This window comes from Fundulus heteroclitus, unplaced genomic scaffold (genome assembly GCF_011125445.2).
Source record: "Fundulus heteroclitus isolate FHET01 unplaced genomic scaffold, MU-UCD_Fhet_4.1 scaffold_113, whole genome shotgun sequence".
NCBI classification, from domain to species: Eukaryota; Metazoa; Chordata; class Actinopteri; order Cyprinodontiformes; family Fundulidae; genus Fundulus; species Fundulus heteroclitus.
This window is the reverse complement of record NW_023396526.1, coordinates 437,874-709,121: the sequence shown is the minus strand read 5'-3', so window position 1 is coordinate 709,121 and position 271,248 is coordinate 437,874. Positions and strand designations below refer to the sequence as shown.

Below are 271,248 nucleotides of genomic sequence, written 5' to 3'. Positions count from 1 at the left end.
CTGTGACGATTTATTTCCAACAGGGGGAGCACAGCGGTTCCCGGATGGCATTGACGATGGTCACCTGAGTGATGATGAGGGGGAAGAAGAGAAGGGGAAGGATAAAAAGAAGAAGTTAAAGAAGAAAAAGGTGAGTTAGCTGTCAGCAAAACAATACAAAGCAAAGAACCTTTCTTCCAGCAGGATAGTATTTATAACACCCAGAAACTACAAGAAACTCACAATTTCTAATACACATACTAGGATTGACAATAGACAATAGAATATATATATATATATATATATATATATATATATATATATATATATATGTGACAGGTTACTTCTCCTGATGACCACAGCTCCACTTTATTGAGGCTTCATATATATATTTAGATGTCAGACGATGACAGGTGGGTGTTACTGTTTTATTCTTTTCCTGCAACACAGCAGACGACACAGCAGCGGCGTGGGTAAACAGCAGTCTCGCGGGACAATTATGATCCATATAAATCCTCTCGCCGCTGTGGCGTTCAGTAAACAAAACAACAGAAAAATAACCAATTGTGGCCATACAAAACAGAAACAACACAAAATATATACTACAGTGATCGTATATTACCTGCAACACAGCAGACGACACAGCAGCGGCGTGGGTAAACAGCAGTCTCGCGGGACAATTATGATCTAACACGTGAGGCGAAAATAGCATAGAAGCTAAGTTAGCTTCAGCAACAAAGTTTCTAATTAACTAAATACAGGCTCAAAATTTATAGTGAGCGCTAACACAACACACAGAGCAATGCCACACCACAGAACACAAAATATGAACACATTAAACACTCACAAAATCAATAACGTCCCAGACCGTGTGAGAGCACATCTTACCCATATAAATCCTCTCGCCGCTGTGGCGTTCCCCACCCCACGTACCCACTACGTCAGTAGGTGGCGGTGTTGCGCCTGGTTTCACATAATTTAACCTGAGCTCTTCTGCTCCGTTACATACACCCCCCTTAAATTATGCCAAATAGGGGCAACACAGATCGGAAACACCAAGAGCAAAACAAAAACATATGCTCAATAAGAAAGAGAGAGAGAGAGAAAAAAAATAATTTAAAAAAATAAAAAATACTGTGTATCCCGAGCAGTGATGTACGAAAAAGTCAATATCAGAAATTCTACCATTAGAAGTGCGTAGGCACAGGGAGGTACCAAAACCTGTACATATCACAGACAACCAGAGATGCCTTTTACATCTCATTACATTGTACATGTCTTTGCTCTTTTTAGTGTATTACACACATCTTTAGATCACATTAAATGAAAGAAAATAAATTCAAGTGACTGGTAGTCACAGAAACCTCAGCAGTTAAATTACACACAGATTGACAGGTGCGTATCAGTATTCCCCACAAATCTCTGGCCCAACATCTCACAAATCAACCTATTTGGATGTTTAATGGCTCTTCCACACCGTGAGAAAGCTGGAGGGGTCTGTGTAATGACTGGATGTGTGCACACCACTTCTTCTAGCTCAACCTCATCTGGACTGAGAGAGTCACTCATAGCAATGGGCACATCAGTAGGGAAGTGACTCGTGTCATGCACTGGGTCTGAGACTGAGTTCTGTGCAGCAGTGTTGGGAGATGTGTGCTGCACAAGGTCTTCAGTGGTACAGTTTGGCAGCTCCCCTGACTTGCTTGTGTCCACAGCAACCACGAGTGAGGCGTTGCTGATGCCATCACTACTCGAAACACTCCCATTCTCCTCCTCAACCTGGTCTGGGGACTGCATGAGCCAATCCATAGTGCGTGATTGAGCAGCCTCCCGGCCATCCACAACACAACACCGGTCGCTCTGACATGACACTGCGGACTGTGGCTCACCAGAGACTGCCTGTGAGCCAGGCGGCTCAGGGAATGACAGGAAGTCTACAGGAAGCAACATGTTCCTGTGCACAACCTTCTCCTTTCCTGTAGCAGCATCTCGGATCCTGTACACGTGTATTTCAGGTTTGACAGACACCACATCAAAAGGGGTTGAATCCCACCGGTCTGCGACCTTTTTCTTGCCCTTTTCACCTCGATTGGCCAGCAGCACTCTGTCACCTACAGCCAGCGGCGACCCTTTGACCTTGCGGTTGTAGATTTTAGCATGACGATTCTGCTCATCATGGGCATGCTGTCGAGCAATCTGTGCAGCCTCAGAAAGATCCCTCCTCAGATGATCCACAAACTCATGGTGGCTGACAACACTGACATTCTCCAGGACATGATGGAACATAACATCAACCGGCAAGCGTGGGATGCGCCCAAACATCAAGTAAAATGGCGCGAAGCCCGTGGTCTCATGCACTGTGCAGTTGTAGCTGAAAGTTAACATCTGGAGCATTTGCGGCCATTTACACTTGTACTTCGGGGAAAGAGTCCTTATCATGCCACCAAGGGTTCTGTTAAATCTTTCTGTGATACCATTGCCCATGGGGTGGTACGGAGTCGTGTGAGATTTATGTACACCTGCCATTTCGAGAAGGTCTCTGATGAGCCTGCTCTCAAAATTAGCACCCTGGTCAGAGTGGATTCGCTTGGGGAATCCGTAAATGCAGAAGAACTTGTCCCACAAGCAGCGGGCAACTTGCTTTGCAGATTGGTTTCTACAGGGAAAAGCCAGTGCTAATTTTGAGAAATGGTCTGTAACCACAAGAACATCAGTGGTCTTCTTGTCACCTGACTCTGCCGTCCAAAAATCAATGCAGACTAGCTCCATAGGAGCTGAGGTGCGGATATTCTCAAGAGGGGCACTGGCAGCTGGCTCAGGGGTTTTTCCCAGAATGCACCTCTGGCAGTGCTTCACATGTGCCACAACATCTTTTCCCATGCCGGTCCAGAAGAATCTCTCACTGGCCAGGGAGAGAGTTCTTGAACGGCCCTGGTGGCCGGCTGCATCATGAACACCGTGGAGGACTTGATGTTTCAGGGACTCAGGTATGACAACCTGAAAGATCTTTTTGTTCATGCGATGGTCCCTCTTGACTCTGTAGAGAATCCCATTACACACTTTTAATCTCTCCCAATGTTTCAAAAGCCGGAGCACACAGCTCGACTCAGCCGCCCTCTCATGTGCATTTGGTTTCCTATGTCGCTGAACATAGAAGAGTGCTCTGTTCACAGTAGCATCTTGTTGCTGCAGGTTGTGTAACTGACTGCGTGGAATAACAATGGACGGGTCTTCGTCAGGTAACTGCAACAAGGATGGATTTGCACCGGACAGATGGGAAATGCCACCAGCGCAGTGAGCATCCAGGATGGCTGACACCTCCTCAGCACCGATGGCGCCTCCAGGCTGCGCTGGACTGTGACCCTCACCTGTGGATTCAGCAGCAGTCTGAACAGCCTGGCAGTTGGTGGTTAGTCGGAAGGCGTCTTGCACTGTCCCAGTGACAACTCCATTGACTTCATCCAACAAGGACAGGTAGGGCTCTTTAATCAGACGATGACCTATGCTGGACTGGACGAAGGGTTCACGGCTCAGGGCGTCAGCGACGGTGTTCTTGGACCCTGGAACATATTTCAGATCAAAGTCATATGCCGCTAACTTTGCTACCCATCTTTGTTCACAGGCGTCCAACCTGGGCTTCGTCAGGATATAGGTCAACGGGTTGTTATCAGACCATGCAGTGAAATGTCTCCCTTTTAGCCAATGTGAGAACTTGTCACATATGGCCCACTTTAAGGCGAGGAATTCAAGCCTGTGAGCTGGATAGTTCAACTGGGATTTTGACAGTGTTCTGCTAGCGAAAGCAACTGGTCTAGCCACTTTCTCACCAGGCTGAATCTGCGATAGGACAGCTCCAATCCCGTCAAACGAAGCGTCCACAGCGAGAATGAAGGCCCTCTCGAAATCAGGATGAGCTAGGGTTGCGCTGTGAGACAGATCATTTTTTAGAGTGTCAAAGGCAGTCTGACACTCAGACGTCCAGTCATCTGCTGAGAGTTTCACTTGAGTAGAGCGCTTTCTGTCAGACATCCTCCTGTGCCGGGATTTCCCCACAGTCTTCTGTTCTGAGAGTAGCTTAAACAGGGGCCTGGCTTTAGTGGAGCAATCCTCAATGAAATGCTGATAATACAGCACCATCCCCAAGAATGAACGGATCTTCTTCTGTGAAGGAGTGACACCATCACTGTCCATGAGATCAGACACCTTCACTTGGGTAATAGCGTCAACTTTTCCAGGATCTGTCTGCACGCCCGATCCAGAAACGACGTGCCCGAGAAACTTCACGGATCTCCGCAAGAAGTGGCACTTTTTCGGCGCCAGCTTGAGGTTATGATTCTTCAAGCGAGAAAACACCATCTCCAAGCGCTGGAGTGCTATCTCTTCAGTGGGCCCAAAAACCATGAGATCGTCCAAATAGCACAAAAGACTGGTGAAATTCTCATCTCCAAAAATAGAAAGCATCATGCGCATGAATGTAGCTGGGCTGTTCGACAGACCCTGAGGCATCCGGTTGTATTCATGCAGGCCAAACGGTGATGAGAAGGCTGTGTATTTCTTGTGGTCTTCATGCAGAGGGCACATTGTAAAAACCCGAGGTGAGGTCCATGGTGGAAAAGAGGACATTTCCCCCGAGCGCAGCAAGCGCATCGGCCTGATGTGGCAGCGGATGAGCATCCTTCACCGTCCTAGCATTGAGCCATCTGAAGTCTGTGCAGAGGCGCAGGTCGCCATTTTTCTTCCACACAAGGACGAGGGGTGAAGCGTACTCACTGGTTGATTTGCGAATGATCCCTCTTTCCTCCATCTCATTGAGCGCTGTTCTCAACTTCTCATAGTGGCTCGGTGCTACCCTGCGGTAAGGCAGCCGGAACGGCCTCTCATCCACCAGATGTATCTTGTGCACAAAATCAGACGCCTCTCCGCAATCCATCTTGTGTCGTGAGAAGATAGATTCATGTCTCTCGATGATCTGTAGAAGCTTATCCCTCCAGAGGTCCGAGACGGCGCACGAGTCCAAGTCCAGATCAGGCAGACCCAGCTTGTCCAACACACGTCTGACATCCTCTTTGGACCTCGGAGTCGCAGGATCTGTGATGGACTGAGAGTGACCTTGGATTTGGTCAGGTGGAGACAGATCCTCGACTGCAACACAGGGAAACACATCAGCGAGTTTAGTGTTCCTTTTCAGCGTGATGGGCTCATTTGTGGGGTTAATAACTCTCATGGGCAGACATCCATCACCCCACATAGGCGTAACAATCCGACCAACCAAGACATTTCTGGGTCTGCATCTTGCTTGAGTTGGTTCAACAACCACTGTGCTGCTGACTGACATAGGTGAAGAAGCAGAAAGCTTGCCCCACACCAAATGTTCACTTTGTGGTTGCAAAGTCACACAGTGTTGTAACTTCAGTGTGCCAACCTTGTCAGGCACAGAAGCACCTCTCCATCTCTGTGTGTTGGAAAGGAGGGAGAAAAAGTGGTGACAGTCATCATCAGTGGCGCTACTGGGCTCAGACATGAGTCGCCAATAGCTGTCAGTCTTTCTCATCATCTGAAGGATTTTCTTTATGGCGTTGCTTCCTAATATCAGATCATCAGTCTGTCCAGGCACCACAAACATTGGAATAATCATTTTGCAGTTGTAGACCTCAGCTTCCACATCATATGCAGCTGAAGGTGAGACCCGATGACCTGCACATCCAATGATAACAACATCACCTGCAGAATAACGTCTCAGACTTGGAACATGCTGCAGGAGGCGCTCTGCAGCTGATTCACTCAGCGTGCATCCTGTTGAGCCACTGTCGATCATTGCTTTCAATGAGACACCTGCTGCAGTGACAGTGGTGTAAAACAAGCTGTCTGACTTTTGTATTCTCTGTGTGCTTTGAAACAGAACAGTCTTACTTGGAGGCATGCTTGAACAAACTGACTCAAAGACTGACTCAAAGTCCTCAGTATCACTTGTGGGAGGGACACCAACAGGATCCACACCGTCCTCCCCTGGGTGCAGATCCATTAGTTTTCCAGCTGCGCAGATGGAGTGGACGATGACTGCACGGGACAGCGGCGTCTGGAATGATCAGGTGAGAAACATTTGAAGCACAGTTTCTTGTCTCGACAATGAGTGAGTGCTGAGTGGGTTGCGTTGCCACAGACAGCACACGGCAGGGCATTCAGACCCTCAATCCTAGGAGGTCTGGGTCTGGCCTGTCTGGGAGCATTAGCGTAGTTTGGAGCAGACTTCTCCAGCAGAACTTTCTCCAGCATGTTAACTACACGTTCAAGAGCAGCCAAATCAGATGACCTGGGTGTGGGAGAGTCTCTAGAGTCAGGCGGAGGTGCTGCAGTGTGAAGCATCTCGACTTTATTCACATGCACATTCTCACTGGGCATTCTACTCACAGTGGCAGCAGTAGCACCTCTCAAACCCCTCCCCGCGTGAAACTCATCCAGCACATCTTGAACCTCCACTGCAGTCCACTTGTCAATTGTTTTCGACCTGAAGGTCATGGCGAGCTCCTTGGATGGGCAGTTCTTGATAAACATGCGCGTCACTTCAAGACTGGGGCAGTGCAGCTCCTTACCCTGTTCCTTGAGGCGGTCAGCAGCAACATCTGCAGCCTGGTTGAGCCTCAGCCAGTAGTCGTACGCATCCTCATTCTCTCTTGGCAGTGTGGTGTAAAAGTCTGCTAGGGGGAGAGGAGAGTAGGGCACAGCAGCAAAATGCTTACGGAGGAGAGCATAAATGGCATCTGGGTTTAGAGTCATATCAACACCACTGTTTCTCAAACCAAACTTCACAACATCTTTAGCTCGACCTCTGAGATGAATGAGTATTTCCTCAGCCTGCTGCTCTGGTCTAATGTTCGCCCTCTTTATGTAATCCTTCATCAGGTCCTCCCATCCATGAACATCCACAGCGTCTGTGACATCACCTACGAAGGTTGGGGGCTCCTTCAGCTTCCTGTGAGGCACCAGTTGGACTTGTGACAGGTCAAGGTTGTGTGCAGAACCGTGGGTGGTGGGAGCACTGTGCACAACTGGGGTGCTGGGTGTTGGCGTACTATGTGCTGGACTGAGGTGTGCGACTATGCTATCCGCCACCTGCTGGCCGACAAGTTTAATTATGTCACTCATCTGGCTGACTACATCAGGTGAAGGTGGAACAGGGTTTTGTGTAGGTGTAGCAGTAACCTGTGCGCTAGGGGCATGCACAATGTGATGGCTCTGATAGGGAACCCCGTCTCTACTGACTGAAGAGAGCTCGGCTGGAACCTGCCTACCTCCCGCCACATGAACACCACCCTCCTCAACAGGACTATCAAACTGCAACACCACACCTCTGCCTCTCCCTCTACCAACACTCGGAATAAAAGGTGTAGTAACATTCCCTTGTATGTAGCTCATTGTCAAACCACAAATGACAGTGACACATTAATCACAGCGAAAACAAAAAGCATATAATGACCCCAGGAAACTGGTTGAAGAGTAAAATGAACCAGTACACCGTCAGAAATACAGTCCACCTGAGAGCAAAACCCAGAAGCCGTCCAATGAAGTGGTCCCGGGCCGAAGTGAAGACGAAGCTCCAGATCAACAAGTCACGGCACCAATGTGACAGGTTACTTCTCCTGATGACCACAGCTCCACTTTATTGAGGCTTCATATATATATTTAGATGTCAGACGATGACAGGTGGGTGTTACTGTTTTATTCTTTTCCTGCAACACAGCAGACGACACAGCAGCGGCGTGGGTAAACAGCAGTCTCGCGGGACAATTATGATCCATATAAATCCTCTCGCCGCTGTGGCGTTCAGTAAACAAAACAACAGAAAAATAACCAATTGTGGCCATACAAAACAGAAACAACACAAAATATATACTACAGTGATCGTATATTACCTGCAACACAGCAGACGACACAGCAGCGGCGTGGGTAAACAGCAGTCTCGCGGGACAATTATGATCTAACACGTGAGGCGAAAATAGCATAGAAGCTAAGTTAGCTTCAGCAACAAAGTTTCTAATTAACTAAATACAGGCTCAAAATTTATAGTGAGCGCTAACACAACACACAGAGCAATGCCACACCACAGAACACAAAATATGAACACATTAAACACTCACAAAATCAATAACGTCCCAGACCGTGTGAGAGCACATCTTACCCATATAAATTCTCTCGCCGCTGTGGCGTTCCCCACCCCACGTACCCACTACGTCAGTAGGTGGCGGTGTTGCGCCTGGTTTCACATAATTTAACCTGAGCTCTTCTGCTCCGTTACATATATATATATATATATATATATATTTTATTTATTTGTTTATTTATTTATTGATTTTGCTCACAGGGCTCCTCGTCTTCTGATAGTTGTTCAGACAGTGAGGATGAGAAGAAGAAAAAGAAGAAAAAGAAAGATAAGGTTTGCACTGTTGCACCTTCTGTTTGCTTTTCATGGGGAGCCGTCCTGGGTTTTGTGTTTATATCATTGGATTTCCTATTTTACAGGATTCAGGCTCCTCTTCCTCCTCTGATAGTGAAGATGACAAAAAGAAGAAGAAGAAGAAAAAATTAAAAAAGAAGAAGGACAAGGTTTGTGATCGAAACACTGTTTAATGCTTTAGAAGTTCCGATCCACATTTAATTTTTCTGGTGTTTTTCCTTCACAGGATTCCAGCTCTTCCTCATCTTCTGACAGTGAGGATGACAAGAAAAAGAAGAAGAAGAAAAAGAAAAATAAGAAGGGAAAAAAGAAGAAGGATAAGGTTGGGAAAGCCTCTGTGAACGATGTTGCTAGTTCTTTTAAAATAGGCTCAAATAATCACTTCTTTGCTTTTGCAGGATTCATCTTCATCTTCCTCCTCCTCTTCTTCGGATAGCGAGGACGACAAGAAGAAAAAGAAGCAAACAAAGAAAAAGAAGATCTCCATTGTCCTAGAGCTCTGTCAGGTGACAAATCTTCTGCTTCTGCCTCTGCATCCTCGGCTCCGCCGTCACTACATCTAGTCTGTCCTCATACGTTCGATAGACACCGTCGCTGTCAACATCCTCACTTGATGTCTCTGTTCGCTCCACTGCCCTACTCGAGCATTAGAAAACAAAACAATTACACCAACTGTGGCTGAAATTGAACTAATCTGCCAGAAACATTAATTTTATTGCAAAAACGGCAAGTTTGTCTAATAACAAATGTATTTGGTCACTGGGGAAATGTTCACTGATGTCAGTTCAGGAAGAGTACAGCCAGAGTAATAGTCCAAAGAGGTCTACTTTAATGAACAGGTGAACTAATTGCAATATTTCATTTTTTAATTCTTTGATGACTTTTTACCTGCAAAGGTCTCGTCCTACAGAAGGACAGGCCAGACAGAACATTTTTAGGCAAAGCAGTAGTGTGGCCTACAGGCAAATATACCAACACACACATACTGTAATGACCACTATGCAGGAATGGTTGGAGCAATTATGTTTACATGTTCTGGATCCTGTTCTCATTAGTAATTATTTTTAGTCCCGTTGTGTCCATCATGCAGAGGTTTGGTAAATCTAACCATGTGACTGATATCCTCCTCAGGGCTCCAGCTCCTCTGATGAAAGTTCATCTTCCTCCTCCGACAGTGATGACGGCAAGGTACGATGCTGCGGCTACATGGTTACTCAAACTGTGAAACAAGACCTTTAAACCACAATATTTCTCGTTGTAGAAGAAGAAAAAGAAGAAGAAAAAGGACAAGAAGAAGAAAAAGAAGGTTGTTGATTGTGTCGTTTTAAGCATCTGTGTCATTTTTTCTTTCTTTCATAAAAATAACTAAAAATGTGACATCTTTTTCCGTCCATCCAGGATTCTTCATCCTCCTCCTCGTCTTCGTCCGGTGATTCTTCTAGCGGTGACGAGAAGAAGAAAAAGAAGAAGAAAAAGGACAAGAAGAAGAAGAAGAAAAAGAAAGACAAGAAAAAGGTTAATTAAGAGCCAAGCCTGTGAGACAAGTTGGAAGCTGAAGGGCAGTTTTTAAATGATGTGTTCTCATTCAAGGACTCAGACTCCTCTAGTAGTGATGATGACAAGAAGAAGAAGAAGAAGAAGAAAGACAAAAAGAAGAAAAAGAAGGAGGTATTCTATTGGGAAAAAATATATGGCTGTAGTTTATTTGAAGACCAGATGATGGAGTGTTGGTCGCTTTGTGCTTGAGCAGGACTCCGGTTCCGGCTCCGGCTCGTCCAAGTCATCCGACAGCGCCAGTGACAGCGACAAGGAGAATAAGGAGAAGGCCAAGAAGGTAAAGGGAGTCCTAAAATGGAAGCGTCATCGTTTTGTCTCAGCATTTCAAAGAAACAACGGATGACGCTCTGCTTTTCCGCTAAGTGTTTCTGTGCATGCTGTTCTTTTTCATGAAGGTGGTGTCGTTTGAATTCCAGGAAAGCCCTGAACGCGACCAAAGCGGTGAGCCTAAACCAGAGGATTCAGGCTCAGGCGTCGGCTCACCTTCTGCCTCCAGCGGTGGCGGCTCCGCTCAGAGCGGCACCGGATCCTCCTCCGTTGTGTCTCTCTCCTCCTCTGTGAAGACGGATCCGCCGAATCCTTCGTCCACCTACAAGTTGTCTTCTACCTCCGGCGGTGGCGGCTCCGCTCAGAGCGACACCGGATCTTCATCCGTTGGGGCTCCCTCCTCCACTGTGAAGACGGATCCTCCGAATCCTTCGTCCACCTACAAGTCGTCCTACACCAGCTCTCAGCTGCGCGCCGGAGACAGGCCTTCATCTCATAGGTCCGTCAGCCCCATGGAGTCCTTGATGGGGAGCCCCAGGAGGTATGGAGATGGAACCACCAGAACCTCTACCCCCCTGTCCTCAAGCGACCTCCTGAGGGGCCCCAAGCCATACCCACCATGAAATGACGGGAAGAAAACGTCGCGGATAATAATGTTGAGGAAATAAACACGGGCAATTGAATTAAATTAGGTCAGCGCTAAGGATGCTTCTGGGTGCTTTTTATGTTCTGGATTCATTGAAAACACAGGCAGATACAACATCTTTTGTTCTGTTGGCTTCTCGGAAGTTGATACAGAAATTTCTGTTGTTTTTTTTTAACATTAAGATGGGAGTAAATGTCTAATTCTGGAACAAATTTTCAACTGCATAAGATAAATTGCAAATGTTTGCTATGGGTAATAAAACTTTGATCATTCGTCATTGTGTGTTCACTTTGGAAAAACTCTACTTTTTTCTCCCCAGTTCCCATTAATTAATTGAAGAAAAACTGTCGATCTTTACAAAGTCATTAGTGGCTCAGTTATTTGTGACACTGCTGGCTTCTGTCAGTCAAGGTATAGTGGATGATCTTTTTATTAAAGTGTAACACTTTGTATTTCAGACTAGATATAGCGCTCTGGGTTCTTTCTGTATTACAGAACAACCCAAGAACATTTTGTTTCCTATTATCAAACATTTGATTTGTTTAGCAATTCATCATCCATGCCATTGAGCCCATTAAATATTCTTCACTGATAAATTAGAATTCTTTGGACTTCATGAATCTACCTTTTGTCTGAACCACAAATAATGAGAGTTGTGTGAAGTTAACACTTATTTACCAAACTTCAAAATGAAAAATATATCATAAATAAATTTTTTTGATAAAACCCAAACACCAAGCAACTTAAAATATTCCCTACAGAACTTGTGTCTGGTTCAAAATTCAGAAAATTAAACATGGGGATGTTCCCTTTTATGTCACAGAAGTTTGCAGAGGCAGTCTGCTTGCTTTTATACACATCAGGACATGAAAACGGTTAGAACATCTGATAAAAATCTGATAAATATTAGAGAAGGAGGAGGTTTTTCCTCTCACAGATGCTACCGGTGCCATCTGACGCCTCCTTGTTAGATTGGCTAACTGCTCCATTGCCTTGCTCACGTGCTGGAAAGCTGAAGGAGAAAAAAAAAAACGCACACTACATTTGCAAAACATTTTCTCCTCCGGTGATGAGAACGATTGTGGCTGTTGATAACGCAGCAAGCACTCACCTTTTTATTTTATTTTATCGTCTGGATTACTAAAAAAAATTACATTGCACTGCACCACCTAAATGTACGGAAGAGGATTAGGGCCACTCAAAAAAAAAAAAAAAAAGTCTACTCAATTCTGACTTTTTTCTCAGAATTCTAACTTTTTTCTCAGAATTCTGACTTTTTTTTCAGAATTCTGACGTTTTTTTCAGAATTCTGAGAAAAAAGTCAGGATTCTGAAAAAAAAGTCAGAATTCTGAAAAAAAAGTCAGAATTGAGTAAACTATTTTTTTTTTTTTTTTTTTGAGTGGCCCTAATCCTCTTCCGTATAAATGGGCCTGCACTGATACTTCTGTTTCCGTATTTCCGTTTGCCCTCCTAAACTTTTTAGAAGGTAAAGGGAGTTGCTGGAATGTTGGAATAAGTCCAACATTCGAGCAACTGCTTCCCTTTGTCGTGTAAAAAGATGAATTAATGAGCCGTGCCCGTGCCAGCAACCCCCACCCCACCCACACGCAGGATAATCTGGTTTAGCAGGTCAGTTTAGCAGCCAGCAACTCTGGCCTGCTAAACTTTGTAAATGTTGTAGGCAGAAAACAATCTTTTATATATATATATATATATATATATATATATATATATATATATATATATATATATATATATATATAAAAGACACATCAACCCCCCATTGTAGCAAAAAACAAAAGGTTGCTGATGTGGGCATACCATCTAGATCCACAGAGAAGTCAAAAGGTGGCACCGTGTGGTTCCACCACATAGTTAGAGACTTGTCTGCTCATGAAACTCCACATACAGCATTCAATGGATCTGGAGGACCAGCAGAGATTGCAAGACTCAAAATCAGGAGTTGCCTTCGAAGCTTCCTGTGGGCCAACAGATTCATATGCAGCGAGGTATATACAGTGTGTCCTCGTATAAGCATAAATAATACAAAATAGAAATAAGGCAGAGGATATCTTATGCACCTTCACGGTGACTTATATACATGTGTATTGACATATATTCAGGTGTAATAGCAGCAGAAGTCACTTCTTTCAGGAATATTGCACAATGTTTTGAATAGAATTGCACGTTAGATATTGCACGTTGGTTATTACAGTTACAGTTACGATTAACTGTTGTGGTTACAGTTATAATTGCAGTTATTGTTACAGCTATTGTGCAGCATTGTATAATCTGATGGCAGCAGGAATGAATGACCTGCGGTAGCGCTCCTTTTTACAGACAGGATGTCTAAGTCTGGCACTAAAGGAGTACATGAAATAAGATACGACCTCAATGAAACTGACTGCTACATGCATGTTGTTGCAAGGACAGCTTGTAAGGAAAAGATACACGCTATGTTGGGCTGATCAGACTTCATTCAAACAGGTTGTTTGAACGGTCCAGGAGTGGCCGTTCAAAATCCAATGGACACAATTAGAAGTCCTGGAGGCGTACAGGTCCTGGAGAGATGGAAGATTGCAGCCAATCACCTTCTCTGCAGACTGGATGACACGCTGCAGTCTGCCCTTGTCCTTAGCGGTGGCACCAGCGTACCAGATGGTGATGGAGGAGGTGAGGATGGATTCAATGATGGAGGACTAGAAGTGCACCATCATTGTCCTTGGCAGGTTGAATTTCTTCAGCTGCCGCAGGAAGTACATCCTCTGCTGGGCTTTCTTGGATCATCAAGTGTTGATTAAAAATGTCCTGGTTTGTGATACCATGGACTTCAACAAAGTCCCCCCCAGCTCTTTTGGAGGAGAAACAAACCCACGGCACGACATCTCCTCTACCTTATAGTAACAGTGGGCTTTGCCCACCTTTTCATCTTCAACCTAAGTTTGAACTTTCCTAAAATTTTCAGTGTGAGGTCAACAACATTACCATAAATATGAGTTTAATTCAAGGCCCTGAGGACTGTGGAAGCTGTTGCCTTTCACCCCCCCCCCCCCAACACCTTGAATGTACTTTGACAGCACAAACACCACAAAAAAACATGCACCACAACTCTGCAGAAACATCAGTGTGTCTGGCAACAGTTTAAAAGTTCACCTTCAAAAAAACACACATGCACATATACGAAATGAATTGCAAATCATTCAGTTTCAATATAAACATGTTCCAGCTCTGCAATTACTCAATAGGCTACATGATTCAAATGCACTATTGTCTTTATTTATCTTCATGTTTATTTATCTTCTTGAAACAACTAATCTGACATTGTTCTGACCATAGACATAATATAAGAGTAGTTGGGCGGGTTCTGCCTATGCTGCTATGTGTCTGCCATCTTAAACGTGGCAAATCTGCAGTTACTCAGTCACTTAAACAGTATCAGAGGGACTTTAATCTCAGAATATACTTTGTATTCGTAGTATTTTTGTTTTTGTAATATTACAAGTTTATTTTCGTATCCCTTTAGTTTCATTCTCCTGAATTTATTCTCGTAAAGAATAAAAATAATTAAAATAATCTAACCTGGCCCTATTACTCCAGGAGTGAAATATTTCTGCAAACTGTGATTATTCTGGAAATGTTCCCTCTTAATTCTCATGAGAAATGTTATGAAAAAAATATGACGTTTTTCTCATAACATTATCACTTTTATGTTTTTTTTTTTTTTTACTTTATTGTCCTAGGTCTTTTACTCCCCCAAAAAGTCTGTTCCTGAAGTTTGACATGTGACACAGTTTTATTAAATAATGAAGACCACAATGTTTAGATTTAACAAATTGATCCTTATATTTATAACACATACACACACAAATATACATACATATATATACATACACACACACACACACACACATACATACATACATACATACATACATACATACATACATACATATATATATATATATATATATATATATATATATATATATATATATATATATATGCCCTGCGACAGACTGGCAACCTGTCCAGGGTGTACCCCGCCTCTCGCCCAGTGAACGCTGGAGATAGGCACCAGCAACCCCCGCGACCCCATGAGGGATTAAGCGGTTTGGAAAAGGGATGGATGGATGGATGGATATATAGATATATATATATATATATATATATAGTATATATAGAAATATATTAGATATATATAGAGATAGATATATATATAGATACATATATATATACACATATATATATATATATATAGATATACATATAGATATATACATATATATATATATATATATATATATATATATATATATATATATATATATATATTAGGGCTGGGCAACGATTAAATATTTAATCGCGATTAATCGCCCTGATTAATCGCGATTAATCGCGATTAATCGCATTGTATTTACAAACTCCAAGAATGAATTCAAAAGTAGTGTAAAAAAGCACTTTATTTTAATGTTCTGCTGCCATATGAACAAAAGTGTTGTAACATTTGTAGCACTTATTTTATACAGGATATTTTCAACCCATCTATTGAATTTAGTGCACTAGTTGATCTTTTCTTCATAAGAGAACAGCAAGCACTGCAGCCAAAATATGGCCTTTTTTGACCTGCTGTATATTAGCCAGTCCCTAAGCTTGATGTATCATGAAACTGTTGATCTTTTGGGTTTTGTGGTTTTTATTTTATTATTACAATTAAATAATAATAATAATAATAATAATAATAATAATTATGTTATGTTCAGTGTTTTTTCGCTAATCCACCTCTTATATATTTCAATCCTTATGTAATTTTGTCTGTGTTGTGTGCACCTGCCTGTTGCTTTAATCCTATAAATTTCCCCGTCGTGGGATAAAAAAAGGATTAACTAATGTTATCTTATCTTAAATAACACTTTTTAATATATGTACTGGGTTCTTTCAAGGTCTTAATTACATGTTATGTGTGGGCTCCAGTAACATCCATCCATCCATCCATCCATCCATCCACTGATCTACCTGGATGTTCCCTGGAGGACTGAAACGCCTCAGTCAGAGACGTCTGTGGGTCTGTCGGGGCAATGAGAGAAGTTTCGTCTCCTCTCTCTGTTTCTGGGGCTCGACGTTTTCATGTTTTTTCACGTGCTTAGATAAATTTGTTGTGTTTCCACTGAAATGAACCGGCTTTTTACAAAACATACAGCTTGATTTCATTTACGGTATTAAAATAAAGCCAAACGGTGCTACTTCCCTGTTCATGTTTTTTCGCTGCTGCGGTCTCTCTCAGCTGTTTCTTTAAGTTTGTCAGATGGCGCTGAAGTTTGTGTGAGAGCTGAGTGGGCGGGCCAGGCTGAGCCTGCGTGCTGATTGGCTGGCGCCGCTGAGCCATGTACGAGAGGGGAGGGGGGGGCGGGAGAGTGCTTCCGTGACAGCGCGCTGCAGTCAGCGCGCCTGCTGACTGACACTGACTGAAAGCATTTGAGCAACATGCGTTAATGCGCGATAAAATAAATATCGCCGTTAATAGTCTAATGAATTAACGCGAAATTAACGCGTTAACTTGCCCAGCCCTAATATATATATATATATATATAAAATCACACAGCTATTTATTTGTCTTATTTATAATACTTGAAAATCTATATGTGCACATCTATGTCTAAATACTTTAGTCTGTACTGTATGCAAGCTAAAAACCTTGAAAAAGAATAGTCTTGCACAGCTTTTTCCTAGTGTTACCACTCTGCAGCTTTACTGTGTCCAGTTTTGCAACATGGTGCAGCCTTAGTTTATAGAAGGCAGATACAAGTAGTGAAATCAGCCCGAATACATTTCCATGCAGCACAGGAATCTTCTCTGATCCACGTTCACTACAACAGAGCTTAACTTTTTTCTGCCACATACAATATGGCGGTGACGTTGACGTGCGAACCTCCGCCCAACGACGCGTCTACGTATATGATGTCTATGGTTCTGACAGTGGCTCCACCTGGGCGGGGGGCGGGGCTTAACCGGGGCAGGAGCTTTAGGTGCGGCTCAGTCAGTCTTCCTGAAAGTGGGGAGAGTTGAACTGTCAGCGGCAGCCAGGCTCGAAGAAAACGCATCAGCAGAATGGATCTTGATCTGTCGTCGGGTAAGTTTAAATCTGCGACAGCGGGGTTTGTTTCCCCCCGCTGACAGGGTCCGTGTATCTTTTGGTCATTGGATTTTCGTTTCAGAAACAGGAATTGAAAAAACAAAAACAAATGGCCATTTGATTTTTGTTGTAAAATACAAAAAAGAAAATCGAAATACAAAGCGTTTATCTTTTTCACTGTCAAAAGGGGAAAAGTAAAATTTGAAAAATTATTTGAATTTAATTTTCTATTTTGGGTAACAAAAAACAAAAAAGCTTTTAAACAGAAACAGAAAAACGGCTCGTTTGTTCATACTCCGGAAACCGGATGTGGTTCCTACTGCCTGAGACTACTTTCCAAAATAAAAGCAATATGTTTGACGTGCATCAGGGTATTTTATTATTATTATTTTTTTACACATGTCGACTACAGTTAGTTTACATAATTTATTTCAGTTTTGTGTAATATTCCTTATTATTGAGGTCTGCTGATGAATATGGAAATATATGTTCTGGTCATAGTCACTGTTTAGCCTAAATAACTACTAAAACAATAGCATACAAGCTTAAACAGGCTTGCTGTTGCAATGACTCAGATAACTGAAAATTTGCACAGGGATATTAAAACAATTGGTTTGCCCAAGTAACTACTTTCACTTACAGATGACAGATTAAGATCTCAAGATGTTACTCATCGAAATCCATCTACATGATGTGAAATTCCAAAATAAAAGCCCTCCAAAATCTCTATGTTAAGTCAGTTTGACCTAAGTTGCTGTCAATATTGAATGGTTTTTAGTGTATACTGTCACTTCAACATGACAGTAGAACACCTCCAGATGTTGCTCAACAAATTGCATCCACATCTGATGTTGTCATTGTTAATATTCTGAAAGGGTAGCATGCAGCTATTGTTGAACAAGAATGTGATCAATGTAAAACACACCTTAACATTCAGGTTCAATTAATACTTTTCTTTTGATAACAGATTTGTTACTTTTAAAAATGTGAAAGTGGATTAAAAACATAAAACAACTGTAAAGTTTATCAAAATTATGTGTGTTTGTGTGTGTGTCCAAAAAAGCTGGACGATGCTCTTATGTTGTAATTCAACAAGCCCGATATTCATAAAACTTTGGTCATCCTTTGTGATATGGCTTCTCATATTGAAAATAAGAGACAGAATCTAACTGTTGTATCTTAGAGTCATAGGCCTACTTACTCTCGCTGATTCTTGGACATCCTTCTTTCCCGGAAAAACAAGGCTTTATGCGATACATTCATTCAGCCAATAACAAATAAGACAAAGTTCCACTGAGAGTCTCTTTTGTCCAAATTATAGAAAGATCACAACAAAAATGTTCTGTGTGCTTTCTTCTTAGACTGGCTAGTAATTTTTTTAATTCATATTAATGATTATTTTTATCTGTGTATGACAAAAAATATTTAGTTTCCAATACATTGAGAAACCTAATATACACTATATTGTATTGTATAAGTATTCACTCACCTGCCTTTGACTCTTCTGGAAAGGCTGTCCACAAGGTTGAGTGTGTTTATGGGAATTTCTGACCATTCTTACAGAAATGCATTTGTGAGGTCACATACTGATGGTGTACAACAAGACATGGCTCTCAGTCTCCACTATATTTAATCTCAAAGGTGTTCTGTTGGGTTGAGGTCAGGGCTCTGTATAGGCCAGTGAAGTTCATCCACATCAAACTCTTCCATCCATGTCCTTATGGACCTTGCTTTGTGCTCTGGTGCTCAGTCATGTTGGAGGAGGCAGGGGCCAGCTCCAAACTGTTCCCACAAAGTTGAGAAAATGGAATTGTCCAAGATGTCTAGTCTGTGGAAACACTCAGAGCTCCGTTCACTGGAACTAAGGGGCCAAGCCCAGCTCCTGAAAAACAAACCCACACCATAATCCCCCCTCTGCCAAACTTTACACTTGGCACAATGAAGTCAGACAATCACCATTCTCCTGGCAACCGCCAAACCCAGACTCGTCCATCAGATTTGCAGATGAAGAAGCGTGATTTGTCACTCAGAAGAACGTGTCTCCAATGCCTTGCATTGCACTTGGTGATGTATGGCTTGGATGCAGCTGATCAGCCATGGAAACCCATTCCATGAAGCTCTCTGCACTGTTCTTGAGCTAATCTTAAGGCCACATGAAGTTTGGAATCATGTAGTGATTGACTTTGCAGAAAGTTGGCAACCTCTACGCTCTATGCACTTCAGTATCCACTGAACCCGCTCCGACAGTTTACGTGGACTAACACTTCGTGGCTGAGTTGCTGTCGTTCCCAAACATTTCCATTTTCTCATGATACAGCAGTTGACTCAAGAATATTTAGGAGCGAGGAAAGTTGACAACTGGATTTTTTGCCTGCTGGCATCCTATCACAGCTTCATGCTGGAATTCACTGAGCTCCTGAGAGCAACCCATTCTTTCACAAATGTTTGTGAAAACAGTCTGCATGCGTAGTTTTTATACACCTGTGACCATGGAAGTGATTGGAACACCTGATTCTAATAATTTGGATGGCGGAGCGAATACTTTTGCAATATAGTGTATATAGTCATGTTGGAACATCATATCAAATCTTAATGAGCTTTGTTGAGCAGCCTCTGGAGATGTTCTACTGTCACTCTGACTCAAAAATTTTCACTTAAAACATAAGGGTTAGTAGCAACATTATCAGTAACTTAGGTCAAAGTGAATATATAGCGAGATTTTGAAGGGCTTTCACTTTGAAATTCCACATCAGATGTGGATGAAATTTGTTGCGCAACATCTGGAGGTGTTCTACTGTCAGGCTGAAGTGACAGTATCCCCTGAAAATGTACCGTTTAGTAACAACATTGCCAGAAACTTATGTGAAATTGACTTAATGTAGAGATTTTGGAGGGGTTTAATTTAGAAATTCCACATCATGTATATGGATTTTGATGAGTAACATGTCAAGATCCTAATCTGTTATCTGTAAGTGAAAGTAGTCACTTAGAAAAACCAATTGTTTTAATATCCCTGTGCAAATTTTCACTTTTCTGAGTCATTGCAACAGCAAGCCTGTTTAAGGCTGTTGGCTATTTTTTTTTAGTAATTATTCAGGCTAAACAGTGACTATGACCAAAATATATATTTCCATATTCACCAGCAGGCTTGAATAATAAAGAAGTATTACATAAAGCTGTGAGAAATTATTTCAACTAACTGAAGTCCACATGTGTAACAAAACAAAGAATAGAATAGGTTGATACACGTCAAACACATTGCTTTTATTTTGGAAAGTAGTCTCAGGCATTGCTACCGTAATGCATGGTGTTCGCATGACCTTCAAAATGAAGGGAGGGCTGGCATGACTGCCATGTCCACAGTGGCGGCTGGCTTGACCGCAGTAAACTCAACCATGTTCATTGGAAAATCGCCTCACTTTTCTTAGAAAATATCGTCTTACTCCCCCTCTCACCTGGGATATCTGCGCTGAGATTTGTATGGATGACAAGCCTTGTTTTGTCGTGTCTAAAATCAAATCTGCGTAAGGTTCTTAAGACATTTTATTCTGAAAAATGTGGTGCTTTTGCAATGCAGAAGTGACCACTTCCGGTCTCGGAATATGAACAAACGAGCCTCTTTTTCGTTTACGTTTTAAACCATTTTTGTTTTTTCTTACCCGAAATGGAAAATGAATTTCAAATAATTTTTCAAATTTCACTTTTCGCTTATGGACAATGAAAAAGATAAAAGCTTTGTATTTCGATTTTCTTTTTTGTATTTTAAAACAAAAATCAAATGGCCATTTGTTTTTGTTTTTTCAATTCCTGTTTCTGAAACGAAAATCCAATGACCAAAACATACACTGACCCTGACAGGGATCCGTCTGTGGTTGCAGGAGAATTTATTAAGTAAAGCGCCTGGCAGCAGATTGTGAAATGGGGGCAATAATATTAATAAAAAAGCTTTCCCTTACGAATCAGTTTGTGATTCTTCTTTGTTTTTTTTAAACCCCCAAACACTTCAACCACTGTCCGTTTGCAGCTTTGGGTGGAAAAGATGAGGAGGTGAAGAAGACGGAGGCACAGAAGGACGAGCTGAGCTGGCCTTGGAGCAAAAACAAGGATAAAGACAAGAAGGTAGGAGACCATTTGGTCTTTTGTAAGACGTTTTTAGTGGAGGCAAGTCAGACATAAACTATGCTGATTTGGTGCTGATGTGTGTAAGCTTGTGTAAGGCTTGTGGGAGTTGCTCATGTGAAAATACTACCTCTGTTGCATGTTGCCAGAGGCTTTTTATTTATTTTTTTTATTTTAAAACAAAGAGCCAGTGCAGTTCTGGTTCTACATTAGATGTACGAGTTGTCCTATCAGGCATCACTCATCAGAGTTTCATTCTGCCCAAACTCTTCCTGTTCTCAGGGTGACAAGTCTGATAGTAAAGACAAGGACAAGTCTGACCACAAGGAAAAAGACAAAGACAAGAACAAGTCTGACCACAAGGAAAAAGACAAGAACAAGTCTGACCACAAGTCCAAGTCTGACCACAAGGACAAAGAGAAGTCCAAGGATGGCAGTAGCAAAAAGAAGAAGGAAAAGAAGGAAAAGAAAGAAGGGGACGAAGGTAAAGACAGCGGTTCATCATCATCGTCATCATCATCTAGCAGCAATGAGGTACAGTATCCACCATTTTTAATAACCATCTATTTCTGTTGGCTTTGACAGAGAACCCCGGCAGATTATCAGGTTAATCTCTGTGTTTCCGTGTTCATATCTGGCGTTTGTAGAAAACCTAGAAAAGCCGATGAAATGCAGCCAAACGGGGGAAACATACCGGTCACGCCTCGGTTCAAGGGTTGACTGCAGAATCATGGCCTTTTTGTAAGGGTGTGTGTTTGTACAGCATCCACAGCAGGTCTTACTAGCACTGCAAGTTTTCTCATGGCCACGCCCCCTGTGATCTGTGTTGCTAACTCTGTTCATAGATCAGAATCTATATTTCAGTCTCTCTCTGTCCTCTCAGAGCGCCCATATTAGCCTAAAGATTCCTTCCTTGGAGTCTTATCTTAAAAGTGACTCAAAGCAGCTGAGAAAGGAGATGACAGAATTTTTTTTTTTTATCTTTGTGAGCGGGTGTGGTTGATGCCGTGGCTAGGTGTGACCCTGTGATTGGTTGATAATACAAACACACAAATGCACTCCTAGGAGACAAATTAACTGATCAGACTGGATTAACAGGCCTGTGTCCTGATGATGAAACTCAGCAGAATTGTCACACAGCATCAAAATGTTTGCATATTATTTTTGCTGTGCTTATTGTGGTGTTACCTCCCCTGTCATTTTACTACCTTATCTATCTGATATCAATGCGCACTGACACTCCCCTGTCAGCATCCGCATAATTGGCAAAACGGCTGACTTAAAATGGAGCAAAATAATGTGGGGAACAAAAAAAGAAACGAACAGCAGCAAGTCCACACACTTCTGGGAGAATAGAGGAGTGTTGAAAGGTACATTGGTCCCTGGATCAGATAAACTGATTTTGAAGCGTATTGCCAGAGATCAATATTGTCTGCACGTCTTGGTGCTTTTACGCACCAGCCTGGAATGTGAATCAAAAGCGAGGAGATGGCGCCACACAAGCAAACTTCTAGATGACCATTTAGGCCGCTGACATCATTATGCAATGCAGAAAATCCTTTCCTTTTTTTTTTTTTTTTAATTTTTATATTTCTCCACTTTTTATCCATGATTATTCAAGATTTTTCCTAATCTTTATTTATCCTAAATAAAATTACATTACTACAGCCGCACCTTTTACCCGTCAGGCCTCTGAAACTAATTTCCCTCCATGGGGATGATAAAGTTTCTTACCTACACATTATAATTGTGTGATTATTAAAAACAGTTTGTCCTCATTTCCTCCATTGTTTAGGCGGTGGATCAGCCAATCAGCTCTCTCTGTTTCCTCCATATTTCCTGCTTAAGACACTCTCAGGCTCGCTAAAAGTCCTCCTCAGCTCTAAGGGCTAGGATGATTTGTGAATAACCTTTTAGCTTACCGAGGTAAAACTTAGAATATGGGAAATTGTAAGATTTTATTTTTTTCTTCCTAAAATGATGTAAGAGCTACTTTATGTTTCAGGATTCTTTGTGAATATATGGACTTTGGACCTCTAGTGGTCACACTGTTGGAGCTCTGAAACACCTGTTCTGAAAGTTGTTGCAAAATACTTTTTTTTTTTTTTTTTTTTTTTTTTTTTTTTTTCTCTCCCATGCTTGAGGAAAAAATAAAACCCAGCCCTGAGTGGGAGATGGTGAGAGATAAAGAGTTTAACAGGAGTCATAAAAGGGAGGTTGTGGAACAAGCCACTCTGTTAGTCGGCCTGAACAGACTCAACTGGAATAGATCGTTAAAATAAAGATGGCAGCTATGAAGCTCAGATCTTTCTTTTCTCTTCCTTTCTTTTTATTCATTTTATTTTTTTAAAGCTTCTTCTATAACATTATTGTCTCATTTCAGGACTGATCTGCCTCGTGGACCTGCCCGCTGTGTTTGACACCCCATTTTTTTTTTTTTTTTGCTTAATGTGAGGCTGCCCGTATGGTTTATCTATGCCAACTTATACATGTTGAATAAACAAAACTGATTCTTGGAAATAAATGTTGTGACAACAAAATAGCCTCTTTTTGTTTTGTTTTTTTCTTTTTCCTTAATACCTTGTCTATGCTCTGATCTCGCCACAAGATGGCAGTGTTTACTATCTTCAAAGTCGGCAGAGGTTTGACGTTCAAGAATGTATTTAGTGAAGCAATGTTAACCACTTCTAGAATAATCTAAAAGGATTCTAAATTGTTTACGGAATTATATTTGGAAGGAAACTCATTTAGATGGGGAAAAATAGCCGTGTTGCCACATTGTGTCACTTCTGGGGGGAAAAAAGAGGGGGATCCTGAGTAGAATGGAGCCAGGTGACTGATGCGATGACATCCATTTAAAAAAACAAAGCTGCACCTATGACTGGTTCCTATAAATGTTTAATTTTATAACATTCCCTAATAATTTAATGCAGTTTTGCATCCCTGTTCCATCTGTTTCATTCCCATACTCTTGAGGCAGCACATAACTTGGCTCTACAGTACCCTTCAGATGTGCACATACCGCTTTAACTCTCCACTAAAACTGGTAAATTTTACTGCAAAAAGGGAACTAAATGCAAGTAAAATTCTTGAAATTGATATTTGTCCTTGATCTGAGCATGTAAATAAGATGATCTGCAAATGGAATAAGCATTTTGACTCCTAAAATAAGAGGATTAGATATACTGCACTTGAAATAAGATGATACAGATGAGTTGTCCCTATTTTAAGAGCAAAAATCTTATTCCATTGGCAGACCATTAAACTTGCCTGCTCAAATCAAGGACAAATACAGTTTCAAGAACATTTTATGTGCATTTAGGTTCCTTTTTTTTTTTGCAGTGTTCAATGTGCTTTATTGGTGTCTTGTGTGACTGATACAAAGGGATGCAACATTTGATGGTTTTTATTTAAAAAAATAAAATAATTTACAACAAAAAATACTCAGCTGTTTTATATACACCCCCTCTGCTCAGATTATTTTTATCAAGATGCTACTTTTCCATTAGTGCAACTCCAAGGCCCTCACAGTGCAGCCATCTTTACACAGAGTAAATTACAAACGGTGGGCTCCGTTTCCTCATTAGATGTCTTCTAAAGGGGACTGATTGTACTTGATTTTGTTTAGGGGTAACAGAGTATGGGAGCAGAGCATAAATCCATCATGTTTCAGATTTTTATTCATAACAGATTTTTTAAAAAAATTTTTCTTCCTCTCCCTATCATGCAGTAGTTTTTGTTAGTTTATCTCATAAATGCCCAAACATCCTGTGAACCTCTTATCAAACAAGATTCTACTCTGGACATTAACAGCAATTGAATCAATTTAGTTTATGTTGAAATTTTAGCTTCAGCGTGATGTAAGGTTCAGGCTCTTTATCTATAGCCTTTTTTCCTACATCGGAGCCACAAGTCATTTTAGATTTCAGAGTAAAACGCGACTCTTCAGGGAGGGAATTGTGATTGCTGATTGTAAAGAGGTGGACTGAGAAATTCATGAGGCTAAAAAACACTCTCGCTCTCCCACGCTCCAGTCTGTAGCAAACTAGGGTCAAAGATTTTGGTCCTGTCCGTACAGAGGAATGAGCTCTTTTTGATACTCAATCGTTTGCGTAGTGGTCAACCCCCTTTTTTTTAAATTCAGCTACTGTAAAGAAATACTAGATTGTTCTACAATATTTTACCAAATTTGCAAAATTGCTTTTTTTTTTTTTTTTGTGGATTTTAAGTTTGATTTCCCAGAGGCCTGAACATATAGCTTGCAGTGTATAACCTATTTAAAGACACGCCCTAAAAGATATTTCTAAAATGCCAACTTCTGGCTGTGGAGAAAAAAAATCGCAGGATCAAGGAAACTGAAGGCCTTCAAAGTCAATCTGAAAACATCGGTACGTTGTCTATATCAGCTCACCGTGCAGGGGAACTGGTTCCTCCTCCGGCGATCATTGGGTGTGAAACATTTTACCCCGTCTCAAGCTGTCAGAACGACGCATAGGACACAAATACATTCAGAGAAGCCAGTTAACCTAACAGCCATGTTGTTGGACTGTGGGAGTAAGCTGGAGTATCCAGAGAGAACCCACACCTGCTCACGGAGAACATGCAAACAACAGAAGACCGAAGCCTGGGATTCGAACACTGAACCTGAACCAAGCTGAAAACAGTGGAAAATTATCACCACCTCCAAGTGTGTGGCTGATGGGTCACAGGTATCTATAAAGTATGCATCAGTCCAAGGATTCGTTTGATACAAACTTCATCCCTTAGGAGTTTCAGGAAATGTTTTGGCATCATGCAGGTAGGCATTTGTCTATAGTCATGAGATAATCTTTGTGGGGAAAGGCATTCATTCTTATATTAATATGTTAATGCATGACTTTTACATTGCATATTATTTATGACAGTAACTGTCTGCCACCAATAGGACATTTTCAACCCACCTTTCTGTTTTCAGCTCTTGCTTTTTTTTTTTTTTTTATTAGAAGGTCCAGTATTTTTTACGAGGATTCTCCAGTCCGGCAGCTTGTAAGCAACACTTCAAGGTTATCGGAAAAGTGCTCTTAAAATGCTTCATGGATGTCCGTGAAGGTTGTACACATTCCAAAATAAAATTCCTCCAGGATCAACGGGGGAATGTTCTCATGCGGACGAGGGCCCAACAGATCAAGGCAAAACACAATGCGGTGCAAAAACCGAGCCGCGTTTAGCCGACATCAATATTCAGGCTACAGTAAAGCCCACAGCAGACATACAGAGGAGACTTAACGGCATTTAGCAACGAGGATCTCCTTCAGGTCTTTTGAATCTTTCATGGTGGGTGTGGAATAAAAGAAAAATGGAGCGGTTTCAGAGAGGAATCAATAATAAATCAAGCATGCATCTTTCTGGGGCTGCTGAAGAAGCCCAATTTAACCCATCCATCATGCTCAGACCGGTGTTTTTATATTTATTTATTTAAATCTGCGAGGGGAGTACTGAAAGCAGAAATCGGGAGGATGATTTACAAGAACATTTCTCCAAAAGAATCGATCCGGAGCATAAGCTGAGTCAAAATGTATTTCTCGTCAGTTTTGTTTTGTGGCGTGCCCTACATTTCCCGCCTGTTGTTGATTTCCGTTTCATTTCCTTCAGTTATTTGCACAGAAGACTTGTTTAGCGTGTGTTCAGGAAATTAAAGAAAATTTCCGTCGTGGCTTCCGGCGAGGACATTAAACAGGTGCAGTGAAAACTTGATACAAATGAAATCAATTGTGAGATGTAGATGGCTAAATTAATCCAGAATTGTAAAAAGTGAGGAACTCGGCTTCTTTGCAGGTCAAATGTCTGCCTTCATTTATGCAATTGTAAATATTGTATCTTTAATTAAGCAAAGTCTATTGGCTTATAGAAACTGTAGTAGGTGTTTTTTTCTTTGTTTCCTTATTATTTTGTACACTTTTGAAAATAATTCTGCATTTCAGTTTTAACCCAGTCAATAAGTGAAGCTAATGTGTAACTAAATAACCCAACAGCGCTTCCAAAAACGTCACACCGCATACTTAGCTGTGTCATTTCTGCTTTTTTTTTTTAAAAGCGTCTTGCTCAGGTCATACATGCTTTATCGGCACTTACCCTCCAAACAAATATTTATTTCAGAAAGGTTCTGTCAAACGGTGGATCATGCTACTTTTGGATTAAACAAATTTCAATTGAAAGCAGCACCCCCTTGTGTTGGTTTAAGGTTATAACAGCTTGACCTCAAGTTTAGGCTCAATCTGAATACCTTTATAGAGCCAAGATTCTTTAGCCAAAGTGGAAGTATGTCAGCGGTTGCCATGATAAGTGCTGTCTGAATAGTGCAGTCACCAAGGAAGAAGGTAGGAAAATTAGCCCTAAAAAAACAAAAAAAAAAACAAAAAAAAAACGAAAAGTTGCCTGTAGCCTCCTTCTTGCATAGGTTCCCCGCAACCTCCCTTACCGGCGCTAAGAAACTTTAAGGTAACAGTACAGCCCCATCAGGAAAATCAACAGAAATGTCCAGAGAACAGAGGGTGCGCGCTTTGTAATTCATTTTCGGAAGGCTGTAGGCCTGGATTTGACTCAGATTTGTATGTAGCCTTAGCTTAAAGGAGCAATAAGTGATATTTCACCACTAGATGGGGCTTGAGCTCTGTCTGTAGACCAAAACAAGACGTGTTATAAGCCATGTCTCTCTTTACTTCTACTCCAGCTGCAGACCACCCGCCTGCCCCCATTATCCCTTCCCTTCTCCCCCATCGCCTCGTACGCACATATTTGCAGGGATAAACTCAGCAAAACCGCGTCAACTTTTGGAGGAACATGTCTAGTGAAGAAGTAAGTAACTCATGACTTTATAATGCCGTTAGCAAGAGAACGCTTCAATCTGCTGGGCGTGCTCTCCGCCATTTCGCTGCTGCGCCACTCTGCTCTGACGGTGGCATTTCATGAGCAGGGAGGCTCATGGCAGCTGTTCACGTGGACATACATGCATGTGCGGCCGGCCCGGCTTTGTGAACAAGAACCAGGAGAACAACACAGAGATGTAATACCATATTCCATTTAAATGGTACTTTAGATATTCACAAAAATATTTTTTGTTATTTCTATCTAAAATAATGAAAAATTGCTTATTGCTCCTTTAAAATAAAGTGACCACAAAGGACAAAAACAACCACTCCCAAAAAACAGCGGACAGGTTTTGTTTGTGATACCAGGCAGTGTAGCACAGCCAGTCACGGCAGGAGGTTAGAAGAGTGGCGGTTTAAAACGATGAATAGACGTTGACTCAAGGTGATATCTTTAGTTTTGAACTAATTGTTCATGTTCAGCATTGTCTTAGCAATGTTTTTGCTGACAACATGGTTTATCGTTAACGAGTAATCGCAGATCATATTGGTACGTGTGCTCCAAGAATTAGGCAAAGGTTGCTCGCTTTGCCAGCTCACTGACCTGTGAATGGCCCTTTGTTCGTGGCCTGGACATGCACAGGTTTTACATAACCCACCCGCCCCACCCCTGGCAACGTTGGTATCCCACTCACCTGGATGTGATCCAGCACAACACGGCCATTCTCGGTTTTATCCTCGAACCTTGCTCAATTTTGACAAAAGCAGCAGAATCGTTTAAAAAGACGTCTGTTGGTGCGCCGCATGCACGTAGGTTTAAATCTTTAATCTCGAACAAGGGGAAAGTGAAGGATACAGACAGCGATGCAAAGGCCTCAGGGCAATCTTCAGATGCTCCGACCTTAATATGTCTGCTGTCTGAAATCCTGAAGACAGGATGAAGTAACAAATGGGTACTGTATCCATCACACTTTTTTTTGTCTTTCTTCTTGATTTGATTTTTTTCCCACCACCAATTGTCTAAAATTCAAATCAGTCAGCGAACCGCAATCAATGTGAACACTTACTGTGAACCTGATGTTTGGATGCAGTGAAACTTCTTGGACTGGTCGCCCTGGAGAGTTTGAGCCACCCATCCGATCATTCATTCGGTGCTGAGGTGAGCCAAGTGTCACCAATGCTTTAGAGAGATTAGAGGCCTGAATGCAGGCGGTTTGATGCTGTCTTCTGGAGCTTACAGTATTTCAGTCACTCACTCTCTTTTACCCCCCACCCCGCCCCCTGCAGCGGTAAACAATCCACCTCACATTTCGTGCAGAGTGAGCGCTGCAGAGCTCACCTGACTGAGGCTCCTTGGAAGGCTGCATGTTGCACCACTGACACCGCATCGATATTTACATTTCAAATTAGGAATAATGACTCAGAACCGAGGGGCTAATGTAGCAGCGGTGATCAAAGAAGGCCGCTGAATTCTGTGTGTACGGCAAAAAAAGAAAAAAAGAAAAAAAAGAATGCAGTTACACAGCAGTAATGTAGCTGGCTGATTTATTAGAGTTTATATTTATCATTGGTATTTATAGCAACCATAATTTAAAGGTGTCATGAAGCCAAAGCCGCGTGCAACACAATGAAGGTGTGAATGGATTGTTTGATTTATTTCTATTCTGTTCTATTCGTTCTGTGCGCGCGCCGCAGGAGGGCATGGACGTCTCCCTCTTCGTCCAGCGTCAGCCGTCTCCCGGCAACAGCCGGGCTCGAGCTCATCTCAATCATCCGCAGCTGAGGGGAGTCAAGCCGCGCAGACTCACTTCGCGCTGAGGCGGGCCGGCGGAAGCGTTGCCTGGAAAATAAACGTCCTTTCCCCGACTGAATCCAACCACGCTGCTCTTTTGCTGCCGAATTTATTTATTCACATAATAATAATAATAAAAATAATAATAATAATAATAATAATAATAATAATAATAATAATAATAATAATAATAATAATAATAATAATAATACTAATAATAAAAACATTACTTAATTAATAATAATAATAATAATAATACATGCACAAAAATAACAGATCCCGAAAACTGAAGTTCTCTTGGAAAACCCGCAGACGTTCTTACCCACTGTACTATTTATGATATTTCTACAACCATAGTCGCAAAATCAAAATCTAGTTGGCCATAAAGTAATTTTGGACATATTTGGGATCTACCCAACTAAATTGTTGCAATACTTTGCATTTTGCATTGGAAATTGTGGGTGATTCGATCGATGCATGTATAGAAAATTACAGACAAAAGAAAGTCATATAAATGTAATTTCCAACAGCCTCTTTCAAATTGACTTTACAAATATGTAAATTCTAGCAAGCTAACTTCAATCCATGTAATTGGTTTACTTACTCTAAAACGTACTCAGGTATTATATTAGAGAGAGAGAGAGAGAGAGAGAGAGAGAGAGAGAGAGAGAGAGAGAGAGAGAGAGAGAGAGAGAGAGAGAGAGAGAGAGAGAGAGAACAGGTTTTAAGAGCATAAGTGCACTTTAAGGTATATGATTATAAAGATACATCTGTATTTGTGAAATGAGAATACACTGAGTGATTCCAAAAAAGTAAAAAAAACAAAGCGAGATCTTCACCAGCATATTACACTGAGTGATATTTCGGGGAAACAGTACAGTGCATCCCTTAAAATTAAATTAATTATAAACTTAAGTGGCTGGTCTGCATGATTAAATGTTCCTGTAAAAAAATAGGTCAAAGTACCGCTGGTGCTAATTGTACCACAGTGTGAGAACTTCGGTCTTTGCTTGTCCCGGTCAACATGACGTCTTTTATTTTGAAAAACACAGAGCAGAACTGGCAGTGCCTCTCCTCTCGGCCAACTTTCTCGGAGGTCCGCTCAGCAGGAGCGGAGCAGACGAGAAACCATGGAGCGCAACAAGACGCGTCGGAGAGACTCAGCAAGCGGGCGGGAAACGTGCCAGCCTCAGAGCATTTTCTAGATCCATTTCGGCGTCAGTGGGCAGGTTAGGGGACGTCAGCGGGTGGACGCTGAGTTCTGTGCAAGCGTGCGTAAAAGTGACTGGAGAGGGGCCGGTAGAGAAAAACAGTCTTGGAATCACCGTCAGCTCCCAAAGAATAAAGCGCGGCCGGGAAGGAGTGGAGATACAAGGAGCCTGGCGTGGAGACACTTCATAGTGACGCCGTGTGTTGTGTTTTCAATCATGTTTAAGGAAAAGGCACGGCTGCGCGCTGCGTAAAGTCACATAGCGGGGGTCCCATGTCGGTAAAAGGAGCGGCTACTTTTCTTTAAGGGATCTGCCAACATAGCAGAGAGTTCTACAAAGAAACAAGCACTGGACCTAAAGTGAGAACGAGTCACTGAGAACTTCAGAATCATGGTGAAGTTTCAGAATTCGGACCTGTGGATCGCCTGGATGGTTATTTTCTGCATGGAGGGTAAGTTGCGTGGCACTTCCAAACTTGTTTACCTGTCTCCAACACCTTTCACCAGCTGTAATATTACAACGATGATAAAATAAAACTCTAAAGACGGCAAAGACTTACACAACTTATTTTTTTTGCTTCTACACACTTGCAACGGATCCACGTGGAATTAAACGGTGCCAAACATTAAAAAACGCGTGCCGCGGCAATTTGATCCCAGCCTTCTTTATTCCACTCTGTTTGGATCAAGCTGACAAATCCTCAACAGTTCCACAAAAAACTAATACCCACATTTCCAGGCACTTTTTTCCTCTCCTTTTCTCTCTCTTCCTCAGTAGTCGCCATGTCCTTTCTGTCCAAAGCGCCTTTGACTGTGACCCTAATGCGCTATGGCGCGCCTGATAACCCCGTCGCTCGTTTCACACAGGCGGATGGCTAAAACTATTATTTTTGTCGCGTGTTAAAGCACACCATCGCCACTGATACACACACACGGAGTATGTAGCGCGGTTGCCGTGGCGGTGGGACTGTTCGGGATTTTTAAATAGAAACGGAGCAGACGGTGGAGGGTTGCGCTGGTAATCCGTCCGATTAACGAGAAGTAGGCTATGGCGAGCAGCAGCAGCAGCGCAGGAGAGCGCGCCGGCTGGGCGACCCCAGAGGAAAATCACTGTGTATGCCTGTACGGCTCATGTGGGAATTACACAATTTGCTTGTGTAAACATTGTGCTTCTTTTCTGACCTCACTTTACTTCTTGGTTGCGGGTTCCTGCACAATATTCCATCGATGTTCCTTCAGAAGGCGCGAATCAAGCGAGGTTTTTGTACTTTATGCTGGGTTATAAACTGTAGCAACCCCCCCACATATATTATGTCTATCATCCCCGGTATATTCTGTATTATAGAGAGGCTTTAGCCTAAAAAGAAACCCACTAAAAGAGGATATTAATTATTGGTGCACAATTATCTCAATTTATAAATATTAAAAGAAGGAGAAAAAGATGCTTGACTGAACAACCGCTCATGTAGGTAAGGGCTGCTATAAGCTCAGTAGAAAGGCCATGGATATTGCATGAGCACTATTTAAAGTACAAATGTACACATTTAGGACTAGATCTAAAGTGTTTATTTGAGACAACCATAGCAGTTTCCACCATTCTTCTTATTGTTGACCATCTTGCATTCTTAACACAAATACTAGCAGGTTAAAACGTGTCAGTGTATCTGCTTCTGTAGCCCGCCGCTGGTAGTGGAGCATTGCCCTGGTAAAACTGAGAGGTGGCGTGGTATTTCTTTACGTGTCTGTGCTGTATATGTTTCCAAACAGCTAAACCCGTCTTTCTTGTCAGCAAAGAGACACGTCTCATAGCCTTCTTTCAGCCACCTGACTGGCAGTGCACACAGCCGCGCTCGGGTAGCAGTGCATCACTCCGTGCGCCATAAGGCCGGAGGAGAAATCTGGTCACTCATGCACTTTTTCCTGGCACCTCATTAAAAGTGCTTTAAACTCTAGGGAAATTATGACTGGAGATTTTTTATGTAACCTTCTTGAAGTGCTTCATACAGGTAACCGAGTCATGCCTAACTCGCAGCCATTTACCTGGGACTCACGGAGCATTTCCTCTGAAGCACACACTCACTGAGTCCTGATGTGTAAATCAGAGAGCTATCCCGTGTAGCCTTTATCAGCCAGGTGTTTCACTCTGCTGCTCACATTTATTTTTAGCTGTACACCACTGCAGCCGGCGCGTTTTTTTGGGCCTCCTCTGCTTTACTCGTGTGTGTCATAATGCAACCTTTTGATTGTCAAGATCGGTTTCGGCCTGTATCCAGTGATTTAATTGACACCACCAGATTCACTGTGCTATTTATTTTACTGTATATATTCCTAAAGTGATCAAGATCCACTAACATGACCAAGTGCAACGTAAATTGTTCAGGACTCCAGTGTGAGCTCTATTAGGAGGCCAACTTGTTTGCGGCCGGTGCTCCTTTCCTCCTCTCACGTCTTGGTAGGGAGCTGCCAGCATTGCTATAAATAAGGTCTGATGCAGCAAAGCAAGTATTGATTGTGGTTGCTTGTTTTGGCAGCGCGTACTGACCTCCACCTTTTTTATGTCAGACATTGTCACTAGAACAATGTGATCAGTTCAAATGAGTGTAAGCAGACACTTGATTGTTTTGGGCTTATTTAACAACCAGAGCTGAGAGGATTCACTCCCATTTAAACACTGTTCATCGATGTCTGTGCACCAGCGAGGAGGAGAGGAGTGATAGAAATCTGTCCGTGACCCGAACAGGACTACCTACTGACTCAGCTCGGTTCACCGCCGGTGCTTCCGTGCTCTGAGAATTAGTTAGAGGACATGTCATGTTCCTCTTTAGCCGTCATTGCTCCCAAGATGCTCATAAACATCGTATCTTCATCTCTGAGTTGGTTGCCGGGATAGGAAATTGGGTTCTTCTGATTTACAGTGTTTCAAGAGCAATGGAAAAGTGCTCCTGCCACCTGAACCTTAAACATGTTGCCATATTTCAACTGCAAACGTAAAACTATTATACTTTGATTTCATGTCACAGACCACCATAACCTAGAGCAGGATTGTGAAGTTTTAGGAACATATGCATGGTTTCCAATAAAAATAAAATATCTAACAAGGATGGCATGCTTGTGTATTTTTCCCCTTTACCCCCCTAACGCTCAATGAAATCAAGTGCAAAGAACTTCTGAAGTCAACTAATTAGTAAATAAGGTCAAAGTTGTTTTTTTAAGGCAAAAGCTGTGGTTTATTGCCTCTGTAAGGGACATAGCAAAGAGGTGGAAGGAGGTGCTCTGGTTAGATGAGACCAAAATATACGGCCACCAAGCTTGGCTCCAGGAGGGTGCCCCAGTACCCCAAATCCGGTCGAGGTTCTCCTTTTTTTTTATGGGGTCTGCTTTGTCATTGGAATTCCTGTTTGCAGTTGCACGGTGACAAAAGTTCAGGGTAAATTAATAAATTCACAAGGCAGCGGAAAGCACATCAGAAGTTGCGTTGCTATAAACCAATTGTTTTAGCACTTGACACAGCAAACATCTCAGGTGATATAAAAGCACAAACGGGCTCTGTTCATTAACCTGACTCTCCCCAAATGGATTTTGTTCCGTAGAGCTCCACACATCCATCTGGGGTTGCTCCAATGAAGATGTATTTCAGAAGGAGGGGCTTTATAAAAAAATCCTTCGATATGATTTGATAAACCACTTGTCCGTCATCTTTACTGACGTGCTACTTCAACCACTCACATCAAAACCAACATCGAAACCGAAACCATCGTTTTCACTAACAAAAGCCTTCAAACCTTTTGAAGAATTAATATTCGGTAGATTGAACAACACTGATGAAATAGCAACATCAATGTTTCCGGGTGACCAGATTTCTCTAATGAAAACTGGGGACGTCTCTGATTTTGCTAAGCTGGCGGCCGCAAAGTTGGGACAGCGGCAGGACCGAGTAAATACCTTTTGCTGTGTTAAACCTTTTTACTCCATCATGATGCACCGAAATTGGGAACATTCCCGGGGACAGCTTTTGCTGGGGACAGGTCAGGTACGTCTGGTCACCGCTTGCTTCCTCGCTGTGAGCCGCCATTGTTGTCTGAGTCCAAACAGTCTCTTCTCTGATACGTCACATCTACGAAAATCCCGCCCGGCGATCCTGATTGGCTCGTCCATTTTATGTGGGATTGAAATCCCTCCCAATGGCAGCGATTCTAGACGGACGTGTGGAGCTCTGCAGAACCACAGCCATCTGGCGAGAGTCAGGTTACCTGTTCATGATGCCCCAAATTTTTTTTATTTTGATGATCCACCCAGAACATAACACCGGAGGCTGCGGCAGGGACTGATTCGGAGTTTCAATCAATGCAACAAATTAAATCCCAAGTGGATGTTGTGACCCTGAACTTTTCAACCATCGGCTTTTAGTTGTGTTGCTGGTGTGCATAACACTTCTTATAGAACATTTCAAATTAGCATTCACAGGAACATTCAGAGTAGCCTCCAGGCCTAAATCTGGCTGTCCGCTTGTTTTGGACGAGAAGCCCAATGAGAACAAAAAAGCATTAGAGTAGGAGACAACATGGAGTTTTTTTTTTTTCAAAGTCGTTGCCATTCAGAGCATTTGTGCCTGTTTCAAAGCTGCGCTCAGACCAATATATTTGCCCCCCCCCTCTGACCATAAGCTTGTTAACCTTTGAGGCTCTGCTTAAATAACCAGTCTGACATTGAATGGTGAACCTGGATCGTCTGTTGTGTGCAATGTCATTCTGTTTGCAGATTTACTTTCTGAGACAGTAGATTACTGAAATATGATACACAGCTCTCAGTTTTACAGCAGCTTTGTTGTATTCATTGCCAAAGGATGCTGACATGCCTGAAAACTGTGTTAAACAGGATGGAAAAGGAAGGCATTACATTACAATAGAGGGGAGGTTTACACACAGCCTTGCCAAAGTACACCCACGTGTTTCAGTGTATCTCATTCAAAAACTAACTGATGCTTAATTGTGAACCAGACAAACATGATACATGTTTTTACACATTGTGCACAAATATCATTCAGAAAAGTGTGGCGTGTATTTGTATTCAACCCCTCCTCTCCCCCCCACAGTCAATATTTTGTAGAACCACCTTTCTAGAGTTGCTGTTTTGTTGGATGGTAAGGCTCTGCCCCAGTCTCTAGCCTTTTGTAGCCTTCTAACAAGGGAACTCAAAGTAAGTAAAATGTTCTTGAAATATGTTTATTTTTCCTTGATTTGAACAGGTAAATAAGACTATTTGCCAATGGAACAAGATTGTTGCACACTTAAAATAAGAACTCATCTCCATCATCTTATTTCAAGTGCAGGATGTCTAATTATGTTATTTTAGGGGTAAATATACTAATTCCATTGGCAAATGGTCTTAGTTAGCTGCTCAAATCAAGAAAAAATATACTAATTTCAAGAATATTTTACTTACCCTTGTCTCCCAGGATTGCCCTATTCTTCTCTGTTGTTGTGGTCTGTTCAGGGCGATGTGCAATGTTAGATAGTTTTCCATTGACTTTAGCACTTCTGTGACTTTTACAGGCAATCGGTTGCACAAATGTAGAAATTTCTCCTGGTATAAATTTTAAAAGTCCTGTAATATTTTCATTCCTCTTCTTATTCATGCATCACATGGTGATGGTTCTTAAAAAATCCAAATAAAATATATTAAAGATATGTAGATGCTGTTGTTTGCTGGTGCTGTGTTTTGTCAACCAATATGGCTCTTTGGCACCTTAGTTTTGTTCAGATAATTTTATCTTGTAGTCAATTAAAAATGTTCACAGGCTTTCAACGGGAAATAAATGCTGAACGGCCTTCAGCGCGCTGCGCCTTTAAAACAGAGACCCGTTCTGTGTGATGTCTCCTTGATTTTTGATGAAGTCCACCTAACCTAATACACTCTTTTCCCCTGCTAATGCAGAAGATGATAAAAAAATAATAATCATCCACTCTGTGTAATTTTCATCTGGTAAGTAGTAACCCCCCCCCCCCCACCTCTTTACGCCCGCCGCTAAAAAGGAGCAGCTGGAACAAGAGTGTTGGACAGATGGATCTTTCCACCTCGATTATTTCTCACACTAAAAATAGTCTCTCAAAAAATTAAAAGACCTCTGGGACCTCTTGCAAAGTGCATGCGCACGTGTGCGCACGTCTGAGCAGCAGAGACGTGGGCTAACTTCAGACGGCGGATCCGTCCCCCTGGATGATGGCAGCAGCGGCCGTCCTGGGAGAGAGTGAATGAATAAAAGATGGGCAGATATTTGGAAGGGGGAGCGAGAGAGCGCCGTTTGCCCGGTCCCTCGGTCTCTTAAGCACACATTAAACTAAACCCCGAAGAGTGCACAGGGCTGCTGTGTTGTGAGGGACTTGGCCCGAGCATCTGGGTTGAGCGTCTGATGTGGACGCTTCACAGAGGTTTGGGGGGCTGGAGGTTTGGGGCTTATGGGGTTTTCGGGGGGGGGGGGGGGGGGGGGTTGGCTGTGCCTTTTTAATCAAAAGGAGGTAAACATGAGTACGCACAGGGAGCCGGGTGATGTTGATGTACTGCTGTCATCATTTGGGTCTGGCACTCCGTTTGGTGCATTTGGGTTGGATGATGAAACTAGGGTGTCAAAACTGCAGCTCATTTTGGAGACGTCAGTGCACTTGTCAGACGCGTTAAAGTGAGATTTTTTTTTTGTTGTCGCTTGGAGTGTTGTAAAAACTTTGATTTCTGATGCAAGTTCGTTCATTTCAGATAAGAATAAGATAAGAAGTTTTATGAATTAAGTAGCTTTACTTTACGATACGCAGGACATTAAAGGCACTTCATCAGTGAGCAAAGAGCTACAATTAAAAGATGTGCTGCACAAGATCTCACTGCTCTTAAGCGGTGAGATAATTTCCCCTCTCTGTGTTTCTGTGTGATAAGGGCATTATTTTAACAGCCCATAGATAAGAATCAGCCATCCAAACGTCTTGCAGACCTGTTTCAGAACTTTACGTTTGGTTTTAGGCGCAGGGCTGCCACAAAGCCACATGCTGAAGAGTCCATGATATTATCCGTGTCTGGGACGTACTCTGACAGCTTGTAGATGTTAAACGAGAGGAAGCTTCAGCTTGATTTCTTTTCCTCTCCGGCGTGCATCTATGTGAGCTTGTGGTGAGCCCTGGGTTTATGCATATTTAAAGTTGATGTCCTCCTCATGTCATGGCGCCCTGACGATCCTGCCCTTGAAACGATCAGCCCTGCTTTGCTGGCTCTTGAGGTTTGAAGGAGGGGGGGGGTTGCTGTCAGCACTCACATGTCATTTTAGTAACTCCGGGAGATGTTTGCCTCATGCAGACACAGCGTTGGGTTGATCACTTTTTTTTTTTTTTAATTTGCAGGACTCGAGAGATTAAAATGACTTCTTCCTCTCTGAAAATGTCTTCTTTAAGGGGTTGTGTGTTTGTTTTGTGATAAAAGTTCTGCACGATTAAAGAAAACATTCAAAAGTCTCTTTAATCTAGTTAATAGGAGTATTGCGAGTTAGCGTTCTGAACTGCAGGCAGAGGCCAATCAAACAGAACCGGTATGGCTTCTCGGCTGTGCAGCTATCACAAATACACCGGTTTACATTTGGAGTTGGTAACCTGCCTCTGAGTCTCCGTGACAATTTCTTTAAACAGACCATTTATAGTTCTGCTTTGAAAAGTTTACGCTGGTCTATCCCAGCTACATTCGTCTTCATAAACCTGACTAAAATACTGCTGTTCTCTTTTTTTCTCACGTCTGCAGCAATCCATGTTAATTGACTTATAATTCACAGAAGCCCTCCTACACCGCTCACTTCCTTGGGTCGGCGTGCTTGATAGATTGCGTCTCTCAGTGACTGCCTCAGGGTCGTTAAGTTGTTCTCTGTTGTTGCCGAGAATAGTCGCTGTCTTCATCACTGTAAGCCTTTATGTGCACAGATCAATGGAGAAGGAAATACATTATTCCCACAGGTGTGTGGGAGGATGTGTGTGTGTGTGTGTGTGTGTGTGTGACAGCGTGTTTGGGCTGATGGACCCTGTTATCCCCCCTGGAAAATAAATTTCACTTGTCCCAAAGGATCAAGGTTTCCCCGAGACCATAATGACCTCATCAGTCTAAACCACCAATCACAAACCTTCAGGTCAGACTGGTTCGTTAAGCAGCGCTCGCTATGACTCCGATCCAGGGCTAGTGTTTTCTACCTTGATGACTGAATTGTAGATTTGAGAAGATGCACCCAGAATCAGAATTGATAAGGGGGAAAAAAAACTAAACAAGCAAAATTATGCAAAGTTGGCACTGACAAATCCTTTATTTCTAACTCTCAATTTCTTAAATATAGAGTCCACTTGAAACTTGTAACTCGTATTAAGGAAATCTAAAAAGCAATGAGAAATTAATAATAGTTTAATAAAAAAAGTAAAAATAGTTAAATAGTAGTTTTGTAGTTAATAATAATAATGAAAAAAAAAAATAATACATTTTATTTGCAAGCGCCTTTTTTGACAGTCAAAGTCACCTCACATAGTTTACCGTAAAAACAGACACACTATTAAAATACACAGTAAATTGATAGTAAAATACAGCGTGCTTTGGCTTTGTAAACCTGTACAAAGTCTTAAAACATATATTGTTTTTATTGCAGTAGCATAATCTCACACCTAGATGTAGAAAAAAATCTAACTTTTAATTTGCATTTATTCAACGGTGCGGGAAAAAACCCCAAAATTGATTGTGCCACACTTCTCAGTGTCCTGCTGTGAGTACTTTGAACGGTCGTTTTTGGCCACTGGGACAGAACTCCTTGCCTTGTGATGACGATCTTCTGGAAAAAAGCTGACAGGTTTGAAGTTAAAATGTCCGAGTAGTTCAAAGAGTTCCTGTTGCCATGTAGTCTAGAAAGGGTCCCAGGGCCTGTGGAAGATAAGCAGGCCCACAGCATCACATTCTACAGCAACATGAGGTGCTTTAACATATTCATTCTCTGTTTTACACCGAAGCCACCCAGAGTGTCGATTGTTGTATGTGATGATGGAACGGATAATTTTCCCCTCTGGTATGCCTTCAAAACAATAGGTTAGCTTGTGAATATCAGTAAACGTATGTACTCAAAACAACAGCTGTAAATTTAAACAACGGTTTTATTAATTTCATGTGTCAAGTGTCAGTTGTGACACAACAATAATGAAATCACTAAATAAAGAATCAAATAAATGTCCTTAAAGGAAAGGTCGGCTGGGATGGACTGGTGACCTGTTCAGGGTGTACCACCTCTCGCCCAATGACTGCTGGAGATTGGCACCAAGCCCCACCCGCCACCCTGCAAGGATAAGCGGTTATACACAATGGATGGACGGATAAAAGGCTGGATATCTCATGGTTTCTCGCGGGGAGACCATGTTACTGCCACAAGACACGTTTGATTAATGATTTTATTTACATGTCTTCAACATGGATGCCAGTAAGTCTGAAGGATGCTGTGAGTTCAGCCGAGGACTGAAGTGTAATCGACAGTCGTCGCAAAGTTTCTGAGTTTCAAGACATCCTCCACTGTATTTCAGTCATTCATCTGTTTTAATCACAAATCGCTCTTCTGCTTCTGCAGTGAAGGCTTTGGTCTCCATCTGAGTCCTGCCCCCGCATTAGGTCAAAGTTTGGTATGATGAGGCTCATTTCGCTGTTTATATTTCCCTAGTTTATTCCCCCTATAGTAAACAGAGCAATTATTAGATTTATAAAGATACCTGCTATAAAAGGAGCTCACATTAAAACAGACAATGTTGTACTATTACTTTCCGAGAGCGCAAATGACTACTTTTCCTCCTTCCACACTCGTTAGAAGCAGTTAAACGCGATGAGAGTAGTATCACACAACCCACTGATGCTGATGTGGTCACACTATTACTACTCAAATAAAGAGATTTTTACACTTGTGATTATCACTGCGCAAAAAAAAAAAAACACAGCTCCCCAGTGCTTCTTGGGGCAAAGCAGACTTTCTTTCCCCCCATCTATACTAACAGACGGCTGCTTGGGAGTCGTGTTTGCTGAAGGATGAGGTGACGGATGTGGACTCAGCTGTGGGATGATTTTAGAGGAGAGCTGTCCAACATGATGCGTCCTGAAGCAAGGACTATATATCGACATTTCCCCCCTCGCCTCTCCGGAGTACGGTGGCCTCGCACCACTAATTTGAAATTGATTGTTAATTGATCCGTTCAACGATTAGATGAGCTAACAGAGCTTGATGAACCCAGGAGGCGAGCTGGTGTCTCTCTGAGAGGTGAACCGATCTTATGGCCATTGTTTTTGAGCTTGTTTCTGACGGAGAAAGTTACGCATTTTCCAAGAATAGACAGGCAGTCATTTTATATGGATGTATGTAATTTAGTAAATTGCATACTCTTGAAATTGATGGGTTGCTTCCTTGCCTGTAATGACTGCCAGGTTCTGAGACCAAAAAATCATCCTTTTTCTGCTTTTAAAAAGCCTCTAAGGAACAGAGCTCTCACACATAAGAGTGCTTCAAACATAACGGGGAACTTCTAAGCATCGGGAAGCTTCAGTTATTTTCAAAGGAACAGTTCTTTTGTTTGATGAAATGTCATTTTTCATGTTTTTGACCCCCCCCTCTCCCAGCAACTTGCCTCTTAGAAATCCTTTGCTGTGTGGTCAGGTTGCAGATAAACCAAACGGTAAAGCATTTACGTCTGTTGGACTGACTGTCGCAGCAGCTGAGCTGCTCTGGCTCAGTTAAAATGCTGAATACTGCAAAGAAAAACGAGAACAGAGGGGAACAAAGTGAAAAAGGGACAGATTCTTCTGCATTAAAGATGCTCAGGGCTTTTCACTGCCATTGGTAATTCATAAAGTGGCTGCCGGGGTAAAACATAGATGTTTTATACAGTCTTTCTCTTGTGCAGTGCTCCTGCTCTCTGTATTGCCTTTACCCAAAGTCACTGAGCAAGGCACTTCTATTGGTATCAGGCTGCTAGAAGCAAACTAGTTTTCTTAAGAAATGAATTGCTATCAAAGAGGAAGATGGCATGGGGAACTGCACAGAGACGGATTCTGAGTACTAACAATGAGGCAGTGATTAAAGGCTTGCTCAGAAAGTTGACGTGACATTTACTCTGTCTAAAACCCAGCTAAATACCAGTCAACACACTAACTTCTTCTTGAACTTTCCACATGTCCCAGAGGAAATTAGTCAATGTCTTTATTTATCCGGTGCATTTGTTCAAAGTGCATGAGAGGGAGCCTCTGAGGCGTTTTCGGGTCCTCACGGAGGGCATTTTGGACAGAAGGTGCTTTTGATCGAATCACTGAGCCTGTTATGTAGCGGAGCCGCTCCACCTGCTGAGACTCGGCCGCCCCACAGAGGAGGCAGTCAGCGCTGCCTCATCTCAGCCATTCAAGTCCAGCCGGACACTGCAGACTTCATGCTCACATCCTGGCTGGGACTGTGAATGGTGGAAGATGACTTTTTCTTGTAGAAATCTGATTGATTACAAGGAAGTCAGCCAACAAAATCCCTGATCAGTTCTCTTTATGCCAGACCAGCTTTACTTTTATACATACAGTACTTCTAGATTGAGCAGAGCTACTGTCTTCTTTGATTCCTAACTCCAACGTACTGCAATGGCGCGAGCGAGGGGGCAGAGGGTCCAGCTGCCCACGGTTATGAAGGGGCCCACCCTGCCCACCGCCACTGATGGCGAACCCCCCCCAAAAAGGTAACGTTCACGCTGTCTCCACTCATTTAACCAACAACGCCTTTTCCTTTTGTTAGATTTTCTCCGTTAAAATCAGTCTTCAAACAATCGCCATTGTTCTTCCGGGTCGTCCATGTTTATTTACTCTGAACTTGGCTTTGATCTTGTGAAGTTTCGCAAGATTTCCTGTCTTGACATCTGACCGATCCTGAGTGAAACCTGTTTGTGTGGTGAGTTGTGCTTCCTGTTGACCGGACACCACCCGCTGTACGAGCAAAGCTGTTTCATCTACGATTCCTCGCCCCCTCTGAAACGTGACGCTAGCTCTGCTCCTGCCAACATATATTGCCTTTCAAAAGTATTTTCACATAACAGCCAATTCCACTATATGTATGGAGCACTATAAGAACTACCACCTATGGTCGTCACAGTCGAGCTAATCCGCAAACAGATAATTGCGGAACAAACTTTTTGTTATTCGTTTAGAAACTGTTTGCGGACTGGTTAGCTTCCGCTACATTAGGTTTAGATACCTGTAACCCCGTGGCTCCGTTGAATGCGGAAGCGTCGTGGGAGCACCACTTTGGGGGACGCGCCCCTTCACAGCTGATCACTGCAACTCTCTGGTCAATCAGTGCGGTTCCACCCAGTGTGCCGCGGAGCATTTCTGAAGCATCCCGTCTCGCTGGTTTTCAAAAATACACGGTTGTTTTACTTTTACCGCTTGCCACTCCACCTCCACGTCAATCTGGAGCAGAACGGATCGTTCAGACTGGAAGTCAGTTGATGTAAAGGGAACTGGATCTGCTCGGGTTTAAAATTAAAAGACTACATGTGCAGACTCTGGATCGCATCTCACTGTGCAACATCGATACATCATCACCTGCAGCTAGCACCAAGCCACCAGTGGATCTCATTTGATATTTGACACCATGGACGATGAGACGTTTATCTTGGAGGTAGAAAATCCCACCATTTTAAAGGATACCGTTCATCCCTTTTATAAAGACATTAGATAAAGCAGGCATGCGAGACGTATCGTTTATCGTTCTATATAAAGCCTGCATGTACGCTACTATCGCGCAATGGCCAGTCCTCCTGGTATCCGAGTCCAACCATTGCAGCGGCGCTCCACTCTGAATCACTGCCAGTGGAATACGGTGCCTGGCACAAAGTGCGGCACAGCCACACCACGCACTCCCGTGACACTGCCGTGACGGTTCAGCTTTCAGTGAAAACCCGGGTTAAGTATGCTAACAATGTCCACAAGATATTCAGCCACCACTGTCCGGGCTCTCACTCCACATTCACACAGACTCCTCTATGGCAGTAGCAGTCAATGCTCCACAAAAAGCCATTGTTAATACATGTTAGTTTCTTCTTACCTTTCTTCTTATTATTATGATGTGGTCTTAATATTGTCAGCTTCCATTGCTCAACAAAGGAGATGCCAGTATCAGCTGCTGTGTGACGTCTTCTGTTATATGCGCATACAGGTCGCTTTGGGGTGTTGAACCGTTCAGCTCTGCAAGACTATTATTTTTCCATCTCTTCTGTACAAAACACAGGCACTTCATTTATACTGTTTACAAGTGGCCTCTGTATTACAGTGTGGTGGTTTGCCTTCTGGGCTTGTGTTGTGCGTCTCGGTTTTAATGGTGCCGGTTGCTTGTTTTTCTCAAAAGAACTGGCAACACTGGCTTCCAACCCACACAGTTTTTTTTTTTTTTAAATGGTGCTGCCTGGCCACAGAAGGATAGAATATTCTTCTCAAATGCTTCCACTGCTCTATGAAAATCAAAATGTAAAAGTCATCTATCCATAACTTAGACAGCTATCCCCTCAAACACTCAGCATTGTACACGTTCATATTGCGCTGTGTGTGTGCGGCATCTTTTGTCTGAAGACGTTTAACACAGACTGACAGCCGTTGGTTAGCAGTTAGCGGCTAGTGTAAGCGTCCTCAAATTTCCTTATTTGCCATGGGTTTAGTGGTAGTGAAATACGCGGAATATGAGTTAGTTAGTGAAGCTAACTTTTTGGTTTACGGTGCCCACCGCCGACAAACACAAAATTCAATAAAATATTATTTTTTTAGGTGATAAGACAAGACAAAGTAGTTCTGAATTCTATACTGCAAGGAAAAGCATGCACGGTTTTCAGAAATGTACCTGTTGTGTCGCACATTCTTTACTAGATTTTTGGGTGGACTTTGACCGGGCCAACGTTTAATGTTTGAACGTCCCAGACACACGTCTTTGCTTCCTCTGAGTTTTTCACCCTGGATGCCGAGAGAGTAGCGTTGGTATTGTATAAAAAAGTCTAGAGTAGCAGATAAGTTTGTTAGCGTGGTGCAGGACATGTATGAGAGCTGTAAAACAGCGATGAGGCGTGTTGTTGGCGTGACAGAGGAGTTAAAGGTGGAAATGGGACTGCATCGAAGATCAGCTCTGATCCCCTTCTTGTTTGCTGTGGTGATGGACAGGTTGACAGACGAGCTTAGACAGGAATCTCCATGGACTGTGATGTTTGCAGATGATATGTTGATCTTATGTGAGAGCAGGGAACAGGTGGTGGGAAATCTAGAGAGATGAATATTTTCCCTCTAAAATGAAGATTAGCTGTAGCAAAAGGGACCCGGATGGAGCTGTCAGGTTACATGGAGACAAAATAAAGAAGGTGGGGGATTTTAAGCAATTAGGGTGAACGGTAAAGCAGTGGGGAGTGCGGAAAAGAGGTGAAGAAGTATATCCAAGCTGCTACTTTGGTATGGCACTCACTGATATTGTGATGATCACAGTTAAATATATATTGTGCAGCTCTGGTCAAAATGTTAAATTTAAAGTGGTATAAGTAGTTTTTCAAAGCGATTATTTCATGTGCCAACATTGATTTGTAGCTCATTGGGTAAAATATCAAACCTCATTTTAAAAGTAATTAAAACACAAAGGGTTTGATTTAGGGATGCACTGATATGGAAAGTTAGGTCAATATTGATATCCGATATTAATATGGCTGTATACACATATACATATTTACATTTCTGGGATAATAAAAAATTTTGCACAATTTTGTAACGACTAAAAACTACCCTAAACTGAATTCTTGAATGTGGGTTATAGTGTAGATTTACACAATGCTAACTTTCCATCTCCGCTTCATCTAAAATCCACACAATCTTGGTTGGCATTACTGTCAGTCTCATGGCCAAAAACAACAACGACACATGACCAAGCCCATCGCGTCCACCTCCTGAAACACTGGTTCAAAAGGGCAAGTAGATAGACATTTTTTAAAAATGGGGCGATATTAACAATTAATGCTTATTTCTAAGATTGGCCGACTCCGATGTAGTTATATCGTGCATCCCTAGTTTGATCAATGTGCTAATAACTTTAGCCAGATCTAGACAATAATAAATTAAATTTTATTAAATGCATGCAGACATCCTCTTACTATGAATTCTTGGTCAGCATCACACTCTAATAAATCAGTGCAGTAATATCGTCTGGTTAGTAAGGACATCAAACTAAGATGCGGGTGGAAGGTTAGCTGTGAGTGCAGAACACTTTGTCTAAAAAATTGGAGTTAAGCTGAATTTCTGCCAGGATCGTAGTTACATTTTATGTTTGCTTTTCGTCTTGTGAGCTTGACTCTTTCTTTGTTATTTTTCATCTTTCTCCAAGTACAGGTCCAACTCCCCTTTATCACAACCTCACTGTGTCTCGTTCTTTCCTGTCCCCCATGTGACCATGAATCTCATTCATCTCTTTTGCTTCACATCACCTTCCCCCCCCCCCCTCCTCCCATTTTCCATTGTGTATCTTTTTTTTTTTCTTCCACCCTCAGATTCACTCTATTCCTCGGTTTCACACAATCAAAAATATCCCTCCCTGCCTCCGTCGCTCCATCCTCCCACAGGCTCTGCAATCACACAAAGGGGTTTCCAGGGACGAGGAAGTGGTCCTGGGTCGTCCTGTCTGTGCAGACAGCGAATGAGCATGTCGGATCTGATGCGTGCGGACAGTCAGGAGGAGTGAAGCGCATCACTGTGGGCGCCACGGCAAAGGCGAGGGAGATCCCATCTGTGCTGTGTTACAGCAGACTTCACCGTGCCTTTTGTCTCTGCTGGGTCCAAAAGAACAGGACGGGGGGGGTGCACCAGGTGGGACTCCGACAAAGTGGTCGCACTCGTGTCTGCCACTTATGTGCGCTGACTCTTTCAGATGCTTCTCATCCCGTTAGCGTGCAGACGCTGGGCAGAGCGTGCACATGCAAAAACATAGACTTACAGCTCGTTAGTCGCACAGGAGCATGGCTCTACTGATGGAGACTAAGACATCTGAGATCTGAAACGGATTCATACCGCATTAATAATTTTTTTTTTTTTTTTTTTAGGTTTCCACATCTTTTTCTCATCCCACTGAAACACTGCCTTACATTTTTCAGGCTAAATTAACTGTTGCTCAAGCAGCGAATGTACATTACGTGTAAGCGTACATTTGCAATCCTGTTTGTTCATTGCTCCAGATAGATACATAACACAGAACCTCTGTTACATGTTCTGCATTTACAAGATAGAGAGATAAAACCAGACCAAATAGGTGAGCTTTTTTAATTTATTACTGTTTTATGATGATGAATACGTATTGTGTACGATTTGCAACCATATTGTGTTCATTAAACCAAAACCACAGAGGGACGATTAGGGAACTGTTGTATGAAGATGATATACACCAGAAAGTAGTCAAAGGATTTACATAGGAAAACACCAGATTTATACTTTCTAGTAAACAAAGGGCCTTGCCGGAGCTCGGAATACAGCAAAGTCTGCAAAACCAGACGCACAGCAGTGGCTGGGAAAGTTAGGCCAGCGAGTGTGAATCTAGAATAGTGGGTAGAAGAGAGACTGATGACCCCAAACAAAACGAAAAAGTTAAATTCTGAATAACAGAATAGCTTCAAGACCCACAGACCATGACAGGATGTCTATGCCTTTACCAGAGAGAGAGCTGCTGATCAATCACCCAGACGTTACTGTGCTGGAAATCTGTCCAAAAAAAATCTGATTTTGAGATCCAAATCTAATTTGTCTACAGTCTGAATGACTCCTCAGCCTGACCAAAACCTTGTTTACTGGTTAACTAATTACTCAGGGAATCAGGGAAATGCGATGACGTTTTTCTGGGTTTTCAAAAATAATTTCAATGTCTAGAAAAGTTTTTTTTTTTAGTGTCTGCCAACATTTTCTCTTGGGGTTTTTGTTGCAACAATACATCCTCAGGAACTGGAATGCCTCAGATGTTTGCGGGCCTGTTTTCTTTGCTTCACTATTTCCCCAAAAGATGTGTTTTGTGTACAATTTAGATTTTCTTGAGTTCTCAAAAAAATAAATAAATAAATAAAATTGTGGCATCTCCTAAATCAGATTGGCTTTCACATTTGGGATTGCAGTGCTGCTGCATCATGGCAGCTTCAAGCTGCAGTTGTTCTCATATTTTTCCTCACTTCTCCGTCAGCATATGCAGTTGGGGAAAAAAAAAAAAGCTGGCTATTGTCATCGTTACACGTAGTGAGCTTTTTTACTTCTGGTGACCGTGTTCTGTCGCCTGTGTTCGTTTACGGATAACATGAGGGGCATGGGTATCAGGGGCGCCATATGTTTCTGTGCCCCCTCCGCCCTTTAATCCATGCCTCTGCTAGATTATCTGGTTGCCCTCCCTGACAGCCTGGCGGGGAAACTTGGTCCACTTAGGCTGCACTTTGCCTTGTACTGTAGTCCTAGTATACTCCTTATGCTCGTTCACAGTAAACGAGCCAAATTCACCATTAGGCCCACATAAAAAAAAACAAAAAAACAACAGTAACCAACCAGCCAGACAACCTGACACACTCAAAGGTGCTCATCAATCCCTTGCTTATGGTGTAAAATCTCCAGGATTTTGCTCAGATTTATCTGATAATGCCAGATAGTTGTACTGTCAGTGATCCTGACGTATATTCTGTATACTGTGTTACCATGTCCTATTTGTTCAGTGAAGCCTTTTTAGGTGGATGCCAGATATCGGAGGAGCTTTAGATGAGCATAATGCAGTAGAATGAATGTTTTCCCTCCTGACAGTGACAGGATGACTAGGCAAACATAAAAGAACAACAAGATACTGGTTCATTTATGGAAAGCCCCAAAAGGACGTTGTCTCCCTATGAAGACTTAAGCTGCGTTGTTGCTCAAGCATGGCATCAACATGTAAGAAATCGTCCTGTAAGCTGCTGCTTCAGACAAAAGACTGTCACTACGGTTCTGATTTTAAACAGTTGCAGACACTACAGAATAAAAAACCCCAACAAAAAATAAAAACATCTGCCTGCATTTAATAGGTAGTTTCCGAACAAGAATCTGGTAAAAGTTTTTTTTTAAGAATCTGGTGAAAGTTTTTTGTGTTTAAGTACAACCCAAACTACACAGTTTAATCTTCTAATATCTACGGTTAGGTCACTGAACACGCTACAATAAACGTTACCTCTATGGGTATATTTAGCTTTACACTTGCTCACAAAAACCATTGTGTTCACAGACTATTTGCTCCTGTTCTTCCTGTTTCGTAAACAGCATTTGCATAGTGTGAAGTAACTTGGGGGCAGATCTGATGTGTATCTCAATACGCAGCTATGGCAGTTTAATAAGTGGCCGACATCCTTTCTATGCAGTTCGACCGGCAGCCACAACTCAGTCCGACTCCGTATGTTTGCAGAATGAGGCACTTTGATTTGAGGCAATATGCTACATTAGACATTGGGTTAAATCAAATAGAATTGTATTTGCACCTGAATGACAATAACAATCAAAATATATATAAAAAAATGTACTTGAAATAAAAAAAGCCATGCATAACAATTCCTCCACTGTTAGCCTCATTAGAATGTGAAACATCAGCCATGCAGCAGATGAGCTGCTTGTCAACCATTCAGGAACTCGGCAGTAAGGAGAAAGATTTGTTTTATAGATTTTAAACAAACAAATAAAAAAAATTACAACGAGCGGCTTTTGTAGCTGCATGCAAGGTTTGGAAATCCAAACTAGACTTAGTGAGGGTAACTGGAGGCAGAAACTAGTCTCATTGTTAAAATACCAACCGTAACATGGCCAGCACTGCATGTAACTCAAATGCCAGACAGTACATATACCTATTTGTTTCTTCAGGAAAAAAATGATGTCTCCACATGATCTGGGTGGAATGAACTGAGCTGGACTGTTTCTGAAACTTTCCCGCTCATTCATTGCAGTGTTCTTTTCCAATAGTAGTAGAAACTCCTAAAAAAAAACAGCAACCCCCCCCCCCCCCCAAACAAACAACAACAATCCTGCTCCAACACAAGGAAAGCAACAAATGAGTCTTAGAAAAAGTTAAAATTTCTCAAATGAATTGATCAGACTTGATCGTTGCTCAACACCCAAGTTCACAAGCGATGCAAACATTTAAACACACGCCATCATATCATCCAAAAATCTTCTGATAAATTCTACACTGAAGCTCTTGCAGTGTGCAGGTGTGATAGTTAACCAATCTGGTTAGTTTTACCGTCCGTAGTCACAGCCTGCAAAAATAGTCAATATGAAAGCCTGGCTGAAAAATTACCGAACACAAACCCGCCGGCGACCTTCACCAACATCTCATCCATGAGGCCAAAACCAGCGGGCATGATGTAACCATTGCAGACGACTGATGAGGGCGCATATCGTTGCTGTTTTTAAAACCTATATTAGGCGAGATGAATTCAAACAGTGAAACAAAAGCCTAAAACTTTATTGAATGCTGTGACTGCTGTGATGTTTTTCCTAGCTGCAGAGAAAACTTGATGCACTTTAAATGAATGGAAGCAACTTTAGTGAAATGCCACCGAGCTCAGAAGGATTAAAACGACGGTAGTCATCGGTTACTTCCGAGTCGGCACACAGTGAGTTCACATGACTGACTTTTGTCCTCCCCATCTATGATATAATCCCAGGAATTATCCTACAAATGCCCCGATTTAAAAGTAATTCCTGAAAAAACCCCAAAACGAAAACACTTTTATTCCTCCTATTCTTCAGTATAAGGGAAGAGAAGGACTTTTTCTACTGATTTGCGACTTTGATCAACACAGCTTTGACTACACAGCTCTGAAGCAGACTACTCTACTTGGTGCAAACCTGTTAAAGTGTCTGATTCACTTTTCTTTGGAGCCCTTCAGAAATGTTCCAAACCCGATTGATTATCGGGTCACATTGTTTGCAGCAGCTCCAACGTCGTTTAGAGTCTGGGTAGAGATTTTCTTCTCTTCTACCAAAAAAGGCTTTTCGTCACCTACTAAAGGCTTAACGTGTCTCATTAGGTTTTTTTTTAATGATCTCTCACTGTCTGAATTGCTCAGAGAGGTAAAGCCTTCCTAATCTCCTTGTATATGTACAGAGATTAGAGCAGTTTGCATTGCAAGCTATCTGGAAGCATTTTGCAATTGAGATGAGAAGCAGAGAGCATTAATGGAACGCAAAAACAAAAAAAAAATGACTGCAATCCTTGCATACACTTTTATCAGTCAGCTTGTCAGTAACAAACACAACATGTGATTTTACTTTGAAACAAGCGTTTTACTGACTCGCTCCTCTGCCGGATTTAGAAAAGAACGTTTCTCAACTGTATTTTGTTGCCATTTTCCTGCATTATAACCACACAACCGAACAACGTGACCAGGACTTTATGTGATCTGAGACTAAAAGTTCATAAACCTTTTGATGTGTCTCATTCTCACCACGCTTCTTTTCCATCTTATTACCACTTGCTGCCCCCCTTGTTTCTGCCCGGCTGCGGCAGCGAAACAAGTCTTCCTTGTTCCCTCTGTGACCGATGGGACCGTGACGTACTTGCCTCCTCTGCTGAGCCACGGCAGCTTATCCATACCCAACATGTCTGCCAAGAGATGATTTCTGAATATGGAACAATGTGTAACCTATTGAACACGGGCCCAAATCTTTCGCTAAGATGGGCATTGCTGCAGATTATATTTGCCACGTGCTTTGTGACCCCGCTTTATAGATTATGAATAGCTTTGGCTTTATTAGATCAGTTTAGCGGCAAACGAGGATGACCTCTCGCACGAACACGCACGCCTCCTGATGCAGCTGCAGAATGTCGTACTGCTCACTTTAAACAGTTTTCATTTGTTTTTTGCTTAAGTAGCGGGGAATTCAATTAAATTGTATGTATTTAGATTTGTGTATTATTTCTCAAGAGACAGGCCGGTAAGAATTAAGTCAGTTTACTTAAGCAGGCCTGCCTCTGCAGGTTTGTACCCACAGCGAGATAAAACCAAGGTGTATAATTGAGGTTATGGGAGGACACAGATAAACACACTCTTAACCTCTTTCATCAAGCAGACTGCTGAGAGGAAGCGAGTGTAATGATGCAGATGTGGCTCCAGGTCTGTTTGGCACTACTTTTTTAATAAAGAATAAGCGATATTTTTTTTTTTTTTTTTTTTTTTTTTTTTTTTTTTTTTTTTTTTTTTTTTTTCCCAGTGTCCTGTCTAGCACTATGGCAATAGGAATTGATATCTCAATGCCAGATGGAGCTCGACAGATTTTGCTTTTACAAGTGGAGCAAACAGCTTTCGCCATAGTGCTCCACTTGATTTATGCTTGTAAATAGCTTTATTATGATTCCTGCAAGGAGAATTTCAAATTATATGGACATGACAATGGGAGAGTAAAGGAAGAACAAAAAGTGAAAGAAAAGAAAAAAAAAAAGTAGAGGTGAAAGAAAGAGGAGATAAAAGGAAGAGAATGATAAAATGTCCTCTGTCTGCTCCATCACCTGGAAAGAGACACAAAAAGAACAGCACAACCAACAGACATTAAGCAACAGATACACTCTTATTACACCTAGATGCCATTGCTTAATCATATATATTAATATGTAAGCTGACATGTGTAATGTGATATTTGAAAAAATAAAGTGACACAACATAAATAAATAAATAAATAAATTATAAGATTACTGTATATAAGTGAACACTTAATACCTGGGACCCAGCACCAGTGGGAGATGTGAAAGTGCACTAGTTTAGGTGAAAATTATCCAGAAATAGCTTGATAGTGATTGTGGAGAACCAAATAAAATAAGCGATATTTTAGTGATCAGGAGTGGACTAGACTACAAGATGCCAGGTTTACCTTCCAGTGTAGCGCCTAACAGATACGTGCGTGGGTAATTTCCTCTTGATTGTTGGTGACAGTCCGCCGGCCAGCTCCCCGTGATTGTAAATGGTGACAGGATGCATAAGGGGTGATGAGATCAGATAAATGTGATTGTGCAAGCTTGTTTACTATTTCCGTGCTTGCAGAGGTAACTGGAAATCAGATCTGGTGCAAATTGGGAGCCTGTGAAGGGTTCAGGATGACTGCAGTCTGATCAACCCCTCTGAAGCAGCACTTTGGTCGCAAACAAAAACCAAAGGGAAATTGACATCTTGGCAGGCATAACCTTTGTTTACATGGATACTGATGACATAGTTGTTGTTATTGCTATAACTTTAAGTTATAATAATTTAAACATGAGGAGTATGGGTTAAATATCTTTAAAAAGTATTTTATACAAAGTTTTTTGTGTGATGCTTTTCCATTTTTAGATCCTAAAAATTATTAAAATAAATATTGCAGTAGTCACGAAGACATTTTAAAGTAGAGAAGTAAAGTGAAGGAAGTGTTAAATATACAAAGGAACTAAAACAGGGAAAAGAAAACTGTCCACATCACATGACTTTGAGGGCCTTATCAACGACCTCTGAAATGCGGGTAATCATGATGGAGTTGACCAACTTCTTGTCGAAGATCAAATTGAATTCACAAATACTCTTTTTTTTATCTGTTTTATGCTTGAATTATCAATCATAACATGCATTAGGGCTGTGATCGCATTAAACAACGCAAGGAGGATGCTGGTTATTTTCAAGGGCAGGTTAGAAGGGGACACATATGACATAGTAATAGATGTCAACACTCAGATGGATTATGCTGTTCTCCAGAGGACTCTTCTGGGAGTTTGATTCATGCTCACAAAGAAAAAGAAAACTTTCCCCCCCTGAAATTATGACCCTGAAGATTTCCAAACTTTATTTCTCAAATTACTATAATTCTTAAATCAGATAGATTTTTGATCTCGTTCCTTCCTAATATGCTCGATCCACTAAACCTAAACACCTGTAGAGTTTTGAAGTGTAACAGAATGGTTCCTCAGTCGTTAAATTGACAATGGTAATGGTAATGGCACTTTGCATTCAGGCTCTCATTGCCCCTAAAATGTTTGGTGACATTTGCTTATGAGTTAGAGAGTTTGTTCTGTATCCGGTGGGTTGCCAGTTCGATTGCACGCATTGACCGTCTCATTCGTTGTGTCCTTTGGCAAGACTCTTCACCCTGCTGGTGGTGGTCAGAGGGCCCAGTGGCACCGATATATGGCAGCCTTGCTTCTGTCAGTCTGCCCCAGGGCAGCTGTGGCTACTAGCACGGCTCACCACCGTCAGGGTGTGAATATGTGAATGTGTGACTGCCTAACTAGTATAAAGCACTTTGGGGGTGTCAGACTTGATAAAGCTCTATACAGGTACAAGCCATTTACCATTTGTTGTTTAATTAAACATAAATGTTTGAGGAGGTAAAGAGGTGGTAAAGTTACAGCTGAGTTGTTTCATTGGCAAAACATCATGTCAGACAGAGACAACCTTTTCATTATAACCTTGGGTTTGAGAGACTAGACTACTCATTATGTGGGGTCTATGTTTGCTATGATCCAAAAGCAGAAAGACATCGATTCATGAATTTTATTTCTTTTATTTCTTTTATATTTTTAAATCAGTATCGCAACATTTATTACTATTATCTCATATTGCAAGTTTTCCTAATATTGCGCAGCCCTGGCTACACTTAAGTATGCAGCATATGGTTTTATCATTTGTCCATCTCCAGCAGCTTTGAATCCAGTTTGCTGCCTTTCCTCGATTTCTGGCACAACTCTGGCACTACAATCATTTATTATTAATACTATTTTAGTACCGCAGTTGGTTTGCAATGGTTACTAAAAAGTCTTACTGCTTGGGCTTCAAGTGCAGTTGAATTTTCTGATGGATGAGAGAAGATTCTAGCTGATTGATATCCTACAGGCAAGACATCTGCATTTCACAGTATATGTCTAACATTCATGAAATGGAAAACAACAATTAACTTGTTGTTAAATATTTTGTTAGAATTCATCTCTTCATTTTAACATGTTCTGAAGCTAAATTTTGTATCCATATGTTAAAACTGAATCTTCCATTACACATTCAGATTCAAAGGCAGGGTCGGCTATAGTTTGCCAAATGTTTCATCGGTTATTCATTTGATGACTGGTTCATCTGGAATAAACCTAGATGTAAATTCCCAGAGATCAAATTGAATTTCTTCCAGGAAGTCTCCTGTTTATATTTGCTGCATTATTTTATGTTTCCACACACGCAAACACACATATAAATATATAACTATATCAACGCGCTTACACACATCCACACAATGTCAAACAATCTAATTAGCCACCATCTAGTCAATTGGGGTAATTACCCAAAAGACCATTAAGTCTGCTCTCCCCGTGCACTATCACAGCTATAATTATAGCAAACCAACAATGATGTGCAATTACAGCTGGCTGTCATTGTTGCGCTGCGACGTGAAGTCAGCCAAGATGACACATGGACTGCTGAGAGGGTTGAAAAAAACATTTTATTTAATATTAGGAAAGACATGAGCCCACTGTGGGAAAAAAGGCTGAGTCAGAGGGAGCAGGAGGGACAGAGTATCCTTAAAGGGACCTATGGGCCGCAGAGTGACTCTTCATAAACATATCTCATAATCAATGGCAGAATATCAAGTGATCCGTCTTCTCTGGCCTGTAAACGCTTGACATTTTCCCGTTATGAAAAGCCGCGAGATGAAACGCGGGGTTTTAACGATGACACGAGATGATCAATGACTCAATTGTGCTCGGCTGGAGAGCGCTTTAATAACGTCAGCCATTGTCCCATTCCACAGCAACTTCTCCGTATTTACAGGATAATATCCCCATTGGAATTCAGGTCTCCGTTAGCCAGCGCTGAATGTGTGTCTCCTCCTCTTTTCAGCTCGGTAAATAAGGAGAAAAGCGCTGCGTAACGCGTCCGGAGTGAAATCTAGAAAGATGGAGCTAGTAAAAGAGCCTTTTATTTATTACTGTTGCACTGAGGGAATGAAGGAAGATGTGGAGATGTGTTTGGTGTATTTGAGCTCAATTGGGGGGAAACGCACTCATTGTTTAATTGAGGATAGCGTGGGATAGGGGGTCGCGTTGGGGCTGCCATCAGTGTGCCTGCATAGCCACAAGAGATGCTATTCACCATTGTCACAGCAAAAAAAAAAGTGCTCAGATAAAAGCTCGTGAATGCCGGTTGCAGAGCAGAGCCACAGCAGTTACAGATTGCACCACTACTATTCACAAAGGGAAGAAAAGAAAATGACTCCAATTATAATTACTCCTGTTTTAGATTAAGATGAAAAATGAACACTGGGAGCGGGCCGTGCAGCTGAAATGAGGCGTACACGAGTCAGTGTTTAATAGCCGGTTATCACAGCATCGCAGGCACTGGAGGGGCGGGGGCGGGGGGAGGGGGGGGGTACGTTCTTAAAAGGTGTCCGTAAGAGCAAAACTGGGGACCAGCTGATTGTAGACGGAGTGGATGACAGCGATGCCGAGAGCTCAAAAGAGCAGCATCGGCACATTTTACACCTGGCTCAACAGTCGGTGTGACGGCGAACCTGAGAACTCAGGATAGCTCAGGTCGCGCGTTTTCACAGCCTACACTGCAAAAACGGATCTAAAAACAAGTCAAATTTTCTTAAAGTTAGTCTATTCATCCTTGATTTGAGCCAGTAGATAAGATTATCTGTCAATGGAATGAGTATCTTTGCTCCTAAAATAAGATAATTAGACATCCTGCACTTGAAATTAAATGATGGAGAGGAATTGTTCCTATTTTAAGTAGATAAATCTCATTCCATTGCCAAATCATTTTTATTTACCTGCTCAAATCAAGGACAAATACACCCATTTAAAGAAAATTGTACTTATTTTTAGTTCTGTTTTTGCAGTGTAACGCTGCTGTGTAGGAGCTGCATTGAAATATCTTCATTTATTTCGACAGCCGTGTGGACAGAAAGGTGTTGGGTTTGAAAATTCCTGCGAAGAACCTGATGTGATTTGGCAAACAGACGGCCTGGATGCAAAGGTTTTGCTTCAGGCGTTCCAGATTAACTCTAAACTCGCTATACAGTGCAGAAAGTGACCTGCGAAAACAGCTGTTTACATTTGTACTTTTTAGTCATGGAACATTTGATTTAATGTGTTCAAACTCGACATAAACATTTCGTGGCCGCTCTGCATCCGGCCGTGTGCAAAGATGCAACTGTAAAAAAATGCTTAAAGTGGCTCTTCTTCCCTTGCAGTTGGGTTCCTGTGAAGTAGTTATGAGTAGTGCTTTGCAACAACGCGAAAGCATGCGCTCGGGTCACAGGAGATCAAAGTTGAGCATTTTGTCCTCGTTGCACACTTTTTGTCAGAAAATGAGCACCGCCCGTCTGAGCTTGAGGTAATTTCCAAACGGCATTTTCTGCAGGGAGGACACTGACTGCTGATAAATACCTTACAGAATCCCACATAAATGAGGTCAGGACTCTTTCCTTTAATCACTGAGCTATCCACTTTCTTTTAGCTTGTTTGTGGTCAATAATGCATACGGCTTACTAGAAATCGGCGGTAAAGGTGTTTGCTGCTGCTTTCTCTGCCTCAGGCATGCAACACTTAAGTGTTAAAAGGAGCAGGGACGTCCCTGAACGGTGCCATCCTGCCAAATATAAACTACTCGAGGTTGCTTTCATACTAATTGTGGCGGCTGGAAGGATATTTTAGCGCAAAGTGCCTCCGAACGAAATGGCTCATCTGAGGCTCCACCGACACTCGGGGGGGGGCTGACACGACTTATGTTTACAAGCGACAAAGCCGACCGTACTAAGCGCCGCGGCGTAGCTTCAAAGCGCGTGCAAAGCAGGGAGTGAGATGGGGAAGATGAGCGCATGCCTCTGTACTGCCTTCAGCTCAGAAAACATCTGGAGCTCACAACACCTCCCCCTTAACCTTTTAACACTTCTTTGCTTCCCTCTATCCTCCAATCATCTGCTCTCTGTGCAGAGGGCAAAAGGCTCTCGTCAAAGCCGAACGCTTGATTTCTCTTCTCTTCTAGGCTCCTCAGCCGGGGAGTTGTGAATGAATATTTTCATAGTTAATTTGCACTGCATTTCTCTCCCCAGCCTGGTGGAGACTCAGGTGGGCATGAGTATTAATAGCTTCCCCCCGTCGCTGACGTCAGCTGAATTCACACATGCGCCTCTTAACACTCGGATGGTGTTTTTAGTGTTGGTTAGAAACATCTCTCTGGGTGGTTGTTGAGCTTGCTGGGTAGCGCTCATGCGAGTCTGAGAAAGGTGGATGCGAAAAGTTTTTTTCTCGCTACTTTCACAAGTTTAAATGTTCACGTCGGTGACGGTGCCGTCAAACATTTTCTAAGTCTCTCTTTCGCTTGTCCATGTGACTCCATCTTTGTCCGTGTGTTCGTTGAAAAGCCTGCCTGAAAAGCTTTATGGGGTCCTCGATGCTAAATGCCAGTCTGTCTCTGCCAGGCGCTCGCCTAATGCCGGTCTCCTTGGTGATGAGGCTGGCAATCAGGCCGTTCTGTACCAGACACCGGGCGGTTTGTGGTGGAGTGCGCTCGTTTGTGCGTCCACGCATGTTTGTGTCAACGCAAAGTGGATTTGTGTCCGTGTGTCCTTTTGTGCCCCGCTTGGGTAAAGATCCATACTGTACGGCGTCTAAGGAAGAGAAGAGGGGGGGGGGGGGGGCAGTGTGAGGGGAGCTCGCACTCATTATCATCTGAATGCGTTTTGTTTCCCGTCAGCGTGCCCCCGCCAAACAAGGGGGCCCCCTGTTCTCCCTGCCAGAGCCGGAGCGCCGTGTCGGCCAGGCCTCAACGTGGTGCGCTTATTTGCTGGCAGAATTCACCAGGAGTTTAGCTCCGCAGACACTTCAACTGGCCTCGTCTCCACTCGGTCCATCTGTACTGGCATCTCAGCAGCCGTCGAGAAAAAACCGGGCTGCCGAAACAAGATGGGAGGATGCCATTCAGAGACGCTCAACTGCTAACTGAGGTCCTGTTAGATTAGATTTGGATACATATTGGACAGGATGATGATGAGTTAATGGTATACATGGATATGGATGTTTGTGAGGTTTATTTATATGGTACATTTTTACAGATAAAAATCACAAAGTGCTTCAAGAAGAAAATATTGAATGTTTAAACATAATTGGATTAAAACACGATTAAAAACACAAAGTTCAAAGTCAGAGGTGGGCAGGGTAGATAAAAACTTTACTCAAGTAAGAGTAGCACTACTTCAAGATATTTATACTCAAGTACAATGAACAAGTAGTAAAAGAAGAAATGACTTAAGAGTCTAAATAAGTAAGCAGTAGGAACGCTACTTAGCTACAGAGTAGCGGAATATAACATCTGATTTAATATTTAAAAGTGATGTAATTGGACAGACTGAAATATAAAGTACAAATTCTGATATTTTAAAGGGTAAAATAAGAAAATATACAAAAATAACCATTACAAAACATCAAATTCAGACAGGAAAAACTTGTTTCTGATTTCCTTTCACCATCAATGAAACCAATACTGTGCAGCAGGTAATTTGTACACAGTATGTTAGATCATTGCAAAGTACCAATAACAGAATCTGCTGTTTACTGTGTTTACTTGACCTCTAAAGGCCTTGATGAGCTCAGCAGATAGAAAATAGCAATAAAACAAACACGTTTTTTCTTTATTCAGTGAAGTTACTCACACTGGGTATAATAGCCAGACATTTTACTCAAGTAAGAATAGCAATATTTTTTGAATAATATTACTTAAGTAAAAGTGAAAAGTACAGTGCAGTAAAGCTACTCCGAAAAGTACATTTTGCTCAAAAAGTTACTCAAGTAAATGTAACTGAGTAAATGTAACTAGTTATTATCCACCTCTGAATTTAACTATACAAATAATTAAAAAGAAATCTTCTATTTAAAATGATATTAAGGAAACGCATACTTGGATAAGAACATCTTCCGCTGTTTTGTTAGAATAAGTCCTGACTGTTTTCTCCTGTTGGTGTGGTAATTGCACTAGTGTGTGGACCAAAACGACCGTATGGAGACCGTTTGGAGGAGGCGGTCTCGCTATGGTTCCAAACAAACTCCAAACAGACTAGAGCTTTGCCAATGTGATCCAACTTTCATCCGACACAGCTACCAGGTATAAACTGCAAAAACCTTCCTGTCGCCAGGTTTGCATTGCATTGTGGGATGCGGTAGAGTAAATGAGCTGATAAACAATGGCGACATGTCTCTTCGTAAAGCTTAAAGCCCCAATGCGACTTTCCAGACGCCCTCTGGGAATCATTCAGTAAACTCCACATATAATCTTGCGTGTTTTTCTGCGTGAAAAGACACCAAACACCCCCCAAAAAAGCTACGAGTCGACAAACCCATCAACTGATTCGCATCAAAGTAAATTGAATATAGGTGTGAAATGGCCCTAAAAGTAGATTTTGTTTTGAGGCTCTTAGTTGGAATATGTGGCTTTAACAGTTCAGGCACATAGGAAGAAGCTTGAAAATGCAGAGCTCTGAAAGTCAATGTCAGGATTTTAACTTTGATTCTAAATTTTGCAGGTAACCAGGGCAAAGACACTGAAACAAGAGGGACGTGAACCCTTGTGTTGGTTTCAATCGATAGAATAAAAATGATTTTATTGTCCCACAATTGGGAAATGTTGTAATGCATTAAATAATTCCATTTCATTATTAATTATTGATTATTTATAATTAATTGAGCAAACTTTCTCTTTTAATATTGTGACTGAAACCAATAGAATTATGTCTTTATCCTTCTTCTTTGTGTAATTAAAGATAAAAAAGCTGGGCACCAGAAAGGAGCTAGAATCCTAGTATTCATGTACCCTCGACTGACAGGAGAATAAATCAACTTCCTATCTGATTGGCAAGATCTCAGACCTATTCCTCTTTTCTGGGAAGTGGCCATGTCAAACCTGGCGTCCATGATGTGTTTGAATGCACACGCTCTGACAGTGTGGACACGGCGCAGGAGGAGATATTCCGAGATTTTTATATTCCGAAACCATTTATTCTATTCTTTTAAGTTATTAAAAAAGAAACGATACATTAGTCTCTATAAACAAAGGGACAGTGAAGACAGATTTATACATTAACCAGGTTTGAATTTCCCAGTTGGGTCTTGGAATATTTTAGCAGTTGAGAACTGGAGGACTTTGTTTAAGCCCATACATAATTATGCTTGGAGGAGATCCAACATGCAGGAGGTGGGGAGAGAGGGGGGGGGGGGGGGGGGGGGGGGGTTGCATTGCCTCAAACGGGCTTTTTGCACCAAAACGTGGGGATGGCAGAGTCTTAATTTTTCTGTAAGCAGGTGAGGTGAGCGCTGTGGTCTGAGCTCTCGGCTCTCACTGGGACTAATTTAAAAGTCTGAGTTGTGGAAGGTCTTTACAGGCCGACCTCCTGCTTTAACGCAAAGCAAAGGTGCCGTAGAGATGTAAAGTTTCGCCGGGTGCTGCAGGTATTTGCGTGCGTGTGTACGTTTTAAATGCATACTTCCTTATGCGTGCATATATTTTTGCTCTGAAGTGCATGTGCAAGCAACTCTGAGACGCTCCGTCTTGCATCCGTGAGCATTTGGATGCTGCCTGCACATGCTTACGATGTATATATGCGGTTCTGTGTAAATGAACATGTTCCTGACAGATTCTGCTGTGCTGAAATTGCTGCGGTGGGGTTAAGGGTTTATATACTTTTTTTTTTTTTGAAAATCAAGCGATATGGACTAAGGTTAAACTTAGGTGGAGGGTAACTGAGTGTTTCGAATGATATTTAAGGAGTTAAAGGTGTCTAGGAAGAAAAAAGAAAACAGACAGTGTAACAAACAGTGCAATTGCATGGTCCTATAGTCGAAAATGTTTTATCCTTAATGGATTGGTTCTTTGGAGGTCATGAAATGTCTTCACAAAAACAATAAGAGAAACATGTAAAGCATCTTATCTCTTATCTTCTTGATTGAGGATCAGAGGATAAAAAAAAACTTAGTTCCCAGTGATCTCTGTTATTTCGGGGAAGAATCGCGTCCTCTTTTTTTCATTTTGATTAAAATCTAGGAGTGAAGCTTGACTGTAGTGTAAAACTTGATAAACAGATAAATTCAGTTGTGAAAACCAGTTTCTTTCAACTCCATCTGCTTTCCAAGGTAAAGGCTCTCCTTAGCCATGGCCATCCGGAGAAGGCTATCCATGCCTTTCTAAGCTCTAGACTTGGTTAATGTAATTCTTTATGTGTCGGCATTAATCAGTCATCCATCTCTCGCTTACAGCTCATGCAAAACTCCGCCGCTCGCTTACTGACTAATACACATAAAAATGAACATATCACTCATGTCCTTTCATCTCTGCACTGGCTTCAGTTTAGGATTCAGTTCAAGTTGTTGTTTGTTTTTAAAGCTTTGAATGGCCTTGCACGTGCCTACATTTCTGAACTTTTGGAGATCCACCAACCCAGCAGAACTCTACGGTCTGCCGACAAATATCAGCTGGAGGTTCCTCGCTCTAGGTGTAAGATAAAGGGGGGACCGGTCCTTTTTTGTTGCTGGCCCTACAGCCTGTGTGCCATCTCTGACCCGGTTATGTTTAAAGCCAAACTTAAGACCCATTTATTTAAAATCACTTTTGATGTTTAACTTTTAGTACTCTTTATTTTTTTTAATCTTTTTTTTGTGATAGCATTTTAACTGTTTTTCTGTGCTCTGTTTTTATTTGCTTTAGTTTGTCGAGCACTTTGGTCAATGCTAGGCATTGTGGGAAGGTGCTATATAAATAAAGTTTATCTATCTGTTTTGATTGCTTGTATTTCAGTCCAGTAATGAAATCACTTTTCCTTCTAAAGCAGATTGTGAGAGAACTGAAAAACAATATTTCTTCCCCGCTTCACTCTGACTGTTGTGATAAAAACATATGCCAATCCACAAAGTTGGCTCTGAGAGCCTTGTGCTCCGGTGCCAGACTGGGCCACGTCGACGACTCCTATTTCCTTCACACTTATTGCAATTAAAACATGAGTTGTTGATTAAAGGACAGCAATCTGCTTTCTAATATGTGCAATGGGGGTGAGTGAGAGCGTAAAATGTATGTGTGTGTGTGTGTGTGTGTGTGTGTGCGCTTTTTATCTTCCGTGTGGATTATCTTCGCTTTACCGTGCTGTTGTATGCGTATGTGTGCTTCACGGGTCTGTGTTATCTGGGCTTATTGGACGTCTGTGCCAAGGGGTTTCGGTTCACGCAGCGGGTTAATTGACCTCTGGAGACGTCTCTCTGCTCTTCTAATGAATGTGTGGATTAAGTGTTTCTTCTGCGTTTGCCCTAGATGTTAGATTTGCATGGTCTTTGGATTTTGAGATGGCTCGTTATTTTTCAAAACGAGCCATTTGAACACACCGCCTCTTATGGTTTAAAACATTGTTTTCTGATCTGGGCGTGAGGCTGGAGGTGAAATTGAGGCCATTTGTATCATAAGCATTGAGGAAATTATGAAAGCTTTTCTTCTATGGCAAATCTGCCAATCAGCCTTTTAAGAACTTTAGAACTAGACAGATGACTATGTCAACAACAGCCTTCGGTGTGGAAGGTGTATGAAAAGAAACTCAGCTATTTTCAATATTAGTGTCTTAATGCATGGTTTTGAATTTTTAAAATCTGTGTTGTTCCTTCAGGCTGCTTCTTTTAAACAGGGGTTGAACGTTCAGTAGATTACAAGAAACTGAAGCAATCACAGCAAACTTGCTCTTTTCAATCCTTTCAAAGAGTCTAGTTTTGCCGGATAAGGACTGTTTAACCTTTTTGTTAAATAGCTCCATGTCATGGTTGTGTCTATTCGTGTACTAATGTGGAGGACACATAAATTAACAAATGGTTTTATAAACAAAATGCTTACCTAAGGACTAAGACCTGTAGTTGATAAACCAAGTAGAATAACTCAAGAAAGTGCTACTCTCCCATAAAATATTTTTACTATCATTCATAAAAAAAATCATGAAGTGGCTTACTGCTATACGACATTAATGACCATTTCCCCATTTTTGTACTCAACTACGAAGAAGGTCAGAGATTTTCAAAAGTCTACATACAAACCAGTGAGGCTCAGGACACGTGAAAGAACTGAGATATTCAAATTTGAGCTATTAAATTGTGACTGGGATGGAGGGTACGTGGAAGATCCAAACGAGGACTATGATTTATTTTTGTACAAATGGCTGAAACTCTACAACAAACACTGTCCAGTAAAAATAGTTACTGAAAAACATGTCAGTAGAGAGAAGCCATGGATGACAAAAGGCTTGCAAAATGCTTGTCATAAGAAGAGTAGACTTTATCTGAAGTATTAAAAAAAAAACAGAACTAGTGAAAATCAAAGAAATGATAAGGTTTACAAGAATAAATTAAGCTCTATTTTATGAAGACAAATGAAAAACTATCATAATCAAGTTTTTAAGGACTGTAAAAATAACAAAAGAGACTTGGAAGGTAATAAATACAATTTTAACAAATAGATGTCTTAAAAATAATATTCCAAGTTAAGATAAAAATAACTTTGAAAACAACTTAAACGTAAATATGAACTCCATGTTTGTAGACGTGGTTATTGAAATGGATATAATGGAGATGGTTAGAGCATTTCCAGACAAAAGATCAACTGATCTAAATATTATAGACAGGTTGTTGATCTCATTGCTAAGCCTCTGGCATGTAATAAGTCTTTCCCATATAGAATCTTCCCAAATCACATGAAAACAGCAAAAGTTATACCTATGTTCCAATTTTTTTGTCAAAAAAAAAGTAACCTATGTGACCAACAAAATAGTTTTAGAGAAAATCAAACAACAACTTATGCAGTAATGGACATGACTGAGGAGTTTACCTCTGCCATGAAAAATATGAGTTTTCAATAGGTATTTTGTACTGCAAAAAAAAAAAAAAAGACAAAACCTGAGAGATGATTGTAAGTTAATTGTGCCAAAAGCTAAAATGGTGTTAAAACAGAAATGGTTGTCTGATCTTGGAGCACAGTTATAGCATAGATACAAAAATGTGTAATTCAATATTTGTATTAAAAAAGAAAATGTTAGAATCTATATTAGCCAGTTATATGACCTAGTGAATATTTATTTTAAATGAAGGTCGAACATGAGGTTTTCTTTTTTTTTTTTTAAAAACTTTCTTTTTCTCTTAGTATTTTCTTTTCTTTATTATTAAAGACATTTTGCAAAGTGCTGCACATTTTGGAGTTGGGGATATAAGCTTTTGCTTCTGCCCTTTTTTAAGTTCACTTTTTTGATTGCTTTTGTGTATTTGTTATGGAATTATGTATTTTGTGACTGAAAAAATAAAACCTCAACAAACATAGCATAGCTGTGTAATAATAGAGTGTGTGATATTGCTGGTGCTTCTAATATAGATACTTTCTTACCAAAAACCAAAAGGCATCTTGAGGCTCTTGTAGGGCTGGGAATTGTATTTTAAATTTTTTAAAATATTGAGATGTATAAGATGAGACTATATTGTGTATATCGAGATGGTCTATGTTGCATTATAATCACACTTTTATGTATTCCAGTAGGTTATTTTCCAGCTGTTTCTCATATTTATCTACAGCGGTTTGTTAAAAAAAATTGCTTTATGAAAAGGAAAACCATATCGAAATAAATATTGAATATGGACATTCAGCCTGAAAATATTGAGAGTTTTGCTCCTTACTGGCCAGTTCCAGGCTCTTGTATATTTATAATCAGGCATACATGAAAGAGTGGCATTAACATAGGTATCGGCTGATGTTGATGCCCCTTTTGAACACATGTGTATCGGTTTGATCTGCAATATTGGGCTGCTATCAATTACCAATGTCTATCTCTTTTGCTACTGTTTCTTAATGTGTTTTGGGAGGGGTTGGCCCTGGGGTTTTTGTTTGGTTGTGACTAGGGCTGGATGATAATTCAATAACTATATATCGATTGATAGACGTGTAGCGCGAGAGGGTCTATAAAAAGAAAATGAGGGTCTATAAAAAAAATCAATAGAACAAAAGTCTTCCTTACGTTTGCATTCTAGCCTGTCATGCACGATAATACTACAGTCACTGCATCCTCCCAACCAATCACAAACGCAGACCCAGGAACGCTCCGTCACGAAGCTCCGCCCCCTTCAAAGAGTTCAGCGAGCACGTGTTCTTGTTTCTTTTTAAAAAAACTTGCAGTTTTGGTAAAAAAGTGGTTGAATAAAGATTAAATTCAGTGTTTGTGTGTTCTTTATCTACAAACAGGACGTTAAATAACATCATACAATGGTCAAGGCTGGTCTTAAAATAGATGTTTAGAGTCTTTTGATAATTATTGATATTGATCAATATTTTTGTTTTATTGATGTACTTTTTTCTATATCGTCCAGCCTTAGTTGTGACAGTGATAGTGTTACAGCGCTGGATGGTGGGGTGTACAAGTGAAGCAGAGAAGCGAAAAAATAACATTGGTAAATACTAGTTATCTGCAATATATTGGCGCTTCCCTAATTACGATTAACTAATTATTTGACAATCCTGCACAAAACAGTAGAGCAGACCAGTTTTTTTATTTTATTCTAAATTGTTCATCATGGTTATCTATTTTGAATGGATCATGGGCAAAAATCTATATTGTGATGTTGACGTCTGTGAGTATCAAATGGTAAAGGAGATATAATGCAGGCGTTTTTAGTTGGATTTTATTTACAGATACCTCTATTTCATGAGAGTGATAACTGTGGCTCAGTGGATAGAGTGGTTGCTGGTTCCAATTCCAACTGTCGAAGTGCTCACGGGCAAGGCATGTACCCCTAAGTTGCCTACCGATCTGCGTATTGGTGTATAAATGTGTGCGCTTTAGTGAGAGTGATTGGGTGAATGTTGCTGTAGTGTAAGGCGCTTTGAGTGCTCAGTATGACTAATAATGAACAATATACATTTAGATATGATGATTTTGACTGTTTTAAGGAAATATTTAGTTAATTTTACAGTGCACATCTATAAGGCAGTTAAAATTTCCAATTTATCCACAAAGCAAAAGCTTTTTTATTTAGAAGGAACAAAGAAATATGAATTGGCTAAAACTAGTATTAGCAAGTCAAAACAGTACAAAATCAGATATTGAAAAATCAGCTTCAAAATCTCAGACTGGTTCATCACTTTTTTTTCTTTCTAAAAGACCATATCTCAACAAATAAAATCTAATTACTGTAAAGGAAAAAAAAAATCACAGAGCCAGAATAAACAACCTAGAAAGATAAGAAACTTAAATATCATTGTTTTGTAAAGAGAAACTTAATTTTTTTGCAGCTGCATTTTATATGAGTACTAAATAAAGGTCTGATCATCAATGATGAATAGTTATTGTGCTGTAATGTAGGTTAGGGCCCAGGAGGCTAGTGAGCAGTAAAGTAAAACAAACAAATCAGGGTCCATAAAGGAAAACGTCTGTAACACCTCATCTACTGCAGCCTGTATTATAACAACCTGTATTCCCATTAAACAAAGCGCGCTGAGGAAGAACATGGGAGTCTTCCTATACAGTATTTAATTTAGTCTCAGGCACTCTCAAGGACAAAAGGCATGTTTATTTGATGCTAAGGAAGCGTTCACATGAGTGGGCACACACGCTCACTCAGAGGCATTCACACCTACACAATCAAAGAGGCAAACTAATGAAGCTTTTGTTCCATAATAAAAGAAAAACCTGATTAAGACCCAGGAGGGGAAGAATCAGGTGTGAACACGGTGGGTCATGAAATTATGTGTGAACGGACGCCAGGAATAATTTTTTTTTAAATGTTTTTTTTTTTTTTTTGATGAAGCGGTTTGAAAAATTAAAAGAACAATCCACCTCCTGTGGGGCTTTGTTGCTGAATGTTGTCTCCAACATTTCTGCTTGCTGCTCAGTGATCTTCTCCTGGCTATACAGAGAAGCAGTAGAGAGAAGCGCAGGTTTACCTCTGAGAGACACATGCCTCTTCTTTGCTGGAAGGGGAATTTATTCAGCGTCCGCTGAGCAGTTCTGTTTTTACCTGTTTCACATCACCAATGAAGTTGGGCTGCACTCCTGCAATAAACAAAATATCTTTGATTTAGCATGTCTTTCCTAAAATATTTGGGCAAAATTAGAGACCTGACAATAAATCTGACAATTTTCACTTATGTCGGCTGTAATTAGTGATTGGCAGTCAAATGCTGAAAAATCACATGTTTTCCTATTTGTAAAATGAAGAATGAAGAATTTCTAGCATTCATATGCCTCCTATAGAAGTGTTTACCTAGATCTACAAAATGTATAAAGGAATGAATGTGTATATATATATATATATATATATATATATATATATATATATATAAAACAAGATTGTCCAACAAGATTGATGTTGGACATATTTTCTCTTTTATGCATCATCATAGTTCTTAGGAAAAAGAGGCAAGTTGAAAGTGGCAGCTCAGGCCTTATAGAAAATAGTTAACGGCCAGGAAAAGCCAGATAGCTGTACAGGAAATGCCTTTTAATCAAATGCTTTTTTTGTTATTAACTTTTACACTAGTGTACAGTTCAGTTTTAATCAAATTAAGCATAAGGCTTTGCATACAAGCTAGCAATATTATCTAGCCACCTTTTATGTCTTGTTTTCAGTGCTCAACAACAGTGGGTATGTCGTCAGAAATGGATGCAACGCTAAAGGTGCCCCAGAGTAATTTTGTGCTGTTGTTGGCTTACTTTTCCAGAGAGCACCGAAAGCAAAGCAAATTTCATATCATTATTATGCTGCAGACAAATGCAGAGCTGGGAGTAGCTATGGAAATTAGGTGGAAAATTAGCAATCAAAACACACTATGTTTTTCTGTTCAGGCACAGTACAAACACAACATTATGGAGATGCAATACATCTCTCTTCTTATCATTTTTTTAAGAATAGATAATGTTGGTTAGAAGGAAAAATAGTTAAAGTTTTCGATATTGTTACACAACACTGATCTCATTAAGTATTTTTATAGAATAGCTGCTGTTAATCAAAGATACTTTATGTATTTGTTGACAGTGAGTGATGATTTTAAATTGCTATTATGGCAATATAAAATGTAAAGTTGCTCAGTTTCAAGCAATTATTTCTTATTTATTAGAAGCACCATATACTCAATGAAACAAAGATCTGGTTTGGGGTGTCTTGATGATATCCAATAATGTAAAAAAATAAAGCAAATCTAAAGTTATTGAGCTAGCCTTGCTAGGTTCATGAGGATTTATCGGGACGATAGCTGTCATGAATCAATCAATCAGCTGTCTCTCTCTCTCTGTCTGTCTGTCTGACAGTCTCTGTCTCTAGCTATATATATATATATATATATATATATATATATATATATATATATATATAGGAACAGAGTAGAACTGTACATAAAAATTCCTAAAAACAAAGCATTAAGGCAGACACCAAATCCTCTGGAATCCATGGATATGTATCCATCACCAAAAAATGTTATCCTCATGTTGATATGTTCAGATATAAAAAAAACATAAATTCATCGTTTAAAATTATTTGTTAAAGTGCATACCATTAAAATGGACTGTACTGGACCGAACTTCTAACAGATGTACTTTTTTGGTGTACAGTGGTTACTCTTGGCCAAATGCTGACAAAAAGGAAGAAAAAAAAAAACAGCCAAAAAAACTTTATCCAAATGTTGCTACCTATGTAAAAAATCTTTTGATTTCAGGGTCTTCACACTGGCAACATGGGAGGATTCTGATTTTGGAAATGCCAAGGTGACTTTAAGTGGACCCTGGAATTATATGAAATCATAGTCTTTACACAACTTTTTTGTCAAAGCGGGATAAAAACCTAGAAATGTATCACTAGACATTGTTCTATTTAGACAAAGGACTGTGCGGCATAGATAATTAAATTATAGAGCAAAAGGCATACAAAGCTGCTGCATGGACTAGCAACCAAGCAAAACGCAACCAAATTAAGTATAAATAACATTTCAAATCAAGTTATTTCAGCCAGGGTTTCTCATTGTGGTCAGTGCTGGGTGTTTGATACGTAATTCCCACATCTTTATGGCCTGTTACTTCTGTTAAAATTACCTTCACTGCAGTTCTATCAGAATTAAGAATAAGCTCAAAAGTTGCTCGTTTTTAAGGCACTGTGAAATGATTGTGAAATAATTGCTTAGAATTTGTTTACTTCTGAAAACTTGCGGCTCCATCTGTGCATGTGGTCATGTGGTTTTATCCTTGACTGTTTAATCATCTGCGCCCCGTTTTGAAGTGTGTGCCAGGGTGATTGACAGCCACACAGGAAAGCTGGGACAAACCCACATGGGCAAACATACCCTGGCTCTGAGGCAGCGATATGTGAAACTATTTTGTACAGCATAGCCAATTAAATTAAAAATGCAAACCTCTACCCTGCTAACATCTGGACCAATAACTACATAAAATGGGCCACTTGCTTAAGGCACGCACTAATCAGTTTTGAACTATAATTCCTCCTCCTCCCTCCCCCCCACTATTTTAAAACTGCTTAATTTATCAGCCTAATTTCCTTGAAGCACACCAGGGAAAACTCCTGGTAGTCCCAATGGCCTTTCTGCCCTTTCAAAAGTGTATAAAAAAAACCCACCCAAACCATATTCATGTAAATTGGAGAAAAATACATGCACTCATTTACTTGAAACAACAAAACTAAGATACGTTTTTGCTCAGATGACTGATCAGAGAGGAAAATAACAAGACATCAATTGTAGGGCAAAGTACACTGACTTTAATCAAAAGCGCCAGTGGTGCAGGACACTATAAATTATCTGCAACTGTCAGAGAACTCAGCCTACTAATGAAATAAAACGGGCACATGTATTTCCAGGTTTCCTTTCTCTGGTGTTAATAGTATGGGTGTAACATGATATTGTGCCCCATATTTTAATATGGGGCACAATATTTCACACTAAAGGAAACTGTCTTATGAAGCCTTGGCAAGCTGCTGTTTCAACATGTGACTTTGCCTGCTGAAATAGGTGCTAGTCATTATGCCTCAGATGTGAAAGTCATCACATTAAGATTGACAGCAGCCATATGTGAGACTTTTGTGTAAGTATGAGGTGCATTGCGGGATGCAGCTCTAAGGAGGGGTACGTTGTGCGTCAGGCTAATAACAGCTAGCACGTTAGCTTATGGAGGTTTTCCCTTGGACGGGAACTTCACTGAACGTTTTATGTTGCTCTTATGTTGCTTTTGTACACCTTTCCCCTGGGCTTTGGTTGACCGGGGGTTTACTTGGCTCCACCCGCTTTAGGAACATTTGTATTTTTTTGGAGCAGATCAGACAGTAATGCTTCATAGCAGCAGGGCACACAACACGGCTGGAGATTGGGCTAAAGTTTCCCCCGGGAGGCATTTGCCACCTTCAGGCCTTACCGGTTCTGAGGAAAAGCAACAGGAGTACAGTAGAGAAGAGCTGGAGCAAGCACGTAAAGTCGTAGCGGGTCTGAAAATGGCAATGGAAAAGAGGCATTTGATACTTAGAGCTCTACCCTCAAAGATGTCAGTGTTTACCCACATCGAGCAGGATTAATGACAGACTGACTCCAGAATTTGGGAAGAGAGAGGATGGAATGGTTTGCATGGTGTCATAAGCACAACCCCATTGAATTATTTGGGAAGCTGTTTGGGTATGCCGTCTCTGTGTTGTCAGAGTGACCGTCACAACCAGATTGGCTGAATTGTGACAAATGCTGGTTGAAGAAGGGGGATACCATCACACAGCAAAGTGTAACCAAGCCTAGTGACCGCCATGAGGAAGGCACACCAGGCTTTTTTAATTGTGTACGGGTAACCTATGCACTATTAGGTAAAAAATTAAACTGTCTGGCTGTTGCACAGATTTGGAACACATTGTTTCTTGCATTAACATGCGGAGAGTGCGTTTGGACAGCCTGCGTGAGGACCATGATACAGACCTCAGCCACATAAAGAGGAAACTCAACACACACACACACACATCTTGTCCGCAATGCTTAAATTCTGCAAGTTCTAGGCCACGCCTCTTTGGTTCTGCAGTTCCTGTTGCATGATCTGAAAGCATGCACCGCACATGATCTTGGCGGATTGACTTAAATGACAAAACGTTCAGTGGTCACTTGTTGTTTAAGGAACGATGGTCTGAAAAAGGCTTTAGACAGGCACAAAAAGCACAGTGTATGGACTTCTCAAGGCAGCACTGAAATATACACTAATTACAAATTAATTGAAACAGTTTTTTCTTCCCCGAAAACCTGCACTCTGTTAAAGCAAAAAAAGAAAGAAAAGAAAGAAATGAACTCAGTATATTCTGACCATTAAGTTATTGAGTAAATTGGTTTCCCTTAATGGCCATTAGGTATGATTTTTGTGCATAGTTGTCCTGTATGTGTCTGTGTTGATCTGGGATGGACTGGCAACCAGTCCACGGTGTACCCCACCTTTTGCCCAATGACTGCTGGAGATGAGCAAATGATCGTTGAGGGAAACATTTAAGCACAAAGGATGCTGAGATGAATAATCATAAATGTATTCATAGTAAATGCTCATAAAAGATACCGGCAGAAACCCTTGTGTTTTTGTGGCCATTTCATATATGCACTTTTTACCCTCCATCAGGGAGTTGTGAGGGCCGCAGCTGGCGGTAGCATGTTCTCCATGGAAACTGACATTCTTTTGAAGGTGCTTGGCAGCCATTGTCAATTGTTGAACTTGTAATGGTCGGAAATTCTCAGGAAAAAAGGAGCCGAGCTGTTGAAATGAAACCCAGCCTGTTCCGAGTGGACTCAAGCAGTCACTAATCATACTGTTTAAGTGACATTAATGACCTTGTGACAGAGAAGAAACACGGTAAAGTCGGTTGCTCGCATCATCCAGTCGTTTAGTTCATTTTCTTTTTGTTTTGTGTGCATTTCTGTTCAGCGGTGACTGTCACATTGCATACGAGAATATGAGACACTTTCTGAACCATATCAAAGCAAGCCCTATGCTTGTGTATACACATGCTGCTACACAAAATTTGAATAATTCCAAGCAGCCATAATTGTATCATGTGACCAGTGTAAGCAGTAAAAACAACTTCACATGCACAGAGACTGTGAGCCTGTGCTCTCTCTTAACAAGGGTGCTGACCAGCTGCTTAACAACCGATGGGGTGTTTGTGCCTTTGCGCGTGTGCGGGACAATTTCACCTCATGTGGCAGGTAGCATGAAGACTCGTCTGTGACGGTCCTGTGAGCGGCGGCAGCTGAGAAGGATCAGCCCGGCAAAGTGTAAGCCTCACACCTCAGTCTGCAACACCAGCCCAAGCAGAAAGCAGAGATTAACACTGTGCTTGTTTCTCTTTCACTCCTTTTTTTTTTCTTTCGCTTTTTCTTGTCACACATGCAGAGAGTGCAAATAGAGTTCTCCTCTGAGCAATTGCAGAACTGCATATATGGAAATGTTATTATTTTTTTATCTTCTTTCAGCCAAACCTGGCAAAAGCATTCATACTCCTTGAACCTTTTTTTTACAATTTGTGACATTGCAACTGGAAACTTTAATGTGTTGTATCGGACTTTATATGTATAAAATAAAAAATTGGCATTTATGTTAAACACCCTTTAGTAAATACTTTACCACCTTTTTCTGCAATATAACACTGTCGCTCCTGGGGTGGGGGTGGGGGGGGGACGTCTCTGGACATCTAGAGCTAGAACTTATTGCCCGTTTTACTCTAGAAAATAGCTCAAACGCAATCAGATTGGATTGAGAACGTCTGTGAAAAGAAATATTCACGTCTTGCTTTTTTTTTATGGAATTGTAGTGTGTGTGACTGGGCCATTCAGATATGTGACTATCTAACTGATTCTACTTACCTACTTTGGCACCTTCTTCTGACTTTTGACTATTGAGCCGATGGAACAAGTGAATTTCTCCATTGTGAGATCAATAAAGCTTATCTTATCTTATTCTTCAATCTAAACCGTTCCATTGTAGCTCAAGCTGTTGGATTAGGGTTGTTGTCTTGATGAAAGGTGAACGTCCACCTCTCTCTCTCAAGTCCTCTGCAGCCTTTTCACTGCATTTCTTTCCAAATTGCCCTGTTATATTTAGCGCCCAATGTCAGGCTTCTGAAAAGCATGTTCTTTTCTGTATATTCAGTGCTTGGTTGGGGCTCCTTTTGAACGAATACTGGCATCGGTGCGGCATCGCATGGAGGCAATCAGTCTGTTGCACTGCTGAGGTGTGATTGAGGACCAGCTTGCTTTTGCAGCTGCCTTCAGGTCACCTGGATCGTTGGGTCTGGTGTCTCGTCTTCCGACAATCTACGGGATTCAGCTTGGGAGGGTCTGCTTGTTGATCAAGCACAATGACACCTTTCTTTCACCTCTTCTCTTTCTTTTTTTTCTCTTCTTGTTCTTCCTTCACTCTCCTACTTTCCCTGTTGTAGTGTCCACATAATTTGAAATACTCCCTGCAGGAATCACAATAAAGCGGAGCACTATGGCGAAAGCTGATTGCTCCAGTTGTGAAAGTAAAATCTGTCGAGCTCTATTTGGCATTAAGACATCAATTCTTATTGCCACATTGCTAGACAGGACACTGGGGGAAAAAAAAAGCACAATAACACCATGGGAGCGAGGGAACATGTGAGCAAGTTTCAGGAAGAAAGCTCTTTTTAGTATGCCACATAAGCTGCTGTTGTTTTCCAGGCCTCCCGTTGCCTGGGTGGTCAGTCTCTCTTCAGCCTGAGAGATTCAAAGGTTTTTTTCCCCCCTCCTCTTTTCAAAGAACTGTGAATGGAGTCACAGTGCTGGGCAATAAAGCAGTGCTTTGCACAAGAAGGAATGTGTCTTTAAAGTTTTAAGCACTAAAATACTTGTTCTTTTTTTTGGCACTCCATTTAGATACTCTAAACATGTACATTGGGAGTAAATGTGCCATGTGGCGATGCCTGTTCATGCCAGTGAAATACTTTTATCACTGGTTATAACTAGCAAAGGGCTTTGGTTTAAGGTCACTGCCACCTATGAAAATGTTGCTGATAAATTCAGGATTGGACCTTCCTACTGAGGAGAACCACTAACCAATCAGCAGACAGAGCAGGTTTCTCTTTGTGCATGTAAATAAACCCCAGCTTGAAGACAGCTGAGTCATTCAAAAGAAACAAGCCAGCTTGTACCAGCACAACATTAAACTGGAAAAAAAAAAGAGTCACTGAGGCCAAAGTAAGCTGAAAGTCTCGCGTTGGGAAGAAAAAAAAAACATAGCTTTGCTGGAGCTGCTGGAAGGCACAGCTTGGTGTTGGGAGGACCTTCTGGTACCAAATTCTTTCACATTCATATATACATATTTAATACACTTCGAAGTGAAGATGGAACCTTACCATTAAAATGCTTTCATTTCAAGAGAGTATTAATCTCTGATCCTGATACCATGCACTGTATCCTTGTAGCCACTGTGCCCCTCGCGCGCCGGGCCCTCGGTCACTTTCTAAAACTCTTTCAGTCGGAACTCAGATGCGTTGCACGCCGCTTCCCCGCGTGTGCATTCAGCTTTGAAGAGAAACGAGACAGGCCGATCGCTGCCAACTGCCTGACGAAAGCAATAAAGTTGATATTGGCGGCCTGTCACATGCGAGTCAGTGCAGTCGCATTCAGCTGCCATCTGTTTTTATTTTGCCTGGCAGACATGGAACAAAAGGGAAATGTTCATCCGGGCACACGTGCCGCTCACGATGACGGAGGAGCGTCTGAATAGGCGGGGGATGCAAAGTTTGGTTGGAGCTTTTACCTTCGACCGTCAGCGGTGGTGGGTGTCAGGTAATCGGCTTGGGCGGTAGGTTCGAATGCGTGCCACGATGGGGAACACGTGACGCATATGTGTTTAGCACATGTTGTTAATGACTTTTCTTTTTGGTTTACATGCAACCATGCACAATAATTACTTTGTGCCTCCTGCTAGGGGAGAGTTTAATTAACCATCCTCTTTCAGGGCAGATAATTAGTCAATAACACGCATATGCACAAAACACACTCTCATTATCACTGATGTAATAAGTCAATGTATTACACTAAGAATAGAACATACTCACTCTTACTGCGGGAAGAACGGATTGCAAGTTTCTAGTATTGTGACTCAATAGGTAGAATAGGTATTGAGATTAGCTACAGATGAGAAGTGACTTGAAAATGTTCTTTTACTGGGACTGTAGTACGCTTAATTCTATATGCAAATAAAGCTAGACACTTTACAAGAGCTTTATAAAACACATATAACCTTATTTTTCCTCACTAACTATCTTTGATTAATTAAAAGACTTCTCTTGTGAGCTCTCTCAGGATTATCAAAAGTATTTTTTATTTGCTAAAGGCCAGAATCATAAGCGACAGATTTGTATTTTCAATTTTGTTTAGTTTTATTTTTTTGGAGAATCTATTTTAATTTATTTTGAATTAAGACATTTCCGTACATGCCCTCATTATTGGTATAATCTTCTTTTAAACTGTGTGACTTGGGTCAAATGTTTTGAGTATTATTCCACAACCTTCTTCCAATAGTTCTGGCCCATTCCTCCGGACACAATTGACATGACTGAGTAATTTATGTTGGACGACTTGCTCACACACATCTTTCCAGCTCTGTGCAATTCTCTATGCCCACTCCAAGACATGTATTGTTCCTAAATCACTTTGTAACTAATTTGGTGGTATGCTTAGTGTCATTGTCCATTTAGAAGAGCCATCTGTGCTCAAGGCTTACCTTTCCCGCTCATGAATTAAGATATTGCTTCAGTATATCTCATAATGTTTTTCTTTTGCTGCCATCTAATTCAGGAAGTGCCTCAGTCATGGTGCCACCACCCTACTTCATAGTTGCGTTGGTGTTGCTTAGTGTATTTGCAAACTGTTATCTGGATTTTTAAGTTGATTTCAAAGTAATAACTACCATCTTACCATCTTAAGATGCAATCTTATGCAGTTCTTTTACTTTTGTCCTGTGGATTACGTGCACGTTTTGCACTAGAACACATTTTGTTTAGGGGACACAGAGGCTGTCTCCTTCCTGCATGCTACAATAACTGGATATTCCCATGATTTTATTCATGAAAATATTTTAACTGAACAGAAGAATGTGGCACCTTAAGTCATTCAGAGATGGTAACTAATTTATATATATATATATATATATATATATATATATATATATATATATATATATATATATATATATTAGGGCTGGGCAAGTTAACGCGTTAATTTCGCGTTAATTCATTACCCTATTAACGGCGATATTTATTTTATCGCGCATTAACGCATGTTGCTCACATGCTTCCAGTTAGTGTCAGTCAGCACGCGCGCTGACTGCAGTGCGCTGTCACGGCAGCACTCTCCCGCTACCCCTCCCCTCTCGTACATGGCTCAGCGGCGCCAGCCAATCAGCACGCAGGCTCAGCCTGGCCCGCTCACTCAGCTCTCACACAAACTTGACAAACAAACAGCTGAGAGAGAACGCAGCAGCGGAAAAACATGAACAGGGAAAGTTGCACCGTTTGGCTTTATTTTAATACCGTAAATGAAATCAAGCTGTATGTTTTGTAAAAAGCCGGTTCATTTCAGTGGAAACACAACAAATTTATCTAAGCACGTGAAAAAACATGAAAACGTCGAGCCCCAGAAACGGAGAGAGGAGACGAAACTTCTCTCATTGCCCCGACAGACCCACATATATTAAAAAGTAAATTTAAGATAAGATAACATTAGCTAATCCTTTTTTTATCCCACGACGGGGAAATTTATAGGATTAAAGCAACAGGCAGGTGCACACAACACAGACAAAATTACATAAGGATTGAAATATATAAGAGGTGGATTAGCGAAAAAACACTGAACATAACATTATTATTGTTATTATTATTATTATTATTATTATTATTATTATTATTATTATTATTATTATTATTATTATTATTATTTAATTGTAATAATAAAATAAAAACCACAAAACCCAAAAGGTCAACAGTTTCATGATACATCAAGCTTAGGGACTGGCTAATATACAGCAGGTCAAAAAAGGCCATATTTTGGCTGCAGTGCTGCTGTTCTCTTATGAAGAAAAGATCAACTAGTGCACTAAATTCAATAGATGGGTTGAAAATATCCAGTATAAAATAAGTGCTACAAATGTTACAACACTTTTGTTCATATGGCAGCAGAACATTAAAATAAAAGTGCTCTTTACACTACTTTTGAATTCATTCTTGGAGTTTGTAAATACAATGCGATTAATCGCGATTAATCGCGATTAATCAGGGCGATTAATCGCGATTAAATATTTTAATCGATGCCCAGCCCTAATATATATATATATATATATATATATATATATATATATATATATATATATACCGACCCAGTTTTACTTAGCAGATAGATACGATATGTTAAAAAATGACGAACACTGGGCAATACCGATTTTAATACCAATATATTTTGTATCCCTAGTTTTAAGCTTTAAGCTACATTCAAAGGTGGGAATACTTTAACCCAGATAATGTGAATGAACCTGTCAGAGGTGACAACATCACTATCTCTCCTTTCCCGACAAATGTTTAAAGAGAAAGTAATCTTTGTGTACCTAAACGTCTGAATTTGAAAAAATTAGAAATTATCCATAAACTTCTCAATTAGCACACAGAAATAATTCTGGTAATCCTAACTGACTCAAGTCTGGAGCATTTTGGACTGATTTAATGTCGGACATTGAGGACAAAATTTTATTTAATGCGAGTAAATATATTGTGAACAACAATAATTTGATCATATTCTGTGTGTTTTTTTTTATTGGCAGGTTCCCGGTTTGATCTGCAAACAGGAAAAGGTAAAGCAAAAACCATTCTAAACTTTAATTTGTCTGCCTGTCATTTCTCCCCGTAGCCAAATCAAATCAAAGTCAAGTGGGATAGGAACACCTGGACAATCGATTGTGGAATGGGATTTTCTATTATCTAATTTCAGCCAGGTATAGGGAAAAGAGATGATATGACTCCATTAAAGGTTTTCTATCAGAGTTATTTTGTTTTGATCTGCATCATACTCTTTCTATTTGTTCAGTCAGTTAATGTAAAATTATTCAAAACAAACCTGTTATTCAAGTTAACATTTTAAGGCTGTATTCCCTCTACTTCCACATTAAGACAAATGAACAGATAAGCAATGGTTTAAAGGGTTTTGACAAGCTGCTTCATTTACAGGTGCAACATGGAAGTGGGTTAGGGGTGTGTGATAGGAGCTGGGTGCATAAAGGGGGCACACATTGGCTATGGGGTGAACTGACTCTGAGCTTTGCATGCAAATCCCCATTTCTGCTTTGTTCTCCCTCTCCGTTCACAGCAGAGGGAACTGAATAATTATCATGCATTCGCCCGAAACTGGAGTTATTGAGGGGATTTGTGGACAGCGTCATTGTTTTCACAATACCTACCTACCTACCTATGTAGATAGTTGGCTCTTCAGGCTTTTTTTTTTTTTGCCAATCACAGGGAGCAGGACGTGCAGCAGGGTTGCATCAAAAGTCTGAACAACTCCCACATATAGGCTGAAAATTAACTTCCTCAGGTGCTCTTTAGATAGATTTCTTCAGAATACGATGGTCTGTAGTTTCATAGCAGCTCCCTGCTGTGTGTGAATACAAGCACATGAAAATAGTGGTTCAACAGATTAATCCCCCTAAGTGATTTTTTTTTATTAAACACATGGGTATCATGGGGCATGGTTGAGGTTTCTCCTGTTGTTCTTGGTGACAGATTTGGCTGTAGTGTGCTTTGCTGTCCAGGCAGCGTGTGATCATGGTGGTGCTGGTGGGCCTGCACTTCTTTTAGGTCTATTTCTGGCAGCTGGAGTCTGCAGCGCTTCACGTCTGTGGCCTTCCCCGTTGTAGATTTAGTCCTGAATAATCCCCTCCATCTGCTGCCCCCTTCACCAGGTTTTACTTCTCAGCATCTCTTCATCTTTCGCTCTCTCGACAGTTTCGTTTCCGGATGAATTGGTTTCTGAAAGTCCTTCTGTGTTTTTGAGGATTTTTTTTATTTTTTATTCTTTTTGTGGGGCTTCCCGTCCTAAACCGTTTACCCTTTCGGTCCCTGCTGTGTTCCCAGTCCTGTCAATCCTAATCTCACTGCTTCTTCTCTCCCATGGGTTTTTAATTTTCTTTTCTCTCTAGTTATTTTCCCCATCCTCTTGTCCATGATCCCTTCCTCATGTTTCCCTTTAGCGTTTTGTTTTCATCAATCTAAATCTCTAGATGTCTCTGCAGTGCTACCTAATTTATTTATTTATTTATTTATTTGTGTTTCTATAAAGCTGTGTGTGTGACGCAAGACAATCCCTCACTCAGTGGAAATCCACTTCTAATCCAGTTTTCTATGATCAGAGGCCACACCCAGTAGTTTGAACATAAAATAGCAGAAAAATGCACCCTCTTTGGATTTGAAAAAGTTTTTTTTTTCCAGTTTACTCCAGCAGGACTACGCCACAATTTCCCCCCGCTGTATCTAAATCCTTTGCAGAGTACAAGCAGGTAACACCAGCTAGGGTGCATCTTAGTCTGTCTGATGCATCATTATTATGATGCATCACAATACAGCATCATTGAATTTATTGAGGCAATTTGTGGTGTTTGATTATCAACCATAAACTGGACTTGATATCTGCCGTAGCTGAGCAAAAGAGGGCCATGGGGTATAGTCTTGCTGACCATATGTCTGCGCTGGTTAACACAACGCTTTTAGCTAGGACCATCTCATCAGGTGCCAGAGAAAAAGATGGTCCTTATGTCACAGCAGTTTTAAAAGAAACTCAATTTATAAAACTAGCAAGGTCTTCTCCATGCGATTGGAGAACGACTGTTAGGGGGTTCAAATCATCAGGTTAAGGGGCCCGTTTTTTTTTTTTTTGCTTCCTTCACCCGGACTGATAAAGTTTAAGGAGTCAGAAACTAGACTTTCTTGTAGCTTTTACTGACAACAAGCTACGCAGAGAGCTGCTCGTCAGCTTTTTCAGCTCGTCAACTCAGGGCGCCATTGTACTGCACCGCTGGTTGGTACTTTAGCTGCACTGAAGCACACAGCATCAAATCGTGCACAAGATAATTGTCTGTCCACCCACCACCGTGAAGCAGTTGTGCGATGTCTGCTGCCTCAGCAGTACACAAGACTCTGAGGGGACACTTCTCCCCCCCCCCCACTTCACACCTGTATGACCTCCCGCCCACAGTCGGGTGATAGAGTGCCAACAAAACCACAACACACAGAAGATCCACAACCCTCTAAACTGCAACCCAGATTGATCCTCACACACAGTGCTTCAAAAGAGCAATGCCGTCTGACCCTGTACAATATAATACTGACCTACTGCTTGTGCAATGCATTACATAAAGGGCAGTACTCAACTTAAGACCCTAGGTAGATTAAAAAATACCAATGTAGTCTAGGTCTACCTCCGCTCGTTTTATCTCTCTCTTAACGTTTTTCTCTACGGGAGAAAGTTTTACAAGAGTAAACATGATGTTCAATGTTGTTAAAAGCAATATGCGACATTTTTTTATTTCTTTTTAAAATTAGTTTAATTTTGGATTTTTTTTTTTATTTGAACAGTGCCTTCATAGTTTCAGCTTGCATTGTCTTGTGAAGGTCTGTAGGTCTGAAGTGTCTTTGAGCACTTTTGCAACCATTAGCAATTAGCCTTTTTTATTCAGAAAATGTATGTTTTCCACATTTATAAAAGATTATAAGTGAGAGGAGGGAGGAAATGAACCTCTAGAAGAATGTCCATGCATTGCACCTGGTCTGATTCAGCTGCTCTTTGGCAAATGGATCATAAGTGGTGAAGCAAACCCCGCGTCGAGGACTACACGCCTTCTCGCCAGTCTATTTCCCAGACAGTCGCTACAAGTAAAGCGGAACCGTTTGTCAATTTTTTTTTTTTTTTACAACTGAAAACATGACATTTTACTCGGCACTCATGCAGGCAAAGGCTTTTGTGTGACACTGATGATCTCCAGATTTAGTGTGCTATATTCAGTGCCTGGTACAAGGATTATTCTTCAAATAAACTGGGTGCAATGACAGGAACAACAGCGGTGACAAGCAAAATGCAGACAGGTGAGACGTCGCCACAAGTGACTTGATTGTCAGCAGTGTGTAGCAGAACTCTGCACCTGCATAACGTGTGGATTAACAATGACTGAATGGATTAGTGGCTATGTGTCTGTGTGTGTGGGGAAGAAAAAGATTGAGTAAATGTTAAAGCACAGTGACGGAGCCACGGGAGCATTCGCTTAGCTCTAAGCGTACACAAATAATACTTCCAAATAATCATACTTTGGCTCTAATGCTAGTGACAAAAGAAATTCACAAGCTGCCACTCATATATGCAATATAGCTACTCACACTATGAATTACGTCATTATTAGTGCTAGAAGTCATAACCTAGTCTTCCTGCTTCTCATGTTGAGTGTTGTCCCACTTCTGCTTTCCCCCCACTTTTATGCGTTTCCTGCCCTCTGGTCTGAGAAAGGACATTTCCCGTGGAATCCTGCCTGAAATGATATGAACAGGGAGGAAAATGATTCTCATACGTGCACACAACTCTGTCGGGCCTTGGGTTCAGCTTTCCAACTAGCACTATTAGAATCTATAACTAGACTTCTGAAGTGATGTTGGGAGAAAGTCTCCGTCTAGTACGATCTTGCGCAACATTGCAAAGAATTTGCAAATAATTTCACTATTTCCATTTGCAAAGCTGGCAGAGAAAGTCCCCTAAAGGACCTGTAGCTGTGGTGGTGAAATAGAGTTCTTCAAACTGTGGATTCAGGAAAGCTAACTACAAATGCACAATGTATTTAGCAGTTTATTTTATTTGCAAAAAAAGGTCAACACAGCTATAATTTTCCTTTTATTTTGTTTATTTTACTTTTATTTATGCAGGTTGTCTCATTGGGATCCAAGATCTCATTTACAAGAGAGACCCATTTTGTTAAAACAACAACAACAACAAAAAGTTACAAAGACAGTGACGATACAAATAATTAAAACATTCAACTCAAATCAAATTAGCTAATTGTTTACGACCTAAACACAAGAGAGAGTTTCAACTTGCAATTCTCAGTTTTCTTCTCTGCTTTGTAATATGAAGTGACAGAAAATCCCCTCCCAAATAAAAACCTTATGTGGTGGACGTAACGTAAAGTAACGTAACCTAATGTAAGGTAATGTAAGCTAACGTAGCGTAACGTAAAGTAACGTAACCTAGTGTAATGTAACCTAAAGTAGCGTAGCGTAACGTAACCTAATGTAAAGTAGTGTAACCTAATGTAGCATAACGTAAAGTAATGTAACCTAATGTAAAGTAATGTAACCTAATGTAACGTAGCGTAACATAAAATACCGTAACCTAATGTAAAGTAACGTAACCTAATGTAAAGTAACATAACGTAACGTAACCTAATGTAAAGTAATGTAACCTAATGTAATGTAGCCTAATGTAAAGTAACGTAACCTAATGTAAAGTATTGTAACCTATTGTAAAGTAATGTAACCTAACGTAACGTAACGTAACGTAACCTAACCTAATGTAAGGTAATGTAAGCTAACGTAGCGTAGCGTAACGTAAAGTAACGTAACCTAATGTAATGTAACCTAAAGTAGCGTAGCGTAACCTAATGTAAAGTAATGTAACCTAATGTAGCGTAACGTAAAGTAATGTAACCTAATGTAACGTAGCGTAACATAAAATACCGTAACCTAATGTAAAGTAACGTAACCTAATGTAAAGTAACGTAACCTAATGTAAAGAAACATAACGTAACATAACCTAATGTAAAGTAATGTAACCTAATGTAACGCAGCCTAATGTAAAGTAACGTAACCTAATGTAAAGTATTGTAACCTATTGTAAAGTAATGTAACCTAACGTAACGTAACCTAATGTAAGGTAATGTAAGCTAATGTAGCGTAGCATAACGTAAAGTAACGTAACCTAATGTAATGTAACCTAACGTAGCGTAACGTAAAGTAACGTAACCTAATGTAAAGTAATGTAACCTAATGTAACGTAGCGTAACATAAAATAACGTAACCTAATATAAAGTAATGTAACCTAATGTAAAGTAATGTAACCTAATGTAAAGAAATGTAACCTAATGTAACATAGCGTAACATATAATACCGTAACCTAATATAAAGTAATGTAACCTAATGTAAAGTAATGTAACCTAACGTAACGTAGCGTAACGTAACCTAATGTAAAGTAACATAACGTAACGTAACCTAATGTAAAGTAATGTAACCTAATGTAACGTAACCTAATGTAAAGTAACGTAACCTAATGTAAAGTAATGTAACCTAACGTAACGTAAAAAAGTTTCAGTTATATGAAAAGTTTTGCTAGGCACTGTGTAATGAAAACATTTTCTTGTCTGTTTTTTTAAATGAAAATGTATGCACGCCTGACACGTGTGACATAAGTGATTGCCAGCTTGGCCATTCATGTTAAAACTGAACATCTCTCTCTACTGCAGCAAATAGCTTTGGATTGCTTTTAATAGCTACTTCAGCCATCTCCCTGTGAGACCGGTATTGAAATGTGTCCTGATGTCATTCTTCTGTTGCTCTCTTATCCACGCTGCAGTAATGTGCTTTTTGGATTACCGTATTTTAATGTCGCGTAATGCTCTAAGAATGTCAGTAATGAATGTAAGGCAATCTGCTTGACTACTCAAAATGGACTCAATTGAAACGCTGAAAAGGCAGCTCTGGCTAATCAGCTTAGAGATGTAGCCCACAGTTGACAGATAATAAAGAGGATCTTGAGCAGAGGAGCCTATTACCACCCCTGTAATGAGAGTTCATACAATATCATCTGAGAACAATGGGGGGACATCGAAGTTTGGAGAGAGAGAGAGTGGGAGGCTGCGAGAGACAGGAGCAGGAACCGGGTAATGCAAGTTTGTAAAAATGAGCTAGAAAAGGGAGAATAAAGGGATTTTGACGTGAGCGACAAAAAAGGTGGATGAATGAAGGATCTTGCTTTAAGCGCAGGCACATGGAAGCACAAAAAACCTGAGTTAAGTCCCAGACTGTTTTAATAGGGTTAAGATGAAACCTTGAAGCAACTTTGATTTATACATGCCTAATGCATTTCTAAAAAAAAAAAAAAAAAAAAATCACTGTGAAAATCTAAAAGGGACATATTCATCATCATCATAGCGATTTTCCAATAGTGCAGGCTGCTTAACTCTCTCTACTTTCAAAGTAATTTAGTAAAAAGTCTCCTTCCAAACAGGTATCCCCTGAAAATGGCAGACAACCTGAACTACTAAAGGAGAAAAAAAACAGCATTTTGGCTGGAAATTCCTCAAATTATTTAGAAACTTAGAAACTAACAATAGGTTTATTGTTGAATGTACTAAAAAAAGATCTAATTGTTTTTTAAAACAACTTGTGGGATTATCCATTTATTACTTTAGTTATTGATGCATTGTTTTGTAAACTCTTAAAACCAATTGGTCAGACTAAAACGAATAAACAACTTTACATTATCATTTCCAGGGTCTCTCTTACCGACCCACAAACAAAAGTCTTGATTTGGGACCACCTTTTGCCTCTCAGTCATGCCGTGTTTTCCCTCTTATCTTTGTTCTCTAACTGTATAACTACCTGTTTAGATTTGGAAGAAAAAAAATCCTAGAGCTTGTAATCATCATTGCTCCCAGTGAACTCTGTAAGCTGTTTACAGCCCTGCTATTTATTCAACAGCTTTCCATATTTTGTAAGTGGGAAAAAGGATGATTCTATTTTTATTCTATTCTATAATGGACAACAGACTTGCAAAATGACACACACACATTTTTAATGTATTTATCCATTAAATTTGATCAAGTTGGATTGTGAAAGAAGCCGTGTTTAATGCAGTTGGAGTCTGGTGTTGCGTCCTGAACACGAACAGTTGCAGCTAATATTTCTGCCAACAGAAACCCATAAATTCACTTGCTTTCCACATATTACCCTGCCCTTTAGCACAAAGAAACTATCACTGTTAAAATTTTGTCCAGCTAAAGAATGCACCTAGACTTTCTCTGGTTATTTAGTCCCACAAGCCAGTTTGGTCACCATGGAGGTCTGTTGCTGTGCACCGCTGTCTTCAGAGAAGGACTTAAATGCCAAGACCTGTATTTCTGACTGCCACTCATTTGTTTCCAACTTTTACTCACTCTCAGTCTGCTCTGTCTGACCGCACGGCTGCACTTTCTACTCGTGCTCATAGCTAAATTATAAAAACCGTATTTTTGTGACAGACGTCGGCCAGCATGATTCACTTAGTGTAGAAGAAAACAGAGAACCACCTTTGCAAACAGCACACTACTTCACTAAAAGGTGGTCGCTGCCATAGAGGACTGGAAATCTCACGCCATAGTAAAAATACTCCCCAGTCATCTTGCCTTTCACATGACAGTCCCAAGGCATGCGTATGATAATCCCATTGAAGCTGAAGGAAACATTGCTTTCAATTAACAGCCCGAGCCACTTTGTTATTGAGGGGGGCCGCGGTGTGATCAGAGGACCACTGTAAATCGACCTGTCCTTGCATCGTTACCTCGACACAGGCACTTTTTTTTTTAAATACTTGACACAATATTTTAGACTTAAATGCTTTCATCCATGCTGTGAAAATGATAAACAGTAACAATACCAGTGGAAACATGACACAAGCTGGGCAGCAATTATAAGGAAAGACTGATTCCTGTAGTGCAAATAAAAATTGTTCCATTGATTATTGAGAAGGGTATGAATAATTGCTGACATCCCAGGTTTGATAAATGTAATATATATATATATAAATATATATAAATATATATATATAAATATATATAAATATATATATATATATATATATATATATATATATATATATATATTATATATATATATATATATATATATATATATATAATATATATATATATATATATATAAAATCTTCAGACAGATGCCCATCTTAATTCCAATCAGAAACACATTTCTTGGTTGAATTTATTACCAAATTGTTATAAATCTAAATCTGCCAGGGGTATGAATCATGCCGGACTGTTTCTGCAGGAAAATTAAACTGTTTCAACGTTTCGGCCTTACAATCCATACGTCAGAAATTTATGAAGCAGCTTCTAATATTAGGTAGTCATAAAGCAATGTCGTCTGCTGCGCTGATGGTGAAAACTGCAAAAAGGCTCTGCCTAAATGAATGAAGGAAATACGTTGAGCCCCTCTTTTTGCTTTTCTAACTTTCTGCGACAGCAAGCTGTACTGCGGTGTTAACAGTGGCTTACACATTAACAGGGACAACAAGGGACATCTGGTTTCTGTTGTTATATATATATTTTTTTTAGTATTTTAGTCGTATTTAAGCGTGCTATTGGTAACAGCGTTCATGATAGTATCTCTGCTCATAAAACAGTACGTTTTGTTGTTGCTGTCCTAAAAAAGCCTAAAATATTAAACATGAAGCGCTACGGCACACAAAGGTCTTGAGTGGTTTTAATTGTCTCTCGTGTCTGTGGAAATGAGTGTTTCTCTAAACCTGCCCGTGAATCGCCTGTAACGGTGAGCTAATGAAATTGGAGGCAGCTTTCAGTGCGCTGCTATTCTAATTAATCTACAGTATGTTAGCTGTCTCTACTCTGCCCTCCAGCCGGGCGCAGCACTGTTTTCTCTCTGCATGTGTAAAGTGGGCAGATGCCAGCTCCAAGAATGGCAGAAAAAAGGAGCAGTGCTCATTAATGTCAACAACACCAGAGTTAATCACCAACCTTTCTGCGTCTGAGACCTGCTGGCTATGAAGCAAGTTAAGTTCACAAGGCGGCAACAACTGAGTCAGCGCTTAGTAAAGGCGACTCCAACAAGGCAGGCGACTCGGTTTTGATATCATATTGTTTCCTGTTACGCCTTTAAGCGCTTACGTTAAACGATCTCGATCTTAGGGGATATCTTTTTTTGGCGACATTTTAATATTGACGTCTGTTTGATGTCCTTATTAGAGGTTTCTGAAAAGTCAGGGAGACGTTTTTGGTAAGCAAGCACCCAGGCTCAGGGACTGGTTAGTGTCAGGCAGCTAATTTAGAAAGTGTTGTGTCAGAGAAAAAGGAGCTGAGAGGAAGCTTAGGATAGAAATCACACAGAGTGCCTGTCTGTCTGACTGACTGATACTGACACCAGGCGTTCTTTTTTTTTAACGAACAGAACAATTATTTGTTGTATGGAACATAAAATTAAGAAACACTCGGCTTGTTAAGATATGAGTAACGCTGATTTATATGGATATGCAATTTGAGTCGGCATTAAGAGGGAGGAGGTATAAAGTTTGCTTGTGATTGACGGATAGGGGAAGGGAAGGAGTGAGGGAGTCAGGAGGAAGTGCAGCTGTTGTCAGATGTCAGTCTCCTAGGGCTCAACCAGGCGATATCTTTTAAGTTTCTCAGCCCTGGCATTTGTACTGCCGGAGAAGTGCAAAGACATTAAAACACTGCGTTCAGAAGACAAAAGAGGAAGCACACCGGGATGGAAAAGGATCTCTTATTCGGAATAAATGTCTTATTACCCAATGTATCTAGTCTTCTGCACTCCACCTCCCACTCTGCATTTTAATTATTTGAATTACGTAACTTTTTTGCGTTGGAACGTGAGAGCAGGGGGAGCCTAACACCACACATGGCCAGTTCAAATCCAATTAGTGCATAAATTAAGATATTCGAATGTGAGCAGGGAAAATGAGACCGTTGCCGTATGGATTGACCTTTTGGATATGAAAAAAAAAAAAAAGGTTTTGTGTACTAGAAGCAATGCCCTTGAGCCTGAGCAATATGATCCACACTCCAGCCACCTGAAGCGATTGTCATAATCACAGGCGCCACTGTGGGTTATTGACCGGAGCTTGTATTGATTTCTGCCCAGCCTCGATTGTAGTTTTGGCACATGGTGGGACTACTACATCACCGCAGTCTGTTAACACTGTAACGCCGGTGGGACACTCAAGTAAGGCCTGCGTACTGTGGCCGATTCATCTTTTCCTGCTTCGTTACCAGCTCTCAAATTTTCTGCCCTTGCCCCCCTCGGTGTGCCTGTGTGAGAGTCCTATCTGACACTCATATTTGTCTGATATCTAATATGTCCAAACTGTACATTGTTCCATTGCTTATGAGGCAATTTGCTCGTGAGGCGGTTCTTGCTATTTCACATTATTCTTTTATAATGCAGAAAATATTGCTGTTGTTGTTGCTGTAAATGTCATACCTTTCTGGGAATATTAAAGGATAATAATGCGCACGCTTTGTCCCCACTCACTGTCCTTCTTTCAATCCTTATTACTCTTTCTATTACTTTCTTGCAAATTTGGCGAGATGGTTTAGTGTCAATATCAAAGGTGAATATACGGCGTTTCAATCTAAAATATTCAGTTTTAAATGAAGCAGCACTTCCCTACTTGAATATCAATGTGAATAACTGAATTTTTGAGGTACGGTTCTTCTCTCTTTTTTATGGGTGCATCTGCTTGCCTGTCACAACTGAACTCATCAAGTACAGAAGAAGTCATTACTCAGCATGGCATATATCTTGTTTCAGGTTTTTTTTTTTTTAGGTGGAGGCCACTGGATATATTTTATTTACATCTCTCTGAATTATTCACAGAAATGGTTTCTAGCTGGAGCTAGCAAGCTAACTGTGTCGTCAATGAAAGGTAGAGCGGGTTTTAATGATCCTTCTTGTTTCTGTATGGCACCCGCCAGACGTAACGGCACCTGATAAAAAAAAAAAAATGTGTACAAACCTTTGAAATCAATTCATTTTTTATTTCGGTTTCATAATGCAATTTTGAACATCTGGGAAAAACTAACTTTTAATTTCAGTAGAGATCTGTCAAAAAGCACGTTTGATGCCCTTGTTTGGGTTTTGCTTTTTTGTCAAACTTGAATGTTTCAGGTCGTCAAACTGATTTTGGAAGTGAGTCAAAGGTAGCCAGATGAAGTACAACAATGAGTTCTTCAAAAGACGATTTGATTTATTCAGCTAAAAACAAAAATCTACCCAAGCCAACTTGGTTTTCTGTGAAAAGGTCTTGGTTTGGCCAATGGATGCCATTTTTGCAAATTGTTTTGCCTATTGTTGAATTATTAACACTGGCATTAACTTTGACAGGTGAGGCCTGAGTTTGTGGGCTATTATGTGACCTCCTTGTTGCTGTTGTCTCTCACTGTGGTTCATTGCAACCCCAGAGCTGTATAAATGATTTTGTCACCCTTTTTTACAGACTGATAGAAATCAACGACTTTGTTTCTCATGTGTTTATTAATTATTTTTGATCTGAGGGTGATGTGTTGCTTTTTGAGACGTTTTAGCCGACTTCATGCTGTCCAATCGAAGTGATTTCCTGATTCTATAAGTCTGGTAATAGTCAGGTCTATGTGCAGCTTGTGAATTTGAGGTCAGCATCTACATATATAAAATACATGTACATAATATATTTAAAAAATGTAACTTTTAATTGGAAATACACAACTTCCTGTTTCCCTGGGTAGGGTGCTGGTGCCTATCTCCAGCATTCATTGGGCGGGAGGCGGTGTACAATAAATGTGCAGTAAAATTTAAATATTAAAGCTTAGATTTTCAATATGTTCAGTGATTTTATCCTACTACAATAAAAAAAAAAAAGATTATTCTAGGACATTTTACACATCTTTGCAAGAGGAGGTGAAAATGTGGAGAGCGCTCACAGAGTGTGATTTAAAGAGTTGGTTCTTAAGATTTAAGATGTTTCAGTTAATGTTTTTTTCATCGCCATAGTTAAAACTAACACATTGTGAAGCAGTTTAGCCTTTCAAATTGTTCAGTTGTTCCTTAATGTGTTGATCCATATATGACCCAACATCTTTTACATTATAATATGCAGTTTGCAGACAAATTGCAATCTGCTTTCTTTTGTCTTGTCCATTTAAAGCAATGTAATGTAGCATTTTTTTTTATATCTTTACCCTCTGTTTTCCTTTGGTTTACTTCTTCCACCTCCTTCTTGTTCCATCTCCCTTCATGTCCTTTCTCCTATTTTATTCACTCCTTCATCTCTGCTTTGAAGTAGCCAGAAGGTAACCCTTTTTAAACTGGAGCTCCTTCAAACCTCACAGCTTTTTGCCACGAGTGTGTCGTTTAAGCGTTACAAATCTGTGTGTGCACTTGTGAACAAAGCGTATTTTTCTCCTAACTGGCAGAGGGATCTCAGTCAGGGAGTCTGACCTGTCACAGCTGACAGGACGTTCAAAGAGTACCCACTTCAGAAATGTCTGACTTGAGGAAGCGCTGTTGCAGATGGAGAGGAAATGGAATTTCTGCAGCGCGGGATGAAATTCAGTAGAAAACTGTTTTGAAAGTAAACCGTCAGATGTTTTTTTTTTTTTTTTTGACTTGTGAGAGTTGGGCTGGACTTGAGCCAGCCGTAACTGGGTCTCCAAAAGTAGCAGTGATCGATCGCTCTGCTCACAGCCCTTCCTTCCTTTTTTCAACACGCACACACAAACGCACACAAACTGGCTCCTACTTCTTCTCCTCACACCCAGCCTTCATGAATCCCCCTTTACTTTCTCTGATCTTCTGAACATCAATCCCTCATTCCTCAAAGCAAAAATGAGGGGAAGGAGGGGATGACAAAAATGAGATGACAGATTACTTGCTATATATAGTGCCGGTCTTTTGCCGCTTCCCTTGTTCATCTTTTCCCAGTCCCCCAAAGACATTGGATACACCTTCTGGTTCCCAGCTAGTGATGCACATACACTTTCACACTACGTGCAAAATTCAGCGGCTCCTTTTGAATCATTTTGGTAAATGGAACTGGACCTCATGTTGGGAAAATGGGGGCAGGAAAATCAACGAGTGGCATTGCTTGCAAAGTGATTTTGCAAGTTCCATCGTGGTGGGCAATGTCTTTATGAGGGTAAATCCTGCCTTCTTCCTTCAGTTTGAAGCGTATTTCTTCAAATAAAAAAAGATAAAGATACTATTGGTGTCTGGGACTCTCATAATGACCCATAATCCACTGCTTTCCCTGCAGCAAAATAGAATTGCCATAAATAATTGTGTTAACGCACTAATACAAAAGCAACCACAATGACAAAAAAGAAAAAAAAAAAAACACACACAAAAAGTTATTTATTTACATTGTGTTATTTCACTGAGATAGAAGTGTAAAAAAATTACGTTTTACCTTATTAAGGCCAGGCTTTAGTTCCAAGTAAAACTACTTATCCACCTGAGCTTTGTCATTTTCCCAAATTAAGTAATAACTTCCCAAAGGTGACTAAAGTCTAAGCGTTCCCACACCACTGTACATTTTCTTCATTTGACTGTCAACAACCATTTTAACCCACAGTTTGCTTTTTCCTGCACTTGGTTCACACAGCAGATCACATTAAACACATAAATAATAAGGCTGGACTATATATTGCACATACATTGTCATCGCAATATCAGTATGTTTAATATTCATATCGCAAAGGACTCTTTGGAGTACAATAATCGTTGGCTGATATATTCCAGATGTTATGAACTTGCATTTCACATGTCAGTATAATGGTTAGCCAGTGGGTCAGAGTCAGGTGCTCTTACCGGACACAAATGACTGTTCAAAATGCTAAAGTTCACAGATTGGTGGAAAGCACAGATGACAAAGACAGGAAAGAAGAAAATCATCACATATCACAACTACTATGGTCATCACAGTATTAACAATCTTATCACCATCGCAATGATTTCTTTAAAAATTTTGAAGGCCAAATAAATATGCCAACACCCATTAAAGGTGTATTTGGTAATCCTGATCAGAAACACTTTTTGTTATACTGGGTGAAACGGTCCTTCCATCCTGACAGTAGTAATTATGTATCCAGGAAAAGGAGGTTAAAAAGTCTCTGTGAGAGCTGCACGCCCGTAAAATCTCTGACCAATTCCTGCCATTCGGTCCTAATGCAAAGAACCAATCAGATGCCTTCATGTCTCATCCTGCCAATGCCCCCCCGTTCCTCGTGTTCTGGGGGTATCGCCTTATCTATTGGTTGTCCCACATGTCAATCGTTATGATGCGCTCTCGTAACGCCAATGTGCGTCCTCGTTCCTTCTTAGTTTCCGCTTGTTGGCTGCGCATGTGCGCTTCTAGTAGTTCTGTATCCAGTTAGCTTAGCGGTTAGCTGTTCATTGTAGCTCCACTGCTCTCACTGTATACTTTAAACTTGGCTGAGGATCACAAAAAGCGAACCGTGTACAAGGTTATGAGAAGAAGAGGAAGGGGTCTGGAGATTATTTTCTATTGATCCCCCTGAGAAGCAGAAGAGCAGGTAAGACGGTCGTTCAAAAAGGAACTTAAGTTTCTTACTTGCATTTCTGAAAAATTGCTGACTCTACCTTTAAATCCAACTGAATTAGTACCTGTCTTTGTATGATTTTTCATTTGCTCTTTAATAGTGTAGTAGTAAGCTTGCTGATTCATCCATAGACAAAACCCCTGATTTAGGTAAAAGGAATAATTTCAGATTTTAAAAGTATTGCATTAATGGTAAACAAATAAACAAAAATACAACTTTTAACCTCCTTGTATTTCATTGTGTTTGATTATTGATTTTTTTTAAATGCTACGTGTGAAACATGTTAAATAAAAACAACATAATTTGAGAAATAATTGACACAATTTATTTGATTATAAAACATTTTCAGTGTGTAAAGCAGACCTGAGTAGAATAGATGATGAATTCTACTTACTGTAACATCCCTGATTTTAAAGTAAATCCTGCCTTTTTTACTGCATAATTTGATCAATTCAAACTCCTCTGGTCATTGACATTGCAAAACCATTTCTTTGCTGTTTATATTTTACACACTTATACATAAATGCTGGCAAACTTTCCTCTAAACACATTCATGAAGCCACATCTTTTGTATACCTTCAGAATTACAGGCATGCAGTAACTCAGGTTTACAATCATTTTATACTCCCCGGTTCCTTAGGGACTTTCCTCTTGGTTTTCTAATTGAATTACCCTACTGTACCCAAATTACTGTTATTTCATACAACTAACCCAAATCTAGCTCAGAAATTCAATTCTCTATCAATAATTATTTTAGAAATTGAACTCCATTCTCTCCATTTTATATTGTTAGGATACCTCATTTAACCTGCATTAAAGCATGTCTAACTGTGGGATCCACAGTGATGCTCTGAAAGATTATATTCTGGGTGAATGGCATGAAAGCATTAGGCGTTATTGATGTAATAGGAAAACAGAATTTAGCTAGAGGTAAACAGAGAAGAAAACTAAGGTGACTGTTTACTTCCTCTTCCCACAGGCTTTTTTTTAAATAATGTATAACTTTGTCTTTTTCCTCACTCAAGGCTTAGAAAAGCTCTCATAACTGTTGACAAGCCTGAGTGAAGGAATTCTTTTTTTCCTTTAAGTTACTTCTCCCTCTTTTGTGCTTTGTTTTTTTTACACCTTTATATATCATGCTCATCACTACATCAGCAGTGGTGCTCTTTGTCTTCTGTCGCTGTAACATATCAGTTTTCCTTCACATAATCCTTCACTTTAATCTTCAAACACTAGGGGAAAGGAAAAAGAATGAGTAAATGAGATCAGGTGCGTTCCCTCTGCCTGAAATGTAATTCCCGTTAGTCCTTGTATTTACATCCCTCTCAAAGCAAAGGCCTTGTTCTATAATCTACCAATCTACCTGTGACTGCAGAATGAATGCATATTTTACATTTCCAATTGATTTTTTCCCCCTTCTCTTCTACCCATCATGTCTTTGCCAGAAGCATATATATATATATTTTTTCCATTTTCTTTTTTTTAAGATAAAATGCAAAAATATGTTCTGGTGAGGGCAGGAGACAAATTGGAGCCATGAAACTATTTCTTTTCATCTTGAGGGGAGAAGGGGAGCTCTGTTAGCCTAGCTGACATTCCACTTAATTTGATTCATTACTGCGTGGTGCCGCTTTTGTTGCCACATGCAAGGAACTGGGCCACTTGTGGAGCTTTGACATATCCAGATAGAGGACAGTTCCACCTCTTCAGTATGATGAAATATGAATCAAGTCCGAGTGGGGTGGCTTTTCCCAAGCTCAGTCTGCACTGCAAATGGGCTTTTACTGCAATTTTTTCTCCACATTTGTGCGACAGTTGTGAGGGCAAATTGTCAAAACAAATTTCTGACAGGATTCATTTCGTTAGAACAAGACAGAGAAACACACTATGTTTATTCGGAAGCATGTTTTTCCATAATTTGTTGCTGGATCTTTCATCAGGTGACTGATCTCCATTATCTACCGATGTGCTGAGCAACATATGATTTCAGTCTTGAGTTCAATGTCACTATAGTCTTTATAGACAAAGAAATAGTTTGGCATCTTCGTTTGTGCCATACTGCCAAACATATTTGCTCATTTGTGTAAATCATTTAATTCAGATTTTCCAGTTACTTCAAAGGCCATATGTGTATAAAGTGTACCGTAGGTTTATAAAGTCATTCTCAGGAGTTCACTGAATTCACACATTTAGGATGCTACGCGTACAATTAGTCAAGTCTTAAAATTGCCTCGTCACTAGATATTCTGCGCTAACCAGGTAAAATAAATCAGTGTGAGTGATTGGGAATGACAGCAGCTCAGCCACAAAAATGAGAATCAACAACTAACAAGTCTTACATCTTCTAGTGAAATGCTTAGTGTCTGAATAGTGCCTGGGTGGACTCTAGAGCAGTGGGACCATGTTCTCTGGAGTGACAAACCATGCCTCTCAGTCGAACATTTCAGTGGATGACTCTGGGTTTGGCAGCTACCAGGAGAACAGAACTTGCCTGGCTGCATTGTGCTAAGTGTACAGTTTGGTGCAGGGGATTGTGCAATACCTGTACAATATGCACTTCTGTAAATTGCCGTCTTATTATCTTCCAGAGGCTTTCTTCCTTTAACTACTCCAGTTCAATATACATCAAGAGCAGATTCACACAACCTAGGTCCATTTATCATCATCAGCAAGACAAAGAAGGCTCTATTCCTCACTGAGAGTATATCAATCAGGACCAAATAAGGTTTGGTGTTTTCTTTCTGTTGTTCAGCTTTTTGATGGCAGGGGACTTAATGACTGGCTTCTTTTGTTTGGGACCTTGCATTTGTTCAGTGTGTCCTTGTGGCATGGAAATACTGTTCCACCTAAACACCTACCCTAAAATGTCTTTACAATTTCTTCAGGTGGAAGTTGGTATCTGACTAAAGGCGCCAGATTTGGTCCTTCCAAATGCATCCAAGTACATACACTTACTGACATAATTAGTTATACTCTATATTTTGGCAAAATTCAAAAAGACGAGCATTAGCTCCTTGGACACGCTTCACCGTGTAATCTATGACGCTCTGAAAGGAAAACCTAAAAGTGAACCAAATCTCAGCATTTCATTATCAGCTTCTTTACTGTGAAGGGTCAGTATACCGTACGTTTGATTGACAGTGGTGGGAGTTTTAAGTAACACCAGTTTCATCGTTGGTTGGGGTCCACCTCAAGGGTGTACGAAATCCTTCAAAAAAATCTTACAATAGTGTTTTAATGCACTCAGTGTAAATGTATGAATATTTTACAGGAATAAAATACTTGTTTTATACTTACTGACCTAGGATTGTTAGATATTTTAGATGGGGGTCAAGCTCAAATTGGGTTTGGGGGGGAGTCAAGACCCCCACTTTTCTCCTAACATTTGAAATGTCTACATGTGGATGTCATTTTGCCTCATCTCACTCCACTAACCACATTCAAAATAAACACTCCTCCAATAGACAAACGTGAACTGTCACTGCAAAGGACAGGAACAAGTTCATCGAACAAAGCAGATCCCTGAATGCTAACCTTGGATTCCAATAACAAAATGCAAAATAGCATATAAACAAGTCCCTTCCCCCAGAAGCCCCACCCACAGCTACTCACAATGACTCCCCCTGGGACCTCCTCCCTGATGTGTTAAAGCTTTTCTGAGAGTACAAGTGGGAGTTAAATCATATTAGGTAAGTGGATTGGATGTTGATAGGGGGATGTGTCTGCAGGGTCCTGGAAATATCAAATTCATGTATTTTTAGTTGGCAGGCAACTCAGTGAATAGGCAGCTAAACAGACGCTATTATTACTGAAGTGGTTTATAATGTATTAGAAATACTGTATGTTTCTAGTCAGGATAGGAATCAGAACTAAGAAAACAGGACAATAAAGGAAGATTTACACAAAACATTTGAAATTTGCCTGTTTAAATAGTCTCCACAGAGAAACGATAAAGGTTTTGGAACGTCAGCAGAAATAGTTCCAGTTTTGCACGCCGGACAATATGTTCACTGGGAGATGGCAGAACAGAGTAACAATATGTGGCTGTGATATCGCTGACATATGAATGGACTCAGATGGAGAGCTCAGCCCAATCTGTCGCTGTATGACTCACGGCTTATGCATACTGTACAGAGAGCTAGTCACCGGGTTTGTCTGGCTAATGCAACTTGCTTAGTCAAACTGTAAAATTTAGTCCCAAAGATAATTGCCTTGGATATTGTTTGTCATCGGCACCGCATTAAAAAAAGCAATAAGATTAAAGACAATGAGCTGCCTTCAATTTAATCTGACAAGACAAATGGACGTGTCTTTGTGCACTGATCCCTGCTGACAAATGTGTTAAGGAGAACAATGAAGACTGAGACCTTCTATGTTCGGCCGAAGCCGTTGTTCATCTTAAGCTTCATGCAGACTTTTTTTTTTTATATCTCTGAGGATTTCTTCCTTATTGTTTTCCACAGTGTGGGCCATTGTTGTTCGTCGACGGGCTATATCTTGGGAGATGTTTGAACAAAGGTCCTTTCACACATTCGGTGCTAGCAGAAGTTAGGAAGGAGCTATATTGCTTCCGAGGGTGTACACCAAAACCTCAGATGACATAACCACATTCTTTTCCCTGTGCGTGCTAGAAAACGTAGCCTCATTTACTTCAGTCTGTTCTACACCGAAACCAACATTATTCTGTGTAATTGTGTTTTGGGGTAATACACCAAAAAAAACCCAGCAAAATTGAAAAGCAAAGCTGCCTGGAGCCGACGGATAGCTCTAAAACCTTCTTTAGAGGAAACATCTTGATTGGCATGCAAATACTGTATCCATTAATCATGGTTCACTTTCTACACCGCCACTAGTGATTCTGAACCTGACCATCCACCAGCTTCATCTCCTTGCCTCCTGCTTTTTGTCTGTTATAAATCATCATCTAGCCACTGGGCAAAGCGAGCAAGGTGACACTCCATCCTGCTACTCTCCACTGGAGGTGGGAAGCAGAGGGAGAGAAATAGCAAGGAGGGAGGGAGGGAGGGAGGAAAGGAAGGGCAGTGGATTCTGAGCGTAGAGGCATGGACGGGGAAAGAGGGAGAGAAAGTGTGTATCCATCTACTCTCCTGTCACAGCAGGAGGGAAATCTTTGATGTAAACTCTATTAGTTTTTGGCGTGTAGAGACATAGCTGAGACCTGAAACTCTGGTCTCTTCACGGCACCTCAGAAAAGAGTCGGTCCTGGCTGGAAACTCGCTCACAAAGAGACTGTATGATAAAAAGAGATTTGTAATTTCTTGGTTACATGAAAGTGTTTAAGGTACTGTGGATGTTTGTATTTTTACCCAAAATTGTCCTGCAGGGTGACAAAGGCAACAACAGCCAGATTCAATAAAAATATTTTCTTTTGGGGGGGTGGGGGGAAATGAAAGGCGATTCTTGCAACAGGTCTTAAGGCTGCTACAGTGGATTTATGCCAGAATTAAGCTACTCTTACCTGGTAAATTGCATTGGATCATATGTATTTAATTACAAAGTTATTTGATAAATCAAACCATTTATAATTTACTTTTAGTAAATTAAGCCCCGCACTGTGTTTCAGTATAAAAGAGAATATGTAATATGTGGTGAAAATGCAGAACTGGTTTGGATAGATTTTCTTAGCCTAGTTTTACATCACAGGAGCAACAACCATGTTGGTTCATTGAAAGAGAACTTGTTTCATGTCTATTAAAAAAACGATAAAAAATTATAATGTATATGCGGTTATACATAACTTAGATAAATTTGTCAAAATAATTTGGTACCAGAGTTTTCTTTCAAGACACCAAGCAATTTTTTGGCCCAGTTAGGATCTGTACTTACTGACATGCTGATGCTGATTTTAGCCAGTTTTGATCATTTCTCTTTAAGCTCTATAAAAAAGAGTTTCAAACTACATTTTCCTTATCATGATTAAATTGTTAACTAAGGTGCTGAGGCAACATTCCACTGTCTGTGAGACCATTCATGGTGAAACAGGGTTTTAATAGTTTGAAAGAAAGACAAAAAGGATAAGGTCTTCATCTTCACTAAAAACGCAGCCACCGTGTACATCCTCCCTAGTGTGTTTTAGAAAAACAGCTCATTCATTCATAGACAGTGGGAGAGAGCTCCAAAGGATACAATAGAGTGACTTAATGTAATGTTTTTATCATTATACAGAAAACAATTTCTTTTAAATAGCTTCTTACACCCTTGTTACCCCTTCAACTTCTAAAATAGCTAACTTCTTCCCTCATTAACAACTTCCATACTGAAGAGTGTTTTTATTGCTGCTTGGTTGCGCATAGATACGGGGAGTTTACAGATTGTAAAAAACAAAAAACCAAAAAAAAAAAAACAGTCTAAAACATCTTTGCTAAATGTTGTGGTAATACATTCAAAGGCAGAGGATAGCAGATAAAGTCCCATTCTGGTCACCCTTGGGTCATTTGTTGTATTTTTTTATTGTAGCATCTAAATATCATTTAATGTAATGTAACAGTCTGAGAAACAATGAACTACTAAAAGACAAATGACTTGATTATTTCCCTTGATGGTTGGAACCATCTAGGATTGTGGTTGGCCATCTTAGGTTTATGTTTGATCAACAAATATCAGTTTGACCATTCAAAAATGTTCCTAAGGTTTCATTCTGCATTTGAATTAATTTGAGGTAAGAAGACAAACTTTGTCCATATAGTTTTTGCTCCATATTGACCCGTTTGTGTCAGTTAAAGTGAACATTAATTACACAGAATGCCTATGACTTTAATTCCTAGCCTCTGTGGCGTAAATTGTGTACTGCGTATGGTTGTGCGTGTATTTACATCTCAGGCAATGCAAGCCTTTCTTTTACTGTGGCCCATTAGACAGTTGCTTTATAAATATGGATTTTTAATAGGGAGGCCTTGTTTTGATTCCCAAGATAATCCCTCGTGAGGAGAGTTTTTTTTTTTTTTTTACTTGCCTGCAACAATAACAATAATTTATACAGCCTCATTAATCAGCTATCAGATATAATGAGCTCATCCAAATATGAGTAGAGGGACGTAATAGCAGTTAAACAGAGAGTTCTCTCACCTAAATTGGTCAGCAGTGGATATCTTGCTCATGGTATTGATCCAAATGACCGTTCTATTGAATAAACTACCAGGTTTGGTCTGATGACTCTTGTCTCTTTGGCCATACAGTCAAACAAAGACTGAATCATTTTAAGCTTTAAGCTTTTACCATTTCTCAAGCGCTATGAAGCGAGGAGCCTGATGTAATGGTATGGCATCAGCTTTGTAGGCTGAATGCAGAAGGTTCTGTATGGCCTAGCGGTATTTTCTAGTTTATGGAGGAGCATCAGAGGGAGGTGCAGTTAGACATTTTTCAGCCATTGATGAAAATAGCGCTGGCCTTGCTCCGTATCATGAGAGCCGCAGCAGGAGTGCAAAACAATGGCCAGAAAGATTGTTCTTCCATTGCCATTTCTTGTTTCATTTATAGTGGTAATAACATGGGGGAACTCAGGGTCACTGGTTCTCAGACATGTTTGAGGAAGTCTCTATCCACTCAAGATAGACTGAAGGAGGGCATGATGCTAGTAAAGTGTGTGGTTTTTATGTTATATATATATATATATATATATATATATATATTTATATATATATATATTTATATATATATATATATATATATATTTATTATATATATATATATATTTTCTATATATATTTTATATATATATATTTCTTATCTATATATATAGTATTCTTGTTCTGTATTCTGTCTATCTGTATATCTCTGTCTGTGTTCTGTATATCTATGTTGTCTATCTGTGTATCTGTCTCTCTGTTCTATTGTTGTATCCTGTGTCTATGTCTATTTGTGTCTCTGTCTATCTATGTCGTTCTCTCTCTTGTGTATCTGTCTATCTTGTGTATATGTAAATAAATGTATATGTATTATAATATGTATATGATATATATATATGTATATATATATATATGTATATATATATGTATATATATATATGTATATATATATATTAGTATATATAATATGTTATATATATCTGTTTATATATATATATGTATATATATATATATGTGTGTATATATATGTAAATATATATATGTATGTATATATGTATATGTGTATATGTATATATATATATATATATTAGGGCTGGGCAGCGATTAAAATATTTAATCGCGATTAATCGCACTGATTAATCGCGATTAATCGCATTGTATTTACAAACTCCAAGAATGAATTCAAAAGTAGTGTAAAGAGCACTTTTATTTTAATGTTCTGCTGCCATATGAACAAAAGTGTTGTAACATTTGTAGCACTTATCAGTAACACATATTTAGTGTAAAGCTCAACTTAAACATGTAAAACAAAAAATAGCAATAATAATAAATTAAAGCTTATTGCCACTGACAGGGAATTCTCTTTATGGGGAAAAAATCTACCAAAAACAGGCAATTTCTGAGGTAACAGCCGGGAGCAGCATTACCATTTTATGTTTAATACCAAAGTTTAACTTGGCAGTGGTTCCAACTAACTTGTTTCTGTCATATTCCATGCTGGAAGAACTTTAAACTGAAATGCTTGCTAACTCGATATGCTTGCGTTTATTTGACGTTGACACGCGGTTTTTTGTTGTTGCTTTCTCGCGCGCATATAGTGAATGGCAGGGAAAAACAGGCAAAAACACATGGATACTTTGAAACGAGAAGCGACTTCACCGACGGCGTCGATGCAGACCCCCCCGCTCCGCTCCGCACAAAACTTGTTCCGGCCGCCAACTCACCGCCTCGCCTCGCCTAAGCTCGCTCGCGGTACCTGCGGGAAACACCGCCTTCCGCATGTCAGCTGTGTTTTTTTCCGGCCAGCACCTTTCTTCCTCTTTGAATCTGAGGCTGGGCTGACAGCGAGGTTATTGGCGCATTATCGCCACCTACTGTTCTGATTCAAACCCCTACACCGCAGCAACAGACCTTCACAAAATAAAAGCATGTGACCAACATGCGTTAACGCGCGTTAAAGAAAATATCGCCGTTAATAGTCTAATGAGTTAACGCGAAATTAACGCGTTAACTTGCCCAGCCCTAATATATATATATATATATATATATATATATATATATATATATATATATATATGTGTATATATATATATGTGTATATATATATATATGTGTATATATATATATATGTATATATGTATATATGTATGTATATATATATATATGTATATATGTATATATGTATGTATATATATATATATATATATATATATATATATATATATATATATATGTGTATATATATATATATGTGTATATATATATATGTGTATATATATATATATGTGTATATATATATGTGTATATATATGTGTATATATATAATGTGTATATTATATATATCTATCTATATATACTAATATATATATGTCATAGTAGATATATATCGTATATATCTAGTCTATATAGTATCTATGATAGATATTATTATAGGTATAGATGTATATAGTATCTATCTATATATCTATATCTATGTCTATATGGATATATGTATATATATCTGTATCTAGGTCTATATGTGTATAGATGTGTAGATCTATATATATATAGAGATAGATCTATGAGAGGGGGGATATATATCTGAGAGAGATGTAGATAGAGTAGATAGAGAGAGACAGATAGAGAGAGGGGGAGAGAGAGAGAGAGAGAGACAGAGAGAGAGAGAGAGAGGGAGAGAGGGGAGAGAGGGGGAGAGAGAGAGAGAGAGAGAGAGAGAGAGAGACAGACAGAGAGAGAGACAGAGAGAGAGAGAGAGAGAGACAGGGAGGGAGAGAGAGAGAGGGAGAGAGAGAGAGAGAGAGAGAGAGACACAGAGAGAGAGAGAGAGACAGAAAGACAGAGAGAGAGAGAAAGAGAGACATACAGAGAGAGAGAGAGACAGAGAAAGAGAGAGACAGAGAGAGACAGAGAAAGAGACAGAAAGACAGAGAGACAGAGAAATAGAGACATACAGAGAGAGAGAGAGAGATACATAGATATATAGATATATATATAGGATCTATATATATATAGTATATATATATATATGTGTATATATATATATATTATATATATCTATATATATATATATATATATATATATACATATACATATATACATATATATATATATGTGTATATATATATATATGTATGTATGTATGTATGTATGTATGTATGTATGTATGTATATATATGTTTTATTTTTATATATATATATATATATAATGTGTGATGGAAACGCAATGATATTTTTTGTTTCTACATTATTTCTAGACAATTTTAAAATTGCTGACTACAAATGACCGCAGTATGTTAACTCTTTAATACATTTTGCTTTTCTATATATTTAGCAGAAGTAGTTTCCTTAAATAAAGTGGCTTTATTTCTAAAATGATTCATAATGTCATGATGTAGCTCTTTTAATTTTAAGGGCTCTAACTCACCGACATGTTAATGGCCTGAGCGGATGCACAGATTGGTTTTCATCTTTGATTTGGAAGCTCGACCAGAAAGCTAATGTGCTTCAAACGCAAATGACTCCACGCTGATTGCTATTTTGTTTTTTTTTTTATCTGAGAAAGAAAGTGAGTCACTGCCCACACCTAGACACCCCCCCCCCCACTGCACACACACACACCCGCAGGACTTCACAGACCAATGTAGACATAGATTTCCTGATGTCAGCTGCAGATGGCCTGTGTCATGCCAGATTAACGGTGATATTGGAAGAGGGAGAGAGTCAGTGGATCTGAAAACATAGATTTTAATCTAGTTAGGATGGGTGTTTTGGTTTCCCATCTGATGAAGCTGGAGAAATATAGAAATAAGTGAGTATTTCACTTTCCACTTTTGATAAAACATCCTCTTCATCACTTTCCCCATCTCGGTACCTTTAACACTTATTGTGTTTAGCAATATCTTAGAAGAACGGTGTGGATGTGCTGTTTTTTTTCCTGCTTTAAAGGCATTTCAATACATGTTTGCTCGCTCACACTGCTCTTGTTAGACAGTCAGAGAGCTGCGCTTTAGTATCAGAGAGCAATAACACCGCCACACATACACACCCACAGAGTCTTCTCTTTTGCTCCCGGCAGTTCTTCTGCTTGGTTTGCAGTGCTTGTCCTCTTCTTGGCTAAACGGTTCTGGTTAGCCACTCCAGTTCAAACGATGATAGCAACCCTCAAGTTATTCTGCCATCAGCTATTATTCAGCTGGATGTAATATTAGCTCAGCATTTTTATATAAATTAGACATTTGAGAATAAAAAAAAAAAAAACATCTTTTCCACCTGCATGTTAAACTTTACTTTTGAATGTGAGAATGGGGCACTTTCTTACTTAAAGATGGAGGATTTACCATTGGCACATTCCACATTCCATGTTCATACAGTAACGGTGAACTCTAGCTCTAACTAATTACTTTATTTTAACTACACCTCAAAAAAAGCTTAATAGTTCCTCAGCAGCAGTGTCTGCATCTTGGGGGTTTTGCCGAACATCCCCAGGTTTATATTGAACCCATATATCCTCAGTATCCCGAGCACAGGCGGCGCAATACCCAGTGGTGGTATTAGATGTTTGTTTTTTTTAGTTTAGGATCTGAGATGTCATCACTTTTTGTAAGGTGCTGTGAAAGAGCATCTCCCCTTTGCAGAATTCTTCTTGTTCTGCTTTTTGTCACACTTTAAGCAAATCAGAATATAAAACAAAAAGAACCAACTTCAAATTAAAATGCAGGTTTTAATTGATGATTTCATGTGTCATTGGTAAAAATATATAAAAGAAATATTGGTCTGATGTAAAAAAAAAGAATAAAAAATGAATAGACAAACATTGCCATCAAGTGTTCGCAATAACTCGCAATGGTAAATGATAAATAGCCTGTACTTGTGTGGCGATTTATCAAATCTGACGACTCCAAGTGCTTTACGCTACATTCACATCCTGACGGTGATATGCTACGTTGTAGCCACAGCTGTCCTGGGGCAGACTGACAGGAACGAGTCTTCCCTACAATCAGCGCCACCAACCCTCTGACCAACGACAGCAGGCAAAGTGGGTGAAGTGTCACAAGTGTGAGTTTAAGGTCACAAGTGTTTGGCCTGATATTCTTCTTTAGGATTTTCTGGTATAGTGTAGATTTCAGGGTTCAGAACAATTGCAGGTCATTACACCACAACCATATTTCACTGATAGTGTAATGTTATTTTTCTGAAATGATCAGTTAGTTTTATACAAGACGTATTGCAACCACGATTTTTGCCACTTTTGTCTAAAAACCTGAGGATGGATGGTGTACTCACATGTACTTTCTTAATTTTTCAAAGCAACAAAAATTTCCGTATGTGTCTTGACTGTTATGGTTACAGAAAAGCGCTGCTGCATTATGGGTAATTCTGGCGCTGAGAGTGACGCATCGTGAAGTCCTGCCTCCCGTGCTGTGATTGGTCCGGTCTGTTTTAGGCCGCAGTGTATGGAGTATTACCAGGATGACTTACGGCCCACGCTAAACTATTTCCACCCAAAAGTCTTCATCAAAAGGATCATCAAGGTTTTTTTTTGGGCAACCTTGAAAGGGTCCTTTTTGTTATTTTTGATCAGCAGGGGTTTTCATCTTGGAACTCTCCCATCAAGACTCTATTTTATTGTTGAATCATGAATACTGACTTTAGATGAGGCAGATGGAGCATGCAGAACTTTAGATATTAATCTGGGTTCTTTTGTGACCTCTTAAATGAGTTGTTATGAGGTTTTGGAGCAATTCTAGTAGGCCAGTAATGCCTGAAAAGGTCCAGGTGAGAAAATAGTTCTCCATCTGGTTCACTGAAGTCCCAAAGTCTTAGAAATGGCTTTTGGAAGCCTCTTCCGACAGATAGATGAAAATGCCTTTGTTTCTCATCTGTTCTTGAAGTTATTTAGTTTGGGGTGTGATGTGTTGCTTTTAGCCCCCCTCATATTGTCTCATGTTGGCTTACTTGTGTTTTCTCTGTCTGATATTGAAATTTAATCGATGATCTGAAACATGTAGGAAAACAATTTCAGCCAATGTAGATACCAGTAAGAGGGCAAATCATTTTCCTTGGTCTTAGTCACACAGATAGCGGATGCCGGTGTTTGTTTGGAGCCTGCCTCTTACTGGTGTGATTTCTACCATACTTCAGTATGACAATGTAGTCTGGCCTCAGACTGTATGGTGAATTTTAATACAGCGTCAACTTCAAAGAACAACAGGCCGCCCAAGCTTCTTGCGTTAAATCACTAATGAATTAGTTTAGCTTTTCTCTGAATGTCGCTGTTTTTCTCTGCCTTCAGTTATTTTGTTCTTTTGACTTTAGCCTGAGGTTCTTTTTTTAAAGAAACGGCAGAAAAAAAATCTGCATTTCATTTGAACTACTTGTCTTGGGTTAACTGGTCAACTAGTACGTGTTTGTAATGGTATTTCAAATTTTCAAGATACGGGAGGTTGTGCCTAGGGCTCCTCTGACAATCAAACTGAAAGCAAAGGAGGAAAATTGTGCCTCTAAGTGTCATTATATTATTGAATTGGCTCTGTTTAAAAGCTAGATCTGAATCAGGTACGGTGACAAATTTATAATAGATTTTCTACAAAGTAGCGACTTTTTAGTAATCTTTAAAAAAATGATTATGTTAATAATAATAATAATTATAATAATAATAATAATAATAATAATAATAATAATAATAATAATCTGCCCTAATTAATGTCTTCTGTGGATTTTTTTTAACTTTTGTAGTGAAAATTGAAAAAAAATGCAGAATCTGGCTTATTCTTTTTCTCTAATTAAATTTATTTGGTAGGGGATTTTTTAAATAAAATTCATGCGCAAATGTAAACACATTACATTAAACCGGGAGGTCAGTTGAATCTTCCTCTGGATTTGTGTCTTATTTCTTTGATCTTCAAAAGACGTAAAAACAAGGTGTCACACTAAATCCCTCGTGTGTCTCCCTGTCGGCTCGAGGCCGTCAGGTCCTCCTCTGACCTGCAGGTCGCGGGACTGTGCAGCGGTACTGCTCTGGCTCTCGGCCCTACATTGTTGTTGTTGTTGTCCTAGGATGTTCTGTGGGCAGCATGGCCTTACAGGTTGTGACCTAAACCAGCTGTTCACTGGATCTCCTGCCACACAAGTGTGTGTCTGTGCGTGGAGACCCGGCCCAGCGCTGCCTCCTATTTAGCCTACTTTCATGCACAGTGTGATCCTGAGCCAGCAGTGCGTCATTCACTTCACTGATCAGCTCAAATCACACCTCACCGTCCTCACAGCAGCCATCCGCTCCCCTTTCAGTGACCACCTATACTAATTCTTCGCCTCAGGATCAAAGTACGTCTTTATTCGTGAAGCTGAAGTTCATCTTTGCGTCAGTCCCATTTAGTCTTCTCCATAAAGACACAACGTGCAGACTCGAAAGATTTTACTTTTTCTTTCGGTTTTGATTTAAAACTCTGTTAATGGATCTCTAAATCACAAGATGTGGAATCTGGAGAAAGACAGAGAGTCCGTGCAGCTGCTCCCTTATTCAGGGGTCGCCACAGCAAACCATTACAGCTTGCGCGCTGGGTGCCGTTCCTGATGCAACTAGGATTTGAACCCAGGACCCTAGAATTAAAGTCATAGACTTAAGCCCCTACACCACAGAGGACTGGAATCCGGAGAAAAAAAAAACATGAAATATAGCATGAGTTGCAGCAAGTTGCATCATGATATATGTAGGACCCAACACTGTTTGGCTTTCCTGGCAAAAAAATAAAATAAATCAATTTTATGACATTTGTCATAAAGGTCACACTGAAAAACTGGAATTTCTTTCAAGACATACGGGTGATCTAATAACGCTGAAACACAAGCAGCCTTACTGTAAGCTCATCAAAGAATTCAATTTGTCACACCGATGAAACAGTTTCATGAAGCCAGTAGAAGTCGCCTCTTTTTCTTCTTATTAATTGTTTCTTAGGCAATGTTTCAGGCCGTGTGGAACCCTCTCAGCAGTTTCTTTGATCCATTTTATGATTGAATCGTTAAGGTTTCCTGTGAGGCAAACTGCACACAGCAGAAGATGAACTAAGTGGTGTCACTGCTTGACTTTAGACACATGGAAGAGCACAGAAAAGTGGACACTGGTCTCATGACGATCGTGTTAATCATGCCCTCAGGATGGTCGTAAACAAGCTTTGCTTGAAATTTAGTTAAAAGGTTTCTCATGACCCAGATTAGAAGGGATTCTCACCCTCTACTTCGCATGTCTTTGCTATTAAGCAGAGTGTAATTCAACGTACATATTCTGACTCCACCAAGCCTTAGCACCCATCAGCACCTCGCATCTGACTTAATGATTTCTTCAAAGACCTCTTGAGATGAGGCTGCTATTTTTACACAACAGCAGCTGTGCCATTTCACTTAAGAAGGAAATTGTATCAGTGGTTATTTTGAGCGTTTAAACACCAGCACAGACCGTGTAAACCAACCTATTCGTGTCCGTGTCTGCATGTATTAGGTCTAAGACAGAGATTTAGAAGAGAGGGAAAAATGAAGCGCCCGTCTCGGGCTCCAGAAGAGCAGAAGATCAAGTTTAAGTTCCTACGCGGTGAGGTGGCTCTTCCTAGAAGTGATGTGCAGTTTGACCTTTCACTGAGTTCAGGACCTGGTCCGCCCCTTCTCTCAAAGACCCTGCGCTAATTCAGAGCCGTCTCCCAGACGTCTCAGCATACCTCAGGACTCGTGTGTCGAGAATTCCCTTTCTGCATCATAACAGCAGTGCAGAAAGACGGTGAATGTGAGTGTTTGCTGTGAGACTGAGTGACGCACAGATCCCTTATCCTTACCAGGAAATGGTGTTTGTGTGAACCCTTACTCCCCTATATTTGGTTTATGTTATTATTACCAAGCATAAATCCAACTGCGCTGGTGGTCCAGCTGTTAATAGCTTCTAATAGTGAAAACCATTAACTCTAATGATCCAGAGAGCCTCATGAAGCGTCTTTAATCGTTCCTCTCTTATCTGTCACTTAAACCACATTTCCATCGGCACGCCGCCCTGCCGGTTTTGCTAACTGTAGGCTTATTGCTTTATTTCTGGGTATTACTTCCAATGACAACAGTTTCCCCTAAGATGCACGCAGTGATAATCAAAAGTCAAACCCAATTTGAGGACATTTAATTCATTTCAAGGACCGAAAAATTTGTTTTGTAAACGTTTTTTGCCATGCAAAAAGGCCGCCACAACAGAACACATTCCCCATGAGCATTCTCTAACGAAGTGTGGGAACCGACAGGCTAAAATAATTAGTCTTCACCAGCGATCGCCACGCTCAGTAATCAGCGTCGAGGCAATCATCAACACAATATGAACTTTTGTATTAGCCCTCAATGCACTTAACGTCATAAACATGCAATTAGTCATTGCTATCTGCGCTGTACAGCAGAATATGTTTTCACTGATGTGAGTCAGACTTTATGCCAAAGCACAAGTAGACCTAAAACAGTCTGTTTAAGATATGAAATCTACCGGTGGTAATAAAGCTTTGCTCATTTTTACAAGCATTCAGGCAGGTGTGGCAGATTCAGCATATATACAGTTGAAACCAGGTATTTACATACACTGTATAGATTGACACCATGTTTTTCTTCATGTTTGACAATGAATCGGACAAAACTGCAATTGGTTTTGGTCAGTAAGAACAATCACAATTATTTATATTTGTTAAATGACATTAACCCAGATAGACTTGTCTAAGCTTTGCAAGCTTTTCATGTTAATTCAAAACATTTGAGTTAAATGGAGGTATAGTAATATACCTATTTTGAAGGAAATACCTCATATTTACTTAATATGTGGATGATAATCCTGTAGCTCCCGTCCTTGGGTACAATTCTCAAACGCCTGAAGGTGCCATGTTGTCGGTTCAGAGAACTGCAACCATGATTCCTGTGTAAGGCGATTGTCCGTTCGTCACGTCATTCGGGAAGGCTTCCCTGAGATGAATATGTTTGGGTGCAAAATGTGCAAGCAGCCTCACTACAGAAATAAAGCACCTGGTGAAGATTCTGGCTGACGCTGCTCCGAAAAGTATCATTATCCACAGTGAGCAGGTCGTGTACTGAAATTAGCTGAAAGGCCACTCTGAGAGGAAGAAATCATTACTATGAAAACAGTATAAAAGGCCAGATTACGGTTTCCAAACACGCTCAGGACCAGATACCTTTGATTTTTGGAAACTCTGATGAAACTAAAACATAATCTTCCGCCATGATAATCATTGTTAAATTTGGAGGGAAAGGAGGAAGGTTGAAAGTGTTGGATCATGGTGTCTGGGTATTTTACCAAAATAGTTGGTATGATGTAGAAAGAATTTGTTGAATTATTGAAACAACATCTCAAATAATCAGTCTGAAGTCAGTGCTTATGTGGAAATGTGTCTTCCATATGGACAATGGCCCTGGGCATATTGCCGAATTAGTGACTTAATGCCAAAAAAGTTTTGAATTGGCCCTCATAGAGCCCTGATCTGAGTCTTGCAGCAAATGAATGGACAGAGCTGAAAAGATGTGCACGGGCAAGGTGGACTATAAAGCAGTTATGGCAGTTCTGTCATGACGAATGGGCCAGAAGGTGAAACTATTGTGAGAAGCTCGAGGATACCCAACATATTTGACCTAACTTATACACTTTTAAAGGAGATTTGACCAAAAATTAAGGAAATTCACTCATTAAAAAATCTCCTTTTTTTCCTGGTATGTTGCAAGTAGATATAATTTTGGTAATACTCAATGACATAAAACAGGAAAAGTTAAAACCATTTCTATCTCAGACAATGAGAAAAAAGGTTGTTGCCATTTTTATACTGTACATACAGTGTAGATAAATATCTGGTTTCAGCTGCATGTGTAATCAAAAACATTTAGTACTTCCAATCCTGTAGAGAAACAAGTCTCGTTTCTGTTTTTCTGTTGCACACCAAACATGTTTTACTTGTGTTACACGTTCAGTGTAATTTATGAGAGTAGTTGACCTGCTTATTACGGCTCCGTTCCACCCGAGTTCTCACACATATAAGACCTTTCTCTCTCTCTCTCTGCCCCCCCCATTTTCTCTCCCACTCCCAGGCTGTCATCGGTGCGAGTTAACTTATTTGCATGATTTGCTCATGCCTCGCAACTGCTGTTCTCACTGCATATAGAGGCATACATTATGTGCATCCTCACCCGTATTTCTGCGCGTGTGTGTGTTTCTGGTATGTGGTTACCTGTTATTGTGTTGTGTGTTCTAAAATAGAAAATTAGCAAATATTACGCACATCATGTTACAGCCAATTAAGTCCCGGTTTACTGGAGCGCATCTAAGTGTGATTTTTTTTTCTTTTTTTCCTAACCAGAGCAGGTGTGAAATCTCAAGGATCCTGATTCTTTAGGGATTCGTTCACATTGGCCCAAAAACCTGGCAATATTTAATTTTTTTTTTTTAGCACGTCTGGTGATCTAATCATTTCGACAGCTCCAAGCACAGGTGTGAAGGCTTGGAGGACACATTGCAGATGTAATAGCTCAAATCTTATTTTGACATAGTTATGTCTACTGTGATTTTCTTTAACCTAATATAAATACAGCTTGTACTGTAAAATATCTCAAATTGACCTTTATTCTGCGGTTAAACGTTGCTGCTATGATATTTTAAGTGTTTCCAATTCGTATTTCACATGTGCTCCCTGCTGTATGATTGTTCCTCACCTGTTCTCCACCTTCCTCTCACTGTGTAAATAGCTAAAGACTTTTAATTTTACCCCACTTTATTTGTCTCTACATTCAAACAAGTAGTCAAACTTTCTGGGTGTTTGTATTATATATTTGTTTTCAAATGATTCTTACCTGTTGCTGATCTTTGTTTCTTCGATAGCAGTGAAATATTTCCCATTCTGTTTTATTAGCTGCATTTGTTAGCTCTGTAAACGGTGCATGCTTCTGTCTTGCATTGGTTTGTGTTCTTCTTGAGCTTTAAATTATTTAGATGCAAAGTTGGCAAACTATAGTGCAAAATCACTGGTAATCTAAAGTTTGGAGAGCCGTTGTCCACAAAGTTAATTCAATTATGTAAAACTATTAACCAGAATGGGACAGATAAGTAACTCATCTTTGTTTCAAACAGAACCTACTGAAAGAAGTAGAGAAGTTTAGAATATTTTGAGAACACACACTTTAAACCAGGCTTGTCTAAAGTGTGGCCCTGGGGCCATTTGCTGCCCTTGCACAGATTGTGTGTGGCTCCCCAGCAGTTTTTTTTTTTTTAAATGCCCCACCTGCACAGGTGGCTAGTACAGATGGAAACTTTTTATTTTTAATTAGGGCCAAATTATTAGACAAGGTAAAATTTTACAATTTAAAATGTTAGGTACAAGATGAAGCATGTGTCTTTTATGGAGCACATTTCTACATTCTTTCATTTCATAGTATATAGGACTAACTAATGACTTTTACTGATATGCAGATTATGGTGCATTAAAATCTGCTTTAAATTTATTTATCAAAACATACTAAATAAAGCAAGTGTTTTCAGTGAAATACCAACCCAAGTCCTGTTCTCATATTGCTAGACCAAAATTCTGTTTTTTTCCCCAACTGAGCCCAAATAATTTGCGAGCTGGATGACCATCTTTTAATAAGGCATATGACCTTCAGATCTACAATGATTTACACAACCCCTTTCCAAATTAGTGTACTAAAAATGATCACATTTTGTAGAGGAGGTAATTTTTTTTTTTTACAACATAACAATTGTTTGCTTTTTTATTCATTTTCTGACCTTTCTAGTGCTTTTGACTTGACAGTTTTGGGAGATGTAAATAGTCTCTGTCAGCGTTAGGAGACCAGGAAAGTTCCAGGACCTGACAATGTCTCCCATCTGGTCTGAGAGCCGGCACTGACTAACAGACCTTCATCCAGATCTTCATCAAGTCTTTGAAGCTGTGTGAGGCTCCCTCGTGCTTCACATGTTCCACCATCATCCCCGTCCTCAATAAACACACCATCCTGGGGTTAAAGGCCTGTAGCCCTGACATCTGTGAACATGAAATCCTTTGAGCGAAAAGGCGCTCACACAAAGACGCTGTTCAGAAGAAGACCCAGCAAAGACTGCACCTCCTGTGGCAATTTATGAAGTACAGCCTCCCCATGCTGGTCATCTTCTACACTTCCATCATTCGGCCTATCCCGTGTTTGTCCATCACTGTCTGGTTTGGCTCCTCCACAAAACAGGACAGGTCCACACTGCAACAAACAATTATGTCTGCAGAGACGATCAGTGGGGCTAACCTTCCCTCCGTCCATGATTGGTACAGGTCAAGGTTCAGGAGAAGGGCCGCTAACATCTCCGTGGACCCCGCACACCATGGACACAAACTATTTAGACTCTGATCTTCAGGTTGCTGCTGCATAAGCGCTATTTGCAAAAACCAGCTGCTACAGAGACACTCTCTTCCCCCCAGGCTGAAACCCCGATGAACAAGTAACTGAGTGTCCATATTCCTACCATGGATATTTATGCAATTCCAACCTTGTCTTTCTCTTTACAAGACTGGTAGAGAACACTTTATATATTAATATGTGCAAACAATATATTTCCCTTTTGATATATTTATGTTTAAATGTCTTCATGGAGAGCAAAGTGAAACCAAGGTCAAATTTCTTGTGTGCACAAAATTGCCAAATAAAGCTGAGTGGTACAAACTGTCAAATAAACAATTCATTTATATCACGCTCAAGGGTTTCAGGTCTGGATCGACCTCTTCATGTTGGTGTTCACCGGCTGCTTTGGACCTCATGGAAAAGCTCCTCCTCATACAAATTTGGTCTTAGCTGAAGAACCGCGATCCACTCAGAGATATACAGTTTTCACTACAGCCTCTTAGGGAGCATTAGTGTTCTGGTTTATACACTGTCTAGTCAGAAGTGAAGAAGACAAGAACTAAAAAGAAAGAACAAAATATTTTTTTACCAGAAAACATTGTTTTTGTATCCATGTTGTCTCTTGGGATAACATATTTGTTTTTTTTCTTCTTCTGCTGTTAAGTGCAACACCCTGATGAAGATTCTTACGGTCCCTGCTGCCGTGTAAAAAGTTATACAAAATTTCTGGGCTGCGCAAAGACATCTAGAGAAAACCCTAGCGGACTCTAGTGGGTTGTTAATTGATTCTGGTCAAGCGGACCACAGAGCGGACTAGGATATAAGAATTGGCCCATAAACACAATAATAGGAATTTGATTAAAAAAGCTGCCATTTTTTTTATCTGCATTGAATGTACCATTAAACAGCATCCTTCAATAAACACAGTGTCATTGTATTATATTAATATTCTTTACTCTTAGAGCACAACAAAAAATGTCCTGCTGTCTTACTTTTTGTACTGTATCGCAGTGTTTTGGTGCTTGGGAACATCATCTGTGGCGGTGCATCTAAATTAAATCTGATAACCACTGATTTGGACAGTTGAGATATATTGTTCATTATGTGGGACTTCTCTCAAACCTCTACTTATCAAACGTAAGTTACCTTTTTTTAAATTTCTTTCAGGAGAAAAAGCCAAAGTCACACCTTCTACATCCCAGCTATATCTTCTTGTTGCTGGGGAGACCTCTTGTTTCCATATGTGGCCTGGAATCAGACCCCGTGTTATCAAACTTAGGTGTTTATGGCTACTCCTGGGAGCTATCAAGGCATGTGTTTGAAGCCATGTGGGTTAAAAACCATCTTTGGATATGCTTACTGCTGAAGAGCTGCCTCCCAGGGATTCATGTGTGAAACTGAGTGTCTGATGGCAAGGATAACAGCAAAGTGGAGCTGACTGTCAGTTCGTATTTTTAGATAACAAATTTGTTAACAATCTCCCCTCTGTGCGTCTCACTCCCACGTATCTGGTTTCCCTGGTTTACAGTCCTAGCGTCCCACCAGAGACATTAGACAGTAAATAGATGCACTTGTACTTTTACCACTTATGGTGTGATCTCCTCTTTTTATGTTTCCAAGCGGTTTTTACCGCATCCGAACGATGGAAGGTGGATATTTTTTTAGCCAGCTTGAATCAGAAAGAAACGTTGACTTTTGTCTTTCTCATCAGAAAACAGTGTCACTACGTTGTGCTTTTTAAAACGCCTCCCCCTGCCGGGAGTGAACATTTGTTATAAAGTTGTTGTGCAGACAGTGAATATCAACCAGCTGCGTCTGTTGACCCAGACGTGTGTGTGTGTGTGTGTGTAACTTTTCATGTTGACGTGCACGTCTGCTTCTCCATCTGCGTTTCTTTCTGCTCAGATGTGTGTCTGTGTGCGGTTGCTTCTGCTATTACGAGCCTCAACCTTGTCAAATAGGGCCGCATCATGTGCTGATCATGCCCTCGCGTACGTACTTAGAACAAACGTCTCCTCTCTTCTGCACTTTGTAAGACCCCTCTGTCTTTATTGTTTAATTGGTAGGATGAGCTCTCTTTGGCTTTCTCTAACCTCATTAAAGCTCTGCAGGACTGTGGCAGTTTTAAGAAAGGTTCCCACGGAGGCCGTGGTCGCTCTGTTGCATCATGGGAGGGGTTTAAATACTGGACACGGTGAGCAGGTTACAAGTGGGACACCAATAACTTTGCGTGGAAGTGTGCTAAGGGCACTCTCTCAGCCTCACTCTCTCTTATTCTCTGCTCCTCGTGCACATTTCTGGTTTTGCTATTTAACGGCCAACGTTTTCCCTAGACATGCAGCTTGGAAGTAAAGTTGGTTTATTAAAGCAGTATCTTTGTGGGGTTTTTTTTGTCTGCTTTTTTCATCTTTGCATTCATCCCAACCATTTTAAATACAAAATATTATAGTTTTAATGATAAAACTGTAAATGTATTCAGATATCCATTCTGTAGTTATTAAGACTTCATTGGGATCCTGAACCTTCGGTGCATTCGACAAAGGTAAAAGCCTGTTTCCTCTTTCTGTTTCTCAACCCCCCACCGTTGCTTTTTATCTAAAGTGCAGTTTGTTCTCTGAATAAAAAAAGGGGAAAAAGTACCACAAGCAGAATCTATGAAAAATTGCTTGATACTAATTGATATTCTAAACTTGCCAGTCCACCCCTAAGGCAGCTTTGCCTCTTTTAAACAGTACAGGATAACTGAAAAAAAATATTTTATTGTAGTTCTAAGCAAAACGCGTCTGAGTGCACCACCATAAAGCGAGTGGTTTTCCTCGAGGACTTTCCCAGGAAGAGACAAGACTTACTGTCTTCTTTTATTTCTATAGTTTTCTGTAGATACTTATTTTTTTGTTTTCTTTCAAAGGCGTGAAGGTTTTACATATAATCTTTTTAACTTCATACCTTTCAGCTAATGTTTCTCAGTATTCTTTGTACAAACTGACATTTTTATTCCTTTCCCTAAAAAAAAAAAAAAAAAAACTCTCAACACAACAACAGGGTGTAAATAAACTGTATCTCCTCTAGATTTAGTTCCCTCCATTCTTGCACCTTTTTTTATTATTATCTCGGACTAAAGATAACACTTTCTTTCTAGGGCTATCCCCAAGATGTTGGTACAAGTTTCTACCAAGGTCACCCATTAATTTCCAGGCTGTGACAGTTCTGTGGTACAGATATGGGTCAAAGCTTTCAGAGTGCAACCAGACTCCCATCTTTTTTTCTCAACGACCTACGGCTTTCTGGAGGAATTGAGGTGGGGTCGTGAAGGGATTATCCACATTTAGCCACTATTTCTTCACAGATGTTGGGCCGTTATTTCAGTACAATCTTAGACCATCACTCTCTTTGCCAACTTTATGTGCTGGGAGGAATTAGCAATGGTCTTTCATTGATTTTCCAAGGCGTTATGGAGGCCCATTAAATTGATTGTGGCGGGAGAAATCGGAGCAATAGCATGCTCCGCACCAGCAGATATCCTCTGTGGGCCGACGTACGTACGTCCCTCAGGTCTGTATTTTACAAGCGAATGATGCCAAGGCCTGCTGGGACTAATTGTCTCCGTGTCACTAGTTGTTTATTGTTTAGCACACAGACAGGCAGGTGATCATGGCATCCTTAGGGAGACCGCCCTTACGTGAATCAAGTGACAGCTAAATCCAAAGCCCCTGGTTTGGTGGAAAAGAGGTTGCCTATCCTTTTAGTCCCCTCTACATTCAAGTCGTTTGTTACAGATATCCTATTCCATTGCGAGTGAGTGTTGATAATATTATGCTGGTTTTATTCCTCCTGCCTCACTCATAAGTGCTTGTACAGCAGCCAGCACAGATTGTGTCTGTGCCAGCCTGTTTCTTCTCCAGCAACGAATCCCTTTCTTTGTTTAATTACATCAAATTATCACTGCTGCTGTGCTGAACCACCCTACCGCCATTACTCTTCAGTCCCGAATTATCTAACGGGATGATATTCTGATCCGTCAATGCAAATGTGTCCATCCATCGTGAAACAATTTCTTCTTTGTTGCCACTTCGAGGAAATCTATTAGCTTAGATGAATTTACTGTTTCTGAATGTTCAGATAAGTCAATGAAAAAAAAAAAAGAAAAAAGAATGCGGTGCGACTGAACTAAACTCAAATATGCTTTCTCTCTCTCTCTCAAAAGAAACAGCTGAAGACATTTACATTTCCTGGAAAGTGCTGGATGGGAATTGTACCATTTGAGAAATTGAAAGTTCTTCAAATGTTGTTAAAGATGAACACATGAATCATTCATAAAGTGCTCCGCTCAGAGTGCGATGGGTGCCTCATCTCTTCATCTTGTGCGCTCCCTAATTCACTTTTCTTCGGCCCCCTCATTTTCACTTTTTTTACGTCTTCCCCTTTTTTTTTAAGCCCCCTTCCAAACAGACCAGTGTACAATCTTTTTTTTTTTTACATTTTTAAAGTTTCATCTTCATAATGAAAAAGTTTTGAAATTATTCTGCCATTCAGTAGATGAGACTCCAGATGGATAAGTAGGAAATACTAAATAAATTGATCCTCTCTCTCAATTGTCAGGGATATTTCAGTGCCATGAGACACACTGTCTGCACTATAAAGCAACTCTACATGTTAAAAAAACAATTTTATTTTATTTGAAATTCTTTCATGGAGGCAACTGGAAATTGAGTTACTAAAGTGCCCACTTAGGAAAGGATTGTGTGGACTGCTGTCTCTTTCTTCTCTTTGGAAGTCAATATATACGATGGCAAGAAAACCATGCTGGAAAGTTATCCACCCGAATATCTGCAGTGAACTTAAGATCTCAGAGCGTCCAATTATATCTTGTGGCAAGTAGACCTTTGAGTCTTTCTAAAAATAATCCTCCTCAGCATTCGTCTCAGAGATTGAATCCCCTGTAAGAGAGGCTGCTCCTCTAGCGTGGCAGGTTGGTTTGAGCTTTGACCGACTGCCCTGCTTGTCCTGACTTGTTCTCCTGTGCCTTGTTTATCTGATACCATGCTCTTCTTTCAGGTCTTCAAGATCTTATAGAGACACATCGGTCTGTAATCTGTCCTTCTGACTTTTTTTTTTGTCTTGTTAATTTGAACTTTGTTAGTTGTTGTTTGATATTAATATGGGACATAAGAATTAATCAGATTGAAACAAAAGCCGTATATCTTTGATATGGTACTAGATGTGTCGTGGAAAAAAAACAACTTTTGTAAACAATTGGTTCACCTTATTACAAAAGAAATACATTTTAGAAAACCAGACTTGGTTAAGACTCACTATCCTAATTTAGTGTGACTCTGCTGCTATTGCATAGAGCAGGTGTCACCAACATGGTGCCCGTGGGCACCAGGTAGCCCCCAAGGACCACATGTGGTGCCCTCAAGCCTGTTCAAACAAATAGCACAATCCTCCAGTGAGTTTTATTTAGTTGCTCTTCCTTTTTAATCATACTTGTATTTACATAGATTTAAAATGATAAATGCATTAAAAACATGTTTATATTACATAAAGTTAAGGTGAGCTCTGACTCTTCTAGTTCAAAGGTCAGTACAGGTAGCCCTTCCTATGACACAGTACCAATGAGGTAGCTCTCAACTTCTCAAAGGTTGGTGATCCTTGGCATAGAGGGATTGTTTAGATTGTTTTAACTTGTTTTCTATCCAAAGGTTACTTCTCATCTGCAAAAGATCCTTAACATCTTGTGCAGAAGAAGCAGACATTAGCTTCTTGGGTTTTTTAGAGTCAGGCTGCAGAAAAAAAGACATTTGTCACGCCATACATAATGTCAACATGTCCTCCATGTATTTGGTACCAATCTACTGCTAATAGCTAAAAGCTTTGGTCATCGTGTGAAATTGTTTATGGCACTGTTGCCAAGTCCACTTGGCCAGGTCGCTTGTAAATTCCATTAGTCACATTTTTTGGGCTCATTTCTAAACGTGCAGTCGCTCCTTTGGGCTCTAAAATAATCGACTATCAACACGAGTAAAGGGAGCCGCTCGCCCTGCTACGCTACAGGCCACGTGAACCGGCCGGCTAAAATCACGCCGCCCCTCCGTGTGGACACGTACTCCCTGAGAGGGAGTGGGAGACGAACAAACTAAACGTCTCTGCCCAGAGAACAAAGTAGTTACTGCTCTAAACTGCCCTGTTTCTAAGATAACACCAAAATAAACTTCACTGTTATATTCAATTAACTTACCTGTCCAACAGAAAGCCTGCAAACCTCTGCATTAGTTTTGAATCTCTGCTCCACACCACCTGGTAATAATAGCTGTGCCGATACAGAGTCTCGTTTTCTCCCAGTTATTGCTTCTTTTTCTTTTCTTGTTTACTTTCTCTTCCTTCTTGGTGGCCAAAGAGTATGAATAGTTCTCCATTTTAACAGAAAACTGCAATTAGAATGATCTATGGTCGTCTCTGCTTGTTTTCTACTCCTCCACCGACAGCACATCCTCATATAGAAGACAGATAGGGAAAACCCATATGGCCAGGGGCAGTCCTAGCCTGTTTGGCGCCCTGGGCTAACAACCCAGCTGGCTTATTTCTTTTCAAATAAGAAATACAGATTTAACCGTACTACAGCTGAAATCGTGGTTGAAATGTAGAGACCTCAAAATGAGCAAAAGAAGCCCAACAAGCAAACCACGACTCTCTAATACAAAGGTTTCTTCTAATCATCACAAATGCATGTATTTAGATGGTATTTATACACATCAGGACATTTCCCCAGCTAATAAATCTTGTTGTTAACCGGAAAAGGCATTAAAAGGGGTTATTTGGGAAAACAACCAAACCCAGAAAACTGAAATCATGCTCACCCCCCCCCCCCCCCCCACAAAAAACAAAAACAAAAACAAAACAAAAACACAACCGTCAACCCACGAAAGTTACAAGTGACTTTAGAGAAAACAAGTCCAAAGTCGCTTATTATTAGTGGACCATGCAACACTGAAGCTCACATAAACACCCCTCATGAATTGTATGATTTTTGCACAGGTCTCCAATATCAGAAACCCCACTGCATATGGCTGACAAGTTTTTCCACTTTCAGCTACTGACATTAGAAATGGCGACGCAACATGGTGCCTCCCAATGGGTGCACTGGCACCTATGTTTTTCTACACTACTAATTCTAAGTTATGAGAACGCTTTCACTTTTGATTTGATGTTATCGGACTTTGCCAGAATATGCATTTAGAAAAGCAATACCTGATTTTCACCTACTAGAAACTAAATTAGTTACACACTGTCCCTTTAAGAGCAGGTTTCACCACAAACCTGCAGAGACATCTCAGAACTGGCAATTTTGGGCAGAGTTGGTTCTGATTCTGTTCTTTGGATTTCATTTCTTAGCAGTTTTTTGTTAATCTGTGCAACAACAAAAAAACAAACGTTTGACAAAAATATTACATCATTCTGTAAATTGACCGTTGTTTTTTCTTCTTTTTTTAACCTGAACATTTTATATCTGAATATGCCTTATTATGTATTAATAATTGCACCTTTTTTTTTCTGTCTGAAAAGTATTTTCTGCTATACAGCTTAACTTTAAACATACCTCTCTTAATATTGATTAATCTTCTGATCTGGTGTCTTCAATCTACCCATTTTTACCACTGTAATGCTTGAATTTCCCCACTGTGGGACGATTAAACGTATTTCTATTCTATTCTGGTAATATAAATAAGAATGTTGTATTTTTTTAAAAAAGGTTATAGAATTTAAATGAGATTTTTACAGTTTTGATGAGTGTGGAATTATTTTTTTTCTTGTCTGCTTTTGGTGAAAATGAATAATTTGCATTGAAGTATACTTTTTAATGCGAAAAAAAAACCAAACATCTAGAATGCATTATTCAAGTGAAACTGTATGCATTTTTTGTGTGTGACCATTTTGACTAAACAGGCAGCTGCACTGTGTGGATGTTAGGTCAACCAGAAAGGGCTGAGCTTTTAACACATTGATGTTACAACTTTTTTTCAGCTGCAGATGTATCCTTATTACTCAAAAAGGGAATGTTTTTTTGTTGTTGCATTTTTTTCAATCATTTCTATTAATCAATAATACACATATATGTAATTAAGTGAGACACCTGCAGAATGTGACAATTTTTTAAGCTGAACAATGAAAACACAGTTTTTATGTCATCAGCATTGAGCTACTTGGAAAATAAAATTATACCAGGCCTGAGCAGAATTTCTTGCCCATGAAAAACAATGCCTGCAACTAGAGAAGCACGAATTCTGAAGTTTGTGGTCACTCTGCTTTCTGCAAATAGTTGACCTTCCAATGCTGATGTTTCTAAAGATTCTCATGCTATTTGAATAATAAAATAAAAATACAATGGGCAATTTGCAGCCTAGATGAACCTCATACATGCCTCAACATGTCGTAGAAGAGACAGTTTCTATTAAATAGGTTCCTACACAATTGTGTGCATCCTCTGGCTTTATTTTAAATGGCTCACAGATTCCTAAAATAGCCAACTTTGAGTCTTGTTCATTTGGTATTAGGATGTTGTTGTTACCACTGCCCATTAGTGCTTACTAACTGTAAACACAGATCTGATTTTTGAGCTTCCAATCAAACCATTATCTGTCCGAACCAGTAAAGCTGAAAATCATCCGATTCTGGTCACTGACATATTTATTTTTTCATCTCTACTTAAGAGACCGATTAAGATGGGACACTAAGCTTTTAAGATATATGACATTAAAATAAGTAGATTTTTATTTTTTATTTTTACTAAAAAGTGTTTTGAGGTTTTGGGCCCTGAATAAATAAATAAAAACATACTACTTACATACAAATATGGATATAAAGGTTTGATTAACTATTATAAATTAAATGTTTTTCACATAAACAATACCATTTAGCAAGATGATCACTGTCTATAATTTAATTTAGACAGCTGACCCTTTTGCCCCCTCTAAGCGGGCGTGTCTGGGAAACATTTGAAAGTTTTTGTCGTAAATCAACTAAACTTTTGACTTTGTATAGACAGATGTGTTCTAGTTACCTAACATTATGAGGATAAGCAATGTTGTCCACGACTGCTGAACTCAATCTTTCCTTTTTTTAAGACTTAAGAGTTTTTGACCCAGCTGACCCGATAATAGACACACCCTCCTATTTACACACATTCTTCTTTAGTGGTCTAAATTGCTTTTGAAAATCACTCTCTGTATCATCCTTGGATCTTATGCACGCACCATGTCAGATCAGTGTGCATGAAATAATGCGGGACTGGTTTAAATCCTTTTTTCGTCCATATGTTGAAAGGCTGTAACACCGTACGCTGTCGTCACAATCTGTTTTAGCTTCTATACTCTGAATATTAGATTAATATTAAAGTAATACTAATGCACAATGAAATAGTTGATATTATATATGCTATATACATTTTAACTCTTTGCGTCTGTAAACTATGATAACATTTTCCAAACATATCAATACACTTGCTTGACAACATAATTTAAATTGAACTCAGATGTTAACGGACTGAACTTTGTCATTTCGCCTTATGTAACCTGTATCCAGCACTCTTCTGTCGTATGGTGAAATTTTAATTTATTGCTGTGAATTATTCAATCGGGTTCATTTATATTGCACCGATTCACAAGAAAAAAAAAAAACTGAAAGGCATTATGCTGAAGAACTAAATCATTTCTATATAAATTAATTGAAGAAACTTCAGTTCGAATTAAGGTTAGGTTAGTTCAGTTTTAAAAAGTCATATTTGTAACATAAGTATTTGATTAGTAAAAAGTAAACTAATAAATCCAAGATATTGATGTTTTAACACCCTGTTCTCTAGTTGGAGCTGTATGTACAGGATGGGAGGACCTTTAAAGGAAGAGGCTTGAAGATGATGCTTATCTGTCTGGACTGGCTGAAGGGTTATGGGGCACGAAAGGGACACAAGCAAGCAAAAGAGGAACAGAGCAAAAACGCTGTGGAAAGGAAAAATAGCAAAATTCTTAATTACAGCAACATGAGCTTTTAAATACTTGTGTAGTGCTGAAAACTGCAAAGAGAAGAGATGTTATCTGTCATTGTCCACAGTTTTGCGTTCTTGTAGACTTGGATTCTTATTGGCCCTTCTCTGTCTCCTGCCTTTGCCCCAACCCCACGGCCGCTGGATTCTCCATAGTTCTTTTGTTACACCCCATTGTTCCTTGCTTCTGTTTTTCCTTACCTGTTCAGGTCCACATCATCAACACTTCATGGCAGTTATCAGTGTTTTACATGATATTTCTGCCAGCATCTTTGGTATGAAATCTGATTTGTAAATAATAACTGAAACCAGCCCCAAATTAATTTTTTTTTTTTTTAAAAGAAGGTACATTTTAAACCCTTTTTTGAAAACAGTGAGGGTTTCTTCTTGATTGCAAACAGGGAGCCTGAAAGAAGTCTTGCTCCCATTCTACCTTTTAGATACTAATAAAAGTCCAAGTAAAGCTGCTGTAAAGGTGATATTTTCAAATGAAGCTATAAGATTTTCTCAGGACATCATTACCAGAAAGATTATATTAAAGGTACATTCTGAAATTCAGTTCCAGATTTTACCTGTAGCAGACAAAAAGAAGCTAAAGTTTTTTCTAAAACTTGTTATCATAAGATAAATGTTTAACTTTTATCTAGAAAATGAACATGTATTATATATTACATTTTTACAAATACCTTTGCGTTTAAGGTTATTATATCTCTTAGAAATGTTTGCCAATTTGGAAGTCACTCCTTCAAAGTTGTGCAAAAAGGATGTTTGCTGGTCAAATATTCCATGGTTACTGACAGAAAAACTGGAGGAAAAGGTAATATCTTGACTTGTAGATTTGCAAACCAGTTCTAAAATCACTAATTTCCCTAGATAACAACAATCTTAACAATTAGATTTCTAGAAGCAGAAATGTCCCTTGGGCTTGTTTGTGGAGTTTATCCTGCTTATTGGTTTCATGAATAAGTGTACCTGGGTGTGTCCTGCATAAAGATGGAAATAATGGCATACCATTTATATTAGATTATAGATTAGATTATAACTAAAACAATGAACAAAACAACATTGGTCCAAGCAAACAATCATGTGGACTGTACATTAGTGCAGTTCCACAATATCATACATTAGTTTCTCTAACAGAGAGTTGTAACTGTTCCATTAGACGCCTGGTTGAGCTCTATAAGGATAACAATGCACACTTATTCATTAGCATAGGTCATTAAAAGATCATTGGATACTTTGAGGTGATTAAGTAATTTTTGTTCTCTATGGTGGGCTCTGAAAAGACATCTTCATTACCAATGCTTGGGGTAATTTGATAGAAACGTGTATACATGTAGGGTATAGTACTGATTTTGATTTAAGGCTAAATTATCAGTAAATGACATTGCTTGATTGGTAGAACTTAACAAATAGCAATACCTTTTCAGCAGTAATTTAAACGGTTAAAAGGATCTTCATTGAGCCGCAAGTAGCTTGGTGTTTAACAGAACACAAAGACAGACTCAGAAAATGCCTTGCATGTTTCAGCTGGCAATAGGATGTACTCTACCTAGTATTCTATTATGTTAAATGGTCATAGAAGCAATGACGTATATGCAAGATGCCACGTGTACTTTGTGTACACATGTTTGTGGAGGTGGGGGAGGGTTGGAAGGGTCTGTGGAATAAGCACGTGGATTAAGCACCACATACCATATGCATGTGTCTTTTGACTGTAATCTATATTTTTGTATATTAGTGTGAGGAACTCGGTCTTGCACATGTTTGGATCTCGTCACACATGGTCCAGGTGGCAAAAAGAGGCATCCCTTCTGGCTTCCACTGAAAACACACACGCGCACACACTAAAACACACATCCAAACCCGCTCAGGTTGATGACTGCACGTTTCTACGGATGATTAGATTACGTAAGAAAACACCACAGAGCCCTAATAGTTGGTAAACCCAGATTACGCAGGATTACCATCCCTTTTGCTCCGCCTCGGTTCTCCCTTCTGTGACTGTGTGTTGAAGTACAGCGAGCAGTGAATGATGGTGGATGAAGCATGAGGATGGGAGAAAGGGCCAATGTGTGTATGGGGTGAGCGGGGCGGCGAATGATGCCGCAAACACCAGAGCCAGATGGGACAGAACCCCTAAGCAGCTTAGAGTCACAGTAATCATGCAGTCTAAGTTGCCATCAATAGTGTATGCGCATGTTTGTGTGCGTATTGCATGCATGTTTGTGTAACTGTCATACATTAAACTTTTGGTGCACAGATGGACACCAACACCAGGGAATGAGAGAAAAGAGAAGAGTAACATCCTTCTTCCTTAACTGATTGTGATTTTGAAGCAAATCAAAAGACTTAGTGAGCCGATGGGAGGGTGTTGTTGGCACAAAGGCCCAACAGTGAGCCAAACAGGTCAGGAAGGTGGTACAATTTTACTTCTATACTGATGAGACAGGTAGGAGAGTACTTGGAGTTTTCTCTAGAAGGAAAGTTGATAAGGAGACTTGGGGAAGGAACAAGAATGTACAGGACTGTGTTCTCAGAAGAAATCAGTTAAGAAGACACACACTACCTGCAATGAGAGAGCTGGACTGAGGTCCAAAGTAAGGATCTGTGAGCAGCAGTATGATTTCATACCAAGAAAAAGTACTACAGATGCCGCATTTGCTTTGAGGCATATGACAGGGTGCCGACAGAAGAGCTGTGGTATTGTATGAGGAAGATTGGAGATAGCAGATAAGTACAGTATGTTATAGTGGTGCAGGACATGTATTACAGCTGTAAGACAGTGGTGCGGTGTGCTGTAGGTGTGACAGAGGAGTGCAAGGTAGAAGTGGGGCTGCAAAATGGATTGGCTCTGAGCCGCTTCTTGTTTGCTGTGGTAATGGGCAGGTTGACAGAGCAAGTTAGACAGGAATCTCCATGAACTGGGATATTTGCATATGACATTGTGATATGCGGTGAGAGCAGGGGACATGTGGAGGAAAATCTAGGGAGATGGAGGGTTGCCCTAGAAAGGAGAGGAATCAAGCTCAGCCATAGCAAGATAGAACACGTGTGAATGAGACGGACCCAAGTGGAACTGTGAAATGACATGGGGCAGAGATAAAGATGGTGTAGGATTTTAAGTTCTTAGGGTCAACAAATTTTGCTGAATAAATATGCCCTGTAATTATTGTGATAAACGGTAATATTGTCGTAAGGAGACCATTTTCAACTAATATAATGATATTGGCATAAAAATGCAAGTAAACTTCTCAAAGATCAATGAACTTTTATTCCTCAAGAACATCACTGGAAAACATTATTAAATATGCCATGGGGGGGTAGCGGCATGCTTGCCTCTAACACTAACAGCAGCACGACCAGGTAGCACGATAACTGTTGTCTCACGCAACATTTTGTTCTCATTCATAAAACGCTGAAATTGGAGACATTTATGGGGACAGCTTCAATCGGGGTGAGGTCGTCCTACGTAAATAGGGACTGTTCTTAGAAATTGGGGATGTCTGGTCACCCTAAACGACACTGTCTGTGAGTGCGCATCACTTTTCACCACTCTTCTTGTATTTTGATTGTTGATTAAACGCTTCAGTAATGGTGGATAGTCGGGGAGTTGGACAAGGCCCATTGGTTGTAGTTTTCCCGCTGGGAAAACTGTATCGGATGATTATGTTCTAGGTGTAGCTGCATGTTTGTTTTATTGCTGTGTTTAGTGGCTACTGTTTTACAACAAATGCCACATTTGCACAGGTTAAGAAATTCACCCCGGTCATTCGGCTTGAATCCAAAGCGCTCCCATACTACAGCTGTCAGGTTCGGCTTTGAAATAAACTCCATAAATCACAACTAGGACTTCTCTGACTTGCTACCCCTAACAGGGCTCTCATGCTACACTTCAGGGTACGTAACAGGACTATGTGCCTGGCAAATACTTGATACAAGAGTTCACTTCTGCCTACGCTGAGGAAATGAGGAGGGAAGGGGTGAGCCGAGACCGATGCACAGAAGCTAAACCGTTTGGCATCCGGTATCTTTAGTAGAAAGAGAGGAAGACACAGGAAAACAAGAATGCGTGCAAATGGAAATTATTGATCACTTTAATTTATCATGTAATCAATTGATTTATTGCTTATCGTGACAGGCATAGACAAGAGCAACAGCGAGTGTGGAAAAGAGGTGAAGAAATATGTCCAGGCAGGTTGGAACAGGTGGACAGAAGTGTTGACTGATAAAAGGGTATAAGTCAAAGGAAAGGTATACAAAACAATGTTAAGAGCAGCGATGTTGCACAGAGACAGTGGCACTGAGGAAGAGACATTAGACAGAGCTGAAGGTAGCAGAACTAAAGATGTTGAGGTTCTCTTTGGGAGTGATGAGGATGGATGGGATCAGGAAGGAGAACATCAGAGTTTATGTCAGATGTTTTTGAAGATGACGCCAGAGAGGCCAGGCTGAGATGGTTTGAACATGCACAGAGGAGGAATAGTTGGTACATGGGTAGAAGGATGTTGAGGCTAGAACTGCCAGGCAGGAGTCCTGGAGAAAAACCAAAGAAGAGATTTATAGATGGAGTAAAAGAGGACATGAAGGTAGTTGGTGTGAAAGACGAAAATGCATAAGATAAGGTTAGATGGAGACAGACGACTTGCTGTGGCGACCCCTAAAAAGGGAAAATTCAAAGGTATAAGAGAGCTAATGAGACGTTGCATACCTAGACAATGAAGTGGGAATGATAAAATGTCTGTCTTGTTTTGACACCTACCTCAAAGGATTAATAATCATTAGCTGTAAGTCAATTTTAAGCTTAGAATTTCTGTATAGAACCTACTGAGGCAGTCATACACAGCAACATATTTGTGTAAATGTGAAACAAGCCTGGAGGTAACATGACAAATCAGAGTTTTTATACCTTAGCACACAGCAGACACTCAGATAGTTTATGCCCGTTTGTGCATACAGCAAAAAAAGAAAAAAAAGAAAAATGTAAATTGAGACCATTTCCCTGCATTCTGTGGATGTGTTTACCTCCATGAATATTCAATAATGGGGCTGCAGCACTTCACAAAAGAGAGTAATCACTGATTTATTTATTAGCATTTTTGACATGCGATGCAATTATGGCACTGCAGGCAATCTGTTGGGCAGCTCTCTGGCCTGCCCCAGAGCTTTGTTTGTCTTGTGTGTGTGTGTGTGTGTGTGTGTGTGTGTGTGTGTGTGTGTGTGTGTGTGTGTGTGTGTGTGTGTGTGTGTGTGTGTGTGTGTGTGTGAGTGTGAATGCATGGTTCTGGATGGCTTCAAAGCTGCAACATTAACTTGAATGGATCAATGGTGATGATTGCTGTGGTGCAGAAATAATTGATTGTGAGCATTAGGTGATGGGTGAATTACATCATTTCAGCTTGTTTTATGAGCTGTGTGCAAATTATACCTTGTCTCATTTTCTGTGGCAAGCCCCTCCAAAGGAATCCGTCATCATTAATTTGTGAGCCTTCGTGTTCCAGTTCTTTCAGATTTCAAAATCAGATGCTAATTTCAGTCACAAATACTCACCTCACTTCTCCTTTGATTTCATTGTATCCTCCTTAATCTTTTCTCCTGCCTCTCTTTCTCCTCATCACTGAAGATGATGACGACAGCTAGCCCAACTCTTGGCTTACTGAATATTCTGATTTGCTTTTGATGGAATTAATTTGAATGTAAATGATCCAGTGATGGGAAATGTTTCCTTAGCCCTCTCAACAAAATTCTAGAGTGATACTGCTCCCGCCTCCCTCTGATGTCCACAGCGAGGGAGGGGGAGAAAAAAAAGAAAAAAAGAAAAGGAAAAGCAACAGTTCAGAGCTATTGCTCTCTCAGAGGACATTTACAACTGTGCAACTTAATGAAATTACATTGTCACTCAATGGATTTAGTCAATCATTTGATCAATACACGTCTTGATTCTTAATTTGTAATTGGTGCACTACACTAACCAGGGCATTTGTGTCTGGAATAGTTGCTCCTATGGGTTCAGCCCAACATCTACCGTATTTTTTGGACCATAAAGGGCACCGGATTATAAGGCGCTAAATATTCTTCCCAAGTGTGTAATATCACTCCGCCCCTTCACATACAACGCTCTCTTCTGGAAGAGAGAGCTATCCATTTCTGTCGGGATGACATAGTAGTTGGACTACACTGCCCTGTTTCTAACATAAGGCCAAAATAAACTTTTATATTGAATTAACTCACTAGGTTTATAGTTGCTAGCGCGTACTCCGGGCGCAGGCTGCCTAAAGCATGCGCCCGGGGGCGACATGGCACAGAGGGGCAACATGGCACAGAGGTTAGGGAGTTCGTCTTGCAATTGGCAGGTTGCTGGTTCCATCCCCCGCACTGACTGTCTCTGTCATTGTGTCCTTGGGCAAGACTTTACCCACATTGCCTGCTGGTCAGAGGGCCCGGTGGCGCCAGTGCATGGCAGCCTTGCCTCTGTCAGTCTGCCCCAGGGCAGCTGTAGCTACTAACATAGCTCACCACCGTCAGGGTGTGAATGTGTGTGTGAATGGGTGAATGACTGAACTGTAGTGTGAAGCGCTTTGGAGGTCGTCAAGACTAGTTAAAGCGCTATACAAGTACAAGCCATTTAACATTTAAAGGTTCCCACACACTTGGGCGTGCTGTGTACATTCTGTCAGCTTCGCGGACTCCGCTCTGACTCTCCGTGGATGTTTTACCCTTCATAGTCGAGTGTACTGTTGCCTACATTTCTTGTGGCAAATTCCTACAGCACAGTGTACTCATTAACCTTAAGCGGTACACAAACACAAAAATACTTTAGCAGTTTTCAGTAAGTGTTTCCCTAAAAGTTTGCTTTACTATGAAGGAAGTAAAAAAACAATTTAAACAGTATATTGTCAAGTATTTTAAACCCATAAAATGATATTGATATGTTTATAAAGCAAACACATAATGGTACTAATGTCTCGTTTTAAACAAGCTGTGGTTAGTTTTAAAGGCACTGATCAATTCAAGAGTCTTTCCGCAGAAATTAAGGTACAGCATTAGTCTTTTCATGTAAGTTTCACCTGAATATGCTATAAAGACTACAATTCACATATAAAACTGTCATATAGGATGCATATTTATTAATTTTGTTTAATTATATTACCTGTGAACAAAATATTTTACTACCACTGCAAACTGTTTGCATGTGAATGTTGTTTGTAGGAAGCAGGTTTGTCGGGGGAGGAAAGGTCTGAATAAATAATTTCACAGGTGGATGTGCTGTACTTTCCTTGAATACAAAGGTGTGTCCTCATTTCTAAAATACCATCTCCCAAACTCTACATAGAAGGGAAAGTTATAATAATAGTGGTGTCAAATTATGATTTGCTGTTTATACAGACAAAAATAGTTTGGAAACAAAAAGAGTGACTATGGGCAGTATAAATTTGGATGTGAGGAAGGTTTACATCGAAGGTGCACACTGAAGCTTTCTTCTTTTTTTTCCCAGTGTACCTGCCTTACGGAGTTCTACTTTTACAGCTGCTCAGTGTCAGGATTTATGTGGCTGAACAGCAAAACACGGCTCCAAGTCACTGTGATATGCTTCTCCTTTTCCCCCATGCTTTCTTCAGCCTATGCAGTGTCACCTTGCCATTTCCATCGCCTCTCTCAGCTTATTCAAGGCTCCTCTTCACTCTTCATCCTTTCATGGCGTCTTATTTTAGCGCTTCCTATTTCTTACTGTCCTTTCTGTGGATATGCCAATCTACACAGAGAACTCATGGATCCCTAATCTTCACTTTGCGTTGCGAAAGTAAAAATGTTTTTTTCTTGAGAAGAGAAATAATTGTTACGATTAATTATTACCAATATTATGGTTTCAAAACCTAAAAAAAAAAAAAAGAATCCATCATATCAGCTGTGGATTGAAGTGTTTTAAAGACACTTCAGAGAAGGTTCTGGAAGTGACCAGCGTTGTCATTGACTTTAATCGAGTAGTGCTGGTCTTTCCTCCCCATTAGTTGCTGCACACTGCTGGTCAGCTGGCTGGAGAAACATTCTTGACTTTTCCCCTCACTTCTAGAAAAGACATGTGTCTGTTTAGAAATGAAATATGATACGGCAAGTATTGGATCACATGCCCTGCTACACAGACTGTGCTATTAGCCTTAGCCCCTCTTTGCAGCTACGACTGTTATGACTCTGGGAATCCTGTGTATAAAGTTGAGAACTGTGATCATGGGAATATCTGACCATTCTTCCAGTAGAGCATTTATGAAGTCGGACAACGATGGCTCCTTGTTGGCATGGCTGTCCCCACACCGACAGTCGCCGTTGAAGCAGTGCGGGTGCAGGCGAGCAGAAGGGGACCGTGCAACGTTCTCCGTGCCCTGTTCCATTCTCCTCCCTAAAGTATGCTATGAATTCAAACATGTATGTCTAAAGTGCGTTAGAATTGTGATAGTAGGTAGGGGACGATTGACAATGCGCATTTTACAAAAATAAAAATTGATATCTTAGATCATTTTTGCAGGATTAGGAAGAACTTTTGCCTTTCTGTTTTAAATTAAAACAAACTGATATTATTATTTCTTTTAGGGAGATTTTTCTGGTAACACAATAATCCTATGACACCGCAGCACTTTTACTTTTGGTATCCATGCTGTGAGTATGTCATACCAGGCATCACCTTGCCCCCATATCGCTAATCTCCATTTGTAGGATGCACCAAGAAAAAAAATGAATATTCCTTCATGAGAACAAATGATCCCTCCACTGTCTTATTTAAATAGCTAATGAGGATTCTGAAAAATGTATTAAGCTGAAACCATTCCCTGAGCTAAAAAGACAGAGTGCAGATACATAGGTCCTCACAGAAATCTGGGCAGTAGATCAAATATCAGTGAAGCATACTCCAATAACTTGAGCGTTAATATTCAAAACTAAAGAAGAAAACTATTTTTAAACTAGTATGTTTTGTTAAAAACGATTTTGTATTTTAGTATGCATAAGCGGAGTATTATTATTAATAATAATAATACTAGACATGACCACAAAAATCAATACTCCTTTTTGTTCTGCTTGGAAACATTAAAAGTCTCACAAATTCCTGGTTTATGTGAGCCAACATCCATCAGCTTCCATCCCTTCCATCCCTTCCTCGCTAATCTCTGCACTTTATCAGACGGCTTTGCTTCCTTCACTTTCAGAGGTCCAGGATGCCATTCATCGCTCTGCTGCTTTTACAACGCCATTGATTTCCATTACGCACCACGTGTCAGTCTTTGGTCCGCTCACCCACAGCTCCATACATCACCCCGCATTAACGCCTCACCTTTTGTATTTCCCCATTATATCATTATATTCCATACAAATGCCGCTGGCTTTATGTCTCACCCAGCTGCTGCGATTTCAGCCTTGTCCCTGATTGCCACTTATCTTCCCCTGAGGAAGAGACTGTTAGATTAACAAAATAAATAAATAAATAAAACTCTTTTCTACTATAAGAGAGGTTTCGGCGCCTTTTTCATACATTTGAGTATCCGCCTTTTCTGAATCCCGTTCTTCTTCCCCGTAGATTGAATCAGTCAAGATGTCACTTTAATGCTGTGGAAGTCCTGCTTTTTCTTTTTTCTTTTGCTTTTCTTAAACGGAGGTATAAGAATCCCGTAATATCTTTTTGGAAATCTTATGCATTTGCTGTTCTCTCGGGGGCTCTTTGAGACAGGAATAGACTGATGAAGTGTGTGACTGCCTCCACAGTAATTACGTGATGAATGTGTTCATTCTGTGTGTAGCCCCAAGCAGTGAATAGCTCAGCTGATTATTGAGGGGTGTGATTTCTCCATGTGTGTGTTCTCAGTACAGTATGTGTGTGTTTGAAAGAACGCAGATATTCATGGGAAAAGTGTGTCTGACTTGATGGAGCTCCTAAACTGCCGCAAAAAAATGACTGAGTGGTATTGGTCCAGACGTGGAAAGCACTGAAAATAACCCGCCATTTCACGTGAAACTATCGTACACCCAAAACTGTGATTGGCTGCCAAATGCTCAGCCCAGTTCCTTGTTTCTGATGACACCCTGTCTCTGCGCAAGGTAAGAAACAGTTAGTGCAATCTTCAATGTTTTAAGTCCCCCATCACGCGGGTGTTAAGCTCCATTAATAATATGACGTGTTTCAGTGACATTCTCGTATGAGTATTCCCTTTCATGCAGGATATGATGAGAGCGGCACAGTATCCCAGAGAAAGGGTGCTGGAGAGATAGATCACTGAAGGATAATGTGCCACAGCTTCCATATATAGACCCTGAATGGACCTACTTTGCTGTAAGCCTCCAACGAGCACAACGAAAGTAAATATATCTGTACTATATTTGGATGATATATCTGAGAAAGAAAGCTTAAAAAACAGGAAAACGGAGGAGGACAGCTTTGTTTGGATTGTCAGACCCCACAGTTCAGGTATAAAACGTCTCATTTTTAGTAATAAACAGTTGGAGGTCAAACTTGTCTTCCTCTAGCTTCATGGCTGGCTGTTCCACTCCTGACCGCTCCCATCCACATGCTCCACCGGCTCATTGCATGACGGCCAGCTGCAATTACTATGTAAATGGGTGAATCAGAGGGGCAAATGGGATAAAATGTTGTTGAAGACATAAATCAATCAATTTACCCTTCATATCTCCTCTGCCACATAATTTATGACCATATGTACCCCACTGGATTAAACCTATGATTTAATTAGTATGCATGAGATTTAGCATAAAGGAACTTTAATACATTTTTAGGAAGTCCTACAGATCATGTGAGCAAAGTGAAATATATATTTCCTCCTTTCTTCAGAAAAGGGCAAATTTCTTTAGGTATTTAAGAAATAATAGATGTAACCTCATTCCACTGACAGCGTTTCTGACATTCTTGCACATTATTTGTGTGATTAGCAGTAGCAAAGAAGCAGTGAAGTAGTAATAAAGGTTCAACGAGAAGATTATGTGAGTGTAACGTACTGCATTTGTGGAAAACAAAATGCTAGATCTTTGTAAATTTAAAGCAGAAGCATAACATTGAAAAGCAGGAAAAGCCTAGTGTGGGATCATCCCAGCAGTTCTCTATCACTGGAGGCAAAGAAACCACACATTTTTATCACACTGCAACATTTATTAAAATGCAGAATGCTCTTAATAGATGTGCAAAAAAATAGTCATCAACTCTAGTGTATCTGCTGTGTCAAGTAGTGGGTTTCCTTTGTTTTACAACTCAACTATGGCCATCAAAAATATTTTCTCCCAGTAAGTTCTGGCTTATGACATGACTGAACCACAAAGCACAACATCTGATTACACCAGGGAAGAATCATGTTCAGTATTTCTTAATAAGTGATGTATGCATATATTTTTAATTTGCAGCTGTATGTTGTAAATGACAGCAGAATGAGTAACACTTTGAACTTTTATTTGCTCAATGATGAATTGGATATTTTTTAAAGTCAAAAGTGTCAGAATACACAATTAATGGATGTTTTCTATATAAGTCTGTATTGAAGTAATTTATGGCATACTGTCAGAATCAAAACCAAAAGTTAACGCATTCTGTAATACAAATGTGTCCAGTTATTTTAACAAAAAAATAAACCAGAAAGAAAATCTTTCCGCCCTATTTTTGACATCATGGGTTCATTTCCATAACGTCCCCTCTCCCCCCGCAGCGCAACAGTTGATACCGCAGTGCGATTTGGTTGACTTGCACAACGATGACAGGTCTTGTTTTCAGTTAAATAATTTAGTTTGTTCTGTAATCTTTGGATGTAGGCTGCCATTTATGCTAATGTTCTACAGCCATAAGATTTGTAGTCTGAAAGAAAAATAAGCAACACGATCAAACGACTGATTTCAGGAAGTGTGTTTCTAATTACAGAAATCATTTGAAACAACATCACACACACGCGCATGTACACACGCATCAAAGTCCTCACTTTACTAGCAAAACTTTTTCTCAGAGAGAGAGAGAGAGAGAGAGAGAGAGAGAGAGAGAGAGAGAGAGAGAGAGAGTTCAGTTTCTCTAACAGAGTACATTTCTCTTTTTAAACCTGATCAAGATTCCTTATCGGACCAGACCTCTCAGACAGTCTGTTTACAGGACCAGTTGCTCGTAGACCTAAACATGGATACACAGTAGATCAGTTTGCCTTTGCCATTGTCCCAATCAGTCAGACCATAAGGATCCCCGGGAGGTGCACATAAAAAATGCTCAAAAGAATCGATGTCCTTGTGGTTATCTAGTAAGACAAACTCACTCATTCCCAGACACAAGCAGCTTTAGCCCACCGTCATCTCCATCTTCACCACTGGCCTCTTGAAAGCCAGTGCTGTGAAAGTATTGATTTCCCCATATTAATGCAGTCTTCATGAAAGGCCCCAGTCAGTGAAGGATAAGAAGGAAGGAAGAAAGAGAGAGCGAGGAAGATAAAGTTAGGGAGTAAAGGAGGGAGCTGGAGAATGTCTGCTTACAACACTGTGAAAAAGAATTGGATGACCCCGCTTTCTTTATAGGAGGCACCCAGCAGGACCAGTTTTCTTGTAATTGTATAGATGGATGTTGACAGTGTTTCTCTGGGTCTTAAAGTTATTTTAAAATTTGCCTCTGTTTATTGATAGCTTGTAAAAAAAGTTCCCAGTCTATTTCTTTGATCTGAAAAATTTACAAGTGAATGGGTTGATGAACCACTAAACAATAACGTCCAACTAATTCAAGCTTACAAACTTACATTGCTATTCTAAAGTAGATTAGTCAAGAACAATTTTGATTAGTATTGTAAGCAGACCTGGGAATTATGTGACCCATATAGCTCGCAAGCAGACCCCTATAGGTCACAAACAGGGCTTTGGACGTCCTGGACTGGCCCACTGTGGTTCATACTAAACCCTGCATGTAACACTTAATCAACACACAAATCCAATTACTGTGCTTTTATTTTGAACCACCACCTTTTATTGTGTGTGGACTACAGTGCTGGTTTAGGCTGAAAAGAGAGACTAAAATAGAATGTAGACGTTTTAACAATGCATCGATCTCTAAGAAGAGGATGCACAATTTATCATGACTGCAACATTAGTATGGGCCCTGTGAATATCGGAAAGCGCTGCTTGGAATGCAATGTTTGATGGTTGCTGTATCTAGTGGTCATGAAGACATACTTTGTACGGAAAAGAGATGTTCAGGGTGTTGAATAGAGTCTCACCGCTGTGGATGTCCATACTTGACAGGGATGACGGGTCAAACAAAGATTGGGTCACAAGCCTTCATGAAGCCTAAGAGAAGGAGGGACGAGACTTGGCCCACTATGGTGGAGCTGGGGTCTCGGGTCGGGGTTCATATATAGGAAAAACAAAGCAGAACATGACGAAACACAATGTGTTTGGCTTTTAGCTTTATTTAGTGCTCGTTAATGTAGTATTGGTGTTATTTTTTGATGAATACAGCTGAGGGAATGGTTTTATGAAAACATTTAAAAAAGACAAAATAATTGATCAAGACCACTTTAAAATAGTCTCCGAAAAGAAACATGGGGAGTAGAGCAACATATAAAGAAATTAGGGACGGTTCAGGCTTCTGCGCAGTGCACCCGGTTGCAAAACAAATCAAATGCAATATTCAATAAAGTCTGTATTCTGTCAGAGGGAGCAATAATTTTGATTCAATCAAAAATACCCCCCCCCCCCCTAATAATAAAACTAACTAACTAACTAACTAACTAATTAATAATAATAATAATAATAATTATTATTATTATTATTATTGTTATTATTATTATTATTATTATTATTATTATTATTATTATTATTATTATTATTATGATAATTAATAATACTAATCTATGGAAGCTACCCCATCAACAATCCCACATTAGGCCTGTTGTTGGTGCATGAGACTTCCAAAATGCTGGCCACTTTCAGTGCATTGTCTCGCTAAATTAAGAATCTTCAAAGACAAGAAGAGAGGGAAAGCAGGTGGAGGACAGTAGGGGTAATGAGTTGTAAAGTAGGGTTTGATGTCTTTGATAGCATACTGTACATCCTGCTCATAAAGGGGCACATGTCAGATGTAAGCTAGATCTGAGCCTCAGTACAAACTCTGCTCTTTTGAAAAGTTAAAAGAGAATCCATTTAGCATATTTAAATAGGAAACAGCAATATGTTTGGTGATTTGTGTGATTTGTAGGCAGGTAGGGTTGCAGTATTGTTATCAGTACTCTTCAGAAATACATTAGTTATCCTTGTTTTTGTCTCGTTATAATTCCTGGTCTCCTTTCATCCGACGCTACCTGGAGCTTCTGTAATTACCTGCTTCAACATCAGCGCTGGCAGTTTCGTGAAGACTTACTATTGAAGGGGATAAAGTTTGCGTGACCCCTGATTTGCCGCTCCTGCCAGGCAAAGACTGTGGCTAAGAATGGCACAGCTGTTACATAACACGGATTTGACCTGGACCCGGTGTGAATGGAGGAATGTCGTCACGTCAGGGTGTTTCAAACAGGGCCGCGTTTCGGAGGGGACCGGATCCGTCCACTCAGCCTAATGGGCAACACGTGCAGCTCCTCACTCACCAGCTGTTATCCCCCCCCCCCCCACTCCATCCATGTGCGTTCACTGTCACACACTTTTGTCTCTCTGCGAAGCACGGACACTTTCGCTCATTTTCTCTTTTTATCGCAAACTCCCTCTGTCTGTGCAGCGGGAGTCGGAGGCGTTTTAGTTGGCCATATGGCAGCGCCAGAGGCGTCCGGAGCAGATGTGCTTGGCATTGGGACTCTGCTCTGTCAAGCACATGCATACTTACTCTCACACACACCCACTCATGCAAACACACGTAGAGGCTTACAGGAGGTCTGTTACCAGGGAAGAGGTCACAGGCTGACAACAGTATTATCTAACCCCCTGATACGCAGCCATGTTAGCTTTTGTCGGGCTGCCCTGAAAACACTTTAAGCATGTTGTTGGGATTTGACAGTCAGTGAATTTTCCTCAAAATATTACTTGGCATTGTCCAGTTAGGAAGTGTTGCCACGCTTCTGATATTGAGCTGTGATGTATGTTACAGTGCAGCTGCTTAGATTTATCGTTTGTTGCCTGTAAACACAAGCAAGTGAGCAGACATTTTTAAAATATTTCAACATTGTGATACATTTAATGCCTTAGCTAACAGTATGATGGTACAGTATCATAGTCAATCAACCATCTTCCTCCAACTTTTTACATAAAGACGCTCTCGGCTCAACAGGTTGCCTCGATCTGATGCGATTGTAAGCAAACTTGCTTCAGTCATGTGAAGTTTGAGCTTTTGACTGCATGCTTCTTCTGCTGCCCGAGGAAAAAGCTCTCGCTGCCTGAAGACTGCACACTCAGCGTGTTTGTGGAGAGTTCTTTTATAGAGCTGTTTTTTTGCTGATTCGTAGAAGAGAGACGGAGGGTTTTGCATTGCTGTGTGTGTGTGTGTGTGTGTGTGTGTATGTGTGTGTGTTACAGTACAGTAAAGTATCCTCTGAATGAAATAGGATGTAAATTTGGCCACTGAGCAGAATATGAACACACGCTTGTTCCCAGTATTTTGCTGAGCCAGAAGTGGAAGGAGTATGAAAGCATTACCATGCCGGTCAACACCTAGGCACAAGCACACATCAAAGAGATGGAGGGCGGGATCAGAACTGTCCACACAGTTAGAGAGAACTTCCAAATGGTCCATTTGACCTAGTTCCAGAGATGCTTTGATGCAGGAAGTTAAAAAAAGAAGAGAGCAGTATTTAATTTTAGATGTTTAAACCCCTTAGTTCACATCTCAGCTCTTTTTTAACACAATGCACATCTTTTTTTCTTTAAAATGGGTGTTAGATTTTGTTACATGTTAAATAATTATTTGTAAACAAATGTTGCAATGGAATTGAACTGTAGAGGAAGAGGTCGAGCTTTGCCATTATTTCAAATGCTTATGTTTGTTCCATCACAAAATGACATAATGTTATTTTATCTGAATTCCCATATGAGCCGAACCTTCCGTGCAGATTTCTAAATCCTAAATACCATCCATGCATCAGCGCTCTGTTTATTTTTAGCATGTTTTATATAAAGCAGCAAATGGAAAATGTCTATTTTTGAAATCTAAATCTCTGTCTGTCACGCAGGCAGGACACTACTCCTCATTGGATGTGCTTATCTCTATTAATTGGTGTTTGTAGATATCACTTACCTGTCCGGCACAATTAAAACCCCGACATGCTATCCCTGGTATTAATAGCATCCATTGTGGAAAAAGCAACTACAATAATAGTTCAAAATACCAAGCAGTTGTTAAAATGTTTTACAGTAAATGTTTCTGTTATTTGTAACTTATTTATGGTATTAACACCTATTTTGTCAACCGTAATCTGTAATATAATCTTTCACTGAATAATGAATCTCACTTTTCATGTTGTTCATTCTGACTTATTCCTTGAAAGTCCAGGTGGTTTTTACTGACAAAGAACCGTAGCTGGTTCAGACTCAGGCTCCGCAACTAGAACATCGTTGCTCCTCATTAAAGAAAAGTTTTTGATAAAGATACTAGTATCAGCACTTTGGATTTTTATCAGTTTTAAAACAAAAAAATTTCAAATTCTTTGCATAAAAGTCCTGCAATCAGTCGTACCATAACCATCAGAGTGTTGCCAGTACAGTGTACTACTTTCCCAGGCTACACCCGTAGCTGGCAGCAACATTCAGCCACGTTATTTTTTTTTTTCTAACAGTGCTTCTGAGTGGCACTGAGTTAAGCAAGGTTCGGCTACACAGTGATTCAATCAGAGAATAAATAATTATAGGTCGCCGTTGCTAGAGAGCTGCACTGACCAGCTCTCTAGCAAAAAAAAAAAAAAAAAAAAAAAGAGCTAATGCTCCCAGGTGGCCTTAAAATCACTGTCCTCATTTAGAGAGCTACTGGGTGAGAAATGCAGCTAAGGAGAGATCAAACCACAGAGAGTTAGTGGGAAAGGCATCAAAGTCGAGAACAAAGGGGAGCAAAAAGAGTTTGCGAAAGAAGCAATCTTCTCTCTTCGAGCCAATTAACAACACAGCGGCATCAGACACGCTTACCTAAGGCTAACGGCTAGTTCCAGGAATCGAACACCTAGTGCTGTCTGCTGGCTCTGGCTGGGCGACGGAGCGGCTGAGGCGGCTGCCTTAACCTGTCGTTGTCGCAGGCGGTGCCAGCAGTCTAGCCTTGACCGACAACATAAAGGAAAACGTGCCATGTTGCCTGTTTTCAGCAGAGCAGTTTCAAGCCCTGGCAGCATCAATTAAGGCTTTTTTTTTTAAAGAGAACTTTGAAGGAGTGCTTTTGCACCAGTTCGTGGGGAGTCAGTCTGTTCAAACAAGTCATGGTGTTTGCTTAATGGTTCATTTAGTTGATGGAAAGAGACTAACACCTTCTGAACAAAGGAATCTGACTAATGAATCCTATTAATGCCCCCATCCAAGTGACATAAAAGCAGTCTTGGGAGTGCTGCTTTTTTAGCGCTTATTGTACGTTGCCGACTATTACCTGGCTACGTTCTGTACCTGTAAGCCAAGATAAGTCATAGCTTACCGTTTCATTTGGTGATGTCCTTGGCACAAGCAGGCTATTGGAAACAACTTAAAAGGGAAATAAACATGGCGGTTGCCAAATAGGGGGGAAAAAAAGCCTCTTGCCAATCATGTCATCTTACTGGCAGATTTGTCTTCTTGCCAGAATGTTAGATTTACATGCAGACAGCGGCGGGGTTGCCAAACATGCCAGTCTGCCAGAAAGAGGAGTTACTACACACAGAGATGTATGAAAGGTACAATGTGGCTCGTGACTGACAGAAAGCTGGGGGTCTGTTCTTTTTTTCTTTTTTTTTTTTGGGGGGGGGGGGGGGGGGGGGTTGCAGTCCAGGTCTGGTTCTTCAGCTGTCAGTTAAAACAGAGAAGAGCATGTGCTGGCAACCTGCAAAACAACATTTTACGTTCTCTATGCAGCAAACTACGGGTGAGTGCAACGGAGGATGTTTCAGATTAAATCGGCATATATGTGATTAGTTGTGATTAGTGTACTTCACTGAACTTTGTACTTGGTGTGTTTTGGGCCTTGTATGCATGTGTTTGTGTGTGTTAGCTGTACGTCCAGGGCTGCATGCGCGGAGCCATCTGTTTGCTGCTTTAGCAGTAGTCTTCCAGTGCTCAGGCTTAACTTTGCACAAGAGCAGTGGCCTACTTTAGCCTTCTGCTCGCACAGTGTATCCATCCGAGCACACTACTTCTGTTTGCCCCTTTTTTTTTCGTATAGGTCCCAATATTGTCCATTCATCCAATGCCAATACCTGCTCATGACCTGTGACCTCCAGCCGTCACTGGGCGATTATCGGTACACCCTGGACAGGTCGCCAGTCCATCACAGGGTCCCACTGTTGATATGAGTTGATTTGCTCAACGGTTGATCTTGGTGTTGTTGCTCTAAAAATATTGTACTTTGGGATTGATCATTTCTGAACAAGTAGCGGTTCTTTTACACTGTATTGTATTTAGATTATATTTCGGCTAATGCTATGAGTTTTTTTTAATTTGCTATAAAATCGTTTATTATAACTCTATTATTCAACCTTGCAGAAATGTAGCAACCTCTCCTTTTCGTGATCAGGACATTTTTAAGGATACAAATATGGTGACTAATGGTACATGCATAAGCTTATGCTATGAGTTTATTCTAGCAGTGCATTAGGCACGGCAATAAGCTGCAGTAGTGGGACGCAGGACAGTTTAGAGATGAGTATTAGGCTATGTAGGCTAGTCGCTGAGCCTTGCATTGGGGTTGGCATTTGTGGCTAATAAATCAGCTCTAATGGGTGGGGCAGGGGATGAGGATGAGGAAGAAGAAGAGGTTTTAACGGCTCTTCTAGTGGGAATGTGTCTGCAGGCCAGACATCATAGTGAAAAAAAATCAAAGCATAAAAATAGAAAGACAATGGAAAAGATTGTGTTAATTTAATGGAATTTGTCATTTGGATGATAATACATTTATGATATGATAAGCATTTACACTACTAGTGTGCATATAGGTATAACATGCAATTGCTTAGGCTTTTGCAGATGCTGTTCTATCATCCAAATTGGAGAGTGCAAGCGTTTGTTTCTGTGTAAAATATTAATGAAGACCTTTTGTACCAGGGTCCCTTTGGACTTTAGCTACAAACAAGCCTGTCCTAAAGGTTCAGTTTGTTTACTTTGAGATGGAAACACCATCATTCAGGCATATAGGGAGATGGCAAGTGCAAATGTTATGCAATGAATACATCCCTGAAAGGTCAACAGCATTAATGTACAGAAAGATGTATTAAAAAAAAAACTTAAATGTGAAAGGACAACACTTAACAAGATATCCAAGTGTTCACTTAGTGTTGAGTTTGTATGCAGAAGAAATCTCAACGTATTTCTAAAGTAAACAATGGGGAGAATTTTCTCACTTTGAAACATAAAAGCTTCAATAAAACGCTCAGAGTTGGGGTGCAATGTAGTTGATGGAATAAGAGCGGTTAAACTGCTCGTTCCCTTGTATGTTGTTTTACAATCATCCATCCATCCATTTTCCATCATGCTTATCCCTGTTGGGATCGTGAGGGGTGCTGGTGCCTATCTCCAGCTGTCAATGGACGAGAGGCTGGGTACACCCTGGACAGGTCGCCAGTCTGTCGCAGGGCGTTTTACAATCAATGACCAGTAAAACTATTTCAAAACAAAGAAGTATGGTAAATAGGAAACATTTGCAGACAAATCTGGAATAATTTGGTTTTCAGATAATTCTTCTCCTTAGTGTTCTTTAAATTTTACTGATACTTGAGAGTGTAATAACACACAGACACAAACAAGACACATAAGCTATACCGTAATGTCACATTCTCTTTTCTGTCCCATTTAGTAAGCAGGAGAAATGGGCCTCTGTGCCATGTCATATTTATACTGCAGAGAAACAGGGAGTTCTGAATTATCACATAAAAGTTCCCAGATCTTCTAAGCAAGCTACATGAATAAGCTATAAATTGAAAATATTGTTTTGGTTATATATAAACTGTTTGTAAGTATGGCACTATATCTTTGAATTTTTTCCCCTGGGCGCCAATGAGTGTGGAGGGTGCAGTAAATTGGTTAAGACATTGAAAACATAATATTCTGTTGCTTTGAAAATAGAAATTCAGATGTAAAAGAATAACACCTGGCACAGAGTCTGACCAAAACCAAACAAGTGTTGCAAAACCAGTATGGATGCTGAGGGGGAAAAAAAGCTTCAAAATTGATTACAAGTGCATAGCATTGTTATTACAGCAAGGAATGATAATTAGATCTTTGTAGTGAAAACTGTTGGCGTTGTCAACACATTTTTACCACTTCAGCGCTCCGACTCAAGTGCTTGATGAGTTGCGATCCAGCAGCTGGGTACACAGTTTCACCACCTGAGTTTCACAGGAATGTGTTTGCTCGCTTGTTGGGTCACCCTGGTGCCTCGCAGGCAGGGGCAACCAGGCAAGGTCCGCTTCCACAATAACCAAACTCATCCAGAAGCCCTGGGGTCCACAGGCGGACAGGACACAACGCTTGGTTTGTTTGATGACACAGGTGTCAGAGCACATGAAGCCATACGTAGATATGATCATTACTGTGGTTAATTACATGGTTTTGATTCTTTTTTTTTTTCTTTTGATCTTCCAGAAGATGTATTTTGAACGTGGATGTAACAGAATTAGGGCAATCAAAACGGTTGTTTGGGTCCAAGGGTGCAGCTGAAACATTAAACCCAATAATAATTTTCAACTTTCAAGCCTACAGCAGGAAGTAGACCTAGATTCAAGGAAAATTTACATTGCCCAAGGTGGCTAAGCATTGGTAATACTTACTCGTACAGAAAAGAAATGCTTAACGTCAGCTCAGAATTGTAGTTATTGGGTGGAAGGTCAAGGTCTAAGATAAAGAATATTTATAACGGCTTACAAAGATTAAATATTTTATTCATATCACTTTTACATATGTATAAAAGTATTGTCTTTCTGTAGTCCTTGTCTTTGCAGCATAATCAGTCTTCTGACTTTTGCATGTGCACATATTGTGTGTATGTGTGTGTGTGTGTGTGTGTGTGTGTCCTAGCCTGCCAGTTAAGCTGTGCCAGAAGCTCATCACAGTCCATCTCAGCATCACATGCATCTGTTTGAAAGAGAAATAAAAGTGAAGCCTGTGAATAAAAAAAGGCCACATGAATAAAAAAAAAACAACACAAGATGCAAATGACTTGCAGTGCAGGGATTCTCTCTCTCTCTCGCTCTCTCTGTGTCTCTAAGGGAGGGAGAGAGAGAGTGGACACATTAGTTCTCCATCCCGTCAGGGCTTCACCTTAGCCTCACAGAGAAAGTGAGCTCACATCTGCCTCTCCGAGGTGTGTGGATTTCTCATGCATTACCCAACAGCAGTTATGACACTTGGATTCCAAAACGATGAGGAAGAGCCATATTTTTTAACTGAGCTGATGGTCTCTCTTTCACTACGCTGCACTACAGGTGTTGCCTCAGGTCAGTTTAGCTATTAGTCCTCTCTGGAAGCAGCAGCATCCCCTTGTCCTTTTCTCCCCCTCTCCCTAATTTCACCTATTTGCACCTCATTCTAGCAGGGAGATGTTAGACAACACTAAATCAAGATGAGTTACCTATATCCTTGAAAATAATTTATGAAGGGCTTACCACCAACTCCGTTTTAACTAATGCATTTATGCAGATGTACCCAGTGAGAGCAAAATTGCAGCTCAACCCCGTCTCTGGGTTTCAATGCATTGCCATGGGCGGTAGATGGTATGCATTTGGAGTTAGTTGTTTTAATTTACTTGTCAGGTTGCCTTAGGGCAGCTCAGGGCTACAGTCAGAGGTGACTGAATAAGGTGATTGTCTAAAGGATAATGGGACGGGTTGGATGGTAACTAGTGAGATGGACAGCTCACTTATATACTTTCTATGTTCATCAGTCTATGTGGCGGACCCATCCCCGAGGATAGATATTGTAAAAAAAAAACAAGGCCCAATATTTGCATTTCAGTTTTGTCATGTTTCCCAAATAAATTGTTTTTGTGTAGTGGAGATTAATAGGCCTAGGTTTAAAGTACTTTATCCTGTACTAAAGTACAGGATAAAATTACTGTAGTTGTACCTAGGTATTACACCAGTGTAAAGTTACACCATGGCCAAAATATACTAACATGTTTTAGAGTGGTCCAACCAGGGCACCAACTTGAATCTTGAATGACCCAAAGATTAGAGTGATGGCATGGAGGCCTTCCTACCCCAACGACAGCAAAGATACATCATCAAAATGTAATGTCATGAAATGGAAACATGCAAACAGCTGGTTGTGAATTGTAAGAAAGGTTTCATTTCCCGTTACTAAGAAAGATTTTTGCTACTGATTATTCAGAAGGGTATTTTTTTTCTTTTTTTTTTACAAAAGCCTAAGCAAACAGGCATTTTTTTCATAATGCATAATCCTTTTTACATTGAGAGATGCCTGTGTCATTTCCATTCAGAAAATAACTTAATTATTTTAAATCTAAATCTGCCAGTGATGTGAATTTTTTTTATCCTATTTCATTACATATTTACAAATAATTAGTTATCCTTTACCTCAGGCATTTACAATAATGAAAAGCACATAGGCTTTACTGACTTCTATACATGGCATAGTTTAACACAGCAATATCTCACCCCAACCTGTTGCTGCGCACTGCCAGCCACTGAAATCCACAAGTGAGTTCAAATGGTGAATGGACTGAAATTAAGGATAGCTTTTTAGTGAATCCGACCACTACAAGTGGCTTATAGAGCCACATTTATCCTGTCATATTTACAAACCGGCATACATTCATACATCAATTTGCAGATGAGTAGACAGGTTGGGGTTATGTGCCTTCCCCAGGGACCATTATTTTTTATTTTAGCTGTAGCAGAAATAATCCCAACTGGTAGATTTGAATATGCATTTTTGTGTAAATAGCCTAAAGAGATTTACTGTGTGAATCTGATTGCAGCCTAATAGCACACAGTATGTATGTCTGTAGGAGTCCATTTTTTTTGGGAGTGAATGACTCCCCCTTCACCCTTTGCCTATCAAAGAATTTATGGGTGAATTCTGGAGGATCAGCTGTGGACCAGGCACTTTAAGCATGGAGCCGAAGAACTGGCGAGAAGCTCTGACAGAAATGTGCTCAATAATGAGGCAATGCCAAGCAATTCCTGCTGCTTTCTCTCTCTCTCTCTCTTCAAAGTGTCCCTGAAGGCCCACCATACATGTCGCCAATGACATGGACCGATGAGTTTGGATGCGCACTCATTGCAGTGGGTAGCATTTCATGTGCATGCTTCTGAGTTCAAAAGGCGCAGTGTATGAACGCCATGTGTACCCTTGTTTGTGATTTTTTTTTTAAGTGTGTGTGTGTGTGTGTGTGTGTGTGTGTGTGTGTGTGTGTGTGTGTGTGTTTGGTCGTGGGAGCTTAGATGCTTGGAGCATGAAGGTTCTCTAATCCAGTGTTTTGAAATGAGCCCTCCAGCTGTTGTGGGCTTGAGAGACTGCAGCCTTGGAGGAGGCTTAGAGATGATGAGATGCTCCTTCCATCTTCACTCCTCTGGAATCTTTATTTTCCTTGATGTCTTCCTGTCTTGCTTTCTTTCTCTGACGCCCTCTACTCCAACTTTCCAGGCATATTAGGACGGTCTTCTTCGTTTCTAATTCTTAACGTGAACGTCATCCTCGTCGCTGTTGATTTCCCGAATAAGAACGTAGATGCATTCGGACCAGGAAGTGAACACTGCACACGGATGATATAAGAGGATCAGATTAGTGTAGCGACTGAAAACATTTATTGCATTTATAATGGCGACCTCACATGCATATCAGAACAGGTGATGGCGGTAATTAGCGAGCTTGCGATGCACACAGTACGAGGAGAAGGCGCCGCACTTCGTACGCTGAGCGGCTACACTGAAGAGGAGAATCGTGCCGCTGTAAATGATACATATTGGCATTGCAGGGAATACAATGCCTCTAAGTGAAATTGGGTGCATAATTCATGGGAAGTCTTCTTCGTGAGCCTGAACCACAACAGAGCCGAGCAGTCTTATCTCCCGCTGGCCCATCAGTGAGACCGCGGGGCTTGTGATGTCTGCCAGCAGCAGGGAAGAGTGGGAGGTCCAGCAGGTTTCTGGCAGACAGGGAAACAGGGATCAGCTGTCAGAACAGGCCAGCAGTGTTCAATACCAATATCTGTTAAAATGTTCTCAAGCTTTGAATTCCCTATGGTCCGAGCAATACTGCAACTTCTGAAGTGCATACGATGGGTTCAGTGCATGAATCCCAACCACAATCCAATGGTTTCTGTGATTGATTTGCAGTGGGATCATCATCTTACAATATCAGTAACAGGGACCATTCGCAGGAAGTGATCAATTATTTGTAATCATATCAGTGCATCAACCTCCTCCTCCACCCCCTTACCATGTTTAGATAAGATTACTTCCCATCTGGGTTTTTGGACATGGATGCACGCTTGCAGGCTTGATCTAACTTAATTTTATTTGTAATTTCTTTAGCCTGTCTAAAAATAGATGCCGCATGCACAGATTTGTCTTCCTGGCTTCGTTACGACTGACAGATGAGTACAGATGTGGGGCTTCTCCTTGGCGTTTTAGTTTGTTTCGATACACAAAAAATAAGTTATGATGTTGATTTTTCAGACCTATGCCCACCGGAAGCAATGCACTTGATCAAAAAAATTGTTTCATTCCAGTTTGTAAGGTTGATCTTAAACTTTTAATGTTTGAAATGTTATATTGTTACTGTAACAATAATGGCAGTATTTTATGCCTTATTACTTTATACTTTATTACTTTAATGGTTGCTTTGTCTGTCTTGTGTGTCGCTGGCTATCTTGGCCAGGTCACACTTGTGGAAGAGGTCTTGATCTCAGTGGGTCGTTTATCTGGCTAAATAAAGGTTTAATGAAGCAAAAAAAAACGCTAATTATTCAGGACACATTGATATCGACTTAGAAGTGACGAAGTTTTAACATTGTTTTAAAATGATAAATAATACAAATAACTCAGGAGACAACGCATCGTTTTTCCCTCTCTGACTGTTCCATTTTTCATGTGATCCTCCACAGTGTGGTGTAGATGTCTGTTTGTTTCTGCTGAGAGCATTGCAAAAGAGTCACTTTGTTCTTCTCACACCATGTTTGTTTTGCTGTATACATTTAATGAGAATAAAGAAAACATGCGCGGAGGGGGTTAACAATAGTGTTTACTTTTTAAAACATGGAACACCTACATGCTTATAGCCTCTCTGAGTTGTTCCCTGACACCCAATGGAGGCTTGAACACGCTCCAGCAGCCAGTACCTAAAAAATAAAGGGAAACTACATGTAGTCTGTGTGTATAGAATAAAATGAGAAGCAGGGAGGTAATTCTCCATGTTTGTAACGATTCTATAGTACAGAAGAAACTTTTATTAGACAGTTTTACTTCTCTGGTTAGACTGCATTTACAGACAACTCTTTCCACAATTGTATGTATGTAGTTGTGTTGAATGCCTCAAATAAAATAGTCTATTTCAGTAATCTAATCTCACAGTGAAATTTGTTTTGAACAAAAAAACAAAAACTAAGTGGGTAGTATCTCTTTACAGAGTAGGAAGATCCCACATTAAGACACCATTGTTCTTACTAAAATCACTGGTGCTATGATTTTTGGACCACAGACAAACTTTTTTTTTTTTTACTATTTATCATTTTGCATATGAAAAGTGTCAATGAGCCAAGGCTGGGCGATATAGTCAGTATCACAATATACTAAGCAGTTCACCGCGATAACGATAAATGAACGATAACATTAACCCCCTAGAAACATACTTAACAGCTGCTCCTCTTCATCCTTGATCAGCTCTACTGGCACTGCAACATTTGACATTTCTTCAACCTCGTCGTCTTCTTTCACTTCTTCTTTCAGATAGGATGGGGACGAGAAACGTGACTACAGACCTTACATGCAACCCAGCCTACCTATACACTGCCAAAAAAAAAGAAGACAAAAATTACTTTTCTTTTCATTTTTCAAAATATACTGAAAATACTGACAAGTGCAAAATGACGTCGGTTATTGTCATACATTTTGGTATTGGTAAATTTTCGGTTAATTGCTCAGGCCTACTATGAGTTATTATTTAGTTTGTCTTGACTGTCTCCTGTGGGAGATAAATAGGATGCAATGATAAGGCTACCTCTTTTTAGCCATCCTTTGAAATGGAAAAGATGAGAGAGCATAGCCATTCTAGTGAAATTGATATAGATTGATCTTCATTGGTGAGTGAATGTCTATCATAAGATAGTGGGTTTCCTGAACTTGTCAATTACTACAGAGTGTGTGAGAACCAGCTCAGGTCCCGAGAACGGGAGGTTCCTGGGAACTGGAAGTGATCCACAGCAAACAGTGTTGTTGAGGATTGTGACGTAGTGATGCCTTTATTATCATGTGAGTGGAAGGAGGTTATTATGTTGTGTATTTTATGGAAGAAGTTGTCCTTTGGAAAACACATGGAGGGAAAATGCATTTTATGCTTTTTCTGTGATTATGTACATCGATTAAAGGATCAATAAGCAATTTTTCACCACTAGGTGGAGCTTGAGCACTGTCTGTAGACCAAAACAAGATGTATATCAAGCCATGCCTCTCTCTATCTCTGCTCTAGCACTCTGCACCCATTTCTCCTTCTCCCTCATCACCTTTCAGAGGAACATGTCTCGTGAAAAAGTACATAATTGATAAATTTCGGATGCTGTTAGCAAGAGAACAGTTTGATGCGATGGGTGTGCTCTCTGCCATTTTGTATCTGGTGGTGTCATTTTATGCGCAGGAAGCGGGTAAGCCCTGATTAGCAGCTGGGCATGTGCACGTTTGTGCATGTGCGGCCGGCAAATAAGAGATTGGAGAACAACACAGAGAGATAGTATGTGCCGTTTAACTATAGTTTAAAAAGATACCTTTAGTTCTTCACAAAATTATTTTTTAGTTCTTTTGATCTAAAATAATGGAATTTGGCTTATTGCTCCTTTTAAGAATGAATATGAATTTATTGAATTTTTGCACTGTTTGGACTGAGTCCGCTCCAAAAAAAACAATGATTATAATGGTAATTTTGCACAGAACTACCACAAATTTATTTTAGAAGCGAAACAATGCTTTTACATATATAAAAGATCTACTGAAGCATGCGCAACAAAGTTTCATGTTACAAGGTAACTTGCACTTTGAAGGAGTAATGTTGAATTAGGGTAGTTTGAAGATTTTAGGGATTATTTTTATGTAGTTTTTCTAACAGTTGTTTTCCTCAAAAGATAATTTCAGCACAATGCAATATAAGTTGAAATTAAATCAAGGACCTCCCAAAGCCCGAAGTTTGTGACTCTAGGCCAAATCCTACAGTGGAGTCACAGAATCACTAATCACAACAACTAATTTAGTTACTACAGGACTAATAAAGTTCTTTGAACAAAATTGAAATGAACTGAATTACTTTAGACTTATTTATACATTCTTTAATCGGGATGCCAATAAGCATGGATATTTTTTGCCCGGCTATTTGTGTATTTATTTTCTTTGAACCAAGACTCTCACAGCTTCCTGTTTCTTCATGCAGTGTGTGTCCAGGCCCTGGAAGTGACCGTGTCCCAGAGCAGCATCCAGGTGGCTCGGGGCCAGGCGGCCATCCTACCCTGCTCCTTTACCACCAGCGCTGCCCTCACCAACCTCAACATAATCTGGATGGTGATTCCGCTGTCCAACGCTAACCAGCCAGAGCAGGTATGAATAACACATCTATTCATTCATCATGAAAGGATATTACACCCCCGGCCTTTTAAAAGCATTAAAAGCTCAGAATTAAAGGAGTGTTAGAGAATACAGTATTGATGTTTGGACATAGAGGTCAGCACTCTGCTATGAAGGCAGTTGTATTCATTTGTGTAATAACATACTCAAGTGCTACCCATTTGTACAGCAGTCCAGTAAAAAGAGAAAGGTAGACTTCTAACTTGTTCCTTAATGCAATATTATCAAATATGCATCATGCGGATGGTCTTTATGCTTCATCCCTCATCGTTACAGTCAAAGCAGGTAAACACGACTTGATTTGTTTCTGTTTGCTCAGATACAGCACAAAGAGAACGTCGTGGTTAGCACCAATGATACAGAGACTTAACCAGCAACAACCAACTGCATGTCAAACCTGCCAAAACACACAAGGTGTGCATGCTTCAAGTCATATAATTTGGATCCTGAACCTCAAGAATTACCCAGGTTCATGGCGGTGATCATGACACATCCTTGGCTGTATTCAAAGCTGTCCAGCCATTTGGCCTAAATTGCTGAACTCACAACAGTTTTTATCTTTGTGTCTGTACATCTGTGGCACACTGTAGAAATGGAGAAAATGTTTCCTGAGTGCACTGAACTACGATCACGTTACACAATGCTATGTAGTGCAACAGTTACCATATAATTTCAGGAGCAGAACAACAAAGATTACAGCAATTATCTCTCACATCTGAAAAAAAGTACCTAAGAAAAGGATTCCCACATCCTAAACCTTTTCAATTTTTTCACCTTAAAATCTTTAAAATGGATTTTTGTGTGATAGACCAGCATAAAGAAGTGCACTATTATGGAGTGTAAGATAAATAACACAAACAAGATCTGAACAGCATGGTAATATGTAATGAGCTCTGCTGAAATGATCTCCATCAGATTCATAGGATAGTGCCTGTGATTATCAGTTTTTAACTCGTCCCACAGATTCTCGTGTTTTGATCAAATTCATAATTTTCTTGGTCTTGGCCATAAACATAATTCTTCAAAGCGTTCCCATGTTTGAACGTCTAGGGTTTGTCTTGCTGGGAGGTCACCTTCTGCCCCATTCTCAGGTCTTTTTTTTGGTTCTAACAGGTTTTCTTCCAATGATGCTGCCATCTCCATGCATTATGGTGTGGATGCTGTGTTTAGGGTGCTAGTTTTCTGCCATATCTAACTTGCATGTTGCTTGTTGGCCCCCCAAAACAAATTTCATTTTGGTCACATCTGACCAGAGCATCTCCTTCACACCTCTGTTGTGTCCCTTACATGGTGTGTGGCAAACTAGAGAGCAGGCTTCTGGTTACTTTCTTCTTGTTACTTTTGTTCTATTAAGGACAGATTTGTGGATCGCAATGTAGATTAGCTGTCCAGTCAGCCAATCTTCCCACCCGAGCTGTGGATATCTGTATTTCTTCTAAAGTTACCACTGTCTTAACACCTACTCAATAACAAACCTCTAAAGCCTTCATAGAAAAAATATATATTTATGCTGGGAGTAAACTGCAAACGTGAAAAATATACACTAAGTAGTGGACTTCTGAGGGTGATTGGATGTACTGATTTTATTAAGGGGTATCATAGTAAAGATGGCTGAATGCATCACAATTTCATGTGTAAAAACAACAACAACAAAAAAAAAAAAAACTATTTGCCATTTTTATTCCACCAGTGATTTTGTGTAAATCTATAACATTAGAAATCCGGATAAAATATATTGATGTTTAGTTCTTCAATTTCTAATAACCTCTAGATAAATGTTTTCATTGCCATCTTCATTTGTTGCTACATGCTGCTTGCTTTTAGAGAATGTACCGCTCCCAAAGGCAGGAGGGATTTTTGAATACAGCCAGCGTGTTATCAATCTACATTAAGCATCTTGCTTAAATTTGGAGCTAAAACACATCAGCTTAAATAAAACCAACACACAACTCTTTTCTATTCGGTGCTTCTGGCAGCAGTACAATATTTAGGAAACTATATTGCTGGAAATGTTTCCAGGTTTTCTAAATGGAACAATTATCAGGAGAGATCTCACAAGATAATTTTTAGAAAACGTCTTACCTTTTTTGAAAATGCTGTTTGTAACTTATAGTAACTTCCTGAGACTATATAGATATACATTTTTGCCCTGAAGTTGGTAAGGCCCCTTATGCACTGCATGTCTGTGTAAATGTCATGTTAAGCATAATAAGGACATCTTTTGATAACTTGCACCAGTCCAGGAGTGGTTGCATCTTCTACTTTTAATTCAAAATATCTGCCACCCCTCCTGACAGCCCTTTTCTGTAATTTTTCTTTCTCACCTTTGCTCACTTGCTTCTCTCTCACTCAGTGTTTCCTCCCCCTCGCGGGCCTTTCTGTGATTCCATTTGAGTTGTTTAACATGCAGCTGCAGGCCGTACAAGCTCACCTGCCTCCCTTCACTTTGAACCCCGGTGCTGGTCGGCCGCCCAAATAACACAATCATCTTCTGCACTAATTAACTCACGCCCACGACAGGCTCTGTATCGCAGCTGTTCTCATCACACAGACACAAACACACATACACACAAATACTGGCATATTCATATACCCGCATACTCAAAAATGGCCTCGAACAGATTGCTGGTGCAAAAACATTGCAGATCCTCGTACAATCCATACACAACCAGAGCAAAAAAAGGACAACCTTGCCCTCCATCCAAACTTGAGTTTGAATGATGCAGATCGTTTCATCGCCAATGCCGATACTTAAAAATCAGAGCGGCCCATGGCTGATATATAACGTAAGTATTTGCTGAGAATCAAGCTGAGGACTAGGCATGGTCTGGGCTACCAGTAAAAAAGCAAAATAAATGCTAAACAAACTCAATGCTTAGCTAATAAATTGCTAACCTGAAAAATCGATAGAAGGACCGCAAAAACTCACTATTCAAATTCCCACTTGCTACCGAGGCATAAGACAGAGCTGCTTTTATACAGTACCTCATAGCAGCAGAGCTACTGACATCAGTTTCTCCAAGTGACAACACAAAAACTTTTTAACCAATAGCAATACTGATTTGAAATTCATTGCAAGACACTGTTGAACCTTAGGTGGGCGCCACACTAAGGTTTAGACAAAAAAAAAAAGAATTTCAACAAATATGCAGTAAATTGTCAAAATAATTACTCTTTAAGACAACAATGTTAACAGTTAAAAAAAAGGTTCATTTAGGGATAAGTTACTCTTCAAAGAAGCAAAAGGGCTCAGAAGCCATGCGAATGTTGCCGCTCTCCTTATGGACAGTTAAGTTAACTGTTTGCTAATGCTAACAAAACAATCATGGGTCTGTCATCTACTGGCTGAGAGGAGTCAAATTTGTGGTTATCTCCTTCAAACTATTATATACAGTGTTTAAAATAGTTTGGTACATGCAAATGTTTGAATTTGAGGAAATCAATGTCCAACAATTACCTCTCTCCATATTCTAGTATTTAGCAAATAAAAAAAAGGAAGAAAAGAAAAACAACTAAAAAGAAAACATTTTGGTAAGTCTAACTGAGCTAAATCAGATAGAGTTTAATCTGATTTAATCCCGGATAGTAATAACAGAGGTTAAATAGACAACATATAGTTACAATAAATAGCATTAAAGAGCACATCCACAGACAGCACCACTAAGATGCAGAATCACACATATGCAGTGGCACCCACTCTGTGCACGCACGCATTAAAAGCAACAAATATTTAGTGAACCACAGTTAAACTGTGTGCATGAAATATATGACCTGCCCAAACAGTGTGTGAGGAAATAAAAGGGTCGTGTGGGGTGACAGAACATACCAAGAAGTACAAGTACAAGGTCATTTTGGAAGTGGAGAGAAAGTGTCATGAATGATTATAGTTGATGCTAAAAGCCATTAACAATTACTGAACAGAACTCTTGCCCAAGCCGCATTTGCACTTTAGTGAGCGCACTCAGGACTCTGTGTGCTCAAACTTGAGTGCCATGTTCAGATATATCTGTTGTAAACGACTTAGTTACTGTAAAATGAAAAATAGAAAAATTTGATCTTACTATGTTCTTCCATACATTTTATCTAATATTGTTTTCCTTCATAATTTTATTATCTTAGTGTTAGACGTGGCCTTATTTCTATACCACCTTAAAGCAAACCTATCATTGCTTTTCAGATGACACATCGCTTGTAAATTAGGATTTTATAAGATCTGAGAAATTCCTAGTAGCTTTACTCGTGTCATAATTTATCCATTACACATCAGCTCCATAAAACCTGGGCTTCACTGTGAGTCCATCCTACTGTCATTGCTTTAAACTTTTAAAGACTAGTATGAAGAACTGTTGCTTTTATGAGAACACTGCTTTCTGTTGAATTGGCTTCCATCAGTGGTGCTTTTACTGACAAATATTAAATTAAATGAAAATCAAACTTTCTCTGACAGAAAGAAGTAAATAATAACAGTTAAAACCACTTTCACACTATTGCTCACATGCATTGTGTTTTATGGTCCACAAATATTTACAGTTTTACATAGATAACGTTCCAGCTTTGCAATATGAGATAAGCCAGGCTGTGTGCTTTTTAACAGGTATTTAGCAACCCAGAGCAATTTGTATTGTTTTTGTCTGTTTTCTTGGCCAGGTGACTTTTTGTTTGTCTTAATAACATTGTCTTAACAATATGTGCATTTCAACTTCAGAAACATTTTCCAAGAAACCGAGTACATTTGTGGGGCGATTGTTTACCCCCTTCACCTCCACTGCCTATATTAGGGTAAAATAGATAACCTATGTAGATATTTACCTCAGAAATAATCCTGATAGAGAGGTAATACTTTCAAGATTACTCTGAGCCTTCAGGGGGAAGATTTATAGAGGGCGAATTTATGCATTTCAGATTGGTTGAACGTCCTTAGGTTTATGTTTCAGTCCCTCCAGTTTAAACTCCGATAAAGTTCATATTTTTGGTTACTTCAACTATAATGGATGTTAGATGTCAGACTTCAAATTGTGAAGAGATAGGTTGTAAGAGTGCTGTGAAATAATCAGAGATTTATGCTTTATCAGTCTTGACTACTTTTTCTGCCCCTTTTGGCAGCTGGGTCTGCTGTTGAAGGGTGGGGTTCTCTCTGTTGAGCTCTCTCATCAGTTTGCTGAAGCTGCATGAATAGTGAACTTAGCATTAAACATTAAAAAGTATTTGTGCTATATAACTGAAAGCAGCCCTGTTAACAGGCTATAGACTCTGACGGACCCAAAATGACAGAATTAAAAATAAAAGCATAAATATGTAAACATCCCAATGTATAAACCAATAAACTTAAAATTTACCAATTCATTTAAAAATGAGACATAATTTCATATTTATTGTTTGTATTGTCATTTATTTAACACATCATTTAATCAACCTTCACTTTTGTTTTATTCCCAACACATTATTTATTCAAAGGTGACCTATTATTGAAAATTCACTTTTTGCTCATTTTTGTACTGCCATTTGGGTCTACTTCTTCTACTAGTACTTCTAGAAACAGTCCCAGAGCTAAGAAATGCAGCCTTTCATTTTGGTCAATAGCTAAATGTTTTGTTGGTGTCTAAAAATGAGGCATTTCAAAAACCTCTTGATTGTTCTGTCACAATAGGCATGAGCCCTGCCCCTCACCTAGTAAACCAAGTGGAGCTCCTCCTACTTCATTTTTAGAAGAGACACACGTCAGCTGGTCTTCCCGGTGCACGCGCTGCACGATGTCTGGCTTGATTTTGTTGTTGATGGCGAGCTCCCAGCCAGGGACAACCTTCCTTGACATTACCAAGGAAGGACTATTTTGAAAACTACGGACAGCATACAGCAGGATTTACCAAAAAACTTCTACTGAAGGAAAGTTCTGTCCCTGCTGTTGATGCAAGTACTTAATGATTTGTCTTGGGGCAACAGTGGCACAGGAGTTAGGGGGATTGTCCTATAACCGGCAGGTTGCCCGTTTGATCCCCTACCTCTGGCCGTCTGAGTTGTTGTCTTTGGACAAGACATTTCACCCACTTCGGCTGCTGGCAGTTGCCAGAGGGCCCTGTGGCACTGAAGTATGGCCGCCTTGCTTCTGTCAGTCTGCCAGGACAGCTCTGGCAATAAATGTAGCTTAACTCTTCATGTGTTATTGGCAAATTTACGTGAAAGCAACCCGTTCTTCTGCCGTTAGTTTTTTGAGACAGCCGGGAAGGGGCTGCTGTGAGACCACTGTGAAGTTAGTATTAGGTTGGATGTTGGAAGATTCTGAGTCACCCAGGTCATGATCAATCCAAAAAAAAGGTTAAAAAATAAAACAACTGGACTTCTATTTTGAAGCTGAAGACGTTTCTCTTCCTATCCAGGAAGCTTTCGTTAAAATTCCAAATCAATTGCATAAATAAAAGATGTGTTAGAAATAGCGAAAATACATTTGAATGTCAGTTAAATAATGTAGTAAGCAAATAAAGGGGACATTATAAACAAAGACATATTATTAAATATAAAATTCTCACCTTCTAAATTAATTTGTGCATTTTAAGTGTATTGTTTTATTTATTGGGCCATTTATATATTTCTGCTTTTATTTCTTTTCTCTGTCAGTTATGGTCCTCCATATATGCAAGTGTTTCTGAAGCACAGAAACCCTTTCAGGGTCAGAATAAATGTTTTACACGAAGAGCTTAAGAGTCAAAACACAGATGACACAAAGTTCAGGGGAGATTGCGGGATACGGGTAATTGTGTTCATTAGAATGAAGGTCCAGGATGGCAAATATTTTGTTCATTTTGTCATTTTGGTGTGGATTGTTTGGTCATCTTCTTGTGACATTGATATATTTAAATACATTTTCCAGGAGCAGACTTAGCAGCAGATTTACCCTTTGATTAAACAAGTAAATCCTAAGAGAATGTACAGAAAACCAACTTTCGCCTTCTCTTTCTGTTAAATAGTGATATCTCTTTTAGATCAGACTGATTAGAGAATGCATTTTTGTGAAAAGAACATATAGTCTGCATGGCCTACAGTTTAGAAAGCTTCTTCTAAACAAACCTCCTGAATCGTGGAACAATGTTCTACTGTATGTATCACATCATGCCAAAAGGCCATTAATCACAACGTCCCAAATATGTAATTTCAGTCAAACACTTTAGTGGATGGGTTCTGGAGTTCTTTTACAGAGACAAGGCACCTCGAGGTTGTTGGAGTTGAACATGCAACAAACTGTTGAATATTACCGTATTTTTCGGACTATAAGTCGCACCGGACTATGTCACATTTATTTAGAAATTTATTTCACACAATCCAAGACTAAAAACTGACATTTAATCTGATAACTTATTCAAATATACAGAATTGCATCCACAATCGGCGGAAAAATATGAATGCCCGGGTAGTTGAATTGGGTAAATTAGTATAACAAGCTAGCAACTTCAACCGGGAAGGTTAGCTGTAAGCTAGCGCTAACTGTTATTAGCTTCACGGACAGCTCAGTAACGAGGTTCTGTCTCAGTCTGGGCTCTCCTTTTGAGATACTCCACACAACACTCTGCTGCGTGAATGCAGACCGAAACAGTGAGGCAACATACAAGCGTGTTCAGTATTTGTTGTCTATAAGATAATGTTTCAATTCTTAAGTGGTACAGGAGCAGCATATAGTTTTGACAAGCCTAGAGCGTCCTCTTGCGGCTATAGACGGTAATGTTTACTACTTGGTTCATGTTGGTCAGTATGATTTACCATTTAAAATTCATATAAAAGTTTCAACTAACTATAAGTCGCAGGATCGGCCAAACTATGAAGAAAAGTGACTTAAATACGGTATGAGCAAACAGCAAATCTACAAGAGGTGGGTTGAAGATGAAAACAATCTTTTCAATAGTTTTTGTAACTGGTCCACTCAGATTTCTGACCTCCACTCGGTTTTGAAGTGAGATTAACAGCTACGTACACATTTAAACAAAGTGTAACAAAGTGAGTTAATAGTTTTCTTTGTCAATATGAGAGACTGATAAAGTCCTAAGGAAGTGTATTAATTCAATTAATTATTTCTAATGCAACCTTACAAGGTTTAGAATAGTGGGATATACAAAGGTTTTACTGAGGACTCCTGGCTTTGTTTTTTTGGTAAATACATAGCACAGCATAAATAATTATGTGTTGTTGCTCATCTGCTCTTTTACTTGCCTATGTTTTGGACCTACAATGACCCCATAAGAAGTTCCTCTAACTAAATCTTGAACAGTCTAAACGTCAGCCTACATTGGTCAGATCCTGTTTATCTGGTCTGATTAACCGACAGGCTGAGAGGTGGATTACAACATGCTGGCATGTGGATCTGTGGAGTGTACCTGTGTTTGGGTGTTTGAATGTCCGTGTGTTGCTCTGTCTTTGTAATCTGTCCATCGTTCTGTTACTGTGCTGTGATCAAATGTCCTGACCTCTTTCCCCTGGAAAGCTAGGTGATAGATAATCCAGATAAACCCTCCAATCCAAATACACACGCACAGCAAAAATTATTTTGCTTCTAGTGCTATACGACGCTTTTTACAAACATGCAAACCATTTTAAGTTTTTCTATATTTTGTAATACTTACAATCACAGACTCCAATGTAGTTTATTGTGATTTTATGTGACCAACACAAAGTAGTATGCATTGTGACATGCCAGTAAAGAAATATGTGGTTAAGGAACTTTTTTCAATAGAAAACACATCTGAAAAGAGTGATTTTATTTGTATCCCGACCTGACCCTCCACTTAGTCAATACTGTAATAAAAACAACAAACACCTTTAGCAGGTATTACAGCTGGAAGGTTTTGATGTATGTATGGTTGACCTATGTCTGTGATGATCCATTTTGAAGTTTAGCCTGGACTTTGACTGGGCCATTATAGCCCACACATATGCTCTGGTCTAAATCAACCCATAACAGCCATGGCTGTATAGTTGGAGTTGCTGTCCTAGATTCCAGGATTACCTTATTTAGCACCTCATATTGCTTACCACAAACCGCTGATGAGGTTGCGTCAGGTTTTCTTTCAAGCAGTTTTCTCATTGCCAGTCATCTATAAAGACACAATTTGTGGTGTGTACAATAAATATTATTCAAGGAATTATCTCACCTTCCCTGTGGATTTCTGCAGCTCCTCCAGAGGTACAACAGGACTTTTAGCTGCTTCACTGAGTGATGCTTTCCTTGAGATGTCTTTGAATGTTTGCAGTTGTGTGGGATATTATCGTATAACCCGACCCTGCTTTAAGCTCCCCTGCACGTTCTCCCTGACCTGTCTGTATGTCTTCAAAATGCTGTTTGTTGATTCTCCACATATCGCACACCTTCTATTGCAATTAAGTGACTTCTGAAGGTAACTGGGTGGGCAGACGTTTGCTTTGGAGAGTGTTTCAGTGTAAAGAGGGGTGAACGTATATATGCAAAAAAACAAAACAACAAAAATATATATTTGTTTTTTTCAATCATGCACTACTCTGTCTTGGTATATCATATTACATCAAAATATGTCAAAGTTTTTGTAACATGACAAAATATGAAAAAGTTCCAGGGCTATTGATACTTTTTTAAGGCACTGTAAACAGTTTTCTGAATATTGGTATTTCTGTACTGTATTGATAAGTCTTCTTCTCCCCCACCACCTCCAAAAGTGAAGACAGGATGTCAATTTTGTTGTTAGACCAATGAAAATAGATCAAATAGCAAAAGTCTGAATGCAATGTGGTGTCTCAGTGTAATAACCCTTACAGTTTTCAATAGAGCTCCAACATTACCTACATTTTAAAGAAAGTCAAAGTAGAAATTTCAGAGGCGGTTCTCTCTCTCTACAACCAATGAAAACTTTTTTAGTGCATTTCTCCAAGTTTGTGTATTTATTGATTGATTTATTAGAAGGTCAACATTTATACATGATATGGATCTCCTATGAAATTCAGGCCAGCGTGAATCCTTGATACAGAAATGATGTTAATCTGTTTTCGAGAATGTTTGCCATGGTATTTTGGATAACCGCATTGATCCCGGAAAATCTGCCTTAGTGGCTTAAATAGATTATCTGTTCTCTTGACCCCAAATATGGATAGATCATTTTGTTTCTTTGATAAAAAAAAATATGGACAAAAAGTCCTTTCTTTTCTTTTTTGGGGGGCGTGGGTGGTTGGTGGTGGTTCTGATTCTTCTTTTCTTATAAATAAGGAGAAAAAATGGGTCTGTGAATAACAACATAACGAGCAGTCACAGGACAGGGATCAAACGTCAGCCTATCTTTGTACCTAGCTACAAAGAGCTTCAGCTTTTCTATGTGGGGCCACTTGGTCAACCAGATAAGCTACACTGTAGCCTTTTGCAGAAATACATAATGTCATGGGATCTAGCTGAGAGTTTAAACTTTCATGCTTTTTGTTGATCAGGTCCAAAGAATGTGTGCAGGATTTGTGACTATTAGGTTTTCTGTTGGTTGGGTGGGCATGAGTTATTTTTGAAAAGATTCACAGGTTTTTCCAAAGGATCTGAATTTACAAACCCTAGTTAAAGAGTCCAGATTCTTCTCTTAAACTGATCACTTTAAAATTCCCTCACTCACAGCCTTGGAATAATCCTGTACTTGAAACTCAAAAAAAAAAGAAAAAGAAAAATACCTATAAAGAATATTTGTTGTTACAGTGACCATGCCTTTTCTCTCTGTATATCCGGCACATATATTAATGTGTAAAGTTGACCGCTTCACCTCCGCTCCAAGCAATCAGGCTCACCAGTTCCAATTCGTCGCCTCCTTGTTCAGACAGGAATTCTCCACACTTCCTCTGCAGGTAACTCAAATGTCACCAATTACATCCGATAGAGGCTGGAAGCACAGGACTGGACAACACACCTCCTGTGTAGTACTGCAGTCATGGAAACTAAAAAAAAAAACTGATGTACATTTCTCTGGTCTACATTGTCCAATTGGGAAAGTAGTGTGGTAATCTCCACTGTTGCATAAAATTAGATTTGGAGTGTCTTCAACAGAGGCTTGTATATATTGACAGTTTCCTTTCCACTGGCATTTTTTTTCCCTTTTTTCGTGTAGCGTTTATGGGGAGACATAGTTTAGTATTTATAGTGTTTTGCAAAAGTATTCACACCTTCAAGATTCTGTCACCTAACCATAGACTCTTGTGTTTTATTTAACTCCTGTATGGTTAACAAAAATGCGTCATTGTGATGTGGAAGGAAATGACTAAATGCCTTCAAGAGGTTTTACAAATGCAAAACAGAAAAACCGCAGCATCGTTTTTATGCAGCACAGTTCCCTCTGATACCTCTGAGTAGCGTCCACCGGAGTGTGATTAAGTCTAAATAAAAGAAAGAATGAGGACTGAAATGCAGATTGTTGTAGAGGTGAATTGGATATCTTTATTAGAAGAAAACTCAACTTAAACACGGATCACAGGCTGTGAAACCAAACTGTAGCCCAGACGGGCTGGAAACACACCAGAGGTAGTAAACGGGAGAAACCAGAGACAGGAACATGAAACTATACTGCTTAAATACTGAGACAAGAGGGAGAGGGGAGGCATGAGGACTAGGTGGAGGTAATCAGCTGGCATTGATAGACAGGTTGGAGCAATGACAGTGGAGCTGAGGGAGAGGGACAACAACAGGGCAGATGGGGAGAAAACAGAAATCTAAAAGAAACACAATACAGAAAGGTTTAACATAGTCTACTAACTAAATAAACCACACTAAACGATGAAACTAAAGAGTCCACTATCCCCAGAACATAACTAATTAGTTAAATTATGCCCGATACCCCGGGGTTCTTGACAAAATGCAGCTGTTCTTACGAGGCCTCAGGGGTTTGTTCAAGAACCCTGGAGAACGGACCGTTTTATGAGGACCACTGTGGTAGAATCTGATGACAGCACAACTATTTGGTATGCACTCCACAAACATGGCCTTTATGGAAAAAAAGCCATGATGGAAGCTCTTGTTGAAAGAAAGCCATTAAAAAGTCCTGTTAGGAGTTTGTCACAAGTCATGTAGGGGACACAGCAACCAGAAGGTGCTCTGGTCATAGGAGACCAGAACAGACATGTGTGATGGGAAACTAACTCTGCACATCCCTTTAAACTCATCACCCGCCCTGATAAGTGTGGTCATACTTTGCTGTGGGAATATATTTATTCAGCAGGCTAAGGGGTGGTGAACAGCGTTGATAGGAAGGTGGATGGGGTTGAACACAGGAAAAATCTGAACAAAACATGATGGATATTACTAAAGACCTGAGATTCAGGTAGAGGTTCACCTTCCAGCAGAACAACCCTAAACACCCCCAGCTATAGTGGAAGCGTACAGTATGTTCAGTATAGTATATCGATGTTATAATGTCCTATTCAAAGTCCAGACTTAAATCAGGAATCTGCTGCAAGTATTTGAAATGGATGTTCACAGTCTGATCGATCTGACTGAGCTTTGGCTATAAATATGCTGCACATTTCACATTTTCATTTGGAAAGCAATCAGAAAGCCATGCACCATTTTCGAAATGCCTCAATATTATGCACTGTATTATGTTGGTCTATCACAAAAAGTCTTATTATAAAATATAGGGATGCTTCTCCTTCAATGTGTCAAAAGGTAGAAAAAAAAACAAGCAACCCAACCACAGTGAAAACTTAATTAAGGTACTTATATGCAGATTTTTTTTCAAAGACAATCGTGTAATAAAGCCACCAATTCATCCGTGTTATTTTCCAGTATTTCCAATTTTGCCATACAGAATATTACTTAGTCCGCAGAGATTTCTTCAGTTGTCCATATGCATTCAGGTTAAAAGTATTTCATCTTATTGTCCACAAAACTTTGTGTTTTAAAACATATGTAGAAATCTTTCATCAACATCTTTCTCTCCTCCGTTTTTTTCTTCGTTTCTGTGTCCATTGAATTGGATGTTATGCCTCGACTGTCACACAGAGACTGAGAATAAATACCTAAAACAGGCAAAGCACAAAGCAATCCAACACTGCTTTGGAAAATAACAGACACACCCGTGTTAGTATTATAGTATATGTTTTACAGGATAAAGTGTTTAGCAATTGGGTGATGATCATTGGATAAACGAGTCCATATTGTTTAGAGCGCCTCACGGGACAGAAGGAGATAACAGTGTCAGTGTTTAGTCAGTAAATTAAAGGAGCTATGGGGGAGTTTAGAGATTTATTCAGGGTTTACTGAGAACATGGCAGCAACCCTCATGCCAGCTGCCAAAGGGGTCCTTACAAGGTCAGCTGGAAGGAGGATATTATCATACAATTGGTACACTGAGAGAATATAGGAAGTTTTTTTTTTTATGTGTGTGTGTGTGCTTCCAGTTGTGGGCCGTGGAGGCAAGAGAAAAGTCGTGAAGTAGGGCAACGAGCACAGATGCTCATCCCGCGTCTGTGTGCAGGATTTTTTCGGAGAGAAAGGATGAAACAGGGGTTTACTGCTGGGCCGGCAGTGGGGCGTCCAGCTAGTCCAGCTAGAGTTCTTAGGGCCGCCTGCCATCTGAGCGCCGGCCATGGCCTCCTTTCTGTCAGCGCGGCGCCACAAAGCCAACCAGGTCACGCGATCGAAGGAGGTGGCTTATACATACATTTAGATGAGGAAGGATCAACTCATCGGACAGACAAAAAAAAGTAGATAAATGGGTTAAATATGGCGCATTAAAAGCTCATCCCCCGAGATCATTTGACACATAAAGGCACAACTAGGCACGCAGAGGCCAAATGAGTGGATCACGTTCTTTTCAGATTATATTGTGAGGTCATTGGAGACAAGCAACACCACAAGCCATCTATCAGACAGGGAAACAAAGAGACAGGAAACAGAAACCTCTGGAGAGACAGGAAAACAGCGCAGTTGGACGGACAATAAAAAGTCCCACAATAACCAGATAAAGGAGCATTATTACTGCGGCAGACATATCACACTGTCTCACACACCAGCAACCCAATAGGGATGCACTTCTTGTTAGTAAATGAATCTCCACTGAAACACGCGAGCAAAAAAAAAAAAGAGATGCAGTTACAGGCTCTCATCACAGCGGAGGAGCTGCCTATTCATCTGCACATAAGAGGACAAAGCGAGCGTGCAGCACTCAGGAAATTGCAGCCACGCAATTTACAATCGTTAGGCAGCGGCGGAGGACACAGTCACATACACACTCCCACACTTTCATCCCAACTAGCGCTCGACTGCTAGCATACACACTCGTGTACGTTCCCAGTAGAACACACTGGTGCTGCCTGGGTCTTTGAACATTTCAATGAGGACTCTTTTCAGCAAAGTGAATAGCCCCTCTGATTTCCCCCCCGTCCGTGCGTGTGCCTCGCCAGCGGCGTGTGCGGGACTGTCGCAGTTCCGCGCACGAGCGTTTGCGGGGGTCCTTCATCTTTTGTGCGGACCCAGCTGAGGGGTGAGAGCTGTTTTCCATGCGACTCGGCCTCACAAGCGAACCGCTTTGAGCCCCGGCTTGAGGCATTTGGACAACTGATGCGTCCCCGCTCCTCACTTTTGGAGCCTAACTCCACCTGAGAGTGCGTGACCTTTTCCGTTTAGGTGTGTTCGTCCTATGATCATTATCTGAGGTCACAATAGGACTAAAAAAGAAAAAAAAAAAAAAGAAAAAAAAAAGATTTGATCTCCTGTCCAGGAGACGGCCTTCATTTCTGCTCTTGAAATCATCATCTTTAGATGTTTCCCAGATAAAACGTTTTCAATTATGCATTCCATTTAGGGGATGCTTTCATCTGAAGAGCCTTACAGTAGTATAAAAGCCTCCTCTTAGTGTGTTCCCTTTTACCCCCAAAGCAACCATGTAAGCCAGAAAAAGGACCACTGATAAATAAATGCTTTTCAGCTTGTCTGTTTGCTCGTTTGTTGTAGAGAAATAAAAGTCAGTTTCAGTGTTTTATTTAGTCTGTGCGCTTTCTGTGTTCATCCTGACAGTAGGAATAGGTCCCCCTCTAGTGCGAGAGATGTGTAATAAAGCAGCACATGAATAGTAAAAACTACTTTCATTGGATTCTTGTGACTTGAAACTGTGTTATTGATGTATGTACAGTGCTTTGCAATTTACCCTTACACATTAGCTCTGCTTTTGCTTTTCTCTCTTAACCCTAACCCAAATTAAATGTATTGTCAGACAAAAAAATAACAAACTGGATACAAAATGCAGTTTTCAAAAGATGGTTCGATGTATTAAGGGGAAAAGCCATAAAAAAAACAACCTTGGCCTGCATGAAAATATACATGAACCCCTTCCCCACAAAACCATGAACTGAATAATCAGTTAGTTTTCCTTTCCACTGTTCAGTTTTAATACCTACACCAAGGTATGAGCAAATCATGCTTTGGTGTAATTCCTAGATTGCATCTAACCCGCGCAATCCAGGAATCCGAATCTGTCTGACAGGATGAAGTATGACAGAATATCTAAAAAAAAAGGGGGACTTTGGGACTCCAGCGAACCACACTGACAAAACATGGCAAACCTTCCTTTGAGGTTTGACATGTAAAGCACAGCAGACTCTATTTGACTCGGATGAGGTTGTTGTTCATGATTCAACAGTAAGAAAAAGACTGGGCAGGAATGGCATCAATAGGACAGTGCTGAGGTGAAATCCATTTCTGACCAAAAAGAGAACAAAGCCCTACGTTTGGCAAAAAACAATAACTTGGAGGGTCTTTATCCTTATAGTGTTTTCAGAAACTGTCCTGAGGTCTGACAAGACAGACATGGAGATGTCTGGAAAGTGTGGGTCACATTATAAATTTCACAGAATTTCAGAAAAACATTATTCCCAATCAAACCCAGTTCTGCATCAGGACCTGGACGGATTGCAGTTACTGATGGAATAATGCATTCTTCTCTCGACTAGGAAATCTCAATCTTAAAGGAGATATCTGACCATTAGTGTGTGACGTTAAGCTCACATGTACTTGGTTTATGCTGCAGGATAAAGATCCACTCCACACCAGCAAGGCCACTGTTGTGTCATACAAAACAAATGAAAGTTTTTAGCAGTTTAATCCAGATTAAGATCTGAATCGGACTGAGATGCAATGGCCATTCATGGTCCAAAACTCTGTCACCACCAGGTGTCAGGTTTGGAGGGTAATTACTATTCCACTTTTTTAAAATTGGATTGGGTAGCTTTTTTCCCCTTAATAAATTAAATCATAATTTTGGTTTTTATAATGAATGATCTTATCTTTGATACCACATTTGTTTGTTAATCTAAAACATTTAAGGGTGACAAAAAAAAAAAACACAAAAAAACAAAAATATGTGAGGGGGCCAAGATTTGTTTCACAGCACTGTACCTAGTTCTTTTTCATTGTTCAAAAAAAGCACAACATATTGACAGATTGCTCTTCTGTCTTTCCCTTTCTGTACCTACCAATGTGTCTTCCCTTTTTTTCCATCCTCTCACCGTCTTTGATTTCGACATCTTTCGGCTGTTCCGTTCTGTCCGTGTCAATTCCCGTCACAGGTGATAATTTACCAGAATGGCCAGGTGTTCACCCTCCCAAACCATCTGAAGGGTCGAGTGGGCTTCGTGGCCACCATGCCAAGCACAAGTGCCTCCATCTTCATCAACAACACCCAGCTGTCTGACACTGGGACGTACCAGTGCCTGGTGAACAACTTTCCCGACGGAGGGGGCCGTAACATCGGCGTCATTGGGCTCACGGTGTTGGGTAACTAACTTCACATCACCACGGTGTCATGTCTTCTTTTAAGCGTCTCACTGCATGCCAGAACTGTCTCCTCTATTACTGATTAGTGGGTTGAATCTGTTCCAGTCGCAAAACGATTGCAGAACCGCAGCAGTAAACCATCTTTATCTTTTTTTTTAACTATGCAATTTCCTCTGCAATGAGCAGATGAGCAACGGAAAAAAAAAGAAACAACACACAGTATTTTTGCTTTGTAAAGTGGTTAACGCGACACCACCCACTCTTCCCATCTGCTAGTGCCCCCCTCGGTGCCAGCATGTCGAATCCAGGGAACGCTGGATGTAGGCAGCGACATCATGCTGTTCTGCAGCTCAGAGGAAGGCATTCCCACACCGTCTTACTCCTGGGAGAAGCTCGACGCGCTGCCCAAGCTGCCACACAACGCCATGCAAGGTATTACAAACAAGCTGGCCGTCGGAGTTCCCCTTTGCCCCACCTTTGCTGGTAAATCTCACACACGCAGAGGAGTTCTGACCAGAACCCAGATCCTTCATCAGTGCCACCTGTATCTGTGTCAGGCCCAACGTGCACCTCCAATCCTGCTGAGGGGTGATGGATGGATGGGTGGATGGATGGAGGGATGAGTGGGTGGGTGGATTGGTGGATGGATGGTGGATGGATGGTGGATGGATGGATGGATGGATGGATGGGTGGATAAGTGGGTGGGTGAATTGGTGGATGGATGGATGGATGAGTGGGTGGGTTGATGGATGGATGGGTGAGTAGGTGGGTGGATGGATGGATGAGTGGGTGGGTTGATGGATGGATGGGTGAGTAGGTGGGTGGATGGATGGATGGATGAGTGGGTGGATGGGTGGATGGATGGTGGAGTGGCGTGGATGGTGGATGGATGGGTGGGTGGATGGATGGATAGATAGATGGATGGATGGATGGATGGTTGAGTGGGTGGGTGGATGGATGGATGAATGGATGGATGGATAAGTGGGTGGGTGGATTGGTGGATGGATGGATGGATGGATGGATGGATGGATGAGTGGTTGGGTTGATGGATGGATGGATGAGTGGGTGGGTGGATTAGTGGATGGATGGGTGAGTAGGTGGGTGGATGGATGGATGGATGGATGGATGGATGGATGGATGAGTGGGTGGGTGGATTGGTGGACGGATGGTGAGTGCGTGTGGATGGATGAGTGGGTGGGTGGGTGGATGGAAGGATGGGTGGATGGATGGATGAGTGGATTGGTGGACGGATGGTGAGTGGGTGGGTGGATTGGTGGATGGATGGTGAGTGGGTGGATGGATGGATGAGTGGGTGGGTGGATTGGTGGATGTAAGGTGGATGGATGGATGGATGGATGGATGGATGGATGGATGGATGGATGGCTGGGTGGATGATGGGTGGATGGATGGATGAGTGGATGGATGGATGGATGGATGGATGGATGAGTGGGTGGGTGGATGGATGAATGAGTGGGTGGATGGATGGATGGATGGATGGATGGACATAAGTGAGATTGTGATTGGGTTTGTGTGTTTCAGCAGTTGAGGAAAGAGACGTTACCTTTGTGTGGTTCCTTTCTTACTTCATGCTGGCTACCATCTCTGCCAACACTCGTCTCTGCAAAAACAGAAAGTGTTACCAGGGTGGTTTTCAGCATCAGTTAGAACTGGTAGTGGACTCTCCTTTCTTTTCCAAGTTTGTATTCCAGAAAAAGAACCACATGCCTGTACCCTACTGGTTAGCAGAGGTCCTTCACCCAGGGATTACACCAAATGCATAGACTACTGAGGCAGAAAGCCTCTAGGTCACCCAAATGTGTCATATCTGAACAACCAGAAAAAAATATGTTTGATTTAGTTAAAATAATGTCAATTATCAGCATTAGTGAGATATTGATATCGATGTGTGGCAACAAGCTCTATGAAAACATATTGGCTAAAAAAACATCTGGGACTGAACACTGTCTCTTTAAATGTGAGTTTATTGTAAAGAAATAGAACAACATAACAACGCCTGGTGACTCCTGATACATTTTTGTCTGAGTCCACCTCCGTTCCCAGAAGATGTTTACATGCACTCTAACATAAATGTCATATATTATTTTTTACACTTTGCATTAGAGCTTTTTACCTTTCCAGGATGAAATAAATATGCAATAAATTGTTTTAATGATTTTTACTAGTGGATTTCCTCATAGGGTTCATGCTGAGGGTCTGTTTTGCAACAAGTAATGCGGCTGCATTCCACAAAGTGTGTCAAATGCTGAAAATTAAGGACTGCCACCTAATGTATGAGCTTCCCTGTGAACAAGCGGTGTCCAGACAGGACAGTCATCCAAAAAGAGCAATTGAAGCATTTTATTCGTAATGGATAATTAATTTTTTTATCCATATAAATAATAGCATGTGGCGGAAAGCAAACCACGTTAAATTACCTATACTGTTTCTGGTAATAACATGGGTCAAATATCCAGACATAATTATACCAGACCCTCCTTGATGGCTACAAAAGTCCTGCTCATGATGCGTGGTAACCTCTGAATGGTCCTGCTCTTTAAATTCTACTTTCCTTATGACTTCAAACTTTTTTTGTGCTTTTGTGCTACTTCACTCAGATTGAAATGAGATTCTGTGGCCTCTCTTTCAGCACTGAGTGTTGACTGTAAAACAGACAGACGTGTCGTGCTAAATATTACGATGTCAATCCCACATACGGTGAATAATCCCAGTAGTGTACAGATATGTGACTCTTGTCATGCACCTCAACCCATTCATCATATATCACAAGGAGCCTTACTGTTTAGCTGCGCAGCATATTTCACACTTTGTATTAACAGGCAATCAGCTCCCCCTGATGGCTGTCAATAGAACTTTTCCGTATTTTTGATGAAATGTGGATACATTTAGTCTGAACAAAATGTGCCATGCTTTTCACAGAAAAGGGTGTGTTTAATTTTCTTATGGTCACTTTAATTACGTTGTTGCTCTGTGTGTGCGTGTGTCCCTTCAGACCAGATGCAGGGCACTGTCACCCTGAGAAATATCAGCACCAGCACCTCTGGGCTCTACCAGTGCACCTCCAGCAATGCCATTGGCAAGAGCACGTGCGTGCTAAACCTGGAGGTTGTAGCGCGTAAGTAGACTGCACGCAGCCTCAAACAGAAACTGTTGTTTATGCGGAAAGAGTAAAGATTGGGAAACGCCACAAACTTCTTTTAAAGTTGTTGAATTTAGCAACAAACCGGTTTAAGTGTGTTGCTGGCATTATTCTCAACATAGAAGTATATAAAAAAAGTATTTCTGAAGAACTGTGATTTTTTTTTTTTTTTACATCCAAGGAATGTCTCCATCTTAGCTTGGTATTTTGTATTCTAAAAGTAAACATATTTGAAGGAGTTGACGTCAAAAGGGAGATAGGGTGGCTTTCTTGTTACATCGATGACAATTGGGGATTAAGTCACATATCACTTTGAGTGGCACGTGTCGGAAACAGACAGAAAAAGATCTGCAACGCAAGCGTAAAAAAAAAAAAAAGAGAAGCAGACAGAACATCTTGCACACAGCAGCACTTGACACTTTTGACACCGACAGACACGCAAACAAAAGAAAACAAAGGTCGGAATAGGTCACCGTGGATCAGATCTGTGGGATCTTCCTGTGCGTTTTCGGCAGCTCTAGTCATATTCAAACCTATTTGAACTTTTTAACAATGCATCCTGTATCGCGTGATCATTGATAAATTTTATCTCTGGTTTATTTGTCCGGAGGCCAAGTCACTGTTCTCTGGAAACCACAGAGTTTTTGCAGATGATTGCATGTCCAGCGTATGCGGAGGAGCTGAACACCATACAATAGAGAATTGAATGCCTTTCTTAACAGATGCAGTCATGGTTTAAACAAACTAAAAGTTATTTGCCAGCCACCTAGCAAATGTGTCAGCTATCCACAGTGTCTTTCAATGTATTTGTGGAGGCTATTCGCATTTCGGCACATTACAACAGCAAACTTCAACTATTTATGTAGCAACATTGCAGAGTAGCACGTAACTGTGAAATGGAGGAGGAATGACAGCTTACAGAAAACCAGACCTGTAGGCGACACAGTGTACATTTTGATGCCTTGGTCAGATGAAACTAAAACGTAACTACTCTTACCCAACGTCCAGACCTAAATTTCCCTGAGACTCTTCGGCAAGACATGGAAAGCTAGTTTCCAAAACAACGGGAAAAAATTTCCATCAAGGCGCGCAAAGCAGGCAGAGACATGGTTTTAGTAAAATATCGACCCTTGTGGGGCCAAATGCCGCTGCATGCAACGCTTATTGTATTTTTATTTCTTATAAAACAAACATTTGGTTGCACTTAAACACTAATGTGTTGATGGTGATCTGTTTCTAGGCCAGCTTTGGTCTGACTTTAAATTTGCCCTTATATTTCCCACTCTCTCCTCCTTTCTGTCTCTGCCCCCTGCAGCCCAGCCCCAGAGTGTAGGTCTGATTGCAGGGACCATTGCTACAGGAATCCTGGCGGTCGTCATCTGCTCGCTGCTGGTGGTGGTCACACTGTTCTACTGGAAGAACAAGAACAAATATGAAGAAGAGGAGATTCCGAACGAGATCAGGTTTGGTTCAAATTCTCTTTACTGCTATTTGTATTTACAGGTTTTCTGCCAGTTAAAGGACATTTAGGACTGGTACAGTTAGTTTCAACTTTTCACCTTCACTGGAAAGATCTGTCCTTAAGAATTGGAGTTTGGAGCAAGAATCAAATGAGCTTGATGTAAAAAAATGAAGTAATGTCTTTATTATGTTGACAGAAGTGAAACAGCTTTGAGCTTTATGCTTTTTTTCTCTAAATTTGCAGTATTTTTGTCTTCCTTGTAGGGATAACGTAACTTGGGGAATCCTGTTCACTTTAATTTGTGCATTTTATTAATAATATACAGGTGTCTTTTTGAGACAGAGGATTTGTTTATTCCTTGACAAATAGTGCATATTTTCACGTACTGTATCTGTTGTAGCCATGCAGGTTTTATTTGCTTAGGCAAATGTATCCTCAGTGTTTCAGACAGAGCTGATATTTGTAGCCTTTTAGCTGTGCCTTAAAAAATTCTAAACAGGAACTTGGGGCTGTGTTATTCTTGCAGCTGAGTGTACTCTGTGTTCGCACAGACATCACAGAGCCTTTTCTCAGTAATCTGAAGTCAGTTAATTGGATTTCAGGTTTGGGGCACTCACCTTTTATTGAATCTCCTGGCGGCAACTTCTTTCATCATTACAGACTAATTTGTCTTCTCAGACTGTCTGTAAATCTTCGGCAGTTGTTTACCCGGGGCTTCTGTTTCCAGCTGCAATTATTCAAACAATCATTTGCCGGAAAATTCAGATTTCAGGAGTTTTTTATTTTCTCCATCCCTTATCACATCTGCCTCATTTTGGGCTCAGCTACATTCAGGTTGCAGTTATGCAGGTTCTCAGCAGAATAAATGAATGCATTTAATCAAGCTCAATAAGTATGTCTTAGAACCCTGAATTTAACAACAATTAAACAAATACAGAGCAAAGAATCATGGACGTATTTGACAGTTTAAAAGTATCTATCTAATCTATCTATCTATCTATCTATCTATCTATCTATCTATCTATCTATCTATCTATCTATCTATCTATCTATCTATCTATCTATCTATCTATCTATCTATCTATCTATCTATCTATCTATCTATTAGTTTGGCTCACATTAATCCATTAAAAAGGTAATTCCTTTTAGATTTTATATATACATCGACAAAAACTAGTTCATAAATATTGAGTGGAAATAAAATAATTCTATTTTTATTTGGAACAAATGTGCATTTGTACTTTGGGCTGCTTTTGTATTTAACGTCCACTGCTCTGATAACCCTATATACAACTCAATTCAGCCAATTTCCTTCAGACGCCCTTATTATTATTAATGGAGTTCAGCCTTGTATGATTTAATCCTGTGAAGGTCTCAGCGGTTTGTAAGAGAAAGTCAGTGAGCAAGCGTCATGAAGACCAAGAACAAAGCAGACAAGCCAGGAATAAAGTTGTGGAGAAGCCTAAAGATGGGTTAGGTAATAAAACTATATTACAGACTAGGGCTGCACAATTAATCCCATTTGCAATATAATTGCAATTTTAAAAAGTGAAATTTCCAAATCGTAGAGATCTGCAATTTTTGGCTATGTAACATAATGGATCAGATGCGTCCTTTAGCTGTCGGTAATATGTTTAAAGTGGCTTTGCCACCACATGGAAGGGAAGAGAGTTGCAGCAGTAAGATAATCTAATTTTATTATTCATTTTAGGATTTATATAATTATACTTTTTTTTTACCAGAAACTTTCAGAAATCTCACCATTAAGTAGCATTAAGTAGCAGTCAAAATGTTTAATCCATAGACTTGTTTGTTGGTTGCCATGTTCAACAAGGATTGATGTCCAACTCACAAAGATATTCTCTTAAATAGGAATATTCAGATTAATTAATAAAAAACAGTAAAGTTTCTTGTTTTAAATAGTCCTTGTTTACAAACATCTTTATCTACAGGCCATTTTTGTTGCTTGTGGTTGGTGCAAAGAAAAGTCAAAATTAAATCGCAATCTCAATTTTGATTCTTGGCAAAATCGTACTGCCCTATTCCACACTTTGAACGTCCCACTGCTCAGACCAGTATTAGACCATTGAACAAAGCATGGCGTCATTGCAAAGCTTTGAAGACCTGGAAATCAACTTAAACGAACAGGTTGGCCGGAAAACATTTTCTGTATTTGAAGAAGCCGCCAAAAGGCCTACGGCAGCTTTAGTGGAGCTGTAGACATCAACAGTTTAGGGTGGAAGAATCTGTCAATATGACACCTATTGGTCATGCTCTCCAAAAAATCGGTGGTACTCCCACCTGGGATTCTGTAGCAAGACTTAAAGATTGCTCTTTGCTGACGCTCTCCGTCCAATCAGACTGAGCTTGAGGTATTTTGTAAAGGAGCAGGGGCAAAAGATGAATTCAGTTGACGTGCCAGGCGGGAAAATATATACCCCCAAAGCTGTTGTGGCTGTAATTGCAGTGAAAGGTCAAATTATTAACTCAGAGGTTGAATCCAAATGGCCACAACTTTGTGTTTATCTATAACATAAAATTCTAGTAAAATACAATGAGATTTGCGGTTGTAAAATTAAACAGTATAAAACTTTGGGAGGCACACTGTGTTGTTGTTTCCTCAATTGCATTTCCTTGCACCGACTCTAATAAAGTGCTACTAGTTTGAAAATGCTTTTTTAAAATAAGTTGCAATTTTTTTATAGCTGCACATGGTATCCAGACTAAAACAACTGAGCTGGCGTTGCTCTTTCTCCTCAACAGAGAAGATGACTTGCCTCCCAAGCGGTCTTCATCGGTGAAGGCCTTCCACGCAGACGCCTCGTCCTCGGAGAACGACACGTTGACCTCTACAAACACGTACAACAGTCGCTACTGGCACAACCCTAAGACCAACTACGACACCAACTCCTACACGCGCTACAACGGAGACACCCGTCAGACCTTCACAGCTGCTGCTGCTGCCGCCGCTGCCGCTGCGCATGGACCCCACGGAGCCCACAGTCACGGGCAAGCTCAGAACGCTACACAGGGCCGCGAAACAGCGGTCTCGGCTCCAGGCTCCGCCCCTCTGTCCCGCCACCCGCCGCCGACCACGGCAACGACCACGGCAACGTCGTTCGCCAACGGCGGCCACATGCTCGCACCGGCCAAGACTCTGGTGGTCACAACGAACTCCGCCCCGTCCCCTCCCGCCATGGTGCGCAGCAACGGCACCGTGAGCCTCAAACCCGCGGTGACGTCGGCACACGGCCACCACACGCACTCGTACGCGGTCAGCCAGGCCACGCTGGAGCGCATGGGAGCGGTGCCGGTCATGGTGCCTGCGCAGAGCAGAGCAGGTTCGCTCGTTTAAAAACCCGACGCGAGACTCTCTGCCGTAACAAGACTAAACGAGTGTTTGGTCGGGATGTTTGAGACGCGATGAATAACAGACTGACTATGGGCTGAAGCAGCCCGCGACCCTTTACAGTTGTGTCTTTCAGTAAGACTTTTTTTTTCTTAATCACAAACAGAAAGAGGACAAATTGCTTGGGTTTTACAGTGCAGAGTTCATTTGATGCCAATTCTTTGATGGACATGATGCTACTTTTTTTCAAATTATTTTGTTTTTGTCTTCGTTTATTTGGATGGATTTCTATTGGTGAGCACAGTGGGATTGATTTTACAAGGCTGGACTTCTAAATCCTAAACAAACCCAAGATCCCAGATCTCCTTCAGGGCTGGATGATTTGTTACGATTGGGTGTTTTGTTCTGTTTGGTCATTTTTTTTTTTTTTTTTTTTGGACCCAAACCCGACATGGTTATCTCAGCGTGTCAGTTTGCATGGTCAAACAGAGGCAGGCTTTGAATCCCACATTGTAATGCATGTGTCCTTTGAGTTAGTCAGCTTTATTTCTTATCATTTCTTCTCACCCTTTAGTTTTGAATGACATCAATGCTAAAAGTGCTAAAAGTGAATGTTGAAAGAAAGTACTTAGAGTTCCCCTGAATCATAAAAAATGCAAAGAATGAAATGATAGTTGAAATGGCCTTAGAAGCTTGGAGTGGATGGGTGGGTGTAGGGGGTATTTGGTGCAATAAGCCGCATAGTTAGACGTCAGTGGATGCAGACACAGTTATTTAAATGCACTTTTAGAGCAAAATTATATCAAAAGCTTTGTCTTATGAAGAAATAGTCTTATTCATGATATGCTTTATAATCAAAACTACATCTCATTCAAACTTTGAGTACAGTTTCAAGTTGGCGAAGGCGCTGGGTCGTCAAATAAAAGCAAGAAGAGACCACCCTCCTGATCTAAACTCTGACTTTGCTGCTCAATGTAGTCTTTGCTGTCACCATCCTTAGCTGTAGAATCTCTGACTCACACCACGACAGTGCTGCTTTAAGATGGAAAAAAAGATGTCTTATTTCATACATGATTTATAAGGAAGCACGGAGATTTTATACGGTATTTTTTCTCAACTGAAACTCACACCTAATGTTTTCTACTGTAAATACTAAAACAGTAGGCTAGATTGTGAATCGAAAATCATTTTGTCTCCTGACACTTCGTACCTGTCCTAGTGTTCAAAGTGTGTTTTTATTTTGCTTTAACAGAAGACTATCTTTGATTCTGCCTCACAGTGTTATTTCATACAAATGTCTTTATCTAATACGATGAATTTCTACGCCTGTGGCCACATGCAGGCTGTATAAACCACTGAGACCCCTGTGTGGTGGGCCTGCGGGACTGACCTTCTGCAGTTGTGTTTAATTCAGTCTCCCAGGCGGAAGAAGAATCCAGAGTGTTTCCGGATCTGATCATTCTCATTTCTTTTTGTGCGCTTTAATTTCTAATAATTAATTTTGGCTAGGCGCCGTGTTTTACAAAGCAGCATTTGTTTTGAAATTCTATATGAAATTGACTTGAAATAAATTACTCCACTTCCTTCAAAATGTTACGCCTTTTAATGAGGAAATAGGCTTGATGGCTGTTTAACTGTATTTTAAAGACTGCAATAAAGCTAAACACACTGCTTTTTAATTCTACCATATGGTTAAATGTCCTGACAATGTAACCGATTAGACTGGATCAGGTTTTAACTCAGTGTCTATTGTTTTTGGTTTTTTTGTTGTTGTTTTTTCCACAAATTGCCGTTTGCCGCCATAGATCTGCAGCTTGCTTAGGTCTCAGTCAAAAATGAATCTATTTTTTGTTCCTCACACTTAGTGACATGTGGCTCAAGTTTTATCTACACAGTGTTTAGTGGCAGTAATCTGTTACATTCAGGATGTGTTGAAGCCCAGGCTTTATCAACCACTGGCTTTGGGCCAGGTCTGACTACAGGAACACAACTGCTCCGTCTTTTTAAATCCCCCATTTCATCCCGTGTTATGTGACGAAAAGCTACAGAACTTGCACTTCTTACTTTATTACAAGTGCACCTCAATTAATGAGAATATCATCAGAAATGTATTATTTCATTAATTTGATTACATAATTGAAAGTCTTCTGACAAAAACTCCTGGATAGGTGTTGAAATGTTCTCAGAAAGAACTGGTTGCCTCCAATTTAAACATGTTTGCTATAACTGAAAGTCATCTATAATATAGGCCCACTGAGTGATTATTTCTTCCAATTTTATTTATTTTTTTATTCTTATGACTTGCAGCTAATTAAAACCCAAGTTCAGCTCTCAAGAGATTGTAAAATCCTGTAAGTCTGCTTGAAAAATTAGATTTTTAACAAAGAAATGTTATCTCATGGCCTTGTCATGGCCTACAAGATACTAGAAAAAAAGAAGGTAGTAGTCCAGCAAACAGTCACAGAAGGATGCTGTGGCCAAGCATAGAAATTGGATTGTTAAATGGACAGAACCTGTTTTGTAGAACAAGGCATTTAAGCTCATTGCAGCCCTAAGGAAATTGTGAAGCAAAGCCGCATCAGGAGTTCAGGGGAGATTAAAAAAAAAACTGGACTGCATCTGCATTCAGTGTTTCAAGAAGCCGCCACACAAAAACGTATCCAGGAGATGAGCGACATTTCCTTTTGGTTAAACCCAGGTGCTAGAGTCTGTAGGACGAACAGAGAGGCTCAGAATCCAAGTTGCTTGACGGTCAATGATAGCGGGGAACTTTGTCCTCTGCTGATATAGCTCCAGTCTGTTTTATGAGGCTCATGCTGCCATCCAGCAGGAAACTTTGGAGCACTTCAACCTTCCCGCTGCTGACCAGCTGCATGGAGATGCTGAGTTATTTTCCAGCAGGTCTTGACAGCTGCCCACACTGCCAAAAGTACCAGTACATACAGTACCTAAATGACCATGGTTTTACTTTATAAACTCTTTGACCTAAACCTCTAATGGAATCCATGGAGTTGTAAAGAGGGAGATGAGAGATACCAGATCCACCAATGCAGATGAGCTAAAGGCCATAGTTGAGGCAACCTGGGCTTCCTGAACACCTCAGCAAAGCCACGGTCAAGATGTCGCCATGCCGCGCCGCATTGATGCAAAAAGAGCCTGGGTCAAATTAAGGGTAGATATTGTTCTTAAATTGATCTCATTTAATATTCCAGTTTTGAGAGGAACCAAACTTTGGGTTTTAATTAGATGTGAGCTAAATAATCAAAATGAATCGAAATGAACATGTTTCACCCTTACGTGTACTATATACTGTGTGTGGGTTTCAGCTTTTTATTTGAATTGTTGAAATATATTTACATCTCAGTGATCTTCTAATTTAGTGAGACATGCCTGCTAGGTATCTAAAGGCTTAAAGAGGTCTAAATATGATTTCTTTTTATGTATTGTTCTGACAATGTGGACATGTATACTACATGTTTTATTTATTTCTATCTGTTGCCATTTCTCACACTCTTCCTGCCCTGAACACTGACTCCTAGCGCTTTACAAGCAATGCCTCTTTTATGGGTCTTTGGTTTTATACGTCTCTGAAAGTACGTCAGGGTGGAAAATCTAAATTGAGTTTATACTATTTGTAATCTGCACTTACTTTGTAGAATATGTGTGAGAATCTGCTGAGTCTTTATCCCAGAACTGTCGAGCTTGTCATCTTTTGCCTCGGTCACAAAGGTGGACTGTAGTGTAGAAGGTGGTGTATGGCTGATGTATACAGATAAATGTAACTTGTTGCCAACAGTAAAACCAATTTTAAATATGTAAATATGTAAAGAAATGAAAAGCAAAAAAAAACACACATTATGTTCTAACCATGGGGTTGAGATTATACAGGGAGAAACACTGGACTTGTAGTAAATAAATGCGGTTAATACGTTCTAGCTGGCATCGTGGCTGTTTTTGTTTATATATCTGTGACTGTCTGATACAGATTTGTGGCTTGCAAAATAATTCATTGTCCCTGAACTGTTTTACATTTCACATCTGTGTACCTTATCTCATTGAGATGTTATGGGGTATGACAGAAAGTGGGGCAAATTTGGGAAGCAGAAGAGAAGTAAACATCTTCTGATTTTATTTACATAAAATCTGAAAAGTGGCAGTGTTCTTTCACATAATATTTTACAGCCAAAGGTCGCATCTTCCACGTTTGCTCTCTCCATTACATAGATTGTGACAAATTGAAAACAGTGAAAGTATGAATATGAAGTCTTGAATGTGAAAGAAGAAAAACAAAACAAAAATGAAATAGCGTCCTGTACTTTAAGACGATTAACATTGCAAGATGCTGCATAAGGGTTTATGTACATTACTGATGCATTTGTGTACATTGTGCATTGCGCTGACTAATACAAAGCAGACACTCTTTATTTATTTATTTTTATTTTACAAGTTCAGCACTTGTGTGTGGCATTAAAAAGTAATTCGGGGCAGAATCCTAAGTGCTGATAGTTTCCAATAGACCACTTGGGGGCAGTGTTTAAGCACACATTCAGCTTGTGTGTGCCTGAAAGGACATTCCCAGTTCAGTCACATTTTCAGCTTATTAGTTCTTGACAAAAAAAGAAGAAGAAAAAAAAGAAATCATAGCCATTCATTACAAAAGTCAAATGCTATCAACTCATAATGCATTCAATGTGAATGGCCCTATTGAAATCCAGTTAAATAGGTCAGAAATAACTTATAGCTGCCAGAGCACCCGTCCTAATGCAGTCCCAATCATTATATGTGAATGTCATTAATCTTTAGGGCCTGGTCTGTAATCTGAATTTCAATCAACATTTCTTTGTCCATCGTCCAACTCATTCAAGTTTTTAAAAAGAAAAGCTTTGGCCCCTGGAATGACAATGGAAACAAGGGTAAAGATTTTGTATTTTCCCCCCCTGTAGGGAACATCAGAGAGGTGGGTGTTTGTAGCTGTGTACTGTGTGTTGGCATATACTCACACAAAGGAAAGCTTTGTGTAGGTCTAATAACCTATACATATGCATACTTTTAACTATAGGGTTGCTCTGAAGCAAGTTTAAAGTTAATACGTCAACATCCAGAGGTGGAGTTTAACTTCACAATAGTGGCTTTGACCTAAAATGCAGGACTTTCTGTTGGGATTTGGGCATGAATTGCAAATAGTTCTATGGCAACTGCTTCTGGAAACCAAGGCATTTTAAATAATGTCATCCTCCGAACTTTGTGAAAACAGTTTTGGAGGCTTCCAGTTCATTTCTGAACATCAGTGCACAAAGCTATAAGCCTATCAAGTCAGACGAGCTAGTTTGGTGTCAGCATTTGACTAGCCTGCAGAGTCCTGGCCTCAACCTAATCGAAACCTCAAGGAAAAATTTGAGAAGACTGCAAATCAGGTCTTTCCACCCAAAACACACGCCTGACCTTGCAAATGCACTTATGTGTAAAAGGTGAAAAATTGCCATAAGCACACGCTAAAACGTTGTGAAAAGGCTTCAACAAAGAGTTCAAGCCGTGCAACCTTTCCTGTTATGCTACTTTTAATCATTTTATGCTTTAAATTTTGATCAGCGTAAACTCTGCCCACAGCAATGCATAGGTCTAACTCTCTCTGGTTGTGTTTTACATTGTTGGCTCTTGTGATTGCTTTTTTAAGAATCAACGAAGTATTGTTAAAATTATCTTCGTAGACACAGACACAACTCTTCACTTGTTATAGGAACAAGTGAAGAGTTGTATCTGTATTTGCATAGATTTCATCCAGGCAACGGAAACAACCGAAGACAACAAATCGGCCATGGGAAAATAATTTCTTATACTTTGCTTCAGAAACAAACAAACAATGAAAAGAGCATTTATCTGTCTGAGCCACAAGGTCAGAGAAATCGGTATTTATGTTTGTCAGTTAAATCCACACTCACTCATTCAATAAATGCCCTACACTTAAAGATAAAAGAGTCACCTGTCAAAAGAGCAACATTGTCTAATACATTAGAAATCATTTTAGATTTTAGAGCCACAATAGTAAATTATTTACTTACTTATTCAAAACAAAAGATGTTCCTACAGAGCCTAATTAACAGAGTTGATGAAAATGTATATTGCATGGCCACACAACAAATATAGCATGACACATTTAATGCACATTTTACATTTTCCTTTTTAAAGAAGAGGATGAGGAAGGTGGAAAAAGAAAAATGCATCATTTATTTATTATGTTAAATGATAAATACTTTTAAGTAGTTTGAGAAGAAAAAAGATTTACATCTAACATTTTTAACTCAACAAAAAAAGTTAGATGGCAGAAAGGATGTGCAAAAAGATGGAAAAAATCCATAAGAAAATAAAGCAGTAGTTCATTCTCAGCCACAGTATTGCCCTGTGGTCTCATTGCAGAAGTTCAATAGATGTTGTTAACCTTCTGAGTCTGAGGTCAGAGGAGTCCATCTAGGAGAGGATCAGATGAGAATAGGAAAGAGTAGGCAAAGGGTGATGAAGACAGATTCAGCACAATAATGGTTTGAAGTTCAAAGGAGAAGAAAGTGTTCAAAAGAACAATTTGCACTTTGATGAAGAGTTGAGTGAACGGTTGAACTTTGTTTAGTGACAGTGATTGAAAAAAACAATCTTCACTAGAAGTAAGGAGCTTATATTGCACAGCCCTGTAAAGAAAAAGAAAAACATATTGTATTTTATAATGGTTATAACTGACATTCACTGATGTGCGAAAGGACATTAGCATGTGTGATATGTAGCTACTACTATACCAAAGTCAAAGAAAATAGCCAAAGGAAGGAACTGGAAGTTGTAAATTTATAAACCCTGACATTTAATTTTCTGCTAGAGTTAATCTGGGATAGAAATTACTTCTCAATAGCCTATTTTTTTTTTAAAAAATGAATAGGAGAGAGAGCATATCGCGACAAACGTTACTTTAAATCATCAAGCAAAGGTGACATAGAGTCATCTGTAGCAGGAATTTTGCCTTAAAGAAAGAAGCCATGAGTAGAAAAGCAGTAAGGCAACTCTCAGCTGAAGTACATTATATCGAGTATATAAAAGGTCAGAATGATATTTCTCTACCCGGAGAATAAAATCTGACTTGAAATTAGACTACACTTCTGCTTCAGGTCAGTTAGAATTAACTAAATCCATTTTATTTTGAAAATTACCAGATTAATGAGGTATATATATATATATATATATATATATATATATATATATATATATATATATATATATATATATATATACATATATATATTGTGTGCATATGTATATAGTTGGCTTATACCATCATCCAGTATTGGATGATGGTATAAGCAAAGGTAATGGACTCGTGAAGACAATAAAGACATTATTAGAATGCTACTGCATTTGTAGTAACCCTAGTCAACGAGAAACATGGATGCATCAAACAGCTGGTAACTCAGTGTTCCAACATCCATAAACGACAGCTGCTTTCACAACTAGGGCGAGGGGGAACTAAAATACACAGTCAGATAGGTGGAGTTGACATCAACCCCCCACTGATATAAGAAAGAGCCTGGAAGGTGAAGACAACAGTAGTACTCGTGGTCATCAGAGCACTCGGGACAGTAACCCCCACTCTGAAGAAGTGGCTCCAACAGATACCTGGAGAAACATCAGACATCTCAGTCCAGAAGAAATCAATCTAATAGGAACAGCTAAGATCCTAAGAAGAACCCTCAACATACAGCACTAAGTACAATCCCTAGTGTGACCATCACAGAGACTAATGAGGTGAGATGTGGCTTTAACATTTTCACACAGCATTCTTTCCTCACAATGCAATCTATTCTGTGCACCAGCCACACCTGCAAGAAAAGACCACCATAACAATGATAGGTGGAAATCACAAGGAGGGAATCTGGACCCCCTAATCTGGGTGAAACCCTGACATGAAATTAAATCATTAGAGGAACCTGCATTTTTAAACAATATAAAAAAGAGAAAGCAAGTCTGCCCTTCTTCTTTGAAAAAAGGATGCATTTACATGTTGGCCCCTCACCACTGCTGGCACAATGGTTTGGTCAGTCACACCAACAGCTAACAGCCACAAACAGAGGCAGCAGTGCCATGTGAGGAGCAGAGGAGCTGTGACTATAAGAGAAAACTGACCTCCAGTGAGTTGCTTCTTAAAACAAAGGGCATGACACCTTTTATTTCCTTCCAATTCTCACCAGAGTGAAACAAGTTGCCATTTGGTATTAGATCGCATTTTGTTCTCTTCATTACTTCGGTTCAGTCTGTTGACAGGCTACCTTGTGAAGCCATGTAAAGCTAAAGTAGCTCAATAGTTGGGACAGATTTGAGCTTTATGTTGATGGTAACATGTATTTCTATCACATTAGCGATAGGTTTTCAAAAACTCTTAAGAGAAGGGTATGAAACAGGAGGGAGGGGCAACCGACAGAGCACCGCTGAGACTATTAGGAGGGAAAGGAGAGGGCAGAGCAAGTGACAGCAGATAAAGAAAGAAGGGAAATCAGCAAAAGCGCACAGAATGTGGTAACAATTCTTGACTATGGTTGTATTACTCGATTGGATATTTGCCAATTCTGATTCAGACTCCAATGATATAAACCTCTGGTGATGTTAGTTTTTTCAGTGGTGAATTATGATAATTAAGGAAGTGTCCGCCCTTAGCTACCACCTCCATAGTTCACATTTCCCACCCTTTTCACCAAATATAATGATAAAAAATAAAGACCTGAGTGTATTTTTTGTAATTTTTTTTGCATTTGGATCAGTAATAGCTTCTTCCTTACAGCTGATGGTGTCATGAGACTCATTTCACTGTGGATAATGAAATTCTCTGGCTCCTTTGCTTTTTTCCTGGGAATGATACACATTTCACACCAAAACACATTAATCACCAGGACATAGTATTAATCTCTGAGATACAGACCTGGAGTGAATGATCTATCATTTTGATGTCTGGTGGGCTGAGAGGTGGGAACCAGAGTGTTTTACGTTTGTAAATGCTACACTACAGTAAAGAGGAAGAGAGGCCATGACATGTGAGGCCAAAAATGTATTTTTATTTTAAGGTGTTTAACGGGGAGCCTTTTTCAAGCAATTTACAACAACAGAGCAATATATTTTTTTGCATTTCATCTTAGATTTAACTCCTCTGATAAATGTAAGGTTTTTGGATGGAAAGGGGTAGCATTGCCTGAATAAACAGGTTGTGAATCAGCTCAGCCTACTCCTACCTTGCTTTTGAGTCTGAAACCATTTCTAGTAGTAGCCATCAATATGTTTATTTTTAAAATATGGTCAAATTCAAATCTATTTGAAATGGACATTTGAAAGTATTTAGCTTCTTATAACAGTAATTATTGGAGTTAGCATTAACACAATTAACTGTATTCATGTATTATAGAGCATGTAAATCATAAGCTTCTTTCTCTGCTCCCTGTTTGCTTGCATTCTTTTGTTCTTAACTCTTCACCTTTTGGCCAAAACTACTGAAAAGTTGGACTTAACTAGTTTAGATCAGTGATTTTAAATTATATATTTATTTTCCTTTGTGGACTCTGAGAAAAGGACCAGTTGATGACAGCTAATCAGCACAAAATGCCCCTTTATACCCCAGAGGAGTTAGGCAGACTACTCAGAGAAAAGGCTGTTACAGAAATAATTCAACATGAAGTAAATATGGAGAAGAACCACCCCATACCAGCTAATCAGCGCAAGATGCCTTCCTGCATCACAGAGGACTTAAACAAGCTTCTTCAGAAAATAGCTGTTATGGAGATGAAAATCCACCAATTTGAGGTGAATGTGGGGGTAAATGCTAGATGTGGGAATTACACAACTTTGCCCCTGATTCCAAACAGTGACAGCCAACTCGGTGACAGCTGACTCAGCAAAAAAAAAAAAAAAAAAAAAAAAAAAAAAAAAATCATCCATGGAAATGAGAATAAACTTCCCCTGGAAGTCTCTGGGCGCAAAGCCTAAAGATCAAGAAAGACGACTTACAGGTAGAACTCCGTACCGAGATATGGAGAACTGGCCGACATTACGATGCCGCGGCTATCCATCTGGGTGCGCTAAAAGCAAAATGCTTAGGGCACTCCATAGTTTCTATAGATTCCCTCAGTTTTTCTCCCTGTCAGCCGCTACTGAGGGGCGCTGCCACCCACAGCTGCTCTCTGGGCACCAGTTACACACAGAATACGGGACAGAGTGGAGCTGTTTTTCATTTGCTCAAACACATTTAGTGTTGTTTCAGAAATTAAACAGTAACTGCATGTGAAATGGTACTTTGCTGTGTTTTTTTGTTTTGTTTTTTGTCTACAACAGTAAAGAACCTCTGACGGTTCTTTCGTTTCTCTCCCTGGCAGCTGCTATAGAGGGGCATGCACAGCTCCTTTGAGCGCAACGAGTTGGAGAGGTGAACAGGTGGTGGGACAGAGAGGAGCTGTCTCTCTGACTGTTTAAGAAACAGGAGAAACCGCTGAAACAGAAAACACAATAGGGTTCAAACTAAAGCGCAGACAAGGTCAGAAAATTATTGATGTGTGTTGATCGTGCATGAACAAAAAATTAATGGCCCTTTTCCAATCATCAACTCATGACTTGATTTCGGGCCCCCTTGAGCACTTGGTGCGCTATGCACAGTGCGTGGTGTTGACTAAAGATAAACACATGGCTTAGTTTTTTGAAATTCTGCTGAGACATTAGTCCTTTAATCCCGGAAATGTGTTTCAGGTGCTAGAAAGCCGATTTGTAATTGTCTGTAGATGGCTTTGAAGGTTCAGGTCTGAGTCCAACACTGCACCCGGATTTCGGACCTGATCAGTGGTTTCTAGCAGAGGCACCTGAAGCTGTGCGCTAACTCTTGATAGCTCTTCCATTGGTGCAAAAATTATAACTTCTGGCTCAAGTCTACTCTGCATACCCAGAACCAGAACCAAAGATGGAGAAGCAGCATTTAGTTCTTATGCTTCTCTTATCTGCACAAACTCCCAGAAGACTGTAAAAGTGTTAAAACCCTAATATGTTCATAACATGCATTATGGGAATTTGAGTTTTTACCGGTCTCGTATCTATCATCTGAGATCAGCTAACAGTTCCGTTAAATCAAGATAAAAAAGCTATTTGTTTAGAGCTGCCTTTAAATGGTAATGTTCTATTCAAAGAGTTGTAGTTAACTGAAACCTCGCTAGATTAAGTTTGTAGTCCAACCCATCTTGACTGCTACTTTTGCACTACAATGTACTTCCCACGCTAAGTTTTCTTTTCTTATGGTTTGTCTATGTACAGCACTTTGAATTGTCTCGTTGCTGAAATGTGCTATACTTACCTTGCCTAAGCTTAACGCCAAAACTTAAAAAGACATGTACTTTTCCAGATCCACTATGTTTTTTGATGGAGGTTTAAAGCTCTATTAAATAGAAAAAAGAAACAGTGCTGTCAAACGTTTAGCTTACCTGTTATCTACTTAAAGCGGCTCTTGGTCAGTTTGCCCCAGCCAATTTGGTAAAACATCAGAAGAGAGTTTGCAATTTCGAAATTCTGCAGGAGATGGGTCACTTTTGGCCCTGAAAAACATTTTATATGAAACTACTTGTATTAAAAGCTATTTATAGATTGAGACCCTACTGTATAAACTATACAATTAATACATGGATACCGTATTTTTTGAGGCTTTGTATGTAATTCTGATTTTTTTAAATAAAATACAGGCAAAGGGATGTTTACAACACACAGCAGTATAAATAGGGTCTTTGTGGTTTATTCTTATTAGCTTATGCAATACCAGAACAAAAAAGCAAAACAAAAATATTGAAAGAAAAAAAATCACAACTGAAGAATTTCGGTACTGTCTGTAATATATGTAGTATATGTTATTTCAGCTATCGGGATTGGTTCACACTTTAAAATCCTGTGTAAGCGCATCCATGATTGTATCAATATCACAAATGGTTTACAGTAAAAATCTTTTCCGTGCAACAACATGGAGCTTGTCAAGGTGTTTGATATTGTGTTTATAGACAAAACAAATCTGTATCATCCGAGAATCTGTCCTGAATGGAGGCCACATTTAAGAGAAAGACATTGTCTTGGGGCTTGATAAAAGATGATCTAGCTAAGAATGAGAGGGGAAAAAGGCATAGCTCAATCCTTATTGGTTTAGAGAACAAACACAAAGGATATAAGTGTGAATAGAGTCCTGCTTTGGCTGTCAAAGTCAAAGTGGACCAGGCATGTTGCACTGGGTAAAGTTATCTAGTGGTACTTAATGAAGGGTTTATTGATCCATTAGGTAATTTAGCTCAGCTCAATCTAAATGTTGCATGTTTTCTGAACGCCTGAAGAAAACTCAGTAGAACTGTGCCTAATGCGCCTTAATGAAAAATTACTAATGCAACAAAGTAAGTAACATTTAGAGTTGAATATTTGCACATTAGTATTTTAATCTAATTTAGGAACACATTCCACAATGACTTCAAGTGGGGGAAGAAGAGAGAAACTGCATTAATCTGATACATTAAAGTTGGAGATTCAGGCTGTATTTGGAACATTTTCTTGTATGCACACATGTTTATGCAAAGAGAAAAAAAGACTAGATAATATTAATCGCATGTAGCCGCATGTAGGCATGTAGCATGACTATATCATCTGGATCTATATATAATATGTATATTATTATTTGATAGATATTTGACTACGTCATTTTGTGTGTCAAATTTAAAACCCAGATATATCTTTTTGTCCTTGATTTTTGATGCTCAACTTTTAAGTACATTAGAATTTATTAAAATGAGCTAGCATACTTTAGAATTCATGGTATTTAACTGTATTCATAATCGCACATCTATATTTTTCATATCACTTCTCTAACATAAGCTTATATTTTACTCTTTCTTCTCTCGACGATACTTTTTGAAGCCTGATGAGGACTTTGTAGGCATGGGTCTTGACAGATGCTAGCAAGGCAGGCCACAAATTGTAAACAGCAATCAGAGCAGACCCAACACCCAAGACAGATTACAATGCCCGTGTAAATTAAGGTTGCACCACAAAATGTCTTTCGGGAAAGGACTCTTTAGCCAAAAAGGAAGTGCATCAGCGGTCTTCAGGATAAGTACTGTCCGAATAGTGCAGTCAGTAAGGAGGGAGGTAGGAAAATGATCCTGTATGCTTCCTTTTGTAGTTCCTTTTGCACAGGGAGTTAGTGATATCCTTCATTGGCGCTAAGGAACCATAAGTAATCCCACAATCCTTGATGTGACATGACGTATAAGCACAACACACCTTGTAGAAATTAACCAAAATGTCTGCAGAGAAAGGAATTCACACTGTATAATTCCTTTTTGGAAGGCTGTGGGCCCGGATTTAGGAAGCCATCATTGTGAGTTTTGCAATGACGTATGAGTTTAAAGCTGTCCAAAATAAGTGAACCCCGCATTGCATTTGCGCGATTCATATGAGTTTACATTTTTGCACTCATTTATCATGTCTAATCTTCATCTTTATGTAGGCTATCTAATCTTGAAACCGAGGCAGCTGTCAGGTGCAGGGCAGCTGCCCTGTAGGTAATAGCCAACAGAGGAATAGAGGAGATACAGAACATAGAATCAGCCCAGCATACATTTCATTTTGCCCACTGTCACTTTTTAAATAATTTAAATGCATCCAGGAATAACAGAAACAAATTATAAATATAGTAGATGAACAATCTTGTCTAAATTAGCAGCACCTTAATATCAGAAGACCCAGTGGGACCGCATCTCTACCAAAGTGCAGAAGAGTGACCAAAGTACCCAGTGAGGTCAGATTTGCACAGGAACTGACTAGCTCAAGCTCACTCAAGTCAGAACAGATTCCATGATACTGCATGTACATGGAAGACCAAATGCATGCTGTCCACAGTGGCACTGTGTCCACGTTGCTTTACCAACTTTTCATGTTAAATAGGATTGGTTCGACTGGAAAATAAATGTTCAGATAGGTAGGGATTTTTGGAGTGGCCGATGTTCAATGACACAGCGACTGTCTGGTCTTGTTGCTGAAAACATAATGATAGTGTAATAACATGGTATTACTAGTCCTGCATTCTTACAAAAAAATGGAGACTGAAAAACATGTTTGTTCTTTTTAGAAATGTGTTGATACATTCATATTGCTTACATGGGAGATTTAAAGCTGCCATTGTTTTTATTTTCTTAATCGGGCCTATAGGGCTATAGCATTTTAAAGTGTGTAAAAGTATGTGAAGGTGGTTTTCAAAGCATAGAATCAAATAATTGGTTTTGGATTCATGATAAAACCGAGTTTCTTTTATTTTTCCATTAAGTTCATACTGTCTTATATTGAGTGTTAAGTGCATACAGTCCAATGTGGTGGACATGTCTGTAACTTCCTGAAAAATATTAAATATTTTGGTATATATATATATATATATATATATATATATATATATATATATATATATATATCCTAAGAAGGGTTAAATATTTTCATCTATCAGATCTTAAAACATAATGTACAAGTAATTAGCTGTACGAATTGGATCATTTAAATCAATGGTGTGTTTTATTTCGAAAATATTTTTACATATATCTTATTTATAAACACGAAAGTATCTTTGAGCTTTTGTTTAACAGTTTCTAGAAGTTTCTCCCTCAAACTCCTGGTATCAACATTACACAGCGGGTAAATGCGATTAGTCAGAGCAGGCTCCCTGAGAGGCATTTCCATGACAACCCCACTTAACACGGATTTATTCAAGACACGCTCTTCAAAACCCCAATTTCACATCGGATTGCTATAATGTCCATAGCGACACCTTTAGCTCGGCTGCTAATGAACGCAGCCAGGTTCATCACGTTTGGCTGAAACCTCGTCTCACCACTAGATGGCAGGGCAGGCCAAGAAATAAGCGCACACCTGGCAGCCGCTTCATGGAGAGAGACTTTGTCCAGGGTTTTTCTGCAGCACTTGTACCGTTTGCTCCTTGCGTCCCTTTCCGCTGTTGCTGATCTGCTCATCTCTGAGCTCTGGTTCCTGAGTGCAAGCTTCAACACGTAGGACAGGATATTGTCCCTGGACGCCGAACCTCGACAGGACGCCAAGTTTCTTCTGGAGGACTGCTGAGCTGTTGGAGCTGAGGAGAGGACACCATGCATTACTTCTGGATGCACAGCGTTTGGATCCCCTGCGCTGCTTTCCTCTTCGCATTTCAAGGCAAGATGATTAACTCAGTCATTTCCTATTGGAAAGAAATGCCAGGGGCTTTCTCAATTTCTACAGTGTGTGGGAATATGGTGGGGGTCCTTGTGTCTGGATCAGTTATTATTAGCTTGTGGTGCGTGTTAATGTTTGTTTTGCTTCTGGATTGGTACTTATAGGCCTCCCTGAAAGGTAGAGTTGCACTGTGCTGAATGTGATCAACTTGGCAAGGATAAACACTTTGGGGGCTTCAACAGAGCAGATAGGAATGAATGAGGCATATAATAAGACACCAAAGCTATGGTTTGGACCCCTAACCTGCTGCTGTTCTGTGTTTTCCCAATGTTGTGAAAGTTTTCTCTGTTGTCTCACAGGGGAACTTTTATTTCTATGGTCTTCACTTATGTTTTAGTCACTGTCTGACATTTATTTGTGATCTTGGCTTAAGAAACAAATCTGTTGTTGATTTGACTTTTTCACATTTCTGTACAGAGAAGTCCAGAAATGCACTATAAAATGACTTTATAATATGAGGCACCATTGTAAATGCCTGGCCCAGAGTTACACATGCGAACAGCTTCAAAGTCAGCAAGGCTGTATGTAAACTAATATAGACTGTCTTGCAAGAAAAGACTGGATCTCCCTTCGTTTACACCACCACCACCTGACCCCAGAGTCCTCTGTGTTCACCCAGTGATCGTACTAATAGAGCAGATTTAGCTGCTCTCAGGATGCTGACAGCTGGATCAATAAACTGCTTTTGTCTACCACTGGAGCAGGGTACCTGGAAAAGATAAAGCTCTGAGCTAGCAGAATGGATTCACTTTAAAACTGCTGGGATGCTGCTAATCAGCCTAGATTGCACAATGAACCAGACAGTGGAGAGGGAGAGAGACGGGTTAGCTTTTCAGTTTTTTAATATTGCAGATGGTGCTAGTTAGCCGACTGTAACTCAATCTGTTGCTTTTTTTAATTTTTTACTTTGAAAACACTCTTTGCTATTTTGGTTACAGTTTTTTCAATCATTTGTCATCAAATAATCAACATACCCAGTTCATAGTTGACCATCGGGTTGGGAAGTTAACTTTTTTGCTTAAAACTATAAGTAATACCATTGTAAACAGTATTGCTGTCTGCCCAAAACTACTTGTCATGCAATTTTAGATTTTTTTTTTTTTACCAACTTTTAATAGATTTTTAAAAAACTTTTTTATAGACATGTTACACAATTTGTCACAGTGAAGAAATACTGTGACAAATACTGCCTACAAAATTTAACCTGTCACAAACAAAGTTATTTAATTGTTGATTTGGTTAGAAAAAGGCCTGTCGGCATAATGTCATCAGTTGTGAGGAGGGAGGCAGAAGGCTAGCAAGCCTTCCCTTGGTCCTAATTTGAAGACTTCCAGAGGAAGTCATCTCTCTTAGGGCACATGATTGTTTTTCTATCCTGTTATCCACCAACTGTGCTGCAACATGTTCCTAAATGTAGGACACTAATTCATGTAAAAACCTTTTTTAACTTTATGTTAAGGTTTTGCTCGACAATCTGTAACCTTTCCAATCCAAAGAGTCATTTTAGCCAACAGTCCTGCTAAATAAAACTAGAGCCATAAATGTTACATAGAAAAAAACACAACTTAGATTGTTTGATAACTATCTATTCTAGGAAGCCTGGCAATCATCAAAAATTATTTCTGTCACAGCAAACATATTTTTTTCTTCTTTTGTGGGATGTTGATATTTGTGGAAACTAGGGCTGGGTATCATCTAGGATGAGCCGATTCGATACGATTCTCGATACACAGCTCACGATACGATACGATTCTCGATACATAGCTCAGCTTGATTTGATTCCAATATCGATATTTATTACTTTGAATTAATGCTCAGTGATTCAATCACCAAAATCAGCCAAATATTATGTTTATGTTCTATTTATTGATCACAGAAATATTAACAGGAAAATAAAGTGCATTTGCTTCAATGCATTTAACGTGTCACAGAAACCAAAAATGTGCCCAAACATCTGATTTTAGGGACAAAGGAGCTTCTAAAATCCTGTCGGCCGTTCCACAAATTCGTCTCACTTGCTCTCCTTCGCTGTGAACTGTAATGGTTGCGCTGTAATAATGCCCCCTAGAGGTTGGGAGGTATATCGATATTGAAAGCCAGAATATCGATATTAAATCGTTTTTAAAAATATCGATATTAATCTTTATATCGATTTTTATGCACAGCCCTAGTGGAAACCATGTTAAAAAACATAGTTTTCAACTCTCATGACAAGAAAACAGATCTAAAAATATTATATAGCACAAGTATGGGGCCAAGGGCATGCCATGATATGGCAGCCCAAACCATCACTGATCCACCCCCATGCTTCACTCTGGGCATGCAACAGTTTGGGTGGTACGCTTCTTTGGGGCTTCTCCACACCGTAATTCTCCCGGATGTGGGGAAAACAGTAAAGGTGGACTCATCAGAGAACAATACATGTTCCAAATTGTCCACAGCCCAAGATTTGCGCTACTTGCACCATTGAAACCGACGTTTGGCATTGGCATGAGTGACCAAAGGTTTAGCTACAGCAGTCTGGCCGTGGATATTGACCATGTGGAGCTCCCGACGGCAAGGTTTTGGTGGAAACAGGAGAGTTGAGGTGCACATTTAATTCTGTCATAATTTGGGGAGCCGTGGTTTTATGTTTTTTGGATACAATCCGGGTTAGCACCCGAACATCCCTTTCAGACAGCTTCCTCTTGCGTCCACAGTTAATCCTGTTGGATGTGGTTCGTCCTTCTTGGTGGTATGCTGACATTACCCTGGATACCATGGCTCTTGATGCATCACAAAGACTTGCTGTCTTGGTTACAGATGCGCCAGCAAGACTTGCACCAACAATTTGTCCTCTTTTAAAGTCTGGTATGTCACCCATAATGTTGTGTGCATTGCAATAATTTGAGCAAAACTGTGCTCTTACCCTGCTAATTGGACCTTCACACTCTGCTCCTATTGGTTCAATGTGCAAATAATGAAGATTGGCCACGAGGCTAGTCCAATTTAGCCATGAAACCTCCCACACTAAAATGAGAGGTGTTTCAGTTTAATTGTCCAACCCCTGTATATACTTGTTGTTGTTATATTATTATTATTATTATTATTATTATTATTTATTAATAATAATAAATTAATATAATAATAAATTGTTAATAATAATAATAATTAATATTATTTTTATTTTATTTTTTATCTTAGTCATATTACTATATTTTGCATTGTGTCAGGGTGATACCATTTGTAGTTTTACTATTATAATATATTCTGTATAGCACTTTAATCCTGTGAGGTAGGGTTGGACTGGATATTGCATCCACAGAGAATGACAGGCATATACATATTTTTGACACATTTTATTACTGGTATTCCAAAGAGATCATACGTGCATTTTAGATAGCCCATGATATGCTGTTACCTTGTTTTGTATAAGCAACACAGACGTCTCTCTGTGCTGGCTAGTCATGCACTTCATTGGTAGTAAAGCCTTCCAGATGATAAGAAGATGAAATCTGCAGCTTGGGACTGTCATTCAAGGATTCTGAGACTTACTTGGGCTTCCTCCTTCTGAATCCCCTTGATCCTCCACAGAGCAGCGGCTCATCCTCACACAGACACTCTGAGTGTGTCTGTGTCACACTGGCTGTGTGAGCGTATCGCTGCTGGCTCTGTGAGCTGTTTGGGAATGATTACCTCAGACAAAGAGACAGCCTGATTCTGTATTCAGTTTCACAGTGCTTCCGTGAACGACTCTCACAAGAGTGTTTTCTTTAAAACGCATTGTTTAGTACACAACGATTGCAGCTTGAAAGTTACTGGCTGGAAATAGTAAATGAAGAATTGCTTTCAACTCTATCAATGGAAATATTCATACAGAAGCAAGTGATTGAGACTTGCGACGGAGTCATGCCTAAATTAGTGCAAATCAAAAATCAAAAATTACATGCAAATGTGTGAAAAGAATTTACAGTTTTAGAAATGTAGTCATAGGTTACAACTGCACATGGGTCGGAGTGATCTGTCATTAAGCTATTTGAGGTATTGGGTTAGGGTCCGTTAAATAGTCCATATTTTCGCTGTTGGAGAACCAATGATGTTCTGTGTAGAGATGGTGAGTCATTGGAGGCTTTATTATGCCTACTGAAAAGTTGTTAGTGTTCTATGTTGGGAGACGGTATGCTAACACGGTCAGTACAACAGCAGTACAACACAACAACCGGTTCTTCATCTATTACCTTAAGAAGTAACCATGCATTTTCATTGTGCTCTGGTGTTTGTGTTCCTAGAAAAACCTGCCTGCATATGCACGCGAAGGAACCAGTAATTAATGCCCAGGTCCACCCTTTCTCAATTTCTTTAGCCTTACTGGTGTTGGTGCCATTCTGGAGCAGGTTTTTCTGTTGACACCACCATCAGGTTTCAAAGTACCTCAAGATTTTTCTGTGAGCTTTTGGACCCTGTTTAGATGACCTCTCTACCTCACTGTTGTACCATCATGAAATGTGCCTGTGCATGAAACGTATTAATACAACTGGTTTGATTGCTCTGCAACAATGGATGTACCATGAGGAATAAAATCACACTAAAGTTTAATACTACTAAAATGTGAGACCTTTGAAGGCCCACAGCGGATTGTTCTCACAGCAGGGGGCCACTGTATAAATCCCCCTGTCCATGGACAATCGCCCTCTTCACGCGCTGTTCCTCAACAGCAGCATTGGAGGGACACCCACACTGGAGAGACAAATATGCAGGGTCGGACAAGCTGAGTACATCCCTGCCCTTTTCCAACATCGGAATTTGAACAGACGACTGCCATGAAACAGACTGTTTATGATCTTTCTCAGCTGTGCAGGAGAAAAGGTGACCGAGGAGCGTGCCACACCTCTGCCGGGCAGAGATCTACATGCTGCAGCCCCTGCACCGTTGAGCTTCCAACTGCATGAGACCCAAATGAAGGAGTGGGATCCGCCTCCTCACAGCTCCGCTTCGAGCGCAGCTTCGAGTTGCTGAGATAACCAGCTTTTCCTTGGAGTAATTCATTGCAACCAGACGCACCGTCGCCACAACCAGAGACAATGGCAGAGGTTTGGCAGAGAAATAAACAGGGGAAGTTTAGAATGGTTTTCTTAATGTGTTTTCAGTGTGTTTTAGAAAACACCTGGAGCTACAAGTCATAGCTCCTGGTAGATTCTTTGAAACCAAGCTATGCTGACGTGGTTTGGATGTGTTTTTAGGATTGTAACAATCTCTATTTCCATGAGGGCTTTATACATCAATGGGATATTAATGTCTCTGCTGTCTGGTCCACTCATTACAACCAAATAGAGCTTATAAGTACCTTCAAATTAGCGCTGAATGTCTGCTAGCATTGCGCTATTAGCTTCCCGGGTAACAATAGAGCTACCACCGATTCAACGTAACTACGGTTCATTTTAAACATAATGCTTGTTTTTGTTTTACTCCGCCATTGTTCGATAATGCTATGAGTGTTAGTACATTATTAATAGGGAACTTTAATGTCGATTTAATGGTATTTTGTATAACTTTAGGATTAACCCATCAAGCGACTACTCACTACAGCGCCCCTAGCTTCCCGAAAGAATAATTCCATTAGTAAAATATGTCCTAAAGGTTACTTTCATTGAGCAAATCATTTTATCAAATAATGCTTTGTCTAACTCAAGATTTGCATTGTGAATGGGTTGAAACGCATACCAAATGTTGTTCTAAATCAATTAATCTAATTTGATCTCATTCCACCTTCTTTTTGATGAACTGTGGTTCTCTAACGTGGATCTGCAGTGAACCAGGATTTGATGAATCATTGTGGTGATGGTGTTTGACCATTTTATTTGTCTGTTTGTTTCTTTTATGTGTACATAGTTCCTTGGCTTCTTTTTATCTTATTATTTCTTAGTAATTAGGTAAGTTTCACTAGCCTCATACAGAGGATTTGTTGATTGAAATATAGTGTTAATTCAGATAAACAACATTCTATAGTCTTATTCTCTGGGTGTTCATTTATTTCTGTTAATAAATTCTTGAACTTGAAGAGAAGCTGTCACTCATTTATTTTACATGTGTGCAGAGTTTGCTGTTAAAACAATGACAGTTCTCGAATCACCCTTTCAACTATTGTCCTAATATCAGCTGTTTGGGGTGTTATTCACCAGACAATACCTAACAGACCGAGAGTTATTTATTAAACAATAAATAACTTAAAACAGTGCATAATGGCACACCATCCGGTATTTCTGGACATCTTCTGCCTGAGCACAAAGTGGTGATTTCAAATATCATCATCTGCTACTCACTTGACTGTTCATCCGTTCCTTCCCTCAGAGTCTTAAGGCAAGAGCATATCTCTCTGTGAACACCAGCCTCTTCATATCATTTTTAGCTCAGTTGAACCACATCCTTCAGAGGTGGGTAGAGTAGACAAAAATTGTACTCAAGCATAGCCCTCCTTAAACATTTTTTACTCAAGTAAAAATAAAAAGTAGCCCACCAAGAAATTATTCAAGTAAAGAAAAAAAGTATTTGGTTAGGTACACAGATACAGAGTAAAAATTTATAACAACTGATTTAACATTATTATTATTATTTAACCTGCTAGACAAAAATCAAAATTTATGTAGACATTCATGTATTTTCAAGGCTAAATAAAAAAGAAAAGAAAATAACAAATATAGACAGAAGAAACACTTCTCTAAATATTTTCTATCCTGTATAAAAAGAATTCTTACATATTTTACATGTATTATTATTGATGACATCCTATTTTTATTCTATAGGGTCAAATTCATTTAAGGGCCCATGCTCCCAGCAATAGCAACTCTATTCAAGAACGTAGTCTTTTATTGTCACCGTGTGTTACCGGCAAAGAAGCAATAAATAATGGGTCCAGGTAATAACAGAAAACAATGTGTACAGGTTTTGTTTTACCATAGAGATTAAAGCATGCAGAACAGAACAGTCTTTGGGGTCTGCTAGGACTCACATAGAGTTCCAAAAGTCAGTTCTATTTAAATATGAAACTGCAATAGTCTTAAACCTTAATATACAGATATTTGCATGAAACTATGCAATGAACCATTTCTGATGGTTAAGAGTTAGCAAAAGCTATGCATTCGCAGTAGGGATATTGTAACGTGTACAGACTAACATGATTTTGTAAACATCTTCCTCAAGGTTTGGGAGGGAGGGGGTTCATATCTAGATATTGAACCCTGAATTTCATCCTCTGTTCTAGTTCCTCCCAAACGTCTGCTATAAGGTTGAGGTCAGGACTTTGTGCAGAGTGGTCAAATTTCTCTACACCAAACTTTATACACCTGCAGCCATGGAAGTGATTGGACAACCTGAATCCATTCATCTCCTGGTGTGCCCCAATACTTTTGCACATATACATCATTTTAGGACAGTGCGGTATTCCCAGTGGCTATATCTACTTTTACCTCTATGCTCATTTGACCTGCAGATGGCTCAATGAGCTCAGCAGATATAAAATAAAATTAAAACAACAACGTTTTATTCTAGTAAGCGTAGCAATAGTTTACAATAACATCACTCAAGTAAATGTAACAAGTGCAGTGTGGTAAAAGTACTCCTAGAAGTACATTTTGTTCAAAAGGTTACTCAAGTAAATGTAACTGAGTTACTACCCAATGTCTGACAGCATTCCAGTCTCAGATATACAGTTTCCACTACAGCCACAAATGGGGCAACATTGCAAAGGTTTTTTCAATACTCAGTCACAAGAAAAAGAGCACAAACGTGATTTATTACCAGATAACCAATGCAATGTTGTCCTCTTGTGCTCCTTTGAATTTGTTTTTCGTCTAATTTTTATTTCAACCATTGTTTAGCATCACCCTTTTATTGGGGGTTACTGTGACTGTCAAGTTCAAAATAAGTGCGATAAAACAATCTGAGCTGCACGCAGTCTTTTGCAGAGGGTCAAATGGCAGAATTTGCATCAGACAGCCTTCGTGTCAAGGGTTCAGTAGTGGACTAAGAGGTATGAATAAGGCCATAGAGCCCAGACAATTAGAGTTTGCAGACACAGTTTTGTGTCTGCTCAACATCCTGGGTTGCTTGAAGCTTAACGACCATTTAATATCATTAACTGGTTTTATAAGTTCATAAATGTGAAACACACTAAGCAGATAGCTACAGGAGATGTTCTGCAGTTTTTATCCATTCCATCATAAATACAAGCGCTGAGATGCCAGCAGATTGCAGCTTTCTGGTGTCTCTCATTTACTAAAAGCATGAAACAAACATCTAATTTCCATGATTACATCTCTTCTCTGTTTTTGTTTGTTGTGCAGCACATCAGAATCAGTAAAGGTCTATTAGAATTGTTGCTGCTCCTCAACACACAATGTAAAGGGCAGAGTCATAATTAGTGTGGATCGAAGTTAGGTTCCTTTGACTCTAAACTTTTGCTTTCTGTGTAGCATCTTCAGGTAAATGATCCACTCTGTATACTTGAGATAACCATCAGAACATAAAACCAAGCATAAAATCTATTTATTGACCTGTGAATGTTAAAGTCTACCGTGTTTAGGTGTGCTTTGGACCCTTTTATTTTTATCTCATTAGTTTTAGAGCATTTTCCGGTTGAATCGTCAGCTTACAGCCCTAAGCAACTGACAATTAACTTAACTGGCTTCACTTTGCTATTGGTTTAAAGGTGAATTGGGTAGCTGCACTGTGCTGTATGATATCTTAACCAGTGACTCCCTGATTTTATTTACTTTTACAATTTATTTTTCTGTGTAAAAAAAACAAATCCAAATTTATTAGAGATTTTTCATATAAATATAGCCAAAACAATATATAGAAATTTTTGTATTTAGTTTAACCCTGACAACTAAATGGTTCTAAATGCTTTGAAGAGGATCCTTGATACATGTGAATCAACAGGAGATAGTGATATACATACATAACAGCTGTGCGCTCCACTGCCGTCTTTTCACCTGGTGAATTTCAGCTGCTTGTTAAACAAAACAGATGAGCTGCTCCTTCTCGAGACTGGCAACTCTGACATCAGTGTTGACCAATTTACCAAATATTAACTCTTTAAAAGAATGCCAGAGAACGGCTTTGAAGGCGTTTGTTAGTGGAAACAATGTTTTCGCCCTTCTCCCGACCGGTTTTGTCGTACAGTTTAAGCTGTACCTGAGTACAATGATTGAAAACATGGTATATTGTATGCCTGGCTTAGTGGGAGCAGGGAAGAAGGAACCGTGATAACGCTCCTTTATGCATCTAGGATTCAACCGTCTCACGCTGAAGGAGCTGCCCCAGTTCTGTTAATTTTTATAAATGTAATCAATCAAATAAAAACAGTACTAGCAGCTTTATGTAACATATTCAATTGCTAAACTTTAACTGATAATTATAATATGACAAAATACATTTTCGACAGGACCATTATATAAAATGCTCATCATTTTAAATGGATATTATTCAACAGTCTGATTTAAATCAGACCAAGCAGCAAGTGCTTAGCTCCTGTGCCAGATACTTCTGTGTACTTTCACTCAGTGTTTTCTTTTCCTTGTGGTGTGGTCCTGACCAGGCCCCCAGTAATCCTCATCCCCAACCAGATTAGGAACAGCCTCACTAATCCAGTACACAAGATTTGTGATTAATTACTGAAAACTGTCTGGGGATATATTAACCAAACCTAATACAGTGTTAAAATTACTGGCAAATATATGTCTAAACTTCAGATAAATGCATTGCTTTAATTAGATGTCAAACAAGTCAGGTTACACATAATCTATGCAGACATAATAAAATTTAGTTCAGGCTATATGTTAATGCATTTAGCCTACCTGATTAGCCTGGATGCGGTTCATGAAGGCAGTTTTTTAATGAGAACTGATCTCCCATCTTGCTTGATGCGTTCGGAAAGGTGTTTCAAGTCAGTCTGTCCAGACTGTCCATGTCAGATCACACCTGCCACTCCAGATTCTGTCAGCCAAGACTTACATTAAATCAACTCCTGCCAAAAATCCTGTTGTATATTTTATCTTTCTCGTTGGTTTGGTGGCTGATGGTTATTTATGGCTTGTGGGGTCCCTACTCTCTGACTCAGATTTTTTCTGCCATCGTTCTTGTCATGAAAGGATACTTCAGCAATTTTACCTTACATAATTTGTGGCCTTAGAGTAGAAATAATGCAATATGTTGGTGGAACTTCACTGTTACATGAGAGTAGGTTGATGGAAATATTGTTTAAACAATTCAGAATGCATGTAGACAAACACTATTAAGATTGACATTGATACAAATGTTTTAAAATATATTTTGATAATGTTTTCTCCCCTGTACATAAGGAAGGGCGGCACCCTAGCGCTCTCTGCCTGTCACTCTGATGTCTGTGATCATCAAATCCTTTTGTGTTAAACCATCTGAAGGCCCCCTGCAATTAGCTAACTGGGCAAACCGGTTGGCAGATGATGCAGTTAGCTTGCAACTACATGTCATCCTGCACCACCTCGATCACCCAGGGATGTACGCCAGGATCCTGTTTGTGGACTTCAGCTCTGTTTTCAACACCATCGACCCTGACCTCCTCAAACCAGCTGAGAGAGCTGGCCTCTACCTGTCAGTGAGTCAGCAGCTTACTGACTGACCAGCAGCGGGTAAGGCTGTGGAGCAACTACTCCCACTGAAGAACCATCAACGGTGGCGTTCCCCAGGGGTGTGTTCTCTCCCCATTCCTATTTTTGCTGTACACAAATGACTGTACCTCAGCGGACCCATCTTTGAAACTGCTGAAATTTGTTGATGATACCATGTCATTGATCTTATCCCAGAATCCAAGACAGTGATGAGTCTGCATACAGACATGACATGGATCAGCTGGTCCACTGGTGTGGTCAGAACCACCTGAAACTTAACCCCCAGGCTGATGAGCACAGTGACCATTTTACAGCCCAGGTAGTCAGCTATTCTGCTCTGAAACAAAATAAGTACATTGCACTACCACAACCAACAATTTATTCTGGTATTAATTTTTACCTTTTTATTTTTGCTGTTTCTGATAAAGGTCATCAACTAACTTTAGATTAGATTAGCTTGTTTATTTTTTTAGAACTAGAAATTGTGTGTAATTCTGTCTGTCAAGCCCAAATAAAGGAATTTGTTTCTCTGTGCATGCGCACACTGTTTCTGTTATTCTTTGTTTAATTCCTTTAAAGTTTATACTATGTTTGTGCTTTTGAGCATGTGAAACCTAATATAGATTTCTTTTTTGTGCTCACACTCTTGGCCAATAAAGCTAATTCTGATTCTAATCTTAAACTGTAATCTTGAACCTGACAATGAGTTCACAGCACTTCAGTGGCCTCCACACTCACCAGATTTCAATTCAGCACAGCACTTTCGAGATGTGTTTTTTTTTTTTTCTCCATTTCATGTACCATATTATTAACAAATAAACCTGCTGCTGATGACCCAAATAAACAAAGGCCTATTTATAGTTGTGTTTACTTTGGTCTCCATCATCAATTTTCTGCTGTTTAAAAAATGTATTTTGTTGTCACGGATTCTGTGCTGCAATTATAGGCACTTTTCACTGTTTCTTAATGTAACTGTTCAGAATTTTATAGCTTATACTTTTGAGAATGAAACTTACTACATAAGTGCCATAATAAATATTGATAACATATCGGCTATCATACATGATTCATAAAGTGGTGTTGCTTTAAAAAGAAATCAGAAAATCAGAGCAACCCACGAAGTGACACTCCCTGTGAGAAGAACACAAAACAGATCATGCATTGTTCTAATTTCATGAAGGAAATCATTTATTTTCAGAAGAGAATATTCCTTAGTGGTAGATGGGATTCTTCCTGCTCTGCTCTATAACACACCACTGATCATGTCAGGTTGTGAGAAAGGTTGAAAATGACTAGGGAAATTGACGAATAAAAATAACATTGATAGGCTACTGACTGAGTCAACAAATGATTTTCTGCGCCTCAAAAACATGTTTTCGTTGGCTCAACTTACTGTTTCCCCTCTTTTTTCATGTTTTCTGGTTGTTAAAGGGCACCTAATGAGCAAAGAACTAAAGGCATTGTTTTATACTTTCAGTTTTTTTTCAGCCTGATTCAAGTTAAAACATTTTCATGTTAGTCCTTTGGTGAAATGTAAATGCATCCATTTGTTGTTTACAATCACACCTTAAAAGGTTGCAGGGTGGGGTGGGGTTGAGGATAGTCAACCTGGATAGGTCACCAGTCTGTCACAAGGCAACACATGAAAAGCAACCATGCACAATCTTACTTACACTTAAGTGCAGTTTAAATAGCCCAATTACCCTTACAGTCATGTTTTTGGACTGTGGGAAATAGCTGGAGTGCCTGCAGAAAACCCATGCGTGCACAAGGAGAATGTGCAAACTGTGTGCAGAAAAACCTGATGGACCTTCTTACTGCAAAGCAGCAGCGCTAACATCTTCGCCACCACACAGCTCATAGCATGAATAAATAATAAAACAGGAAATTAACTTAAGTTTTTATTTAAAAAAAATCTGTTTTTGTTTTACAGTGTTTTCTGAGTTTTTCAACTTCAGTTCCTCTTACTGTTTTTTTTTTTTGCAAACAAATATACTTCAAAATAATCATTGTTATAGTTTTTTTTTTTTCATTTTTACCCCTTTGACCTTTATTAGAATCAGGATATATCCATTTCTGGGTTACTCACATGGATTGAAGAAATATAACAGTATCCTTCTTGTGAAAATCTAATATTTTAAAGGCCTTCTGTGGGGCCTTCATCCTTTGGCCCCACAGCTAGCTTTAGTGGTGTTGTGAAAAATAAGTCAAGAGTTAATAATCTTCCTTGGGAAATCAACTAGGAAAGCTAATTTCTAATCACTTTCAGAACAGCTGTCTCCTGCTGGTAAGGTTAGCTGGTTTTCTATCATATGTCTTTTGTTTTCACTATATTTTGATTAGTGTTTAGAGCAGGTAATTGGCTGGTAAAGCTCTGCTTCTGTCTACACCCACTTTTCCTTGCAAGGTCTCAGGGAGGCTTGTGCCTATCTCCAGCAGTCACTGGGCAAGATGCAGTGTCTGCCATGAACATGTTGCCAGTCTGTTAATAGAATAAATCAGATTTTCCTTATATTTCCTACCCACAGAGTTCTGCAGATGGACTCAGTGCTGTCTTTTTTAACTAGAAATTGATAATTCAGCTTTATTACAGACACAAAGTCCTTTATCTCTACTGAGGTTCATTGTTGTTAATTAGAGACAGGTTTTCATTTCACTACTTTTCTTTGCACATCCAACACTAACTGACAAGGGAAAATAAACAAACATGTTTAACTGAATTCCCCAGGCTTGTTGTGTAGAACAGCATAATTTATTATTGATATTCACAAAAGCAGGAAAACACTTTTTTTTCTGTTGTCTGTTTTTTATTATTCATTTGCACCTACAAACCTGCAGCACCAATCAAGAAATGTAAGGAATAATTTTTTTTTTTTTCAGAGGAACAGTAGAGTTCCTCTGAAATGTTCAATTATATCTGGTTCTATCACATATTGTATTAGGTGTTAATATGTGTGCAATTATTTTCAAAGTACTATGACTAAGACTCTTTTATCATAAGAAAATATTTTAAAAAATTGTCAGACACAATGTACTTTACTAAACTTTCAAGTAACAGTAAAGAATTGTTTCTGTCTCTCCAGTGATCTAACTCAGTGATTAAAGTGTTTGCAGGTATGTGTATGAAGCTCAAGAGTGCAGACATGTTGGTAGTGGGTTAAACAATTAGTCCCCTTAGAAAACAGACCATCATCAACCCCTGATAAATCAAACATGGCCTTCTGGGATATTTGTTGAGCTTCAGATGACAAAGAGAGAAGTTCTCTTATTGTACTTTGCAGTATTACAGATTATCACACAGTGATACTTGTATATTCTTCATCTCAGACAAAGTGAAAAACAATCAATCACATATGCCCAAAATATTTATTTTAAAATGAAGCTAAATAAGATGCAGATTCCATCAGATTTCTGCAATGAAAACATCCAGGTATATCCAAAAATCATTGTTTTCCTTAATGTAATGCTATCAGGATATCTATAGGTAAAGGTTTTAAACTTTAAACTTTCACGTAGACTAAAAGCTAAGTTCTTTGCCTCCCCTAACACGTGATTTAGTATGTTTGAATGTGAGGCACTCTTTAGAAAGACACCAGCCATAAATCCAAACTTCATTGATTTCATTTTGGCAAGAGTGTCATTCTGGAACTGGATGCTTCTGTGTCAGTGAGTAGTTGGAAGCCACTTGTCGGCCAATGACCGCTGATGATGGGCACCAGCCAGCCACCCCTGCCCCTCCATGCGACCTTGCATGGATAGGCGGGTACAGATAATGGATGGATGGAGTTCTGGGAGTATGCTGTCTCTGTCCATGGTGCTGACTCAGGTCCCATCCTCAGAGAAATTACATTAGGTGTTATTCACAAAGGTATTTGTGTCCACATGAATCCGGCATTAAAAAATTATATATATTTTTTAAAATGGGTAGTAGAGTAGATACATTTGATAATGGCAGTTTCGTATTTCCATGTGCACATGGGAGCCACATCTTCTCTGAAATGATGACGTTGTAGCCTCACCTCGCTCTTTAATCTGCATGCACCTCATTCTCACAAATAGCAAAGATGGCACTGTCCGGTGTTGTGTGCATGCTAAGGCAATATTGGCTTTATTGTGGCTGTTAGTGGTGTCCTAGGACTCTTCCTTCCTGAGGAACCCGCTGTATGTGGAGTGTCTCCTGTCAGCCTACATATAGATCACCTTGAACTACTGTAAATGTTTGTGTCTGATTGCCTGTCATGTTACTGAGTTAATTTCACATTAGTTGTCTGCCCGGTGTTTTTACATGATACCTACTACAGCGTTTTCAGTGGTGCTGCGTCCTCTTGTGTTCTTTCTTAAGAAAGTTTGTTATACCTGACGTTTTGTTAGGTATAACAGACAAAAAGTCTGTTATACCTGACTTTTTGTCTGTTATACCTAACAAAAAGTCAGGTATAACAGACAAAAAGTCTGTTATACCTGACTTTTTGAACAATTTTGAACACACATTCTGGACTATTATTGAACATATTCTGTAGTCATTTCACACATTTACTGTATACAGTTGAAACCAGAAAAGCACATGCACTGTATAAACAGTCTGTTAATAAATGAGACTAAACGATTTCAGTCAGTTAATGTTCAGTTTTTAATCACTTTTATGTATTTCATAGATGCCAGAATAATGGGAGAGAGAATTTGTAGGAGCATTTTATTGACTTCTTAAATGTCAGAGGTTGATATAAATTTCCATTTTAACTGTGACTGTGAAAACCTGTTTTCACACTGTGCAGCTCAACTGCATGATATCCAAAGGTTTTTGCATGTTCTAACTGGTTTCTGGTCAGTTAGAGCGATGTAGTATAGTTAAAACATTTGGAATCAATTCTGACACATTTTCCTTTTATGACTGAATACCTTTTGCCTGAAGAGTCAATTTTCTTTTTTGAAAGCAGGTTGTGGTGCACTGAAACTAAAAGACGGGAGAACTTGCCTTTAGCAATTGTTTCTAAAATTCAATTATTACTGTACTTAAATGTAGCCAGCTGTTAAATGTGTTTTTTAAGAGTGTGTGTTTTTAAAATATTACTGTTACAGGACCCACAACTCTATAGAGCAACGGTAATTTTTTGCTATATCACTGTAGAGGTGGGCGGTTTTACCCACCCATCACTTAATGTAAACATACTGTGTGCCACTGCTATGGTATACATTATTTTAGCAACTGTTTTTAGATGACACATTGGACAATAATTTACAACATTTCAGCAATTTATTTCATTTGGTCCATCTTGCATGTAACAACTAGAGTTTTCCTATTTGAGAAAATGTTATAGTATGTGCTTTGAATTTGTCTAGTTCAGGGGTCACCAAGCTTTTTGAGACTGAGAACTACTTTATTGACATTGTGTCATACGAAGGGTTACCAGTATTGACCTTTGAACAAGAAGAATCAGAGTTCCCGTTAACTTTATGTAAAATAAATACATTTTTCATGCTTTGTTATAGATGTTGTCATTTTTAAATGTATATAAATGAAGCGTGAATAAATAAGAGTAAAGGAATAAAATTAAATTTTAGATGCAAGTCACTGGTGGATTGTGCTTTTTTTTGGACAGGCTCATGGGCGGCACTTGTGGTCTTCAAGGGCTACTTGGTGCCAGTGGGCACCATGTTGGTGACCCCTGCTCTAGAGTATGTAGGGGGCCAAAAATATGTTTTATTTCTGATATTGCTGTGATTTGCTTCACTGGTTTACCCACAATGCCCTGCATTGTAGTCCAGTTCCTGCCATTTGCTCATTTTTAGCAGACTGAAATCTGTGTTTTTAGGCTGACTAGGGTTTGCTTTGTTGATCTGCACAATCACACCTCCTCAAAAAAACTGGAGTTTCCAAGTAAATAAACTGTTGCTTGATCCAAAAAGGCTGGCATGATTGTACACTTAAATGCATTATGCGCCTAAGCACACTTAATTCACAGGGACATCCCAATATTTTGTTTGTGGAAAACCTTAACCTAAAACTGCATTTATTTTTTCAAATTGCTTTAAATTCTTGTGGGTTTGACTCTTGCTGTTGTTGACTGTGTTATGTAGAGCTTTACCTTGCCTGTACAGATGAAAGGTAAAACAACAACAACAAAGAACAGAGAGGCAGAGAAAAGAAGAAAAGGACCAAATAAAATATCAAAGCTTTGCTAGACGCTTTGTTTCACACATAAAAGCTGTCTTAACTGTTTTGTATTCACCTCCTCTCAGACAGATGTGCTGAATATCACTTTCCTGTGATGCTCCTATACACTGGTACTCTACAGGAAAAGACACACGTACTGAGCAAAGGACAAAAGAGGGATTCCTGTATTCTAGAGAGGATGATGTACCCTGTATGAGAACATGGCCTACCTTTTAAGATTGGTAAAGTTCAAGTTCAGTGTGTCGCACATCAGCAGGGCCATTAATCTCGTACCCTGTTCAAACAAGCTGGACAAAATGGAGAAACTGAACAAACAGAGTACAAAGCACTCTTACATATTCTAGGCATGTGTGGTTTGAGAAGAAAAAGATTTAATATATGAATGTAAAACTGTGATGAATCTCAAAAAGAATTAGGCTATAATCATTGGGTTAAAAACTTTAGAAAAGGTTTTGTGTTTCTGTTGTGCTGCACAGGAAAAATAACGGTTTTAAAAAAAGCAAAAAATAAATAAATAGTTGAGTTATACAGCTTCCTCATCCGGATGAGAAAACAACTTGACATGCTTTGTTGTTGAACACCTTTTTTATGAGCAGGAAAAAAGACCAGGAAGATTAAAGATTAATATATCAGGTCAGTGGGATAATATGAGAAATGGACAGGTGAAGAGGAAATGTGGACTGGAAAGACAGCACAGCTAAACACAACATTGGTCATGCAAATGACACACGCACACGTCTATCTATCTATCGATCGATAGATAGATAGATAGATAGATAGACAGACAGACAGACAGACAGACAGACAGACAGACAGACAGACAGACAGATAGATAGATAGATAGATAGATAGATAGATAGATAGATAGATAGATAGATAGATAGATAGATAGATAGATAGATAGATAGATAGATAGATAGATAGATAGATAGATAGATAGATAGATAGATAGATAGATAGATACAGTGGGGAGAACAAGTATTTGACACACTGTTGATTTTCCAGGTTTTCCCACTTGCAAAGCTTGAAGAAGACTGTAATTTTGATCATAGGTACTCTTCAACTGTGAGTGATGGAATCTAAAACAAAAATCCAGAAAAATACAATGTATGATTTTTAAAATAATTAATTTCCATTTTATTGTGTGAAATAAGTATTTGATCATCTATCAACCAGTAAGAATTTTGGCTCTCACAGACAGGTTTAATGTTTGGAGGAAGAAGAATGATGAGTACAACCCCAAGAACACCATCCCAACCGTGAAGCATGGCGGTGGAAACATCATTCTTTGAGGATGCTTTTCTGCAAAGGGGACAGGACGACTGCACCATATTGTGGGAAGGATGGATGGGGCTATGTATTGTGAAATTTTGGCCAACAACCTCCTTCCCTCAGTAAGAGCACTGAAGATGGGTCGTGGCTGGGTCTTCCAGCATGATAACGACCCAAAACACACAGTCAGGACAACTAAAGAGTGGCTCCGCAGGAAACATCTTAAGGTCCTGGAGTGGCCTAGCCAGTCTCCAGACCTGAATCCAATAGAAAATCTTTGGAGGGAGCTTAAAGTCCGTGTGGCCCAGCGACAGCCCCGAAACCTGAAGGCTCTGGAGGAGATCTGTATGGAGGAGTGGGCCAAAATCCCTGCTGCAGTGTGTGCAAACCTGGTCAAGAACTACAGGAAACGTCTGATCTCTGTAATTGCAAACAAAGGTTTCTGTACCAAATATTAAGTTTCATTTTTCTGGTGTATCAAATACTTATTTCACACAATAAAATGGAAATTAATTATTTAAAAATCATACATTGTATTTTTCTGGATTTTTGTTTTAGATTTCATCACTCACAGTTGAAGAGTACCTATGATAAAAATTACAGCCTTCTTCAAGCTTTGCAAGTGGGAAAACCTGGAAAATAAACAGTGTATCAAATACTTGTTCTCCCCACTGTAGATAGATAGATAGATAGATAGATAGATAAATAGATAGATAGATAGATAGATAGATAGATAGATAGATAGATAGATAGATAGATAGATAGATAGATAGATAGATAGATAGATAGATAGATAGATATATTGCTCATGCTGTCGTTGATGGGACAATGTTACCATTACACTTTCCCTGACATAAGGCAGTCTAAAGGTCATTTGAGGATAGTTTCTACAAGAAGGGACAGAGCAGACTTAACATCTTGAAGAAGCTTCAAAATGTTAAGGTTCTTCAGTGATCATAGCAAGAGCCTGTAGGTCTTTTCTGTTGTGTTATCCCTTCTGCCTTCACCTGTTGGGGCAGCATCATATGCAATTAACTTGAAGCATCAGAGTAACTGCAGTCAACAGCAACTATGTTCTTTTTACGCTGGGAGAAACTTGATAGTCATGTGACCATTTCACAAGCCAATGTAAATGAATAGGCCAAATAAAACATAGGACTAAAACATGTTGAGGAGCTAAATTATGACAATACTATGTTTCCCACTGTGGACCAACATGGATATTACACATTTTTCAGTGAGACGAGGTTGTCACAGCGGGCCAACAAAGCACCATACGTTGGTGAGTTAATGATCCACTTTCCTTTCTTTCTGCGTGGCAGTTGCTTATCACGTGGCTTTGCTAAATACCTGCTGGCTCAGAAAGAATCAACAGAGACTTCTGAATGGTGACATATCACTGTTATTGGGTCGGTACAGCCATAGAGAGATAGAATACAGTCTCTTGAGCTGTCAGGCTCAGTCACAGTTATTCAGCTGCAGTTAAATGATCTGTTACACAGCTTCCATCCTCAGCTTCTATCCTGAGCTCCGTTGTAGTTGTCAGGAGACGTTTATTCCCTGTCAAAAAGGGTGTCGTTTATTTCCTGATGTCCAAAATAATTTATTTTCTGTCACCCTGAGTGTCATTCAAAACATGGCTCAGTGGATATATTACCTGTCCTCCAAACCAAAAGTTGGCAATTTGAAACTTGTACAACCTTGCTGCAGAGACGTGTTTGAGAAGAATCGGCCGAAGTGGGGTTTTATGTAGTTTTCGTATTCTTTCACAATCATTATTTTCCATATCAAGATGCTTTGTCAAAAGTACCTTAATATGAAATCAAAAAAGGTATTGATTTCTTATAGTAAGGTAAATAACTGGATTTGAAAACTGCTTGTACTGACTTAAAGCTTCAGACAAAAAGCAAAGAAGATCTATGTCTTTAAAACATGTTTCTTTGGGTGAAGCAAAGACAGATAAGATAGAGATTTAAGAGGTTGTAGCGTTTTCTGCAGTGGTCTAAGTGAACTCTCGTAAGTCATGGAGGAGGTGAAGAGGGTTTGGATTTTATGAAGGCCAGTTAACAGCAAAAAGTGGGATTCTCATTTGCTTTTAAACTTGAACATCAAACATCATTACGGACCTCTCTGCTCCTCGAGCCCTTTCAGGCGGATCTGTTAGGTTTTCTTTTACTAATGTCATGTTCCGCTTCTCTTTTGATGAACACATTAAGACAAAATGAGAAAATAACAGATAATCGACAGGAAATCTGTACGTATTAGAGTGGATGGAAGAAAAAAAAGCAGCGATCCACTTACCAGCCACATGCTCACCCACACCATTTATTACACTGATAATAGTGTTGACTGAAAACATGCACGCTGTTTCAGTCGCTTCTCTTCATTGAGGTTATTAAAGCAACTCAGACTAAATGGGTTCTGCACTTATGTTACTTTGGCACATACCGGCTACAGACACAATGGATGCTGACCAATTCGGCTTTTTTTGATAGAGGCTTCTCTAATGGTAGTGAACATTTCCAGCAGGGTAATGGGCCCCGACAGACGGGTGAAAAAATGTCCAAGAATGGTCTTTACTTAGCATTAAATTTCTTCAGATCTGGGGTACCGAAATGTTCTGTATACATAAGGCTAATCCATCATGATGGATTGACATTTTGAGGACTTGGTATGCTAAAAGAGTACCTTTAAAAAACTGTAAAATTGGTCAGCATCTTTCTTAATCTTTGGTCATAATGCAGACAAAAAGGCTTCACAGGTTTTATACATATCCCTGCATCTAAATATAAATGTAATACATACTGTCCCTATACTTTTTTATAATGTTTCTGCACTTACACGAGTAAATTATTGGGCTACCTTTCCAATATTTGAAGCAGTACAACATCTCACACTGGGATCCTAAAAAACATGGAAGTAATACTAGAAGAGTTAAAATATGGTTAGGATGTGGTGACAGGAGAAGGGTTTGCTGCTCAGAGAGAGGAAAGACAAAGTAAGATGTAATGCTGTTTAGGGAGATGAGGAAGATGTGAGGAGTGACTTCTCGGTGCCATCAGAGAAGACTGCTCTCAGGCTTCAGAGGTGCTGGCTGTGTCCTCTATACGGAGTTGCGACTCTGGTTCCAGGAAGGAGAAAAACAATCTCTTAGATGCCATAATGGTTCCAGACTTTAACGATGCACTTCTATTTTGACCCTGGTCATTTCTCATCCTGTCGTGCCTTTGTAAGCCCAAAGATGGAGCTGCCAGTATTACTTACAACTCTTGTTGCTTACAGGGCAGCAGGAAACTATTTGTTGTAGGAATCAATACCAGCCATCTATGCTCTTCCTACACCTCTGATTGATATAGGACAGGAACCGGAGAGGGTTGATGCATATTGAACCCAGATGAGCTTGAACTTATTGGATGCTACGAGAGAATTGTGATGTATGTAATGTTAATGTTTCATTTTTTTAGTCTGTGGTTTTGGATTCTTTTAAGCTACTTATGACTTCCATAGGGTATTTACTTGAGTGAGCAAATGAAGAAAAATAAAGTTTGACTTAAGTTAATAGTAATATCTCATTGCTGAATAATCAGCTTTTATTCAACCTGAGCTTGTTGGATCACTCATCACATTTGAAAATGCTGAATGCAAATTGCTGAAATTTAACATTTATCTTTTTTTATATTCACTTATCTGATTACTTGTCCTTTATTTATTTGAGTCATATTTCAATCTAAATGCTTTAATACTTTTATAATTTATTCCTTACCTACTGAGGGTCAGGTTTATATATTTTAATCCTTTTTGCAGAAAAGTCTCTATGTTCATCAACAGCTTTTTATTATTAGAAGATCAGTTTTAAAAAAAACAAAACAAACGTAACTACACAATGAACAAATATTGCCTTAGGATATTGTCTTTTGTCTTGACAGGAATAGCGCCGCATCAAGGTCCTTTTGAAAATGTAACAGCTCACAGCACCAAATAAACCTAAAGATTAGCATGTTTCCAAACCTTTGCAATACACTTTCAATTGGTTGCTGGTCTGAACTTGCTGCCCCTAAGAAATGTTGTGTATTTATCGCTATTCATATTCTCATAAACCCTAACCAGCTTTCCTGTGCCTGCAGAAGACAAGCATCTGCGCAGCACGGAACTACCATCCATGGTGGGATGTTGTGTTCATGGTCATGTGGTGGGCTTCCAGTTCCAGCACACATGTTCATGGTGTTATTAATACTTTTGCAAACTCCTGAACCTCTAGTTTGAGAAAGAACCAAATGTTTCAGAGTTTTGACCAAGTAGTGTTCATAGCTGATAACCTCAGGTTATTATAAGTAAATTATAAAGGAAGTAATTACAAAAACTTCCTTCATCTACCAGACATTTTTTTTAATTCTATAGTAGGTTACACACATGTGTAACGACTATCCATTATAGACACCAGGAATGTGTTCTCCTGAGTTCTACAGTTCACAGCCAGGATAAACAGCCAATCTGTAACAAATAACGCTCCAGCTGAATCAATCAGTTGTCACATGTACTAGAACAATGGCTATGAAATAAAGCACAGTAATTTTCCTGTCTTTGTTCCTCAGAGTTTAGTATAACAGGGTTTTGTTTCAGACTGCACTCAGATTTTATGTGGCCACAGAGCAGCTGAACTTTAGAGAGTTGCGCATGTGTTTATTCAGGCTGAGTGACCATACAGCAAAAAGATTAAAATTTCCATTTTTTTTCCTGGACACTGTCCGAAGCTCTTTGTTCATTGTAAACATTGGGGCTGACTAACAGAGACTAGCTGCCAGCAGTTTGCCTACCCCAGAGATTTTCTGCTTTGAAATTTTTGGATCACTCCCCTTGTTAGTCATAGCTGTTCTGCTCGCTGCAAAACACAGAACCGCGCAGCTCATAATGCGTTCAATACACGTGGGCAGACTGGGCTGCTGGTGATTTTCTTTATCCTGATATTACAAAAGGGGTTGATGTGTGTAGCGCTATGCTTTTAAAGAGAAACCTAAAAAAAAAACAGGAACAGTAGGTATTTGATAACACACTGTGTTTCTGCTTTATAAGCAAACATATTAAGGGGAGGAGAAGAAGCGTAAAGATATAATGGATAAAACTGCCATTATGAAGTTTGATTTTTTTTCTTAACCCTTCTTATTCAACATTGTCAAGGCTATGCTTATAACAGATTATAGATTGGTAACATCTGTTTTGAAAACAAAAGTAAAATCAATAAATAAATACAAATATAAATTAGACATTAGACCCAATGTTTAGAATATAATTCCTGCCAAAGGTACCCCTTTAAATGTTTCCCCTTTTGTAACGTATCAACCAAAAATGTCAATGTAATAGCCCAACATTAGTTAGTGTGTAATTGTGAAGTGTAATAAAAATGATACATAGCATATAGAAAAGTCTCCCAAGAACTGCGAGAGCATCATGAAGACACACATCAGTGATACAGATGTGGAGACGTCAAAAGCAGGATTAGGTTACAGGACAAAGTGTTGACAGGTCTGTTTATTCTGTTATGTAGTTGAACATCATGGCTTTCAAGTTGTAGTCTTAGTTTCTGAGTGTTTCATTTGTGGAGATCTGTTTTATTTTGGTTTGACTGGTCATTTCTTTTATGTGTTCTCTATATTTCCAGCTTGATTTATCTCCTGTTCTTTATCTCACTGTCTTCTGGTTGTATGCTGTTCTCTGGTTTCTGGTCCTCCATGTTTAGTCCTGCAATTTATTCAATTTGATTCTCTCTTTTTCCATTCTCTGTTCTTCTCACTCAGCTGTTCTCAGGCTGGTTAGGCTCCACCTGTCTCTTGTTCGCCTAATTACCTCTCAACGGTATATATTCATTTGGTTCTATCAGCCACTGCTGGTTCATTCTAGTTTTTATTATCTACTATTGACTGTTTTCACCTACTTGCCTTCTTGCTGGTCTGTGTTTCTCAAAACAAAACTCTTGACACATCCCAAGTATATGGAGCATCTGAAAGCGGAAAGTATATGGCACAACTGTAACAAGACGAAATAAATCTGCTAAGAGTATGGTAACTCTTCAGGGGTTGAAAAGATCCACAGCACAGGTTGGCAAATTTACTGATGGGACAGGATTATTAGTTGAGCTAACCTCAGTCTGATGTATGGAAGAGTGACAAGATCGATTAATTGTTGCCTGAAAAAAAGCTGAGAGAGGAACTTCTCCTACCTCCAGGACAATGACCCTAAAAATACAGGCCAGGGTGACAATAAAATGGTTTAGATAAAAAAAAAAAAAACACATTCATTGGTCTACTCTGACTGTGCCCTAAGCTGTTTTTTTTAAACTAATATTGGGTTAACGTTAAGGATTTAGGTGTGGGAAGCTGGTAAAGGTATGCCTCAAAAGACTTGCAGTTGTAGTTAAAGTTAAAGGTTGTTGTACAAAGTTTTAAATGAAGAGGGTGAGTAAAAAAGCATGCTACACGTAGGCCTTGTACACATGCAGCTGGGTCTTTATAAAAAGTAAACACCCAGTCATTTCAGAAAGTGAAACGTTATTGCATGGAGATTCATTACACACAGTAAAATCGTTGCAAGCTTTTATTTCTTGTAATTTTGATGATTATGGTTTACAGGAAAAGAAAACCCAAAATGTAGTGTCTCAGCAAATTAGGATGTCACATTAGACCAATTAACTACCAGTGTTGACAAAGACTCCTGGATAGGTGTTAAAACATTTTCTGAAAGAACTGAGCGAAAGTCCGGTTACCTCTGATTTAAGCCTGTTTGCTGTTGCGATGACCCGGATTACTGAGAATTTGCACAGGCATATTGACTGTGGACCTCAGAAAACACAGTGGACCAACACCAGCAGATGACATGGCACTGCAAACCATCAGTGGCTATAGACACTTTACACTGGACTTCCAGCAACTTGGATTATGTGCTTCTCTAGTCTTCCTCCACGCTCTGGGAGCTTGATTTTCAAACACAATGCAAACTTTACTTTCATCTGAGAAGAGTGCATTGAACCACTGAGCAGGAGTCCAGTTTCTGGCTCAGGAAGGGCTTGACACGAGGAAAGCAACATTTGTAGCCCATGTCTATTATTTGTTTGTGTGTGGTGGTTTTTGAGGCACTGATTCCAGCTTCAGTGTACTCCAAATTCTTGATTGAATTTCACTTGAAAATCCTCTCAGGGCTGCAATTATTTTTGTTGCTACTGCACCTTTTTCCTACTACCTTTCTTCCTTCCACTCAATTTTCTGTTAATATGCTTCGATAAAGAACACTGGGAACAACATTTTGTAGCTTCCCCTCCTTGTGAAGGGTGGCAATGACTGTCTTCTGGACATCTGTCAAGTCAGCAGTTTTCCCCATTAATGTCTCACCTACTCACCCAGAGTGAGAGACTGTTTTAAGGTTCAGGAAACCTTCGCAAGTGCTTTTTAGTTAATTAGCTGATTAGGTTGTGACACCATCAGTTTCCCATAAATTCTAATTTTAATAATCCTTCTTTTAAGTTTAAGGCCAAAGGTGTTACACAAACGAAAAGAAAAAAATGAAAGAACACACACACACACACACACACACACACACACACACACACACACACACACACACACACACACACACACACCAACTGAAAAATAGATGATGGACTTCATAAATACAAATGGACCTGAATTGGAAGATATAATTACTAGGGACGAAACAGCAGCCACAAATGGAGATGGAAAATACTACAATAATATTTTGATAAAAAATTGGGCACACAATACAATACATTATTTACAAGTTAATACATACCAAAAGTATTTTAATTTTATCCCAATAATCATTCCTAAATCAAGACATAAAGCACCATCTGGCTAAAACATCCCCCTTTCATCTATTTGCTATTAGTGTACTCTCCCAGAATCAGTTATTATACACAAACCCCTGGGGAATGTTTAGTCTGCGAACACAGGTAAGTATTCGCAAGAAAACTGTGTACTTTCATATTTTAGTTAACAAATACTGTTTACAATTATTAGTCACCTTTTTACACAGAGGATACTATGATAAGGCCTTTCAATTCAGTGGAAGACACACAAAGACATAAACATTCACAGATTGCAAACCCAAAATAAGCCAATTGAAACCCTGATTGCTGTATTATTTAAATGTGCTATACATGTGTTTACACTAACAAAAAATATGGGTATCTAAGATCTAAATGTAACAGTGGCTCAAACAGTTACAAATTCTTAAACATTTTTAATTTTAGTTTGTATGTTAGATTTTAGAATTCTACTATATAATCTTTGTTAAGTTTTAAGTGTCATTATCTATGACAAACTCAACCAGAAGCCACAGAACAGATTTGTTCAAAGCAAACTATGAAAAAAAAACATTTCTATATTGAATAAAGCCAAACAGGTAATAGAACAAAATGGCACTGCAAAATCTCTACTATACACTGATCTGTCCTTATTCTTAGGAGACCTGGGGCAACAATTACAAAACTATGCTATAATCATCAGCGATATTTAAGAGAGAGCTATAAGAATAATTCATAAAATTGGATATCTGTATCATATGTACAAAATAAAAAAATAAAAAAGTGTATTGATGTAGTGACACTATAGATGGCTCTCATTCTATATTAAGCCAAAACTAAACAATTATCAGGAAATGTTCAAAAACCATATAAGTAAAGTGCTGAATGTCAGTTTCAAACATGTAAACTCAGGGCCACTAGAAAGCACTTCTATTTATCTGTATGTGGAGTTAAACAGTTGAACAATCTGAACATTCAAATAAAACAATGTCTAAACATAAAACTGTCAGGATTCTGCAGGCCGTGCCGTCTGCACGGTCTGTTCTCTGCTAATTCTCCTTCACAGGTGACTGTAGTTGACAGGTGGGCATGGCCCGCACATGCAGCTCGTCTCGGCAGCTCCGGCTGGAGCTTAAAAGGAGTTCTCAGTCAGCTGAAGGACGCCTCAGTGTTAAACCGTTGTGGTACGCTTAGTGACCACTGTCCTATCGACAGTTCCTCGTTCATGTGAGTCAGATATTCCAGATCCTAGTTCTAACTTTTATTTCCTTTTTCTCGTAGTTCCTTTGTGCTTTGGATTACTCACCCATCGTGTCTCCGTGCACTGAAAACTGGTTCATGAATCCCCGCCGCTCAGATCCTGCTTTGGCATTCCCCTCAAGCCCACTTGCTGTTACCAAGCTGGACAAGAGTTCCTTTCCCTGGATTCACCCTGGTTCCTTCAGCTGCTCACCGTGCCTGCTCTTCGCTGTGGTGCTGCTCGGGCTCCCCGTCTTTGTTCCACCTGCCAGCTCACCTGTCGCTCAGTCACCTCGTTCCACCAGAAGTGGACAACTGCAGAGTCCGTTCTTCCACTCACCCTCTCCAGATAGGTTCTCCATACCTGGCGGTAAGCTGAGCTTCAGCAGCGTAGATTCCCACACTAAGCTCTCGTTAACCTGTCCCTTTCTCTCCTGCAGTGCTTCCGAACCTGACGTTCCGATCTTCGTCTGCGGCTCACTTCATGAGCAATTATTTGTACGATTAGCCTAATAAACATCTTTAACTGCTTATTGTTTCCCGACTGTGTTCTGCATGTGGGCCAAACACCTAAAAACCATGACAAAAACAGTCCAAGTACTAATATAAACATATACTGGATATTATATGGATATTATATGTAAAATTATTATTATTATTTTTTTTTTTTTTTTTTTTGTCAATTGTTGGGAATTGAGGGGATTCCCACCCTCATATGGGTGATCAAAACATCGCTCCTGTAAGCCTGGCCAATAACGACACTAATGACTCCTCGTTACAGAGGAGTGGACCAGTTTCGGTTTAATTTGCTGGCTTACTGTAATGGCTTTAACGACCGCCCATTACAAATGGGTGGACCTGTTTCGGTTGAATTTGCAAGCTATCTAAGCCATTACAAGGCCTTTGTTTGGCAGTAGTATAAAGCTTGGTACTCCACATTACTCCAGACCTTTTAAATTGAGAAAGCTTCCTGGAGAGGAAACGAAACGTCTTTAACTACGGAAAACAAGTCCAGTTGCTTTGTTTTTTACTTTTTTGGAACATCTAAATTTAACCAGCTTTTTTCTGGTCTCTGATCGATTTAGAGATGGCCGTTAAATTCCTCAGTAAGGCTTTCAAGAATTTCAACTCAACACGGAAAAGAAACGGTTACTATTTTTGCTTCAACCTATTGTGTCATTTAAAAGAAAACAAACAAACACCAAAAAAACGTCAAGCCTCCAGTGATATTCAATCTGAAAAGGTTTGTCATTTAAGTCTCGCTATGTCACTTGTTGCTTAAAAAGATTAGTGTTGCTAATTGCAGTTAATTCACAGCCTTTTTTTTTTCCTTAAAAAAAAAAAGCATGTATTATTATCAAGCAATATCAACACTGCATAGTTTTTTTTCTACTGTTATTAAAAGAAAAGGTATAATAGACAGGTCAATTTAAACTTACTTTTTCAAGTTTTAATTGAGACAACTATAGACTTTCTTGTCAAGTCTCTATTATTAATTGGTAATTCACATCTTAAGTGGGACAAACCATTCTAAGTTAGATCCTGCAAAGGCCTTACTGAGTTTATATTTTAAGACAATTAAAGTGTAAGTGGCGTTTTGTGAATGGGAAAAATAGTTTTCTGTAAATTCCTTCGGGTTGGTGCAGGATGTCTTTCTACTGCATAATTTCTAAAAAAAGTGGCCAGAAAATGTCTACCCTCAACTGAAAATAATGCAATATTGATGGCAAACCAATCACTCATAAAGCTATAACAGAATTCTACGCTCAGATGGACCATCAGGGACTGTGATGGTGCTGTGTTGTTAACTTGCTAAAAGAAAAGCTTTTTAAAGATGTATGAATAATTCAGATCTCATTATATATCTTCGTGTATCATTTATATGCTCTCTATTCCCAGCTTATCTCTAACAACACACTTGTTTTCTTTAATATCTTCTGATGACTCTAATATGAGCGTATTAGATGAAAAAAAAGGGACTCCTGTGAGTTTTACTGCCTTGCCAGAAAATCATTTTGACATATCCACAGAAAACAATATTTCTGTTGTGAAGGTCATCATTTGTCTTGAGAGAAGATTAACTGCTACTCCCCAGAGTCCACGTGGAAAGTAATGAATATTCTATAAAATATTATAGGCGAATTTGAAGAGATTTATACAAAATTATTAACATTAATTAAATATTATATTGTAAGATGCACAAGATTTATTCATGTTTCAACAAGTCAAATTTAGGATTTTTGTAAATGTTTTATAGGATTAAATAGAAGCTAAATTGTGTATACATTTTCAGATTAAACTATTAGGTTTATATGGTTCTCTATTTCTTTTAGCTTGGATGTCTTAACTTAAAAACCTTTCCCACATGAATCATTCATCTTCATAAGGGTTGTTGATTATCAGATTTAGCTCAGTATTGATTTCCCAGCTTTAAGCCAAACATTACCCTATTAAGCATGGCTGAGTACTTTATTAGGTGTACACATTCCCAGTGGCAAAAAAGCTGGTGGTGGAAAACCCAAGAATGTTTAAAATTCTAATTTTAATGTCCAAACATACAAAAAGCTTGTTTTAGGGGAGGAAATATAAGACCTATGAAATCTTGAAACACTTGACCTAAAAGATGGAGACCCAGCAGTAGCGATGGTGCCGCAACAAGTGACTAAATAATGACATTTTTTAATAAAATTATACATTTGTCACAAATTATGGAAATTCTCCACCTGCCATCTATTAAGGAATGCTCCAACAGGATACTTAATGTCAATGAGCCCCACTGACAGCACAATTCTTACTAACTATCTTGACTTTCAGCTCCTGTTTTACTGTAGAACTAGCACAAACAAAGGTTGTTGGCCTTTTCAAGTTCATACTGAGGGCAAAGATTGGGATTTATGGGCGTCTGGTGGAATTCATCCTTCTCGTTGGACTCCCGTTGGTCTCCTCTGGAAAACTAGGTGCTAAAAACATAGTGCAAAAGACTGCTGGAATTGAGATCGCTGCTGGAAAAGAAGACAGATTTATTTGTTAAAATATATCATTGAAGTGCAGGAGAGGCATTTAGAGCACAATTTTCTCTAAAAAGGTTCATCGGGGCTGAGCTTGGCCCGACTGTCAGAGATACTGAAGAAAAAGCTGCAGGCTGTCATGAAGTCAAGCACATGGAACCAAGAGATCGACAGCTTGGGTCAGATGGGCAGCAGACAAGAGTGGCTGCCACCGTGCTGCTGTAGTCATTAAAGGAAGAAAAGAAAACGAAAGTGAGGGCAGAAAGAAATCAATGTTGTTGAGTTCAAACATAATTGAGAAGGGTAATATAAATACGGTGTACCTGCGCATCCAGAAATGGCAACAGTATTGGTGTGAATATGATTATTAAAAAGATGAAAAGGCTGTATAGTCTTGTTGTGCTTGTATTTGTATATCAAATATTTACTTGTAGTGAACACCCTTCTTCTATTGACATTTCTGATGTTCCAGTTTAGTTGCGTTAGAGTAACACCTTTTGTAAAGGAGAAGAATGTTAAGGGTTGGTCAGTCTTTGCCAATTTAACGTTATGACGTTCTGTCTTTATTGCCACTGCATTACCACATTCTGCCATGGACCTGCTAATAGCCTGCTAAAAAGTGTAACTTCTGTAGGATACACACAACCTAACACAGTCATAGAAGAGACCCAAGTTTTTAAGAACCTAAATCTTCTATGGATCAATATTTCCAATTCCATAAAGCTATAAGTATGTCTGTTTAATCAGTTCAGGGCTTTTTGTCATGACCCCCAGAAAAACTTTAGTTCTGTATTTGCAGGCTGTTCCAGTCTTGGAAACGGCTCACAAACTTACAAGTACCTTTACTTCCCCAGTTAAATTAAGAAGTTAAATAGACACTTTAGAGTGACAATAAAAAAGAAGCCAAGCATTTTATTTACATCATTGAGCGCAATGAGGCAAATATATTAGCATAGGCCTGCAACACAGAGTTGTGCAACAGCGCTGCGTGAGGATACTGAAGCTTAATTCTATAGCCAGAGAACAGGAACTTCAGAATTTGACCTAGGTTTTATAAAGTCTGGAGTAAAAAGAAATATTTTTTTTTTTTTTTACCCCTCTTTGTTGAAAAACAATACTTTAAAGCAATATCTGGAAGATAGCATTCACAATTGTGTTTTAGAGGAAAGTGGTAAAATGTATTTTAACCTACAGTGGCAGGGCTTGGCACATAATTACCTGTAATCATTAACTATTATTAACACGTTATCATGAATTATTAACACAGTTGCTTTTACAGCTTGCATGTCTCTTGCATCATGATGAATCAGTTTTACTTTTTGAACAACCCTTGTGTTGCATGTGTAGAATATGTCAATATTGAGTGTGATTGCAGTATGCTTCAATGTAAAATGATTAATTAGATGCCTTTGTATGGTGGGAAACTGAACATGCTGATAGATGTCATTAATATAATATCATTAAATCAGGCGTGCCCATGTCCAGGCCTTTAGACCTAATATCCTGCAACTTTTAGATGCATGCCTTTCTCAACACACCTGAATCAAATTACATTTTAATGCTCTATAATTGGCCCCAGGCTGCCCGAAAGTTATTAGCTGAATCAAAAAGTATAGCACACCAAGCGGCCAGTGTCACTTTGAGTTCTAAACATCCAGCACAGGCGGAGCAGCTTCATAGTGTCGCATGAGATCGGGTAATGCTGCCATATCTGAGCAGTAGTTGTGTAAATGCTGTACCAGGGGCATACATGTCAGGTGTACAGTACCTTACAAAAAGCAATTACACCTACCTGTCATTTTAAATCTTATTTTATGTGATGGGTCTGCACAAAATAGCCCGGGTTGGTGAAGTGGGATCATAAATGAAGTATTTAAAGAAAATCAAAAACTTAAAAAGGTGCATGCATGCATATCCACACGCTTTGCAAGAAGCATCACACCATGACGACCAAGGAGCACCACAAACAAGTCAGGGACAGAGTTGCTGAGAAGTACAAGTCACAGAAGTACAAGTGGAGTTTGAAGAAAAATTAAATTTGTTCATGTTGCCGAAGAGAACCATCAAATCGATCGTCTTCTAATGGAAAGCACACAGTAACACAACAAACCAGCCAAGGGAGGGCCACCCACCAGAACCCACAGACTGGTTTAGGATGGCAATAATGAGAGAGGCAGCACAGGGACCAAACGTAACCCTGAAGGAGTTGCAGAGCTCCACAACAGAGATGAGAATACCGGAGTGTTCTGATTGAGTTTCAGAAATATTCTGATGAGTCTCCTGACACTCGGACCATCTCTCATTTTCTGCAACTCTCTAAAGATTTTAGGTTTAAATGTTACAGGCTGAAACTCATTTTATGAGTTTCTGATTTTGTTTGATTAAAATATACAGCTCCCTCTTTCTCTTATGCATTTATCGCTTATTTATAGCAGTCCTTTTCATTCGCCTTCCAGCCAGCTGTTTTCTTTGGAAGGAAATTAATTTTAGGACCGTGCTTGTAGTAGTCCCGTAAAGCTGCAACGTGTGGTTCTGTCACAAGCCTCAGGACACAACCAGACTGTCTGTAGCAAATCAAAGAGAAAACACTTTTTTGCAGAATGACAAATGCCTTGGAGCCAAAAACACACTATCTGACTCATGTAGCTGTAGAGCAAATATCTTATAATATGCTGCAGAAGGGACAAAAAAACTACTTTTTACAAATCTTTAAGTTTAAAGGAAGTTATGCAGATAATACATGTGGTTATACTTTTACATTAGCTGAAACTAAACATTTTTTGTCCAAATAGTTCTTACAGAAACTTTCTTAAAAACAAAGCACATCACTACCACCTTTCCAGTCAAATAACGTATGACTGCCTCTTAAGAAATTAGAACTGCAGAAACCTTAGCCACCAAGTGCACCCAAGTAATCAATATATGTAACACACACACACACACACACACACACACACACACACACACACACACACACACACACACACACACACACACACACACACACACGAGATGTTGCTCCTTTTTCCTGTTCAGTCTTCTCCACCATTATGCCAAATACAGTCATTTCATACCAGCAGGCTATCACATTAAAATGCTGACAGCTGAGTGTGCATTACTTTCAAATAGAGGAAGTCGTAAAATTACCAGCATGACGAGCAAACATAACAAGCGAATCAAAATAAGAATGATGATGTAAATATGGTGTGTTTAAGCATTTTGATGCTGTGTGTGACAATTATTTAATTTAAGTTTCATCATCATGATACACATTTTTTAATCCAGACCAATTGGTTAATTTCCAATTGATTAAATTCTCCATTGATTACTAGGAGGGCATTTCTTGAATCAGCCAATCACAGCTCTTAGAAGACAGCGTCACTGTGATGATCTCGGCACTGCTGCTGGTCTGATCAGTCACTCAGCACACCTGCTCAGCTCCACCTAGCCTGCAGTCAGCATTCACCGGTTCCACCTGTTTCCACCACCATATAAGCAGCATTCAGACCAGCCATCAGTGCCATATTGTCTTGTGCCATCCCAGGAAGTCCAATCCAGTGTTCTCTGTAATCAACCTGCCTGCCTGCCTGCCTGTTTCCCGACCTGCTTCTGTCTTCCGTACTGAGCCTGCCTGACCCAGTTCTGATTCTGTCTGGCCTGACTGGAAACCTGACCTGATCTGCCCTTGGACTTCCAAACCTGCCAGACCTTGACTGCCTGCCTGTGTGCTGCCTGCCTGCCATATCTGCCCATGAGCACTGGAACCTGCCTAACCCTGGTTTATCTCTGAGCCCGCCAGTTATCAGACCTGAACTGGACTTTGACCTTGCCCCTGGATTGCCCCTCTTTACTGCCGCTGGACCTCTGCCCTTTTGGCATCGACCACAGACCATTATCGGACCACGAACCCGGAAACCCCCACACAAACTGTCTGCCTGTCTGGCGGCCGCCCAACGGCCAGCGTCCCAGCAAGCCCAACCTGCAGACGGACCTCTGCTCCCGGCCCCGCTCTCCTGTCTCAAGCCGGTACTCCAGGCTCTGGTACCCCGCACCCAGGGGTGGCCAGCCTGAGTGCGAGCATCAGTGCCCCGAGTAGCTGATCTTACTTCCTTGAAAAGAAAACTTTGAAACATCACTGATCTGTCTCTGGTTGAATCTTGGGTCCAGTTCCTGTACATTACAGTCACACCTAGCAATGGGGTCAACCACACCTTCTCACCAAGATAAACGTTTCTGTCATCTCCTTACTGAGAGTCACTCTCAGCAGCTCTCTGGATCTCTCTTAACCTCTTAAGACCTGGGAATTCTGGGCCAAACACTTGGGCTTTTAAACACTTGGAAAAAAAGCTGATATATGTTTGATCTGTTGTAAACCTCATTTACAGATCTGTCAGGACAAAAAAATATATACTTTTTGAAGAGAAACTGATCATTTTTAGGGATCAAAAAGCCTATGTTTACATTGAAATTCTCAGGTCTTAGAGGTTAAGCTAAAACATCTAGAAACGTTTAGGCTAAGATTGGATCTCCCTGAGAGGACTGTGAGTCTTTGTGAATAAACATTGGAAGGTTCTCTGAGAATCACCTGGAAGATCGAAACACAAGAAATCTTACTAGAGACAACACGGTAAGGCTAGAAGTTACCTTGTGAGATAAAACTCTGGTGAAGAGCAACTGGTAACCTGCTCCTCTTAAGCAGTTCAGGAGATGAAGCTGATGAGCAACACCAACAGAAGTAACCAGGCACACAACCCCGGTTCCTGACAGCTTTAAGGTAATTTTCAAAATGTAACTTTTAATCTGACAAATCAGCCACATTGGAACTTGTATTCTAATTCATTGAATATGTGTAATGATTTAGCAGGAGTAGAACCCGGTATTCAGCCAGACACTGGAGCGCATGCTTAACAGATTTATTGACATGGTGAAGATGATGGATCAGGCAGGCAGACAGAGAGCAATCATCCGCTGAGTACAGAGCTGATATCCCGACAAAACTTGACAGGGAACAGGCAGGGTCAGAAACGGGAGAACAGATCAGGTAACGTATGGACAGGCAGGTAAACAAGAATGCTGGATGGCTATTACTGCAGTGAACAGGAGGCATTAGAAACAAGACATGCGCAACGTTCCGGCAACAAACAGGAAACTGAGGCAGGTTTAAATAGACGGGCGGACAGGCGAGCAGGGAGAATAATTAACCAACAACAGGTGAGAACAATCAAGGGATGATGTGGCTGAAAGACTGACAAGATAAGTGAAAACGGGACAGAACTGAACTAGACAAAATACAAAACCAAAGTAATTATACAAACTAAACCCTAGAAAGAAAACAAAAGCTAAGACTGAGCAAACACAAGCACATAATAAAAAACAGAACTAATGCAAAGACAGGAACCATGACTAATCTCAGAAAATAACGATAAGACTAAAACTAAAGACATGGCGAAATGAACTATAACCGTGCAAAAGCTATAAAATAACCCAAAACAAGACCTAGAACAGAAATAAAACCTGAGGCAGAGGAGTGAACTAACTGATCAAATAATAAACAAAAACCAAGACAGAAACCAGAATATTACAATATGACCATTTTTAAAACTGTAGGATTAGTAAGACTAACCCCTTATTGAACCAGGTGCTTCTGCATCAGCAAATAGGCTCAGTTATAAGGTGCATTGATTAATACAAACCATACCACATGGGATTGAGTTCCTTGGGGGTTGATAATGTACCTAAAATAATAATTCTTACCAGTAAATCAAGGTAATATCGCCACTTGTTTATCTCAAAGTTATGTATGTTGTCTGCAAATAGAGCAGATAGAAAAATATTTCCTTTTGTCTCTGAAAATCCAACATTATTGCTAATTTCTTTCCTTCCTCTGCTCCTAAGATGAGTGCTGCTTTTTCCATTTTGTGTGTATGGTGCTATTGACTGCAGGTTGTGTTGTCATAGCAGCTTTTAGTAGAGTTACTGAACTGCAACATCTGAGTCAAAAGAATTTCCAGCTGGTCTGCTAAACTAACATTCAGTTGAATCCAGACATTTTCTTTTGTCATGTAATTTTTTAATCATGGAATAGGGTAATTGGTCAATTTAATCAGCCACTCTTGATGGGTAGTCACTTAATTACATACTCACTTATCTTAATGACTCATGGCATGAGCAGTGAATAACCAATGGTTAACAGATGAAGAAAGGACTGGGCAAAGACAAAAGAGAGTGTTTGAACACTATAACTGATATAATTCTGGGAATCAATGACAGCAGCTCAGACTTTAAAGACATAAAAACATGTCAAATAAGTTAATGTGCAAACATCTAGTAATTGAGGGGGAGCTTTTGGAGTACAACTATTTTTTTGGCATGTAGGCATCTTTATGTACAACTAATTAGTTGATTTGACAGTTCTAATCCTGACTACATGTTGATAAAAGAAGAAAAATATAAGTTTCTGTCTTTTTCCCTGGAGATATGATGGTGAATGCTGTACAGAAAATGTTAAGCAATATTTTTAGTAAATTTGATTTAACACAGTGTAACAAAACTTTTCAAATAAATCAGTTATTACAGCAGTGCTATCAGTTTTTTCTTTGATATTTAATAATTAATAATTAATCATATAATTTTCATATCAAGTCCTTCATAATCATCATCATAATCTATTCCTTTGTAGTCCTTTTAACTTGTTTTAAGATTGTTCTAATATGTACTTATACGACAGGGAAAATATACCTTTACAAATGTTATATTTAAAAAATCTAGTTAAAATAATTCCTGTTAGGGTTATATTTTATTGGTCGGATTATGTCAGTGTACCTTCTGACATTAGTGATATTATTTAACATTGTTGACAAAAGGCAAAAGGATATTTTTATTGTTTTACTTTAAACCTTTTTAAGAACAAAAAGCTAAACTATTTTACAAGAATGTCCTTTATACTGCAAGGCTATTACACTGATCAACCTAACTATTAAAAAACATATTATATATTATAAGAACAAACAGACATATACATTTATTTAGTGTTTCTGTTATGCAATATCAAAACTATTACTATTGACACATTTCTGTGAAGATAAAAATACAGAAACCCTTAAATGCTATAAGATGAAATGCAACACTAAAAATAGCATGGCACACATTTGCAGGCAAACAACAAAAATATATAATTTAAGAGACTTAAAAAAGGAAATAGACCAGCAAGGCCTGGTAGGTTGGGATTTCTCCTTAGAATGTTTCTTTTGTCCAGGAAAAAATAAATAATGGGTGACTACTGGATGGGTCTGTGAACAACAAGGGGGGCATCTACCAGATTGGTGGGTGTTTTATCATGCAGTTTGGCCATTTGGTTTATTCTGCCTTATCTCTGTTTCTGTTTTCTTGTTCACCTTGTGATGCAGAAAAACACCCACCTGTTCAAACGGATCATGCATTTTTGATGAGCTACGTCATATTTGATGAACCAGGAGAGTTGTTGAGCTAAGGGTCTTTCTCGGGGAGCCAGAGTGGCAGTCCATGGGATTTGAACCTGGGAACTTGCAACAGCTTTCCCAGGATGGAAGGTTTTAACAGCTTGGCCACCACTTCCACCAAACATAGAGCTACATAGCCTTATTTTTTTATTTTTCATCTTACACTAGACAAGTGATGTCAAAGATTTGCTTGAGTGAGTCTGACATCCTTTAACTGTGAGGAATCCAGCCTCAGTGACACAGGTGAACTGAAGACATGTAGGGGCAGTTCAACCGTCCATTTCTCCCAGAGATTGAGGGGGCATCCGTCCTTTGTTGCTGCAAAGCAGGAAGCAGCAATTTTCTTTCTCCGAAGGGTGTAGTACAATACATAGGGTAAATGAAGGAGCTCTTTGTTAGAGAGTCATGTGTCTTATTCTTTAGGTTCAGTTTCTCAAATGTAATGTTTGGCGTGTGAATAAAAAAGATGAAGTTAAAAATAAAACTTGATAGCCAAGTTCCAATCTGTTTTTCTAAGTTTAAAATTAAATTCAATCTAAAGCTTTTATTTGGGTAAAATAAGAATTAGCCTCAGTTGGCATGCTGTTGAGCTTGTCAACTCTGTTTCTGACAGGCTACTATGTTCACTTTATGTTATTAATGGTATAAAGGACACAAAGCTAGACACTTGAGTGGCTATTTCTGTGTGAACCACTCAAATACTGTTTAATACATTAGCTTTGGACAACAGTGCTATTCTGTTACCTGACTTGTGCAAAAAAAGGGCACATATTCATTGTCCCACTGTCAATCCCGCACAAAGCATTCTTCATAAACATGCTAAATTAAAGTTTATGGGTCCTTTCTATTGTAAGGGCAGCTAATAAAGCAGTACACTTGTATATCCATATAATCATGTAACTAGACTGAATCTACATATGACTATTCTACCTCTTGCTAGGTGACCATTATCCTTTCTGTATTTAGAATTTTTTAAGATGTAAAAAACTGAGAGCTGGATGCATAAACTGAGGTAATGATGAATCAGTCTTCCTGCCCTCCTACAACATTAATTATAACCATAGGCTATATACCCCATCTCAGTGACAAATACAAGTAAAAGCGGTCAGATGTTGTGAAACTACGACACCTTTAATTATTCATGATCAGAGACCGCAATGCAGTTTCAGACAAACCCTAAGCGAGAGAATTTGGGACTGTTAAATTGAAGAAATGGGTAAATATTCATGATACCTGAAGAAAGTGAATGCATTTTGCAGTGATTTAAATCAACTCACAGACAGGAACAGCTCTAAAAAGACCACGCTTTCACTAAGATGGGTTTAGATTAATAATGAAAAGGCTAACAAAAGAAGAAGAACATTATACTATTTTGTCTCTGTCATAACTTTTAGATTTGGATGTCATTTATTCAAAGTGGTCATTGTTGCTGTTGTAGGTAAAAGGTAGAATCTTGCAAGTATGAGAGCACTTTCTGATCTGTGTAACACAAAGATGACAGCATCCTGTTGTGAGAAGGTGTTGCAACAGGAATGACTCTGCCATTCCCAAATAGACTATCATGAGGAAGGAAATGTTGAGCCACATTTCTAGAGATTTGAAAGGATGATAAAACCTGGAGATTAATGGTTCCTCCAGATGGACAATGACACCAAGGATATTGCAAAGTCAGTTACTAAGAGGCTTAAGGACAATATATTCAGTGCTGTGAAGTGACCAACACAAACCGAGTGTTGTAAACCTAATGGGTTTGACTCAAGTCATACAGTTCAAAAGCAATACTACTAAATATAAAAAAAAATAATGTGAACCTAAATAAAAGGAAAGAGAAATATCTATAAAACAAAACTCTTATTATTGTGGCATTTAGCCAATAGAAAGAGTTTTAGTGATTGGAACTGACCTAAAGAAGAAACAGTTCAGCTTGATTTAATATGAGACAGTAAGTTAAATCAAAGTAATTTCTGTATTTATACAATTTTAAACAGTATATATCTACTTTTAACCATATATGCACAGCTATTTGTCTGTAAGATAATGAATGAAACTTTTTTTTTTTTCATAAATTCTGATTTCTAATTGAAGACATCCATTACCTCCTCAAGCTCTCAGGCTATAATAGATTGAATCAGTGGCTGCACTCTGAATGTTTTCATTCTGCATTTTACTGTAGCCTGGAGACTAACAACCATGGATAAGGGGTGCCAGTGTATATGAATAAAGTGTGAATCCCTGACACTTCAGCCATTATTGTGGTGGCAGCCCTCCAGGGAAGAAATGAAAGAGAAGATTATTGATGAGCTGATCTACTTCAGTAAACCTCACCTAATGCACCTCATAAAGAGTTACGATAGTGTAACTCCAGTTCAAAACTAAGATGAGGTCACTGTAGGATTTTTCACTCTGCTGTATGAGCAGTCTTCTCAAATATAACCATAACCCATGGCAAGATAATTGCTGAGTAATACAATGCTGTGCAGATTAGAATGTAGAATAAATACAACCCAAAATATGTAGAAGCAAAAACAAATGAAATCAAAATTTAATGGAGATAGAATAAATGTCAGACATCAGACATGTCAATATTCTTCTTACTCTTCAGAATCTGCCACCCTGAGTCAAAGCTCCTCAATGCAATGCTCACAGGCTCAGTTGAGCAGTACAATATTTTGCAGTAATGGTACTCTACCTTTAAGGTCTGCTCAGATATGGCAACCCATACAGAGAAATTTTGTGTGTTGGGGTATTCTGTGTATTCAGAGATGCTAAGTCAACACTGTGACCCCCGGCCCCTCCCCACCACTAGAGAACGTGGCCTATTCCTTTATTACATATTTAAAATTTGTACAATCAGGCTAAGGAACTCTCAACATGTTATTAAGGTATTTAAGAAAGTGCATTTTCATCATCATTAACAGGCTTTGCTGAGCAGAGAGGACATTTGACACAGCAGGTCTGCCAGTAATTGCTCTGATAATGAGAGATCTAGGGCGTTTTGATTATGTCCACTGATGCGGTAAAAAGATTGCCAATTTTTTTTGTGCTTTCTGCTTGTTCACTTGTAGATGTGCAGCCAGGGTGAGTTTTGCATTCAGCTTAATTGCGGAGGATATCTTTTCCTCTTTGACACGTGGAGTGCTTGTGTGCCGGTTTAATCACCTGCTGGACTGTGTTCCAAGAGAGAGGCACTTGACATTGTCTTTGAAGAGAGGGAGAATTTTCCAAAACATATTAGCGTAAGATTCTTAGCTGACTATAATTTGTAATAACCTATTTTTTTTATTATTTAATATATGTTATTTACTAATTGTAACGTTGCACCGCCCCGTGTTGGTTATTGAGTAGGGCTGGACGATAATTCAATAACAATTTATATCGATCGATAGACATATATCGAAGATAAAAAAGCGTCAATAAAAAGTTCAATAGAATAAAAGTTTTCCTTTCTTATGCATTCTAACCATGTAAGTTAATATTACAGTCATTACATCCTCCCCACCAATCACAAACGCAGACCCAAGAACGCTCCTTCACTAAGCTCCGCCCCCTTGAAAGAATTTGCAGACCACGTGTTCTTTTTACTTTTTTAAAAACTTGTAGTTTTGGTAAAAAGTTGGTTGAATAAAGGGTTGAGTTTGAATTCAATGTTTGTGAGTACTGTATATAAAAATAGGTTGGTACGCAACAGCATAAAATGGCCAGGGCTGTACTTAAAATAAATGTTTCGAACTTGTTGATAATTATCAATATCAATCAATATGATTTCTATTTTATCAATATCTTTTTTTTTCTATATTGTCCAGCCCTACCATTGAGGTGAATTCCTCTGTACACAGCCAGGTTGGCATACAGTACTAATGGCGTTTCAGTGTATAGTCCACACATACCACAGGTCATTTTATAGGTAGCTGGTCGCCATCTATTGGTGCCGTACTGTAGCTAATGCAGCCTATTAGCAAACGTATACCTACATGAATATCTGTTGTATGTGCCATAATCAAATGGCTGATGTCTACTTAATTTATTATTTCTATGAAATCCAAAACACAATTGATTAGTTTGAAAGAAAATCTATCAATAAGGGGTAAATTATCAAAAGTAGAAACTATCCAAACCCCTTTAAGTAATGATCTAGCACTTTGTTGTATCAAGCCCTGTAAATCAGTTGCAAACTATTATTTGAAACTACTCCTAAAGAGGTGTGACATCATGTAATCTTTCTATAAATCCCTCCCGTTTTCTACCTCTACTGTGAATTAATTTGGTGCACATTACTTCAAACAGCCACTGATAACCTTTGGATATAGATGATAAACCGCAGCAGATCAGGCAAGTGTTCATAAGTATGGAGAGAGTGATTCTTCTTGTGGAGATGTAAAAAGGAAGAGATGAGTACATAACATATTTTAAACTTCTGTCAAAGTCATCTTTCACATAGAAAATGTACTATCACTTTGAAAACACCTTTGATGGATGTATATGGTATATAAAATAATTATTATTAACCGTGAGCATCTGTAATAACACTCTCTGTATCTGTGCTATTTCAGAAGTCTTTACACCTGCCTGATTGTATTAGCATCACAACATGTTAGGCAGATTAATGTTTTTACCTAGCACATGGGGAACTTACAGCCATTTATATTAATGAAGTTTAAAATTGAATTACCTCATTATTGAAATTAGATGGCTGGTCAATCATGTGTGAAATCTCATGATAGAGGTGGAGATTTGGATGTTAAGAACCATGGCAAAGAAGACTTCTGGCAATGCATTTTATGTTGGCCTTCGTTTTATGTTGACCATTACTTCTCATTCTCCAAATTCATTTGTTACCAACAACTCTCTGTTGCCCAAACACGGAGCAGCAGTCACACAGACTTCAGAACAGTTATACTACTGCAGGCTCGCCATCTTTTTTTTATCAAGTGCCAATGGATTATGATATTCATCTCTTTGCCAGTTGATATTTGTGGGTGATATTTTATTAAAGTAAAATCTATTTCAGTTATTTAAGACAGATACACAAAGTCTATATTAATTTGTACACTTTATTTCCAATTTAAAAATCAATAGTTTATATCAGACTGTATTGTAGGAACTGACTTTATGAATGTCCACACCAGTAGCTCTCTCTGGTTGCATACAAAGGTTTTACAATTAAATTATCACACCCTGTTGGCTTATTATACTTTATTTCTGTGTTTTACACCTCTGCTCTGTTTGTTATTAAACAAAGCGCTTTTGTGAATTTTTACTATAACAAGATGACCGGAAGTATGATACTGTGCATGCGCACAATTAGTAAACAAGGGAATGCAATGGAGCCAAACAAGTCAGTAACACCCAGCGGAGGAGCAAAATGGAAAAAGGAACCCTAACCCTGAGCTGTCCCTTTACTGCGGGGCATTGCAGGGCGGTCTACAGGCTCTTACAGTAGCTTCATCAATTTTTGCCATTTTGCTTTCTGATAGTTCTGCTGTGCTGCTGGCAGATAGACAATAATGTTTATTTCTGCTTATTGTCCTCTGTACAAAGTTCTTTTCAGGACCAGAAAAGGAGTAAGTAAACACCATCAGGATGAGCGCTTGGTGTAAATTGTTTTATTTGAAGTTTAAGATTTGCTTTTTATGGTCAAAGTATGTGACTACGCCCCTTTTAAGTTTGATAACCATTGTAGTGCTTGTAAGTGTATTCTTCAGGTTATAAAATGGACAGGCTTGTGATAAAAAAGGGTGTGCCACCATGATATGAATAAGTTGGAATATACTGTAGATGAGAAGTATTGTTCTCACAGCAATTGTTCTCTTAAACAGTATTAATCACTACCAAGATAATAATGCTGGTGGCAGATGAATCAATGAAAGTATGGGATTTATTTTCTGTTCCACGGGATAGTTTAAGCTTATTGCTTCAGCTGTCTGTGATAAGAATGGGTGGCATTAACATAGCATCTTTTTTTATACATACTAAATTAAGGACATTACTGCTGACCCTAACAGTCAATTGGTCAGACAGTTTTCTTTCCCTTTTTATTATTTTATATACGCAATAGTACAAGTAGTGTTAGGGGCCATGCTTGTGTTGTTGTCTCTAATGATCTTTAAACTGGGAATTGGAGCTGAGGATGCTTCTGCAGAAAGTGCTGTCATGAAATAAGCTAGAAAAAAGATCTTTACAGTCACAACTTTATTACAGTTATTTCTCAGCTGTTTTCTTGTATATATATTTTTCAGATTATACATTTAGCTTTCCTCCATAAAGTTACTTTTGGGCAAGTGACATGGAACACTTTAACGACAACAGTTCTCTAAAGGAAAAAAGTAAAGTTTTCTTTTGGTCCTCAGGCAGAAGCAAGGCGTTATCTAGTTAGTCTTTGGGGACGCTGTCTGAAGTTTTGCCGTGCCAGCTAAGAGCTTCTGCACTGTATCGGAAAACGTCTTTATAGAAAACAGACATAAATCAAAGACTCTCATTAGACTTGAAGGTAATCAGCTGTGGGTCTGCTGTGATTGGGACCACTGGGATGATGTCACCAGAATTAGACAGAACAGCTCTTTATTCAGGACAACATCTGAGCAAAGTAGAAACTGGAGCTCCAAGAGTCATTAGCATTGGAGTGCGAGCACAAAGGAGCTTCTGTATCTTTGAATTATCCATCTCTGCAGATCACATTAGAGTGTAGATCGATTTAATTAAAGCAGCTCTTTTGTATGCAGTCTCTTGAATTGTAATGTGGTGGAAACTGACTTGGTAACCAAACTAAAGCTTATTGGACTTAAAGTAGGTTTTGTCAAAGATGCTTAAGCTAGTGTTAAAATACAGCCAGCAAATGCATCCTTCTTTTTCTCCAGATTTTAAATATGGGTCCAGTGTATTTTTTTGTGGACCTACCCATCCCATTATTTTTTTGCAGATTGTTCAACTGGAAGCAGCATTGGTAAAGAGAGATTGGCAAAACTGTTTGATATACGTATTATGCTTTCTGTGACCAAAAAATTACAATGTTTTCAGGTGAGAATGTAGCTGTGTAAAACTCAGAAATCAGCTCGGTTTATGAAGACACCGCCTAACTGCAAAAGTGCTCCGATGCTTTCTAAGCTGTCTGTTCCTGCTGCCTTAAAGGTCAGCCTGAATCTCCAGCTGTCAGCTGACCGGGTAGTGGAGGTTTGCTGTACCTGGAGAGAATTTGGAAAGTGTCTTAGACTTTAAAATACTTCTGCAGTCAATACATCATTGAATCACTTAGCAAACTCAAATACTCACTTATCTAGAAAAAAAAAACTCACAGAGGACTGTAAAAGGGTTAAAACCCCAAGTTCCTTTAAATCAAGGTTAAAGATCTATGTGTTTAGAGTTGCCTTCAAATGATAATGTTGAAGTTTGAAGTCCAACTTGTCTTATACTGTATCTGCCTGCTGCTATTGTTCCAATGCAATGTGCTTACCTCCGTAATGTTTTCATTCTGTCTCTGCACGGCTTTTCTTTCTTCATTTTTTTTTGTTTTGTTTGTGCACAGTACTATGAATAGTCTTGTTATTGAAAAGTGCTTTATAAATAAAGTCTCCTTGCCTTTCCTAAATGGAGGCTATAGCAGCTTTTTAATCACAAATATGGGAGTGATACAGTTGTTAACAGCAAGTACAGGTTTTGTAAATCTATGCTCAAGTTGACGTCCCTCAGCTTTGTGCTGATGTAGTTGAAGCAGAATGGGGAGCAGAATGGGTACGTGAAACAGTTCTTGTTTTTTAAAGAGGTAGTGACTTCAACAGAGTTTGGAGACCATTGTTATAATGTGAAACCAGTTCATCAGGTTTGACGGAATAGCTAAATTAATATTTTTAAGTTTGCGAAATGAGATGACACGTGACTGTTTAGCTATGGACGACTTTTCATGAAATATCTACTCTTTTGCTTTTAAGGCTATGTGTGTGTTTCTTCTGTGCACTTTACTAAACAAGTGAAGAACTAACCAACTATGTCGAAGAAAGTAGCTAAACACCTGAAGTGAATATAACAGCAGAAAAGTAAAGTTTCTAATTAATAAAATATACTGTCTCAGGGAAAAATATATAACCTATCAATAATATAATATGCCATGTGGTCTCAATGTAGATATAAGGTATTTTCCCAGGGCATTTAATAATGAACTTTAACTGCCTTTTCACAAGTTAGCAACTCGACTGGCAACATACTTACAGGCAGAGAGGATTTTCTGACCCAAGGTAAAGACTGGAGCATTAGGAGCTGCTTGGATTCTATATTGGAGGGCAGAACAGTGAGCAGATGTGCACTGCCAGTATCTATTTAGCTGTCAGTCCCTTGCTGGGGTTACTAACTGACCTAGCAGACCAATCAGGACCATGCCAATTGGGCCTGAAGCTAAGCTGTGTGAAATGAAAACATTAACCCCCAAAACTTGGCAGTGGACAGGCCCATTTGGGAAAATGTTCGGTGGACAGACCAGAAATTAAACTTTAGCATTTGATATAAAATTCTGTATAAAAAAAAAAAAAAACAATTCTGCAACAAAACGTTTTCCACAGTTCCTCCACAGGAGAGACGTAAAACACTTATCGGCAGTTGTATCAACACAAACGCGTCCTGATCCCGGTCCGGTGTGCCGCAAATCCCCACTCACACTGCTCCTAGGGCAGTGGTGGTCAAATATTTTCTGTTGCGCCCCAAAGATGCATACATTACTTATTCCCAAATCAGTTATCATAGTATATTGCCAAACCTTCATACATAATATAGCACAGATTTTTGGTGCGATATGTTGCCTAAACTGAAATAGTTGTCCTAAATTCTCAATCATTAACTGTAATGGGTGGGGATTCATTGGACCCAAAAATCCAGCTGACACACAGAATGAAGGGGTTCATTCTTGAACTGGAATATGGCAGCTTGAGATCCAGGTTTGTAGGAACCCTGTGCAGATCTGAAGCAGAAAGAGATGAGCGAATGATTGTGAAACGGCAGAAAAGTACAGTGTTGCTCAGGGATTGGCCCACCTGCCAGGGTTATTCCAGATGAGAAGGGAAAAATTCCAGGGGTGCTCCATTAGCAAAATTATCATCAGAAACTTGAAGTGCAATCAGTAAACGTTACAAAAGAGTGACCAGTCTCAGGCGAATAACACTGGGTGCAGAGATACAGAGCTGGTTAAAGGAGCAATAAGAGAAATTTTATGATTTTAGATAGAAAGAACAAAAAATTGTGAGGTGAAGAACTAAAAGTATCTTTTAAGATGGACTATGGTTAAATGTCACACACTATTTCTCTGTGTTGTTGTCCAATCTCTTGTCTACATAGCTGGGCTGGCCACACGTGCGCATGAACAGCTGCCACTCAGGGCTGACCCACTCCCTGCCCATAAAATGCTACCATCAGGCACAAAATGGCAGAGAGCACACCCATCAGATCAAAAAGTTCTCTTGCTAACAGCATTATAAGGTTATGAGTTCCTTAGTTCTTCTTTGCTGTGTATTTATCCTTTGCAAATAGGCTTATACGAGCCGATGGGTGAGAAGGGGAAATGGTCCTGGGTGCTTAAACGAGGTAAAGAGAGGCGCGGCTTGTCACACATCTTGTTTTGATCTACAGACCAAAACAAGATGTGTGACAAGATGCTCAAGCTCCACCTTGTGACCAAATATCACGTATTGCTCCTTTAAAACTTCTTTCACCATACAGCAAAAGGGGGAAGTGCATACGTAGAAACAGACCAGGTTCAGTTTACATGGGGTTCCTGCAAATCCGGCAGGGAAAGAGGAGTCGGAAGTCAGGTGAGGATCAAAACCATTAAATCAAAATCTGTAAAAATAACTCAGGAATAATATCGGTCAGTTTGGCTGGCCAGGTATGGCAGGCCGATTTAACATAAATATATCTTAAATGTACGGATAGTCAGGAGAAGCTGATTTTATGTTAAAATGGCCTGCCAAGGTGGAAGGGGCTGTTAGCTTGGAGAGCACAGGTGAGCATGGTAAAGTGACAGAGTAGCCATGCCTAAGGAGTGCAGTGAGATATAGAAACAGTCATGGCCAGGCATGAAAACAGTCCGCAAAAATTAATCATGACATTAACGAGAAAATAGGGTTTTATTCTCCATCTTGTGAGATCTAGATAACAAATTCACTTTTGGGATCCTTTGTTTAAATGTCTTCCTGTTCCGCACTTTCCTCTGCAAAAAGTCAGGTTTGTTCTATCTGCTCAGCGAACACTACTTTCAGAGATTAAAGGAATTAATTAGGTCAAACGATCTATTGTTGATATTCTCCTCACGAACCTCTGATACTAAATCCATTCGCAGTGGGCCGTTAGGTCTTTTTTTTAGTTCCATCTAATTTCTCTTTTACTTGTTTAGACATAAACCATTTCTTACAGCTGCTCGTACACATCTCTCTTATTTTCTCCACGTTACTGTCTTTTTTGACCCAGTCATCAACTCTTTTAGATGTTTTTAGATGTTCCTTTCTTTTTTTTTATCTTGGAAGACATTTTTAAGCTGTGTGCACATGACCTAACGTGAAACTGTTAAATGATAACAGAATATCTTTATTTCTGTGAAGAGAACAGCAATGATGCCTGAAGCACATGCCTAAGTTTTCCAACAGATGTTGATTTTTATTTTTTTTGCTGCAAAATTTTAAAATTAAATGTAATACAAAATATAAGGAGAGATTAAGGAAATATTACTTTTCTTAGGCAAAACAAGGACAACAACTAACAACTATTTAATCATCGCACTTAAGTTATATACAAAAAAAATGCTTCAATCTACCAACTAAACTGTATGGTGCCCAAAAGCAAAGAAGAAAAAGAGAAATAACTTTTAAGCAAAGAATTTGAAAATATATTGCCTAAAATGTCATGTGCCATCACTGAAGTTTTTACACCTCTTAATGGGTGTTCTGGCTTTTGTCAGCTTGTGTGACTTGTTAGTTAGCTTTTTGCACAAAAGAATTACAGCTTTTTTCAGGATAGCTTCAGTAAAATTTGAACTCTGAAATCTTTCATAAATCTTCAAAATAAAACTCCAGATCGTCATCCTTTTGGTCAGATAGTAGTGCAATTGGCTCATTAATAGTTGTAGAACCTCTTATGGTCATGTGTTGGAGGTTTAAACTCAGCGCAGAAACTCAAAAGGCTTTGTGGGAGGTCATGTGTTGTTTACAGTGCAGTGGTGGGAAACACTCCGCAGTATCATGTTCATCCAAGTGTATTCGTTTTTCTATTCCAAAGAGGAAAAAAAAAATATGTTCTCATCTTCCTCCCTCAGTCCCAAGTTGTAACGCAGAAAGTGTAAAAGTCATGCTTCAGTGATTCTAACACATTATGATGATTTGGAGCTGGGAGCTGCTGACAACAGAATCAGGCAAACATCGACGTGTTTGCTTTGGCAGCAAAGGATTTAACAGTTGAATACATCCAAGAGAAATGTGTCTGTCATTGGTGCTGAAGAATAAACACTCCACTTCATTTCACTCCTCTGCCGTTTATTTATTTATTATTTTTTTTATGCATTTGTCACAACTGCTGAGTTACTGGCTGATCTTCTCACTTACAGTAGCAATCAAAGCAAATTCCTATCATGTCAACAGGAAAGATGGCAAATTGTTTTATCAAATAAGATTTTTATGAGACTGGTTAAAATGAAATATGTTTTAGTCTTGTTCCGTTAGTTTATTTATTGATGCACTGCTCAAAAAATAAAGGGAACACAAAAATAACACATCCTAGATCTGAATGAATGAATGAAATATTCATATTAAGCACTTTGTTCTTTACATAGTTGAATGTGCTGACAACAAAATCACAACAATTATCGATGGCATTCAAATGTACTAACCCATGGAGGTCTGAATTTGGAGCCACACTCAAAATTAAAGTGGAAAAACACACTACAGGGGTATCTAACTTTGATGTTATGTCCTTAAAACAAGACAAAATGAAGCTCAGTAGCCTCAGTGGATGGTCTCCTGAGGGATCTCCTCCCAGACCAGGACTAACGCATCCACCAACTTCTGGACAGTCTGTGGTGCAACGTGGCGTTAGTGGATGGAGCGAGACATGATGTCTCAGATCTGCTCAATTGGATTCAGGTCTGGGGAACGGGTGGGCCAGTCCATAGCATCAATGCCTTCGTCTTGCAGGAACTGCTGACACACTCCAGCGGCATGAGGTCCAGCATTGTCTCTCATGAGGAGGACCCCAGGGCCACCTGAACCACCATATGGTCTCAGAATGGGTCTGAGGATCTCATCTGTGTACCTAATGGCAGTCAGACTACATCTGACGAGAACATGGAGGGCTGTGTGGCCCCCCAAAGAAATGCCACCCCACACCATTACTGACCCACTGCCAAACAGCAGAACGTTCTCCACAGCGTCTCCAGACTCTGTCACCTCTGTCACATGTGCTCAGTGTGAACTTGCATTTTTCTGTGAAGAGCACAGCCCGTCTTTGGTGAATTTGCCAATCTTGGTGTTCTCTGGCAAATGCCAAAGGTCCTGCACGGTGTTGGGCTGTAAGCATAACCCTCATCTGTGGACGTCAGGCCCTCATACCACCCTCATGGAGTCTGTTTCTGATTGTTTGAGCAGACACATGCACATCTGTGGCCTACTGGAGGTCATGTTGCAAAGCTCTGGCAGTGCTCCTCCGGTCTAACTAACTGCCTCTAGTTTCCACTTGTTGTCTATTCCATTTGAACAACAGCAGGTGAAACTGATTGTCAATCAGTGTTGCTTCTTAAGGGGACAGTTTGATTTCACAGTGTGATTGACTTGGAGTTACATTGTGTTGTTTAAGTGTTCCCTTTATTTTTTGAGCAGTATATATATATATATATATATATATATATATATATATATATATATATATATATATATATATATATATATATATATATATACTAATTACATGTTTTCACATATTTGACATCAGGGAAATACCTGGAGTAATACCAAAGTATTTAAGCATTTCTTGTAGGTATAACTGTAATAATATGAAGTATAATTACATGCAATTTTCTTTTCAGGATTGTTTATTTCTTCAAAGCTTATGGAAACAACAGGATGGACAGTCATTTAAAAAATGTCTTCCTCTTAATTGTTTTCAAATCGCCTACTTTGTAACGAGTCCCATCAATCTACTCATCATAGGATATACATCTGTCAACAAAAAAAAAAACGAATTGCCCTCCTGTTTCCTTGTGATAGCCTTCTACAAATCCCAGTAAATATGTTAACGTTTCAGTTTGTTTTTCTCTCTATTGGGGAGGGATGGGTGGGGGGTAGTGCACATGAGGGATAATACATCAGAATTTTCCTCTTGATGGCCAGAAGAGGAATTGATAGAAGGAAAAAAGTATTATTTGTTTGCCTCCTTTTCCTGCAGTAAAACCAGAATGACTTACTGTACAATTGTGTAAAACCTTTAGCATTGACTTTTGTAAACAATGATTGTTGGACATATTGCCAGATATTGCTCGTTTTAAATAGCATGACATCACAATGAGAAGGGCTGTACTGTGGCACAGTTGGTATCACTGTTGCCTTGCAGCAAAGTCCTGGGTTTGAAACCCGTGCTCGACTTGGGTTCTTTTTGCATAGCGTTTGCATGTTCTGAGCATGCATGGGTTCTCTAGCTTCCTCCCATAGTTTGTCTTGTTTTTCTGTGTTGTCCTGTGATGGACTGGCGACCTGTCCAGGCTGTACGCTGCCTCTCTTCCTAATGTATTCCACAGCTCTAACAACACTCAGCCTCCCCCCAACCCTGCAGGAATAAGCAGGTATAGAAAATGGATGGATGGATCACAATGGGGACAGCATTATAGGAGTGTGGTTTTATTTAACATTAAATACATTATTGGATAAACTATGGGAGTAAAGGTTATATCATTTACTGTCCTGTTTTTTTTTTTAAATAGTGAACAGAATTCTTAAAAAGGAAGAAAACAAAGCTTCAGCTCATATTGACACAGTGTTTTTGCAATACAATGTTTATTTTTCCTGTGATGTAATTATTTAACTGTGACATTTTCTCTATAGAAGGAAAACATGTAGTTACTACTGGACACCATCTTGATCATTCTTAATGTTGAGAAGCTGATTGATCTAAAACGAAGCCATTGCGGCATAAAGACCTTATTTAGATTGAGCATGGTAATTAAATTGTTGACTTAACTGACTGATGGCTTGCATTTTCACAGTTCTTTTCCCACTAATACGCGCATTTGTTCCTCTCAAAGCACCAAGTAATTAGAGATCATGCTGTGTTGTTTGTCTCCAGCAAAACTCCAAAGCATTTGTTTGTGGCGTTGCATTAATCAGTTTTTATAATGTGACGTGGAACTCTTTGGTGCGACATTAGAGCAAAGTCAATGGCGGTCAAGTCTTCCATTTGCCAACAAGATGTATTAGAGCAAATTTCTCTGATGATGTTGTGTCGCTGTAATGGATTTACTTTTTCACACACTGTAATGAACTTACAACTTCCAATATCAGCTGAATGGCAGAACAGGCATGTTTCTTTTCTTTTCTGTTGACCAGTAGGCACTTTGATCAGCAGTGGGACCTTTTAGGGTGTCAAAGTAGTATCTTCTTAGAGATAAGCTCTCAGTCCACAAACACCAATGGAAATCCTTTTCATCTAGGAAACAGGCTGACATTTACCTGTTGTTGGCATGCTGAATGACCAGCTTTATGACTCAAGCTGAAAACTGACTTCACACAACCATGCACACACTTTTTTCACACCGCAAACCCCCATTTAAGCTCTAACCAGGGGAATACAGAATCTAAATTAACATAAATTAATTTCCAGCATATGTATTAATGAAGTGTAATCTCACCGCGAAACACTTCCAACCAAGACGCTAATGCATCCCCTGCCAATAACATTAACACTGCTGACCACACAACACAAAGAATGATTGAATTAGCTTTCAACTGAGGTTCTAATAGAGTCTGATAATAACCATAGCCTTAGTAGTTGTGCTGTTTTACAGTATTACTGTGCTAAATAAATGGAATGAGTCATTCCACAGTGCTTGTACAAATTAGCAAGTGAACCACATTGTTTCCTTTATGTGGTATTATTCAGTGGCATTTTCTTTTCCATTGCAAGTTGTTTTGAACAATGCTTAAATAAGAGAAAGTTCACTTTAAAATGCAGTATGTTAGTGAAATGCATATCAGTGAACTCTCACGGGCCTTTTTATTGGACACATTTAATTCAGTGTCGCATCAAATGGCTCCTAAGTGGTTGTAGGTAATGACTGGTTAGACCTCAGACTGGTACGTTTGAAGATAAGAAAATGTTTATCACTCTTTAAAAAGGAAATACACTCTTATTCATTATATGTGTTTTAGTATTGAAGTGATTTTGTCTTTTCCGGGTGAAAAAATGATTTAACACCTGGAAAATAGCACATGCCACAGATTCCGCAGTGTCACTGTGAATAAAATAAAAAGTCTACAGTCATGGTTGGCGTAAGTTTTCTGACTCACATGTATAGATCGTTCAGGAGACCAGAATCAGTTTGAACACAATTTTTTGAATAAAGGCAGTTGAAGTGGATGGTTTTCTGGTCGGGAGCAGGTCACTGCGGAGAAGATAAGAAGTTAGAGGGTGGTTCAGGGAGTAGGATCTGTCATGCTAGATGGGATGAAGTGATCGACCGGTTGTGCCTCACTTGTCGGAAGAGTGAGGTGGTGTTGTGGGGGTCGGAGAGGATCTCCTGAGCGGTGCCATGAAGCCAGAAAACGACTTTCAACCAATTAATGAGTGGTTTAAAGGCTGTGGACAGCTTCTAAAGGGGGATGAGGGGACAGGCTTCGGAGAAATGGTTGATGATGGTTAAAATGGTGGTGAAACCCTTGGAATATGGAAGTCCTGTAACAAAGTCTAATGCCATGTGTCACCACACACGCTTGGGATTGGACAAAGGTTGAAGAAGTGGAGCAGGTGGTCGTTTACTGACTTTGTTACAGGCGCAGATGGGGCAAGCTTGAATATATTTTTTCAAGTCTTTATGGGTGGAAGACCACCAGAATTTACGGCTAATAAGATAAATAGTACACCTGCCTCCAGTATGACAGGAGAACTTGGATAAACGGAACCAGTGAATGAGCTTTGACCTGATTGAAGAGGGTACAAACTGTTAGTTGGGGGATCCAGTCTTATGGTCCGGTTCCTTTTGAATGGCCTTGGATACCAACTCAATTTTCAATTTAATTATTTTTTTTTTAAACTTTATTTACATAACACCAATTCACAACACACATCACAAGACACTTTACAAAGTCAATTCAATCAAATCATACAGATAGATTGGTTAAAAGGTTTCCTATCTAAGGAAACCCAGCAGATTGCATTGAGTCTTTGACCTGTAACTTTCACTCCTCCAGACTGAGCACATAGTCACTGTGGACATTCTGCATGTGTCATTGACTTTGCAGCAATCCCTCATACTGAGCATGTATGTAGTGACAGTGGAGAGGAAAACTCTCCTTTAACAGGGAAAAACCTCCAGCAGAACAAGGGTCAGTGTGAACGGCCATCTGCCTCAATGGACTCGGGTTTAAGAAGACAGAGCACAGATACAAAATGATATTAAGCTACCAGGCACCACAGAATACACTCTAATGTTCTTGTTTGCTATCCCGGCTGCTCAGACGAGTGTTGGTAGCAAAACGGGGACCGAGAGAGAGGCAGAGAGGAAATATTGGAGGCAGGAATTGACAATAGCATTAAAAGGGTCTGACGCCACAGGAGATGAAACAGGTTGATGTGAAATACAGCCATTATAACAAATTTCTTTTGCCTCACTGTTCCTGATTCCTTCAGCGTCTTGCCATAAATGAATTGTCAGACTGCCGCAAGCGTATGTAGATACCGAAGGCCAAAGTAAATTTAAAAAATGGAAGGAAAGAGGACTCCTGTTTCCACTATTTCTAAAGGAACTCTGAAAATTTATGAAACTCATTTTCTTGTTACATATTTTCAAGTGCTCCGCTTCTGATTTACATTTGGAAATGCCACATTTTTTTTGCAATCTAATTTAAATGTTGATCCTTTTCCTTCTCTAAATCCCACTGCTGCAGATGTCTCATGTTTTAAAAAGGAAAACAGATTTAATATACTCCTTAATAGCATTCATCTACTCAAAACGCAATAAGTTATTTTTGTTGCACTAATGTTGTTTGATTGTTCAAAACGATAATGGAGAATTATCAATGAGATCAGAGAATCCAAGTCTTGTGGTTCTTTTGTAGAATAAAACCGGGCGATTACTCTGAAATATTTGGGCTGAACTGACGTTTATTTATTCCCTTTCCTCTGTTTTGTATGATTTAGGATGCACACATTGATAAACATTTATATGTAGATTTGTCTGATTTTGACCTTTGGCAGATTGCTTTTTGTTGACACTTGCAATATTGATGTTATTCCCTAAATTAGACCCAAAAACCATCGCAAGAAGAACATTACACACAACGCAATGTGTTGACATTAATGATATGTTGAGATGAATGATACTTCTCTCGGTTACTACTTCTGTCTTATATGAAGACATAAGAGGAGCCTGCTATTTTCTAGCTGTTAAAAACACCTTAAATAATTTAGCTTTTAAATTTAAAATCTTAGATTACTTCCACTGTCACAAGTCATGTGAAAAATTATTGGGTATTTCAACAGCAGCAACAGTAAAACGCCTTGTAAAACAGTGATTAAAAAGTTTCTCTACAGTATTTCTACTCTTTCTAAAGTTTTTCTTAAACTCTGACAGAGCGTGGAGTAAAATCTCAGAATTATTCCTTTGCATTTTGTCTTTATTCTGTTCATAATGCTGGTGTGACATGTCATTTTATTCCTGATTAAAGGTTGTATGTGCCTTGAAACATTGTGAAAAGTATAATTTATGTTTACATTTATATTTTTTTCTAGCAAAATAAAAAAAAGAGTTTTAGAAATTGATGAATGGTGTTATATCTCTTTTTTTGAAGTGAGGCGACTCTCCTCATTCTTCTCCTCACATCAATCCATCAGATACCCGTTGGACTTGTGTCCCCATGCTGGCTTTTACTTTTAATGGGCAACTTCTTAAAGGTGCATTATGTACCAGATGGTCAGCACAGGCATGTGAGCACTAATGAAAGCCACTGGCAGAACAATACAAGAAGAAGAAGAGCTTTGTTTTATGTGTGCAGTTTTATTGGTGAGGGTGCTGTGGATGTAAAGTAAAGTTAGAAGCATCATGTCTCTCTGACAGCCCAGTCACCGATCTTCTTCACACTAAAGTATTCATTGCACCACACTCAACTGTTTATTCAGTGTGTTTATTTATGTTGTTTTCCTTGGGATAAGCAGCAAATTGATATTTGCATTATGTTTTTATTATGAAAAGCAGTAAATTAAACACTTTAAGGTAACATTGCAACACTGTGTTTTAACTCTATCTATCTATCTATCTATCTATCTATCTATCTATCTATCTATCTATCTATCTATCTATCTATCTATCTATCTATCTATCTATCTATCTATCTATCTATCTATCTATCTGTCTGTCTGTCTGTCTATCTAAAGCTTTTCTGTTTTGATTGACACTAACCATAAATCAGCTCTAAACTCCTGAGAGGGGACAATTTGGAAATGCTAGATCCATGTTTTTCAATAGTACATGACTGAAATGTTTCATTTGGTTTATAAATAATTTAAATATATAAAATTTCAGTGTGATCGTTGATCTTTATCTAGAAAATAGTGATTATGTCTAAAATGCTGCTTCGCATTGGATAGTCTAAATAATAACTCAATACTCAGATTGTTAGAGCATCTTTGAATGAGTAAAATAAGGTTCCCAATAACTACGTTATTCTGAAGTTATCCTTCTAAGTTAAAGAGGGTGTAATGATAAAAAGAAAGTTTTTGCTGTTACATTAACAAAAACAGAGACTGAATTTGTGTCACATTCAAACTAAATCATATCTTGTAGTTATTAAATTCCATAAATAACAGGATTAAAGAAAACTTCACTAAGGACCGCACAACAATTCTGAGTTTAAACATCCATTGAAGAAAAGCCTCTAGTGGATGGATGGACGGATTGGATATTGGGATGGGACATCTTGGGATACTCAGTGTGGGGGGGCAGTCTTCAGGAAATTGTCTTTTCTTGAGCCCACTTAGGAACCCCCAGATGAAACCTGGAACAAAGTGGAGTGAATGAAGAATGAGAATAGAAAGGGAGGGTGATGGGATAAAGTGGGGGAGGAGGGAGGTGATGTCTGCTTCAGGGTAATGGAGGGTGGAGTTGAAAGAACAGTGAATGACAGGTGAATGACAGGTGAACGAGGTATACTGTAATTAGACTGCTGGGTAATCAGAGGTGTGCCAGAGGCAATGCCCTACTCTCTAACCCCTTACATAGACTTCATTTTAGAACAATTACATTTTTAAATAATGGTACCATATTTAACCGGTGCTAAAGTTTCAATGCAGAGCACTGAGTCCTTTTACGGACTTTCGTTGGAACGGCTGAATGGAGTCAGATATTATTTAAATAGAGTTTAATTTTTCTGAGATGACTGTCCTGTCCAGAATGTGTCCAGCTTCTCACTCATCAACAACTGGAATAGACCCCAGCCTCACTGCAACCATAAAATGGATTAAGCTAGCACAGACAACAGATGGTTTGCCATTTGTGGACTTCCAATGAATGTGTAATGAAAAAAAAAAAAACAGCTTTCACATTGGGACATTCTATCCTGCTAATAATATTTTAAAGGCTCATTATTCTTCGCTAGATTTCAGCTTTCAAATTTCCATAAATTTGGATGATAGATCAATGTTTAATTCGGAAAAACCATCAACGTACCAATAAGATGCTTGTGGTTTTTTTTCACATTCTCAAAGAGAAATGGTTGCTCTCTGTGATATAAAATCCAAATTGTGCTATGTGTTTGATCTGAGGATCTGGTGGATCGAGTTGTGTGTGTATGTCTAGTCAGTTATTCAGACAGCTGGGTAATGATCCTTCATTGGTTCTTGGCTCTGAGGACTGAAATACAATCTACATTTGATGTCATAGCTGACTAGCTGCTCATTTTGTTTTGTCTGTCTCTACTTTAGAGACAAAAGAAATTCTATCGGGTTTGGATGACAATTTATAGACCAGTACACTAACTTCGGAACAGGAAAATTCAGAAAAACAAAATTTAGGAGTATTTGAACTGTACACTACATTACATTGAACAACTACTAGATGTTTTTTTTTTTTTTAATATAGCACAATAATTATACTTTGAGATGTATCTATTACATATTACCAAAGCCACATAGGAAACACAATAAAAGGTTGGAAAAAAAAAAAATCACAAATGCCGAAGTAACATCATAACTTATACATAGTGGCTCATTAAACACCAGGCTTTATTGTCTCTCAGTTGCTTTGTGTCGCCATTCTAGAGGGTAATTCTTGCTACTGTGGGTAATTCTTGCTTTTATTTAACTACTGATGTGGACACAGCTACACCAGGGTGGAAAACTTTAACCTTGAGGTTGGTTCATACAAAAGTGCAATACAGATACAAACAAAAACATCAGTGGGAAAAAGAAGCGGCGTCTGCATTATTTCATGCAGGGATACATGTCTGAATACTTGTTTTCAGCAATTTTTCAGAACATGAAGTGTGTCATCCCATATTGCTGCACACAGCTGTAGCAGACTATAAACTATGCTGGTCCATATCAGTATGGACAACTAGCATGATGTTTATTCTTCAAATCAGATCTGACATGTTTAAAATGTTCCTTTAGATTCGTTTAGTGTATTTCTGTCATAAGAAAAATTATTTGTGACAGAAAAGTTCTGCTCTTTTCTCTCTCCTTATGTAGCTCTCTTTATTTTTCTTCTTCTTTCCTCGCCCATGACTTCTGTGTTATTCAGCTCATGTAGTGCTTCCTGTCCGTCCTGAATATAAAGTGCTGGTGGAAAATTGCTTCAGAGAGCAGCTTTGAAACTTGGTGAAGCTTTTGAATTATTCCACAGTGTAGAAATTAAACTCACTACCTGCAAACGGACTGAGTAAAGTAATCTCTTAGACTGATCTTTTTGTCATTATGATCCTACAAGAAAAAAAAAAACTGTACTCTGAACACAGTTAGTATACTGTGCTGGCAGGTGATATGCCTTGTTGCTGGTGAGGCCATTCAGAATAATGGGATGTTCATCTTTCATAGCTCAGCCAGCCTGCAGTGTATGTGTTATGTTCTTGTAATCAGCTGCTATAACCCGATGAAAGAGATGATGTTGTATAAACAAATGTTTTTGTTAATTTACTGACTTTTTTTGTCCAAAATCCACAAACAATTATCAATGTAATAATATTCCAATGGTAGAATATTGTGTTACATATTTTACTGTATGCAGTGCCTTACAAAAGCAGTCCAGCCGCTTGTAGTTTTTATATTTTATCATGTTCTGGCCACAAACATTAATGTGTGTTATTAATATTTTATGTGCTAGACCGACAAAAAGTCACAAACAATTGGTAAGTTGATGAAAAATGAAGAAAATTTTAAACCATCTCTAAAAATAAAGGTCTAAAAAGTGCATAATGTAGTTGTTTTGAGCCCCCTATTCTCTAAGACCTTTAAGCAAGTAACTGATATTTAAAGACACCTAATTAATAAATAGAGCTCACTTGTCTGTAAATCAATGAGTACAAATGCTGCTGTTCTTTTAGGGCCTCAGAGGTTATTTAGAGAACATTAGTGAACAAACAAACAACGATGGTCCTGGAACACTGCAGACAGGTCAGAGATTAAGTTGTCGAGACATATAAAGCAGGGTTATAAGACATTATCCCACAGTTCAAACATTCCAAAGATGACAGTACAGATAATCAGTGACAAATTGCAAGACTATGCAACACCTGTTAACTAAGACATGGCCGGCCATCCTCATTATCTTGACAGCCAGAAGCAGTTTATAGGTCCATGGTAACTCGAGAGGAGCTACAGGAATCCACAGCTCACATGGGAGAGTCTCGTTAATGGACAACAATTTTTGTCCACTCCTCAAAATTAGCCTTCAAAGAAGATTGAAAAAAAAAAAAAAACATTGTTAAGAGGGAGTAATAATAAATCACATTCACAGGTCTGACCACAAGCTATGCAGCAGACATGTTTAGGGTAAGGGTGGGAAGAAGGTGCTCTGGTCAAAATTTTACCTTTTGGCCTAAAAGCAATATACTAATTGTTTGTAGGAACTAAAACTGCACATCACCATGAACACACATCCTTCTGGTGAAACCTAGTGGTGGCAGCATTGCACTGTGGTGATGCTTTTCTTCATCAGGGACAGGACTGCTTGTCAGAGTTAGGGGGAAGATGGATGGAGCTGCTCCATAAGAAATTAAAGTAAAACACTTGAAGTTTGGCAAAGCTATTTGGATGTTACCCACTGTGACCTTTATAGAATGTTTGTACAGATCCCTAAATGAATCTCATTGGATCTTCCTCAACATAAAGAGCTATTCTTTTTGTATGTTGCTGATGAGAGTTTTAATGGGGGGAGGATATGATGTAGATATGATGTAATCCTGAAATCTATAAAGGCTTTAAAAGAGACATGGTGACTTATCACCATGTCTGTTAAAAACAATGTCTGCTTATAGAAGTGAAGACTTCAGATACTTAGAGTCAGTTGATGCTTTTCTTACTGTAATGATATTGGTAGTAGTTTTAATGGTTCAAGTGAAAGCTTTGTAAAAAAAAAAAGCTTGGAGAAAACAAAACAAAATGCAAAAGTGCCTTTGGATGATGTCTGATTAAACTACTTACATTTGTGTCTGTAACCTCATACTCTCAGGTTAGGTGGGCTCATGTGTTTTCAATACTGCAGCCCGTTTTTGATTTTTATTACTGCAGTATTGTGTTATTGTATTATTGTATAGCTAGCACATTATGAGCATTGTAAAGTCCAGAGTCAAATTGCTCATATGTGTACGCATACCTGGCATATTAGGCTGACTCTGATTGTTTTTATATAATTGATCCAATTAGTCTGCTCGGTGTTCCATTTTACTATGCTTGTTTATGTTTGCTTATTGTTTTAGTATGTTTGACTGCAAGACACATACAATATTTTTAGAGTTATTTATGCCTTTGAAACAAAGCCACTGCATAAATATTTGCATGGTCTATCCAGGCAAATGGCAGGCTTCATACAGAACTCCCTCTGAGCTGACAACTGAGTCAGATTCACTAATATTCCTGCTGATCTTGTTTGAAATGATCAGATCCCCCCAGTTGTGTCTATTTCCTCTACGCCTCTGTTAATATGCGCTCTACAGGCCAACTAAAGTGTAATCTAACTAAATCAGTCTTTCATGTGAAATGTGATGCAAAAACTTCAAACTATTCAGAGAGCTAAGAACATTAAGGAGAATGCTGAATCTCTTTTTTAGAGATGGTCTCAGTTCTGAGCTGTGAGAGATGTCAGAGCAGGCAGAAAACCCCAGGCTGCACAACAAAATGAGTTATAACAACCTACTCTGTAATTTTATGAGTGTATGCTTTAGGAGGTATTGTGATGATACACTTTGTAATTTACAGTATCTCACAAAAGTGAGTACGCCCCTCATATTTATCTAAATATTTTATATCTTTTCAGGGGACAGCGCTGAAGATATAGCACTTTGATACAAAGTAGTCAGTGTACAGTTTGGATGACAGTATACATTTGCTGTCCACTCAAAAATAACTCCACACGGCCATTAATGTCTAAGCCACTGGCATTAAAAGTGACTACCGGTACACCCCTAAGTGAAAATGTCAACGTTGTAACCAATTAGCCATTTTCCCTCTCCAGTGTCATGTGACTGGATAGTATTATGAGATCTTAGGTGTGAATGGGGACCAGGTGTGTTGCTGTTCTCTCATCTCTCGTCAACCACACCAGAGAAAGGGCAAATAAACAAGTCGCCATCTGAAAAATGCATGCCATCCTGTCAGTCCTTGGAAACTATAACATGCTGCTTGTTTCCACTTAAGACGTTCCACATTCTTGATGAACCTCCACCTTTCGACCTGAGAACATCAAACTTTCCGAGATTATGTAAAAGGATTTTCTCACATCTGAGAGACGGGCTGGGACTCCAGCTGCTGGGGCTGAGACTTATACAAACCAGTATAATATTGACAGCTGTTTGGTGGCTTAACACCCAGAAAGTGAGGAGAAGGAGCATGATTAGAGAGTCTGCTCACATCTCACAGCACAGTAGCAGCACAGCCATCTATTTATGGGAAAGATATGAAGCAGACATCTGCTCTCGTAAGAAATGACAAACTTTTGATTTATTAAGACTGCATCGTGAGTAAGTGCTTGTTAATTAAAAGGATATAATGATGGAGCATGGACTCAATGACCAAAAATGTGTGTAATTTTGTTTTTAATTCATACCAGCATTGACAAGCCAGAGCTACTGGGGCAATAGATGTTGGCTTTTGGTCAATTTGCTAACACTGATCATTTTGTAAAAGGTTTTATAAAAGCTGAATTTTATGCAAGTTAAACAGAATTGGCTCAGGAGAGTATTAGTTTGTGCCGATTAACAGAAAGCTACCATCACTGCTAAAGGAAGCATGCCACCCACTTGCAAAAGTTGAAAGAACTCTTTTAGATCAGATTTAGTTTGACTTCACTTCACAACATGCATTACTAAAATTCAAAATCACAAGTAAACATCATATAAAGTACATGAACACATATAGCAGCGCCAGCTCAAAGTCCTGTGATAAACTTACAAATCGCCTAGAAAAACAACAGGTAATAGACGTGCAGAAGGAAGATTATAAAGCATTTATGATTTCTTATCTAACATAAGTCAAGTGGAGAAATGTTGCTGCTGTGGCCAAATAAGGTAAAGTAGATATATCCCAGTGTTAAGTCTCTAGGTCACTCAGGGTGACCCAGTCTCTAACAATCCAGAACTCGTAATAAAATTCAAGTTTAAACATGTAGATGAAAGTACCATTGCTCATTCTTTGTTTTTATTTATTTATGTCTACACTCTAAATGTGTTTATTTCAGCTTTAACCTTTGCCCCTTAAATATATGACACCCAGAGGAACTAACTTGTGTATTTGACCTCTGGTAGCTATTGCAGGAGCTGAAGGTTGACACTTTGTTCTTCAGCCCTAACGTGTTAATGCCAGGGGCAAGTTTCCACTTTAGCAAAATATAAAGAGACCGGGCACAAGGCCAAGCCCTCCATCAGAAGAGCTTAACAGCCAGGTGCTTGTAAATACATGAAGGTTAGATGCACTCAGCTCATAAGTGATAATCATAGCACAGAAAGGAAACAATCCTTTACTAGAGCTCAACTTGTCAGAAACTTGTTTAACCCTTACTTGGGCATGTTAGGATTTTTTTCTTTGTCAAAAGTTTGACATTAGCAGCACTATTTTTTTTTTATCCATGTAGTTCTCTCCCTTTCTAGGAAGTTTCCAGTCTTTCTAGTAACAGCCACTTAGAGTTTGTCAGGTGACCCTCTGTTGAATTTGCTTTTAAGTCTGTTTGGTTATTGTAGCTATACAAGAAAAAAACATTTTTTAGATCACTGCAGATCAACAAAGACAGCAAAAGAGAAACCTTCTAATGAGCTCAGGTTTTGTGTTGCAGGCAAATGTGGGTAAGATAAATGAATGCTTATAGCAATTCATTCTCCATGCCACAGGATTTATAAAGGAGATTTGATATGTTGTGACAGTTATTTATGTGGTAATTTACCACAGAAACACATCACAGATTAGAATATACCTATCTTAGCAGGAGGGAAGTGGAAAACGCCTTCTGTGTTGGTGTGTGTCCTTCATATTCACATTTTGGTAGTATAATTTGGTTTCTAAGGTCACCTGAAGTGTAGCTGATGCTTCCCAAGTTATTATATTATTCTATTTTTATATAGATGACATTGTCCAGTTTGTCCCAGTATAGTTTAGATGTGTGGGAAAACTCCATTTATACTTTAATAAGGAGCAAAGGAACAATAAGTTAAAATCAGAAAACACATAGATGTTGCCTTTCACGGAGACCAACCATTTACTTAATGGTCCAAAGTTGGTATGAAACCCCACTGAATTTTTACTTCCACAGGATAGGTATATGATGTTGTATTCTGTTCTATTTCTGGTCCACTTCTTTAACTAGCTTCCATGTCTGCAGGCTGCTGCTTTTTTCCCAAAATAAAATATCAAATGTTTTGGGAACCCTGGGAATTTACGGGCCACACTCTGAACTGAACTACTTGATCTGAACTACTTGTACCTCAAGGAGAAAAACTTGCCTAAGAGATTATTGATGGAGAGGACCGATTGTTTATAAGGAATGTTTATTTCATCCCAAGTGACAAATGAGAATTATTTAGGTTGATTTCGCAATAAATACCATAATTATAGCTCATTTTATTACAAAAAAATAATGATGCTTTTTTAAAGACTCAACAAGGAAGGGAGGCTTCATGCTTTTCTCATATTGTTTGCTATTTTCTTCCTGTTGGCTCTTGATGGAGCTGTCCGTGGTTCTGAACTGCTATTATGTATGTATTTGTTGCTGCATAGTTATTACTGTTTCTGGATATCACCCCCTGTAGCATGTCCAGTAACCTCAGTATACTGATAGAGACAAAGTCAGAGGACCAGCCTTAATCTCTTATCTTTGCTGTCTGATGTGATCAGTGGTTGGAGATTAACAGGCTAGCCACAGCTTCTGGTTATTATATTGTCCACGTCGATTTTCACTCAAAAATAGGTCCAGTACTTTGTCATCTGATCACATGTCTTTGTTTACTAAAGAGTATTTGCTCTTCTTAGTCTTGCTGTTAGTCTACTTAGTCAGCTAGGTTCTGTTTCTATGCAGTGTGTTGTGAACAAAAGTCAGACTTAGCTACATGTTTGAAAAACATTGGCTTGAGGTTCATTCTCTGTAGACTAGATGGTATGGGGGCCAAAGTTGTAAAGTCATGTGTCATGCTGCGAGAGTCGGAAGAGGTCTCAAGAGTGGATGTGACCCACAATTAAGCTCAGGTAGGAAGCCAGGAGAAAGAAACACAGCATAATTAGCTGCCGAAGTTGAGCACCTATATAAGCACATAGCACAAATTCTGCCCAAGATAACCCAACTGGCTGAGCCTCTGAGCCTGTCATTTTTTGGAAACAAGATGCCAGAATATGTCCTAGATGTAAGCTGTGGGGCAGAGAAAGGAATTGTTGGAGGTTCAAGATGACAACCAGGTACTGTATTTCTTTTGCATCCACCCAAAAGGTGACAGATAGAACAGCACACTGCCACAAAATCTCTTTGCAATGGTGATACTGATTGAGTTTATTGACATTTGTGACAGACTAAGTGCTAGTTGTGTAAACTTTTCAGTCTACATTTTTAAAGGCAATAGTGCTGGAGAATAAACATCTTAACTGTGATCTTAGACTCAAATTTCTAAAATTTGTATTTTAATTGTTTCACTCTAGAATCTGAATATTCATACACACCTTTGCCATGGTAGATACAGTTGGCTAGGCATTGTTGCTTAATGGCTCAGTCAAATTCTATACTTTTATTGTTATCTCACATCACCAATTAAATATCCTCTAAATTGAAAGGAAGACTATTTTGGAAGTTTGTTTATAAATTTTATAGATTCAACTGTACTTTAAGTCCACTTTCAAAGGTCACCAAATAAACTATTAATGTATTTTCTGACTTACACCTATAGTATTTAGAAAGTCATTTTCAACGATTTATATGTCTTTTTATAGCCCTTCTAGTTTTATTTTAGGTTATTATAATTATTTAGCAATTATACATAATATTTGAGGTAGATTACATTTCTTTGAATTTGTGGAAACAGGGATTATTTTATTTATCACTGCTGATATATATCTATACCACATTGTAATTTGCATCTAATTAAAAAGAAAAAACAGACAGGCTATTATAACAAACTGAGTTCCACATGGTGGGCGATGGCATATTGTTCAGTGAATTCTTTTACAATTCAATTCAATGAGTGTATTTTGTGAAGATTCAGAGAACATGTATATGTAGCAAATTTAAGATACACAGTAAACTTTGTCTAACACATACAAAGTAAGAAATGTTATTCATTTTGTAGAGCGTTAACAAATTCACAGTTAAAAAAACGGCACACAATAAAAGCTTTGGATAAGGAAACAAATAAATGACATGCAAATTATTATTATTTTCCAACTTGGCACAATAAATTACATTTAATTGGGAGCCTCAGGTGTGCCATTTGCCTAGCGGTGCCATGAGGGAGAAGTAATGGGGCCCTGACATCGTACCATATGCTGCTGACACTCTGTCCCCCAAGCTGTAATATTGTTTTACAGAAGGTTACCAGGTCTCATCTTTCAGCTTGTTGCGATACTCTGATCATCCTGCAAACTTTTTTGTATTCATATGAATGATCAGGCCGAGGTAATTAAACAAAGATGATGCATTAAATTATTTTAAAAACAGTTTATTTCACCCACAAACTAATACATTTTTTTTCTAAAGCATTTGTGCTGTATAGGTATTTTTCTCTACATAAAAACCTTTGAATTATTTAACTTTCCAACCTTCACTTGTAAAAAAGAACCCCCATTAAGTTCTGATAATGAATGTTTTAAAAAGGGTGATGGCCCAGGGTCTTGGTTTGCTTGACGCTGAATTTATTTCTTACTATTTTTGCATATTTGTCATGTGCTGCCATTTGTTTGTCTTCTTGCAAGCCTTGCAAATGTTATTCGGAAATGCAGGATTTATAATTTTCATTTCAAACAGCAATTTTATTCCAGTAGTGCGTTAATGGGGAAGCTCACAGAAACTTGCATACAGAGTTTAAAAAATAACAGTTTAGTTAAAGTGATGATGGAGTAGTTTTAACATATATGTACTTGTATGTATGTGAATTCACAACAAAATCAAACTGCAGAACCAATTTGTAGAAACCTCATGTATTTTTTCACAGCTCTCTTAGGGTCTCACCATTTGAGCCAGGGTCAGGTTTGGACTTTAATTAGGCCATTGCAATAGTTTTATTGGAAATGACTACTTCAACACGCATGTCAAAACTTCAACTATAGCAGAAGTGTTTCACTTGCTGTAGATCTGTTAATCTTTGTGTTTCATCTGCAGCACATGGTAATCCCCACTCCAAATTCAGTTAGCGGTCACAATCTCCATAGGGCTGTTTCACAGAACCGAGATAGCAGATTAAGCCTGCATTTTTTTTAATCAGCCTGCATTAAAATACCACTGATACATATTGGCATTCTACCAAATACTATTATTGTTTAACATTATGTAGATAGCCTATACCATTATTAGGTTTATAATTATCCATGGGGCCATTGTCATTGTTCAATTGTGTTTTTGAAGATTGTTGTTGTTTTAAGTTTGACAGAAAGGCCGTTAATAAATGTGCGTGTTGAGGGGATTAGAAAAATGGCTGATAAATAAGCAAGGGTATTGTCAATCAAATCAGGTGTTCACACTATTTTCCACAACCTATCAGATTCTATGACTCTAGAGCGCACTGTTTCACTGACTCCTCCAGGACATATGTAGTGTCCCTCAAGTGCACAGACTCAATATGCAATGTCACAGCCTCAAAAGGAAAAGTTATATTTACCAACTGTTATAGCAAATAATGTTATTCTATTTGATATATTTTATCATGAAGAGGTCATTTTGTTTCATGTCAGGTATCCTTCATTAACTTCTTTCCATTTGGCTTAATGTTTTTAAAAGCAAGCTACGTTTGTAATAATCATTAACGGCACATTTAAAAGCTGATATGATGTGAACATTGATGTGCAAAAGCTTTCACCTGAAAATGTTTCATCTCTCTAATGCTTTTCTTTCAGGAGTTATGAAGAGGTCAGCAAAACAGCATCCTCTAGACTCATACAATCTGATAGGTCAGAGAAAATGGTGTAATGCTTTTGTGTTTAGTTTTTTGTTCATTACTGTGTCCAGTTGAGTGTACATTTACATTTAATTCTCTTGGTTCAAAGTTTGTCTTTTTCCTTTGGTGAAAAATCTGTGTTTTAGTTCAACTTCCTCTGTGTTACTTAGAACCCTTCCCTCGGCTGCCCTGTCTTCATCCTGCCTCAGCTGCTCCACATTTCCTCTGATTAGCTCCTCTGGTTCATTTGAACCCTGCCTCAGTATATAAGCTAACTTGTTCTCTTTGTTCTCTGCATGTTTCTCCCACTTCCTGACATTCTTTATTTTTCATTATTAAATAATCTTCACTTTTCTGCCTCTGGCCCCTCCTGTATTTGGGTCTACTAAAAACTTAACATGACATTGGCAATAGTATAGCGCTTACTTTTTCTCATGTATTTTTTTTAAACGATTAGTATTACTGCTTTATTTTTATTTAATGGGTTTAATTAATTTAGAAAACAGTGAAGAGCAGTTCATTTTTACTTGCTTTATTTTACTATTGTGTACAGAAAGTTACAAATTTAAAGTCAAGACAAAACAAATATGAACAGAACCTATGGATTTGGAAAGAGCCTAGACAAATGTCCTTAAAATATCTTAATTTATATTTATTTTTAATCATATTAAGATACAACACTTTTTTGGTATATGCTGTCAGAAACTGGCACTCACTTTAATGAAACAACAATCTGCCTTTCTTTCATGTTTGATGGCAGGTCGAAAATATATATCTAATTGGTCAACTAGTATGAAATTTCCCTGTCAAGATCTTTTGCCAGAAGAAACGTCTTCTCCTCCAACACAGTATGTTGTTTATTTGGAGCAATAAATTATGTTGCCTTTTCTGTAATTCTAATTGCCTCATTGCTGTTTCTTGAAAACTTAGCTTATGCCTTTTTGGGTTTCCTCTGATGTGTTCTGTGCCACTTTTTCCACTTCCAAAGTTTTTTGGGTGAACTCACTGTAATCAGCCAGGTAAATAAACGCCCCCACATACTGGGCTGTACTTCACTCCACGGCGATCTGCGCGTACTTGAGGCAGACTCTGCGCGGACTCCTGCATACAGGTACTACGTGCAGAGCTTGATTTTTACAACCGCATATGCGGTGTCACACTATAAACTGTTTGGCGGCTAGAAGTCTTTATGTCGAACTGTTTTATATGGGACACCGAGCTTGAGAAACTGAACTGTTCCAAGCAGAGGGTCGCAAGGACGTGCGGCATCACAGTCCCTCTCTGTTCTCACTGACAGGTGTGCGGTGGGAGTCTGCTGGAAAAGAAACAATTCTAGGTGCTCAGCTAGCTAATAACACATTTTACCATCTGTTCCGCCGCTTCAAACCACTGGCAGAAAGTGTGGGAATTGTAGGAATTTGCCACAAGAAATGTAGACAACGTAGACAAAACAGTAGGCTTTACTATGAAGGGTAAAACGTCCGCAGAGAGTTAGAGCGGAGTCTGCACAGCTCACAGTATGCGCAAAGTACCGCCAAATATGTGGGAGCCCGCACCCAGAGTACACGCTAGCAACTCTAAATCTAGTAGGTTAATTCAATATAAAAGTTACGTTTATTTTGGCCTTGTGTTAGAAACACACTGTCTTCCTGACAGAGATGGATAGCTCTCCCTTGAGAGCTGTGTACACAGCAGGGCGGAGTGGTATTACACACTTGTGAAGAATATTTAATGCGCCACATAATCCGATGTGCATTATGGTCCAAAAGATATGGTACCACTTATATATATAGTAAAATGACTCATTAAGTTATTAAGGGACAAGTAGTTGTATAGTCATTTTGTTGCTGTTTTGAAGGCTTGTGATGCTTTTTGCTCATATGATGCCTGTACATAGATATCTGTGTTGTTGCCAAATACTGAACTTTTTCCAGCCTGACTACTCAGCTCTGATGTGATTTGTCTTGCTGCATATGACATAGCAGCACGTCTGTCAAATGAGACAGAATCGACTCAGTGATTCAACAAAGGAATTCAAACTGTCATAGACAGAGCAAGGATGACAGTTTCTGACTCATACAAACACCATCACAAAGCAGTGCCTTTGAGCTTTCATACGCTTCAATGCTGTTGAGTCACCAAGAGCTGTCATGTTAAATACTTCGTCCTACCATATGTGTGTATGTATGTGTTTCTTGTTCCATTTACCCCTTTAGGGATGTACTGGCTCCTTGTCACAATCTGACAGCACATAGGATGACTGTGTGTTTGTGTCTCCCCTCTGTAAATATGAAAATTGGATTATTTTACACCCAATTGTTTCAGGGCAGACCTTTCTGGCCTATTAGATGCAATGTCTATGACTTTGTTCAGCATTAAAGAGCAAAAAGCAATATGGGACCTTTGTGGCAACTTGGACATAAAATAACTTTGTTAAAAAAATCAGGAATATTCCTTTATTTGGAGGGGAGTTACATATGGAATCATTTCCGAGTTGTGTCTTTCTTACTTTAAATATAATTTCTTCAGGTTGGAGACACAAGGACAATGTGTGGCATTAGAAGCCAAGCTAGAATACATCAAACAAGGTGTGTTTACACAAAACCCCGTTTTGTCGTTTTTGTCACATTTGGCATGCTTATAAGATCACTAGCCTCCTCATGATACATGAAAATCACAACCCTACTTGAAATTCAGAATGCATTATCGTCACTAATTTTATATTAATTAACAATAAGCAGTCCATGCTTTAAGCAGGTTAGTCACATCAGTTTAAACTGATGTGAGATCCTGATGTGTAGCTACTTTATACTTCTGTAAAGATGCGTGTGCTTTCTTCAGTCTTTCGTCACATCCTCTTGTGTTGCTCCTTGTTTTTCTTTCAGTGTATCTAAAGTTTGACAGCTGTCCTCCCTCCCAGACCATCGTCTGTGAGACCCTGTGGGTGTGAGCTGCTGTCAGGTGGCATTGAACAAAGACATTACCCACAGTCAGAAAAAAGGAAGTCTTCCCCCTGACAGTGCAACATCTGCGAAAGACGTTACTGATGGCCAACAACACCATAATTCTCTTGCTACAACAAAGTAATAACTCGAAAAGTCCTGTTCAGTTCTTCTTGAGATGGTGATTATGGTTTGATTGAAGTTTACAGCTATTTTTTCTTCACGCATCACTGCAGTTTCCTACAATCTAGCAGATGTTAAACGGCAGAAGAGCAGTTTAATACCTCCTTGTCAAGCTGACATAGACCAACTACTTATTATCAAGGACATTTTCTATTAGCTTTCTGACACATTTACCATCTGGTTATTTGTCAGACAGACCTGTTCTGGTTATAGACTGATTAAAAAGCATTGTCAGTAGGGTAACTGCATACATCCATATTCATCCTGCAGGGTGAACAAAACAATGTAAAAAAAAGTGGGTGTCTTCTGGCTTAAAATATGATCAATTATGATATTAACAATTTTGATGGGCCCAGCCAGAGTCACGGCTTCAATCTGATAGAAAATCTCTGGAGGGTTCTAAAGTTAAGGATGATGACGAGAAGATCTCACTTCCTGTACACTGCAACAGTAAAGAAGGGTCAAATTGCTGTAATGCCAGTAAACATTTTCCATTGATTATGGAAAAGGATATAAAAAAAATCCAAAATACATTTTTTTCAACAGGTAAATAAAATACATACATATACATTTTATTCAAACTTTACAGCTATTTTAGATTGTTGTTATCTTTGAGAGATACCTGGCTTTTTTTCAACCAGGAAAAAAAACAAAACTACTTGGTTGAATGGAAATAACTTTACATCTAAAACTGTCGGGGTATGAATAATTTTGGGACTACACAACTACACAACAAATAATTTGCAACATCTTTCTGCTCTGACTACATTGAAAAGTTTGAAATAAGCCTGTAATGTGAGGATATATAATCAAAATTAGGGAGGAGAGAGACATCCTGGACTGTGCCTTTGGTCATTCGGTTAGTTTGGCTTTTATGATAAACTACCCCCTATGGTCCAGACTTCTAGCGCTCATCAACTTACTGTCAGATAATTATTTGTCTATTTATATTCAGATTTCATGCATTGATTTACCCACAGGGATTTCCTGCCATCTCTAGGATAGCTGTTTGTGATTTGTCAATTATTGGCGTGGAATTATATTTATTTAATTTAAAATGCTTCCAGTATTTAATTTAATATGTATATTGTTTGCAATGGGCACTTATTCATTAATCATCTTCTCCTTTTTCATTCTGCTGTGTAGCACTGCTTAGCTGTTGTATTCCGATGATATGTATTTTTTATGCTTTAAATGCTTTAAATCAGCAGACCTTCAGTTTCATCATGCTTTGTTTGCACTGCTGTAATCTATGTGGTCACTTTAGTTCTGTGTTTGGTGTCCCTCAGGTTTGTTTTGTTTTCCCTGTTTTCTCTAAAATGTTTTAACCTAAGGCTGTGCTTCGCAGCGTGAATAACAATGAGGTTATTAATCTCCACAGATGGATGTTTGCAGAACTCATTTGTTGAGAGTCTTGCTTAGAGATACACCAGCAGGAACCTCCATATTAAAACCATCAGTTAAAAAGGACAAATTGACATTTAGCCTGCAAAATCAGCTACATCTACTCTTCCTTAACCCGCAAACAATTTTATTACCTCTCAGACACTAAAGTTGTCTTGTGTGTGTCTGTTCGATACACAAAAATGCAATCCCCTAAGGCCTATTGTTTAAAAAGTAGAACAAGTAAACATTGTTAGGCCTTTTAAATATGATTAGTATAAGTTTTTAAATGTCACAGCTTGTGGTTTACTGAGCTGGATCAGAGTGGAGACTGGAAGCTTGGAGGGGGTTGATGGCTAGAAGGCTTAAATAAAAACAAAAAGACAAAAACCTAGAGCATGACATGAGGAGAACAGGACATGGAGGATGGGCAGAAAAGCAGGCAGCAAAAATAAATTATTGTGGGTATGGCAATGGAACACAGAGCAGTACGACTGCAATGATTAATGTTGACTATGAAAAAAAACAAAACAATGCAAAATGTCATGCGTCGGGAGCATTGTTTAAAAATATACAAACATTGCTGCATCTCACTGGTAGTTTAAATCACATGCAGTTCACTAAGGCAGCTGCAGGGCGCAGTGTAGCGTCTGTTCCCCAATGAGCAAGGAGCACTAGTGATGGGAAATTTGATTCTTTTTACTAACTGAAGTGTTTATGAGTCACTCACCAAAGTGAGTTTTTGCATCACTGAGTCAGTTACCTACGGTGAGTGAGAACTGACATGGAGAAAATAAGAGATACAGTGCGCACAATTTCTGCAATGTACCTTTTCAGGTAACAAACTGTTGACTGGGCTGCTGTCATCTCCTCTGAAGAGATTAGCACTCCCTTAACTGTTTTTCCAGCTGTTTAATTTTTGAGCAATGAAATGATGCAGTCCTTCTGGTGGTAGTGAACAAGCTACAGAAACCAGAATAGGACGCCAGCTCTCAATTACATACATTGGGGCCTGAATAATTACTTTATGTCCTAGCTGTGCCAAAATAGGGAGCAGTGTGTCCTTGGTAGGGACTTGCTTGCATTCATGTGCATCGAGTACTTCCAGCAATTCATCTTCACTCACAGAATCAAAGTCCTCCAAAGCTTTCAGGAGGACAGGTCTTTTCTCATGTGATATGTACAGCAAAGGGGAGTCCTTTAAACTACTGATTGACGAGCCGTGCAGCACCTCTTCCAGGACTGGTATTGCAAGTTTCACTGGGAAGTAACCTGCCTGCTTCCACCCTACTACAAACACTCTCGCAACAGCCTGCCATTCTTCCTGCTGAAAGTCATGCCTGATGAACAGAACTTAAACTTCAACTCCCAGTGTGCAGCTATCATAGAAATCCACCCAAAATGTTGTCAGTGAGACACACCACCGAGGGCTGGCTTGTTGCATGATCACCCTGCTGGGGGCTGTTCTGATTTTTGTGGTGCATAGATAAAGTATCAGCATTTTAATTTTGCTTTTACTGTACAGCACCTCTACTGTATTCGATACCTTGACATGTATCTATGAGTTTTCTATATGAGTTGAATAGTGTGAAAGACTTTTGTTATTTTTGGAACGGCCTTTGGGGAAAAAAAAGAAAATTTTCAGCCGTAACTTCGATATCTGCCACAGTTTCTTCTTCGTCAATGGATTAATGCCTGGTTTCTCCAACATTTACAGATATCACCTGTTTGTAAATCCATCCAACCTCAATTTGTCTCATTTTCCGTTTGGCATTTGTATTTCCTGCCCATTTAGAAGATCTTTTTCCCTCAGTTCCAGGCTGTCTTTGTTTTAGCCTTTAAAGTATGGATTCTTCCCTGGACGGTGATTTTTGTGACAGTGTAGCTTGTCTGCAGAAGGCCGGTGGAGACTCTATCTTCAACTTCAGGGATGTACTTTGCCAGGTCACTGTCTGTCATTATTCGAACTACAGTTTCATCAGTCTGAAAAAAATAAAAGATAATCCAGTCAATGAATAAAAATAATTCACACATCTGATGGAGCTATTTAAGCATCTTTAGTGACTTCAACACTATTGTATCATGTCAGCAGGGTAGGACATGAAACAATAGATGAAGATAAAGATGCTTTAAGGGATCCAATAGATGCGTGAATTAGTTTTGATTATGCATCTGAATGTATAATATAGAATGCCAATGGATATTTAAAATAAGTTGAGGTATAGGGTTTGTTATTCAACATACTTTTGATAACATTTACTTCTGATTATAATGCAGATGCTTTTACAAATTAAGATCACTAAAAATCTTTTAGATTTTATAGCATGATGTATTCCATGCATTGGTAAATGGCTTGTACTTGTTTAGCGCTTTAACTAGTCTTGACAACCTCCAAAGCGCTGCACACTACAGTCAGTCATTCACCCATTCACACCCTGACGGTGGTGAGCTATGTTAGTAGCTATAGCTGCCCTGGGGCAGACTGACAGAGGCGAGGCTGCCATACACTGGCGCCACCGGGCCCTCTGACCACCGCCAGCAGGCAATGCGGGTGAAGTGTCTTGCCCAAGGACACAACGACAGAGACAGTCAGTGCGGATGATCGAACCGGCAATCCGCCATTGCAAGACAAACTCCCTAACCTCTGTGACACGTGCATTACACCCATATGTTCTGACCATGTTGTTAACAAACTATCAATCAATAATAATCTTACACACACACACACACACACACACACACACACACAGTATTTAAAGACTTGCGTTACTTACATTATCATCTTCAAGTTTCTTTATTGCATCTTGCAGTTGGCGCTCCATCAAAAATTCTCACAGCCCATTATCCACAGTTAACCTATAAAACACAGAAAAGCAGCATTAATAGTTTCTTAGCCTTAAAAAGTAACAGACTTTCCAGATTCTCAATCTGAATCCAAATAACATACTACACAAAGTTATTGATTTTATTATTATTATACTTTAGAAAGCACTCACTGTTACTGCAAATGCAGTGTACATGTACACTCTTGATGTCTGTCCTTTAGTCCCAAGGACATCTACATATTGTAGCGCTCTGAAAGCTCTTTTTGGCCATCTTACAAACAAGATGTTGCATCTCAAGGTTTTCCACTAAAAGTTTGAAGTTGATGCAGCAGAATTAAACTTTATACGGAAGAACTGCATTGCACGCCAAACTGTGCATTGCAGCTTTTCCCGTCATTGCAAATTTTTTACTGACAATTGAAAAGGTCTTATCAGGTGCACATTGTGCAGAATGGAGTGCATTCCCCGGGGAAACGGTGTTATACTTGAAACAGGGGCCAGAAAACAGCAACCTGGTGAATGTTAGGTCGACCACAAACGAGGATAGCTTTGTGACACACAGAAATCTGGCTCTATGATCATATTTTGCTCAGTAGTAGCTGCACGTTTCAGCTCTACTTTAGAAGTGTCCTGTGTGCAGGGCTGCTGCAAAGGTTTGGTGACACGTCAACAACGAATTGTAATAAAGTGTTTAACACCAGCCTAATTATCAAATGTGGGACGTATCAAGAACATATTGACAAGAACAAGACACCCACCTTCAACGTCACGGGTGCTCATACTTAAAAATAGAAAATAGCCACAAAAATAAGTTGCCTACTTCGTGGGAACAAATTAGTAATTCATGGCCATGTTATATATATATATACATATATATATTAGGGCTGGGCAAGTTAACGCGTTAATTTCGCGTTAATTCATTAGACTATTAACGGCGATTTTTATTTTATCGCGCATTAACGCATGTTGCTCACATGCTTTCAGTCAGTGTCAGTCAGCACGCGCTGACTGCAGCGCGCTGTCACGGCAGCACTCTCCCGCTCCCCCTCCCCTCTCGTACATGGCTCAGCGGCGCCAGCCAATCAGCACGCAGGCTCAGCTTGGCCCACCCACTCAGCTCTCACACTAACTTAACACACAAACAGCTGAGAGAGACCACAGCAGCGACATGAACATGAACAGGGGAAGTAGCACCGTTTGGCTTTATTTTAATACCGTAAATGAAATCAAGCTGTATGTTTTGTAAAAAGCCGGTTCATTTCAGTGGAAACACAACAAATGTATCTAAGCACGTGAAAAAACATGAAAACGTCGAGCCCTAGAAACGGAGAGAGGAGACGAAACTTCTCTCACTGCCCCGACAGACCCACAGACTGACGTCTCTGACTGAGGCGTTTCAGTCCTCCAGGGAACATCCAGGTAGATCAGTGGATGGATGGATGGATGGATGGATGTTACTGGAGCCCACACATAACATGTAATTAAGACCTTGAAAGAACCCGGTACATATATTAAAAAGTGTTATTTAAGATAAGATAACATTAGCTAATCCTTTTTTATCCCACGACGGGGAAATTTATAGAATTAAAGCAACAGGCAGGTGCACACAACACAGACAAAATTACATAAGGATTGAAATATATAAGAGGTGAAGAGATAGATCTGGGCCTCCCTACTGAAGCTGCTACCCCCGCGACCCGACCCCGGATAAGCGGAAGAAGACAGACGGAGACGAAGAGGTGGATTAGCGAAAAAACACTGAACATAACATTATTATTATTATTATTATTATTATTATTATTATTATTATTATTTAATTGTAATAATAAAATAAAAACCACAAAACCCAAAAGGTCAACAGTTTCAAGCTTAGGGACTGGCTAATATACAGCAGGTCAAAAAAGGCCATATTTTGGCTGCAGTGCTTGCTGTTCTCTAAGAAGAAAAGATCAACTAGTGCACTAAATTCAATAGATGGGTTGAAAATATCCAGTATAAAATAAGTGCTACAAATGTTACAACACTTTTGTTCATATGGCAGCAGAACATTAAAATAAAAGTGCTCTTTACACTACTTTTGAATTCATTCTTGGAGTTTGTAAATACAATGCGATTAATCGCGATTAATCAGGGCGATTAATCGCGATTAAATATTTTAATCGTTGCCCAGCCCTAATATATATATATATATATATATATATATATATATATATATATATATATATATATATATATATATATATATATATATATATATTTCGTGGCCACAAATTAATATTTTGTGGAAACTGTGATGATGCAGCCTGATGGCTGCACTCTGAGCATTTCCTGCCTCCTCCTTTCCCAGCGCACCCCTGATTAGGATCACCTGTCAGGCTGCAATCAACTAATGACTGACTCCACCTGTTCACTCCTCTATATATACTCACCTCAGTCTGTTCCTCGTCGCTGGCTCATCTTTAGTCATCTGAACACCACGCCTGTCTAGTTCCTGTCAGTCTCTAGATCCTGCCCTGTCTGCTCTGGTCCGTTCCTGTCAGGCAGCTCCTGCACCCTTCTACTCCGTCTGGTAAACTGACTCTGGCTCTCATCATCCACTACCCTCTGTTGCAATAAACTCTCGAAATCAGCTCTGTGTGTGCGTGCTGTGTCCGGGTTCATCCAAGACAAATCATGACAGAAACAAATTTGTATTTTGTGCTGTATCTCTTTTTTCTCCCCATGTCAGTTCTCGGGCACCGTAGTCACCCAATATAGTATAAGTGGAACACAATTTTCCTCCATTGGAGCTTAAAAAAGTACATCACATAATTTTCCACATCTGAGATTAGTTTCAGACATGGCAAAATCATGCCTTTCTGCACCGAAGCATGAAACAATAGTGATCTATACCCCGAAGTTGTGATTTATCTCCAAAATAAACAATACAACAAGCTAAAATTGTATTTGCACAATGATTGTCTGAATAATTTCATTCCACGCTGTCACTCGACCTGCAAAGAGTGGGCAGCAGAGTTTCAGAAAAGGAGAGGGTCCTCCCGCCTGCAGAGAGCGCAATCATGCTGCTGCTGAGCTGAATCATTAACTCACTGTCTCGTCTCAATTTGTGCTGCAAGACGTATTATGGCTCGTATGAGTATTTATGCATTTTTATTTCATACAGACGCTTGTATACTACTCATCACACGCATTTTTAACCCTGTGGTACTCTATTTGTGCATGTAAAACATTAAAAATGTGCTGAATTGTTGCCTCACTGGTCCGCGCCTGCTTGAATTGTCCTGTCTTTAGTTGGTTTTGTGAGTGGAGTTGAGTTGTAGCTAACATCTGGGTGTTTCATTCACGGCTCAGCAGAAAGGAAACAGGGAGTTGAACTGAAATAAGAAACCACAGGTGTCGCTTTTCCAAGCGACATTTTGTCTGGTCTGTTCTTTGCACTCAGCTAATAGTAGCAGGGGTGAGTAGGTTATGTACTGGGTTATTATTCAATTCATGCCGAATTGTGTGTTAAGAGTCAGTAAAGTGACTCATGGGTTTTGAAAAATCAGGACTTGCATATCACTAAAGAGCACCTAATCACATGACTGCAGCTCTAAGCAAAATTGGCCAAAATTAGAGAGCAAAAAAGTGAGTTTAGTTTTATAAATTAAACTGTCTTTGATACAAAATGAACTTTTAGAATTATTCTGGGTGAGAATGTGAGTGTTTAAAGCTGAAATATTAGCCGGGTTTATCTATATCTGGCTTAACTGATAAAGTACTCAAACCTCTTCTAAGCATTATGTCCATTTTCACTGTGTTTCACCCAGGCGATTGGGAAGCGAGGGGTCAAGCTCCTCAGCCCCGGAGAACTAGGCTGCCTCGATGCCCGAATGAGTAGACATTGAAGAATATTTATAATTTAGTGAGATGATATCTAACGCTTATTATTGTGATTATTTCAATGTTAAATTTATCACTGAGATTAATGATCTTCGAGAAGCTACATAACGGGTTAGTTTGATATTTATTTATTTATTAGACTTTAATGTCTAACTGGAACCATGGAGAGTATGGAAATTAATAATTTGTTTATCTTTTTTTAATGTTGATACTGGGATTGAGAATATTGCCTTATTAAAGAGAACAAGCCTGATTGCAAACATGATAATATGCTCCCCTTTTTACACAATTATTTAAAATCTTTGTAAACATTAATGTTAAAAGCTTGATGGTCAGAAGGTTTTGTTTTTAAATATATTTGGATTTTAATATGACATTTTAACAGTACAAATATATTATGTTTCTACTATACAACAACAGCCATATATTCCAAATA

At 39.4% G+C, this 271,248-nt stretch overlaps 4 protein-coding genes across 7 annotated transcripts; 3 read left to right on the top strand and 1 right to left on the bottom strand.

Moving 5' to 3' along the window:
- Positions 1 to 600: 600 nt before the first annotated feature.
- On the bottom strand, positions 601 to 7,122 carry LOC118558239. Its single transcript, XM_036128729.1, has 5 exons — positions 6,142 to 7,122; positions 5,890 to 6,055; positions 4,746 to 5,121; positions 868 to 4,630; positions 601 to 666 (listed from the first exon to the last, which is right to left on the bottom strand). The coding sequence occupies exons 1-4, from the start codon at positions 7,120 to 7,122 to the stop codon at positions 1,357 to 1,359; spliced, it is 4,797 nt and encodes a 1,598-aa protein (XP_035984622.1). The 3' UTR covers positions 601 to 666; positions 868 to 1,356.
- Positions 7,123 to 8,442: 1,320 nt separating this feature from the next.
- LOC105923164 (uncharacterized protein DDB_G0271670) lies at positions 8,443 to 11,174 on the top strand. The gene is made up of 8 exons (XM_036128727.1): positions 8,443 to 8,580; positions 8,830 to 8,937; positions 9,563 to 9,619; positions 9,693 to 9,737; positions 9,830 to 9,946; positions 10,022 to 10,099; positions 10,182 to 10,265; positions 10,384 to 11,174. Exons 1-8 carry the CDS (start codon positions 8,443 to 8,445, stop codon positions 10,876 to 10,878), a joined length of 1,122 nt encoding a protein of 373 aa, XP_035984620.1. The 3' UTR covers positions 10,879 to 11,174.
- Positions 11,175 to 16,887: 5,713 nt separating this feature from the next.
- LOC118558238 (protein PXR1-like) lies at positions 16,888 to 23,694 on the top strand. 2 transcript variants are annotated; one of them, XM_036128726.1, is made up of 5 exons: positions 16,888 to 17,029; positions 21,057 to 21,151; positions 21,434 to 21,478; positions 21,515 to 21,685; positions 23,535 to 23,694. In XM_036128726.1, the coding sequence occupies exons 1-5, from the start codon at positions 17,008 to 17,010 to the stop codon at positions 23,538 to 23,540; spliced, it is 339 nt and encodes a 112-aa protein (XP_035984619.1). In that variant the 5' UTR covers positions 16,888 to 17,007; the 3' UTR covers positions 23,541 to 23,694. The 2 variants fall into 2 exon arrangements, with proteins under 2 accessions (XP_035984619.1, XP_035984618.1); XM_036128725.1 differs by having other exon boundaries at positions 21,434 to 21,685.
- Positions 23,695 to 30,872: 7,178 nt separating this feature from the next.
- igsf11 (immunoglobulin superfamily member 11) lies at positions 30,873 to 178,381 on the top strand. Of its 3 annotated transcripts, XM_036128723.1 has the most exons (9): positions 30,874 to 31,450; positions 78,921 to 78,950; positions 151,792 to 151,955; positions 152,259 to 152,267; positions 168,522 to 168,729; positions 169,006 to 169,161; positions 171,740 to 171,862; positions 173,202 to 173,349; positions 176,112 to 178,381. In XM_036128723.1, exons 1-9 carry the CDS (start codon positions 31,390 to 31,392, stop codon positions 176,701 to 176,703), a joined length of 1,491 nt encoding a protein of 496 aa, XP_035984616.1. In that variant the 5' UTR covers positions 30,874 to 31,389; the 3' UTR covers positions 176,704 to 178,381. The 3 variants fall into 3 exon arrangements, with proteins under 3 accessions (XP_035984617.1, XP_035984616.1, XP_012735716.2); XM_036128724.1 differs by lacking the exon at positions 78,921 to 78,950 and having other exon boundaries at positions 30,873 to 31,450; XM_012880262.3 differs by lacking the exon at positions 152,259 to 152,267 and having other exon boundaries at positions 30,875 to 31,450.
- Positions 178,382 to 271,248: the final 92,867 nt, after the last annotated feature.

Excerpts from the sequence above, each read along its gene's own strand:
- LOC118558239 (XM_036128729.1), bottom strand. The coding sequence starts at position 7,122 with ATGAGTGACATAATTAAACTTGTCGGCCAGCAGGTGGCGGATAGCATA. Across the intron at positions 6,056-6,141 it reads TGAATGCCCTGCCGTGTGCT|ACGCCGCTGTCCCGTGCAGT; the intron begins GTCTGTGGCAAC and ends TGATCATTCCAG. Across the intron at positions 4,631-4,745 it reads ATTCGCAAATCAACCAGTGA|GCCGATGCGCTTGCTGCGCT; the intron begins GTACGCTTCACC and ends CTGCCACATCAG.
- LOC105923164 (XM_036128727.1), top strand. The coding sequence starts at position 8,443 with ATGGGGAGCCGTCCTGGGTTTTGTGTTTATATCATTGGATTTCCTATT. Across the intron at positions 9,620-9,692 it reads CCGACAGTGATGACGGCAAG|AAGAAGAAAAAGAAGAAGAA; the intron begins GTACGATGCTGC and ends TTCTCGTTGTAG. Across the intron at positions 10,266-10,383 it reads ATAAGGAGAAGGCCAAGAAG|GTGGTGTCGTTTGAATTCCA; the intron begins GTAAAGGGAGTC and ends TTTTTCATGAAG.
- LOC118558238 (XM_036128725.1), top strand. The coding sequence starts at position 17,008 with ATGGATCTTGATCTGTCGTCGG. Across the intron at positions 17,030-21,056 it reads GGATCTTGATCTGTCGTCGG|CTTTGGGTGGAAAAGATGAG; the intron begins GTAAGTTTAAAT and ends GTCCGTTTGCAG. Across the intron at positions 21,152-21,433 it reads ACAAGGATAAAGACAAGAAG|GGTGACAAGTCTGATAGTAA; the intron begins GTAGGAGACCAT and ends TCCTGTTCTCAG.
- igsf11 (XM_036128723.1), top strand. The coding sequence starts at position 31,390 with ATGGTGAAGTTTCAGAATTCGGACCTGTGGATCGCCTGGATGGTTATT. Across the intron at positions 31,451-78,920 it reads GGTTATTTTCTGCATGGAGG|GTTCCCGGTTTGATCTGCAA; the intron begins GTAAGTTGCGTG and ends TTTTATTGGCAG. Across the intron at positions 78,951-151,791 it reads TGATCTGCAAACAGGAAAAG|TGTGTGTCCAGGCCCTGGAA; the intron begins GTAAAGCAAAAA and ends TTCTTCATGCAG.